The sequence below is a fragment of the Phalacrocorax aristotelis genome, chromosome 2 (genome assembly GCF_949628215.1).
Source record: "Phalacrocorax aristotelis chromosome 2, bGulAri2.1, whole genome shotgun sequence".
Lineage (NCBI taxonomy): Eukaryota > Metazoa > Chordata > Aves > Suliformes > Phalacrocoracidae > Phalacrocorax > Phalacrocorax aristotelis.
Window position 1 is genome coordinate 113426330 of NC_134277.1, and position 288358 is coordinate 113714687.

The following is a 288358-nucleotide window of genomic DNA, read 5'->3' on the forward strand; positions in this document are numbered from 1 at the left end:
CGGGCATTCACGTCGAGGCACCCGAACCACTTTCTAGGTTTTGGGGCAGCGTTTGCTGCAGCTGCAGAGATGCCCAAGCTGGCTCTATCCTAATGTTGCACTGAGCAGCCTGCCTCAGCCCTCGCTGGGGACTTCTGTATCACACTGCACTTTGCGGGGCAAGACGGTCGCAGTGGGGAGGATCCCTGTCCAAATCCACAACTTTCCAAGGGAGGAATATTTTAATTCCAACCTGTGAAACCTAAGTGAAAATAGGGGTCCTAAAGATTATATTTTATTATGTGTTGATAAAACACCACAAAGATTATCAGTGCTTTATTAAAGGTTTTTAATGTGGATGATTGCTTATATCCCAGTCAAAATCTTCTCCATCCTACATAGGTATTTATCTCAGCTAGCAGATTTTGTTTGCTCAGATCCAAATTAGAAAGTATTTAAAGCAGATAGCACATCTCTAAAAATATACTGAATTTACAATGAAGCTTTAACATTCGCTTGCTAAATTTCACACGTCTCATTTGATTTCTGAAGAGAAAAGGTAAACACAGAAATTTCTTTCACCAGTTCTCATGCACTGCCTGCAGCAAAAAAAAGAGGAATATTTCTTATATTACCACCATGTGTTTTAAGTAGAGAACAAATGGCCATTCCCTTTACAGGCAAGAAAGTCAAATTCCTGACTGCAGTTTGTGCCATTTTTTTTCTCTTTATTGGTAATGCTAGCTCCTGTGCAAATGGAGTGGCTGCTGTTCAGACCTATTTGAATACAACAGGGGAGAATAAGACCAAATTACTGCTGTCTGTCTTAACAGGACTTTTTAATAAAATTTACTTTACATGGCCCTGTGTCTTGCCAAGTTAAATTATCACTTTTAACATGTTCACGTTCTTGTTAATGTATTTTAACTGCAGTGCAAAATGTTAGGGTAATGGGAAGAGCTGGAAGCGGAATGGTTACAGTGAAGCCCAATTGCTGCCTCTATTTAGATAATTTTCCTTCCAAGTGACAGTCCATTAAATACCTAAATTGTTTTATTTGCTACTTAAGAAAGTCTTTGCTTAGTCTTTGGTGTCAAGAACTAATGAAAGAAGCCTAGAAGAAAATCTGCCAGATTCTGTAAAAGTAGACATGCATGTTATGACATGCAGGGTTTGTACAATGTTATTTTTTTTTTTTACTTTGTGGAAAAGTGAGAGGGTACATCATAAAAGGTATTTTTTACAGAGATTATAAATGTTTATTTCTCCCTTGATTTTTAAAAGTAATAGTTTCAAAATTCAGGCTTAGTGAAATGCTCTAGTCATTACTTTAAAAAAGTCATTACTTACAAAAATCTGTATATTAAATATATTTGGTATCTTAGTACAATTCCATTATTTTTTGGCACTGAACAACAGAATATAAAAAGGTTTTCAGTTTTAGTATCATACCAGGTCTACCTTGATTCATATTGCAGGGTCCAATATAAATAATGTTTTGAGATACTCAGTTACCCACATTTCAAAAGGACTTCTGTAAATCAGATTACATGATATGTTCTCTTCCCCACCCCTGTTCCTCTTTGCTTGCTATGGCCTCGCACCTGTTAGCTCTTCACCTCTTCTCCTTCTCGTGGTTCTTCCAGCTACAGTGGCTTACTGCAAATACCTTTAACCTAATTGGAAAGATAGCAGGAATTACCACAACCACCTGATATGCATCTCCTGAGTCATGTGCTCATAACCAAATGTTATGAACACTCATCAGCTGAAGAGTTAAAACGGTCATTATGCTTTTACATTTGAGTACATTATCCTCTCATATTTGTGTATATTTTTCTGTATATTTGCAGTGTTGTCCCACTTGGGAAGAAATATAATTTTTTTTCTAGTGTTTAGGAAGCTATACTATGGAGCATTATATTTTGGTGAGAGACCCCAAGATGTCCAAGTGTGTTGGGGGGTTGACGTTTCACGCAAGGGCCTGACTTCCAGAAAACGCTAAGATGTCGACCTTGGGGAAAAAACAGGGAGCCCTGAGCCATCCACAACAGGTTTAAACTGATGAAAGAAGAAAAGGTGACTGTGTGGTCTAGTGTCTTGTGTAATGTCTGTACTTGGGAGTATGAGAGGTTTCAAATAGGGAAAATGCAGAATGCCAATAAAATATCAGAAAATATGTACAGCAAGTTTTAAACAGAATTCTTAATTAGTTGCAGAAAGAAACAGTATACAAAATAATAATCAAAGGTGGCAGAAGAAACTTTCCATTATTAAGTTAAAGAAATTTTTTTTTAAATTGCTTTTTATGACAGAGTGGGAAAGTTTTAGCTTTGTTTACAGTTCAGAAATATCTTATATCAAATTTATAGGATTGTTTTAGTTACAGCAATTCTTTTTAAAAGAGGCTGGCCCTAAAAACGTAACAAGTCAGTAAAGAAGTTGTTAGAAAATACTGCTTTCCTCGTACTAAACACAGCGTCCATTTTTATGCATGCACTATACATAGGGCTCTATTTCTACCCTAGCATGTGTGGTGTTTCCTTCCATCCGACAAGACAGGTCTTGTGGATGGTGTGTACTGGCTTGACTAGACTTTAGCAAGGAAGCTTATTTCACATAACATATAGTGTTATGAAATATGTATTTTACTTAATCTTCTGCCATGACACTTGAAGCAATGGATGTTAAAGAAGCACCACAAATCAACAGAGCAGTTAGATGGGAAAAAATGGGCGCTCTCTTTTTTGCCTCTTTTTCCTTTTTTTTTTTTTTTACAATATGAGTCAATTACAGTTATGCTGGCTGAAAGACATCCATTTGCCTGTTTGTAGACCCAAGCTGAATGCTGGTCTGCGATATGGTTCATACAACTGGTACCTCAGTAGTCACTGGATTTAAGCAGCATGTGAAAATTTGCACAGGATCAAAGAACAAAACCAGCCTATAAACTTTGGGTATGACCTGCAGAGGTCTTCTGGTCCAACCTCCCTGCTCAAGCAGGGCCACCTAGAGCCATCTGCCCAGCACCATGTCCAGTTGGCTTTTGAATATCTCCAAGGTTGGAGACTCCACAGCCTCCCTGGGCAACCTGTGCCAGTGCTCGGTCCTCCTCATAGTAGCAAAGTGTTTCCTGATGTTCAGAAGGAACCTCCTCTGTTTTTGGTTGTGCCCATTGCCTCTGGTCCTGTCACTGGGCACAACTGGAAGAAGCCTTGCTCTGTCCTCTTTGCACCTTCACTTCAAGGATTTATAGACATTGATGAGATCCCCCTGAGCCATCTCTTCTCCAGGCTGAGCAGTCCCGACTCTCTCAGCCTTTCCTCACATGAGAGATGCTCCAGTCCCTTCAAATTCTTCGTGGCCCTTGGCTGGATGCTCTCCACTGCATCCATGTCTCTCTCATACTGTGGAGCCCAGCACTCCAGCCGTGGCCTCACCAGTGCTAATCACTTTGGCAGACTCCATAGCAGAAACCTCTGATAGACAGCTACCCTGGGACAGTCTTTCCTTATCATAAAGATCATTTGCTGCTGTCAACTTGAGGATAAGTAATGCCCAAATGCTCAGCCCAAAGGGTGAGAGGAAAAAACAAAGGGGCTGCAGGATTCAGAGCTGACAGGACTGTTCTGTCAAGAACAAAATCCTTGTTTCCTTAGTTGTATTTAGAGGGTTTTTTAATATCGATTTAAGTTATTATTCCGGTCAGTCTGACCAGCCTGATGTTCAAGAGACTTTTCAACGCATTTTTACAAGTTGGATTCTCCATTAGACTCACAGTAGGGCAGTCTGCACTGCCGAACTTTTTTCCTTTTAAGTACCAGGCAACAGCTAGATTATGCTGTGTGCCATTATTATCCTAATCCATATAGCCTATATAATCTGTATGAGTTCCTTAATATTTTACTATGTGGAGCAATTTCAAGTACTATGAAACCCAAGAGCTTGCAGACATAGCCAAATCTACTTCCACAGACCAAAGCAGTAGTACTTAAACACATGTTCAAATACGTTACTGAATTTGGAAGCAGCATTTGTGGCATGTCATCCCTGAGCTATCCTCTCACCAGGAAAACACAGAGTGGAATCATCAGTAGAGGCAAGTTGCTTTCAATAGGGTCACAATGCCCCACGGTTCTGCAATACTTTTGTTGTTTCAGAGTTTGGAGTATTTAATGGGGACATCTTGGTCCCGAGTGGTGCCTGACAGGTTCACAGTCACCCATGGGAGGAGGACCCAGCTGCTCTGGTATGGCACAAGAATGGCTACTGCGAGGTTGCATTAGATGGATGTCCCGCTCCCCTGAGAGGACACAGCCTTTGAGGAATCATCTGGGACCTGCAGCTGCTGAATGCAGGAAGCTGCCGTGCACCCTGTCCCCCAGCCCCGCTCTGCCATCCGGCTCGTTCAGGTGGGGATGATGCTCACAAAGATACAGTGTTTTGCCAGTTTCTGCAGTTAGGCCCACAGAGATGCTCAGGTGTGTTCAGACCATTTACTCCCCTTTAAGCACAGCATGGAAAAATCATTCTGGAAATTATATGGCAAAATCAAGTGACCAAATTGCTGCCTACACTTTCCTCTTATGCAGCACCAGAGTAGAGGCTACACTTGCTACCACTACAGTGAGCAGCCTGTAACGTATTCCTGTACTGTTAGGTACTCCAGCTGCTGCTTCCTTATGCCATGAGAAGTGCAGCAGGCCATGTAAATGCAGTACATTTGGAGAAATAATTTTGTGTGGAGATTAAGTCATCCAGAATTTTTTTTTTTTTTTTTCTTCTGGAATAGTACAATTTTTTTCCTGAGAGAAGCTAACCAAACAATAAAATCCCACTATTTACAATCCAAATAGCATGGAACACTTTCTGCACGAAAGCTGTGCCACAGTCTCTAGGCATACCTTGGAATAGAAAAAAAAAAAAAAATCTAATATCAGCCCAGTAAATATAACTGTATTTATCTTAACAATAACGTCTTCTTTGTGACACACCATTTTCCTTTCCCTCCTCGCAACTTCAAGAAAGAGTTTTGGAAAACATGTTTTTGAAATACCTCTGTGTGTGGAGCTTATTAAATTAGTCTGCTTCTTTCAGTATAAAAAAAAAATAGATTAAAACTGGAGTCATTTCATGGTCTGAAAAGAGTGTCAATAAAAGTGAAATAATGTTTGTGCAGTTTAGTAAGGCGGGTTAACCTTTTGAAGAACACAGCAAATGCGTTGTGGAAAAAGAAATTACATTCACGTGTCCTTTTGGCTTTGCAGAGGTAGTTTTGTAATATATCATGAAAGAGCTGCAAATGCATGTATTGAATGGCAAATATGCTGATCGTTGCCCCGTGGCATGTCTAAGAAAGGCGGCAGTCAGAGTACACAGCAGAACTGTCTGGGAGATCGGTTGCCGTGTCAGTTTTGACATCTGTTTTGGAAGAATTTTGTCTGTCTCTAAAGCAGTGTGATCCTCAGTGTACAGTCACTTTGGAAGTGTTAGCTAGTCCATGTTGTGCTGAGCACACTGATGCTTTGAAGTGTCAAAAGCTGCTCGAGATATTTTAGCAATATATAAGCCCATTTCCTTTGATAGAAGATTCAAGACAAGGCTGTGGGAGAGTGACATTTTTTCTGGAAGATTACACCCATTGCTATATTAAGTGGCAGAAAATCTTCCAGTCACTCTAGCCTTTGAAAATGATGATCTAAAGCCTGAGTCAATGTGCTCGTATTCTTCCGCTGACTGGGTGGCTGAGGATCAGGAAGTGTCTCCATTGAAATAAACTGACTGGGGCTGCAGGAAAGGGAAGCAAATCTCTGGGCTTGAAAGAGCCCAGAATTGTGTCCATCCAAAATGGAGAAGGCAGGGGAACATGATACAGCGTGGAGAACTCTGCCCAGGTTAATAATTTTCCTGCATGCATTCATTCTGTTCCCTGTAATAGCTTATTGTAATCTTAAAAAATTAGTTCATTATGAATGTATTTTTTCCATTCTGTTAATTTGAGAGACTTTTACAATTAGAATTCTTAAACCAAACTCATTTAATGTTCAAAAAGACAGAATTGCAGCTAATTAAAGATAACAGTAAATCAAACACATAAAACAATCACATGCTGTACTGAATACGATTACAACAGCCAATGTATTGAATACTGTGAGATATATCCTCTGTTGCTGATGGGAAAATAGGCTGTGTCTTCTCTGATATTGCATTTTTCCCCCCTGCTCAGGTACCATTTATCCGTTTTTTAAAATACTGTTGTCCTGCAGATTAGTTGCAGGCAGCAAGGCTTTTCATACTTTGGCTCTAATTCCCCATTATGATACGGCACTTTGTCTTAGGCATTGCATTGCAAGCAATAGCGAAGATGTACTTTCTACCAGTAAATGATGTACAGGCACCAGAGCCAATCCTTCTATTGACACTGTCTATTTAAACATCTATGGATGGTCCATCAACCCCTGTGCTAACAGAGAACAGCATACAGCTCTCATCGTTACGTTTCTTCACAATTTTCTTCATCGTCCAATTTTGTTTCCCTTACTGGTGATTATAACAGGCCACAATGGAGCAGAGCTGGTTAACAAGCAAGGCATAAAACAAATTAATTATTTGTTTGGAAACATGCTAACTCACTCAACTTGAGTGGAATTTTTAGGTATTGAATTAACTGATTAACATCCAGACTTGTGTACGTCCCTGCAGAGTCAGTGCAGTGGTACTCAGCTCCCCACCTCGATGATAGGCAGAGACACATATTATCTTGGCATCAAATCAGATGCTAATTTAAATCTGCAAGATGAATTCAAGCTCCCCTTCAAGAAAATCTCAGAATATATGAATAGATGCTCAATAAGACAAAGCCTTGAAATCTGTTATTGTAACAGTGATGACACCGATAGTGACTGGACTGAACTTACTCTGGGGAATACACCATTAACCTCAAAGCCTGAGCATAAGTTCACCTTATTCCATGTAAATTAAATGAGAATCTAGAGAGTCATATAAGAAGTAGTCAAGAGGGTCTAATTTTGCCTCAAGAGTGACCCTTATTTATGAGATTGTGGATATACACTTGATCCAGCATAACATGAATAGTCACACTGAAGTGTGAATTTTTGGAGAGTCAGTGACCTTCATATTTCAGACCATTGCTATTAGCACAGAAATAAAATACTAGAACAAGGATACAGCTCCTCTTTGGGGAGACTTATAAATGTTTTAGGACACTTTGGCTGCCAGCAGATGCTAACTAAGCTAGAACGATAAACATAGTCTTCAAGTGGTTCTCTTTGTAGACACTGTTTATCTGCCCAGCTTGCTGTAGCTAAACCAATGCAAAAGCCGAAGCTGTGCTAAAGACATGTAAGTGCTCCTGAGCAAAGAACACATCTGCTCCCTTTTAAGAAGCAAAGCTACCTCTATTCTTACTTACAATGGACTCAGACCTTGGCCCAAAACTGTAGAAGGAGCATGAAAAAGGAGTGTAACTCCTGTCAGTTTTTCTCACTTTCAGGGTTCCTTGAGATATCAGAAGGGGATAGAAACCTATTGTTTGTGAGAATCAGGCCCAATATATTTAATAGCAGAGGAATATTAGAAATCTGTTCAAGAATTAATAAATCAGGAAAAAAAAAAAAAAGCTAAGCATTAATTAGATTTGGAGTATATCACACATCTCCCAGATCAAGGACCTTATAATGAAAAATGACTTTACGGATTCCAGTTTTCCCTGTATGAAAGAATCATCCACTCTATTTTTATCTCCAATTGTTCTTGGCAACCTATGCCTATCTGGGAATGCTCTGGATTTTGATCCAAAACCCTCCAGTAAACGACCTCATTAAAAATATAGCAGTGTAGCATAAATTGGCAGAAAATGGTTGCAGCTTCCAAAAAGCTAAATCTCCCAATATACCCAAATACTTTGGCAACTGGGGCCAAATGTAGGTATAGCTGGAGGATCTCTGCTACTTATGGACAAAGAAGTGTTATGATTTAAGCCCTATTTGTTCCCAGGTTTACTCTGGATTATGCTGTTACTCGATTGCAATGAAGGTCCTACTAGGGCTGCTTTTCAAAATGAATGTTTAAAATCCATGAGAATAAGCTCTTTATTTTGTAGACATAGCCTTGTTTTTGTAGCTACTTTTAATCATCATGATACAAAAGCCATGGATTCAGAAGCATGCACAGCACCATTTATACAAGAGGTCTCAGGTCACTTCTGTTTACATAAAACAACAAAAAACGCAGTGATTATTTCATTCACATTTCTCAGCGTGTCTAACTCAGAACCAGAAACACTGCTATAAATAACACGGGAAAATATAGGTTGTTACTAAAAGCTAAGGGCTACATTTTCCTTAGAAAAGGATCACTCACCTACCAGCATCCCTGGTCTTCTGTTGCTCAGAGCACCAATGTATTACATCTTCAGTGTAAACTGCTCAGAAATTATGATGTTGGGACAGCATTTAAAAGTTAAGGTTTCCTCTTGAGTTTTGTATGGAGTCAAGCAAGAGCAGGACAGATTATTTTATTTTACTTCTACGACCTGGTCCACCTTCCTATATTTTTATAGATTTAAAGGAAAGGATTATTTTTTGAAAGGAACATAATAAAAGCTTCTTTTGGAAAACCTGTGTTTACAACTTTAAACAGAAATGCCTACAGTTCTGATTATGTAGAGTCATTAAAGGAGTATTTTTCTTTTTTTTTTCCCTAGAGTATTTATTCTGTGCTCTTGACAGTCCTTTTGGCATCGTCTCCTTCAGCATTTCCCATTACAGCCAACTATTTTATTATGTCCCCTCAAAACAGAGGTTTCTCTGCGCTCAGGGACTGTTCTTCCTGCAAGGAGCTGATGATTTCATTAAGCAAGATGTAGTAAGGGCTTAGTCCTGAAAATCTAACGCAGGCTTGCTGTCACTTGTCACAGCAATCCCAAGGAAAGCGCCGGGGAGCCCGGCCGACCAGGCAGGGATGCCTTGCTGCCTGCCAGAGAGCACATGGCTTCCTCCGTACCCCACCTTGGTGCTCCCAGCTGCAGGCTGAAGGGTCAAAGGTGCCAGCCTGTGAGCACGTGGCTGCCTGCTTGCTCCAGCACCTCACATTGAAGGGAGAGCCCAGAGGCTTCCCATGCTTATTATCCAGCATACAATGAATGCTCTTGGGAAACACAGGGCTTGGCATGCAGAAGAGTTGATGCTCTGCTTGCAGCGTGCGGTGGGTCGACCTTGGCTGGCCGCCAGCTGCCCACCAAACCACTCTCTCCCTCCCCCAACTCAGCACAGCAGAGGTTACATGGATGGATTAGTGCAAAGTGTGACGGATCCAATGCAGCAGCAGGTTTTCTTCTCAGCTGCATTTCTTTCATTTTCCCCTCAGGCCCACCAATCATTCTCTTCACTTAATTAAAATTAAATCAGTTAAAAAGTGATCTTAATGTTAATTCAGCTGAAAACTTAGCTGGGGCCTCAGACTGCTTCAGTGAAGTTCATTCACAGCCATTTCTCTATCTTGTTTTTTTTAGAGGGACTGTCCCATAATGTGTCCATGTTTCCTCCACAGAGAGCAATAACTGTTCTTCATTCTAGCCCCATGGGTCTTCTTTTACCATGTGAGTTCTCACACGGCATGGACATACTTTGAAAAGGGGAGTAGCTGAAGCACCAGCGCTCTTCCACAGTGCCTGCTGCTGATCGGAAATGGCAAGGTGAGATCCTCGTAGGTGCCAGACAGAATCCTCTGATCCCCTATATGCCTTTCTAACCCCCTTCCCTTATCTACCCCATTTTCTTAGTCTACAAGGCAGCTGAATAAGTGAGGGGCTTTTGAGGGAGTAAAGGAAGGGAGGAAAGGGAGAAGACTTGGACTGTGGTGGGATCAGTGTTACCCCTTCAGCACTGGACTGGCAAACCTAATGTCCCACAGATCCCACTCCCCTCCTTTAAGATTTGCTGGGGAAAAAACAAGACTCTCCACCATGCTGAAGGAGAGTGTCTTTGTCTTCATCATTGACATGCAGACTTCCAGATGCTGAGGAGGGAGCCTTGGCTTAGAGTCTCATGGGAGAGTGTGGACATGCCAGGTGGAGGAGAAGAAAGGCTGGGGGTCAGGGCAAGCGATGGGTACCCATGCACACAGACAGTTTTTAGGAAAAACCGTCCCTTGAAAGTATATTGACTTTTCCATGGAGTATCCCAGGGGAGGTAGAGCCACAGCTGCTGTGTCGGGTTAGTCCCTGTCTGGATTGCATTTGCTTCACCACCTGTTGCAAATGGGAAATTATATTGTCTATTGTAGAACAAATGACAGACTTTAATAGCAAGCAAATACACAAGGGCAAGGCTGCAGCTCTGCTGGCTTTATTTTGACCAACTGCAGCTCCATGAAGAGAATGCCCAGGGGAGAAGAAATGACCCTAAGCCCTGGTAAGAGACTTTTTAGCAAAAACGGAAGAGAAAATTCACTATTTACCCATACAGATAGAGAATAAGGAAGTAGATAAATAAATAACGGCTCTACTTTCATTCTCATCTGCTAGCAAAGAGATATATCTGAACTCCAGTTTTAGTTCTAAGGACCGCAATTTATTTCTAGATGCTGAAATTTTTACAGAAACCAACAGGTTTTCCTGTCTAAATAAAGTATGGGAGAAAAAGCTGTAAGGCATACAGTAGCTTTAGAAATCTTATATACATGTTACAGTGAAGATGGGAGAAAAACAGCTACTAATGCCTAACACACCACTGAATAATCCACTCTGTTACCATGATAGCCGCACTGGTACCTTGAAAGAAATCATGCTTGTGTGAATGTGGCATGATGAATGACAAAAATAACCTTGGATCTTCAAAGAGCTGGAGAAAGAACTAATCAATCATGTTCAGTTTCATTCTTTTTAAACAACTATTGTTGCTGATAACAGGTAAGTAAATAGAATTTATTCTCCCAGTGGAGGAAAGCTGAATTAATTGCCTGATGATAAGCTTCCATACTGTGAGCAAATTGACTGCAGATGCTTCAAGCTCGAGGGTATGTGTACGGTCAGAGGTATCCTTTCTGATGAAACAGTGCATTTGTTTTAAAGGCTGTCCAGCTGATGATGCTCACCCAGCAGGCTGCGTTTTGGTGCCCGTCTCCCTTACGGACCTGGCCTGGCAGCACCAGGGCTTTCCCTGCTCAGGGACCCAGTACAAGGCTTCACAAATGTGGGAGTCAAACCCTTCTGAGCAAGCCTAGTCCTGTAGACACTGGAAAAAACCTTCTGCGAGCTCCCATGTGTGGAGTAAATCTGTTTGGCCCAGGGAAACAGGGCTTGAGTGTTGCACTCAGGTGCCAGATTGACTGAGGAACTGTGAGTGAGTGTGAGCGCGAGTGTGTGCTGGGGGAGTCTGTCTCTTGGCTTGCATACTTGCCACTGTCCAGATTTGACAGCAGGTCTAGAGTTTTGCATTAATCAAGTCCTGAAAGCTTCATGAAAATAAACAGTAATGCAGGTCAAAAGACCATCTTAGTGCTTCCTCCAAGGGGAAGGCTGCTATGTAAGTTCATCCCTTACTATATACATACGCCAGAAAGATAAAATAAATAATGCCTGATTCGCACAGTAAAAAAAAAAAAAAAAAAGCAGAGATGAGGCAGTTTGCAAATTTAGAAATTCCTGTAGAAACTGTCACTATAAGAATTTTATGAATGATTAGTTTCTCATCAAGTCGTTCCTCTCTCCTGCTTTTCCTCATATAGTTCCCCTGTTAACCTACTACAGCTCAATAAATACATTTAATTACTGTGGAGCAAAATAAAATGCCTGCCACAGAAATATGCTTTAAAAGAGCAGCAAAAATTGTGAAGACTCATTGCCCTGTGTGTGGGATTGGGCAAAGGTCTTGTGGATGAAATATTACATGATCACTTAATTAAAGACTGTCTCACAGTGAGCACACACATGGGGAGTGTACCAAGTCCCTGTTAATTCTGGATGCTTTTCTTAAATTCTGAGTGCTTTGTTCTGCAGCCTTTTCTTTTTGTTTTTTTTTTTTCTTTTTGTTTTTAAAGGCTCCTTTGGAGTTGTTCTGGAGGGTTTAATTATTTCTTCAAAAATCATTTGAACTTTAGCGGAAGTATTGTTTATCCCCACAAGTACAGCATAAATCTTTGCTTCCTGATCGCTTTTGCTACTGGAGCAGTGGGGGGTTGTGCAAGACGGTAAGCCAGCTGTTTGGAAATGAGGGAAGGTGAGATTCACACATTGTTATTGGATTTCTTAGATGTTGACGGACATCAGAAGGGTGGAGATGCTCCTGGGATCAGCCTGGCTTCTTGGAGGGCAGAAGACCCCACTGGCTACAGACTGTCTGTCTCTATGCTGTCTCTTTTAACTTCCCTTTGCTCTTACTCATATTATTTGGTCTTTTATGTCCGTCCATCTCTACCACACATCCCTGCATCCCACCGTTTATCCTATATGCACTTATTCTGCCTCTCCAGTCCTACTCCAGGGCTCTTTTCCCACAAATGCTACCTCCTCAGACACACCTCTTTCCAGGCTCCTTCCCCTATTCAATCCCAGGCCAGGGCTCCTGCCTCTTCAGTTGGCAGCAGCCGCCACACCAGGGTGATGGGATCCCTCCTTCCAGGGCTTGCACTTGCACAGAGCCACACCTGGCTGTGGAGTAAGCTGGCCACAGGCAGTGCTTCAGAAGATAAGCTGCCTTCCCCAAAGCTCTGACAAGGATGTCCACACTGAAATAACTCATTTGTCATGTGGGCCAAAGGAACCATTAATGGTGAGACCAGGCCCTTGCCCAAAGCTGTTCATTTGCAAAAACATTGTGGGGAACAAAAGTCAGCTGGCAGATGTTTTTTCATGTGGATCGTTTCCCTGCAGTTACTGTAAAAGCCAGCAAAACTGGCCATCATATGGAGACTGTCAGTGGGCGCTGCTCTCCATTCTGCCTGGTGTAGCAAAGCTCTTACAGCAAGGGGACAAATGTCTTGGAGAGGTAATAACAACAAGAGTTTACTTTGGACCTCCTGCAATCTTTTTTCAAACAAAATGTTTTCTACTCAAATGTCCAGTGTACCTTCTAAGACATTTAGACAATCTCCCTTCCCTCGAAACCTATGGTAAGGTGTCATGGCCGTATTTGCAGACCAGTATTTGCAGAGGTAATGAGTTGTGGGGCTATCTCTCTAGAGGAGCTCCAAGCTTGGCTGAAAGCAAGCCTTTTGCGATTCCCATCCTCACAGAGCCACATAATGGTAGAGAACTGCGATCCAGAAGCTAAGCTTTCATTAAAGCCAAAATAAAACTCATATATAAATAGAATATGAACCAGGTCATTCTTGCCAATCAGAGTTTGCAGACAGTCTGAAATAATAGTTCTGAGCAATATATAAACTGTTCCCATTCTTCTCAATGTGATGCTAACTAGGAAATCTAATTATCGCAATTTAAATGTCAGCATCATTAAATATTTTGCTACAGAATACTCTAGCAGAAACATCCAGCTAATGTGCTCTTACTACATTCACAGACCACCTCCCACATTTTTTACTGTGTGCCAGATGCACCACCGGTCCGTTTCAGTCACCGAAGCCTCCAGATTCCTCCCCAAAACTCCTGGGCTACAAGGTATTTTGGCATTGTCAGTCCGACAGCCTGGGAGACATCTTGAAAAGGAACAGTTTGGAAGAAGATAAATAAAATTCAGTGCTGAAATTAAGAGCACAAGGAATACTTTGCAAGCAGTAATGCTCATTTAATTCAATATAATACTGATTTTAATATTCATTTTTATATTCAGTTTGATACAATAAGATGTTCATGATTGCATTTATCTGGATCTGCCATGGCATTTCAGACAGTTTCATTCCAGTTTGTTGAAGAGCTGGTAACAAAGATGTTGGCTAGAAAAATAATGCAACGCATAAAGATAAATATTTGTCAGAAAAATAGTAGATGGTAGCTGCCGCTTCCTCAGTACAAGCACTTTTCACTGATTGTCGCACAGGCTGTGCCAGAGGCCATATTCAACCCTGAGCACATGGCCTGTTAAAAACTAGCAATTAAACTCTTGATTTATTTCACCATCCACTCAAAGCTTTGTTTTTAGTTAAGTTAAGAAACTTTGTTTGAAATATTTGAATCAACTGGTCATTTCAAACAAGAATTGAACTTTCAGGCTTACTCCTGATCAGCAGCATTAATAAACTATGTCCTTTCAGTTACTGATATACAAATTTAAAAAATGCATTGAATAATCTCCCAGAAGGCAATCTGACATGGAGGACTGTAGTAAGCAAAGACTCGCTACATGTTTTTATCCTTGATGACAGTTGTTGTCCATAGGCTAAAACAAAGTTATGAAGGCCTGAAGAACAGAAAGTTGCATTACTACGATTATGCAATTGAAGTAAAGGAAAGCTTGAGAGCATGGGAGATGATAGACAGCTAGAGACTAGACTAAGAAGTAGATGGCCTGAGCTCCATCAAAATACCAGCAGAAGTTAACAGATGACTGGAAATGTCAGCAGAAGTGCTGTGGGTAGGGGGGTAGGAAGAGTAGGAATATATGGTAAAGATACATGGCACAAACAGAGCTCATGGGGTGGGTAATGACCTAGGGTGAGTGTGCTTGACGTGTGGACAAAAGTCATGATCACAAAATACACACTCTATGCGTAAAAAACCAAAGAGGTTTAATAACGAGACAGGTTTATATAAAAGTGCCATGGTATGACGTTGAGCTGCTGAATAGTTGGATTGTCCTGCAAATCCTGTGGTCTGTAGTGCACAACACTGGGCTTTCTCTCTGCTGCAGTGCTGGAAGGGTGGTTCATACATGGCAGCTCCTGTGCCAAAGTAAGCCCTGCAGCTGGGGCAGGCTAAGCTCCCAAACAGCTCCTTGAACATGCCTATGGCCGGTGGGTGAATGGTTCTGGACATGCCACTGGTGGACCTCAGCCCCAGGCACCTCTACTGCTAAATATAATATTGGTCAATAGGAGAGGCAGACAGAGAAGGAGCCAAGGCTGTTCAAGGAAAGGCACAAACACTTCAGGTGCTAGCAGAAGAAGGTGCCCAAATTAAGAGCTGAAACCCAAAGAATCTGCAAACAGGGCACCCATCCCAGTGTGGCTACCAGTGGACCGCTATGGGGAGCATGCATTGCAAGCCATCACTTCTCTGAGTGCTTGCAATGTCCATCAAACGACAAAATATTTTGTAGAATTTATCTTTAAAAATCATGGGCTTAAGGCAAGACTAGGAGCTAGAGTTACAGTCTTGAAGACAAAGACTATACCTGAATCCCTGACTGCAAAACACATTTAATGTGAAAGTCACCAGGCATGCTGCAGAGATGGGGGGAGCCAATGACACTTTTAGACTGATTCTCCAGTGTCTCTTGCATCATAGAGGTATAAACATCTGCTCCAGGAACTACACAGATGGTGCAAACTGAACAACCAGGTCTCTGAACTACTGCTTTCTATCCAGATGTTCAGGTAAGACCCATGCAACTGAAAGGTGTCTCCCTAATGATGGCATCTTGGACAGGAAGACAAAAGAGACCTTTTTATGTCAAGGCAGGAGTACTTACCACAATCATTCTCCTTTAGACAATAACACTGCTGTCAAAATCAAATTGAATGCTTTGTACTTTCAAATCTGGAAACACAAGTTTCTTCTCAGAATCACCTCGAGATGAGATTGAAATTCAAATTGCAATGCACTTTAAAATGGGGGCCAGTACAGTCTGTGCAGTTGTGTCAAACTTTTCCAGCTTGCCAATTTGCTTGCAATAGGGAAGGCATTGTTTGGACGAGTACCCACTGTGCTCTCAAAATAGACCTTAGCTGTGCTTTTGGAAATAACTGATCAATGAGCACTTTACTATCGAGACTTGATTTCCTATCAGTGCCATTCCTCCATAAAACTGGCATACTGCGCTGCACTTCAAAAATTCCCTCATTAGGTACTCCACAGAGGCCCGTTACTCAGTCAGCCTTACCAGCTCAGCACATCCTTTTCTGATCTTAGTGTCTCTTAACCAAAAGTGTAGGGTGGCTACTGGTTGTTTTGAACTACCTCCAAGGGTTAATTGATAGCTCTTTGGATGCAACTTTGCCATCACTTTTGGAATGATAAACCAGTGGAAAAAAGGATTGGTAGCCAGGTCATGGAGCCCAAAGATCCTGGAGTTCGCATGCTCAGTGAGGAACTATATAAGAAAAATTCAGATGGGAACAGCATTGGGTTTCTTATGGTATTTTGTTCTTCCTCTGTCTTCTCATGTCTTTCCAGTCTGCTAGTGCTCAGAGTGGAGAGCATGTGTGGTCTCACCACAGCCATCCAGAAGGAGAGAATTAGTAGTCTGCTCCATGCCATGATTAAAGAAAATATGCTTGTAAAATAAATACAAATTGACTGGGGTATGAACATTGTCACTGGGAATGAAAACGAACCTCAGATTTTAAAGTAGTATTTAAAAATCTACCCATCCATAGAGGACAAAAATTAGAAAAATAACCAGATATTCTGTAAAGGGTCAGATCTGTTTTGCAGCAGTCTCTCTTAGGGCTCTCCAGGGAAGAAGAGTTTCTGGAGGCAAGAGGAATCTTAGCTGCCGAAGCAAGTCTGTCACAAGGTCTGGAGCTGATCTGCGAGTCTCACAGGATAGTGCTGGCTGCGAGTACAGTATTCCCAAGTAAGCAGTGCTTTATTGTGTGCCATGCTGCAAATACTTTTGCTGTTCTGATCTCACCAGACTCTGAACTATTCTCTTTTTCACTCCTGGGGGAATCTCACAAAGGAGAATTATAAACAAAAAAACAACCCCTTTCTCTTTGTTCTTGTGTCCTCTGACTCTTCAGTGAAGTTCTCCTCCTATGAAGAAGAGGCCTGAACTGGAGCTGAATGGGTAAGCTGAGCTGAATAAATACATTTTGATGAGCTGGGATCTCAGAAGTCTTCAGCAGTGGAAAGTGCATTGCTATAGATCCACCGAAGCATTTAAAAACTATGTCCAAGGCTCTCAGTACTGGTGATATTTGACCTATAATAAAAGTGATTTATTTGGCATTATCCCCTCCAGAAAAAAACCAAGCTAATGGCTTATTATTTGATAAGTGATTTCAATGGAAACATTTCTCACTCTTGAATAATGTTTTCATCCATAAAAAGGGTATCAAATCGATGGTAGAGGTCTTTGCTAAAGTAAAAGAAGGATTTGGAGACTCTTTGAAAAGTCCTTTGTTTAACTCAAATAGTTTATATAAGTAATATGATGATGTTTCCACTTTGAAAACTACCCTCACCAAAAATACAAGAATTTTTTAACTCAGAAAGCATCTGTTACCTGGTATAGCTTTTGCTCTAATGGTTTATTAAAAATCGAAACACAGAATTAATGTGGGGTTTCTTCCACTTATGCATGTTATTATAATTCTACTTTGTTCAGCAGTCTAAAAAGGGATTTCTTTTTTTTGCCCTATTTTCTTTCTTTTCAAGTGAATAAATGTATATATAAAAAAGACACAACACATAACATATATTTCCAAAAACATTTAAAATAGTTTTTTTAAAATTGCTTAGTTGTAGTAATTAGAGGAATTAGGATAGTTTCTGCATCATTTATTTCGCAAGGAGCAAAAAATGCTGGCCAGAAAGTAGCTGAGTAATATTTACCTCTCGTAGGTGCCAGCCCAGTAGCTGAAGGCACTCAGGGATAATTGTAGGCAGCTCTAGAGTTATCCCTGGGCCAACAGGGCTTTGAAGGGCCCTGCAAAGGGGCACTTGAATTGATTGAGGTAGACTTCAGGAAAAGGAGAGACAAATAAAGATTGGAAAGATGAGGGATTTCATTGGCTATTTGTTAGACGTTGAAAAAATCTTGATTCTCAAAAACCTCATGTTTGTGTTTACCAGCAGTACAAAAGCTCACTGGTGAAAATTTTTACGGAGACATCATTCTTAAATACATATTGCAAAATATTCGTAGAAAGCCATTTTGAAAAAATAACTGGTAGCATTTGTAACAGCTAACCTATAAAGTGCCTCAAAATATTTGCCTAAACTGCTAGTAAAGAGAATTCAGGTGTATTTTCTCCATATTATCAATTCATTTTTATTTCATAACAAATGCTATTTTATTGGGAATTAACCTAGACTAGTGAAAATGGCCCTATTTCTATTTCTATTCATAAAAAAAGTATTAAGATAAGAACCAACCACGGGAGTCGTTGTCATCCTGGCAAGAGTTACCCAGAGTTACAGTTTGCTTATCAACCAGAGAAGATAGAGTTTTCCATTTCGCTGGAAGCACGCGCAGTGCTTGAAAACATTCCTTATCTCTCTATGTCCAAAACGCTGTGTGGGAACCTAGAAATGTTCCCTCCTATTACACCCATGTGGGAGACGGTCTGAAGTCTGCAGGATGCATTCGGTTGAGCCAAGTAGTTCCCGGGACTCTTAAATCCTAAAGGGTTACTGTCCAAAGCAAACTGGAGATGTCCAAACCTACATCTCACAGCCTGAAGGTTTTAGAGTTCTCCACAGGATTAATTATTTATTAGGACCTTGCTTGGGCCTGGGATACAGCGAGTGAAATTGCATTTGAGTCTGACAGCATGATATCTACCTCTCTCAAGTCTGTGCTGGGCCATTAGTATCCGTATCAGCCACATCGGCCAGCCACACACTGGAACACAATTTGAAATGTACGTTAGGAGCAATTGTTGATGGTTTCCTGCCTATAAGCAAGATAAAACAGATTATATCTACAGTCCCAAGGCACTTTTTTCCTTTTGGAATGGTAATATTTTCTAGACCAAAATACAGTTAAACTGAGGAGTAGATAAAAATGGATAGTAAACTATCCTAGGTTATCATATTGTCTTTTATTAACATTTGCTATAGATATGTTTGTAGGACTGAGGTTATAAATCTAGGATTTTAATTATAGAATTCTGAAGTTAAGAATATTGTGTTTATGCTGTCAAATCTTTAATTCTGAGTTGTTCCTCCCCTGTTAATAGATGGAACGGTTTTACCAATGAATGCTATTGATTTTTTTCCCCCGTTCTGGAGTTCAGACAGAAGTATTTTCATTTTTCAGAAAAAGCGTTTCTGCAACAATAAAATTTGTTTGAGCTGAACTTTTACTGTTACTTCTACTGCAACATCCATCTTATTCCATAGGATTTACTCTCTCTATAAGGACTTAATTTACAAAGGATAATGAATAAAAAATTGTGCAATTCCTACAAACATCTGGTATTGATGTAAGGTGTTTTAATGCAATAGAAATAGAAAGTTTCTGCATAAGACTTGGGAAAACTTATCCTGTCTAGGATAGAACAATCCATAGTATCACAAATTTACCTTCAGTGTGAGGAAAAGTTCCTCAGCACCATCGTGCTGATTGAACTGTCTCTTAGGTTTTGTATTTTATCACAGTAACCTTTGGTAGTCAATATCCATTAGTCATTTTCCTTCTGTCTTATTATAAAACTGAATTAAAATCTCAAATCCTGCTCCAGTAACCTGCCTTATTAACTTTATTATAAGCATGAAATTTAGTCAATAATGTTCTAATTCAGGGGAACACATAATGGCTACGTTTAAAAGTAATTTTGTCCTTTTAGATGCTTTACCAAGCCAGGTACTCAAGGACTAAAACTGCATCAAATTTTATCAAAAGAATATAAAACATTTTAAAAACAGTTTTGTAAATAAACTCTAAATGTGAAAGTTTCTTGTATCATAGAATGCCCTGAGTTGGAAGGGACCCACAAGGATCATCAAATCCAACTCCCGTCCCTGCACAGGACAGCCCCAAATTGACATCATGTGTCTGAGGGCACGGTCCAAGGGCTTCTTGAATAGTGGCAGGCTCGGTGCTGTGACTGCCTCCCTGGGGAGCCTGTGCCAGTGCTCCACCACCCTGTGGGTGAAGAACCTTTTCCTAATACCCGACCTAAACCTCCCCTGGCCCATCCTCCTGCCATTCCCTCCAGTCCTGTCATCGGTCACCAGAGAGGAGAGACCAGCGCCTGCCCCTCCTCCTCCCCTTGTGAGGAAGCTGCAGACCGCGATGAGGTCTGCCCTCAGTCTCCTCTTCTCCAGGCTGAACAATCCAAGTGACTTTAGCTGCTCCTCGTACAGTTTCCCCTCTAAACCCTTCACCAACTTCGTGGCCCTTCTCTGGACACTCTCTAGTAGCTTTATACCCTTAATGTCCTGTGGCACCCAACACTGCCCACAGCACTCGAGGTGAGGCCGCACCAGCACAGAGCAGAGCGGGACAATCCCCTCCCTTGACCGGCTGCAATGCAGGGCTTGATGCACCCCAGGACTCAGTTGGCCCTGTTGGCTGCCAGGGCACACTGTTGGCTCATGTTCAACTTGCTGTCAACCAGAACCAGAATCAAGCTAAAAGATCACAGTGTAAATGCTAAGAAATAAGTCTGTAATGTTAATTTTGAAGGCACAGTATGTCCTCTGAACTGGCAGAGCCACAGGCTTATCAGAGAAATGGTAACACATAAAACACATGGTTGACCTTCTTCACAAACTGCTGATCATGTTTTTAAGGTTTTATATCCATTTTCCCACATGGGTGTCAGGCTCCACTCTCTGCCAGGGAGGATCATGGGGGCCCTATCAAAATAAGTGCCATACACTCGTTTACACAGCCCACAGCTCCAGTATATGTCATGTATGGCACAGTATGGGCAGGTATGGCTGAAAACATCTAGGAAAGATTTTCAGCACATAAGTTTGTATGAGAAAAACAGACTGAAAAAAGGGGTCTTCACCACTGCAAGCAAGACATCTGGCTAGATGACGTGTGTAAGGTACAGTAGAGTGGGACAAAATGCTGTGAATAAACCATAGAAAAAGTTACATCTTTCACTAAAATAATACATACCTGGAAATTCATTTATTCATTTTCATTTTTGGGGACTTTTAATATTCTTTAGTCTTCATAGAAGTAACAGTCTTTAGTCAGAAGACATATGACCCTTTCTGCATTGTTAATATCCCAGGATACAATCCTGCTGCTCTTTACATGCTCCTTCATGTTGCCTCACTGAAGTGATGACCTAAGTGGCGACCATTCAGTCTTGCTCATAAAAACCACTTTAATTACAGGTAGGGTTGGGCTGTGTGGTTAGATTTTTTTTTTAACACCTAGTCTTCACATTAATATTCAGGTTAGAAATCATAAGTAAAGCAGATGGATGTCTTCTGCAGGGCCAAGTTTCAAAAATGGACAAGATATATCCTTTGTCTACAGATTTGCTGTCTTTCCAGTAACATTTGAAAAAGTATCGCTTCAGTTTCAGAAAGCTTTTTTCCTCCACTCATACGGTTAAGAAAGATGCTACTGGCATCAAAGAAATGAACTTAGATATACCCACTTCGCTGCTTCGGCAGTTGCATACGTTGGATTTTACTGTGTGGAGCTAGTAAATCACATAAAAGTAGTCAAATATGTCAACGTATTTGTAGTTATTATGCCTAATTGATGCTATTCTGTATTTCTTAATGCATTACCTTTTGTTTGCAGGACCTACTTCATCCTTCAGCTCATTTGAAGTCTTGTTTTTTAAGTAGGGCCCTCATGAATGTTAATAATCTCTTTCTTTCTGTAATAAGTCAGAAGCCTATTTGTCGTCCTGTTTTAATCTTTAGTTTTGATCCCTTTATTTAACATTGAAAATTAAATTTTAAAAAAAAGATTCCACATTGATACTCACCCGAGACGAACATTATCTCACTAAAGAATTATTATCTTCTGTCTTTCAGTCACTACTGTGAAGGGGCTGGCATAATTTTCTGGATTTTTTCTAATGATACACGTACCACTTGCTTTTGCAGAAACTTTTGCAGCTGTCAGGAGGTTTAGCCCTTCCTCTCCAGAATTTGAAATCTGTGGGCTAATCAAGGAGAACAGCATGGCCTGAAAACACATGTAAGTCCAATAAATACTCCTCTTCAGTACGTGCAATAGTCCTTTTGTAACAGATCCATGATCCGTGCTGTAAAATCACATATGACAACCTAAAGGGTTGTAATAGTAACTGTAGCAGTAACTGTAAATGCCATAGAGGAATGTCATAGCCAAAATATAATGGCTGTCAGGAAGCACCTTTACAAATTTTCTGATCCTCAGAATGTTTTCCACTCGCTTGTCATCTTTATTTTCTCCACTATAAAAGCCTAAGCTTTAAAACAAAACAGTAAAAAGGCAGGTATATGAGCACGCTCTGCTAAATGTCTTCTTAGGCTTGTGGCTGCTCACACAGAAATAAAACCAGCCTCACCTGCAGCTGGACCTGGCTGTTCATGTCCATCCTTTCCCAGCTGGCCGGAGGCAGGACACGGCTGTTTTCTCAAGACCAGCCAGCTGGGGATGTGGCCAGGGGCTGCGAGAGGGAGAGCACAGGCAGGGCAGAGCAGGGGAAGCCTCATAAATCACAGTGCCTGCCTTGGTACCAACTCTAATTCCCAGCCCGCCTACCCAAACTGGGACAAACAAGTCCCAAAACATCCTTGGAAGTGGACCTTTCTGGCAGCAGTGTGCACAAGCCCTCACCATATGGAACTCACCCTGTACAAGGCAGGGCTGAAAACAGGCACTGCCCCCACAATCCAGGTCTTTCATGGGAAATCCACCCTGGGACAGGCAGCCGGAGGTCCAACACCATTTGGTTCGAGGGTTCGAGCTCCAACTGCTGCACCAGGGCTAAAACACAGGTACAGTTGCTATAGGAAGGTGCAATTATATCCTCCACTATTGTACATTGTGAAGAATAAAATGGAAGGAAGGAAGAGAGGAAGGAAGGAGGGAAGGGAGGAAGGAGGGAAGGGAGGAAGGAGGGAAGGGAGGGAGGAAGGAAGGGAAGGAAGGAAGGAAGGGAAGGAAGGAAGGAAGGGAGGAAGGGAGGAAGGGAGGGAGGAAGGGAGGGAGGAAGGGAGGGAGGAAGGGAGGGAGGAAGGAAGGAAGGAAGGAAGGAAGGAAGGAAGGAAGGAAGGAAGGAAGGAAGGAAGGAAGGAAGGAAGGAAGGAAGGAAGGAAGGAAGGAAGGAAGGAAGGAAGGAAGGAAGGAAGGAAGGAAGGAAGGAAGGAAGGGAGGAAGGAAGGGAGGAAGGAAGGGAGGGAGGGAGGAAGGAAGGGAGGGAGGAAGGAAGGAGGGAGGGAGGAAGGAAGGAAGGAAGGAAGGAAGGAAGGAAGGAAGGAAGGAAGGAAGGAAGGAAGGAAGGAAGGAAGGAAGGAAGGAAGGAAGGAAGGAAGGAAGGAAGGAAGGAAGGAAGGAAGGAAGGAAGGGAGGAAGGAAGGGAGGAAGGAAGGGAGGGAGGAAGGGAGGGAGGGAGGAAGGAAGGGAGGGAGGAAGGAAGGGAGGAAGGAAGGAAGGAAGGAAGGAAGGAAGGAAGGAAGGAAGGAAGGAAGGAAGGAAGGAAGGAAGGAAGGAAGGAAGGAAGGAAGGAAGGAAGGAAGGAAGGAAGGAAGGAAGGAAGGAAGGGAGGGAGGAAGGAAGGGAGGGAGGAAGGAAGGGAGGAAGGAAGGAAGGAAGGAAGGAAGGAAGGAAGGAAGGAAGGAAGGAAGGAAGGAAGGAAGGAAGGAAGGGAGGAAGGGAGGAAGGGAGGAAGGGAGGGAGGGAGGGAGGAAGGGAGGGAGGGAGGGAGGGAGGGAGGGAGGGAGGACGGGAGGAGGGAGGGAGGAAGGGAGGAGGGAGGAAGGAAGGAAGGAAGGAAGGAAGGAAGGAAGGAAGGAAGGAAGGAAGGAAGGAAGGAAGGAAGGAAGGAAGGAAGGAAGGAAGGAAGGAAGGAAGGAAGGGAGGAAGGGAGGAAGGGAGGAAGGAAGGGAGGGAGGGAGGAAGGGAGGAAGGAAGGAAGGAAGGGAGGAAGGGAGGAAGGAAGGGAGGAAGGAAGGGAGGAAGGGAGGAAGGAAGGAAGGAAGGAAGGAAGGAAGGGAGGAAGGGAGGAAGGAAGGGAGGGAGGGAGGAAGGAAGGAAGGAAGGGAGGAAGGGAGGAAGGAAGGAAGGAAGGGAGGAAGGGAGGGAGGGAGGGAGGGAGGAAGGAAGGAAGGAAGGGAGGGAGGGAGGGAGGGAGGGAGGGAGGGAGGAAGGGAGGGAGGAAGGGAGGGAGGGAGGGAGGAAGGAAGGAAGGAAGGGAGGGAGGGAGGGAGGAAGGAAGGAAGGAAGGGAGGGAGGGAGGGAGGAAGGAAGGGAGGGAGGGAGGGAGGGAGGGAGGAAGGGAGGGAGGGAGGGAGGGAGGGAGGGAGGGAGGGAGGGAGGGAGGACCAAGAGGGAAGTCAAAAGCAAGGGAATCTGTTACTTGCAAATGTTTATAAGATTGTAATCCATAGGCTCATCCTAAACTCAGGGGGATCTAAATCCTTTTCTCCTCCCCTCTGCCTACATATCAAGACTTACCTCCCACGTCCGAGGGCTATGCACACTTCCCACCTCAGCCCTTGCCACAAACATCCCTCTGCTTCCCCAAATCGGGTGGGTGCATGAGAAGACAAAAATGGGGAAAATGCCATGCCGTGCTTTGGGTATCTAAGTCCTTAGCATTGCAATGGCATAGTGAGAGGCAGGGACTGATAGGGGATACACCAAAATAAATATTCCAAATAAATATTAATCTGTCTTTAACTGCAAGGCATCTGTTCGTTCAGAGGATTAAGGCATACATTTCTGTCCCTCTGCGTTCCTAGACTACTTCTGTGAGCACTGGCACAGAAATGCGGGCTAGAATTTTCACCTTCAAACTGAAGCTATATTTGTTGTGTCAGTGAAAAAGCCCAGATTACAAACAAACAGCTCAGACTCGAGAATCACAGTTTCTACTGTCAAATTAAAAAGGCTCAGTCAGACATGACAAAAAGCATTTTCTGTGAGCTTCATGAACACATTCATAGGGGAGGATGGCTTTTCACAAGCTGAAAAGGGACACATTTAAGGCAAATGTAATAAACCTTTGCTGCTCCAGTATTATATAGCATCCTGAAGGGATTTATCATGTCACTGGGGTAGAGAGCGCTGCTTCTCTTGAAGCATTTCCACGGACAGCCCCAGGAAATCAAGCTGCGACGCACATCTGGATGCTCTGTACACAAATGGCATTGCATTTAAAGATGAGGTGTTGGCAAGAAAAAAGCAGTAGTCCATGCAAATTCCCAGTTTGACAAGAACCACGAGTAGACTGAACAGCTAAAGTCAGGTAAGAGGGGTTTTTGGCAGCAAGTGGAGTTTGGGTTTTGGGTTTTTTTTCATGCCACAGAATGTCCATATATAAAACCTTACCTGGAGAACCATTTAAAGGACAGTTGACCAATATTTTACCATTTTGAAAAAGCTGTCAGATCATGAATCTTCAAAAAACATAGAAGGAAATGTGAGATACTAGTAGCATGCTACGATCCACTGTTTGCACTAAAATAACAGGTGTGAAAGATTAATACATTCTGAGAAATCAGAACTGCTTAAAAAAATTCATCAGGCTGGAAGTATTTAAGCAGCTGAATGAGTTATTCATACAAATTAGATCTTGCTTTACTGTTTATCCCTAAAGGAAGAAAGGTTTCATAACTTTGTGGGAGACACTGTAAAACTCCGAGGCTGTAATACACATCTTTTTCAGACTGTTTTGCGAGAAGAGTTCTAATTGATAGCTGGATGGGACCTTATATGGGTTTATGGTAGACTGATTGAAGCACTGTACATTATGCAATGTTGTAGTTGGATAAGGCTGCTCTTTGTGGGATGCCAGAGTTCACAGACTTCTAGGGTCACTTCAAGTAGAAATTGTTTTTACGAGCCAGGTAAAATCTGTTTCTTAAACCATAAATATTTTTTCTGCCCAAACACAGGAGGACCGTACAGCTAGAAGCTGTCTTCTTGTTTGGGAGATCTTCTTTGGGGCTTTTCAGGGTTGGAAAGAATAAAAGCAATTTATTCTTGGCTACCTTTCTGGGGCCACACACACTCTGCCTGTCCTGTGGCCTGCTCGCTTTGTGCTTCTTTCCACCCACAAGCTAATGCAGAGCTTCAACCAAATCAATGCACCATTTCCTGTTTTTGCAACCAATTTCCAGTGAAACCCCTCTAGCCACATGGCCGAGCTTCCAATCCAGCCTTCTTATATTGTGTTGCACCTTGGGCGGTGGCTCGTCTTGTTTCAATTACCGCTAAACAAATGAGGCTTTAATTTCTCTTTCATTTTGTTTGAAAGAAAGACCATCAGCATGCCCTTCCACTTCAGTGTGGTCTGTGATTGTTCAGACTTGACACTTGCAGGCAGCCACCGGTCATGCCCAACAACACAATATGGCTCTTGCATATTCAGGTCAACCAGACCAGGGACAGATGTTTCTCTGGTTTAACTGCACTTTTGGCCCGGACTGAGGAGCCGCTATAGGCCAGAATGGCCAGTCTGCGATACTGCCGTCTCCTTCATCTTGACGTAGCTTTCTGATTGGAAATTGTCTAATTTGTTTTAATTTGAAACATGGGAGTGTACATGTTCTGTCCCAAACTTTGAACAGAAATACTTTTCTTTCAAACTAAAGAACATACCTACTTTGCATGACTAATTGAGAGATCCATTTGGATTTATTGAATTTTCCAGATTAACACAGACATAAATTTGATGGGAATGGATGAAAAAATGTTCTTTATTTTACAAGCATAATGCGGTTTTAGTGTACTAGTATGTTGTTGATGATGTGTAACATATTTTTTTCCGTCAAAGTCAGAAAGTGGAATTTCAGTGGAGTATTTTGCTGTTTTCTCGTTGAGAAGTAGGAAGACTGCTGCTCTGTGGGGCATCTGAATTAGCCACAGAATCACAGGGCAGCTGAGGTTGGAAGGGACCTCTGATGGTCGCCTGGCCCAACACCCCTGATCAAGAAGGGCCACCCACAGCTGCTTGCATAGGCTTACATCCAGATGGCCTTTGAATATCTCCAATGAGGGAGACTCCAAAACCTCTCTGGGCAACCTGTGCCAGTGTTTGATCACCATCACCGTAGAAAGTGGGGTGTTTTGTGTTCAGATGCAATTTCACATGTTTCAGTTTGTGTCCATTGCCTCTGGTCCCGTCACTGGGTACCGCTGAAAAAAGCCTGGTTCTCTTGTCTTCATTTAGATATTTATACACATGGGTAAGGGCCCCCTGAGCCTGCACTTCTCCAGGCTGAAAAGTCACAGCCTCCCCTCATACCTCAGAAGCCAGCATCCTTTAATGATCCTCAAGGACCTTTGTTGGACTCTCTCCAGTGAGTCCATGTCTTTCTGGTACTGGGGAGTCCAGAACGTGACCCAGTGCTCCAGCTGTGGCCTCACCAGTGCTGAGCAGAGGGGAAGCATCACCTCCCTTGACCTGCTGGCAACACTCCTCCTAATGCAGCCCACAATAACATTGGCTTTCTTTGCTATGAGGCCACTGGCTGACTCTCAGCTTGTTTCCACTAGGACCTCCAGGTCCTTTCCTGCAGAGCTGCTTTCCAGCTGATCAGCCCCCAGCCTGTACTGGTGTGCAGGGTTGTTCTTCCCCAGGTAGAGGACTTTGCATTTCTCCTTATTGAACTTCACAAGATTCTAATCTGCCCACTTCTCGAGCCAGTTGAGGTCCCTCTGGATGGCAGCACAACCCTCTGGAGTATCAGCCACTCCTCCCAGGTCCGTGTCACCTTCAAACTTGCTGGGATGCACTCTCTCCCATCATCCAGATCATTAATGGTGATGTTACACAGTATTGGCCCCAACATTGAGCCCTTGGGTACACCTTTAGTGACTTTCCCCCAAATGGACCTTGTGCTATTGATCACAACCCTCTGGACCTGGTCATCCAGACAGTTTTCAATCGGCTTCACTTGCAACTTAGCTAACCCATACATCACCAGCTTATTTATGAGGATCTTATAGGAAACAATGCCAAATGCCTCACTAAAGTCAAGGCAAACAACATTCACTGCTCTCCCCTCATCCACCAAGCTAGTCACCTCATTCTAGAAGGCTGTCAGTCAACTTAAAATGTCAAATAATGTATTTCTGACTATTCTTTTTAGGGGTCCAAGCTATGGAGGCTGCAAAAGCAGCATTTGGTATTACGAGATCCTAATTCACAATAATTCATTTAAACTCTTTGCTGTATGATTTGGTAGATATGCACTACAAATTGTTATTATTCTGAAATTCATTGAAATTGTCCACTAAACAAGGAGACAATCAATAAATAAGGAAAGCTCAGGTGCCATAGCAATGGCACTGTCATTTGCAATTTTCTTAACAAAAAATGACATTTCCTTATCAACAGTGAAAAATTGCTCGCGTAACATGGGGAAAGAATGATACTAAAGTAAATTCCTTTCACTGAATGAAAATATGGTGTAGGATGAATTTAAAATATGAGATGGCATGATGCGGACATGTAATTACAGTCATAGCTAGCTATACATGACCAGTTAGATCATTGGGTCAAGTCCCCTGTCAATGCTAAATTGAATTTTGCATGCATTTCGTATTGTTTTAGGCAGCCTGGGTGCTTTCAGTAAATGTGATAAACATATTTTTAAATGCAAATAATTCTGCAGTGTCTCAGAAGTCTGGAGAGAGAGAGAGAGAGAAGTATCATATCAAGCTATTCAGTGTTGATACTTCAAGTTAGTCTCCTTTCAGCTTTACAAGAAAAAGCTGTCAAGCTTTAAAGGAGGTCTCACTGCACAAAGAAATCAATGATAAAGTGCACATTGATTTCAATGAATCTGTTTCAGTCCGGCAACCATATATTTGCTGGGGCAGGGACGCTGCCTCTTTCTGTCTTTTTGTCTTTTAAACACCCCGTGTGCTGATGATAGTATAAAAATAAAGCTGTGGATAGCTCTAATCTCAGATAATAGTGGCCTGCAATTCGAAAGTAATCCTCAGGGACTGGCAAATTATAACAAACACTACCCTAGTCCCTCTAACAAACCCCATCGATTTAAAATGACCAGGTATGGGCAAAGATGCTTCTGTAGTGTATAGTTTACTGGAAATGGAGCATTTAAACAAGGGCTTTTGGATTTTGCTGTAAGCAGGTAAGTTGTCAGGCTAGAAAACTTTTCAAGAACAGATCTGCACTGCACAGGGGTGAGGACCCATGCCACAGTGAAAGGTCTGTGGGGTGCGCCTGGGGCCAGAGGGTGCCAGGAGCCGATGCTGCCAGCGGTGTGCTGGCGATGGTGGGGCTGCAGAGACCATTCAGAAAGGCCTTTCCACAGACAAAGGGCTGTCTGCATAGCACATTGCTGAAGTATTTATCGCCCCTTTTATGTGAACCCAAATTTAATTGTAAATCTGAGCCTCTGGCCTCATCCTCAGAGAATGGAGCTCGAGAAGGGCTGGACTTTGGAGGACTTTGGAGTTTGAAGAGCAGTGACCGCCAGGCACTCCTCTCCCACCACTCGGTCTCCCAGCAGTGCGTTAATATGCAGTGGCAGATGAAGCATTATTAATTAGGTTCATTTAAAGTAAAAAACCCACCACTGCCACACAAAAAATATGCAGGGCCCATAAAAGTTTGGATATATGAGGCCAGCCCACACTAGGAAGTACTGATAAGTGTGGAAATAATGATGCTCTCTGGTGTAAATGGCCCTTTAGAGTGATGCTGTAAATACTACCCGTCGTTCATCACCCCCTGCTCGCCAGCTCTGCACTTTCCCGAGCTGGCCCCCTGGGCCTTCCACGTTCGCATCGCGGTGAAAGACGAATGTCCTCTCTGTCACAAGGTTTCAACTTTATATCACATATTACCACAAGTTGTCATGCCAGGTTACTGTAAATCAGATTAACAGTCTTCTAATGCAGCCTCTGCGAGGGATCTTTAGCAGGGGAATTTCAGAACGGGGCGCTTAGGACAGTAATTTTAGTAAGGAGAGACTCCTCTACAATGTTCTAAAAGCATTAACCACAATATAAGCAGAAAAACGCCTCGGAGCTGTTACAGCCTATTCAGTAAATATGTAAAGAACGTATGTAAGCCAACTCCTGAAATGCGGCTTTGGAAATATGAGCAGAAAGTACCGGAGGAGGGTCAGTGTGATTTATTTCTGTTTTACCTGCCCCAGAACACTCTCATTTCCTGATGAACACAATGACTTGGCACAAGTTGAAGCCCGACAAGTCAGATTTCTCTCAGCAGACATCCTGATCACTCTGATGGATATTTTCGGAACTCGCCATTAGTTCCTTTAATTAATGCCTCCCCGACGGGGACTGGCGTGGCCTTTTCCCACATCAGCAGAACAAAATATGCTTCAGCCATTTTGCTCAGTAAAGTGGGGCGAGGTGATTGCTTCCGAGTTGCCTGAAGCCAGTTCTCCTAAAGCCCCAGGTACCTGCTGCCGTCCATGGCAGAGTTCCCCTGGGAGCCTTCCCACCCCTAGCACTCATTTTATAGCACTGTTTCTACACGCTTGGTTTCTCTCCAGAGCCCCCTTCGACCTTAGCAGAGGTAAGAAACCCCTTTCACGATGGGATGCACCATGCCAGCCCTGCTCCAGCTGGGAAGCCCGGCCTCACCATCCCCAGGCCGAGCTTGTCCTTGCTGTGACAACACCAGCTCTCGGCTGGGTCCCAGCTGCCTCACCTCATCCTGTGCATCCTGCTGTAGACCTGGGACTTAGTTTCTATGAATGCTTTGCCAAATGGCAGAAAAATCAAGTCAGGCTATTTAACTAAATTTTGCCTCTGGCTCTTTGAGCCCATCACATTTTGCATATCAGTTTGCAAAGTTGTAAAAGTCAATAACTGTAGATAGCTCCCTGGTTAAAAAAAAAAAAACCAACAAAAAAAAAGCAGACGACCAGGAAATTTGCCTGCCACACAACTCCCTTCGATAGCAGGATGTTCTCGCTGAGCCAATCTAAGCATAACTTATCGCAGAAAATTATCTCGCACGCTGAACAAAAATTTCCTCATTGGAACTTCAACCTTTGCCACTGGCGGCTGGCACCCTGTGCCCCCCTCGCAAGGGGAGCTCCCCCACGGGTATCCTTTGAACTCTTAAGACTACGTGTGGTGGATTTCAGCAATAATGTGCGCCGCGGGCAAACTTCAGGCAGAGGTGCCAGCAGGCGCAGCTGGCCGAGCGCCAAGGGATGCCGCAGCCCTTCCTACGGCAGCCTTGCGCCGCGGCGTTTGGGAGGGAGCCCGCCTGCCCCTGCCGCTCGGCTGAGGGAAGGGAGGAGGCCTTCCCCGACACCGGGCAGAGGGATTTGCTGGGCGTTAAGTGCCGGCGCTGTGTGGCCGGCAGGTTTTCTAAATGTGGCGATTCTGGCTGCCTCCCACGGGGGATAAATCAGCCTCGTCATGACTTCCAGACCTCATCAGGGTCAGGTATAATCTTGGTGTTAATGACTTAGGCATGACACCCAAAGCGGCTGGCCTGCGAACGCTCTTCCCTTTGTCTCATAAGACATCTCACAACCACTTTGCCCAAGACGAGTCAGCCCTGAGCAGTTCTGGTTCTTCCTTGGTGTGATTTTCTCCAGGAAATTTCTCACTTCCACATGGGTACCCCCATCACCTCCAAATCTGGCTGAGGGTTTCCCATCCTGGCGTGGTTGTGTTCCCATAGCTGTGACCTCCCTTCTCCGGAGGTTCAGAGTGGTCGCTTCCAAATCCAGGAGAGGGATTCCTGCTCTCTGGAGATCACAAACTGTCTTTGCACACTGCCACCAGTGCAGCTGTATTCTCGTTTCTGTCCCACACCTCCTAATCTCCGTTGCTGTCTCTGTCTGAAGTGCACTTGTGCACGGGCTGCCTGTAACTTAAAAAAACCCAGGAAACTGCTATGGACCGTTGAGGGAAGGAGACCGAAAAGATGGGGAGCTCGCGTTTTCATGCAGGCAGCAGGGCTTGGGAATTCCTGGGGCTGCTCACCCGGTCCTGTAGCTGTCGGAAAGAAGTTTATGGTTTCCCTGGGTTCGCGCCTAATGGCACGAAATGATGGCACAAAGTAACGTCACAGAGCCGCTTTGATTATTTCCTTTTCTTTTTATTTCCAGCAGAAAAGAAAAAAAGAAAAGTGACCGTGGGGGGAGCCGATGCCCCGCACCAGCCAGCTCCGCGGCCCCGCCGCCCACCGCGCCCGGGGCGGCCCCGCAGGCACCGGCGGGAGGGGGGCGGGCGGAGGCGGGGCGGCGGCGGCGGCGGCGCCAATGGGGAGTGGGGGAGGGCGGGCCGAGCCGTGCGGGGCCGAGCCGAGCCCAGCCGAGCCGAGCCGTGCCGGCTGCCGGAGTCTGCCGGGCGCTGCAGGTGGGAGCCCGGCTCCGCGGCGGCGCGTAACTTCGGCGGGCCGGGACTGTCCGCGCCAGCCTTCCCCGCGGAGAGCGGCAGGAGGCGCCTCCCGCGGCGGCGGAAAACACCTCCCGGGGCAGGCTCAGGTGAGGAGCCGCCGTTCCCGGCTCCCCTCGCTTCCCCGGGCCGCCCTTCCCACCGCCCGCCCGGGCTGGGCTGGGCTCGGCGCACCGCGGCCCGCCGAGCTGTCCTTGGCTTGAGGTCAGCGGGGAGGGCCGGGGGGCGCGTGCGCTGCCCCCGCCGCCCCCGCGGAGCGCCGCGCCTCTCCGCGCCCACCCGGGCAGGGGCTCTGCGGCGCGGGGTCGCCTCTTCTCCTTTCCCCCCCTCCGCGTTGTTGCTTTTGCTTGTTTGGGGTGTCCCGTCTTCTGCTCCCCCTCCCCCCCCCCCTCCGGGTCGTTTCGGGGTGCCCTCGGGCAGGGCTCGGCCCCCCCCTTCCGGCGGTGCGGGCGGGCTGCGCGGCGCGGTGCGGTGCGGTGCGGGCAGTGCCGCAGGCGGGCAGGGCTCTTGCAGGAGCCTGTCCCTCAGCCGCCCTTCCCGCATCTCTCTCCCCACTCCGCGGAGCGCGGCATCTCCCGCGGAAGATCCGCGCGGGGGGGAGGTGGGGGGTGGGGGCGGCGGCCGCAGCGCAAAGTTACGGGCTTTGCGGGGGCGGCAGCGGGGACGGGGGGGGGCAACGAACGCGGCGGGGACGGACACACGGACACCCGCGCTGGGCTGCGCCGGCTGGAGCGCGGCTTGGGGAGTATCGCCGGCGCAGCCCAGCCCGTGCCGGTGGGACGCTGAAACCCGTTTTTTGGGGTGGTTTAGTGTGGGCTGGGGGCCAATCCTGGTGTAGCCGCAAGGTTTTGCGGTCGGTCGGCAGGGTCAGTGCGTCTGTAGCGTTAAAAATGTTTAGTAGTGGATATTTAGGAGATGTTGGGTGCCCCATCTCTCCCCCCGACCCCCTCCGCCGCCCTTTTCTCTACCTTTTCGGATGTTCAAAAAAAAAAACAATCCCCAAACTACTCAGCCGGCGACATCTACATTTCTGTAGTAACAGCGTTTCGTTAGAAAAGCGATGCTAGCAGGAAAATTAAAAGTAGTAGCATTGGAGCCCCGGGAGGGCTGGCAGGTAGCACTTAGGGGGCCAGGGCTGTTGGGGAGCCTGTGGGGTTGCAGGGGGCTGGGAGCGCAGGGTGCAATGCAGAACTGGAAGCACCGAAACTCTGCATTTTGTGCACAGTTCAGTGCTGGGTGGCCATTTTTCTAATTTTTCCTGACAGGCTGTTGGACCCCCAAAATGCTCGTTCGGGACTTGACAAAAAAAACCACCCCCACCACCCCTTTGCTAGGGCTGTTTCAATGCCAAGTGCTTGCATTTTTGCATCCTAAATAGGTGATCCTTCATCAAGCTTTAAACCTCATTAAGATGGAGCTAACCATTTGTGAGAAGGATTTATTCCCCCCCCCCCCCCAGTCTCTGTGGAGTTCATATGCTTGTTCTGTTCTTTCTAGGGAAGGATTTAGACCTTGGCATAATATCTGAAATCGGTGTATTGCCAGATGCTTGCCTTCTTTCAGAGTTTGGGATAGGCTCAGGCAGTATTGAAAGCTTACGAAGGGGATACTGTTATATGGTTTCCTCCATTTTTGGGCTATATTAGAAGCAGTCTAAAAATACTGGATCATCATTCCTCAAACTGTCACTTCAAGACTTTCAAAGAAACATTCTTAGATGTGCTTTGGGAATTTTTTTTTTTCTTTTTATTTCTTTTAAACCTTGGGACTTGTTGGTTCTGGTACCTAATAGGGAGCTACTCCGGTATCCTTGATTTTGTAACTTGCAAGTATCACTATCACAGTTTTTAACACCAGATTCTCATTATTATGAAGGGTTTGATATTTTAACAGAACTTCCTGAAGAGGCACCCCCTAATGTTCCTAAAGCCCCCCTCCTTCTTTGCTAAGTGCCATAAACATGTGCAGTTAATGTAAATTTGTCAGAAAATGGCCTTTTCTTTGGCTTTTTTTTTTTTTAATTGGGAGATAGCAGGAAAACAGATGATCAGTATCTCAGTGCTACTCTTATCCTTCCTGCAGCAGCATTTATCTCTGCTTATGAAGTTTCTTTCAGAGGTAAATGTTATAGAAGTCCCTTGCTCAAATATTGGTTGCACATTACTGCTCAGAACTAGCTTAGGAAGGCACTTTACTATCTCATGCAACCTTATCTGCCGTTCCACAACTTCATAACAAACCCATTGGAACATGAAATGACCTTGGAAAGGCATCTTTCAATCTGACACAAGGCATGCTCTTACAGGGAGCAGCACTGCTCCATGCAGAGCTGATGTTTTCAGATTGATGTTTCTAAACTGATTTTTTTTTTAAGAGAGGAGGGAGATGGGTGGAATATTGAATTTGAAAGGAAAATATTTTTTTAAAAACAAACCCACTCAGCTGAAGTTGAAGCACCACTCAGCTGAAGAAGAGGTATATTAAGAATGTACATATGATAGTGACACTTAAGTCATGGGTGAAAACAAGTCTTCAGTTTTGATCCAAGGAAAACAGCATTTCCTCTGCCAGTTCTGATTTGCTCATTCATGAGATCTTCAAAAGCGCAAATTATTAGTGGGACTAATTGAAAGCTAGTTGGGTGTGTCAAATGGAGAAAAGAAGTGATGAAGTCTGAAGGAAGCTTTACATTTAACTGTGTTGTTCTTGACATCATAATGTGATGCTTCTACGTCAAAAAAATTCCGGAACATTTTCAGCCCCGAAAATGCAGCTCCTCTGGAAAGGCTGCAAGAGCACTTGAGAATTGGCAACAGTAGAAGGGAAGTCTTGCTGCTGTCGAGGGAATTAGTGGAGTTGGTGCCCGGCCAGTAAGCTTCACAGGGTTTTGGCCCAGGTGCAAGACTGGGCGTTTCAGGTCTTGCAGAAGGGTGGTGGACACTTTCCTGCCCGTGGTGGTTTTACCTTTTAGGAACATGGTGCCTCCTGTAGAGCAGTGCCTGCTCACAGCTTCCCACAGTGCTCCAGCTGCAGGAGCTTGTGGTACGAGTGCCACCTGCTGGTAAGCACTCCTTATATAAATTACGTACAGTTTTTATATATATATATATATATGTATTTGTGTGTATACATACGTAAACTATGTTTATTTACATATGAGTGTATGGCTTCTTTATAGAGATGTTCTTGGGTGAACCTGCGAAACCTTGCTAAGACCTGAAGTTTCTCACCTGCTGAGGACTTACCACAGATTGTGTTTTGTGAAACTGAAATAGCACTGGGGTTTTATATTGTGAGAATAGAGGAGAGATACTGCTGATGTTTAAATGCTGTCTTTGCTTTACTGAAGGCAACTGGGAATTTTCGGTTGTATAGCTCATTGCTTGTGGTGTGATAAGCTTTCACAATTGCCTCAACAGTCAGATATCAAGCTGTGGAGGTAGGGCTGTAGACCTGAAATGGAGACCCAACAAACCAAACTCAACTTTGTTATGTATCACTTGGCTATTAAATCTACATAGCACTGCTGATTTCATAATTTCTCATGTCAACTATCTTATTTCCATAAAGTTTTATGAGCATCCCATTTTGACACAAAATAGCACTTTTGATTTAGATTGGCTGAAGATGTATAGAATATGCAGGATATTGCTGGATGGCGTCTTCCATTTTAAAGAATGTTTTTTTTCACATGCATGCTTTAATAACGTTTGCAAAGGAGAGTAAAATAGAACCATTTGGTTCTGTCCTAGGAGTTCCACTGGCAGGTGAAATCATAAATCCAAACCTGACATCACCCCCAGCAATGGCTTTCCAAATTTTATTATTTTCCATCTCCAACCCACTGGAGCATTGGCTGGGATGCTGTTTAAATACCAGTTTGATTCAGCTGGATCCAGAGTGAAATCAGTGGCAGCACCAAGGCTTGTAGTTGTTCTGTATTGTACCGACATTATTGGGGAAAGACGCATAGCCCTGGTTTTGGAATTTTTGTTGGACAGCTAACCTCATTAAGGCTTTATTGTTTGTTTATTTTTGCGGTGCACTGGTGCCAGATGAATCTTTTAGCCTGCCTGTGGATTAGGAATGGATCCAAGCTGAACCATAAAAGTTTTGAGGAAACTTGCAAAAGCTTTCAGCTGAAAAACGTATATTGATGTACTTCTGTGATAAATGGATAAAATGCTTCACATGGGTTTGAAAGCGTGTTCTTCCACTTGAGACCTGTATGCTGGAGAACGCCTAACAGTCGGGAGTGAGCTGATAGAGCAAAAAGCAAGTAGCGTAATTGCACAGTTCATCTTAAAGTGTGATTTTAGCAAAAAAATAAACCCAAACCAACACCTGGCATATCAAGAGGGATTACAAGATAGGCTTTTGAGGAGGGGGAACCCACAGTAATAACATATAACTAAAGTTCGCAGTCCCCTAAAACATTCACAGTTAGTTTGATGCTTGAAAAATTGTGATTTCAGTGTCTGGTGAAGAAGCAATTGACCCTAAAATTGCTGCCTGAAGCTGAACCAACATTTTCAGTTTCGTAACCAGTGTCGTGCAAAAATAGCAGGTGAAGAGGAGCTGGGGGAATGCAAAATGTCTCTGTGGTCTTGCTCTAATGTATCTCTCCTCACCCTGACCCAAGCAACTGGCATGTACTGTAAGCAGTGGATGCCACTGCAGTGGTTAAGGCAATTTACATCTCATCCACTTATCCGTCTCATCATGGCATATCATAACTTTTTCTTCCTTTCCCCACAAACCTTCAGAGCTGCTAATGGAAAGCTGCCTGCTGTAACATGACAAACTTAACAACCACCTTTTGTTCTCAGAAGTGCGCGTGCAGTATTGTCAATGGGGATGCTGCACCACTATCTCTCTCTCCCACCCCTCCTCATCCTAAATAAACTCTTTTGGCAGCTCTCTGGCTTAAATTCTGATGTTTAGAGTTAACCGTACCCTTTCGTTTCTTTTCTGCACACCATATTTCCCAGTGTTCCCACCTACTCAACATCTGCTTTCCTGTGACCTCTTGACCTGTCATCTCCTGATGAGTCCATTAATGTTCATTTTGCTCCATGCCACCATCAGAATCTCGCTTCCTTTAATTTGAAGTCCTGTGTTTAGTCAGGTCACTCAGTGGCTATTACATTCATGAGGAACATCTTGGAATCATGTCTGCTCCAATAAAAATGTCCTCTCAGTAATCTCAACTTCCCTTGAAGAGGGAAAAGGCAGGTAATATCTTGAGGGCAATCTGTAGCTGCAGTCGCACTGAACAGTAATGGTGCGTGGTCACATCTCTGGGGATGGGCTGTGGTTCACAAGACTGACGAGAGAAATCAGAAATGAAGGCAAATCCTCTGCAATCTCTTTTCCCTTTCATCTCCAATATCCTTCACATGAAGGCGTTGGAAAGCCTCCTTCTGTAAAAGCACTCCTACAAAAACAGCAACAAAAGTTGCTCGCTAGTGAAGCGGTAAATACATGAGCAATTGTCATCCTTCTTCTGCAGTCTTTCGTGCTGTCTTATTAATGGGCTGCGGAGGCAGAGGAGGACATAACTCATCAACCGTTATCCATAGGGGGGGCTTCAAATTAGTTGGCTGTGCCAATTATGTTTTCCTTTCTGACACGAACACATAAATTTACCTTCATATGGCATGGCTTCTACAGGGATCAAAAAGAAACCATACCAGGGGCTGCACGGGCAGCTCGTTGCCTTAGGATCTCTGGAGGCCAAAATGCTGCTCTGGCCCCAGGACTCTTCACTGGAACCTGGCAGATCATCTTTGAGCTGTGAGGATACGTGTGTTCCTGAGAATAGTTGGTTTGAAGAATTTGGTTGTCCAAACATATGAAATGGGAAGATTTCCCAATCTGTTGTGAAAGACTTTGCAAATGACCTTTGGCTTCTTGGGATCTCATCAGCTTTGGTGCTGCTTGCATGATGAGCAATCTGATGATGATACAGCTGCTGGGAGAAGATGGCAGCTTTTCCTTCGCTGCTGCCACCTCCTCTCCACTGCAGGCTTTAGCGGTCTCATTATCTGGTGCCTCTGCACTCGGGACCTTGTGCTCTTCCTTAACTTGCAAGTGCAATTGGTTTCTCTAGTCAAAAGAAGAGCACAGCTTTCACTGCTGTTACATATGTACGTGCAATTTGTTCAGGTTAACCCATAGTAATTGGCCTTTTGTACCAATGTCTTCAAAGCATTCCCTTTCCAAAGGAATGATAATAAAAAACCCCAAGCAAACAAAAAAGAAAAAAATCCAAACGCTAAATTGGTCAAATGTTTTGGAGCAGTTGCCAAAAGAAATTAAGGCTGAGTCTGGGAAAGCTATAAAATTTGTTCTTTGGCTTTTTATTAGGAGGAGACAAGTGACACTTACTGGGTTTGGTCACCTGGACATTGTTATATCCAAATCTTGAAAATCTGTTGTTTCAGCTTGGGTGTTCTTGACAGTTTGCAGATGTGTAACAGTGTAGATACTTAGCTGTGGGGTAGGCTGCAAGCCCCCTTAATTGCAAAGAGTAAATTATCAATCCCCTGTCCTTGACCGAGGTTTCTGAAAGTGATCAGTTGCTGTGGCCTGCGATGTTTTTTATTTTCTTTCTCACCAGATGTTACATCTCATTATCCATGACTTAGAAATGTCTGCAGTATGAGAAAATAATACACCTTTTCTGTATGTGATATTGCCCACCTGTTACTGCCTGGGGAGGGAAGGAGGAGAGGGTTACAGTAAAAAATTTGATTTCTGTATTTTTTTTTTCCCCTTTACAAAGTCTTCCTTATGAGGCCAGCCTTGACAGATCATTATGAAACTGTAATTGTTACTCTTTTATCAATATGACATTGCTATTGAGTTTTTCTTTCTTTTTAGAGTAAGCTTGGGGGGTGGGTATTCAGCCCATTTAATGAGTTATTTGAAACTATTATGTAACGCAGACTTTACAGAAAACAGTAGTGTTGTGCTGTTCATGGAATCTCAAGTGGTTTTTTTCTTCTTTTCCCCTTCATTTTCCTGTTGATCGCTATGACCGTGCTGCAAACATGGACTTCAAACTGGACAAACGGCTGCCTCCTGGAATATGGGCGATTTTGGTGAGTCTGCAAAATGAGTTTCACTTACTTATGTTTGCTTGAGAGAAGGATGATGAGTGTTATTTACTGGAAGTTGGGCTTGATGAAAGCTGAGTCTGCTTTTGGGGTGTTGGTTTTGTACGTGCAACAGGCAAAACTTACTGAACCTCAAATTTTTTTTTATAAAGCATTTTCTTTCTTATTCTGTGTTATTGTTGGCAGAGGTGAAGGAATTCACATGCAGAGGATTAATCTGGAATAGTGTTATTTTAGGGGATTGAGTGTTATTGCTTTTTGTAATAATTTTTAAATGACTTCTGTTAGACACACTGTGAAGCAACTGCTTAGAACACCTTAATTTTTCTTTTCTGGCCTGTTCAGTTGTTTCTGCAAATAGTTCAGACAGAAAAATGATTAATTCATTGGATGGCTTTTCAGAAAAGTGCTGTGCAGTTTCCTTACTGTTCCTAATACCGGTGTTGCCTGTGGTGTGAACTCTAAGAGATGATGTGTTCATGATATGTTTGCATTAAATTTTGTACCAGAATTCTCCATGAAAAGGATTTCCATTCCAAGTTGTCTCTGGTGAGACCTAATTTTTTAATTAAAAAAAAAAAAAAAGGCGCAGGCTCCCTCAGGGTCATACTCTTTGCTCACGTGCAGACAGTTGACCTGCAGAAAAGCAGTCTAGGGGTACCTGCTGTTGCTCCCTGAGGATGAGGCTCTGCTGCTTTGTACTTTCAATTAAAGGTGACTAGACAGCTTCAGGGAAAACATTTGCTGCAAACATACCAGCCCAGATTGCTCCAGAGGCATGGTTGGAGGTGGCAGTATTCACCTAGTGCTGTCTGTAGGAGTAAAGCTGCCTCTGAGCACTGACTGGAGGTGGTTGGCAGCTTAGCAGCCTTGGGATTTATCTCTGAGCTATTTAGACCTAGCAGGAGTGACTCGTAACTGCTAATAGGCTCAATTAAGGGAAACAACTTGCCTCACCTCTCACCTGTGCAGCGACTGCCTCACTTATGCACAGCCTTAAGTTTTGAGGGAGAAAGCAAATAAGCTTTGGGTATGGCACTGGCTGCCCCACCCGTCCCAGGGAGATGCGAGTGTCCCTGGTGTGGTGGTGGCCCTGTCCTGGGTGAGGTGTGGGAGTGAGCGTGGGGCTGGGTGCTGGCTGCTCTCAACAGATTTCAGCTGGGTTTAGCTGGTGCATGCCCCTTTGGGGGGGGGGGTGGCATTGCCTCTCCCTCTCCTTCCTTTGCAGTTGTGCAGTCTGTGGCACCTGTGTCTGACGCAAAGAGCCTGAGACTGAAAGATGGGTCTTAAGTTTAAGAGTTTCTTCTCAGGCACAGCTTTGGAGAAATCTGAGATAAAACCTCATATTTTACTTTTGAGCATTTCCAAAGTATTGCTGCTTAATCCTTTCTATTGATCCATAGCTTATGCCGGAAAGCCCTTGTCTCAAGGCAATATTCAGAGTCCTGGAGGATAATGGCACTAATCACATTTCATATGACCTTTCAGGCAGGATGAACATATGTTGCACTGCTGCATTTTTCTCCTCTCTTAGTTCCGGTTATATATCTTTTACTCCTTGGCAGTGTGGCTTAGGAGTGCAGTTAAGAAGCCTTCTGCATGACCCGCACACGGTAATTTTGTAACTGAGTAGCAGTAAGGTCTGTAAGTGGACTGCTGCTTCGGATTGCTGTGCTTTGATGTGCTAAGAAGCCTTGATCAGCCTGAGAGGGTAATAACTCCTGTGCCCAGGAACAGAAGTAATGCATATTTACTGTGATGTACGTACTACCCAAAACTCTTTGAGTCTGAAAACTAGCAGAGTGCGTTCTTCATGGCTTTGCTTCAGCATGTGGATTGCTTTTTTTAGCCTATTTTGTAAAGTACGTGTATAATTGGCTCTTGTGTTGCACCTATATAAAGAGATGCTGCTTTGATATCTGGAAGCGCAGTAATATGAGCACTGAAGTGCTGCCGTTACCACCGCACATCAGGGGAGGTTTGATGTGATCACATGTACGAGCGTTTCCACCCGAGTTTTATTCTTAGATTTATTTTTCACTTTAGCTCTGATTTGGTTATATTTGAATTTTTGGCAAATGTAGTTAGCAAAGTTAAAATCTGAAACAGTAATCTAAATCAAAGAGCAAAGTGTACTTTGCATAAACAGATAAATATCAGAACTAAAAGTATAAGCAATGATTCCCTTTCACTAAAAGAGTAGAATTGGTTTCACCCCAGGCTTTTCCCAGGGGTGCATGGTGGAAGGCCAAGAGACAGTGGGCACCAGTTGAAACGAGAGAGGCTCGCAGTGGTTACAGGGAGAAGCTTTTCCACCCCGAGGATGGCCAGCCAGGCAGGGGCACCAGTTGCTCAGGGAGGCTGTGCGGTCTCCATCCTTGGGGGTTTTCAAGACCCAGTTGGACAAAGCCCTGAGCAACCTGGTTGGATCTCACAGCTGGTCCTGCTTGGAGCAGGAGCGTGGACCAGAGGCCTCCTGAGGTCCCTCCTGGCCTGAATTATCCTGTGATCCATTAAAAAACACTTGAATATAGAGGGGCCTTTACACTTGGAAGAAGAACAAAGTAGCAGGGGCATGGAGGGCATTGTGATGTTGTTAAGCCTGGCAGTGACTTCTGCAGGAGGGCGGCTTTTCTAACAGGAGGAGGAGGAGGAATGCAGCATCTGGCTGGGCTCGTTCTGGAGCGCTGCTGTCTGGGGTTCTGAATGATTGTTGCTTTTGGTTTTAAGTTGCGCAAAGCAATTAAAACCTGCCGCTTGCTGCTTCTGAAGAAACATTGTGCTATTTGTTTCACACCAACAGGAGCTGTATCGCTAGTTCCCAAAATTTTGGAAATAATTGGTTGACTTATGTTGGTATCAGTTAACAAAGCTCACCTCCTCGGAGCAGACTTCAGGAGAAAGATTCTTCATGTAGGCGGCTTCCAGTCTTTGGGGGATTTTTTTGTTTGGGTTTTTTTTTGTGGTGGTTGTTTTGTTTTTATGTCTATTCCTGGTCCTTTCAAAACGATGTGGGAGTGCGAACAGGAGGCGGATTAAAACCTATGGTTGATTGGACTGAGCGGGAGTCAGCTGCCCAACACCAAGTAGGAGCTGAGGGGTGGTGATACAAAGCCAAACAGAGCTCCTGCAGAGGTGGGGGAAAAGAGAAATGCTCGAGATACTGAGGCAGCCTGTAAAGAGGATGAAATAGGTGAGCCTGTAAAGAGGAGTGTGCATGGGTCAGAGATGACCACGGTGGCTTTGGAGGAACAAAGGACAGCTAATGGTTTAGACAACCCCCTGAGTAATCCTTTGCGTTTTCAGGAAGATGGCCTGAAACGTTGGAGCTAGTCCCGCAAACACCTGAAAACAAATATAAAATGTACAAAATGCGCTATTAGTAGGCATATGGCTTATGAACGCACCAGTGAATGAATTTTGGTATTTAACCCGGTCTCAGTTTTTTGTTGTATTTCTGGTTTTGTTGGCTTGATTTTCATCCCTTCTGAAAGGGATTTAGTTTAATTTACAGATTGACGTTCCTTCTTCGTGTTTGGAAGCAATATAGGTGAATATGGAAAGCAACAGTTAGTAACTCCAAGTGGGATTTCAAAGGCTTTCACTTATTTTTGCACCTTTTTTTTACCACTATCCTGTCTGCTTCCACCCACATAGCAAGTGAACTGTCAGTCTTGCCTGTGGTGCCCCAGCTGTGATGTGGTGTGGTCAGTGGGTGAGGTCTCAGTGAGGCCACAGTGTCTTCTCCCTTCCATATGCAGAGGCTGAAAGCCATCAGGATTATTGCCATGAAAAACTACAAGCTTTAGATTTTAACCTTAACTTTAGGTTTACTGTAACCACGCTGCTCCATGTGCATGCACAGTGACTATCGTCAGAGTAACGTTGATATAACTATGGTGGCTTTATGTCCACTTTCCTCCAGCCTTGAATACTACACTGGGTAATTTGACTTTTATTTTAATTTCTTTTATACATATGCAAAGCCTTTGTATTTCTTCTTTTCTGTTTTTTTTTTTTTACCATAGCTGTTCATTTTCAGTTGTTGCATGGATAATAGTGCTGATGAACAAGTAATGAGTCTGACACATAAAAGCATAGCCGTAAAGAAAATGAAGCAGAGAAAATTACAGTGGCAAAGGTTCCTAAATTACAGTTGTACAGGAAGATTGTGATAAGGAAGTAGTTAAACATTACTATTTAGTCAAACCTGCAACTGTGGCTGGTACTTCGATTGTCTCTTCCTTTTGCTGACACTGAATTTGCGCAGTTGGTGAGGTACTCTTCCTGCTAATAAAGTCTCTCTTTTATTGAACCAAAAGCCTGTTGAAGTAAATGGGCGTGTTCTCCCAGATGGTTTTAGGTCAAGTGCCAAACAAATGGTAATTATTTTCAGAATTGCTTTTAAAAGAAATGTTAGGTGCTTGCTATATCCACTGTTTAGGGGGAAAAAAAACCCAAACAAAAAAACCCTCATAAACAAAACCAAGATGCAAATCAGCCTGCTCATCTAAGAGTGGATACGTGTTCCATTCAGGTATATTGGAACACATATATAAGGTAATAGGACTGAAACAGGATATTCATAAACAAAAGTATTAATGTTTGAGCTGACTGTAGGCTTGCCACAGCCAGAAAGCCTGTTGCTCTTATGGCAGCAGCGTGTTTGCTCACAAGCCCTGGGTCTGACAAACAGCCTGGGCAGGTGTGAGCATCGTCCTGTGCGTGCTCTTCGGTGGAGAACAGTGGTCGCTCACAGCGTGATGGTGAGTGCAAGCCACGATGTCCTAGCAGCAGATCTTGCATTTGAAGACTTGCTTGGTTTCAAAGCATCACAGCAGTAATCTGTGAGACCCTGAAGACCAGCTTTCATCCACCAGGATGTGGGACCAAGAAAATGTGCTATGTAGGTCTTTCAGGGAAATAAGGAGAGGGTAGGGCCGTTTAGGGAAACCTTGCACCTTTCTTCATAGGCACTCTATTCTTCCTTCTGGATATTGCCGTTAGGATCCAAGTTGGAGGTTAGTAATAGCTTCCTTTGTCTCCTCCCAGGCAATTCAGAAAATGTCCTAAGGCAAGCTGGGTTCCTGTGGTTAATTTTGTTTGAGCAGGATGGATCGCTGTTTGTGAGCAAAAGGTATTCTGTGGCAAAGCTAACTACCTTCATGCTTATCTTAACCTTGATGAAGCTATTACCATAGGTTGGTTAGGCAAAGAGTTAGGTGAAGGCAGTGGTCTGGACTGAGCAAAGGTTAAAGCAATCAGCGATAGCTCAGCTGTCAGCAGAATTGCATTGCTGAGAGTTGCATCTGAGGCTTTGCACAACTTTATTGTCTGCTTGGCTTTTAGCTGTTCCTGCGAGCACGTCCTTCAGCAAGCTAAGGAAAGGCCAAGGGTTGTCTGCCTGCAATTTCTGCCTGCCCTTTGCATTGTGAAGCCAGTCCAGAGTGTGGCCAAAATACTGCAGAAGTGGCAGTTGTTTGTGGTAGAGCTTGAGATAAATTGATTTATCCAGTAACTGTGAGGCTGCTCAAGCTGGACCTTGGCAACTTGGCTCTCTTTCTTGTTCTGTCTCACCAGAACAGTTGTACTGAGGTTTGGTGGTGTTGCATCCTATTTTTAACACCAAAGCTCACTTATCTCTAGTTAAACGTGTGGTATGTTTCATTTGAGAGGGATGGCGTTTTATCAAACATCACAAATAGCTTACTTGTTAGAACTAATTCAAACCAACTGAAAAAGGATTCTTCCTGTTTAATATAAACATATGTGTGCAAGATTTAGTCAGAATCAGTAGAGCTTATTGTCAAAATAAGGAGACATGAGACTCAGTTGTAGTTCTCTCAACCCAGCATTACATTTGTCATACGGTACTTCAAAAATCTGTATGTGCTTAATTTATTCCAAGTATTGTGGGTCTTTTACATTAACTTGGTTTATCTGTAGAGGAATATAAATTCTTTTGCAGTTGCCCAGTATTAAAGCCTCTGTCTTTATGCGGAGGTAAAATTGCTGGCCAGTATTATATGTTTTTGCAGTAACAACAGTCACCGCAGCTGTTTGAGTTCCGTCATGTTTATGCATGACCAGATATTGCAATGGGTTGGTAAGAATTTGCTGCAAGGAAATTTGCTGCCTTCATGTTTCAGTCTTGGGAAGTGGGCTCCACCTAGTGTTTAAAGATTACACTTCCTTTTCTTGAATGCCCTTGCAGTGTGGGTAAAGGACATAGAGGAAGAACTGCGATAGGCATCGCTTTCATTGATGATTATCTACAGTGAGATGTTTCTTGATACAGCCACTCTCTGAGTGGCAACCTGAAACACTGCGTCTGTCTGGCCCATGCTCTTGAAGCTAAAATAATCCTTTTATGAAAAGGTACATGTCTAAAAAATTAAACCGGCATAACAATAATGTGATCCTGGAATATTTTGTGGTTGGCTTCTCTATATACTTTCACACTGTTTGACGTGGCATGTTAAACCAGCATGTTAGTATATAAAACCAGAATCAGAAAGCTAATTGTGAAGCTCCTTTTAAAATTCATTACTACTTAAATGTGTACTAGATATTAATATCCATTCAACAGGATAGTTTTCCAATATGTAATGCTTCTCTAAAGAAGCATGTGGAGTTCTGTCCTTTATTTTTTAATGTTTTATTAATATTTCAGTTTTTGTAATATTTAATCCTCTGGTAAAGGCTACTTAATTATTTTTTTTATTATAAGGGATATCACATTTTGACCTAATTTAAACTAAAATTGGAAAGTACTTGATAGTTAGTGTCTGTGTCTCCAGTGCCCTGATGATAAATAATGCTGTGAAACAGACAAGAAGCGTGAAGAAGAAAGTATTTTCATGTATTCAAGGTGGTGTTAACTCATCCAAACAACTTCTTATTTTTTGTTGAAACTGGATCGGACGGAGAAAGTTGAAATGCTTAAGACTGAACACAGATTTGCCTTCTCCACTGACAAACTGAAGAAGCGGGGACTCAGAAATGTTTAGTCAGGAGAGCATGGCAGCAAATCTGCCATGAGGAAAACCTGGGCTATCTCACGACTATAATTATAGGTACAGTGGAGTTTTGTCTGGTTGTGTTTCTTTCCTTTGGTTAAAGGGAGATTTGAGGCCACTTTAACAAGCTTTTAGCCTGAGCCCTCTGGCACCTTGTAGCCGTGCTTTGAGACTGATGAGGACAGGGGCAGGCAGGTGCCGTGCCCGGGCTGGACGTGGCTGCGTGCCCGAGCCTCCAACCCCTCCCTGCCTCTTTGCCCGCCTGCGCGGGGATGTTGCAGACCTTTGCTGCAACTCAAAGGCACGGCGGGCTGGGGCTGTGTGACTTGTCCCTGCAGTACTTACCTCGAGGGCTGGGGGTCAGAGAGCTGCAGGGTCACCTGCCCCTTGCAAAGGTGGAGGAGAACCCCGACCCAATGCCCAAGGCAACTCTTGGCTTGTTTTCCACCCATCGCTGGAGCGGTGTGGAGCAGGGGCTGGGATCCAGTCCTGTGTCACTGGACTGGAGCCTGTTATTGTTTCATTTGTAAAATATTTGGGATCTGGGATTTCCAGCTGACACTTGGGAGCTGAGTGTGGACAAAGTTAATGGGAGCCATCTGGTGCTGAGAGGGAGCAGGGAGATGATTACCTTGGCCGTGTGAAAACAGGGAGCCGTTGCGGCGTGGTGCTGGGGCACCCGTGTGTCTGCGGCGTGGGGGGAAAAGGGTCGGGAGCAGTGGCCAAAGAGGGCACTGGTGGAAGTGGGATGTGAGCAGTGAGACTCTGCTGGGCACAGGAGAGCCCTGCTGAGCCTCAGGCATGGCCCAGGAGCCTCCCAGTGTGGGGCTGTGCTGCCTTCACTTGGCTAAGGAAAGCAGCCAGCAGTAGAGGGGGGGGTGTGTTTTGGTATGTATACATACACACGCTTTCTTGACAACTCTCATAAATTTTTTTTCTTCTGAAATGCTGGTGTAGCTCTGATCTTTTAGTCTCATATAGGTGTAAACTTGGTCTCTCAACCCCGCAGACATAGCAGTGCTGGGGTGGACCCATTTTCTGTGGGCAAAACCTATTTCTTTATCTGTTTTTCTTTTGATATTTAAAATAACACATTATTAATTCCCATTTATTTTTGTGTTATTTACTTTCTACATTTCTCCTAGTGTGGACAATGAGGCCACTCGTTCTTACAGTGATCCAGTAGATCACTAGGTATCTTGTTTTGTGGTTTTTTTTTTTTATTACTGATTTAGAAGCTGTTCTTATACTTCGATTTCTTGGAAATAGCTCCATTGCCCTTGCATTCTGTCAAAAGCTTTTTTTCTCTCTTTAAACAACATTCAATTTAGTCCAAATCTAAACTGCTGCTATGCTCTTAAAACCTATTTGTAAAACTATAAATTGAAAAGGCAAGGCAGTATTTTTCTTTTTGGAGTGCTTAATAATATGGTGCTGTTAATTCAAGCACTGTACCACGGAGAAACCAGTTTGCACAGTAATCCACACCATACTTCTAGCTGAGGCTAAAATTGACCACAAAGGCCTTACAGGTGGTTTCTAGTGTCACCCACCAGGTAATGGGATGGGACACCCTGCTCACATTCTTGCTCCGAGTCTGTGAGAGGTGGGCTTTGAACACATGCTTGCCATGTCCAACACCGCTGGTGAGCGTGGTGGTGTCTCACGGCCGAGGGAGATGGTTTGGTTTGGTACTGGCAGGGAGGGAGAGTCCTCAGAGCCACCCCTGTCCCCCAGCGTGGCCCCACGGTGGAGCTGCAGCAGCGCCTCCTGGTTGGGTCTGAGGTCACCTGTGGTGAAGGTCGACGGAGGAGGGAAAAACCTGAGAAAGGCTGGATTCGGTGGAGATGCTGAACTGTATGTGACGGGTGGCAGAACCAGGGGAAGCTCTTAAACAGCGGGTGCTGCTGTGTCACCAAGTCCCTCTGCTGAGCATAGAAGAGCCTAAAGTGATGAAGCAAATGCCAAATAGTCCCTCTGGACTGCAAAATGGCAAAGTGGAGAATAATCTAGAGGGGAGATGCTTTGCTGTACTTGGGAGAGCTGTTGCAGGGTTTATGGCAGCTATTAAAAAGGATAGCAAAGTCTTGAGAACATGAAGTTGGAAAGGTGGTTCTGGCATGTGAAAATCAAGTCTGGAGCTTTCTGATCACTTCTGTTGCCTGTTAAGGGAGGAAAATACTAAGAGACAAGGAGTGGAAAAGAGCAGAAGTGATTCATGGTCTCAAGTAGCGCAGGTCATGAAGATGATGTAATTAGTCCTGGCCTATTTAACCTGAAAGAAAAAGAAAGCTGTAAATAAAGGGTGGGGAGAAAAAAAAAAGAGGTAGAATATTAAGACTTGAGTATTTTGGACTCAGTAACTCCAAGTAAAATTAAGGTATAAAATTAATTAGACATCTAGGCGTTTTCTTTTATGGTAGAGGTAGCAGATACACAAAGCATTGTGGAAATGAGTGTTAAGGCTAGTTGGCATCAGGTAATTGTAGGGTTAGGGAGTGTATTTTGAGAGAAAGAGAATACATTAATGCATCAAATAACTAGATTTAACTAGACTTAACACCCTAACACTAGGGTGTTAAGATGACAATATCCTTAATTTAGATCAGTATTTCTTGCCTCAGGAGGTCAGATGATGGTATGGTCTGCTCCTGAATGTTGACATTCCTCTGCGTGGTGGACACAGAATTCATGTCACAGTAGATGAATGTTCTCCTCTCTCTCTCTCTACCTCCCCTTCCCCCCTGCTCTCTCTTCCCCCCCCCCCTCCCCCCCCCTTCTACCCATACAAACCTGAGCCAGCTGGTTTGGGAGCTACATCTAGCTGGCGCTGATAGTTTTGGTAACCTTACTTGAACTCCTTTCTTCATCGACTAGGGACTGATGCCTTTGGTAATTAGGCATCTTTGAGCATAACTGCACGATGTGTTGGGTCTGTGCCACAGTAGCATGTGACATCGGAAATTTATGAGCCAGAAACTTGCTGCTAAAAGGACATCCATTTAAACTAGATGAAGGGAAATCAGGAAGGCAACTTCACTGTCCTGAGATGGAGAGGATTGGTTTTGCAGCCTGAACTGTTACTTTTATTGCTAAATTATCTTTTTACTTGGGGAAGAGGTGGATCTGCTAACATCATTCCTTCTTAATGTGCCCATAAGAAATAATGACAGACATCATTGTATTGTAGCTCTTCTTGCCAGTTTGACACTGTGATTTGCTTTTGGTTTCTTCCATGCTTGTAGAGACATTAATGGTTTCTGAAGGAAAATTTGCTCTAATCTGCAGACATTAAATTGGTAAGAATTTGACTGTTGTTGCTGACGTAATTACTACTTTGCCTGACCTCATTCACCTGGCATTAAAATCATATTACTGAATCTCAATTTAAAAATTGCTACAGCTAATAGGGAAAACCTGTGCTTTAAGTGTTTTGTTGGCTTGATTTAATCTGTATCCTTAATGTCTACTGTAGGACTGGATCCAGCTCTTCAGTGCTGACAAGTGCCTTTTAGCTTCATTTATTTATTATGGGGAAAACAATTTAAAAGCTTAGTTATTAAAGCCATGAAAGTAATGAAATTGACCAGTCTGAAGACATGAGTTATACAACTTAATATCTAATCTTAAATAGCATTATTAAAGCCAAATAACCACCATTAAAATCACTTGAGGTTCATTTTGTTACAAAACCGAAGAAGAATGCCTTCCGACATGATACTTTGTAATGCAATGGCCAAAAAATACCACTCTGCCTACAGTGCACTCTGCAGGTTACACGTAACCCAGGTTTTATTAGCAAGCTTTGCCAGACTGCCTGACCTTGCAATAAGTGTCCCTCATGCTTGGAGCCCGAGCATGTTCGCAGCTATTCTCCTTATAAAGTAGGTATGAGGTTAGTTGGAGTTACTTGTGATCTGATTGATGTGTAAATAGCAATATAAAACTGGATCAGACTGGATTATACAAGAGTAGAACTTATAATGGTTTTTCCTTCCTCTTTTAAATTCCTGCTTATGACTCTGAAGTCATAGAAGGGCAACACCTACCTGGAAGTTTTTGATTCTAGAGAAACTGGGAGATGATCTTAATTTGTCAATTAAAGCGTACATGTTCTCATATATCTAAAAAAATTATAACTTTCTTAAGGGCACAATACAGTGTTGAATTCCTGAAGATTTGTTTTTCTTGATAATTCTGGTTGAGGGAAGAATTGGCAGCTGGTCAACAGTGGGGCAAAGAAAGTGCTAGATTAATGATGTAAGAAGGGAGGAAGAATTTCATTAATTCCAGAGAGGATTTTACTTTTTGTTTGATTTGATTGCTTTCACACTTTGATCTGCATTAGCATGCAAATATTTCTTCCTTGCTGTGCTCAACGTTGAAAGAGATAAAATAAAGCAAATTACAAACAGAAGCTATGAAGACAAATCTTTTTCTTCCAAAGGAAAATGTAAATGTTATCAGTACTAGGAAAAATTAAAAAACAAAAAAAAAGTATGCTTCTCAGAAAAGTGCAATAATCACAGTTTTGAATATTTAAAGATCAATTTTGTCATTACATCAAGCTAACTCAATCAGAGCAGGAAAAATGCAGTATTCATAAATTATGATGCCTTGGAGATATCTGAGATGTTATTGTTACCAAAGTGTATTTATAGAGCTGCCAGGAGCTGTTCAGTACTAGCACTGTGCAGGGGTGGTTTCTTTTTGCCTGCTGGTCTGGCTTATTTCACCTGCCATATTAGAATGTGCTGATTGTTTTTTAATAGGAAATAAACCATCACTTCTGGGATTTTTGGAAATGAGGACTTCAACGTCAGTTCTGAAATATGCTGGTATTTTATTTTCTGGAGGAAGGTGGGCGGAAGCTTAGGGAAACTAAAATATCTGAAGATGTTATAAAAAAGGACGACTTGTGTCAGGGAACCACTTAACTTCTTCCTGTCCTGTATTAAGTTCTAATATCTGCCATTTTATTGTTGAGAGAAAATAATCTTATTTTACAAAGGAGATGTTCCTTGTAAAACCTTTGACTGCACTACATCTTAGATCAGCCTGATAGATAACTTTTTACATATGTTACAGCATGAATTTGATGGCTTTGCTTTTAAAACTTAGTGTGGCTGATTTTATAGTGGTGCTATGCTGTATATTATTAAAATGGCTTGCTGCAGTATTTCCAGGTTAAAAAAAAAAAAAAGAGAAAACCCTTTTGCCTGAAGCCTGCTGGCAAGAAGGTGGATGGGAGAGGATGTGTGTGTAAAGAGGGGTCACAGCCTGGAGGTAAAGCAGAAGATGCAGGGACCACCATGCCACAAAAAGCTAAATTAGGCAATGTTCATGCAAATGCTCCACATTTGCTTAATATGCGGTATATGAGTACTCTCATTAATGTCAAAAAGACCATTTACGTGCTTGAGATTAAGCAGATTTATAATTGTTAGATTATGTCCCAAGCCCATCTTGCAACAATATTGCTTCTAATAAATTCCTACTGCTTGATACAAAAAAAAAGAAAAATCTTTGAACCACACATTAGAAACCACACTGCTAGAAAAAGGAAATGAGACAGAAATTGGGAACCCCTTTATTGGCAAATGCAGTCTCTCCCCTGAAGCACATCCACAGCTCCCCAGGAGGGTATTGCCCCCTCAAAGTCCCATCGTGGTTTTGCCTCCCCTCACCTTGCCGTACCGTGTTACTTGTTGCAACACTTGGGTGCCCTTTTCCCGCCCCACTGCCTACAGATGTCTCCTTTGAATCTCCTCTGCTTCCTTCTGTAAATGATTAACTGCTCCTGCCCTCTGCTTGCTGTCGTGCTTGGTACCTCACTGCTGCGTCCAGCGCTTGCTGTGCCCCCGTGCCCTCCTGTCGTGCCATGGGGAGCCCAGGTACCTTTCATGGTGCTCTCCTTGCTCTAGCACGGCTCTGCCTGTCACCTCATCCCCATTCAGCTCCCGTCTTGCTGCCAGCTTCACCCCGTCGTGTCCCCTGCTTGCCCCAGGCAGCTCTGCGAGGTGCAGGGCTGACGGGTCTGGTGGCTCTCTGCACAGATGGGCAAGTGGCTGGATGGTTGCCTATGTTTCCCATTCTTCCCTTGAATCTCACTTTTTCTAATTTAAATGCCATGTTTGTGTTTACCAGCGCATTTCATTTTCCTCCTACTCTGGTTTTTGTGGCTCTCCTGAAGCGGAAGGCGGCAGCTGATTTGATATCAAAAAGGAGTTTGAGATGCTCTGAGAAACACTGCAGAGAAACACAAGGCACAGGACCTGAGGAGCCACAATAAAAACCTTGTTTCTGTTTGGATGCCTTACTGAAACAGCTCTTTTGAACTGATTAAAAGCTTAAAAAAGGGTCTGAGAGACTTCCCTTTGAAAGCCTTGCAACTTCTTATGGTTACAGGCTGAGAATTTACTTTAAAGTATCCCAGAAGTGGAGCTGTCTGGCTTGTTATTACTCTCTAGGGTTGTCACCAGAGACAGCTTTCGCTGTTTAACCTCTACAAAATGTTCCCTGCCCTTAATGAATATCTAATGCCAACATTAGATATGTAGATGACTTCTCATGGGGAGGAGAAAATCATTGCAATAAGGTTAACATTTTTAGCTACTAATTTGTACTGTCCAAATGTTCATATTTACTGGAAGAGATTTTAATTATTTCATTTTAACACAGTTAGATTTGTTCTTATGTCTGGACACAAAAGAATCCTTAGTTTTGGCCCATCACATTTATTTTGTAAATATTTTTTTATTATATCAAATTTTTCTGAACTCCAGAATAGGAATACACCGAAGTACAGTGGCTTAACTATTATTTTTCTTTTGCATATGTAACTTGTTAGATAAATACATTTTTCATCCATGGTAAGGGTACTGTGCTTTGCAGTAAGAATTGTACTTTGGCCAGCAACGTAAAGATATACTCGTGCATTGAACAAATATGTCACGACTACTGATGAAAACCCCCTCCCCTCACACCTCCCCATGAAATGCTGCTGCTTTCTCCTATGCCAATTCACTGCTGGAAATTTTCTTTAAGCATGGTTAAACGACAGCCTGGTGATAGCCCAGGTTTTATTTCAGTCACAGAGAGGGATGGCACTAACAGGCTGCAGAGTGTGTCTGGCAGAAAGTGCACAACCATTTTGACTTTTCAGGGTAAATTAGTTCTCTCCTTCTCCTATGGTATCATGTTTTTAGCTTATAGCTCTGCTGGTCCAGCATAAGCACGTCCTTCTCTTGACTCTTCTTCCTGCCATCGCCATCTCACGCTCACGGTCCAGCTTGTTTCCTCCCTCTCATTGATCTGCCACCACTTTCTCTAGGAGATTTCTTCCAGAATAACAGCTGATAAAATACTGGGTAGCCCTCTTTCCTTCTATGTTTTGTTCTTCTTTTTCCTCTGGTAAACAAAGAAAATTCTCGCTTGCTGCCCTTCTCTAGGTTCTCCTTTCCCCTGGCTCCTGTATGAAATATAGCCAGAAAACGACCTTTAATAGCTGTCAAGTTTTCAGTCCACTACCTCAAATTCAGGGAATGGCTCTTGTGAGCTTTTTGCTTTCCTTTGTGGTGATACCCAGAGAAAAGCAGTGGCTGCTAGTTATGGGCTTGCTGGGCTTCTGTGGGCTTCTCTCGCATGCCCTGCGTGTCCTGGGAACCAGCTCTGTCTCCAGCCCTCTGCCTTGATTGTGAGCCCTGCCTTGAAGCAGCATTTGGGAGGGATGCAGCTGCTGCAGTGACATACCTCCTCTTGATAATGAAAGTAATAAAACATTAACAGGCTTTTGCATAGGAGAGAATAATATTTTGCAGTTATTATCAAATCCAAACATCCTTACTTCCAACAGCAGGAGGTTGAGCTCTGGGACCCAGGGCAGAGAGAGATCTTTTCTGTATAGTCTTTGCAGCTTCTTCCATATGCTTTCCCCATCTTGGATGGTGTACTTTGAGTCCAGTGATTTTATCATTATATATTATTATTAGAGATTTGTGAGGAGGACATTCCTCTCCCTTTGGGGGGTAGGTTGTACTTGGTACTCAGCTGATGGGCATCCTGCCTTTCTCTGTGGGTCTCCCAGAAGGTAAGGGTTTGACAGAGCCCACTGTTTCCTCGAATGGAGGACACTAGAAGCACAAGACATTTAAGAAAACAATCCCAGTTTGCTGTTGCTGTTGAATTTTTTCCCAGGATCCTGTTCCCAGAGATCCATAGGATCCTGGGTGATATCTGTGGTCTCTTGGCTCTCAGGGCAAGCTCATCTTTCTTAATACCAACCATCTGGGAGGACCACTGGGAGGGATTTCTGCTAGCTAATTATGAGCCTTCAGCATCTCCTCAGATGTCTTCTGAGCTGAATATGGGAGTTAAAAGCAGCTGTACAAGCAATTTTTTTTAAAAAATATATATGTGAGAAGTTACTTCTGCCAAATCAGCTGTATTTTGCCTATTGAAGCCATTTTGTATAACTCTTGCTTTAACTTCCTGCTGTGTACTAGAATTAAGTAACTTCTCAGCGGGTTTAGAAGTTTCCATGATAAGACTACATCTGTGTGTACTAAACAATAAATCAAATTCAGTCGGAATAGTTCTTCTTTATATTAATTAGCAAATGATGCCTTTAGATTCTTATGCTTGAAAATGATTAATATATGATGCAAAAATAAGTAATTTTCTGGTTTGTCCATTTATTTGCTTACAAGCAGCTTCTGCAATTTCATGTTGAAATGAGTTTTCCTACTTAGCCTATATTGTAGCAAGACATAGGTTATAACACACCAAGAGGAAATGTAAACAAATCAGCAGTTCATAGAGTAAGGTCCACTGATGTTTAGTTTTTAGTGTTCCTTCCTGTTTGGTTTTTTTTTAAGTTTATATAAGGCAATGTATGACAGAGATTAGTCTCTTATTCCCTCCTGATTCTTCCCCCCTGCCCCAACCTTATAAAACACGTGCACAGAGTCCACCAGATGCTTTGGCTATTAGGTTAGCAGAGGTATTGCTCAGGTTTCTGCATTGCATTTGGCAGATGTCACCGATGGTGGCTGCTGAGGAGGGGGTGAATAGGGCAGTTGGTGGTCAGTGTCCCTGGTTATCATCACTAAGGGATGGAGGATGGAATGCTTTAGAAATGCCAAGCGAGTCCCAGGCACTGGTGGCTTTGCAGAGGCAGGAAGCTGCCTTTATATTCAACTCTGCAAACACTGCAGAGAGTTGTCAAAGTCTCCGAAGCTCAGTAAGTTGTTCTAAAAACTATTTAACTCTTTAATGTGAATATTTAGTATAAATACAGCTGTTCAGATTAAAAAAAAAGACAGCGATCTGTATGCATTTTGTTCCTGAATTAGGCTCCCCAGGATTAGGGTTTTTGCTCTCATTTAGAAATAGTCACCCACCCTCTTGGCAAGTGTAAATTGCCCTTCTTTAATGAGATCAATGGACCTTCACCGATTTACAGTAGTAGAGAATAATTTGGCTCATTATGCATTTGATGAGATATGATCTGGGAGGCTATTTTTGCACAGACGGATAGTAAAATAAACATTAAGGACTAATAAAGAATGTCATATCCACCACTGTGCTCTGGCTGCATATATAGGGAAATGTCATTACATACGGGTGGAGCAAAAGTATCTGCAGGTGGGCTCTGAGACGAAGGCTTTTCTCCTCTTCCTACTTCTGTTGTGCTAAAGTCAGATTTATCAGATAAGGTGGCAAGGTGGCTTGGGTTCAATCTTAGGTTTAGCCCATGTGCTGGCAAAGTGCAGCTGCTCTTCACACAGGCATAACTGATTTGGTTTTTTCCTGTCTAATGGAAGCACAAATCCTAATGAGTCTCTTAAAGCAGTACCAGGCTGATGTTAAGGATGGGTGTTTAGAACCATAATCAGGATTTAAAATAAAACCAATCACCTCAAAATTGGTTGTTCCTGCAATTTGGTTGAGTAAGTAATCAATCACCCTTTGACAGCCAGCTGGCTACAGGCAAAGGTTTCACATTCCTGCAGTTTTGGTGCAGACCCTCAACCTCTACCACTGTGACGGCTCTTGCGACTGCCTTGTGCTGCCTGGTGCTGTTGATCCTTTGGGAAAAAAGATGTTCTCTCAATTTTTTTTTTGCCCCAAAGAAACTATGTTGCAATGGTATTTTCTGTGATATTGATAAGTTACATGTGTTGCATCTCTGGAGGTGTGAATTCTGGAAAGGGAAGTGGGAGAATAAGATAAAACTGATTGTGAGATGTGAGGAGTGTACTTTAAAAGTGGTGATGTGAATTATGTGGAGGTCTTCTGTAGTCTGTTTTAAGAGTTCAATTATTTTTGTTTCTCAAGTTTATACATATCTCAAATGAGTAATGAATTAATATAGGAAAGTGAATTTTGCTGAAAGGCTGCTATTAAGACTTATGTAGAAAAGTAAATACGAAAGAACTCTGCTGCTCGCCATGGTTACTGCATGTTCTTTTTCAAGTACTTTTTAAAAATACTTTGTTTGCTTATATACAAATATTTCCCCCCTTTATGTAACACTATAATGGGTGAGATGATGTTACATTTTTGGATTATTCACATCTTGCATGTAGACTTTTCTAGACCGACTTCTTGCTCTGAACAATACATGTGAATTTCTTACCAAACACATTACGAGGAATGGGCAGAAAATGTGTAAAGGGATTACCTTTGAGCTTATAAATTTCATCCTTATATTGCAAAAAATTCAGAGCACTTTGAGTTTTTCACTCCGTAGATGCCACTGGTGAGTAGGGTTGAGTTACCTCTGTTCTTAGTAATGGTAGAGCACTTCCCCCCCCACCCCCCCCATACGGAAGAACTAAATCATGCTTATAATACTAGAAGACAATGTATTTTACACTGTTTGTGGGTTAGGAAGCACTCAGGAAAACAAAGATGGCTTTGGCGAGGTGCAGTAATTCTCCAGACCCGTTCTCAGGAGGCTTGGATTTAATTTCTAGGCTACGTTACTTCACAATAACCCTTTTCTCCCCTCAGTTAGTGCTGATGACCAGACTGGAGTGTTTTGGCTGCTCCCTGCCATGAATTGGAGACATGTTCTCGGGTGGCAGTAACCGTGGATGACTTATCTGTGGCAGCACGGCAGTCCCTCAGTGCCTGGGGCTGCACGCTGTGGATGCTTTGCTTGTTTATCCACCAGCTGCCTTTAAATGGGTCATAACAGCACTGGAGTCTGTGCCACAGAGCGGGTGCCCGGGCTGCGGGACGGGTGATGTATGTCCCTGCTGTGCTTCGAATCTGAGGGTGACGCCTCCATAAATCAGAGCCATTAACTTGCTTAAAATGTACTGTATTTTGCGTGATTACATGGCTTCATCTGTTGTGGGATTTAGAATATGCCTCTCATCCACTGACACCAAAAGCTTCCTCAGGTGTGTGGCCGTGATGCTTGTGAAAATTTGCAAAACTGGGAGAGACCCTTCTCATGTGATGACCAGCGTGGGGTCAGCTTCAGCCATGGGCTGCCCCAGGACTTCCTGAACTAGGTGGGAGCCTCGTGGGCTGTCTGGCGCCTGCAGAGGTTTTTCAATTACACCATGAATTTCAGTCACTGAGCAGGACATTATTTTGCTGTGCATTTTACCAGTTTCAAGCTAGAGTGGGAAGTTAAGGCTTGGGTTTGTTTCACCCCCCACCCCGCCGGGGGAGAGGCCATATTCTTCTGGGAGGTGGCAGCAAAGGTTTTCAGGCCTTTTTTTTCATAGGAGTTGCAACTGAACTACAATGCACAGTGTTTTTCCTTTTATTATTATTTTTTGTTCTACCTAAACACCTCCTTTTACTGCTCATAGTGATGGGTGAGTAAATGCAGATCAGCAAACAAGCCCTTGTATTTTTTTTTAGAGTATGCTTCACCTCAACACAAATCTCGTTCATTTGCTGTGCAAGTACACGAATAGAAAAGCTTGTCCCACATTCTGCAGGAATTTTGTAACTAGTGCGAATCAACATCCCAGTACAGCCCTTGTGTCCGTGGCAGCGTGCTCAGGTAGTGCCCAAGCGCGGCAGTAGCTGTCTGGAGGTGGAAGGACTTGAGACACTGAAGGGATTTTGTGTGACACATTCTCTGAGCAGCTCTCACAGGGCTGGAGCTTTGGTATCTTCTCTGGTGCACATATGACTAAGCAGGAAAAGAGCTCTTGGGTGAGGTGCTCCCTAAGCGTGGTGCTTTTGGAGGTTAAACCTATTACCTTGAATTATTCTCAGAAGCTACCCAACAGCTAATGCAAATCTTTCTTTGGTGGTAAGTGATGTGATCTGAAATTTCACATAAGTGGGTAGCTGTGTTTTTTGTTCCTAAAAACTTCCCAAGCCAAGGCTGTGCTCAGAGCATACTCTAATCCTCCAGTCTTGAAGTTCATCAGCCAGTCTGGGCACCTACAGCTCAGAAATGTCATGGGGCTGCTCTTCTCAGGTACAGCTGAAAACATAAAATGATCTTATATGAGAATTTGCAGAATAATTTGGGAAGTGAATAAGCAGGGTGTTAAACATTTTTAATAAGTTTCATAGGTCCATGGTCTTTATGCTGCTTAAAGATAATATTTTTTACATATTTTATGAGAATCTTTTTTTAATTTTACATGTCTTTCATTTCATGCTGTTTAAGATTTCACAAGTGAATATGCTCTGCTTCTGTGAGGAAAAGGTAATATAAGCTCCAGATGTGATTTCATTTTCTGCAGAGGTAAATTTAAACTTAATGATTCCTTACAGGCTTTGAATCAGCCATTCTTCCTTTCTTTTTTTTTTTTCTTAATACCTAGCTGATGAATTACTAAAGTAATTTAAACTTTGTTTTCCAGTTCTTTTCCTCTTCTGCTGGCAGTTGGCAATTCTTTTGCCGTGATGCATATCAAAGAGCAACTCACTGAGGCTCCTTTAAAACAGGCAGGCAAAACTCTCGCATTGTGATGTTCCTCAGGGTTTGCACCTTTGGGTTGGGAATATGCTGATAGATATGAAGTCATTGAGGAATGTTGATCTGAGAAACCTTAGAAAGATTTGATTTTGTAAGTAAAAAAAAAAAAATAAACTACCCCCACCCCTAACTGACAGCTCAGAAAGTCATTACTCTATTGCTGCTCTTCATGCCCTTTGCACAACCTTTCAGAATCATTTGCTTTAGAAAATTGAACTATGAAACAGTCTTGACAAAATCAAATTGAAGGCTCAAATAACAAAGGGTGCGACTTTAATGTTGCTGCTGCTAATGAAACATAATTTAACAAGTCAGTTCGATAACTTGCTTCTAAATCCCAGAGTAAAGTTTCATTCAGTGGCTGTCAAATTTAAGATACCCCAAGCCTCGTAGATGAAGCAAAGACCATATTATCACCCATTTACACTGGGAGCCAGCCAGACTGTCAATGTGGAGCCCTGCCAGCTTGTGCCAGATGAGAATCCAGCTCCATACGGAGAGCACGAGATCTGTGTTTTTCACAACTAGTTTTTGACCCTGACATCCAATCCAGTAACCACAACTGTAGCTTAATTACTAGCAAATGGCAAATTTTTTTTGCACAGGAGAAACACGTGTCAAGCACAGATGATGAGGTTCATGTGCTGTTACTGGTGTCTTCTGGGAGGTTGGGCAGCCTTCCTCCCATCGCTGTAGCAGAGGGCTAGATATCACATGCAATCACACCAAAAAACCCCTAGGAGAGGGGCATGAGCAGGAAGCAATGCTGGCCAAAGCAGGTACATAGGGACGTGACTACAGTATTTTGTCTGAGAAGCAGGAAAACTGCAATGCCCTTGGTGTGGGCAGGTGATTACATTGCAGCTGAGATCACCAGCAACTATTTTTGTGTGGGGCCACACACTAACCTTTGAGGGAGAAGCCAGCCATGTCACTTACCGGTTCAATTAAATATTGTGGGAACTTAGATGGCAATGAGCATCAATACTTTGCTTCAGTGGTGATAGATGAAGTGATTTACCTTCCATGAACTTTCTACTTGAGAAACAATTCTTTCTTCATTGTGGCCAAAGTGTCATTAAACAGGAATCTCAAAGGGATGAGTCAGCCAGAACTGTTCTTTTCTCCAGCTTCCTGCATTTTCTCCATCTTTCATGTCTGATATTAATTTGATTCTTTTGGAGACAGCCATTTTAATTGATTAAGTAGACCTGAAAGGTTGGTGATGTGGTGCCAACATTTGTAACGATACGTTCCTTCAAAAAATCATCCATCAGCTTCATGGTCTTTTCAGAGGAAGGGGAAAAAAGAAACCTATCAATTCTACGTCCTTCGCCTCATTCCCCAAAAGATCAATCATTCCTTCTCATTCCGTGTCTGGTTTAGTACTTCTTAGCTTGCACTGATTTTTGCGTGCTTTCACATGAAGGTAGTTAATGTTCCGAGAAGCAATGCTGGAAGAAACATATTGTGTTCCTTCAGGAAGGTGGTTTGGGGACCTTTTCTAATGAAGGCTTCAGGAGCAGAGTTTGCACTGTGTTACGTGGCCTGCCTTTGAAAGCAGTGGATGCTTATGAGTTCCCTGACTGAGTAGCAGCCAGCTCAGTCCTAGGCTTGGACATGAGCTGTTAAGAGGCATGCCAGGATTCAGGTCTGGATGGGCAGACCTGCCAGGTGACTTCACGCTCCAAAGACTTTTTCCCCTGTTAAGTGTAAGTGATTCTTGCTCACTATTGCATTAGTATGCAAAGGATTAAATTTTTGAGGAGTTAGGAAGGGAGAACCACAAAGAAAACCTGAAGTAGTGGACTAGGAAGGAACCCTGTGAAGCTTAGCAAAGAAGGAGGGCATAAGCCTAAGCAACAGCACAGTCTGGGCGATGGCAGCTAGAGTAGCAGCTCTGCAGGAAAGGACCTGTAAGTCCTTTTGGTGGACAAGCTGAATGTAAGTCAGCAGTGAAGGCCAGCCACAGGCAGAGTTTATTAAGAAGAGCATAGCTGGCATGTCAAGAGAAGTCCCCTCTACACAGCAGTGGACATCTGGAGTCCTGTGCCCAGTTTTGGGGCCTGCTCCCATGGAAGAAAGATCGATAATCTTAGAATGAGTACCATCAAGACAGCAAGGAGGCTGAAGGACAGGATGATAGACCAAGAGAGGAAGGAAGTATGGCTTTATTCATCCTGGAGAAGAAAAAATTAAAGGGGGATCTTATGAGTAGTTTATAGATAAGGTAGATCAGACTCACCTTGAAAAGTGTGTGGCAGCAAGGGCAATTTCTGCTAGGTGTAAATAAACAAACTTCATAGTAAGGATAGTCAAATATCAATGCAGGTTGCTAGGAGGACATGCAGACTTTTCACCCTTGTAAACACTCAAAACTTTACAGATCAAATGCTTGAGCAACCAATCCAACTCTGAAGCTAACCCTGCGTTCAGTAAGGGGATTAGGCTTGATGACTTTCAGAGGCCACTTCCATCCTGAATTATTCAATGATTCAAATAAAATCCTATGCTTTATAAACTTAATTGATTTTTAGCAGGAATGACTGCTAGGCTGGTGTTTCTCAGGGAAGCTGTTTTTCCACCCATAGTTATTCCAGATTTGAAAAACTTAGGCTAACCCATTTATCCAAAAGGAGTGTGTACCTCACCTGGAGTAGAAGAGAAAGGTTTCGTTCTTTCCCCAGGTCAAAATGATCTTAATCTTGTTTTCAGGAATGGAAAGATACTATGCTGTTTTACCTGTATTCAAACATTTTTACAGTCCTTCCTCAAAAATTCTATTATGCTTTGCCTGAAAGCACAAGAATATTAGCCTGGCAGGATATGTGGCTTTTTGGCAAGGCCATACTGCATGAAATACTGCATGAAAACTTTGTGTTCAGTGAGGTTTTGAACAAGTTGAAAAGGCTAGGGCTGGATGGGAAGAAAGCCACAGAGCGGAGTGTATGACAAGGATTAAAAGGTGAGGGAAGAGAAGGGAGCAGAACAGAAACAAGTCAGATGAAGGGACTGGAAGGTGTTGTCTTTGCCTTATCCCAGATAGGACTCACTCAGTGGTATGCTTGAAAGCCAGTGAGCCCCCAATTACTTTTTGCAGAAGGGCTATAATAAATGGGATAAGGAAATGCAGGTGACTGTTCCTGAGAGGTCTGTACCGGCTCCGGTCCTGTTCAAAATATTAATCAGTGACCTGGATGAAGGGATAGTGTACCCTTAGCAAGTTTGCTGATGACACCAAGCTGGGAGGAGTGGCTGATACTCCAGAAGGCTGTGCTGCCATTCAGTGAGACCTGGGCCGAGGGGAACCTTGTGAAATTTAACAAGAGCAAGTACAAGGTCCTGCACCTGGGGAGGAACAACCCCATGGACCAGTACAGGCTGGGGGTTGACCTACTGGAAAACAGCTCTGCTGAGAAGGACCTGCCAATGTTGGTGGACAGCAAGTTGACCATGAGCCAGCCATGTGCACTTGTGGCCAAGAAGGCCAACAGTGTCTTCAGGTGCATAAAAAAGAGTGGCCAGCAGGTTGAGGGAGGTTATCCTCCCCCTCTGCTCCACCCTAGTGAAGCCACATCTGGAGTACTGCATCCAGTTCTGGGCTCTCCAGTTCAGGACAGACAGGGAACTGCTTGAGCAAGTCCAGTGGAGAGCTATGGAGATGATCAGGGGACTGGAGCATCTCTCTTATGAGGAAAGGCTGAGAGACCTGGGTTTATTCAGCCTGGAGAAGAGAAGACTGAGGGGGAATCTTGTAAATGCTTATAAATATCTAAAAGGTGGGTGTCAGGACGATGGGACTGGACTCTTCTCAATAGTGCCCAACAACAGGACAAGGGGCAATGGGCACCAGTTGAAACACAGGAAGTTCCAGCTAAACATGAGAAAAAACTTCTTTCCTGTGAGGGTGCCAGAGCAGTGGCACAGGCTGCCCAGGGAGGCTGTGGAGTCTCCTTCCCTGGAGACATTCAAAACCCACCTGGACGCGTTCCTGTGCCCCTGCTCTGGGTGTGCCTGCTCCAGCAGGGGGGTTGGACAAGATGATCTCCAGAGGTCCCTTCCAACCCCTACCATTCTGTGATGAAATAGCAGACTTGATTGGACTGAATGATCAGTCAAGTCCTTTGCCCCAGAGCTCCCTAGTGGTGCTACGTCACTTTGTCTGAATTTTCCCTTTTCTGACGTTTCAGCTGAGCTTTGAGAATCACAATGCAAAAATGATTAGCTGTAGCTGAAATGTATTGGGATTGTGCTAAAAGATACCAACTGGTATAAGCACTCTTCCCTGGGTGGCACATGTTGGGCATCCCAAAATGATGGATGCTTTTGAGTTTAATGTGTGTGGCTTGGTCCTCTGTGTAAAATGGTGACTGAAAAGATTATTATCAGTATTGACAGCTATTCTTGCAGTGCTCGTTTATCAGTGTTAAGCAATACAGGAAAGCATGTGAAGAAATTGATAATTCCGTCTTTATAGCTCAGTTCCTTAAATACTATTCACTCTTCACACTGGATGAAGAAGCAGTTCCTTCCTGGCCAAAAAAAAAAAAAAAAGGGGTTGGAAATAGTGCATGAATAGAAGGCAGCTTAATTCTGGCATTTCTTAAGTACTGACTTCTGTAATATTAATGTTAATTTAATATATTCTGGTGGGTAATTTTACTTATAAAATTGTATTCCTATTTCAGTTTTTTCAATTTTCTGTTGTAAAAGTTGGCCCAAGGGGCATGTTCCTCTGAAGTTTATCAATCTGTTTGCATCCTCATCATTCTCTGTGTAAAAGGGGAGGGTCACAAATGTCTTTGCCCTGTCCAGTTTGCTCAAAGAGAAGGAAAAATGATCTTTTGGAGGCCTAGTGGGCCTTTCTTGCTGCATGGGCTTCCACCAGCCCTTTCACCTCGCTGATAGCAAAAAGTATTTCTTCTGCATTTTGGCTCCTGCTTATGATACTGTTAGAGCCTTTATTTTTAGTGTTGCTATCTTTTCTCCTGCTGCCATATCTGTCTGCAGAGTATTGCATTCCTGCCAAGTTACACTTGCTCTAGACACAACATAAACAAAATTATGTGTAAGAAATGTGAAGTCGCTTGGATTCACTGTGAAAAGTGTTCTGAGTTTCAAAATAATTTCACTTTAGCCCTATTGCTAATCTTAATCCTGCCTCTCTAAAACAAGGGTTAGCTGTTGTTGATGTGTACAGGGTACAGCGTGCTTTAGCTCTCATCGCTGCCTGGAGTTCTGAGAAGCTATGGGAAAAGACTTGGTAATGTTACTTATGTGTATCAATAGAAGAAGGTTTCTCATTTTCATACTGACACCTGAAAATCATCACTGGAACTGTTGAATCAGGGGTGGGGAAAAAAAATAAAAATTAGAAAAATAGAAAAATCTGTATCTTTTTTTGAAAAAAAAAAAAAAACAAACAAACAAACAAAAGGTGGCCCAAATAGTAGATGGTACTGAGAACAGAAAAGATTTTATTCGGTATCCTCTGAGGTCTGCTTCATCCCAAGTCCCTTAGTTCTCTGATTATTAAGACTATCATGCAAGCCACAAGGAAAATTGAGGCATGTTCTGAGAAAGTAAAATACTTGTGCTTGAGGACACATTACTTTGATTCTAAGAAAATAAAATTTAAAAAAAACCAACTTTGGCTAGTGTTAGTTCAGAAAATTCCTATTTTCAGTTAGTTCTAAAGAGTAAATACTTTTAGGCTGAGCTTCAGTAACATGTGTTACTTGAACATTGCTTTGATGACTTTTTTTTTTTAAACTTGTGGAAAAGTCGCAGAAGCAGAACTGAATTGTTAACTTGGATGGGTCCTGGTGTCTGATCCAGTGTAGCGCAGAAGGATGTAGCTGCGATATCACAGCTATATGGTAACAGAGACCCACTGAAAGCCAATTTTTGTTAAGGCTGTTTTTGGAAGAGACATGTAGATGTTATGAAAATACATAGACAGTTGAGTTTAAAAAAAACCTTTCACTGAGAGACACAGAAGTAGTTGAATGTAATGAAAATGTTAATTTTATTCCTGTTTCTCTTCTGTGTTGTCTAGGACTGCCTGGTATCTGGTGGGACTGAAATGGGTTTGACTCTCCCTCACCTAGTGTTCTGCAGTTGGGAGATAAATGTGGTGCCACAAGCAATGATGAAGGGAAGGAATTTGATTAATTAATTGCAAAGCAAGGCATAGATGAGCCCTAGCCCGGAGGGCTCTGGCTCTTGGGGAGGCTTGGAGCTGCACAGTTCACAGGTGACATTCTTCTCTAGGACTCATTAGAGTAAAACAAGCTCTAGAGAAGCAGTCCCAAACTGCTCTGAGTGAGCCCAAGAAAGTGGTATGCTATCCTTGACAATGTGTAGAGCAGTGTCTTGCAGTGATTTAAAAAAAAAAAAAAGCTATGTGGCCATTCATGTGAAGCTGTGAATATGACAGTGTTTTTCCTGGACTGAATAACTTGCAAACTCATTTCTGAAGCTCCTGGCAGAGCAGCCCTGGAGCTGTAGGGGCTGTGCCCCCCTTTCCCCTCCCCTTTGCTTTGGGGCTGGTGGCAGCTCTTACCTTCCCTGCACCCAGCTCACCTCCCTGAGTGCATGCCCACCGCTGCTGCCCTGCAGAAAGGATGCTCTGTGTGCCTTCTTTCTGCAACAGGGGACAAAAATTAAGCTTGGGAATGAGGAATACTCCAGAGCATGCATTTTGCAAGTTCTCCTCTACAACAAGGGGTTGGTGTGGCAGGATTGGTGAAAACTCCGGCTATTCTGTGTCTGCTCACTGTATGCCAAGATAAGACACAGTTGTGGAGCAGCCTGTTTAAAAATGCTCTTCAGCATTGAAGAAAAAAGCATGGGTATAAAAGAGGGAAAGAGGGTTGTGTTATGGCCTGGTTTTGCTCTTGTAGCACCCATTTAAATTCCCATTTATATTTTTCTAATACACTCGTCTCCTTTTTGCCTCAGAGCTATTTTAATTGAATTTACTTGTTCTGCCTGCCATTTAGCTGTGAGCTGCCCTGACTAAAACCAGTTCCAATGCAATAACAAACCAAGCTGTTTCACTAAATTTCCGGTGTTAAAAGCAGCTGACCTTCATGTGCTGCTGGAGGAAAGGGGGGTGGGGTGGGTCTAGCAGGTCTGATGCTGAGCCGCGCATAAAATCAACTTGTACACATAACTTGGATGAGAAATTATTATAATTGCACTAACTACCCATATTAAACACAGTTGCTGTCTTTTCTGTGCAGGAGTGTGCGTAACTTACAAATATTGACTGCATTTGAAATTGAATTATCAAATGGGCTGTAATTATATGCTAGAGTATGTTGGGGATGAGTATGTATCTTGTAATAATTATTTCATTACTAGGCATAACATAGCTGTTTCTTTTGAATGTGCTTTTTTCATTTATTTGGAAAAAGAAAAAAAGAAAAATAGAGGCATTTTTTAAAAAACATCAGTGAATACACCATTACTACTATTGGGTAAAACACAAACAAGGGGATGGAGTCAAAATTTCATTTCCCATATTTGTGCAACTGTACAACTATTAAGATGATCCTTGTCTAGTTTGTAAAACAGAACAGTCAGCCAATGCGCTGTTTCTCTTTTGACACTGTATTTCTGTTGGATTTGTTGGGCCAACTGTTTGACCACCGGGACTACCAGACCGCGTGGGGTGGGGACACCTTTGCATCATTAAACTGGTGAGTTTTCCCATCCGTTTCAATGGTCCAGGACTTCACCCACTGAGTTGTCAAGATGAGACCTGTTCTGTTGCAGCGGGGTGTATCATGTTTGTTTATGCCAAATTACTATGGCAGATATTATAGACATAAATTCTATTATTTTTTTCCACCTCTGCTGTATTCTCTGGGACTTCCAATAGTCTGTCTGTTTCAGCCTCCTGTTGAGTGAGAGATAAGGTTTTCAGACAGAGGTTTAGAAAGTCTCTGTTGCTTCTCAGTGGTTTGGTTTTCTTAAGTGGAAAAGAACATGTCAAGATAAGGCATTGCAGTAGCACTGACGCTGCCAAGAATAGCCTATGTGGAAAAAGGCAGAGTGGCTACATATTTGCGGATTTTATAATGCTACTTTAATTCCTAGCTTTATAAACAACACAACTGTGCAGACAGAGAAGTGATCTTGTGAAATTTGATATAATTACTGGATGGTGCCTGAGAGCAGAATATGTGTTAGGAAATGGGTATGGAGGAGGGAGGGCTGCTTCTGCCTGCCCCCTCCTTTCCTCCAACCAACACGCTCAGGTTCAGTTGCAGCTTTCAAATCAGGTTTTAAATCTGTTCCTTGAAGCAAACTGCTTGGCCTAGCTCTGGCCATGGAAATCCTTCTATTGCTTAAATAACTTGAGGATAACACTTCCTAAAATCATTTACTAGAAAACATAATAGATGTTAAAATAGGTTGGTGCATTCTTAGTCATGACAAATATTTGCACAAAACATCTTGATTATTTTTTGTCATTTTCATGTACATGATTAGAGTTTCTTTTATGCTAGAAAGTAAACTTTACCGCAGTACAATAAAGACTACAGAAAAGTAAAGAAAACTAGAGAGTTGTAGGAAACCCGGATAAGAGCCGGCCCAAATAGTTTGTACTCGTTTTCTACTGAGGAGTCTGAGTTATACAATGCTGGGTTGCTGTTATTAACTAAAAATTCTAAAAAAAGATAATCTTTTTGTGAGTTAAGAAATGTCACACAACTCAGCATGATTCATCCCACCTTGCCTTTCTATGTTTAATTTTCTTATTCTAGAAGGCGACTGTTTCAACGCTCTGCTTCCCTTCCGCAAGTTACTTTGATGCTCTTTGGAGCTGTGAGGCTTAAGTAAAACCAGGACGTGGGTGGGAGGAAGAAGAGGGGGATTGACACTCTCGGGAAGACCTGGAAGTTTTCATTTCCTAAAATAAATGTATGTAAAAAGAACCTTATATAGAAAGAGGTATAGGAACACTGGAAAGTTGGGGAAGAGAATATACAAGACAGTTGGAAATTATATTACTGCTACATTGCAATGCCTTCAAAATGCTTTCTCTGATAAGAAGTTCAGGCTGGTTTCAGTCCTCTCCACTAACAGGTATTTAGAGCTTGTCTCATCCACAGAACCTGGGTTTCTTGGGTCAGTTCACTATTGGTCCTTCAAAATGAGCCAGGCTGACCACATCCCAATACCTAAAATACAGGCGTACTGTGATGTGATCTCTTTCCTGGTATCATCGGGAGTCGTGTCTAGGTATGTGTTTGCTCAGGTACCCAGGATGCTGGCAGTGTTGTTCATCTCTCCAGCCCTCTTGCTGTTGGGAGTTGCAGTTGTCGAGAGTGTGAGACACTACAGGTGTCCGGCTTGGTGGCCTCGGAAGGTGGAGGTGCTCCATGGGCTTGTCCAAGCTTGACATCGGCTGCACAGTTACGAGCAGCTGTTGTTTCTCTTTCACGCTCCACTTCAAATATGTCATCTCTGTGCACACTGGGTACAGTTGTTCCCCATATGTAAAACTCTGAAATACTTGGGATTGCCTAAGTATAGCTATAGCTACTTTCTGTGGGCTAAGGAAATTGTACCCAAGGCATTCCTTATCCTTAACTTAGTAAGCTTTACACCTGGTAAACAACTGCTGTAGATGTTTCAAATATTTCCCTCTTTTTCCTCAATTACTTTTCTTTTGTAAATAAGGAAAACCAATTCTTCTTGTCTTTCTGGAAATCTTGATTTTGTTTTCAGGTAGCTTATACAACTAAACTTTTCATGATCTGGAGCGCAGACTCCCCAGACAAATTCTGAACTGAGTGTCTTTGGCAGTGGTTTTCTCCTCTCTCAGCTAATGCGGTGCAGGCTGCCCCAACGTATTCTGAAGTTTTTGTTTAACGAAGCAAAGCGATATAAAACACGTATTTCTTTTAGAGAGAGAGTTACTTCATCCCTGTTGTACGTCGGAAATATTTACACTGCAAATTAGTGAAGTTTGAACAGGGTACCATGAATTCTTGCCCTACCACTTCGCATCCTAACTTCTTCAAGCAGCCACCACCCTGCTTTTGATTTCAAGTCAGCCGTCAGCTTGACTTGACTTTTTCTACACCACTCTTACACAATGAAAGCATATGGTAGGTTTCAGACACTAAAAAAGGTAACAAGAAGTGGTTAAGAGCAGTTACAGAGCTCCCGGTACAGAAGCTGAGGGTATTAAGGACCTAAAAGATAAGAAAATAAGATGTAATATGCTGTGTAATCTTACCATAATAGCTCAGTTTGCATGTATATAATGCCTGATAATTGCTGCTTTATGGCAAGTTTTCCAGATGTTGTAATTGCTTGGTGAACATTGCTCTGCTCTGCTAAGTTCATTGGCTGATTAATTCTATACAAACTTTAGACACACCACATAATGTGATGTCTGGGAAGCTGCAAAACAAAAATTGTATTTGATTAGTCTAAATAAAATTGATAAATGACAATATGGAACTTAATTTTAGCTTTAGAGAGGCTTTGAGGAAGGGAAGTGAATTAAATATCCACACTGATGATGCAGCCTTTGCAAGAGATGTCAGAACTCACGTGCATTTACAGATCCCAGTCAATTACAGAAAAATTTGGTTTACTTTGCAAGTTAATCATTGGGGAGTTTAACTTCAGAAGTCCTTACTTTAGTCATAATAGTGGACACATGTCAGAGTATTTGATTTCATGGGAGTTGTGGTGTGTAGAAAATTTATTTCTCTCCAAGGGTGGACTTTTTATCATGTTACTCTAAGAAATGTTCATTATAAGGTGGGTTTTAAAAAATTATGATTATTAATTACTGATCATTAAAAACGGGGGAAAAAATCCCAAAACCAAAACCGGCCAGTAAGGCATTGACTGATGACATGAAAACACTTCCTTTGAAGCTCATTTTAGGGTATTACACAAAAATGATCTTGGTGTCTGAAGGGTTTTGGCACTCTTGCACCCCCAAAAACATGTTGCCACAGTTGTGGTGGAAACTGGAGGCTGAGTTCTCCAAGAATAAGCCGCTATATCTCCTGCCTCTTCGCTTGGGTGGAACACGAGAACAAGTGCTCAGGTTTCATCATTCATCTGTATAATCACTTTCAGGTTCCTTCAAAGAGTGGCAGAATGCCCCAAAAGGAAAATAAAGCAGGACTTCAGATGCTTAATGCAAAGCAGAGGCTGGGTGGTTCAGGGAAAGACATGGAGGCTCTATACCATGAGACACTGCTGCAGCATCTTTTATGTTATGCATTCAGATCCACCCTGAGCAGTGGTGTTGGTGTAGCCATGGTAGTCTAGAAGAGTCTAGAGGCAAACCTTGCTTCTCTAAGGGAAATGTTTTGCTTTGGCATGAGCTCAGCCATTAAATGTCCTGCCTGGCTGTAGCGGGCAGGTAGCCTGTTTGACTAATCAAAGCATATGTTTTGATAGATGATCAGCATGTGCAATGCTGCCTGTCAGCATGCATATAGCTATTGCATATGCTCTCTCTTGCCTGACAGAAATACCTAAAGTGATATTCAGAGTGCTGGGCTTGGTGTGGTAAGGACAGAGGACAAGGAGCAGTAACAAAGCCTTAGGAACACAACCTTTCCCAAACTTATTTTTACTCTTTCTGACTTTTCTCCCCAAGTGAAAGGAACATAGGAGAGCAACTCATTGAAATCTGAAGGCTTTTTTTATGAGTACATTTATCTGTCTTGCTTACGTTTCTTTTAAATTTCTTTCTAAAATAACTCTTAGACTATAGATTAGCTGCTGTACGAAAAGCAGTAAAATGGCCCAAACCTCCAGAAATGGGCTTGGTACTGAAGTCAGTACCGGACTAACTGTAATAGAATTTTCTTAAAATTGCGAAGGAAACAACTGCGTGCTGCATATGGGGTAAACGCAATCCTTCGTATCAATGCCACTGCGTTTTTTCTTTGAGAAAATGTTTATGGCTTTCATTATTTCTGCAGTTATGTGTCTTGTCAGGAGAAAACACAGCCTTAAAGTGAAAATACTCTTTTTACAAGCTTATTGAACTTGTCTGGCACCTCAAGCATCAGAGAAATTCCAAATACTATGAGCTCTGTTACTTTTGTTAAGAACACCAGTAGTTCATGATATGTGTTAATAGGTGCAATGGCAATTGCAAATTTTCCTGAGCAGCTTCATGGGTCAAGGTACCAAAGTGCTAACTGATATGATCAGTCACTGTGGCCTCATCAGAATCGTGCAGACAACTGAGGACCGGTGCTGTTTGTAAGCCCTGAGACTATTAATACAGTTTTGTCTTGCAACAGAGATTCCAGTCCAACTTGTTTCTTTGTTTTGGGAGAGGAGCTAGTGTTAAAACCTTTAAAAGCGTGGGTGTTTGGCTGCTCTAATTGTTATATTAAAGATGACCTTGGAAATAATTTGACTAACGCTTGAGCGAAAGGAGTTCAAATGTGGGGCAGAATGCAGCCTGGATCTCTCTGGTTCACAGGCTTTTTGAAAAATACATTATTTTAACATTTTGTCTGTAATGACTAGAGATATGCTTTCCTTTAACTGTCTCCAGTGGCACTGTGTTGGCCCCCAGATACGCCGAATCAATGTCTGCTTGTTCCTTGATTTGGGTAAAGGATGGGCAGGCAGTATAATTTGTCTGTTGTTATCCAGAAAACTGATTTTTCAACCTGAATCTTTGTTTAGATTTCCATTTCAAACTTAGGCCCTCCAGCACACAAATTGCTTCCTTTTTTTTCGGAAGCAATGACAGGAATTGCTGCATTTATTTTACTACCAAGAACGAATTGTGTGCCCAGAAATTTTCTGGGAAAGAGGCAGAGCACCTCTTCTAAATGCAGGGTTCTTATGTAAGCTTGTGCTTTCCTATCGGCCTTTTCTCTAAGTAACTTTTTTAAAGCAGGCGAGTTGGCCCAATGCTTAAGGTATTGAGGATGTTGCTTGGCAACTTTGGGCTGTGCGTGTGTCTCTCTGGGAGCAGCCAGACAGATGTTTGCACACAGGCTGACTGGGAGTAAACGGTGGGGACCAAGCAAACCTGGTCCTAAAACTATCATTTCAGGGGATGTGTGGTAAATTAAACATTTGCACTGTGAGACACTGTTCATGGTACTCATTATTTGTGATGTGTAAAATGCTTTTCAAAAGGGTGAGAGGCTGAGATGCCTTTCTTGGATATTTTTCGGTGCCTAGTACATATGTCGTTGTTTGCAAGAGTGAAATTTGTTTAGTTTGTTAAAGCTGTGTGTTGAACGTGATGGGGGTTTTCTTCTCTTTTAATGTGACAGTACCATTTTTGTGCTATTAAGAGGGTTAGTCTTCAGAGATACAAACCCAGATCCCCCAGGTTGTTTTTGTGGGTCATTGTGTCCAGTTAGAAACTAGCTATATTTCAGTTAAAAAGAAACCAGTGGAGTGTGGCTCTCTGCTACTTTCCTTTCCCAGGATATAATATGCTGGGCACCCTACCTTTCAGGTGTGCCAGTCTATTTTGCCAAGGGAAAGACACAAAGAGCCTGGATCGGTACCCACTGATTTTTTTCTCCATGTGTGCTGACAATGAGGGTGAATTGCAGGCGGAGTAAGCTGTCGAAGCAGAGGGAAGGGATGGGTTTTCTCCTCTTCTCACTACCTTCAACTCAGTTTTACTGGCACTGTCTCATCAACTGAATGTGAGACTTAAACTGTAAATTGAACTGGAGCGTGTTTTTAAAAGGTAATGTATTTTGAAAGTGTTTGAGCAACTATAAACATCAGGCAGAGGAGCTCCTGGCTGTGCGCAGAGGCCATCTGCTAGCTGAGGTGGACTGGTCCCTGGGAGCCCGGTCAGGCAGGGGTTGAAGGTTAGGGATATCATTTTGAGCAGTCGCTGACATAAATAAAGGCTGGTGGCCAAAACCACAGTCTGACGCCAGCACAGTCTGGCGAGGCTGCCAAAAGAGGCGACGGTGTGACTCTGCCATCATCCCTCCTCCTCGTGTCACACTGCACCCCGCCTTTGCAGTCTCATACTGATGAGATCCCATGGGCAATCATGGTGAGGAACTGATCAGATTTGTTGTCTCTCCTTCCTTTTTAGTTTCAACTTTGAAGGGTTTGCCTACTTCTTCCCGTGGCCTTAAACGCTGGTAGTGGCTTGGTGAAGGGGGCAGGATGGAGGTGGGAAGGAGCAGCCACAAAATGGTGGCAAAGATGGAGACTTTTCCTCCTGTTGGTAATGCAGACCTTTAACTGGCTGGGAGGGCATGGCAGGCTGCGGGATGGGGACAGGCTGAGAGGAGCAAGGGCTATGTCTGGCTGGGTGGGCCTGGAGCAGCCAGGCAGAGCCTGGACACAGGCCCATGTCCTTGGTTTTTGTAGAGCAGCCACTCCTGCTGTTAACATATTGTGCAAGGAAAGAAGTAAGAGCAAGAGGAAGCAGCGTACTGGGAACAAACGTCCACTTTTCTAACTGGAGATGGAAAATTAGTCCTGTATATTTTGGGGTTTTGCTTTCTTGTTGTTTTCTTCAATAAGCATATTTGGTAGATTGAAAACACCAGCCCTTTCCCTTTCTGTCAGTAAAGTCTGTTTATTGTCAAACGTTGGATCTGGGTTTTCTACTCTTCTGGCACTCTGAGAGAATAAAAATGAAGAGGGATAATTTGACAGGAAAGGTAGCCAAGGAGTATAAATTTTTCTTTAGACATGCCAGGTCAGAAATGTTGTAATTCTAAGGAATCCTTGGAACTAAAGTCATCTTTTAACCGTTAAAGAAAACAACCTGTGACATCGTAGCATGCATAACTGTAAGACAGTACAGATATAGGATAAATGTGTTCATTCCTGAGCAGGGCTTTTTACCTTTTCTTAATAACACTTTAGTATTATGATAAGCATAGTTATACATTGTACTTTAAATAAGAACCTACTAGCACTTCCCTTAATTGCTATTAACATTTATTAAGATGAGAGGTGAACTGTGGTGGGTGCTATGCAAACACTCGTTGAAGTGCCTTCCCTACCTGGTAAATCTTGCAGCTTATGAAGACAAATGATACAAAAGCAGCTGGGGGCTGTGCCAATTAACCTGGCCACTGAGAGACATTTTATTATAGGTGTCATGAGGAAGAGGTATCTTAAAAAGAGATTTGTAGAAGGCAGTTATGATTCAGGATGGCATTTCTATTTTTGATAGTACTTAATAAATAAGTGTATTGATTCTCCCTTGAGTCAGTGAGACTTTAGCTTATGCTCAAGGTAAACTCCTGTTTAAATCCTAATCTGAATTAGATGCTTCATGAAAAGAAGACGTAGCAGGAGCAAAGATAGTGTTGTTAGTAATATGCAAGACTGGGTTTAGTGGCATGGAGAAGGAGGAAGAAAGGCATCTTCTTTAACACCCCACAGCATGCACTGTGGGAATGAGGACAAAAAGCTAGAGTTTCATGGACTGAAACAGATGGTCTCAACAGAGAAAACCCCAGTAAAGGAGAATGGCATGTGTTGGTCTTGGTGGAGGTGGTCACCATCTAGGAAACTCTCAGTCCTAGAGTTGCCAGTAGTGAATGAGAGTTGTCCTTGCCTCCCTCGTTGTTAGGCTGTTTAGGAATGCTACTCAAATTAAAATAAATTTTTGTTAACTGCATATTGCATATCTCCTGTATTTTCTGTTTCCTGTAGTCAGTGTACATTAAATCAGAGTACTTTTAAATGATATTAATGATTATGCATAGGTAAAGTAAATAAAAAATCAAAATCTTATTTGAGATAAAAAGCTTCGGTTCATTACTCTATCTGAAAACTAATTGTTGTCGCCTTTGGTGCATCCCAGAGCATCTTAGATCTATAAACTCTGGTTACCTTTGGTTCATAATGGGGGCTGGAGAACTGCAGCAGGAGGTAATCTCTTGATAATCCAGTTAACGCTCTCAGTCAGAAAGTAGCTACAGCTATGAAAGTGGCAAAGGGCAGTGCTGAATTAATTGCAGTAAATCTCCTATAGGCAGGATTTCAGTTGCAGAAGAACTGGGGCCAAATTTACTGATTGTTCCTTCAGTAGTCTTAAAAGGGGTTGGATTTGGCACTGACTGGCAGAGTGAGACTTCAAACGACAGAACAAATAAATCCCTGCGCTGAGGTCAATAAAGCAGCGTCAAGAATAAATCTGACCCGCTGTGTCACTGGGTTGCACCAAGGGATATCTCACCTGAAGGTTTACTACTAATGTATTTGAAGGCAGTGGTAATATTGGCCAATATTACAGGTCTGTGGGCATTATGTTGGCCATGAGGGAAGACAGAAATAAAAGATTTAGGTCTGATTTCTAAATCTTACCTTCATCTGCTGTCTCACAGTGATTGCTCTTAACTATGAGAATTTTGTTTCATTGCCATGCAGAAAGCTAAGCTGCATGAGTCATGGGCAGAGCAGTTTGCTTTTAATAAATGGAAGTGGATACGGTAATATAAAAAAAAAAAAATCAGTTTGACTCCAAACCCATCTACCCGTCTAGACAGATAGTGCCAAGCTCCTGTCTGCAAAGAAATATCTTCTTAATAATGCTGTAGTAATGCTGCTACTTTTACAGTACTTGCCATTTTTTGAAGTGCTGTACCCAGCTAATTCATCGTTGGCCGGGCTTGAGACGGCCTTTTGCTGAGTTTGATAGCATTTTTCTGTCTTGCTTTTCTGTAATGTGCTATTTTGAATGCCATGTCCAATCAATTAGGGAATCACAAGAATGTTTTAGGCAGCAGTTCCCAGGGCTGGGCAATAATCCTTGTCCCTGATCTTCCAGGGTTGCCTATTCATCCTTTCCTGGCAGAGGCTGCGTGTCTCCCCATTCCCCTCTCCTCTAAAAAAAAAAAAAAAAAAGTCCTTGTTGTGGCCAAATACTCTGTACAGGCCCGTTTTCCTTACAGCTGCCCTCCTCTGGCTGGTACCTCTTGGGGAAGGAGAGTGTGTGTGTTGGCACCTTTTCCTTCCCCACCTCTAATTTACCTGCTTCGTGTCAGAGGCTGCCTTTGCTTTTATTCTTCCCAGGCTTTTCATGCCAGGAACCCCTCCTTTCCTTCCTCCCTCCCTTTGCAGGGCTTCCCCAAGAAACTTGCATGTGTTTCTCACCGAAGGGGAGAAACTGGAAAACCAAAAGTGGTGAATGGATGGGGAAGGGAATGGAGGGCAGAGCTTGCTGCATGTTTTACCCATATCCCTGGTCTGGTGTCAATCTCCTGAGTGACTCATGACAACATGACTGTTGCTCATACTGTTGGGTGTCAGCATACGTTCCTCCCCAAAGGATGGGGTGCTGGGAACAGCCTGGCTTCCAGACCAGCACAGAAGCAGTTTGGATGTGCGTCTAGCTCCTTGCATGGGTAGGAAATGGAGGATCCTGGTCTGGGGAAAAAAATGCAAGGAAGGTATGTGGCACAAGGGGAAGGAAGCTGCTTTGGAGAGGAGGAAGATGAAGAGATACCTCTTCTAAGGGCAGAGGAGGACTAGAGGGTCAGGAGGCCCCTGGCTGAGGGTTATGGTGGTAATGGAGGGGGAAAGGGGATGAGTGGGGATGGAACATGGGGCGTGCTGGATGTGGCAAGAGGAAAGGGGATGATGTGGCAGGAGGAGGCTGGGAGAGGTTTTCTGCAGTCAACGAAATGGGGAGGAGATGGCAGGTGGGTAGCAGCACACAGGGAGCTTGTGTCTAGAGCAGCAGGATGTGAAGCGTTCAAAGGCTGCGTGTTCAGGGCAATCGCGGGTGTGTGCCATACCGCCCAAGCTGGTGCTGTTTTTAAATGAGCAGGGTGTAGGAGTTAAACGTCTCTGTGGCACGCAGCAGGGGCTGCGTGTCTGGCTGCTGGTGGGGTATTTCGTGCAGGCAAGAAAGGATGGTCTTGGGCTGCACCAAGCCTGATGTGTTGGGAGTTGAGATGAACAAATCCAAATAGGACCATTAAACTCAATTGCTCTTGACATCCAGGTCTGAAGCAGCACCTCCAGAAAGGTGAGAAAATAGCAAAACCAAAACTATAGCAAGGCAGGAGATCAGAGTCTGTTCTAGTGCTGCCTGGACTTCACATCCGAGCTTCCTTTTGTGTAAATGGACACTGGGATAACTCCAGTGAAGTGCAGGTGATCATTCACATTTCCCACCTGTGTAAGAGTATGGATTCAGGCTTGCTAAAAAATACTGGAAGAACAGGTTTTTAAAATAATAATTAAACACTGCTGTTCCTGGAAACCTAAACTTCCATGGAGCTCCCATCTGACAGAAGTCAAGGCAAGCCAGCCAACTAATCCACTCTGGAATTAGAAAGTAATGTTTGAAAATGGGAAAAAAAAATCCTATGAGCATTGAGAACTCTGAAACTTAGGCCCATATTGGTAGCCCAGAGGTACCAGCTACCTTGTATCTATTGCAAAGATTTCCTGCTTGTAGGAACCGCCTGTTAATACCGCTTGATGTTTTGAGGTTAAATAAATGTGCTGAGCGACTTCTAGATCCTCAGATGAAAGATGCTATTATATATGCAGTGTATCCAAGAAAGGATTCACAGGGTATATTGTAACTTTGGGGCAAATTCGCTTGCTGTATTGCTTGAAGAAAACGTGTTGCTGTGAAGCACTAATGCTCCAATGGTGTGTATCTCTGCTTAAAAGAATTGTCAACACCTTTCTCTGTTATGGGCAGTACAAGAGCTGCAAAAGGTTTAGCTGGTAAATCTTGCATTGTTTTTCAAATATTTCTTAAGTCTCCAGCTTGCTTTTGAGACTCGATTTGATTCAAACCAACTCAGTCCTTTTCTTGCTTTTCTCTTTTTTTTTTTTTTTTCTCCCTCCCCCCCATCATACCTTGCTAACGCTAATGTATGTCTCGGATGTCAAGTCTATTCCTTTGTGATTCATGATGACTTCCAGAGCTCCTGGTGGAGAAGAGTATACAAGTCTTTTTGTTTCAGCTGCATGACTAGAAGTATGCCCTCTCTTAGTTGATGGCACGCAGTTTCCTTTTGAAGTCCCTCTCCTTCTTATGCATGTTACAGTGTGCCAGATCTGCTAAATAGCATTCCTGCATAGCAGGTGAAGGGTGTCTGTGTGTGTGTTTCGTGCTACGATTCGACTAAATACAGAGCAGCGCAGTTTTGCAGATCTGAGAAGCGGTACGTCCGCTCCTACTGTCAAAACCTCTTTCCCTTCTTAAATCCCAGAGAGCTGCTGCTAATTAAAGGCGAACTCCCCCCCTCCCCCTTCATATCAGAGGCCTGAATATAATTTGGATCTTATAATTTTTGGGAGCTCTGAAAATACGGTATCTAAAGAGAGAATAAGCCTAATTTATCCACTGTGTTGCAGCAGGACTGAAGGTGCAGTGTGAGGGCGTGTCGGTCTGTGGCTCTCCCACAGCCAGCCGTCGCTACCCTTCCCATGGCCAGTTCCTCCCCTGGAAAAGAGTGAGTTCAGCCGCTTCTGGCCCCCCGGAGAAGCGAACGGGCAGTGCCTGTGAGTGCCGTGGTGCGGCAGAGTCTCAGACGTGAGGGCTGCTCGTATCGTGTGTAGCTTGTGGAGAGCTCAGTTATGTGCTCTGAGAGGAGCTACGTATTTACCAAAATGAAATGGTGAAAGTGGGATTATCCCCCTCCCAAATGGCTTCTGTATATGCTAGGAATTTTTGATGCTTTCTGACATGTGGCATGTTGTGGTCTGTGTTGTAGCAAAAACTCAAATAATTTTCAGTTTTATGTTACTCTTTTTGGATCGGGAGCCAATGTGTGGCAGGACCTCTTAATTATTTCTGGTTTGGTGATGCTGTTGAGTGAAGTCTAGATTTTAAGAGCATGTAGTTCATCACTGGAAATTAAAGTCGAAAAGGCTGGTACCCCCTACCCTCACACCCAACAAAAACCCCACGGGTAAATCAAAGCCAGAGCTTGCCAGCACCCAGCTAGCTGCTTTTAAGTTCGCAGTTAAGTCTCCCCATCGCTAGGGTTTGCTTGCAACTGCAGCAGCTAAACTCATCTCTCTAAACAGAAGAATTCATTTAGCTGAGCCAAAACCCAGCCGGATCCCTCCGGACGCAGGTGGGGATCCCGGTGCCGGGGGGGAGGTGGGGGTGGTTGGGGGTGCCCTCTCTGCTGTGTGCAAGGCGAGCAGCCCTCGGCGGCCCCCCCTTCGCACCGCGGCAGCAGACTGGGGGCCTGGCTCCAGAAACCTGCCGGCATCCAGCTTTTCCCGTTCTCCGCGGCGTGGGCTTTTATTTTTATTTTCCTCCTTTTTTTTTTCTTCCTCTTCTCTTTTTCCGCCCCCCCCCCCCCCCCTCCTCCCGTCCCTTTCCTTTTTCCCTCCCTCTCTCCGGAGGAGCCTCCGCAGCCCTGATTTGCTGGGAAGCGGCGGAGGCTCGCTCTGGGCAGAGCCGGGCTGCGCTGCCGCTGCTGACGCGTGGCCGCCGCCGCCGCCGGGAGCAGCCCCGCGCCCCGCTCCCCGCCGCCGCCCCCCGCCGCCGCCGGGCGCCCCCGCCGCTCCCCGCCGCCCCAGGTACCTTCCCGCCGCTCCCGCCCCCGCTGCGTGCACCCGCCTCCCGCAAGGGGAAGCGGAGGATACGCCCGGGGGGGGCGCGGGCAGATTGCATCCTTCCCCCCCCCTCCCTTTTTAATATATACGTATTTATAGATATATAAGCCTCATTCCTAGGAGCCATTTTTAAGTTAGCAGCTGGGGGGGGGGGGTCGGAGGGCGGTGCGTGCGTGAGGCCGGGATGCCCGGGGGGGCGCCGTGGGGGGCAGCGAGCGGAGCCCCCCGCGGAGCGGGGCGGGCGGCGGGGGCGCTCCCTGCGGCCCGGCGTGGGGACACACGGACACACACACACGGGACACGCCACGGCTGCTCCCGCCGCAGCTGTGCCGGAGGTGGCGGTGGGGGGTGGGTGTTGCAATTTCAATTTTTTTTTTTTAGGGCGATACGCATTTCTGTAGGAAACTTCTGTAGGCGGTGGAGGCACGGCGCGGGGGGATGTATGGCTTGGCTGGGGGGCCGCACACACACCCCCACCCCCACCCCCACCCGGATGGTCGGCTCACCTGGGGGGTGCAGGGGGAGCCTCCCCCGCCCCCCCCATCGCATCCCATCCCGCACAGCCCGGCCGGGGCTGCGCGTCTTGCGGCGGCGGCTTGGGGGGGCTGTTTCCCTCCCCCCCCCCCGCCCTGGCCGTGGCTTCTGCAATGCGGTGGGTGTGGTTATGCACGGAGCACATCGCAGCCCCGCACCGCTGCAGTGGCAGGGCCCCCTCCCCACGGCCCCCTCCCCACGGCCCCGGCCGGCAGCGAGGGGCCCCGCGGCTGTGGGAGCAGCCGGGACGGGGCCAGGGCCGCTCCGCCTCGTGCTGCCGGGGCCTCCCGGGGGAGGAATCACGCGTGGGGGGGTGGGGGGGGGCGCGCTTCCTTCCTTCCTTCCTTCCTTCCTTCCTTCCTTCCTTGACTCGGCGTGGGCTCCCAGGTGCGCTAGAGGGGCGGCTCGGGCGCTGCGCACGCCCCTACACCCACCCACCTTCACGCTTGACCCCGCGGACCGTGGCGTGGAAGTTGGGGTGCTCAGCCAGGTCTGTGGGGAAAGGGAAGAGAGGAGCGAGGGTGTGGTCGGGAGGGAGGCTGCGGGGGTCCGTTCTCCTGCATCCCGGCCCCTCACGCTTGAGTGACCGGGGAGGGGGAAGTAGTTTTTTGCCTTTTTAGGTTTTCTTAGTTTTCAGTCAAAGTTGAAACTTTGTCATATAAAGCATATAAGCTTGAAAACTCGCACTCCTGCGATCATCGCAAGTAGCAAAGTACAGCCAATCTGGCCTCACGGCTGCAGTCCAGGAGGAAAAGCGTTCACTAAAGGTGAACATCGCTCCGAATGCCGTTTGCTGGCGTGTGCTCCTGTTTGAGGTAGGGATGGAAAGTATTTCCTCAACTCAACACGCGTGTTGCCTGTAAGTCAAAGGGAAGGTACCTACAATGTTTGAAGGCTTTTTTGTGTCAAAATGATTACAAGCCAGAGGCCCGCTTGCCAAAGAAAAGCTCTGGGTTAGGTGTGTCCCACATGCATCAGTCCTTTTACAGTGTGGCGGTCTGCTTTAGATCTTTTTTCACTTTACTTTTAGTATCATCAGCATTTGCCTATGTCTCTAGAAAGCTGAAAGATTTGTGTTTAAAAAAAAAAAGAGCCCAGTCTCACAGAAAAATAAGAAAATAAGCAAAATATGTAAGTTTTTGAGCAGTAAAGCTTAGTCAGATGCGATTGAGTGTATGCTTTTCCTCTAAATCTATGGAGAATGGTCTTTTGTAGAGTATTAAAAGGTCAAGATCATCCTGCTGCATCACCAATGTGGTTAAATTCATGGGTCTTGCTGCACCTGTGTGTGAACATGCATAATGTAGGACGGGTGCATACTGCTATGTCGGTCTCCTTGGGTTGGAAAGTTTCAGCTCCAGCGTGAGGATGAGACCTGCATGGCAATAAGAGGAGAAGAGAGCCCGAGAGCACCGCATTAGAGTAAGAGCCACTGGAAGTTTATTCCTTATGGCACCGCTTGAGCAGGAAGGCTCCTTGAGCTGTCGGCATGCTGCAGACCTGCTTGCTGCAGCAGAGAATGTGAAATATATCGTGAAGCATTAGAAATACATTGGTTGTATTTAATCAGACCGGTGTAGCCTGGGCCTCTCCCCAAACTAATTTCACGCAGCCGCATCCCTCCGTTAATGATGCAGCTGATGGCCTTTCCTCCCCAAAGGCTGCCCTGTATGACGGAGGAGCTGGTCCGATGCGTGTCAGGAGCTCATCCGATGGGAGCCTGCTTCTGCGGTGGGCAGGATTAGCCTTTGGGGGGAGGAGGAGGAGGAGTGGGGGGGGGGGCCCACAGGGTGTGGCACCATCCCCAGCTTCCCCCCCACGCCTCCGCCTTGGCAGCTCCTCGCAGGGTAGGGCTGTGTCTGTGTGCTGGGGAACTGCAGCAAAACTGAAGAGGTCTAATTTTAGTTGGGGTTTTATTCTCTCTTCCAAGAAGGAGCAAGTGAAGGTGAAGCTACAACTTACGTAATTTTTTAATTAAACAGGGTGAGGTGGTTTTTTTTTTTCTGTAGTGGAAACCTGCTGAATACTTATTCTTTGATGAAAAAGAATTACTGTTCACAGGTTTTTCTTTGAAAGCTGGGTGGGGTTTATAGATAATACGAGCACTGATGGTAGGTTTGACCCACAGCAGTGTGCTCACACCTGTATTTGTTAGATTTGTTGTTTGGTGCAGTGGTTGTGAATTCTTCGGGGGCTATGCACGGTTGTTTTTCTTAAATATGTAAAATGTCACATCTTTGTATTTCAGGCATGATCTTGAGTTAACAGAAAGTTCTTGAAATGTGCTAAATGTGTTATTCACGGTGGGTGACATTCATACTTGTTTCATGGAAATCTCATGTATCAGTAAATGACTGCTTGTTGTCTCAGGGAAAACATCAAACCATTTATAAGCGGTTATAAAAGAATACTTGTTTTTCATGAGATGAAGCGTCAGCTCTATCTCTTGAGCTCCAGCATTTTCAACATGAAAGTATTAATAACTGCGTGACTTTACCACAGCGAAATACATCCTTGGGTGCGAATCTGTGTACGTTCAGTGTGCGTTCCATGGATGCTGGGCTTTAAAAAAAAAAAGGGTCGGTCCATGCAGGGAGGGCTGTTGTGAGTCTGCAGGACTGTGCTTTTTCAGTGTGTATAGCGTGGCCCCAGGATATTATGTCTTAGCATCTTATTTATCACATTTTTTTAACTGGAAATCTGTTATGACTACAGAGTTTGAATTCTCAAAGTGGTTTGTTCAGACATAATTTCTCTCTAATCAAGTGAAAATAAATGCATGCGTGTAACTGAGAAATATGATTGCTGTCAACTAAGCTGAAAATTAAGCTAAAAACGTGTTTATTCCGAAGGATCATGATGGATTGTTTTTATTTGGTACAAAACTTACAGGGTGTATCAAAGAGTGTTACCCAGAACTAGACTTAAATAAGCATTGCTAAGCAGTTTGATTCAGTACTGTAAAGGAAGCCTTTAAAAGAGATGAACTCCTGAAAAGATGATGAATTAGCTAGGTTTTATAGCACATTTCTCTTAATGTTTAATCTCCAGTATTAGCCATTTCTCATGGCTGGGGAATGGGCCAAGTCTAAATGTGTAGTATGGACACATAGCATTCCCTCTTGCATTAGCTGGCTAGAAACACCCAAAGAGAAATGCTTGTTTTGTTTGGAAAGATCTCAATTTCTTACAATGAACAGCACAGGTAGTGGAGAAGAAGAGCTTATCTTGGCTTCAGTAGGAGAAATCCTATGGGCCCTTTGTGCCTGCCCCTGCCAGTCTCAATCGTTTTCACCGTAAGCATCAGTGCAGACGAAACTCGGGAGGATTGCTGAGGACTAAATACGTGTGGAAAAGCAGAAATGGGTCAGTATTTGGGACAACTGAGGTAATCTGAGACAATGTGCTGTATAGACAGCAAACTCCGTATCTCCTACACCCTTCCTGAGTAATTGATATAATGCAATTTGAGCAATTGTCAGGTTTTTTTCTCTGGAGCAAAATGAAATCTTTACTTTTTACTTGATCTTTGACTGTATCAGCAGAGCTGGTTGCTCTTGAATAAAGCAGATAAAAGCAAAAAGGAAATAATAATAGTCTTCTAAATCACAAATCTCTTTGAGCCATATGTGATGCAGTATATGAAAGGGTAATACAGAAATAAAAGTTTAAAATGTACATAGAAGTGGAAAAAAAAGGGGGGAAACACCCTTTTTACATAGACCCCATCAATTTTTACCCTTTGCTTCATAGATCTTGGAAATACTTTGTGTGCCACAGACAGAGAATCCATTTCAGTGGCTTCACTACGTATCAAAACCGATCTTTTGGCAAGCTGAGAAACAAAAGAAGTACTGAAATCTGCATGAGGATCACCCACCAGATGTTTGATCCCACTGAGAAAAGTCTTTTATAGTTTAGAGGGTTACAGAAGAATGTGGAAACCGGGGACTCAGAGCATGTGTGGGGGGTAAAGGGCTAGAATAAATGGAAAGCATATGTGAATATAAAGAAATATTCCAGGAAGGGGCGGAGGGGGGAGTACAGAGGGAATAAAGCAGGATACAATTTTGGATACATGCTCACGTGCATGTATTTGTATGAAACGTGTATGAAACTGACAAAGGTGACAGAAGGGAAAAGTCACAGCACTGTTCTAATGAGTTAGAGGTGGGAGAAGAAAGGTCCCGTGTGGAATGGAGAAAGGTTGATGTTTCTGGTTTTGGGCTATGTTAAAATCTGGACTACCAGGGTACAGCATGCATCTATCGCTTGGCTTTTACTGCAGCCTTTTTCCTGAAACAGGGGCTGGGTTTTGATCCCAGATGGGATGCAGGAAGCAAGTGGGGTAACACACCTAAGGTAGGAACAGGTGACCCTGGTGGGCACTTGGTTGATGGCCGATGGGATGTTCTTGGGAGAAAGAAAGGGAAAACGCCCATCTCTGGCCCAGAGCAAACCACACGCTTATGCCTGTGGTTTTGCTGTTCTCTTTACTTGTGTTGCTGCACGCCCTGCCAGGCTCTTGCTGTCATTCTCACAGCACGTCCCCTTCGCCTGGCTGTGGTCACTGCCTGGATTTTCACTCCCTTGGGCTCCCCGGCAGGGTCCCTGCTGGGGCGGGAGCCTCTGGCACTGTCCTTCCCTTCCCATCACCCAGGTAGGGGGCCAAGCACCTGCCCCCTTCCCCTCCTCCCAGTTTCACATTATCCCTCTGCGTTCCTCATCCTCAGAGCTTCGCGCCTTGCAGCAGCTCAGCCTCAGCGCTCTCCAACTCGCGGAGGAGTGGAAGAGGTGAGTAAATCCTGGGAGGCAGCCACGCACCAGGGTGCTCCAGCAGCCTTTCCCTGGGGGCAGGCAGCTGGGGAGCATGACATTGCTGGTTGTAGTGGAGCAGGAGGAGGAGTCCCTCGTGGTGGAGGTTACCTTGTTTACTCCTTATGAATCTGAGGGCAATTATGTGTAACACCTCCTGGTTTCCTAGGACGTACTGGCTACAAATAAAATCTTGTTTAATAAGCCAGCAAATGCAAACAGGCTGTGAAGAGGGGAAAAAAAAAAGCTCTTGCAGACCTAGGAAACATATGTTTATGCTAACTGAGAGACCTGTTCTTGCACCCTGGCTTGCGTCGGGGAATATCTTTATCTGCCAGTCTTCCCACAGAAATCGGTAAGGCTGTCTGTGAAGCAAGGCTCAGTTTGGTTTAGATACAGCTCTCAAAATCTGACCCTACCAAATCACAGCTTAGGTCAGGAAGCTGTAATCTCTCTAAGGACCCTGAAGATGATTACTTCACCGGGTCCACTGAATTCATCGCTGTTTTCTTTCAATTAAGTTACTGCTGTTGCAGAGCGAGGGTTGGGGCAGGCAGCGCTCAGCCCCTCTGCTTCCCAGCACAATATGATTGCTGCGGGTGCCCCACAGCTGCGCTGGAGTCAGTATACGGACATATACATCTATATGGAGGAAAACATTACTGCTTGCCTCTGGAGATTATTTGCAGCAAGAAACCTAGTACCTCTGTTTTGTTCCTAGTAGCAGTTCTTAACATTATATATCTCTAAATACAAGGTTTGATAAAGGTGAAGATGGTGAGTGAGCTATAAAAGTGTGCTCAGGAAAGTAGGGTATTTTTGGTTTAGCCAGATAGTCTTGGTATTCCAGGCAGTGGTTGCACAGGGCCCTTTGCAGGGCATCTGGCACCAGCATTGGCCGGGATGGTTGCAGGGGGTGAAGGGCAGTTGCCCTGTCAGAGGTCAGTGCGTCACCTTGTCTCGAAGCAGGAGTAAAACACAGGTCTTGCTCCCACTTGAGGGGCTGGCGCATGGCACAGTTGCCTCTTGTAAGCAGGTTTGTTAACTGATCACTTCATTATGACAATGCATTGCTGGTTTAACCACGTGGCTCGCAAGGCAAACGCCAGTGTAAAATCTTGAGAACAACCCTGGAAAGAGAAGCCCAGCTGCGGGGTTGAAAGGTGGAGCGAGAGGGCAGGGTTTTTACCTTGGAATTTTTCTTTTCCATTTCTTCTCTCTCTCTCTCTTCTGGATCATTCCAGAAGACTGAAAGTTTTGGTTAATTATATGTGCTTAAAGGGAAACACTGTAATGTAGTTTCCATGTACTGGAGCATTATTCTTGTGCAGCTGAAGCTGGCAGCCTTTCATTCCCTTACCACCTCCTTTTTCTCCTAAAAATAGCAGCACACTATAGTGGGATTACAAGAGAGGCAGAAGAATGTTTCCTGAGCAACAGTTTTTGCCAGTTGGTAGTGGTGGTAGCATCAAGAACAGATTTGGGGGGAGTCGGAGAGAGATATAAATAGGAACAGAAGAAAATGGGACAGAGGCAAAACTGGGGCGGAGAGGACGAGGCTGGCAGGTGGGATGGATGGCGAGGTTCACTGGGCCGTGTAACAGCCTGCCTGGGGAGTTGGGAGAAACCTCAGCACTTGAATCATTTAGGAGTTGCCAAGACAGAGCACTCAGCAGCACCGTATGGGTAGCAAACTCACGGTGCGGATAGGAGGCATGGGCAAGATGACCTAATTTCTATCTCTGATTTCTATGATTTATTAAAGAGTTTTGCAGGCTTTCTCTTTAGGAGGCTTAGAGCTGTAATTTGAGGCATGGCAATTAGGAGGGTCCTTTATTACTGTGCCAGTACGCTGTTGGGGTTTGATCACTTACTTGCAGGGGTAGTGAGCTAAGTGTGGGTAATTCTCCACTCCAGCAAACAGAGGTTGCTGACAGGCTCTGCTCTGGTTTGGATCTGGTGTTGGCGCTGGTTTACGTTATGCATTCAGTCAATGCCACTAATGCTGTATGTAGATTATGCATGTACATATAATAACAATAAATAATATATGGATGTGCTTTAGTAGGTATCTTGGAAAAAGTAAAAGTAAAAAGATAACCACCACCCCCAACCACTTCTCATGCAACCCTGTTTAATGGCACCCCCAAGAACTAGACAGTAGTTGATTTGTCCTAGTTTATTCCAATCTTGGGAATCCCTTTCCACCTGTAATGGGCTGCTGAAGAAGAGCCAGCAGACAACGCATCCGCCCCCACTGGTTGTCCAAGTCAGGGAGAAAAGGCAGCGCCCACCTCCTTCACCAGTATATTTAAACATATTCAGCTTTCCATCTGCATAAACTGTGTACCTACTTGCATTTGCACATAACTATATATGCCACATGATTAATTATGGTGAAGGTGAAATACTAATATCGTTAAAGTTACTTGAAAAGCCTACCTTTCTTCTGAAAGTGTTGGTGTTAAGGTTATTCTTTCTAATCTGTACCGACTGACCACAGTTCTTGCAAAGACAAACGAAACCATCCAGAATTTCACATTTAAAGTTTGAAAGTGTTTTATCCTCTTTTTCTAGTGCTGTGACACAAATTTCTTGAGTCGTTCTCCACTGTGCGAACCCAAAACTATTTTTCTTACACTCACATCATATATAAACCATGGATGTTGCACTTTGCAGCTTCTCTACTAACATGGTAATGCAGAGCAGTAAAGCCAGCCCTTTTTTTAGCCTGAGGGGACAGTGATTGAATTAAGGATGCAGAGCTGAAGAGTAAAAAGAAGTTCCTTCTTTTTAAATTTTTACCAACTTCCTACTGCTGTGCTATAAGAACAGCCATAAAAATGTCTCTTGCCAGTGTCGGGCAAATGGCATGGTTTTGGGGTTACCCACGGAGTCAAGGCGGTTGTAGTTTCTGCATTACACTGGCCAGAAGGATACCAGCAGCTTCTGTAACAGGAGTGTCTGTGTTAAAGTAAACTCTGCCTCATTTTGGACTCCCTCCCTCTTCAGCTCCAGTTTAGTTTTTACCTATCTGCATGCACAATCACTGTGGTTTCCCCACCCCTTGTTGTTCTGAATCACCTCACCTGAAGTAGCTGTTCGGTTATTGCATTTTATTTTGCTGTTTGCCTGGGTCCTGCATTTTCCATCATCTGAAACACCTCTTTGTAACTTTTGCTGGTGTTTCTTCTATCCAGGGGCAAGGTAGCTGGTATGAATGAAGATGCCCCCTGTGACCTTCTGATCCTGTGATGTTGCTTTGAAGAATGTAATCAGTGTAGTTATGCTTCCTTCTTCTAACCAGTTTGTGGAAATCGATACGTGTTTAGTATCTCCATAGATTTGTAACAAATCTTGCTGTGCTTTTTTTTTTGTTTTTAGTAGAAAAATGCTGGCATGCAATAGATGATGCAGCAACAAGCCATCATGTTATAAAGATACAAATTGTACTAGGAAGGTATCTGTCATTCTCTAGCTTCCAAGCAGTTATAAAGCAGATAAAATAGATATATTTACTACAGACTACATTACATAGTCTACTAGAAATGCTTTGCTACCTTCTTTCAAGGCACGCCAGCGCTATCATTGTTCCTAACCTGAGAACTGCGAGTCTGCTTCCTTGAGAGTGTCCTCTGCGCCTGGGGTGTTGTTGTAAGAACAAAAATCACTGCAGGATGGGATTTGGCAAACAAATCAAGGTCTCGGCCAGGGAAATGCATTGTCTGTTCATTTTCTAAACAAAAGTAGTTCAGCCGAAGGCGAGTGTTTTGTATCTGGTTTCCACTGGCTGTGTTTTGCTTTTGTAAAGTAGATGTAATAAGCAATTATTTCTGCTTACATGCCGTTGTTTAAAAAATACTAGTGGTTAAATATTTCTTAATTAAATGTTGGCTGCTGAGCCTGAAAGAAACTGTCCAGAAATTGAGAAGAGCTAGCACAAACATTAACAAGAGTCTGAATACGTGTTTACATGATGAACAGGAATTTTTCCTACTTAAAAACATACTAGTTTGAGAAGTGGGCTGAACAGAAGTCGCTCTGACTAGTGGCATGTTTAAGTCCAACATCTTGAGATTCTCAGGCAAAGAATTGTGGTGTCTGGTGGCATTTGGCCTTCCTTTTTAAGACCTTGTATAATCTACTCTACTTTAACCTAGCACTCTAAAATTGTGGCGTACGGAAAACCCATTTAAAGTTACTCTGTGGAAATTTTTAGGACTTTATTTCTTTCTGAACTCTATGGACAGACACATAATAACAAAATTATTGATCGGTAATATTAGAGAGATAAAATTAGTACCCAAGAGTAATATTTAACATCACTTAAGATGCCAGCTCTGCAAAATGCATGGTATCTTCCAGAATGGAAGGCAAGAAAGGTGGCAAGGCATCATGACAAGCATACTGTGTTAGAAAAAAGGCAACTCCTTGAAAACTTAGCAGGAGCTTGGAGTATTTATTGCCTTCCACAGGGAAATGAAGTAGTGACTGGTAATAGCTAAGGCTTTCATTCAGGCGTGAGTGAAAAGCTCCTCAACCTCCTTGTTCCTCCCTGCCAGAACTGCCAGTACAGAACGAACCTCCCTTACCAGGTGCAGATAAAGCCCTCAACTTTGTTTCTCTGTTGTGTTCCTTGCAAACAGCAGTGTTATCAGTGGGGCTGCCCAAGGTCTCCCTTGCTTTGGAAAACAAGCTAGGAGGTAGCAGTGGGGGCAAGGAGAGAGGTCCCAGGCCCTCCTGGCTGCAGCGCCTGCAGGGAGAAGTGCTTCACCCCAGGGTGCTGCAGCCATCTCAAGGATGTACTGTAGTTGCTTCTGGGGCTGGTAACTGACTGCTCCACTTGATCCTTTGTTGTAGGCGCTGCGAATATTAATAATTCAATTTGTCAGGGGAAAATTTAAATTGCATCAGTCACACCTCTTGTAGAGTTATCCTGTGATTAAAAATGACAAACAGTATTCAATGAACCACTGTTTTTGCGTTCTCCTAACCTCTCAAAGCATACGTACTGGAAGCTTAAGCATGTTGCGTGCACTCTTCAAAATTCACCTTTAAAATGATATGTTTAATGTAAGGAGGGAGGAAAGTTTCACCTATAGTTTAGATAGAACTGAAAGCTTATGAATTTCCACTTACAATGTTGACCTTTCTTGCCTTGCTGCTAGGAACAAGTCATGGCTGTCCAAGCTTTGAATTTTTGCACCTGTCTGGTACGATCTCTTCAATCTGAGCAGTGATGCTTTTAGATTTGAAAAAACCCAAGCGATCAATATTCTGGTAGCCTACCAAAATAGTCTTACAGTAGCTGATAAATCTTGTGCAGTTATTGAAATATTTTGCAACATTAAAAGCCTAATGTTAAATTGTTAGCCACAAATAGTGAGATAAAATTGAAAATGAATGTGTTCCTTTCCTGAGGGTGCCCCCACTTTTATAAATAGCAGCTAACTTTCAGCAAGGCCGCAGCCTTCATCCTATGAAACCAGCCTGCAGTTTCAGAAACGTGAAGGCTGGATCTAAGCACTCAATTTATTTTTGCCACATGAAGCAAGAGGCAAAAGGCAAAGCCAAAGCACGCTGCGACTGCTAAACATGTTAAGAGGAGACACGGGGGTGGCTGACACCGAATGTCCCTGCATCTTCATCAGCTGGCGATATGATTGCTGCGGGCTGGTGGGCTGTCAGGATTGCTGGTGGATGCTTGCCAGTCGTGTTATGAATGGAGCCCACTCGCTGTTCGTAACGATAGCACTTCGGCAGTCAAGCAAATGTTGCCCTACTCTATTACAGATAATATTTGGAGATGTTGGCTTTTGTTTTGCAGAGCTCTGGGATTGAGGATGCTGTGCGTGGTTTATCCAGCCTTCAGGGCTGGGGTGGGCGAGCTTTGTGGATTCAGAGGCTCAGCAGGTGTCCCAGATATTTGGGGCTCACAAAAGTAACACGAGTTTGTGGCTGTCTGGTGGGGTTTTCTTGTCCTGGGTCTGCAGGGCTTGTGGATCACCATTCTCCTGAAGTCCATGGTGTGTGTGCCCGGGGTGTTGCGCTGCCCGGACCTGCTCTGTTCAGCCCCAGGGTCATGTTATGTCGTGTTACCCGAAAATTGTTTGCTTCAGACATCTTCTCCCTTTCTTTTTCAACTGTGAAGCCAGTAATTTTCTGATACAATGTCGAGTCCTCTTGAACACTGTAACAACAGCATCAGACAAAAATGCTGCCAATCATCTTTACCCTTCATGTAATGATTTACATGAACGTGAAAAACAGATTTTCAGGATTGAAGTGCTAACCCCAATTTACTGTTGTGCTCTGAAGTGAGATGTCTGGTTTTTCATTACATTTCTTCAGACAGTCTTTCCAAATCCTAATTCTTTCATTGCAGAGCTGCCATTTAAACTTTGGGCTTTGTAAGTGATGATAGTTATACAGTTCTTTCCAGTGTACTTTCCCTGCAAAATGTGGAAGAACTTGCAACTTTTATCCACCCATTTTCAAACCTTTGCACTCCACCTATTGGCACTGTAAAAATGCATTAGTTTAATTATTAAGATAATTCCGCTCGGCCATTTAATTTCCCTAGTAAAAGATGGTACAATTTGTAAGTGAATGGAAGGTTTTTAGACTAAAACCTGTAAGTGTAAGAGGCTTTGGTCCTAACCCGTGGTCTTGGAAATTGGAAAAAGAGCTTTTTAGGGACTACTTAGAAACAAATGATGGATATTGGTGCCATCTCTGAGTGTGGCAGCTGGAAAGTTTAATTATAGGCTGGAAAGTCAGTTAGGGATTAAGGGAAGTGTTAGCAGAAGGGGTGAATGTTAATGACAGCTGTTTGCCGAGGGTTCAGGGAAGCAAAGTACATATAGAACATAAATAAAGTGTAGGGCCAAACATATGCTGGCTTTGGACATTCAAAAATTCCAGGTCACTTGTTCCTTGACACGTGGACCTGGTTTGTATGAAATCATTTTAATGGGTCGCACACACAGAGGTGTGCGTAGAGTGGGGAAAAGTTCCTGCCTTTGTTTTCAAGCCTGCACCACGGGTGAGCTTGTGTTCACTGTTGGAAGACAGCATCTGGGCCAGGGATAAATATAAACCCTGAGAGAAGCATGCGCCTGCATCTGCATTAGGCGAGGGGCATTGGCCTGAAAGAAGGAGGTCCGTGCAACAAAACGTTCGGGGCTGACCTGACATTCGCGTGCTGTGCACTGGCTTTATTCTGGCCCCAAACAGCACGTGGCCTATGCCTGCTGAGACCTGCAAATTCAAACGAATTAGAAAACCCATGCCACTGAGTGTGGGGTTTGTAAGCATGCTGTAGCTCATGTTGCAAACCTGCACCGGTAGTTGGAAGGAAAATTCCAGATCCTTTTGCCTTTAAAAGTGTATACCTTGGGAAGTAGTTCTGCATCTGCTTAGGGTATCTGTAAGTCCTGCTGTGTAGGTCAGGCACCAGTGCTGAGACTAGTAGTGGTGTAAATTGTTAGGGCAGTTATAGCCAATATAGTGCGAAGGCTGAATCAGTTTTCCCTTTCTGTCATTCTTCTCAGGGCTCAGTTTAGTTTTTTCATTCAAGTACATTTGGTCAGGTCTGAAAATAGGTTTGTTTGGTTTTGGTGGTTTATTTTTTCCTTTCCGCTGTATGGCACAGGTTTTTTACTATATAATTTTTTTTTTTCGAATGAGGAGGAGTTGTGAGGGATGCATGCCAGACTTAAGCTTGCTAGGTGCATACATGACTTAACGAATCTGCTTTTTAACACATCACAGTAATTACGGGTCATTCTTTGAGAGGAGAAAGAATGACAGCAAGAGCTATCTTTTCGGGAAAAAAGAAAAAACAAAAAACCACAAAAAATTGCCCAAAACAACAACAAAAAAGAGCCCCAAACACCCAAAACCAACCAAAAAAACCCCAAACCCTAAAATGTCCAGCATTTTTGTTTTGAAGTGTCTAAACCAGATGTGCAATAGTGACTTGGTGGAGTTTCTATTCTTATGCCAAAGGGTAGTCTGGATTTATCCCTGTTGGGTGTGAGTTTTAAGATTGCCTTTTGTTCAGCTGCAGGAGTAGATGTCCTGTACCATACAGACTGCTGTGGCAGTGTGGAATGCTGCCCTGAGCATGAAAGGAATAAAGAGAATAATCTTCCCCATCAAGTCAAGCTAATCTGAACATGCAGCATTATTTATAATACATTTCATTGATTTGTAGCTGTACATTATCTTCCTTGACAATTAAAAACTTGTAGAACACAAAAATGTGTCTATTTTAATAACTGTCTGTCTTTAATAACTAACTGTCCCGTATGAGACCTCTGGCTGTTACAACATCAAGGTTGTTGCAAAAAGGTAATAATTCAGCCTATCCACACATAATTCAGTATTGCTGTCCATAATGAGTGTTTGGCTGCAGTATTATAGGGTAATACAGCCGGCTGCTTGAAAAATAACTGTGTGATCTTCATAACAAAAATTGGTAGCTTTTGGGTACTTGCCCATTTTGGTTACAACTAGAGCTGGTTGGTGATGGAGTGAAGGGGTTGGTTATCCCACTGATGGTGTTTTCTGTCCTTGTGAGCGTGGGCAAAGGGGGCTCAGGCAGCACCCAGCGCTGGGTGGGTGCCATGGCATACAGGGGCTGCCAGCTCCCTCTGTAGCCCAACTGCTTCCTGCTGAAGGATGAAGGCATTTGCACCTCTCATTCTTGGAGGACTTATGGTCCTTGGGAAGCTCTCTGGCAATGGAAAGAAAGCGCTTCATGTGGTATTTAAAATGCTGGAGAATTCACAGCAGGCATTTTTTCTTCTCTGAAGAGTGAGCAAAGGGAGAGGAAAAATTAAAATCCCTAATAAAATACGGCTCACTTTAGGGTTGGTGAAACTGCTTACTTGAACCTCTTTTACTTAAGGTTATGTCAGTTTAGGTCAAGCAATGTGCTGAAGTGCAGACGAAATAAGAAATAAAAAGAACCCTCATCTTCCTGAAGGCAGGATGCTTTTATGAGACCATAAAAGATTACAAATGGGGTGAAACAGGGAAGAGCCTCAAGTATGTGTGTTTTGGGAGTTTTGCCCGTCATTGTATGATTGCCTGTGAGTGTGCGTGCATGAGCAAGAGAAGAAAACCTTAACTTGCTCGGTCTGCAGGCTGCTGGGCTTTTCTGGATGGTTTTGGTTTGGTTTTTTCCCCAGTTGGTTCTTCCCACCCCCACCCCCCCCCAGCTTGGAAAACCCATTAATTACAGCAGTAATTCTGAGGCTTAGATGCAGTTCTGGGCACAAACACAAAGGACCCTGCCATGCTTCTGGTCTTATTTAGTACTAATGGATTGGACAAAAAACCCCATCTCAGAACCCCACCCTGAAATATTGCAAGCTGCTTTTCTTCTTAAGAACTCCTAAATATCCAAGTCCACACTTGCATCACTTAAGCCAGCTTGAACTAGCTTCTCTGCAAGTTTGCAGTCCTCTGAACGCCAGCCATTGTCTACCTACTGGTTTGAATGAAATGGTATCCTATATTGGCCTGTCAGCCCGTTCCTTGGCATCATGTCCCCATGGCATGTTTACTGTCAGTACCGGGGACATGAAGAGCAGATGTTCTCCTTAGTGGTGCAGCATAGGTGGGGGTCTTGTTCCCTCTTAAGAAAGGAATATCAAAACTGTTCTGAAAATACAGGTTAAAGGAATCGGCCTCAACCAGGTCTTTTGATTTTCCATTTTTCATTGGTGAGGCACAGCATGTAGTTCATTTCGTGAGTGTATTAAGATGCCCAAATTAACCTGAAATTGCAGTCTTTCCTCACCATTTAACTTTTGGTTCAGTAAAGGCTGAGGCAAACATTTGCCAGCATACCGAAAGGGACCTGACACTTCTGCTGCAAATAGCTTTTCCCCAAAAGCACTGCTTGTGTTGAAACAGCTTGGGTTCTGGCTTGCAGCCATGGGTTCACCTAAGCATATTACAAGAAGTGACAGGTAGACAGAAGTAATACATATTTTAATGTGCTTGACTCGGCTAGAGACCATAAAATGGGGTAGACTAGACTTTCTTTTCGTAGCAGATGTGAGCTTGCTCCCAATTTATTAATAAGTTACGACACTGCCAGCACTGCCACTCAAGTCACCTTAATGGCCCTGAGACTCCTGAAAGTGGACAAGAATGTCAAGTTCCTACTTGTTTTCAAAGATGTTCCCAGCTGCTGTGAAACCACTCGGGAAAACGTGCTGAGGGCTCGGCCCAGACAAATTGCTAATGCCCCTAACACCTGCCAGGGACTGAGGTGACTGTTTCTGGAGTGGGTATTTCAGCAGTGGATGGAAGCTGTAAGTGAAATTGGAAATGTTTCCAATTGGTACTCCCTAATATTTTAATAAACAAGAGACTATCATGACTTGAAGGTACTTCAGCTACAGGGAGACACAGTTGTTCTAATATAAATCTTGTACATTCTGTCACTGAAACTAGATCTTGTACATTAATAAATACTTTGCTTGTTTGAATGATACTCAGCACAAGAGAAGGAACTTTTTAAATATAAAATGAAAAAACCCAAACAATATCTACCTTAGTAGTTCTTTTTTTAAAAAACTTTCTATTTAATATAATGTAGTTAAGATGATAGTTTTCCTTCCCTTGAGAGATCTTTAGGCAGGAGTTTGGAGAAAACAGTGTGGGACTATGAGCAGATCAAAGGTTAAAACTAAGTTGGTGTCATAATATGGTGAAAATATTGAACTGTTTACTACCAGGAGGTATAAAGAGGAGTATTGTTTTCAGACATAAAGCCGTCCTTGCAATCTGTTCAGAACAAATAAGCGCAGTTGATCTTCAGCTGAATGTAGGATTTGGATGCTATTGCTCAGGAAGGAGGTGGACGGATGGGAAAGTGAACAGAGTAGAGAGGAAAGAGCCTGAGAGGGGACTAAAAATAGGACTTGCCAGAAGAGGCAGAGGAGAGAGTGGTCTGAGGGGCGAACGGCAGCCGTCTGCAAGCTGCAGAGCCATGTTACGCATCCACTGTCGTCAGGGTGAGGAGGAGTGTACCTACATTTCAAGTAGGAAGAATTAGGTCAGACATTTGGGAAAATTTTCCTAAACAGCAAGACTAGGGAATCAATGGAATAAACGGCCTGTGGGGAACATGGAAACATCAGCATTGTGGGATTTTAGCAACAAGAGACATAAATATGTACCAGGTAGAGTTTAGGCAAGGGGGGCTGGGAAGGGGACCATGAATCACTGATGTAGGTATGCAAGAAACTTTGAAACGATGGGCCCCCCTAATTAAGATCCAGCATGTATCTGATGTGCTTGTTTTGTTGGTGGCGCTTTTGGCATACTTGAATGGCTGTATCTCTCCAAAAAAAGTTTTGTGGCTGCTGCTGTAGGGATAATTAATGCTATGCTAGAGCTGGGGGAAGGATTTCTTGCTTCTTTGCAAACCTTTAAAAAAAATTTATTTCCTAAGGGTAAGGTTTCTGTGGTGCCGGCTGTGGTGAAACACATGCATATAGCGAAGGCGATGGAGAGCAGGGTGGGTTGGACCGCAGCTGCAGGGTACTGCTTCCCCAGGGCATTCATGACATCCAGGGAGGGGGTGGATTACTTCATTCATTTTTGAGTTCAGATGTAATGGCCATGTGAATATTGGCATGGAGGTTTCTGTCCCCACAGAAAACAGACTGCAGAGTGAACAGAAGAGGAAGGAGAAGTGAAATGCAACTCTGTCATTTACCTAGCATCAGCCATAGCCACTAGAAGAAATTTTTTGTTGTTGAACCACAATTTATGATGTAGGGAGTAATTCTCTGTATTTTCTGCATATTTATTAGCTCCTGAGAAGGTTGAATTTTGCACTAAGATATCAAAATTGTTTGCAAAGTTGAACTTTGAAATTATAAATGCCTTCTTGGGCAAATCTTTCCAGTAAGGAGAGAGACAGTTACCTTTTTGTTTTCCCCCACACATCCATGTAATGTAGAATATAAATAAGTTGAATTTTACACACTGTGATCTGAAGGGTACTGAAAGAAATGGATTAGCATAAAATAATTGGGAGATATAGCACACAGTGGTCCCTTGGCACATGCCCAGAGAGTCTTGCATTGGGTCCTGCACGATGTCAGGAGGAAGGATGGAGAAAGTCACTCTCTGTGAACCTGTTTCACTGATTTGGACGCTTCCCTGCTTAGCACATGAGGCAAGTTTGAAACTCAGCACACCAAACGGGGTCTGGTATCAATGTCTTTCACTTCATTTCTGAATTGTAGGATTCTCCCTTAAATTAAGGTAGATCATTTGGGTTGTTTAATAGCTACCAAATTACTGGTTTGTAGCCCTAAAAACACACTGTCAAACATTTAGCCGAGCTATGTATAAGGAAAAGTATGTGAGGAAGGAAATACTTCAGGTTGTAAAGTCATTCATTCCTCAGTTAGGAAACAGCAGCATGTAGCTTAATTACCTTTGTTTCTGCTTCAAAATCATCAACTTGATACAGAATAGATTTTTTTTCAAATGCTCGATTACTGTTGAGTAATCTAGAATGGTTTACATTACGTACCTTATTTACTTTCTTTTTTGAATCCCCAGTGATTTAAAAGCTACAAAGAGCATTTCTTCCTCTTTCTGCTGCAAGAGTTTGATTATTCCTCCTTATTCTCACTTTTGTGGTTAAGCTGTGTCACTGCCACTTTCTACTTTCTTATTCTTCTCCTCCTCCCTCCCCCCTCCCCGCTGCAAGAGTTTGTCCATTCTCTGTTACTCTCATTTTTGTGATTAAGCTGCGTTAGTGCCACTTCTTACCTTATTCTCTCCTCCTCCCTTCCTCTCCCATTTTTTTTTTTCTGACCATTATCTTGCAGGGGCACTTCAAGCCACCTGGATGTCCCCATTGCCTCAGCTCCTCTTCTTTCTGAGCTTCTGTCACTTCTGTGTGTCTTAAGACCAAGGTAGTTATACACAATGAGGAGGAGTTGCCAGATCTGGTGAAATCCAGCTTCAGAGACAGCATAATCCAGTATAATACTGGGTCAGGAGTATATAATGTAACTATTGTATAGCTGTATGTACAGCATTTCAGGGTTTAATGTGTAAAAAGGGTTAGACCCTCTTTGAAGAGGGTCATCTTTGTCAAGCTGTATTGGATGCTGGTCTTCAAGTACTCATAGTTTAGTGTAGCTGCAAAGATGGTGAAAGGTTTTGGCTTTATTGGGATACTACGTGAAGATACAGAAAGCTTGCTCTTAATTCCTTCTAGGGCTCATCAGGCAAAGGACCTTCAGGACTTGACTACTATGCATTGGGACAACATGTGCACAAGCTTCCCATGCTTTGAAAACACGGAACTAAAACGGTCCTAGAATGCGTAACTAAAGTGTAACTGAAGCTGGGAGAGATCCTGCTTGCTCGGTGATTTTAAGTGAGATTGCTCTACTCTGCAGCTTCCTGGACCCGACGTAAATATTCTTGTTGTCCGTGCGTTCCCACTCTGACCAATTCGTTCCTAGAAGTCCCTGCTCCCACACCATCTGTAGGTCCTGGTTTGCATCCAACACATTATTTAACAGCTGGTGGCTCTGAGGCGTCAGGGCCAACTGCTAGTATGTGCACTTGAGTTTTGGGGGGGATATGTTGAACTGCGTTTTCAGAGCTGGCAGTTCCTCCTGGTTGAGGGTCTGATGTGCTGTTGTCTGCATAGGGCTGGGAGGATGGTTTTGGAGTGACAGTGTAACCTGGAATCGGGGTGTCACGGGCTAGCTGCTAGTGCCAAATGAATGGTATTTTTGTAACTGTAGCAGGTAATTAAAGCGCTGGGGAGCACAGGGATCCCAGAAGAGTTTTAAGTATAAAAAAGCTGGCTGGCTGATACCATGGATTTGGTTGCTTAGACTTACAAGATTTTAACTTGTCTGGGGAGCCGGTGGATTCCTGATGTGGTGCTCCAAACTCAAAAGTCTATTACTTGATATTGCAGGGTGTGTTTTACATTCAAAACTGACATGAATGCCCAGGAGGTTAAAATCTAAATATGAAATGAGTAATGTATTTCAGAAAAACAAAGACTATTATAACTGAACATGCTGTGATGCCTCATTATGTAGCCTTACTGCATCAGACATGTTTAATGCCTTTAGAAGTTGAAAACTGGGATGTAAAAACTAGTATGATATTTGCAGGGGTGGGGGGGTGGTGGGGGAAGGACAGATGGGACCAAACAAAAGAAAAAAAAAAACCCAAAAACAAAAAAGAGGAAGATGAAGTAGGAGCGCTTTCATCCCCAGGCCTCAGCATGATCGCTCTCCTCGCACAGAGCTGCCTTTATTTAACTAGGACCCAGTATGGATTCAGGGGTGGTTCCGCTGCTTTTTTCGCTGCCTGTGACTTCCTTCCTTTTGTGTCAGCCTGAGTTTGAAGTTTTCCCAATTATTTTAATCTGACGTTCAAGAAAATGGGCAGCTCCCCAGTGATGGAGAGCGGGCACTGGCCTGGGACGCCATGGGGGAAGCCATCGCTCAAGCGCCCTGTCTTGCATGACCCATGTTGGACAGTGCCTTCAAGAAGAAATGATTGATGACTGAGCCCTGTAAAAAAATTTTTTTAAAGGTTCAGTTCTTGGCAGGTTTATGGAAAAAACTGAGGCCGGCTGAAGCTGAGAATGCTTCAGGGCAGCAGCATGTGCGGGCCGATTCTGGGGCTGGGAGCTGGGAGCAGAGCTCTTGGCCACCATGCTAATGTGTGTCTTGCTGGGATGGGGCAGCAGCGGAGGATTGAAACGGCAGTGGCTCTCTGGAAGAGGCAGTAGCCAGCTGACTGCAAACCATCCGTCTTCTCTGCCCCAAATGCTTCCTTTTTTCCATCTCTGAACCACACTGGATTGGAGAAAAGGCTACAAAGGTGTAAAAAAGAATCAACCCAAAACCATAAGAGTGGGGGGAAGTTTCCATTCACTGCAAAAGCAAAGAAAATTTTAATATTACTTCATTTTTTGCAAGTAATAGGCTGTGGAAGGTTTCATTCATCAGTCCTTTGTGACTTTGTCAAGGGCCACTTAGTAAAATAAGGCAAAAAAACAACTGGTTTTTTTGTTCCGAATTCTGGTTAGTAAGATGTCGAGGAAATCAGAAAAGCAGTGTTGATATTTTAAATTATGGTTCATATTTTTTATTTTACTTTGTAGGCTTTTACATCACCTGAGCTGGAAAGAAAAATGTCTTGGGAGGGAGGGAGTAGGAAGCCCTTGGAAGAGATAGGCTTAGTGGTCTGATCTGTGCCTTGCCCCTCTGATTCCCTTGTTTCTGTGAGGTTAGGCAGGTCACCAGCTTGGGAGCACTGGAGCACAGCCTATTTAGGTAGGGTATGAAACAGAAAATATTGTTCACAGGTGTTACAGTATTTTGGCCTGAGGGTAGTGTGGTAATGTAGCACACCTGCCATGTGTCAGCAACTCATATGACTTTTTTTTTAATTTTGAATTTATTCTATTTTCTGCTCAATATAAGAGAATATGAACTCCAACAATCTGATGCCTGAAACACGCTCAGCCTCTGTATCATTAAATACAACTTTTAAATAGTGAATGATGCGCAAGGGGCCACACATGAACGTTTGGCTCCAGAGCAATTCAGACAGGTCAAAACCTCACATAAATGTAACCCAAGTACTCAAAGTCACTTGCCTGCAGAAAATCAGGGTGTGCCATTGAGGGCTCGCTCTTCCCTTTTTAGTTGCTTAATGAAATATTTATCGATCAGCTGTAATCACAACACAGCACTACAGGCAGCGTGGCTGCATTTTCTTTCGCCTGGATTTATTTTAACTGAAATGAGGAAAGGGTGAAGTTGGAGGTGTTGCTATGCAATTTTCTCATGACCAGCATCTGTGGGATGCTGCTGTGGTCTCTATTACTGGTTCCTTTCATTTCCTCCTCCTCCTCCTCCTCCTCACATCTGCGTCCCCCCTGTAATTCCCCATTGTTTCTCAGCAGACTGACTTACTGAGTTATTTGTGTATTATTTCTGTGCCACCTTACCTTCCTGCAATCACAGTACTTGTGCAGATTGAAGCTTTTTGGTAGGAGGACACTTCGCAGAAGTCTGTTACAAGCAGGAGTTCTCCTTCTTACCTTTTGGGGTTTTTTTTTGGTGTTGTGTTTGATGTTTTGGGTTTGAGGGGAGCGGGGTTTGTTTATTTCTTTGTTTTCTTTTTAAATGAATGAAATAGTCGTCAGGCTTAGGTTTAATCACTGTGCTCTTCTACAGTTACACCCAGCACTCCCAGGCATGTGTGTGCATTTGCCAGCTTGTGCATGCAGTTTCTCCTAGATGGGAGCTGCGGTGTGAGCGGCGGGCAGTGGCCCTGACCCTGCTTTTGGAGATGAATCCTGGCACGGGGGATGAGGGGGGCAGAGCCAGCCCCCGCTCTGGGTGCAAGAAAGGTGCAACAGGAACTGCACCCTGTGTCTGGAGCCCTGTACAGAGAGTTTGGTGGGAGAATGCAGTTCCCTTCTTCCTCTGGGTAAATCCACATCTGCCCGTGGGGAAACTGCTTGGATCAGCAGGGCAGGAAAAAACAGCCCGAACGGGTTATGGTGGCCTGGTTTTTCTTGTCCTGTTTGGAAATTAGGGTAGCCTTGGGGTGCTTTAGGTGATACGACCTCCAAAAGGTGATCTGGTATCTTCAGGGAACCTGGTCAGTCATACTCTTCATAAACCTTGCGTGCAGGAGGGGCAACAGAAATTGCAATGCTTCTGGGTTTTATTGCTGTGGGAAGCCACCTATCAAGAGGGCAAAACAGACCCGGGTAATTTTACTGAGTCATAGAAATGAAAGGTAAACAGGAAATAAAAATGTTATCCTGTGCATCCAGATGCTCTGAAGCAGAAGCAAATACATGCATTTTGTGAATTCAGAGTTGCCAACCCAAGTGGCAAAATTGACAACATTTTCATTGCGTATGCTTTATAAAGTTGCAGAGTGTTTTGCTGCTGCTGTTTAACTGTACATAAGTCTCCTGTGATGACTCCACACCACTATAGATAACCTCTTCTTGACTGTCATAGCTGATATACCATGTACTCTAAATCCCACTTGATGCCAGTCAAGTTCTTGCTCCACTGTTAGCAAGTGCTTGATTACTTTCTGTTTGCAAGAAGCTTGTGTGTATTGCAAGGCTCTTATCAGCTCCCCTCTCTATTCACTTTCCCAGAGTAAACAAATTCAGCTCCTAAACCTTTTTCCACTGGTCATGTTTTCTAAACCTATTATCATTCTTCTTACTCTCTTCTTGACACTTTTTAATGCATATTTTTCAAAAAATATCAATCCCAAACTGAAATATAGTATGCTGTACTCTTCTCCCTGGTGCTGCAGAAGGCAGAACAGCTCCAGCACCATGTCCTAGGCTGAAATTTGTCTTGCTTTCATGTGTCACTTCAGACTCTCGTGCTGCCTCATTCCTGTTGCCTAACCCATAGCTTCCCCATCACTTTTCACTTCTGAGGTCCTCACTCCTGTTGCTGTTACCTTTATGGGAATATAGTTAGATTCAGCGTATATATGGTTTTCTGTCAGACTGCTTTTCTCTTCTCTAAGTCTGGAGAGGATGCCAGCAGCGTGCCCCAGCCTCCCCAGCGTGATGCTGAGCATGGATCGGGTACTCTCCCTTCCTTCACTGATGCTCAAAGGGCTGTGGTTCCTCAAATTGACAGGTTGTCATCGTGCTACTGATGACTGTTGGTAGGCTAGGGTTTGGGGTTTTTTTTAATCGCTTGTATACCTTTTTTCTTCTTTTTTTTTTTCTTTTAAATAATTTAAACTGTTTCTGTGCTTCACTCATGAAAAAGTCATGTGGGACTGTTTTAAAAGCCTGTCTAACGATAGGCTCGGTCGTCTGTACCACTTTCTTCTTATCAGCTGGGACAGATGCCCTGTCAAGGAGAGTGAGAGACACATTACACTAGTTTGACATGACTTTCTGATACGTTCATGTTGACTGTTTTAGGTTCTTTTGTTTGTTTCTAGTTTTATTATTTTTACAGGATTAGAAATCTTTTAGCAGTGGGATCCAGTAACTTCTCTGGTATTTAAAAGTACACTGTAATTTCTAGCTTTTCCATCCCTGCTTTCCTCTGTAAGATCAGGTGCTGTGTTGGGTCTTTTCATTTCTTATAGACGTTACCTGGCCTCTCTGGCATCTGCAAGGCAACGCTGAATGGTGCAGGGATGATTGCTGGTAGTTCTCCAAGCATTGTAGGGACATTTCCAGTGGTTCCTGCTAACGTGAAACCACCTGTCTTACTCGTGTGCTTGCTCTGTTCTTCCCTTACTCCATCCAGCCTGCACTTGCACATTCTGCACATCAGGTGGAAGATGCCCCAAGTATCTGGTCCCAGCCAGGTGCTGTGAAATGAAGCATTGAATAATTCAGCCTTTCCTGTGTTCAGTAACAGGGCTAATTTTCCTTCTAATGCATTTATAGACTCTCTTTTCATTGTTTGCTGCATCTCTTGCTGATTGTAAGTCACATCGCATCCTAGTCTTCATTTCTCCTTTTAGGTTGGTGTTGGTCTTTTGCGTTCATCCCTGAGTCATGTGTCCTGGGTTGTGATGTGATGAATGACCCCTTTTTGATATATTCCCCACCCCCGTCATTTAAAAGCTCCTGCTGCTTCCCATCCCCACCCTTGCTAGGCAGAGGATAATCTCTCCAGCAGCACTCAGCTGCATTTGCTTTCAGTGGTGGTGCTAGAGAGGTGCGTGCATGCCTGGGGCAGGGGGAGGTTTGGGTCCTTATGGGCAATTCAAGCCTGCCATTGCCTTTTTTCCCCCTCTGAAGGGTGTGTCTGTTGGTTTCATGGTATCTGGTCTGGATTACACGACTCCTTCCTCAGATGTTTCCTCTGTTTTTCCTTCTTTCATCTTCATGGAGAAAATTTAAAAAAATCTGTATCATGCACCTTCCTAGGAGGCCAAACAAATATTTTAGCTCATGCTTTGTGTCGCAACACCTCCAACCAGCCTTTTTTTATTATTGCTTATTAACACCTCCCTGTCCTCCCTGAAGTCTCTCTCCTGCTCCTATGTTTGGGGCCACGGTTTGTGCCACCAGATCTGTTAAGTCATTTAACCCGTGGCGTGCTGTGCTGTCACAATTGCAGCTTATCATGAAGCTTAGCACCTTTCTTTATCGGTTTTCCTCTTGTCTCCCTTGTAATTACATTTTTGACTTTCTTTTAGTGTTTTTTCCATGTGCCGGTTCTAATGTGTTTGTGTTTGTTATATGTATATGTTTAAGGCGCAATGCTAAACTCTCAGTATAGCCAGTGTGTGTGTGAGTTAAAGTATAAGGGTTGCACTTGCAGGGCTGGAGCCTCACAGCTGCGTTAGGCAGATGGGGTGTCCACCAATGCCCGAAGGAGGGCTGCTGCTTCCCCCTCCCCATGCTGGGGAGGTTCAGCCCTCCCAGCTGAGCCACCCACCCCGCAAAACTACACTGGTGCTGGCATGAGAGAGGTGACAGGAGTGTGTGGTTTGTCAGGGGTGTCCAGTTACCGTTTTTGTGGTTATTTCCCACCTGCATCTCTTCAGGCCGCAGCTCTGCAGTTGCTTCAGCTTGTTGACATCCGCTGGAGAAACTGTAATGCTGAGGAGAGGCCTCCTCTGTAAGGCCTCCAATTGCTGCTGGCGCCGGAGGATGGTGATGAGTAAAGAAAGAGTTGCTCTTAACTCCTGGTGAAGTGCCACAGGGTTCCTGCCTCTCGCCTCTCCTGGGGACCCTATATTAGGCTTTTGAGGCTTAGGTGCCTCCTGCATGTGAGGGCAAAACTCACCTAAATTAAAGAGGATCAACAAAAAATGGTTGTTTTCCTAATAAGGAACCCAGCTGGAATGAAGTGAGCTGAGACTCCAAGCAGTTTGATGAAAACAGTTTATATTTCAACCTTAGAAGTCGGTGTTCTGGCATGTATTCTTTTCTTGAAACATGTATTGACATTTCTGTTACTGTTTATAGCAGCAATATTGTTCTCCATATGCTCTTCTCATCAGCATCTCATCGTTATTGGATAAATATGTATCTCATTATGTGGACCATTAGTTTTGAAGTATGGAACCATTTTGTTACATAACTTCCAAATTTGGACCTTTGCAATGATTTATAACAATCTTCAGAAATTATTGTAATTCAAGGAGAACTTTCCACAAAGAGAATTAATTAGATCAAAGAAGCATTTAAATGTAAATCATCAATCTGTGCATTACAGGAAATAGTTACTGGCTATGTATAGTTCATTTAATTATACTTGGCTCAATTTTGTTTTCTCATTACATCACAATTTATTTAGAATTAATTTGCAATTTCTTCTGCAATGTGATTTCCGTTTGCTTAATATAGCAGACATTTTCACTAGAATGTATTTATATATAAATAAAGGTTTATTAATGACTGCTGGGTTAATTAAACTGTGGCTTCTGCTGTCAATTAGCTGTGGATTTTGTTGCTCAGTAGATGCGTCCCAGAAGGTCTGTGCTCTGAGAATGCAAGGCAAAGAGTCAAATAACTTGTTGAATGTATGAATGTATACAGTAGATAGTGACTGTCACTTGCTGCGACCGTCTCCCAAGCTGCAATATGTTGGTAGCTGTAGGTTACAAGGACTAGGCATGCTGGAAGGTTTTAGGATGTAGGCTTTGCACGAGTGGTTTGCAGGTTTTGCAGTCCATATGTAATGTCTTTGTATAGTGTAAGGGTATGAAGAGAGTTCTGTGACTTGATCTAATACAATTTATTTTAAAATATGTCATGTAGGTTTTTTGAAGTTGTTTTTGATACCTTGATAGTATATTAATGTTTATCTTCCCTTAATTATTCTTCTGCAGCATTCTCAAACACTTATATTTTAAACATTTACACTGCTGAAAGTACATAGTTTTTAACTTAGTTTTTAAGTAGTACATTCAAATAAGCTAGTTCTTGGCCTTTTTTTCCCCTTTACTCAAAAGACTTGATTTTCATTCTGGTTGAATTCTGTAGCCAAATTGACTTTAGCCTTAGACTATCCAGTATTAGCAGCATCTGTGTTAAGTTTGGACTCAGCTAATCTCTTGGAATCGTTGAATATTTGGTCGTAAGCCAAAACTTAGCTATCCAAGAGCACATCTGGTTTGCATAGTATTACCTCATTTGTATAAAGTAATGCTCTTAGTTTCTTTTCATTAGTTTGTTTTCTGTTTGCTGGAAGGGAATTTGATATGGGGTTGGGCTGGCAACAGGAAAAGTTTAAGGAACTTCAGTGATTTCTTTCTTCCTGTACTGAAATTCGCATTAGAAGTCATGATTTGGTACGGAGCCAGGATTAGTAAATGAACTAATAAAATGAGAATAAGAAAATCTCAGCCAATTATATGTTTGACAAATGTGTAGACACTATTCTGTCAGGTTCACTGCATCCAAACAAAGGTAAAGTGATACTGACGTTGTTAAATTTCTTAAGATAATGGTTATTTTCCCAATAAGTGAAACCACTGCTTCCTAGGAGGATTGTTCTGCCTTTTATAAAACATGAAGTGCTTTCAAAGTTCTTTTGGATAAGCAGCTGTTTGCTGAGGAAGTCAAAACAACCTATTTGTTTGCACTGAGATGAATGTTGTTTTTCTCTCTTGTAATGTAGGTATTTTCAACCTGCACTAGGTGGAATGAGATGAATCTTAGCAATACAGTCATCTGAGGAGTTTGTAAGAAATTGGATTCAAAATGTGTTTGCTTTGCTTCTATTTTCATCTGTAAGATAACAGCATGAAATCAATAGTATTTTGTTCTCGGTATTTGTTATTAAACATATTAGTATGCGTAGGGAAATAAAGACGACATTTGGAAGTGGGTAACCTTGGGTTAATTAAATCCATCTGCTGTCTGACTAATGACAGGAATATTGTATCCAGGGAATCTCTTGTGTTAAAAGATTTGATAACGCACAAAAAGTTTTCTAACAAAGCACTCTCAGAGCGAGCAAGGACTCGTGTAACTGGAGAGAAAACCAGTCCCAGAGAGTAATTCACAGTACTGTAAGGCTCTGCTTCATGTGGAAGTGTCCCAGAGGAAGTTAAGAACCACATTTGTTTTTCCTTGAGATGCAAAATTGTAACTGGCAAGAAAAGTAAAACTTATTTTCAGTTTGTGCTACGTGAAGTTGAGCTTTATGGGGCTAATTTAATGGCTATGCTTCCATGCTCACAAAAAGCCAGAGTACAAATGGTGGTTAGAAAAAGAAGCTGTAGAGGTTGCAAATATGAGCTTCCAGAGATGCAGTGATGGCAGCTGAAGGAAGACAGACTTTGATTTGTATTGACAGGCAATCTGATCCTATATGGATTAATGCCTCAAGATACTGGGGTTGATTGTGTTTCAAGACAGCAGGTATCATAGCTGCTTTCTATTTCGCTGCTCTCTGAGTGATATCAAGAGGAAAAAAAAGACTTTGTACAAGAACTTCCATGTGTAACACTTCATATTGATCATCTATGATGTTTGGAGTTGTTTCATTAACGATTTGATAGCTGAAAGTTAGGTGTCTGTTACTTGCTAATTCATAGCTTCTGGAAAAGAAAAACGCATAGTTTGTTTTTATTGAATTATTTGATTAATTTGCATTTAATATCTTAATACACTTGTACAAAACATGGTTTGAGAGTAGGGGGAAAAAACTTGTGAATTTAGTGGAGACCTGGCTGCTTTTTAAGCAAGGCAACTGTAATAGCATCAGGTGAAGAATAGTTTATTCCATATTGATCTGGATCTGGCAGATGGGCAAAACAAAACTCTGAGAGATTAACATTGCTCTGCAATTTAATTTTTACAGTGTACAAAACAGAGTGGCTTAATAGAATTGAAAAGGGAGGATGGGTTGGTTTGTTCTACATCAGAGAAACTTGTTTGGGCTTCCTTCATAGCGAGTCGGGTGAACTCGTGCTAGTATGTGATTTATCTCGGCTTAAAGCAGGCATCTAAAATAGGTCAAATGAATCGCGCTCTGAAACGTCTGGTTTTCTCCTTTGCATTTAAAGTGACCGTCTCAGATGTGGACGTCTGAAGTTTGAATGGCTTTCTGATTGTCACATTTTAAAAGGCATGAGTTCATTATTGCTTTTGTAGATGATAAAGACAATTTGTTAAACAATACATTTTAAAAGGTATTTTGATATGACTGTGCCAGTTTGAGTGCAGGAATTTATGATGTATTCCTAAACAAGTGTGTCACACGTTAGTACTTTGAAAATGTGGCCTGAAGGGTAAATCTGCCGTGTATGCTTTCTAGTTCTGCTTCTCTCTCGTGCTGTTTTGGCATGCAGGAGGTAGATAGGAACATGCACCCCTGTCCTCACACGCAGTGTAAAAACTGAGCACAGGCTGAATGCTGGGCTCTTGCTTGCTGTACAGAGACATGTATTCACTGGAGGACTTAGCCTTGAAAGTGCAGAATACGTAAATGAGTTTGAAAGTGGTAACTGGCCTTATTTAAAACATTTTCTGACAAGCAATCTAGCTTATTAAACATTTAAGTAAAAAAAAAAGGCCTGTACTTTTTTGTGATCTTTAATAAACCTGTTTCTCCTAGTAAACATTGCCGTATATGTTAAGAGTTGATAGTGACTTTCCAGCAGATAAAATAGCAGATGTATATTCTGTGGAACTACTTATAATTACATAGTAGCTATCATTACCAGGTTAAAGAAATCATGGCCTGATGATGAACAGAAATAGATTGCAGCAGACTGGATTGGTTTTGAGTTCCTTAAAAGCAAAATGCTCAAGGAGAAGGCCGTGAGGACTAAGAGCGTACGAGTAACAACCGTAAGAGCAGGGTCTATTTGCTGAACTGGCAGTCTGCTTTTTCAGATCCTTGTTTTGATACAAAATCGCAGTCTTATTTAAATCACAGCTAGGTTTTGCTTCTATGCAGTTCGAGAATTGGGTGCCAACCACATATTTATAATGAAACTATTTAATTGAAATAAAGATTTTGACTTAATATTGCTAATATTTTCATATTGATTTAGTTCTGAACAAAGTTAAGTTCAAAGAGCCTTTTCACATTCAAGGAAAGTCTTATTCACTTTATTTTAAGTCTAACACTTAGAATGACTTGATGGAAGTATTTATCTTTTGGATGATCCAGCCCTTAGAAAGAAATGACAGAGATGTGGGTGAATTCAAGCGGGAAGGACGGAGCTGTGCTTAAGACAGTTGTGCATTTGCACTGATGTTGGAGGGCCCACTTCAGATGTTTCTAGCATGTATGTTGCCTGGAAGCACGAGAAGTACTTGAGTTCCTTTCCGAAAGGGAGCGTAGGTGTCGAGGAGTTCAAGCCCTGTTGCCTTAAATGTAAAGAACAAAAGATTTAATGTTTTCAAAAGTTTCCACATGGTTTTAGAAACCCAAACTGCAGTGAATTATGTCAGATTTAGGGCCCTCAGACACATTACCCTTCTTTTATGAATTAGGAACGATGTGTAACCCTATGTCTGCATGTAACTTCAACGTAATTCCTATAATGTCTGTATATTATAATATAGAATACGAATTTATGGCAACATGCTCTTTCTCTGAGTATGGATGCATTTAGACCTGGTCTTTTGTATCAGGGAAGCTTTCCCAGGGATCCGCACTGGGCTGGTCATAGCCGCTTTAGTTTTAAAGGCTGGACATAATAAGACTAAAACTTTGCACTTGATGTTTCTCCATTTTCTAAGCCTAGCCTACAAATTCACAGCTATGAGATTGTACTCAGTAGGTCTGCTCACTACCTTTTTTTGCAGAATAACCAACCATGACTACAGAATCAGGATCGGACTCCGAGTCCAAGGATAAAGAGCAGGATCAGCAGGAGAGCCCTGCGCAGCAAGAGGCGGCAGGGACCCAGCCACAGGACCAGCAACAGCTGAGCGAAGAGCATCAAAACGCACTCGAGCAGTTCTCGGCTGTCGCAGACCACAGCACGCCTGTGAAAAAGGAGCAGGTAAGGGAGCCTGTGCACGCATGCTTGCTGCATTCAGCTAGCTACGTGCCCACTTATTGCTCCTGGGAAATATTGAGTCTGATATGTTAGGAGCAGAAATATATATCCAGATTTGCATGGAAGGCTGTTTGGTGTGATGCTGTTAGATCTTGACTGGTTGTTCGTTTGCGTTTAAAAAAAAATAGTAGTTCTCCCATGGAATATTTTGAAATTCATGTTGGGTCTTTCTGCCTCCAGTGCTTAAATACAAGGGCGGTCTTATTAGCTGAGCGGGAAACATCTTCGATCTTGCATTTGCATTAGATGGCAAACAGTGCCAATTTTTAAGAAGCTGAAAATGTTTTCAGAGTTCATTTCTTCTTTGACACCTGCTGAAAACTGATTTCATACTTGCTTGTCTGATGTGTTAGCCATGAAGAATCTGTGGTCCCTTAAGTTTCTCGTAGTTCTGAAATGACTGCATTATAATTATTCAGCTTCTCACGTAATAGGTTTCAGAAGAGCTATTGCATGCTTTTCCATTTAGTTCACTGTTGCACTTACTAGATTTGCAGAAGCTGCTTTCTTTTTCCTGTTAATGATTTCCAGTCAATAGGATTAACAGGCATTGTCCTTCATGGGTAAGTGACACACAATTAACGAGGTACCTGCAAATTTCATCCCTTAGCTCCATACGGTTATGACCCCCACCTGATTGTATTCACTTTTGAAGAGTGGCATAAACCAGTCTAAGTCCTCCCCTCCTCTGCCCTTTAGAAAGAACATATTGTTTGAAGTGAGGTCCTGTTATTTTACCTAGATGGGAGACAGTGCTGGTGAAGCAAGCAGATGTAAGGTGTTGCTTCAAATCCGCATGAGTGCTCCCATAGAAGCTGTTTGGGGCTGGCTGTGGTGATAGGCTTTAAACTTTTGTCCACAGAGTTACAGCCCAAACTTGCTGTTGGTGGGGAAAAAATGGGGGTGTAAGCAATTTCATATACAAAGTCTTTTTGATTTTTCTGGTTTATGGGTGCATTACCTAAACACTTGGGACAACGAATCTTTCTGGGACCAAGTTAAGAGAAGTATCTTTTGTTTGACTTCTATTATCTCAAGAGGTAGACATAGCTGGGCAGGATTTCTGATGCTTATTGCTATTGAAGATCGACCGTTGGAAGAACTGCTTAGCTTTTTTGATTGCTAACCATTTTTACCATTGATAAACCCTGACCAGCCTCACTCCATGCCCCTCAAAGACCTCTCTGATCTTGCTCCCACATCCAACGTTTATGTGTAAGCACAATTTTGGTCTCTCAAAGAAATCAGAAATTGCATGTAGTTAGTTTGGGGAAAAAAGGCAAAGCTGCTTCTCCAAAAGAGAAAGGTGCTGCACAAACTGGTCATTAATTTAAAATATCATACGTCTTCAGTAATCTTTCTGCCCCAAGTTTCTTTTAATCTGGAACAAAACAAAATAAACCTAAAAAACCACCACTACAACAACAACAACAAAAAAAACTCTTAGGCACCAAATCTGTCTGTCTCTGTTTACAGAGGTATGAGTTTGGAGACCTGAGATGCGCTCACGTGCTGCGTGATCCCTTCCTTTCCTGAAGATCACCTGTGGGCAGGTGTCTGCAGAAGCCTTGTTAGAACTACTGAGTGAAGGGATATGCAAGACCTTCACATGGAAATTATTAGTTTGAAACTGAAAGTCCCTGTGGTAAATTGAGAGCCAAATCCAGCTGCAGTGATCTGCCCAGCATATTTTGTAGTGGCTTAAGTGTCTGTATCACAAGAAAGAACCACTTAAACACAGCACTAAGAGACAGAGCTGTTGGCAATGGTGTCATTAACAAAAGAAACCCGAACAAACAAAAAAAAGACAACCAAAAATTTAAGGAGTAATGGGTATCATTCTCTCTTGTAATCACAATGAGGAAGTTGATGGGTTTTTTGTATCGCTCATATGAGAGAATCTTGGGAAAAAAATTTGTTACCGACCCATGACGGTCACTTTTTGTTGTAATTCTATACACATTCATTAAAATGTTGGGGTTTTTTTGAGACAGAAAGGCTTCTTCATGTTGACATCAGCAGTTTCTACAGAAACGAGCCCTTTCCATGAGATACAATAATGCACCCTTACTATCTTCCTGCCTTCTTGTCTCAATGAGCAAGAAGGCATCTCATGGGTTGGGCACTGACATTTCTGAGCAACTATCGTAAATAGATGGGATTCGTGCATTGCACAAGCTTGGTAATGTCACCTCATACCCCAGTGAGAAGCTGTGAACCGTCAAAGATCATTACTGCTGAATCCTGTGACTTCAAAGGCTTGCTTTGAGAGGGGGGTCCAGCTTCAGAAGGGGTTGAACATATTGTGTCATAGCGAGGTACAGTAATATAGATAGAGAGGAGACAGCTTATGTTCAAAACCACAAACCCTGAAGCAACTTGTGCTGCAGTAGAATTGAGTCCACAACACTGAAAATACTGCAGAAATACAGCACAGAGGTATCTTGAGGAAGAATTTAGGAGAAAGTGCGACTATGCTTGCAGAGTTCAAAATAATTCATGAGTACATGGGTTTTTCACTGGCAGCTTTTTTTTTTTTCCTGAGATACCAGGTTGTCAGGTTTCTTTAGGAAGAAGAGGCTTAATACAGTCTGAAAGTACCTCAGTGCCTGAACTTGTCAGCATAGTCTGGGGGATCTTCTCTAATAGTTCTTGGCATGTTTTGTTCTCCATATAAATGAGTGAAAATCCTGTGTGTGATTTTTAACCTAGACACATTCCCCTGATCTTAATGTAGACGGGAACCTTAATGAACAAAAAATCCTCAACGCTATTTTTAAAAAAAATATTTGTAAATAAGCAAATGTCTGTTGTAGTCTTGAGATGCCGAGTGTCTTCAGGAAGGAAAAGAATCACCAATCCATTAGGATTCACAGAAATTGTTTGCAGGCTGAAGATGGTTCTAAAATTTAAATGGCTGCTGGGTGCCCCTGTTGTTTTGGGCTTTTCTCTCCAGCAGCTTTCCCATTTTCTTGAAAGATATTAATTCCATGCATCTGTGGTTTTTTTGTTGGTTGTTTCTTCTTGGGGCAGGGTGTTAACTCTCACATGACAAATCTAATGAGCCACTGGGTATGACGGTATATTTTTTTCCAGACCTGGAATGTCCTGCACCCACACGTGCATGTGCGCCTTCCCTGGCAGATTTCCGTAACAAATGTACGGAAATTATCAGAGACCCCCTCTGCCCATCAGCAGCAGCGCAGCTCTTCGCAGAGGCCCTAGCAGGAGACATTTTCAGTATTGTTCTTCTCTCCGGGCAGTAGGTTGGACCACTTGCCAGCTGGCCACGGTTGTGATAGAGGGGTAGCTGCCCTCAAGCCTTGCTCTGAGCCTGGGGGGACTCTCCCAATTCGTCACAGCCACTGTAAATGTCAAATGCTTAGCGAACAGCTAATCTGCTGACGTACGCTGTGCCTTCATCTCCCGCCAGCCATCAAGGTATGCAAAGACCTTGATGTCCAGACACAGAGCTGGTGTCCAAGTGCTGAAAGGGGAAGGTCCTTCAGTGTTGGAGCTAGGTGTGGGAAGAGCTGGCGGGTGCTGGGCTGCTCCTGCAGAAGAACGTCCACAGCTCAGGGGATGAGGCGGATTTTGAAAGCTGCTTTTGTGTTGCTTTTTTATCTTTCTAGTCCCACTTTCTTCTAGTCTCCCCAGCCAGGGAAGGCCAGGAGACCTTTGCTGTGTCCTCTCTCACAGGGAAAGGAGGAACGTGGGTCTTGCCTTACCTCTTTGCAGTTGCCTCTCTGCAGTTTGCTGGGGCTTTGGTGGGAGCTGGCACTGTTGGTAGCAGAGCTGATTCCAAATTCCTTTTTCCCCCATTCATCCAAAGGCAGAGAGGAAGCTTATGGCTTGTTTGTATGAAATCTGCTGGGGAAGGTTCCCTGGGATTTAGCAGTACACTGTTGTTGCTGGTTATATGATGCAAGGTTGTTCTGGTCTCAAAGCAGATTAAAGCTTTTGGATGGATTTGCTCCTTTCTCATGAAGGTTTATTATATACAATGAATGGAAACAGACTTAGAGGATTAATTTACAATATATTTCTAGCGATGCTTGTTGCTTATTACACTGAAACCATTCAGAGCCAAACCAGTTGGTTTTTTTTTTTCCCCTGTAGTGGGATAACAAAGTTGTGGGTTGGGGTTTTTTTGTTTTTTTTTTTGTTGTTGTTTAAGCTTTAGCTTAGGTATTACTGCACTCCTGTTGGGGTTTTGTTTGGAGACTATCAGAGGCATAACTGATGAGAAAGGTAATGACTGTGGCATAGTGCTGTTGCTAGGAAGGATGAAACGCTGTAGAGCTGTTCTGGCTTTCATCTAGTGCTGTGGAGAGGACCAAGGGCTGTGCTGTGTCGTGGTAACTCTTCAAATGGTCTGACCCTCTTATAAACCCTAGCAAAAATAACCACAGTTGTTTCTTCTCTCCCCTTTCACCTGCAGTATATTTGTCTTTCAAATAGCACCTACTTCTCACCAGCTTGAGGGACTTATCAGGCATCTGTGGAGAGCAAAATTCAGCCTCTCATCCTGTAGTTATCATCCATTAGCCAGCCAGCTGCACATAAAAGTCATTTGGCCCCTCACTTCCATCCTGTTTGTTTAACCCTTTGCTCAGGTGCTTAGGGAGCCTTTTGCTCTCCCAGGCATTTCAGCATTGCCCTGCAAACTTAGTGTCATGGGTGGGTCCGTCCCCTCATTCAGGGGTCTCTCTTCTCGCTGACAGTGAAATTAGTGCAAACCTGAGGGTATTTTCCTATTCTGTGTGACACCATGGAGGCATCATACCATTTAATACATACAGGACTTAAAAATAATATCAAGAAACTCTGTTCATCACAGCATTTACCAATTATTCAGCATTTCCAACAGACCACAAAAACAGGTCGAAGAAGTCCAAGGCGGGGTTTTATACCTATGGAAAAAGTAGAAGCCTAAAGTATTTTCATGCATACCCCTCCTTGATGTGGGTATTCTGTACGTTTTAGCGTGAGAAGGGAGGGCTGGGAAGAATATGAGGAACATGGAAAATGCAGGACTCTGTCCTGCATCAGGGGCTTTCTTGTCCAAGCCCTACACTAGGCTCACTTAAATGCTTGGGTGCAGGGAGTATGGTGTACTGCATCATGTGATTGGTTTATCTCATTTCAAAACGTATCTTTTTCTCTTTATAGACCACAGACAAAGAACAGGAGTTTGCTGCTGCAAGTGCAAAACAGCTGGAATACCAGCAGCTAGAGGACGACAAACTTTCTCAAAAATCATCGTCTAGCAAACTTTCCAAGTCTCCTCTAAAGATCGTCAAGAAACCGAAAAACATGCAGTGCAAAGTGACACTCCTGGATGGATCAGAATATGCATGTGACGTAGAGGTAAATTACATTTAGTTGTCTTTTCTTCATTCTGCCTGGAGGAAAATACTGGAAATTAGATTCCTAATTTAAGCAAAAGTATGGATGGCCTGATATTTCACCAATGCCAAGCGCAGAGATGCTTCCATTGTTTTCTCTGCAGGTTGAAGACGTTGCACAGATTTGAGCTGGGTGAGGGATCATGAGCAGTTCCTGGAACAGGCAGAGACTTTGGATTAATTTTATGTCAGCACATGCCACACCAGAATGCAGAAAATGAATTATGGGCAGCAAAGCCCATAAACAAAGAAGGATTTGATCCCAGAGGGCTTCTCTTTTGCTTGGTACTCTGCTGAGCCGAGACTCATGTTGAGTCACTGTCCAAACAGTAATTCTGACCATCGTGAGATTAGCAGGGGTATAAGACACCCCCAGGGGAGGGAGGGGAAATGTCAGGGATAAGTAGCAGTGAGAGTGGTGAGTTTTATGTCCTTTTCCATGATGTCTGTGAATCATAACTGTTTCTGAACGTTACTGGCAGAAAGTTGCTGGTGGTTTTCTCTAAGGATACTTGCCTTCCCTGCTGGGACTTTGCCAGGAGCCTACTTTTGGGAGGGATGGGCTTTGCTGCACTGGCACTTAGGAACCAGTCTGTGCCTGTGAGCAGACACATGCTAAGAGGAGATGCCTCAGCTTCAACTCCAAAAGGCCATGGAGAAGCAAAGCGTGAGCAAATTCAGCGTCTCATAGTGGGCATGAGCAAATTCTCAGAGTGGACCCATTTCTCCATTCAGCCTTTCTAGCTTTGTCACCGAGGTAGTCTTTGGACAGTGGACCAGCCTGTCCTGAGCCTGCTTTAGGTCAGGAGGTCACAAGCAGCAGCCAGGAGGGGAAGGATGTGCGTTGGGAGGGCTTGGCAAAGCCAGCCCTCTGTTGGGCAACCGCAGGGTGCAGCAGAGAAGAAAAGCCACCTGGGGAGGACAAAAGAGTATAAAGGTAGAGATGGAATAGTCTGCAGGCTTGAAAGGGGAACCTGCAAGAACATGAAGAAGGAGAGAGGGCGGAGGAAAGCAGTATCTGACTGGGAGCCAAATCCTGATGTCTTTACAATCAAATTGCACTTAGCCCTTGCATCCTCCAGCGCTCTTGTTTAAGCACTTTGGAGAGTCGCAGGTGAGGAAGAACTTTATGATTTTTATTTAACTGTGGCTTTACAGTTTGGGCCAAATGTTTCTATTCTAACACAGAAGCTGTGATTTTATTACTTTTACAGCATCTTAGCAGTCATGCTGTCAAGCGTCTTTTTGTTTCACCGGCCAAGTCCTGTGTTGCTTCCTCCAGACTAGCAATAGCTGTCTGGCCACATACTTTGTGACTATTAAATTGTCATTTCTTGACCTGCAATCCCAGTTTTGTCTGTCAGGAATAGCGTGCAAACCATTAAGCTGGAAGAATGACTAATACTGGCTTTGATGGAAGGAATCAAACTCATTTCAGCTTTTGCCACTTGGTTATAAAATGTGAGTCACTTTTTGGAATACAATCAAGCAAATTTTACCAAATAGGATTTCTGTGGAAATCTTGTCTAGCAGGCTGACTTTATGAGAATATAAGATGGAGCAGAAAGGGAGATTTTTTATGTTAGACTTCCACTTATGCAAAAAAAAAAAGTGCTGTGAAGAATACTGCCTTTTAGGAAGTTTCACTTTTTCACTAAACTTGGACTCTCTTGGAGTTGAAGTGTCAAAGCGCTAGCATATAGAAGCCATCATGTTTTGTTGTGTGTCAGATTTCTCTGCAAGTTCTGAATAGCTTTTGAGTAATGCCCAATAAAAATTTTGTTTGCATTTTTTCTACTTACACTGATGAAATATTTTGAAGCTGTATTGACTGTCCTCAATAATCACTTTATCTGCTTCTAAGATGGTTAGACTTCTTAGGCAAATGTAATACTGATGAGAATAGAGCTCCTAAAAGGATGAATTCTCAAATTACAAAGCTATTATGATGAGCAGACCATTGGGTGCATTGAAACAGAAGTTAATTAGGAGGCACAAATATTTCAGGGAGCAGTTTAGAAGAGACAGATATTTCAGGGAACAAGTGCAACTGGAGTGGCACATGCATTTGCACACCTTAAATGGACAATCCAGACTTTGCAACCTTCCTGGGTGGTATTGTCAGCATACTGTGTGTATTGAGGGTGGAACTGCAGGTACCTCTCTGGCACAGATCACTCTGTGGGGAACACTTCGTAGGTCCCCAGGAAAGTCTGCTTTCCATGTGCATAAAGTTCAGCTACAGCAAAAGGGTGCTGTGTCCAGCCAAGAGAAATGATGTGACTTTCACTGTGCTTTTTCTGCTGGGGAGAAAAAAAATGCATGCAAAGGGAGTTAGTTAGGCAGGGAGACTGAGGGTCTGTCTCAGGAGACATCTCAGGAAACCGTGTAGGAGGCTGAAGGTGAAGTCCTCCTACAGCAATTTTGGGTAATGACACAGTCCTGTGGCTGTTTCACAGATGCTGAGTGCTGCAGCATGATAAAAAACATGTCACATTTCAGAAGAATGCTATCATATTTTAAGGATCACCTACAAGTGAACTTACTGTATCCCTTTAAACTGGGGGAAAACCTATGGAGGTCAGTAAAATCCCCATGATTAATTCCACAAAAGAAAGGGGAGAGAGGCGGACAACACATGGCAAGCAAATATTTAATATTTCCATTCCTTGTGTTTAACGCACTTAACTGCATCTTTTGTTGTGGACGGTGGCCCAGGGTAGGGGTGTGCAATCAGTGGATATGAGTCAGAAATGTCATCGATGTTGTCAGCTTCTGTCTTCCAGCTCTGTCTGTGTGTCATCCTTCTACCCACTGAAGGCCACAAAGCAGTGTGATCTAGAAGGAGCAGAAGCTTAGAAACCTAATTCTGAGCTGGAATAATAGCTCTGTCAGTGAATCTTGATTTGGACATGGGCCAGATATTTATCCCTCTAGATCTGTATTCCCTAGCCTGGGAGTTGGGGATCATTGTAGAATCCAACAGTTACTCTCTAGAGTGCTTTTCAAATGACAAATGCTTTTATATATGTTAAATATTAATGTAATTTAAAGGAGCTTATTGCTCTCAAGTAGAGCGCAAACTACTGCTTATCAATTTTGTGTTCATCCAGTTAATGATCTGACAGCCAAAATTGCACATACTCAAGGACTGAGAAGCTTCTGAAGCAGGTTTGGTGAATGTGTTATCCCTTTGGTGTCGTTTGTTTCAGAAGCCCCTTTCTTTTTCCATAGTTAATGCTGAGCATCTTCACTGCTTTCTGCCGTATCTTTCAGTCTCTCTCACATCCAGTAGTTTGCATTTGTGACACCTGGAGTTTCATATTGTATGAGACATATCTACAGGGGAAAATGTAGTGGAGATAACTTCAAAGCTAAGGTTAACAATGGTTCATCTACTGTGGTATCTATTCCGTGAAAGGATCTTAAGCAAATGCCAGGTAAAAGCTTTCTCCTGAGGCACCACAGTGTTACTGCCTGTGTGTTTTATCTATCCTGACCCAGAAAGTCTTCCACACAGTAAGACATTACAAGCCAAAACCAGGTTAAGTACGTAACCCAACCTGTTCACTCATCCTCTTCCAAAACCATAAACCAGAAGCGTTACCATCTGTACCCCCACTGCTGCTCTTGTCTGGGAGCCTACAGATTGTAGCAGCAGGCTTTATTTGAGAGGGGTGTTTCCTGTCAGAGGTGGGGTGGCCACCTAATGGTGCTTCCTTCGCCTGCCCAGGGACAGCTGTTGGCTTCTAGAGCAGAAGTATTTGCTGTGCACTAACATTGCCCCTGATACTCCATCAAAGGAAAATAGCCTCAGGGTGGCTATGTGGCTCTCCTATATCATGAAGAAGCTGGAGGTTTCTAATGGATGCTCAGTCACAGCAGTCGACACAGTCTGCTCAGATAGGTGCTGAGTGGTGATTTCCAACTATGTGTCCACCCCTACTGGAAGTGTTTCCCCTTCCGCTCTTCACTGCAGTCTCCCAGACAGCATCAGGACCAGAAATGCTTTTTGTCAAAGCGGCCAAGTCCACAGCTGGGGCCAAAACTGCACTGCAAAGAGGGTGCTGAAGACTTCTCTGTTAAGCAAACTCAACCTGTACTTTGCATTTTTTGGTTTGAAGAACCAAAGATAAAGCAAGGTCCAAGACTGCAAATTTATTTCAGATAACCTTAAAAAGGACAGTGAATGCATTAGTTCAGGTTTTTCCTAAGATTAAAAAAAAAAACAAGCAGAAATAACTTATTTCTGGGTTCCTCCCACTGTAAGTAGGGGTTTTCAAGTGCTGTAGTACAATTACACTAGTTCTAGGTTTTATTTCCCTCCTCTTCCTTCTCTGCCCTATCTCAATTTTCTGTTATCTAGACTATTGCATTTTAATTAAAAGATGAAAGTGGAACCAGCTGTCATCCTCTCCTTTATATGTAGCCTAATTTGAAACGTCTTCCTAAAACAGGAATTTGCCTTCATCATTTCTGCTCTAAACATATACCTGTTATTAACCACAAAGTGAGATCAGAAAGCTATAACATAATCTGTCTAAATAAATGGTAAAATAATTAGATTTCATTTTCAAAGGCTCAGCTGTCTTGAGCCCATTGGTAATTTATACTCTTTCTTCGTTCTTCTGCTGCTCAGACTTTCTTATCGTGCAAGACAGCAGTAAATGAAAACAAATGTTTCCATGGCACCTCTGCCAGCCCTACATCAAACAGAGTGAGTTGCTGTAGGATTCGGATAGGCTGCAGAGCACATGGTACCAGTAATGCTTTCTGAGACATTGGCTTTCCTCCTCATCTTGGTGGGTGGGGGTCAGCTGAGGCAGGAGGCGATTCATAAAAATGCACTGTGTGTGGAGGGGTGTTTTCATCCAGTTTTCTCAGTCATGCTGCCACTGGGACCTGTGCAGTAGTTGGGGATCCCGTGCTGTCGGCAGTGACGGCCCCTGCTAACGCCTTTGTGATAAACCTCTGGTGACTCCCTGGTGGAGAACTCATTTTCATAATAGTGGGTCTCCCCACATCCTGAAGTGACTTCGGAGTAGTGTACTTGAGCCGAAATGGTGAGATGTTTTACTTCCACACATTCAAAACCAGGGTTTGTAACATGGAGAGATGCAGACTGAAGTGAACAGGTCCCTTTTCCGCCCTGCATAAGTATGTGCTGAAACCCCTTTTTGGAGACAAAACGGGCATGAGATAAATGGATTCTGAAATAGTATGGAGTATCGTGTTTCACGTGAATTTTTTTTCCTGTAGAAAAGTGAGAGTACATGGATGCTTCCTTAAAAAATAAGTCATTAAAGATGGTCATAGGACAGGCTTGAAGAATAGAGAACAAGCTGGCTTACTTCTGCTCTGCCACTGCTGCCAGAAATGAGAGAGAACAGTGGCTGACTTCAGTGCTGCGTGCGTTTCTTTTCCTGGTTTTCCAAGTCTGACTTGCTACCTCTGGAGGGAAAAACCCTTCTGTGTTTCTGCATGGCAGTGAGGGAATGCACAGCCCCTTTGTCCCCCTCCCCGCGCAGCATCCGAGCTAACCCTTCCCCAGCACCCATCACAGCAGCAGACCTGCACTGCACTTTTGCACAGAGTGTTTAATAACATTGAATTTCTCATTCATTTTGAGGTAGGCTTTAAGGTCAGGAAGGAAACTGCTGTAATAAGATGCACTCTGCTTTCTGAAGGATACAGTTTCAGTTACCCCCTGCACATTTTAATTGTTTAATGAATTCCACACAGTCTCTTGCAAATGGCTTTACATGTGAAACTGATTACTGAATGCAAGAGGGAATTTTTTTTAATAAGTCTTTTCCTTTTGACCTACTCGTTGCTTACATTTCAGTTAATTTAATATGAAGAGCTTTGTTTTAGGTTTTTGTTCCTTCCCCGGGATGTGTTTCAGTAAATGTGGCTGGGTTGAGATGCATCATCGTCATTACACAGAATGTTTTCTGTTCCCAGACCCGCTAATTAGGGCTGACTTAGATTAGCGAGGGAATTCAGTTAGATCTATGTTACCTGACACATGTCAGTAGGAGTCTGAGTATTGCCTGAATACGTTCCAGCTGAACAGAGTTAATATACAACTCTGCTGGCTTGCTTTTTTCAAATACTGTAGGCAGCTTTTTATGAGTTAAAATATTTGTCAATTCAAGAAGCATAATTGTTTGGAAATCAATACCAATGTCCAGCTCGTCATCAACTGTGAGGCTCAGTGGAAAAGGGTTTTTTGCTTCAGTTTGGTAATTGAAACAAAAATAAAAATGTTTGGCCTCCCTTTTAATGATTGGTAATGATTATGATTATCATTTCACTGAAGCTAAAGAAATGTAAATAAAAAAAAGTCACTTCAGGTTGAGCCGAGCGTTTAGGAAATGCCACAAGGCAGAGGGAGGATGCTGGTGTGGCACTTGTGGGGCTGGAGTGTTTTGTCCTTGCCAGGAGAGGCTCACCTCCCCCACAGCTCCTCACGGCTGGTAACATGTGGGCTGCGTGGTATTCAGGGGCAAGGTCTCTTATAACCTTGGTAGGAAAACACACCTAAGTGATTAGGCAGCTGGGATCTCTTGTATTTCCTCCAGTTAATATGCAGGTATTTTACAGAGACTGAAGGAGGATCAAGAATTAAACCCAAGTCGCTCCTTCAGACATCGCACCATGTAAACAGCACGTTGGGCTTTAAGTTCCCGCCTTTTGGCACAGCAAAGGACATGGTTGCAGTCATTTATTAATGCCAAAAGTTTAAAATAACAACAACAACAACAAATTTGTACGTGTCCTCCGCATATGTCTTTTCTGCATCTAGTCCTCTTATCTCTTGCCTTTCGCTAACAGTTTCTGAAAATTATTTGGGCAGTGAAATGGCGGGTTTAGCAGACAAAAATGTTCATTTTGATACTTTGGGAGCACGAGCTGTTTTTCATAATGGCGAAAACTATTGAGAGAGGTCAACCTACACTGACGAATATTTTCAGCTACCTTGAAACTGCATTTTCTAGGGAATAAGTGATTAGCTGAAAACTTCCTAGTGAAATGTTGCCTCTGGTTCTCTCCCCTTGGTGTACCAGTTGGACACGAGCCAGCCAACAGGAGATTGTTCTCCATCTGTAGAAGTATTTCAAAATTTTTTGGTTGTGTGCACTCAAACCCGGGCACTGCAAGGCTCATTGCTGGTTAACCTGTGTGCAAGAGCCCAGGAGGGGATGATCTTTTACTTGCCTTTTATGCCAGACAGAGTTGGCTCCAGGGGTCCTGTCCTTGTCACCGTCCTCGCTGATGGCCTCACCAGGGTGCGACTGCATCAATTCCTCCATGTTTGTCTTCTCCAGGCGCATTGCCCTGGGTGGTCCTCACCCCAGAGAGCCTGCTGCATCTTAACTCGGGTGCCTGGAGCAACCAGCACCCAACTTCTGCACATGTTTTTAAGTGCTACTGGATTATAAATCACAAACAGTGGATGAAGGGCTTTCCCTTTTCCCTTCCCCAAAAATATGCTCAGATTTTAAGGCCTCCTGCTGTTTCTGGATGATGTGGCCATTACCCCATCTCCCCCATGCCCATCCTCTCAGGGAAGTTGCTGATTTTCTTGTCACTGCCCAGTCAGGCTTCTGCTAAGCCTCCCTGCATTTTGTCACGTTTCCTGACCTGTTTCTGTGTTACTCAAGTGCCTGTTACCTGCTTCAGCTCCCCACCAAGCCATTTGAATTCACCTCTCTTGCTTAGTTGCTCCCATTTTATAGGTGCCATCCCCAGATTAACATTTAGAGTTGCTGTTTTCAGACCGAAACTAAGTAAATGTTCACATTAATATCATACCCTAAAAATATTAGCTGCCATATAAAATTTTAACACCTCATATGGGTGATTTCTTTTTTTCTTTATCCAGCTGAACCCTATGCAGTATTTTCTGGGCTACTTTTATGTCTTTCTATCCCTCTCTGTTGATACAGTGAACAAAATATCAGAGATGGGACTGGGTGGTGAGGAGATGCCTGTTTGCAAAGCAAAGCTTTGATAGGCAGCGAGGTCTGTCTCTCATGGTTTATCTTGCTCTGGCAGAAATGGGTTTGATCTGAGGTGGATAAAATTTGGATGTAGCTTGAGAATAGGCTAAGTTACTTTTCTTGACAACCCCAGCATTGATGGTGTGATACTGTCTAAGGTACTCCAAATCTAAAAGCCTGATCATTGTGCTGCTTCTCCTGTCTCAAGAGCATCTTTCTGTGCTATGGTTTCTGTTTGATGTGGTTTTTGAGTTTGGTTTTTTTTTTCCACTCGCTCCAGCCTGGCAATGTAGGTCAGGGAGAGCTCTGTGGCTTTTAAATTCATATGGCAAGATTACTGTGTAAATCGGACTATGTTGTCAGTAGAGCTTTTTCCAGCTGAAAATAAACAAAATGTTTATGGTTGATTTTTGCTGATATATGCCAGTAACTATTTATGGTACAGGTAGTAGTTGGTTCCCCTTGCTATGTCAGTGCTAGGCATGTGCATAGTTCGCAGTTACACAGGAGAGATGAGTGTTTGCTAAGCTCATCCAAGTATAGGTAGAGCAAAGAAAATATTTGTTTTATAACCCCCCCTCCGGAAAGCTTCAACTGCTGTATTGAATCCCAAGAGACCCACTTGAGTTACCGCAGAGTGGCTTGCAGGAGGCAGTAGGGCAGTCAGGAGGCATTAAGCCAGTGGATCAGCTGCATGTGTAGTTAAAATTCAAGCCCAAACAATCTGTGTTCTTAAGAAGGCTGAGCAAGGGGGGGTACTTTCTCTGTTGAAAAGCCTCCAAAATCGCAGAGTATGATTTATTATTTTATGTCAGGATTTAGCAAATGTGTGAGGCTAACCAGTGTGCTGAGAATTGAACTGCTGTTTAAATAGTATCCACTGTTTTTTTCCTTTATTGCAGAGTAGTGCTTATAAGCTGTTACCAGATCTCAATTTTTACTGTATAAAATCTGTTGATGCACTTGGGATGCCCAAGCATTTGATAGTCATCGTGTTTGACAGGTATTTCTGTAGACATTGTGCACATGCAGCTGCGGCTGTTACGCTTCCACATGTGAAAATATGGTCCACAGTATTTATTTTTTCTCAGGTGTCCCCTTTTGCTGCTTCGCATTGCCATGAACAAAGTGCCCACTTTATTCCTAAGCATGCAAACTGTAGCACACATGTCGGTACGCTTAGAGCTCGTACGATGCCAGTGCTGGTGGGATCTCTGCTGCTGATGTAGAAGGCAAAAACCCTAATTTGGTTTGATGCCAGAATCGGGACTAGGTCACCAATCTTCTTACTGGGAGTTAGCAGTCCCATGGGGTTTTTTAGATTAGTGCTGGCTTTTTAGGATTGCACGCTCAAATGGCAGTAAAGAAGGTTGCCCCTGATAAAAACTGTCATGTTACACAATGTCATTGACACTTGGTGCAAGTATGTAACTATAGCATAGACTATAGTATTACATATTTATCTAAAAGCTTGTATTAAATACTTAGGACATAAGTATCAGAAAGGTTTATTTTCAGGAATGGTGATACACTTCAATGTGCCATATTAAAATAAATATGAATAAGCTCATAAATTATAATACTGTCATGACGGGGGGAAAAGAAATTGATAAGTAGTCACTGTATGTCCAAGTACCTTCTAGTCTACTGTAAGTTTTCTTATGTGATGTTCATTTATACGTGCAGAGAATGTGGGGTAGAGTTCTAAATTAACAAGCAGAGATAGGCAAAATAATACTGCAGTTCTTATTTCAGAGTATTAGAGCATGTTGGTCACCTACTGGGACGTATATGCAGCTTCACACATACAAATGTCAGTAAAGAAATAGCACATTTGGAGAGCTTGTATTGGCACGCAGCTTTTAGGAAAAGCATTTCTTTATATGAAGTATACTCATATCGGGGGGGGAGAGTCTTTTTAACACAGCTTTTATTCAGCTGTATCTTTCTGAAATTGCCTAGCTCTTAGTTCTTCCCGCATCTGGCTAAATTGTTTATTCAGTAGATTGTATCTGGAACTGTGACCCTGGACTTTTCCAAATGCAGTTTGCTAGTGAAGTTTCATTATTAGCTATAATTAAGTATGTAAAAGATTAAACGGTATTTGCTTCTTACAACCAAAAAATGAATGTGTTTTGCTTTAAACCTTTTATTTCATTGCCTTTATTTCCTTTGCCACCTGAAAGGCTGGCAGAGAAAGGTCTTGTTCAATATCTCCTACACATGCTGGTGAACTGCTTACAAACTGGTTGAGAGGATTGTGTCCATCCAAGGGATACATGTGCCATCATAAATGTTCATTTATAATGCTCTGTATATGCCAAACCCAAGATTTTTCCCTAAGAAACATAAAATAGTTGGAGTAAAAAGGCTGGATTAGTTAATTTCTTTTATCCTTAAGCTTTTCTTTCTTTGTCTGTGTGAGAGAGGGGAGTAGGGTATTTGTCTTTGCTTTGTCACTTTGTATTTCTTATCGCTGTCTTTGGTGTATAAGATTGTACCGGTAACTTCAGCAAAGTTTTTGTTCAGTAGCAGAAGTGACATTTTTTAGAACATCACTCCCAATGCACTGAACTTTCAGATAAACTAAATGTTGATTTTTCTGGAACTGTCAGTGCCATTTTCACCAAGCACAGCAGGGGATGTAGGGGCCTAAATTCCAGTGGTTAAGTCATGTTATGCTTTTAAAAGCTCTCATCCTGCAAGTTATACATGTCATCTCTAAGATGAACTTCAGTAAACCAGAGGAACCCATGCTGATTTTCTCCCAATTGAAGTTCCAGGAAAGATTCTTCTTCCTGGATGCTCCCCACTTAGCTTTCTGCGGGGGACTTGAGTTGAGAAATAATAGATTTGAAGAAATTTGGGGGTTCTTTTCCCCTCTGTCACCTTCCTCCTTCATCGTCTTTTCCCTGTGGAGAGAAACTGTGGAAAAGTGTAAACCACACAAAAGCAAATCCTCTGAAAATGCAAAATACCAATGTGTACAAGTGAAATAAAGTTAAACTTCTTTGGAATTACTTCTTCCATTTATCTTCCTTAGGAAAAATAAATCTTCTGCTATTTTTTTCATCTTCTAATGAAGATTTCTTCAAAAAAACACGTTCTCCATATTTGGAAATTTTCTGGCCTGAAGTGCAATGATTAGCTTCTAGAATTGTTCAGTTCAGCCCTTTGTATCTTGACCAGCTCAATCTCTTTCAGAAAAAAATATAGGAAATGTCATAGTATGCAGATTTTTATTTCATTTGCAGATAAAAATGCACTCCTTACCAAAATGACTGCATGACCTCTGATTGACTCTCTGTAGATGGAGAAGTGCTCTGATGTGGTCACCAGCTTCTCTGCATTTGGAACCACACCGAATGTTCACTTACTCAGAAATTTGTATATGTTTGTGTATGGACATATTATGTGCATTAAATTATGCACACATTTGCATACGCATATTAAATTATGACATATTTGTGATAGTGAAATCCACCACCACCACCTGGAAGTGGGGTTCTCAGTAGAGAAGTGATCTTGGAAGCCTGCATACACTTGAACTTGCAAGTAATGACTGTTTGCACACGTAACGTTTTTTTCTGGGATTGGGCATATTTTTGTGTAAGCTGGGTAACTCATGAGGAAAGAATGAGACAGTGTGTTGTCAGGGGGCGGGAATTTCAGTGACTTGGAGACTCAGCTGGGGAGATTTGTGGGAAGAGAGTGCTCACTGTGGTGAGCATAAAGTATTCCTGATGACCAGCTAATCATTTACACTTGTTTGTGTTGCAAGAATAATTGCAGAAGCTGCAGCGTGGGGAGGGAGAAACTTCCCATGTGTACGTTAGTTATTTGTTACCGTGTATGTTTTACCTTTTCTGGGTATTTTCCTTGCATGTGCACAGAGGGGAACGACATGTGGCCTGTGCAGTGTAGAAACTGAAGTGTTGACCAAGCTTGCAAAATGCGATTTAAATTGAAACAGTAAAATGAAATAAAATCAGTGATCTGGACACAATTGGAATCTCTTTCATCGTGCACGTTGCAAATGAAAAAATTAGCTAATCCTTCCCTTCAGAAAGAATGGAGGAAAAGGAAGAGGTTAGTACAGCCACATGCCAAAATACATTACTGCATGCAAGGCTAGAGCCAGCCCACACATTTATACAGTGCATTGTTAAGATCCATTGGAAAGTGCAAATGCTAATTAGGAATGTGAACCAGATAACCTCAGCATCAGTTAAAGTCCAATTATTCCTACCGGGTTTTCATGATACTAATCTGTTTGTCCTTCTTCCAGCGATCGTGCCCAACCAGAGTTACTACAGTAATTGTACAGAGTTTAACGCCAGGCTGGTTCTAGCGTGACGTTGTTCACTGGCAGCTTGACAGCTTTTCTGAGGAAAGTGTTGATGTCGTGTTTTGCATATGTATTTGCGCAGAAAGATATGTGCAAACTCTTTCCACTTAAAATCCAGCTCCACAGCTGTGATACTTGTTTGTCTTGCTGTGCTCCTAGACTGAGCAAAAAGTGAGGCAAAAGTTTCAGTTCATTGGGGTGCCCTGACCTTGCAGTGGAGATGATGGGTATTGGTGGCAAAAATAAATCCTTTTATAGCTGTTTGGCTGTGGGACTCTTTCTATCTTCGTGTTTTCCCCTGTCTGTAAAACTCGGTCTGCATGTGATCTCTTGTAATTGCTTTCATACAGGAGGGGCGTACCTGTATGCTGCAGACAGCTTCCTCCCCCAGCCCTTGCTCAGCATTTTGCATCCACGTGAGACTGCAGCATCAGATGCAAAAATAGAACTGCTCCAAAATGCGACACTTTGGAGGTTGCAATAGCTTTCATTTCTAGGAAGCTGAGAGGGCTGTTTTCTGCTCTTCAGCTCCTCATCCTAGTTATCTGTCAGTGAGAGGAAGGTAATCTGCTCGTGAGTAAAAATAGAGTATGAGAGTAGACGAACACCCTACACTTTAATCGGGTATACAACTATTAACTCCTTAGCATCTGTGGAGGTGCACAGGGATCCCAGTATCACAGCCACGCTGGTCGAAAGGGACTGGGGAGGCCAGCTGGGCCAGCCCCTGATTTGAGCAGGGTGATAGCCAGCACTGAGTCAGGCCAGTTGTGGCATTGCCTGCCCAATGTCTTGAAACCCCCCAAGAACGCAGGCTCCTTGGACTTGCTAAGGTACTGGTCCCATATGGCGTTGCCCCTCCAGGGAGAAATTTGTCAGACAGAGGGTTGGGTTCAGTCTGGAAGAAGCCCAAGTGATGACAGGTCCTCAGCATGGATGCCTCTCCGTTGGAATAAAGCTAAGAAAGATGGCTGGTCCAGTAGGGTGGAGGTTACCCAGCAAGCAAAGGTGTGTTGTTCAGGGTTGAGGGTACATCAGAAGAGAGGTTCAGGCTGTGTCACCAAGGCAGGTGCCAAAAATGCCACGCAGGCAGTTGCAAATGGTCATGTTTCAGGGGCAGGGGAGAGTTGCCGAACTGGGAGCCACACTAGCTTGAAGGTGACATTTAAGAGATGGTGTCTCCTGGCTTGGGGCAGCCAAGCCTACACTCTTACACGGAAGCAAAATTTCCCCCGCGGAGGTGGCAGTTTTAGATCTTGATAAATGTTCCTCTGGCCCAACTAGCATAGCCCACTGTCCAGCAAAGAGGGTTCCTGGACTCTTACTAGCACCTGTGTGACAAGGAGGTTGGTGTCACATCTTTGTATTATGCTGTTGGTTGCTCATTTCCCATGTAATTTTCCTCAATGCTTCTCACAGTACGGTAACATATGGTTTTGGTAGCTTGATTGCTGTAGTACAGGGTTGATTATTACCTCAGACCCTGATGGACAACAAGGTGAACAAGAGTCAACGATGTGCCCTGGCAGTAAAGAAGGCCAGTGCCCTCCTGGGCCACATTAGGCAGTGTGGCCAACAGGTTGAGGGAGGTGATCCTTCTCTACTCAGCACTGGTGAGACGCTACTGGAGTGCTGGGTCCGGTTTGGGGCTCCCCACTACGAGAGAGGTGGACACACTGGAGAGAGTCCAATGGAGGGCCAGGTGGATGATGAAGGGGCTGGAGGATCTCTCTGTGAGGAAAGGCTGAGACAGCCGGGACTGCTCAGCCTGGAGAAGAGATGGCTTAGGAATCTTACCAACATGTATCAGTAGCTGATGGGAAGAGTAAAGAAGACAGAGCCAGATTGTTCTCAGCAGTACCCAGTGCCAGGACAAAAGGCAATGGATGCATAGTGAAATACAGGAATTTCCATTTAAATGGAAGAAAAAAAAACACTTTTACTATGAGGGTGGTCAAATACTGGCATAGGTTGTCCAGGCAGGCTGTGGAGTGTCCATCCTTAGAGATATTCAAAACTCTAGTGGACATGATCCTGAGCAACCTTCCCTAGGTGGCCCTGCATGAGCAGAGGAGTTGGCCTAGGCGATCTCCAGAGGTGCCCACCAGCCACAGCTAATGATTATATTAATACCCAATACATATTTGTGGCTGAAGTGACAATATATCTGTAACAAAGGCTTGTGTTTTTTCACTTCAATAATGTTCATTTATCATAAGTACATTACAGCTTATGGGCTTAATCATAATAAAGGAAAACTTTCTCATTATTTTTCTGCAGTAAGAAATACCAGACCTTGTACCCAAATGTTCACCAATGAGAATAATTGACTCTGGTATAATCTTGTTATCCAGGTAGAGCTAAGGTGGAAGTACATAATTTTTGAGCTCCTTGCTCTCAGTGTTGTATGTGTTATCTTGGTCTGGTGGTCTTGTATGGGGATGGCGGTGGGCTGGAGGGATATGGGCTGAAGAAGCCGATGTGGAATGGTTTGAGCATGGACCATTTCTGGAGTAGCCACTTAGGGGACAGGAGAGCCTTTTGAGGCCTTTGGCCTCCCAAGGAGGGAGAAGCTCAGCTCCAAAACCAGGGGAGAAGCTGGTGAGGAGAGAGGCTATTTCTCCTCTTGCTTGTGTGTGGGAATTGCTGACAGGCTCAGGCTTGCCAAGGTCATTGCTGCTGGCTCCTTTCACTGGGAGCTTGACCATGAGGCTGTTTATTCCCATTCCAGCTTTGAGTGAGAGCCCTGGCCTTTATAGAGCTTCAGGGAGCAGGCAGTGAAAGTGTTACGTTTCTGCTCCCAGACCTTTGTACTCATTTACACTGTTAGATCTGTGTTTTGCTTTCTTTCTGTTGTCTTTATTGCCCAAAGCTTAAGCAAAGTGCCTCTTTTTCCACACCTGCACATTTCATTTCATCCCATTCATGCCTGAAAAATAGCTAAGAATATTTCTGGAGGAGACTCTTGCTATATTTAGCTTTTAGAAAAACTCTTCATTTATGTGACTTCATGGCATGAAGTCTGATGGTTTCAATTTTTTTTAATCTAGGTTTTTTGGACTGCTGAGAGTTGCTTGGCATTTTTGCAATTAACCTGTGATCCACAGTAATCAACAGACTGCCAGTCTTTCATCATCTTAGGCTTGTCACCCCAAAATGGTGGAAAGCAAAAAGGTTCAGGATGGGTTGAGGAGCTGTATGAATTTATAACTTGGCCTTTCTATCTTCTTCCTCCTGTTTTCGTCCTGCCAAAGCGGTGATACCCGTGCCTTGCCTGGCATGCTTATTTGGGCACACAGTAAAATAAAAACAGTTAACAAGAACACAGGAGGTCTGTTCAGTTGCTTTAATTATATATTCCTAACTAAACCTCATAATTTCCCATGGATTAATGCCATAGCCTTCCCTCACTGTTTTTGTGCAATGTTGTTCTAGGAGAGGGTGTGCATGCTACTGCTGCGTGGGTATGAAGCAGCAGTGTTGCATATACACAGGTACATGAAGGTTTGGAGGGCATCAGTGGTGGCTCCATTGCCAGGCAGTCCCCATTCTCCAAATGACAGGAACCCTCAAATCCTGTTCCCACGGGTCAGCTGTGACCTGGGAAGAGGCGCTCAGGGGCAGCGGCGAGGCTGCAATGTGAGGCTCATCTGTGTGGACACTGATGGGTGCTTCTGTGGAGAGTGAGAAGGAAAGCGATCCTGGTAAGGCTTCCCCTCAGCCATCACCAGTTTATTCCTGGTGTCCAGTGAAGAGAGGATCCCAACAGGGAAGGGCTGTCAGTTATACATGGTTCTTCTGATGACCTCTCTCGGCACCGGCAGGGTTTTCCCGTATCCTGATGCAGCAGGATTTTTGTGGAAAGTGGCTTGGCATCTTCCTACGGGAGGAGGAGGATACATTTTGTCACAGACAGAAAATGAGCCATGCAAATTATTCCAGGCTTCCCATACTTGCTCTCGCTTGCCCGCAATGTGTAGCCAAACAAGAAATCCTGAGCATTGGGGTTTTTTTGGTTGGTTGGTTTTTATTACGGCACAGCCCCACACAACTGTTTCCTGCAATGCCCTACTAAAACCATACCTTAGTAGCTAGCAGCTGCATTTCTCAAAGCTGACATCTGCGTAGCTGCACAGATCGGCCATGTAAAACAGCTTCTGTGTTGGCCTTGTGTGACTTTTAAAATTAAGAGGACGTGGAAGTGTCACAATTCAAATACTTGTAAATGGTGCAGTGGTGCAGGCATAGGGTCTCTCAAAGCAGGTATCCTACAGAGCTAACCTGCTTATTTCTCTCCATTGAGTATAACCACTTGGTTTGCTATTAAGTAGAAAAGCAAGAAATGTGGTGATTTCTGTTTATAGCTTGAATTTTGGCAGGAAGGCTCTGACTTTGTGCCTCTCTGCACACACCAGTAGCGAAATCTGCTTTATCCACTTGATCATCTCCATGGAGCGTCAAGTATAAAACCACAAACCTCGTATTATCTACTTCCAAGTTTGGGGTGTACAGAATTAACTAAACATTTGTTTGAAATTATAAAGGAGCTGGAGTATGTTCATGCTTCCTACTACACGGTAGAAAGCATGTGAGAAGCAGAGCAAGGCCCTAGTGCTGTTTGCTCAAATGATGCTGAAAGATACAGTAAATGAAGTTACAGTAATATGCTTGCAATGCACTTTTGTGCCTGTTTATTTTCTCATCTGGAGAACACTTGTTAGACTCCACCATCAGTCACACTCTTCAGTTTCACCATCAATATAAACTTAGAGGATATTTCCCTGCTTCCTTTCTAATATACCAACAGAGCCCCAGTAGAAATACTGAATTTAACATAGATTAGGTTACACTGCACAACTCCCTCCATCATCTCTCGTAATGTTTTTGCAGGGTGTTAGGCAGCAACCATCAATTCTTTTTTTCTTTTTTTTTTTTTTTTTTCTTTTCTCTTGGCTTGCTTAACACTTCTAAAATAGTTTGAGGCCAGCGTTGGGCTCCACGGGTTTGTTGGCATAGCTATGTCAGCTTGGATTGTGAAATATTCATCCCTCGGCCAAGGCTGCTGGCCTGGCAATGTGGTCCGGGTGCAGCTCTGTCGGCAGAGGCGCGTAAATTTGGAGGCAGCGTTCTCTCCTCTTTTGTGTCAGCCTCCTGTGCTGTGCTTGAAGCAAGTAGTGTATTTCCAGTCTGCTTCAAGTCATGTGTATGCTACAGATAAAGAAACTGCGGGGCTGACATCAACTGAAATATTTATATATGCATGTGTTATAAAGTGGGGAGGTTTTTTCCTTTAGCTGAGTTGCACTTAGGGAAGCAGGCAGTGATGAAACAGTGGCCCAAATAATTTTGAATTCTTTCTCATAATTAATGCAGATTAAAGTTGGCACACGTAGCATATAAAGAGGACATTTCTGTCTGTGTTTGGTTTTTTGGAGATTTTTTTTTTCTCAGTGTCACATGTAATGCTGGGAACTAGGATGACCTGAATTTTTACTGTCCAATATGAGAGATACTATGAAGCTTCTGCTAAGGGCTCTGGCTGTTAACAGTGAGAGATCTTCTCATCTAACACGTTAACAGTAAAGAAGGTTAGTGGAACACTGGAAAACTGCTTTCTCACCCAGCTGCATTCCCAGTGAGAGACTAGGCTCTTTTAGTGATTTCGGTAGATGGTGTGTTGTATTTCCCCATACATTAGACAAAAAAAGAATCCTGGAATCAGTGCACATTGTCACCAAAGCAAGAAATATCTCCACGTTTGGTTTTTCCTCCAGTGGATTGTCCCCCAGACACAGCTCTGATAGTCCATGACCGGTAATATTTTGTACCATTGTTTGTTGCTACTGTTGCACACAAAGAACACTCCAGTTTTCCTGAAATATGACATCAGCACACATTAGAAGTTGCAGTTTCTAAAAGACAGAAGAGATCATCTAATTGAAACTTGAAGCATGACATGTATTGACTTATTTTTAACTCTACAAGACGACATTAACTTTTATGGAAAGCAGATCTGCCCCATTCAGCAGATTCGTATGAAGTTCCAGATCAATAGGTTTGAAAGGTGGATGAATTTAATTAAATAATTTTGGGGTTATTGATTTGAGAAACAGAAAATATGTTATTTTAATGCTTAGATTACTTTTATTTTGCAAATGTGATTTTTTTCCTCTGCTCATTTCCCACAGAAACGTTCCAGAGGTCAAGTGCTATTCGACAAAGTGTGCGAGCATCTGAACCTTTTGGAAAAAGACTACTTCGGGCTAACATACAGAGACACGGAAAACCAAAAGGTAACCCACAAAACTGTGTCTGGCCTTTGGCATGTGGACATCAGAGCTCCCTTGAGACACCCCGTAGACAGTTACAAACAGTCCAGAACTTGTTTTCTTCTTCCTTGCCAAGTTCCATAGACATAGCTTGAGGTATTGTTTTTTTAACTCTCTACCTCTTGAAAGCATCCCCTGTGTTTCCCTGGCTTCCCTCTGTGTTTCCCTGGCTTCCCTCTGTGTTTCCCTGGCTTCCCTCTGTGTTTCCCTGGCTTCCCTCTGTGTTGGCTATTTATGATATGAAAGAAGTTAATCATCTAGCTGGTTCTCTTTCTAGTATGATTTATTTCATTACTACCATAGATGAAAGTCAAATTTACATTCACAGATACCCTACTGAACGTATAATACTAAAATATGGCTTAATAATACTATGGTTGGGATACAGGTAGGCAGGAGTTGATTGACTGCTCTTGCTAGCTGCTAAGATAAAGTAAGGCTTTAAGTCTTGACTCACTTTTATCTTAGCGTTATTGTTGATTTGGCTAAAGACATTAGTCTCTTCAGAAGCGGTTGGCAGCAATAGTGAATCATATTCTGCTTGTCTGCATCTCAGCTTCAATATTAAATAGGCTGTGTATTAACAGTGTCCAAGATGATCTAATGCGCAGGTGCTATATATAGATTGTTTTGGACATGTTATGATGAAAGAATATCAAAGAATAATTTAAAATATGCTCTGTGATTTTAGCATTTTAAGATAAATATTTTGAAAGAAACCAGTAATAAAACTTCTTAGCAATATGTGCCATAGCCCGGCAGAGCTCACCGGGTGAAGGTATTTTGTGCTTTGCATGGCCTGAAAGGTCTTCCCTGATGGAGCTGGAGCTATTACTACTTCTTTAGATGTTTGTGTCTTGTGAGAACAACAGTTTTATTTTATAGGCTTCCCTTTGTTTCAGTTATATATGATATAAAAGAAATCAGTCTTTTTGTCTGTCTTTTCCCCTTTCTTTACAGACTACTGATTCAGAAAATCACTTAAGCAGTCGCTTGGTCCATGCCAGTGCAAGATAACACTTTAGCATATACTTAGTTTTGAGTTGTGGCAAAAGTTAGGCAGATGTTTAAGTGCATTTCCAGGTAGGTGTGCTTTCCTTTACTGGAAGGAAAAGAATGTATCCATTATTAACAGGTGGTTTAGAAGCACTAAACCTTTATAGATTGCCGGTTACTTTACAGAGCTAAGCAGCTGAAAGAATGCTGCCTGCCACCACATGTATTGATCAATAATGTGCATATTTTTAATGTCAAAGTACTTGGCAATTCACCTCCATCTTCTGCTAGATAACTTCCAGCCAGATGATAATATGTGCCCACATCTCATGACATCTTTGAAAACAGATACCCTGATCCATCTTTAATTTCTTGGTGCGTAGCGTGCTTTCATGCTCAGCAATAGCTGGAGCTCTTCAGGCTCATGTTTTGCACAGACTGGGTTTGCACAGCTGCAAACTCGTTGTTTTCGTTGGTGGGGGGATTGTTGTGTTCTGCTTGTTTGATGTTTCTTTAGTATTTTTTTTTCTGTGATACATTTGGTTATCTTTCTTTGGAGAAAGTGGAACATTCCTAGGGGAAGCAAACTTTTTGTTCTGGGCTGTGTGATGCATTTTAAATATTAATTTGATTCTGTTAGAGGACAAGGCAGAAGCACAGGGCCTTTACCTCCCAGTGCCCAAGAGGCAGGTACAGAGCAGGCTGCTCTATTAATTGTAAGCTCTGGCTGCAGCAGTGATACTGAGAGACCCCAAGCTGCTGCACACCTCCTCCAGGAAATTTCATCTGCTCCTTGGCATCCATGGAGTAGCAACACATTGCCATGATGCTTCCCCACCTCCTCAGCAGGTGTTTTGTCTTGTGTGGTCACCAGGCTGTGTGTGGCGTGGATGGGGGCAGCCCTGGTGCTGCGATTCTGCCTCTGGTTTCCTCCCGTGCTCCCCCTGGCCCTGGGGAGCCCCTTGTACCTGTGCTGGGTTACAAATGGGGCAGTGCCCTGCACCACACCCGCTTATCCTATAGCGAGGCTTTTCGGCCCTTCCAGGATTAAAGAAAAAAAAGAACCAAAGAACCAAACCAAAAAACCCTTCTTAACAAGCTCATAGAAATTTAATTTTCCCAGAAGATACTCTGGAGAACAGTTTCTGTTGATTTATCTTACTAATTTCTATATTTTTTTTGTTTCAAACCATTCAGCCCCTCAATGACTGGGAAGGTTAATAAAAATCCTGCTTCTACGCAGGGCCACATCTTGAAAGTTAGTGTTATCCCTACCTACTGCTGTTCCAAGGAGAAAGGGGTGGCAGACCATCACGTATTCTAGCTTTGACTCATAGCGCTGTTTTAAAAATAATGTTTATTGTGTTTTCTAATTCAAATTAAAAAAAGGAAATATTTTCTTTGCAGAATTGGTTGGACCCTGCCAAGGAAATCAAGAAGCAGATTCGAAGTAAGTTTATCATTTGTGTGTTTATTTCAGGAGGTCTGGAAAACTTTAATTCTGGTGTATCTGGACCCCAAAATCTACATGAAAAAGTGTCCCCCCCCACCAAACTGTTATCTGTGTTTGTGAAGGCATTGGACCCCTGTGGTGCTGAGCAGGAATACAAGAGGCAGGGGAGCTCCCCAGCACATGAGCACCATGTCATGGGCACCAGGTGCCCAGCTCTGCTCAGCCCTGCTGATCCTCTGGGCTTGTCCTAAACCACTGGCATAACTTGCCGCTTTTAAGTCGAAGGTCCCATCCCATCTGGGTGCCCCCAACACCAGGGGCTCAGCAGCGCCCTTTCCCCAACCCCTCACTCTGACCCCCTGCCCACAGGGTGAGGGGACAGGTGGGATGGGGCCATGGCCCCCTTCCTGGTGCCTTCCCCCAGGAGATCGTGCTCCCCCCGGGGTGGCAAATCCTATGTCACAATCTTCTTTTGCATCCTGCCTGAGTCTCTGGCAAAGGAATTACCTGCATCTTTTAGGTATTTTACCCCATAATGAGTGCAGGAGGTTACTGTGGCTCGTAACACATGAACTTGCATTGCTGAAAACAACTTGATGTTTGCAGAAATGCAAAGACCTTAAGTTTGACATTAAGCAACATAACATTAGGGACTAGGCCACATATATAAATTATTTTTTTGCATTACTTATATTTATCATAGCCATGAACACTGCTTGTGCCCGATACTGAAATATTTCACTGATGTGAAGATAGCACTCTAGCTGAAATAGCTTTCCTTCCTGCATTTCAAAAGCTTGAACTTTGCTCCTAAAATGACCATTCAGTTCACAGAGAACCAGTCAATTTTCTGCTTCACATGAATATTTTAAAAAGCTCGGTTGTTAAATTTAGCCATCTGCTACATTAGAAATTCAAAAACCTCTCAAAGGAAAACCTTGTCAAGACTACCAGGCTCAAAATTTGACCTGCCTTCCCTCCCCCCACCCCCCACTTTTTAAAATTTATAAAATGACTGTGTGTGTGACTTCTCTGAGCAGGAAAGCCTCAGTAGTTTTTTTCTTTGCACGTTTTGTAAATGATATCTCCTAGCTCTTGTGCTTTCACAAGCAAATACATCTGGCAGTTCACATTCATTGGGTCAGGGCAGGCAAATTAATCACTTCCCTCTCCCAAGATTCAAAGGGTTAATTTGCACTGATTGGAAAACTTCCCCACTTACTATGAGGAACCACACCTTGCCACCAGTATTATTTTCATTAGAAGTAAGTGATCTTCAATAAAAAGCAATTAAAATCTGCTTTTTTTTAATCTCTTGAGAAGACAGATCTGGAGGGGAAGGTGCCATAGACCTCGATGAGTCAGATTACACTGATGGTCAATGCAAGTAGAGCAGCTCAGCTCCACACCACTGACTTGAAATGCATTTAATATGTGCCCGAGCCGTGAGATAGATAATGAAAGGTTGTGACAGCAAGAGATTAACCGGGGCAGGAGAGTCTCGTCCTGGACTTGACATGGGGGACAGTTGTATTTGTAGAAGATGACAGCAATAATTTGCTTGCTCTATACAATTCACCCCAGAAGTTTGGATCAGGACAAAGGTAGAAAAGTAGGGCTGTTACCCATCTTCCAAAACATATACATATAATTCTGCTAAATGCTGACTGAGTTGTACAATGCTCAGATATCCATGATTCCACTGCAGACCACAGGGATTTCATCCCAGTGGTTAAGAAATGTGGCTACCACTCTGTGTGCAGCCCCTGGTTCGCACCCCATTAGTTATAACCCACTAACTTGCACAGTGTTAGGTTTTATCTAAAACCCTGTGAGGGGTGAAGGCATCTTACTCTGCTATCTTAAACCGTCCATGCTATATGATAGGCTGTATCATAGGTTTGATTTATTTTGTGTGTGCCAGAGGAATAGATTCTTGGGTCATGGCCCCTTCCCTCTGTTGTGGGGCCAGGTGTCACCCACAGGCTCTGCTCCCAAATCAGGGCCAGTCCACTTCTCGGTGGGACCATGCCCCATCCTCGCTGCTAGCTGAATCTTAGTTCCACGAGCCTTTATGGCCTAAGAGAGTGGAACAGTTCCTAAAATCGAGGAGCCCAAAAGTCTCACCAAGATCTGAAGTCCTGATGGTAAACGTCAAAAATCTTCTTGCACATTGAGCCTGTTTTCTTGGGTGTGTGGATGACCAAAGTGGATGGGGCTTTGTATGGGATGATATTTCCTTGTCATCTCTAAATAAATCTCCCAAAAACCCAATTAGGACAACCATACAGTATTTCCAGGCAAGCAGACCTGTCCAGCATATAAGCAGTCTTATGAGAGAGCGCACCAGATACACCTTCAAACCCCATACTCTTTTGGAGGTACCTAGGTACAAGTTGCCCCTGAACTGAAGATCCTGGGAAAGCCCTACCCTGTCAGGTTTATAAGGAAGAGTCCTGTTTTCCACAGTGTTCACGAGCACTTCCTCATTACATGTCCAATACGGACTTCTCAAGAGAGATCTGTTTCTAGTTTGGTTTGTAGTTCGACATCAATGCGTTTCAGAAAACAGAAGTGTCATTACTTTGGCTTTGGTTTCTTGACTACAGAAATACTGTAATTTGTGTGGTAGAAGTACATATAGAGGTATATCCCACAACAGAGGCCTCGGTGAAAAGTCTTGTCACGGAAAAACCACTGTTGCTTGTTAAGAATGCTGTGGTTTGGGGTTTTGTTACTGCTTTTTGTTTGCATTCAAGACATGTGCTAGTATAACCTGTCCCTTTTTTCAGAACAGCTTTTATATTTACATACTACATCCAACTCTCATTTTTTTAGTCCTGATATCCTTTCTTCACAATATTTAAAGCTAACGCTCTGGTGTTATGTACTGTTTTTCAGTCATGCTCCCTGTGTTTGTCCTTGCAGTTTTGTCTGCACAATAATTTATGTCTGCTGGAGACAGGAGCTATGTGCTGAGGCAGCACTCTGAGGGGATGCTGTGAGCTGGTTTGGGCAGCCAGAACTGAGCACATCACCCCACTCCAGAGCCCATTCGTACTCTCTCTTGCAGTGTTTCCAGCGCCTCTATGTTTTGGGTTATTGGTTTTTAAAGCTTCTATAGGCTGTGTTTTCAGATGCTTAATTCCTGTAAACATTGTTTTCAGATGCAGGGTTTTTTTAGTGTTAGTAATAAATTACTTCTCCCTCAGGGTCCTCGCTTCAGGAATCTGGAAGTGGAAATCTTACTAAATAAGAAGAGAGCTGTAAAATCTGATCTAATACTGTAATTGTAAGAGGGAAAAGTAGTACCTTCGGAACGATGTATGGCGACAAGAAACTATATACTGTTCTTCTGAATTGCTTGGCTGGGGTATTTTTAAGTCTGCTGGTAATCGAACAGCATGAGCATCTCAGTTTGCACTTAGAGTGTACTTTCAGTCAATCTGTGTTCTTTTCCAGGTGGTGCTTGGCAGTTTGCATTTAATGTGAAATTCTACCCTCCGGACCCTGCCCAGCTATCTGAAGATATTACCAGGTGTTTAAAACATTAAATACATTTCTAAAAGGGGCTTAAAAGCTGTTCGTAGAAGCGCCTACACTCTAATTAGCCAAGAAAAGGAATGTTTTGTATTCCCATTGGCTTCCTTTCACTTATGAGCTTATGGAAAATATGTGATGCTTTGGCAAAAAGGACACTGTGAACAGTGTCGATCCTCTGAGCTAAGAAGACTTTTGCATAATTTAACCCTAAAACCCAGCTTTTCCAATATGCACATTCCTGAGAGTTGATTTTAATTTTCACAAAGTTGCCTGATGCCCATTTTTTCCAGTGGTAACAATGACGATGTAAGCACTTAATGTGCATGGGATAGGGAATATGGTGGTAATGAATAGCATCTCCCTGCTATCCAAGTCACTTAGCTCTGCAATCTGCACCTCTGCTCTCCGGTTTTGTATTCAGATTGCAACCACAAACTAAAAAAAAAAAACAAAAACCAAACTCACCTGGTTTCCTCCTTGGTATAAGGCAGGAAAAGTTCAAGCCATGACGAGTTTTGTGCCATCAGCAAAGCGTTCTCTGGCCTGTTATAACATTTTGCAACCTGTGGATGTTTCTTTTAACCTTTGTTGCTTTGTGGACTACTTGTTGCTTTTAAAGTAGTATGAAGCCTTTGGCTTAGCTCAGAGGTTCCCTGTGCTAGGCACTGCACAGGAAGACAGTATGCCAGGAGTTCATGCTTCAGCAGAGGTCTTCCAAAAGAAAGGATTGCTTTTTTTCCTCTTGTCGCCCTTAAATCTCTCCTGGGAATTCTGTGCCTTCACCACCAAGCCAGCACTCTTCACTTTTTTCCTGTTTTCTTCTAGCTGGTGATCCCTTGCACTGTTTTTCACTGTGGTTTTAACAACATTTACTGTTTAAATGTATTTTTGAGAAAGCTCAGCAGTTTACTAAAGAGATAACTTATGCTGTTTGAACAGCTTGGAGTTCAGCTACCCTTTAATGAACAGTATTTGGGGGTTTTAATTATTTTTTTTCCTTAAAGAAAAGAATTATGAGGTAGCTATAAATCTTAGTGATTTATGACAGAAACCTGGCAAGTTTATTGGGTAATTCTCCATCTAGGTCACTAAACAAAGTAATAACCTATTTTATTAAGTGATCTCTATGCTGCTTTATAAAGATAAATTAGGCATTGCTACCCATAACTTAGGCAAGGGTTTTTTTTCCGAATTATTATTCTTGTTAATGCCTGCAAAATTTTGGCCTTGGGAGTTGTCTGCAAATCAGTAATGGAGCCAAGGCTTCTTGCCAGTGCTTGGGTGGTGCACCTCTGGGGTCAGCGGTGGAGGAGCACTTTCTGAGCCATCTTGGTGCTCCATTGCAGGTACTACCTCTGCTTGCAGCTGAGAGATGACATCGTGTCAGGTCGGCTGCCCTGCTCATTCGTCACCCTGGCTCTGCTGGGCTCCTACACTGTGCAGTCGGAGCTTGGTGACTACGACCCCGACGAGTACGGCAGCGACTACGTCAGCGAATTTCGCTTCGCGCCAAATCACACTAAAGAGCTGGAGGATAAAGTTATCGAGCTGCACAAGAGCCACAGGTAGGTGGAGGGCAGCGGTGGGGGGCTGGGCCTGCCTTTAGGTACTGTCCTGGTATATCACGAAATGTTAAAACCTGCTGCAGTATACCTAATAAAAACAGGTTTTGAACAAGACTCCTCTCCATACCTTTGGTTAGAGAAGGGTTTTCCTGCATGAAAGATAACAGGACCTGCACCAGAGCTTTGTCTCTGGTAGGTATCCAGCCATCTAAGAGGTACAACTGTAGTTCTGACAGGCCGAAAGTGTTTTGCAGGTGCTGGATTTTATTTCGGACTCTTGTTTCCTTAACATTGATGCTAGAATCGGTTGCTTTTCCTCAGGGGAATGACACCTGCGGAGGCTGAGATGCATTTCCTGGAGAATGCCAAAAAACTATCAATGTATGGAGTAGATCTCCATCATGCCAAGGTATGGGCTATAGTTCTTTCACCAGTCACCTTTCTCCTGTGGCATAGTACTTGAATCTGCATGGACTCCTTGATTTATTCTCATTGGTTCAAGATGGGCATTTTGTGGGATACATCAGGTGTCAACATGAGGAAAGGTGGCTCATGGGATAAGCATAAATATATCTTGTAACTGTAACATAATGTAGCCTATAGATTTGAAGCTGTTGCACATCAACCTTTCACGGTGATTAAACAACCAAATCCTTTGGGAAGATATTGAATGGACGGAGTAGTGAGGAAGGATATTAGAAGCTGTCCAGAGAGTGACCAATTGCCATTTCATTCACCTACGTTTTCCAATTTAATAAGGCCAACTGTGGTATCTTAACTAGATAAGCAGATCATTTCTAACACTGCAGAGAACTTCCCAGCAATTATTTAGCCATGCTGGAAACCTAAACAGATTGATGGTAATGGGGACACGGTGGCTTGTCTCTCTTCTGAAGTGTGGTTGTTGCAGTTGACTGGAAGGGCAATGATTCTGCTGGAAACATTCTCCCAAGATTAAGTAGTTTCTCCAGTCATTGCCAGGTTAAGTTACAGATACAACATGGTCGTTCTTACTGTGGCTTGGGAGAGCCACCTACCAGCCTTGTGTTAGTTGTCTGGTTTTGTTTTTTTTGTGGGGTTTGATATTTTTTTTTCCCCAAAAAATAAATAATTACTTTTTTTTTCTTCACTTTTCAAAGTGAGGCTAATGGATTTTAACATCTCTGAGGTTAGCAAGCATTCTAGGCAAATGAGTGCTGAACAAAGAATCTCGAGCTGTGGAGAGCACTGCATTTTCTGTAAAGGTCAAATTACTGTAAGCCTGTTTTTATATTGCAGCAGATAAATTTGCAGCTCAGATCTTGAAAGGGCCTTTAACCATGTCCCTGGGGCATTTCATAGGAGCTGTGCATGTGTGTTACAGAATTCAAGTAATCTTTTGTTTTCTCTTAATTGCCTTCTCTGAAAATGAAAAATCTGGGTATGGCTCAACGGGCAGCACTCTACCACGGGGCATGCTGCTGCTTTCCCTGTGTCTTGCAGATAGTCACAAAATCTTGAGGCACATTTGGAGCAGAAATAGAAATTTATTGGTGAATGTCACTTAGTAGCTTTTTTGCAACATCCTTTGTCCAACACCAAGAAAACTGAAAAACAGCAGCAAACTGAGTTCTTGTTTCAAATATGTTACAGGCTTCATTACTGAAAATAGAATATAGCATGGCATTAAGGCCTTAGTACTTTTTTTCAGAATATTGGGGAAAGCCTGTGAAATTTAAGATACGATATCCTGAGATCACCTTTCCACCCCCCAAAAAAGTATCATCATCTAGTATTACTCTTCTGTTTTTCATATGGAAAGACTCAGAGAATAAGAAGTTGGTAGACAGGCCGATCCCTCTCTAAACTAATGTTCTTAATTTAAAAAGCTGCAGTACTAACGAGACTGGGTCTGTCTGTGGGTTAAGAAACCCAACAGTAATCTTGGAAACTGGAGCTGAAAGTGGAAAAAGTAGACTCTGCATGGCATGTAATGTTTAATTTTAAGTAGGTCTGCCTGTGAGATCTGATGGTATCAGGCCTAGGGGGCAAGTATCTCTGTGGATGTCTTTTTGAAGTCACACCGTGGCAGATGTTTCTATGTAAATGTCAATTCATTAAGGCTGTCCCGGTATCTTAGATGTTCAACAGATGCTGGATTCACCAGCTGCTGTTGAAACTAGTTCTCAATTATCCAACGCAAGGCTACAATAAAAAACCATGTTCAAATAGAACATGTGTGCAACTGTGTCGCTCCTGAAAAAAGCCAAATTCTCCCCTTACTCGGGTTTCATTTTATGCCAGTAGTATGCTATTGAAAAGCAGTTTCTGACACCAACAAGTGAAAGAAGCTGTGAATGGACTTAGGTCTTCTGCAGAGGTGGGGATGAGGGAAGAAGGCATTTCTCAAGTTCTTGAAAAAGTATATCAAAAGAAGGAGCCTCTTGCACCCGCAGCTCTGTGCCATATGTGGGCACACACGCATTTCAGACAGTTGCCAGGCAATGAGATTACTGGAAATATGACTTTCTTTTTTAGAATGTATTCACTGTATTTAGATGTTACTCTCTGCTTAGGAAGCTGTGAAATTTAAGTCCACTGTAAAAAAAAAACACCTTTGTCTCTTCTGTGGTACTTCACAATGATACAATGTGAGAGCTTTATTTAGAAAAAAAAAAATCTACCTTTAAGGGGTGATACCATCATTGTTGGAACATACATCTTTTATTGGTGTGGTTTTTAACACTGGAGTGACTTTGTGGCACTAACTGTGTGTTGTGTCTCTGATTTTAAAAGAATGGGGTTTTTTATTTCAAGCTGTGCCTTTTCATCATGACTGACCATGCGTGCATTCATGTGCATCTTAAAATGTAATCAGATTTTCACTGTGTGCCTAAAAGATGGCTTGCTGGAAAAAACAGGAAAATGATTCATTCATTTCGTGATTATCATAGGTTGACATCTTCATAGCTTCTCTTGTCAGACTTCTGTAACTTTAATTTATTTTAAAATAATTACCAAAGAACTCTGTGCTTTATGGTGGATCCTTTTCTCCGGCAGTGTAGTACTTAGGTAAATGCAAAAAAAAAAAAGAATTATACAGGCTAGTGGTAACAGCAAATGGTGAAGACTGATTTTAGGCTATTTGAAGGCTTCTAAAGGAAAGAGAAGTGTATACTTTTTACTTCAAAAATACATAATTTTGGGCATATTCTAATAAGATTGTGGCCAAATCTTTTGTAGTGCTAATGTGTCTGACCTACAGCTTCCCTGTCAAAAATAGGTTATAGCACAGGCACAGTCACACAATTTAAAAAGAATCTTTGTGGTCCAAATGTCCAACTTTCTGCCCACTGGTCATTTCAAAGTGAAAATACTGAGCGTAGGCAGAACAGCATTAAAGAAACTAGCAAACCAACTAAAGCCAAGATGAGCAAACTACAGAAGAAAAATCTATGTAAGGTTTTACAAGGCTTAGTCATGGAGATGAGTGATGCCAGGGGAAGTAGATTTGTATGCTGTCCTACTTACTTTCAATCTGGTATTTATGCTAATACTTTGTTTTTAATTATGCTAATAAAATTTTGCTATATGGTTAATATAATTCTTTTAATAGTGTCTAAAATTTCCCCCCTCCTTTTGGAGTCTTTGTAAAATATAAGGAAACATTCACAACGCTGAGTTTCTCTCACCCTGCCCAACCTTACTATTACTTGCATGAATGCAGTCAGTGAGTAGGGTAGCTCTCGGAAATCAGGTCACTACAGCTGATGCATTAAAAAGACATAGCTCAGATAGAAACACAGTATACAAGAATCTGTAGTGCTGTGAGGCCTAAGGAGAGAAATATTCAACAAAGTGCATTGCTTGCTTTTTCCAGGATTCTGAAGGAGTGGAAATCATGTTAGGAGTTTGTGCAAGTGGTCTCTTAATATATCGAGACAGACTCAGAATAAATAGATTTGCCTGGCCAAAGGTTCTGAAAATTTCCTACAAGAGGAACAACTTCTACATCAAAATCCGACCAGGGGAGGTAAGGGCATCCTGACACTCTTTAGTGAATGAACCTTTTCAAAAAACCGGTGTTCACATGGATTTGTTGATTTGTCATGTCTTACAAACCTTTAACATTCCTCTCCATTTATATGTTTTAACTTGTGCTGATTTTCTTAGGAAAATTTATTTAAAATGCAGGTAAAATCTTCTGTGGTTGTTTTCTGTTTACATCCATGAACTAATGTAAAAAAATAAATATGGCCATCTGCATGTAAAAAGCTCATCTGTATTATGAATACTTTGGGAATTTAAGTAACTTAATATTGCTTATCCGTGGAGTGCTTGTGATCCACCATGTTGTTTATTAAATTAGTGTCTGTTCATCTTACCCAGTAAGAAATGTAGACAGGCCATACCAAATTTTATAAGTGTATCAGACTAGTAAATTTGGAGTCTGAGTAGAAATCTGGAGACTGATAAAAATGGACTTAAGCATCCATCATTAAGCATTTTTGGTAGCTACGTGCATTAGCCCTCCCTGGCCCACAGGAGCTTATCTTCTGACTCTGAGAAGGTGATGTGAAATCTCGTACAGTGAGTGCCCTCTCGTGGCTCAGCTGGATGCACAGCAAATACCTACCTCATGGGCTGAGCGTGCACCAACCCAGAAATAAGATGATAAATCTTAGCAAAAATCCCAGGAGTTTTTCAGGATCATCAGAGGCAAAAGAGTGTCTCCATTTTAAGTGCTGGTACAAGAACTGGTCTCTGATAGATGAAAAACCCATAATCATTTTAGAGGTTGGAGCTGTATAGCAGGACAGAAATCACCTGAATGAGGACTGGCATTTCTCCCTTAGTGCAATACAGCAGTTGGGAGTCCCAAGCAACGTCTCCAGTACTGGCTTCATAAGTGACCTGGGAAAACTGCTGGGGGCCTGCCCAGGGTCTGAGCCTTTTTGAGTCCCAAACCAAAATCCACAAACCTACATCTCCTGCCTCTCAGCAGGCAGTTTTAGTAACCAGCTTCTGAGTCTTGATTTTGATTTAAAAAAAACCACTAAGAGCCACTCATGTTCCCAATGCCTGCACTCAAGCTCTCCGCCACTGACATCCTACTGAGCTCTGCTGGGCTTGGTATGTGGCATCCTGTGACCAGGTCATAGTTCCTTACGCAAAATAATCAGTGCAGTCTTTTTCCAAATCACATTTGGTGATAATGTGATTCACCATCCCATGTGTTGTTTATATCATCTTTATTGTTTTGCTGTTTCCTGCCTTGTTTCTCTCTGTCAACTCCCCGTAGGGATCCAGGGTTCCTTATAAGTGCCCTTCTGTCCACCATTCCCCGATCACAGCAACACTATTTCACCTACTCAGCTATCTGCACGTAGCCATCAACATGCTACAGTGGTTGTAGCTGGTGCTGCTTTTGCATCTGGGATATAGAAATCTGCAGCACAACCTAGAAAGGTTTCTTAGTATCCCCAGCTGACTCTTTTCAATTATGTGTCTTTTCCTCATCCTCCCCAGGAGATAAATTAGCTAAAAACACTGTGATTTACCAACTGTAGTTCTTTCACTGTAAATCTCCCTAATCTAAGGCTGTGTGAGACCAGATCAGTCCCTGGGGACTATTGCTCCCCTACAGGCTATTATCAGGCTTCCCACTGTTGTTTAAATTGGTGAAGTTAAAACAACAGGGTTAAAACACTTAAATGATATTTTTCTCAGAAGTCTCCCAAGTTTTATCTGATCTCTTTGTTGTGATAGGGCATAAAATATCACTGTCACCATCAAAAACTTCTTGCTCATTATCTGGGTTTCCCCCCCCAAAAAGGATCATCAAAGGTTGCCATTGATTATCACTCACAACTTCCTTCCCAGACAGTAGTCTATAGAATGTGTATATATGTCGTTATATACGTGAGCATATACATTCACCCTTGCAATGAGATGATAAAGACAGAGGAATTGAAGATGAACCTGTGTACACTGCCTAAAACATAGATGCATAGCATCAAATACATACTTTTTCTTTTTCCTACCTAGTTTGAGCAGTTTGAAAGCACTATTGGGTTTAAGTTGCCAAATCATCGTGCTGCAAAGCGCTTATGGAAAGTGTGTGTTGAGCACCATACATTTTTCAGGTATGTGGATTTCGTTTCCTAAAGGTATGCCATAAAATGCAACAGAAAAGAACAATTCTGTCAGCAGAGATGAAACTCTTCAAATCAAATTGGGGTTTGATCACAAGGCATCTCTGAGCAGACAAGGGAAAATTATTGCTTCTTAAAAATGTGAAATGTTTCACCCAGATTATTCATATTATTTCAGATAGACACTGAATGTTTAAAATCACCATATGGTCCCAATTAATCGTTTTGCTTTATCTGTGCCATGGTATTATCAGCAGCTAAAATTAAAGATACGAAGGACTGTGCTGCACTTTGCACATACGGTTGTAGAGGGAGAACAACTTATATGGAAAGTTACTGGGGGATATGGGTAAGAGCTTAAAAAGAAGGGGGGGGGATTTTTATTTAATTACATATGAAAATACAGACATTGTGGTCACCCAGAATAGCCAATCAATAACTGTAATTCTTGTATTACTGTAGAATTTTGCAGCTATGTTTTTGACATCTAAGACGACCTGAGAAAAGTTTGGGATAGTGGAATAAATGCTGTAATTAGTTTGTGCTGAGATAGTCAGCAAGGAGACACTTAGCAATGGGGACCCAAAAGGGTGGGATTTTTAATGGGCGTGGAAGGGCTTCCGGCACTTAAAAACTCTTCTCAAGATGTTTGGGAGGACTGAAGAATTTCTCTCCTTTCTTAGAACTATTGGTTCGTGCTGTCCGCACATTCATATGAAATGCAGTCTTAGTAGCAAAAGATCTAAAAAGAAATTGAGTCTGCATGCGTGTGGGTGTTTTCTGATTTTTAATGGAAAATCAATGTCTAAAGCATAAACTCCATAGCAGGAGAATGGCTTCTTCAGCAAACTCCCATAGCCAAAATACAGAGGGTGGGAAGGCTCTAACCTGAGAAATGTCCATGTCCCTGTAAATGAATATGGCCCTGCATTTGCTGGAAATCTGTTCTGGCCCTATCCTCAGCATAGCAGCACTGTCATAAATTTCAAGTGCAAGAGAGATATCTGTATTTTAGCCCAGATCAGAGTCCCCGATACAAGGAACACCTTATTTTTTGTTTTGCTGATTAGAAAATAATAAATCTGATTTTCAAGCAGGAAGGGACTGAGTGATTCTTGCCTGTTATGACTCAGCTCTTCAACTGTATTAGCTAAGCAGGTTTGTCATGCTGTATGAGGGGCATCCATTGATTCCCTTTTAGCCACAGACCCGTGAGGCGCAGGTGGTGATGGACAGCGATACCCAACAGTCGTCTTATCTCCTCTGCAGAAATAGTGGACTGATTTTTGGAGAAGCGGGAGTAACGGGGTGCACTGCTTGGTGTGTTTTAGGCTCCTGCTGCCAGAAGCACCTCCAAAGAAGTTCCTCACGCTGGGCTCCAAGTTTCGCTACAGCGGCCGGACGCAGGCCCAGACGAGAAGAGCCAGTGCCCTCATAGACCGTCCTGCACCTTACTTTGAGCGGTCTTCTAGTAAACGTTACACTATGTCTCGCAGCTTAGATGGGGGTAAGGTCCTCTCAGCTGACTTTTCAAAAGTTATCATCATGGTGGTCACTGCTTTAGTTAGATCTAAACCTTTCATCATCTCATCTCCTTGACCTTTGGCTGAGTGGAGGCTGTGAGTACCTGCACGTTCACTGCAGGGGTAGGGGAGGATGCAGAGAAATGCTGTGCTAAATGTACTGCTGTGCTCCTTACAAAGTGTTTGCCTGGAGGAGATGCTTGGGAGCCCACTCTTCATGGAGCCTCTCTCCTTGTCCTCACACCTGCAAGGCACTTCCCTGCTTTGGGGAAGGACAGAGTGCCTGGACCTGCCAGCCTGAGCAAGTCGGGCTTCAGTGCTTCTTCAGGGTTTGCATGAGTAACCGTTTGGGTTTTGGTTTAACTTGGCTTTTTTTCCGATGTAGGTTTTTCATTTAAGTATATGCTACAATTCATAAATGAATTATTTCCCTTGGCTGAGTAATAACACTTGCTTCCAATTACCTCATGTCCTAGTCGGGTGAGCGCTGCCAGCCTTTTTCTATACGTTACTTTTGAAGGTGTGAGATGTAGAGTAACATACGCAGATTTATAGTATGTCCTTCCCCCTCCTCTTTCTTCATGGTTCAGGGAGGTCACAGTCATGCTGCTCCCTTCGGTTAAACCAGCGTGTGATTCAGAGTCTTAGCTACTTCCTCAGCTGTTACTGTTGTCAGCTATTGAGTAAAAGGACGTACTTTATTTTTGTAGAAAAAAAAAGACTGAGACTAAATTCAGAATTGCTACAGTTTAAACAAAAAAAACCAAAAGGTGAACTCTCCTGCAGAATATCACAAATTAATTGCAATGGATATAGCTGATGGTGGGGAGGGGGAGAAGCTTTGTTTTAAAAGTACTAGTGTCAAGCCACTTTCTTCCCCCTAAAGGTGCTGCTTGTCATTAATTATTTTGGAATCTTCTAATTCTGATGTGCTTCTTGCTCGTTACCAAGCAACTGGTGACCTGATTGCTGTGCATGTGTCTCAAAGCAGAAATTATCCTTCTGCATTATTTTGTTTGTAACATCTAAACAAGATGTCTCCCTTTGCTTTCACCTGCCTCCTAAGCTTATTCCCAAGAGACGAGATATCTGAAATGCTTTTCCCCATCACTTGTTAGACTCCGCAAGGTTTTTACAATGTTAATTTGCGTAAGTGCAAATGGGGAAAAGAGTTTTTTTAATCAATGCTTATGACTTCTTCACTAATGTTAATAAACGCAAATGTGGCTGTAACATTCTGCATTGCGATTACACTGTGATCCCAGCCCTGTCGTTTGTTATAGGTGCAAGTAACTTCATAAATTTGAATAGTCCTATTGACTTAGAAATTAATTATACAATACTCAAGAGTAGGGTCTGGGTATATTATTAATGTTTTGATTACATTCTAGTTGTAAATTTACTGTTTCTTTCAAAATCATTTCTGTATGTTTAAGTTGGCTGAATTATCGAACATTTACATCCTAAAATATTCTGGTTTGGTCCACTGAATTGAATGCCATCACTTCCCAGAACTTTTTAGGATAATGAGCTCACCTAACTGGCAGACTTTAATACTTGATAATACAAAGATCCTATTTCTTGATTCTCAGATATTATGCCTGCGTTATATCAATATTGGCATTTCCTGTAATGCAGCACGTTACTTACCGCACATTTGATCCGCATTGTTATATTCTGACAGAGTTCCAAAAAAATGTCTTCCACCCCCATGGCTGATGTCATAGCTGTTCTCCTTATGTTTCCTGCCTGATAACAGTGGCAACGCATTGATTTTTTTTTTCTGATGTTTTACTACAGTAGCACTTTTAATGGCTTGCTATCATTTAACAACTGTGTAATGCACACATTAGCCACAGCAATGTGTGTATACACATCCATAATATATGTTTATGCATATAAAAGCTACAAGCTTTATTTCAAGTAAACAGTTTATTTAAATGAATGCACATGCTTCTGGTTTCCTGAAACATGACATCGTTGTGTTTTCAGCAGTATCTCAAATGTTTTACTAACCCAGCTTTTTAATTTTATGCAGCTTCTCAGCAAAAGCTATTTCAGACTTTCCCTCTTTAAATATTTGCTTTTAGCATCAGTGAATGAAAACCATGAAATGTACATGAAGGATTCTGTGTCTGCTGCAGAGGTTGGTACTGGCCAGTACGCCACAACAAAGGGCATCTCTCAGACCAACTTGATAACCACTGTGACTCCAGAGAAAAAGGCAGAAGAAGAGAAAGATGATGAAGAGGGCAAAAAGAAAAGAGCAGAGGAAATCACCCCAGTCTCGGCAGTACGCCATGACACCAAGGTAGAGTTTTGAGGTTTTTGTATTAAACTGACCTGCCTGGAGAGTGCTCGGAGAAATGCAGGATTGTTAGGGAGGGAGGAGAAACCTAGTTCTGTGGAAGGAAACTAGAATATACAGGGTTGTATGTACGTGTATATGCGTGTCTTGAATCAGTATTTTTATAGTCTTTTCGCGTTGCATATGATGTTGTAAAAGTCAATTCCTGCCTTGGAGTGTGTTTTTAAATCTATTTAACAGTCAGCACAGTGCTTTTTACATAGCATTCAAGAGCACATTAGAAATACCCAAAAGTAGCCTAGCAGTGCATGTTTTGCTCCGTTAGTCTTCAGCCGTATTTTGACTTTAGTGTGGACATTTTTTTTTTTATTTACAAGGCAACAAAATAGTTCTGTGTTCTTGTAGTTAGCTCTGTGCTTTAAACTAGTGTATTTTTTCATTTACTTCTCATAACGCTCTGTTTACTTGCATATATTTCAATGAGCATTTTTCTCTAACTTTTGGATATTAATATACTATTATAAGCTTTTTTCCTGGCTTACAAAATCATTTGCTTCCCTTGTCTGAAGTTCTGCATTGAAGAGAACTGTTTTTGTTGGTGATTCTCTGCTCAGTTGTTAAATTTGATTCATCCCTCACCATCCCCAATCCCACCGCTACCGCATACACGTACGCACAGGGCTGCGCATTATATCTACTGAGTTATTAAGATGGGCTAAATCAAACAGGGGGCAGAGAAGATACTGAATTTCAGAGCTTGACAGTGAAGAGAAATAAGGTAGAATCAGAAAAGATCAGGCGTAAAATGTCCTCTGCTTGTTTTACATTGAGGAGAAGAAAACAGAATATGAAATATTCAGTCTAGGATACCATTCAAAAACTGTACTACGGAGTGCGCTTGCTAAACAAGTAAGATTTACCTTTTTCGTTTATGAGAAAAAATCCTTGATGGTATATCTTTACACCAGGAAAACTATCATAGAATCACAGAATCATAGAATGGTTTGGGTTGGAAGGGATCTTTAGAGGTCATCTAGTCCAACCCCCCTGCAGTGAGCAGGGACATCTTCAACTAGATCAGGTTGCTCAGAGCCCCGTCCAACCTGACCTTGAATGTTTCCAGGGATGGGGTATTTACCACCTCTCTGGGCAACCTGTGCCAGTGTCTCACCACCCTCATTGTAAAAAATTACTTCAACACCAAACCATTTTCAGTGTTGAAGTAAGCAATTCTCCAAATTGTGAATGGATTCAGTGCTGTTTGGGAAGCTGTGACAGCCATTATCAACTGTCAACAGTTGTTGTTTGAAGTCTGCAGCTTGTAAACATTTTTCAGGAACTGTCCTTTTTCATGCATGCAAATGTTAGAACCTGAACTTCTTGCCTTATCGTATAAAGCCACAATGAGCTACATAGCTAAAGGATCCTGAAAAAGTGCTGCAATTAAGGTACCAAAAATCAGAAACAAATTGAAATACTGAAAATTGCAGATGAGAAAATATTTTCTTTTGAAAGTGTGGACTGTAATTTTAGCATTAAAAAGACAATCTCTCTAAAATTTAATGGGATCTTCTTGAAACTCCATTAGCTTCTGCATGGAGAAACATTGATGAAAATCAAATATGCAGAAAATATCCAATATAAACTAATTCCGTTCCAAGTGTTTGTTAATTTAGGTCAGTTGAGAGATCAGCTGCATTTTGAAGATCATATGTCCTTTATATATGGCTAGAAATAGTCAAAGATACATTTAGGAGAATATTTTGATGGTACTAAATCATGCACAAACAAATGATTTTTAGCTGTGGCCCACCCCCGCCAAGAGGTGGGTTCTGTTTAAACCACCCGCTAATAGATCTTAAATTCTGTAACCCTATAGAGATCTCAGTCCTGCTTCCACTGGACCTGCTAAGACTTTCATCATTCATTATAAAGAGAACAGGGTCTCAAGGACAAATTTGAAACCAGAATCCTATTTAAGGGTATATAAATTTTATAGGTGGGTTTTCAACTTCTCCACTAAGACATTTTTCCTTTGTTTCATCCATATGTATTTAAATACCAGAAGTTATTCTAAATATTAACAATGCAAAGATGTCAGTAAGTGAATAGTCTGTATTTGCAAAGAATAAATTTACTTTAGCTTTCTTGCCTTTACAATATAAAGAGAAGTTCTGTGTATTTAGCTCACATAAAGGCCTGTGAGTCCATTAGCATTAAATTTTGACTTGAGCTTACTGCATTAAGGCCATAGAGAAGGCATTCGTAAGCAATTTGAAGTTAAGCTTGGTTTTGGTTATGTAATTCAGGAATACAAATTGCCTGATGTGATAGATTGGGGTTTTCAACTGTTCTGGTTAGAGAAGACAGAAGCAAAATATTAAGGGAAGGGGAAGGAGCTCTTCTGTGTAAATATTGGGCTTAAATCCCATTCATACTGTTAATATACCTGGTAAAGATTAGGCTTAATAGCTAGCAGTGGTGCAACCTGTGTCTAAATCTTGCTTGTTGGCTCAGATTTAGCACCAGCTTGTTTGGGTAAATGCTGTTTTGGCTTTGAAGGCATTCTGCTCTGGGGAGCTGGAAGTGTCAGTGGGAGTGAAATGCCTTTTATAGCTCCTCGGGGAGATGCATGGTGGATGGAACACTTTGGGTTTGGTCGTGGAGCCAGTGTGCCACTTCAACTAAGTGCACCTGATTAACTTTGGCCAGAACATCTCCAATCGTCAGTGGTGGCAGTTCTGTTGTACGGGGGTGTTTTGGTGGCAATGGTGGTGGTTGTTGTTCTAAAGAGCAGTTGTGGGTGCCCGAAGGGAGAACGTTAGGTGATGGTCACCCTGCTGAACCACCTCCCTCCTCCTACCAATTTTTTGTCCCTGAATGACCTTAAAGACCAGTTGAATACCCTACAAGCAGCGTATCAAAGCAAATCCTGCTTGTTGGTAGTCACTATTCTTTGCACTGTAGCAAAAGTGTTGGGTACATTTTTACCTCTTTGCTACAGGTGAAGAGTCACGTTTTGAGTATGAGGAGATGTGGCTGTGTGGGGCACGGACCTCTCCCTGGTCAGCCCTCTTCAGATCCCCAGCAAAAGAGCAGGGGCTCTGCCTAGCCAAAACCCTCAGCTCCCTTCTTTCAACGTGCTGCTGAAGCGGTGGGGTGCAGCACAGTGGGGGGCAGCAGGGCACGTGGCCGGGAGGAGGCCACCCTCCCCGGCGCTGCCCGCTCTGGCTTGCGGCGGGCAGAGGTATGGGCAGGTCTGTGGGGATGCCCGGCAGAGGCCAGCCTGGGTGGTGATGGGGGCCGTGCAGAGGAGCTGGCTGCTGGGGTAGGTATCAAGTTAGTGCCATTTTTTCCATCAGTAACAGCTGAGCCCCCGACCAGAGTACGTTTTATTTAGGTTGAGGGCCTAGTGTTTCTTTTAAATATTGTAATAGAGGAATTTGGGCACGTATAGTTTTCAAATCTGTAGGGTTTTAATTATTGCTGCTGAGGTTGTCCAAGGCATAGATGGGAAGCAACTGGCCGCCACTGGATTTCCTCCTGACTGCAAGAATGCTGTCACAAGGAGTGTTGGTAGTAGAAATACGTTCCCTCGTTTCTTTGTTGCGCTCCATGTACTTCATGTTTGAAAACTCCTTATGATCTGAAGCCAGTCTTCAGTAAGCGGAAATTGGCAGCACCTGAAACTCCACATATGGCCGTGAAGGTTTTTATGTAAATCCTATGCTGCGGATGACTAGACAAATGCTGAATCAAGAAGTTGCCTTTTGTAAGCTGTAACCCTGATTCACTAATACCTGTGGTGTGTGGCATGGGAACATGCACCATTTAACTCAGTGGATAGCTGTGGTGTTAAAATACTGTTTATAATCATTTATATATATATAATTTATCATCACGGAAGAAAATTAACTAATTACAGTTTTCTTTTTGTCCTTTTGCTTTTGCGCCTTGTTTGCTGCTCTTTCTCTGTCCCCAGCCATCTTCGCTTGGCACTGACTCCTGCCACCCCTCTCCATCCTCGCAGCCTGGTCCCCATGCATCTTCAGCAAAGCTTCGCAGGAGATGCAAGGAGAGTGTTCGAACAAAGGCGTTAGGTTGTGAGGCGCCCAAAGAGAGCGCTCCAAAGCACGGCGAGTCGGAGCCGGACTCTGACAGAAAGGGGCGAGTTTGCTCCACTGAGCAAGATGTGGCTTTTGGCTATAAGCAAAAAGCCGGCAAAGGTGGAACGCTGTTTTCCTTCTCCTTGCAACTTCCAGAGTCATTTCCTTCCCTCCTGGATGACGACGGCTACCTGTCGCTCCCTAACCTCTCCGAAACCAACCTCCTGCCTGCCAGCGTGCAGCACTACCTTCCCATCCGCTCCCCCTCCCTGGTGCCTTGCTTCCTCTTCATTTTTTTCTTTCTGCTCTCTGCCTCTTTCTCAGTGCCATACGCCCTCACTCTCTCCTTTCCTCTGGCTATGTGCCTCTGCTACCTGGAGCCCAAGGCGGCCTCCTTGAGTGCCTCACTTGCCAATGACCTGAGTGACAGTTCAGAGGAAGAGGTGTGTACCTCGGCATCGAACACACTCTTTTTTGTGTTCGGTGCTTCAGTCCTAACCAGTGTTAGATTGCTGCAATAGTGGTCCTACTTTCAGAGCCTCATTTCTGTCTGTGCTGATATGTTAGAAGGGGTGTTTTGGGGGTTTTTGATTTGGGCATTGGGGTTTTTTTTTCTTATTTTCATTTTTTTCTCGTGTTGGGAGTGCAGCTTGGGGCCCAGGGTTAGGCACAACACTGTGTGGAAGTGGCTTGGTTTGAACTGTGTCAGCTGATGCAAAGTGACTTGCACTACACAAATTGCCACTGATCAGCTCCGAAGTATTGTATCAGAACCCGCCAAGACCTTTTCTTCCCCCCCATCAGTTTGTACTAGGGTTAGAACAGTTATCTAAATAGTGGGATTAAGTACAATTTTCTGCATAGCTATATATGCATGCATATATATGTGTATGTATACACATAATATTTATATAAATAGCTAGCCAATAATAATGGGCACCCTCACCAACTTCAGGGTGCTCAAAATTCAGGTGAACTCAGCTTTTTGCAAGAGCCATCAACTGTAGCCCGAACCCAGAAAAGGCTTTCTGGTTCAGTGAAACCTGGATCTGGACTTTCAGCCTTGATCCCACCTCTGCTACAGATTAAATTGTTTTCCCATGCTTAAATCGAGCATATCAGTGAGAGGTCAGACTGGGACAGCTGTCCTGCAGCTGTTCAGGGAGCATGCCATGTGGGCTGTCTTGCCATTGGCAGTGTTATATTAGCAGTGCCAATACCGATGCCTCAAGCCACCAGGATTATCACAGGTAGATAAACCCAACTGCAGGAGTAGTCCACGGTGGTTCTGGGAACTGTGGATATGATAATAGATCCAGAAGAAGGAAAGGAATCTGCTTGTTTAAGTAACACAGTAACTGGCATCTCAGTTTTTGCTGGTGCCTAGTTATTCTCTGTTGACAGAATAAACCAATGAGTTCTTTTTTTCCTCATTTTTTTCTTTTTCCACTTCCTCTTCAAATCTGAAAATACAGTTTTGCTTTGTATGTAAAAAGACCCCAGATGAGATAATCACAGACTAGTTGGCCATTTGTAAAAAGCCATCTTGGCCACCTGTCGTTGCAGTTGCAGGAGTTGTCTTCAATTAACCAGCTTGCACACCTAAACATTTGTGTAATCTGCCACTGTTGGTTTTGTAAGACTTGGTGCAGGATTTCATTTCCTTTTCATGGAAAGCCAAAAGCCGCATCAATTTATCTTGTAAAAACACTATCTTTGGATGCTTTTGGCTCTGTGATGCCTAACAACTAAATAATAATGTGCAAATCCTGATAAAAGGCACCTGAAATGTTGCTGTCTCATTTCGTGTCCTCTTTTCGAGATAGCATTTAGGTCTCAATTTGCATTAGCTCTGCACTTGGATTAATCTAATAGCAATAACAGCATTAATACGGTGCCAGCTCCAGAGGCAATAACAAGGCAGTGTTTATGTAATAGATTGGTCTGTTCCTCTTTCAGAAATCATCACTTCTTTTCGTTACTAAAGTTAGGAAGTATTGAGCATAAAAATGTATAAAATAGGCTTTTTAGTGTCGCTCTTTTATGAGGGCGATTACTCTGGCAGTGCTTCCTGGCAGACAACACAGACTTGTGCCTAATCCAGGGGGTATTTCTTGTTCAAAATATTGCATGAAAGTGAATATGTTTTAAACTTGGGCATGTCTGCATTACATTGGCAAAACAAATCACAGCAATTACGATTGCAAGTAAGAGGAGGTGCAGCCGCAGCATCTCAGGAGGTAGCTGCCTTCCCTTCCTGCTCGATCCCTCGCCCACCCATGAGCCCCACCTGCAGCTGCGCTACAGCCCGTCTCGGAGTTGGGCCCGACCTTTCTTACTCTCCGCTCCAGAGGAAACCTGCCTTGCTGAGCCTTAATTCGCCATTCTCTGCTCTGCAATAACCCCAGATCTTTATTTCAAGTAACTCAGTAATGATGACTTTGACTCCATGGCTGTTGATTGGCTTATTAGTGGACATGTATGCTGCAATAAAGCGAATATTATGCCTTATTTCGGATTTCATTGCTGTTGCGGTAAAAGAAATAGAAACCTTTTTTCCCCCCAGTTCACAAAAGATCGCACACAGTGACACAGCAGGCTGCAACCAGTACCCTAAACCAATCTCATATGTTGCTGAGCTGCATTCTCCCTTGAGCAGTCCATCTGGAGGCATTCCATGCAGAGACAGAATCTCACCCGTTAGATTTCATTAGGTTCTGTGTTTGTACCTTAGCACCTAGTATTTCTATTGACTAAATGCCTAGATTCAGTATCCTCTTTCCTCTTTTTTTTTTTTGTAAATAAGAGTGACGATGCATAGGTTTTTTTTTTAATATTGCCATACCTTTACAATTGCTTATGTTATAAAGATGTGAGATCCTTCACTAATTAAAAAAAAACCAATTTCCTAACACTTTGGTGAAAGCAATTGGACCAGCTAGGTAGACTATTTCAGCATTATAGTTTAATTTAAAAATAAGTGGTCCGTCTAGTGAGTGGTTATTGCTTGAAAAATTACATATAACTTGCATTCATGCACTAACCGAATAGTCCGAAATGCCCACTTATTCTTCTGCCTGTTATACAAGCAATAAAAATTATTCAAAGGAAGGAATGGTAGACAACAAAGCAATGAAAAAAGCAGTTTTATGAAACATTGGAGTTGTCAGAAAATCACAGAAGATAGGAAGTTCAAAGTTAAGACTGATAACTCCATCCAACTGTAGGTTGCTTTTTTTCTCTTGTTTCACACTGATGTGATCTGAGGATGAGCTCTCCTGTCCTAGCTTTAATTTACCTGCCTGGGTTACTTTAGATTATCTAAGGACCACAGAAAATCACTAATCAAAACCAGAGCTTTCACTGATGTTAAAACAACTTGGATGTGTCAATCTGGAGCAGCAGGGAGCACTTTCTTTACTTACTAGTTTTTCCATAAGCTTGCATAACATCAAAAGTAGTCACCTGAATTCTCTTCTCAGTCTGTAGTAATCTGCACTCAACTCTCTATTAAATCTCGACACTTGTGTTCGCCACTAAAATGTTCTTCACGGTGTCGAGCAAAGCAGGGATAGATCAGTCTGTGCAATGCTGTGCTTTGTTTCATTTTTATCACTTGTACCTAGTAAGTGTTTTTGGGGTGGGGGGAGTCACTTTTATTTTTCTCCTGCTTTCATCCATATTCTTAAATGGAATGAGAAGTATTTTTGATTCTTTTAATAGCAGTTTTCTTTCTTTTTACTATCATTAACAATATCAGCTGCTCTTTATTGGAACCGAGTGGGATCTGAGCCTTATCATTACTCTGCAGACAGGCAGTAGATGGGCTGTGGGGGTATGGTTATTTGAACTTCTTGGTAATGCAGACAGCCTCATGGTGTATAAATGTGGAGACAAGAACAACTTCTGTACAAATGAGGGGCTGAAAGTCAGGTGACTGTTCAAGTAGCCTTTTTTTTTAATTACCTTTTCCCCCTCCAGATAAAAAGTCAAATACCACATTAATCTACATTGGCTAGAACAAAACTTTGATGAATAATTTTCTTTAAAAAAAGCATATGGGAGGAAAAGTTTGTTAGAAAATATTAGCTTTTTTCCCCCTTTTTTTTCTTTAAAGCCACCTGGCTTTCTTAAGAAAAAAAAAAAGATCAAATAACACTTTTCCAGTAATATTTTGTTTGGCTTATAAATTTGTTCCAGTAAAGCCATATACTGTGTACAGTACGCCTCGAGTCTTCCTCTGAGTCTGTTCTGTTTACTAATATAGCACTTTTATTTTGCTTCTTTGACTTGTGCGTGGTTTGAAAAGCAATGCTAATGCAGTTCGCAGGGATGTTGAATTTAACAGTTCCCCATGTGAGCCACGTGTACTGATGAGCTGGGTTTATTCTTTATTCCTGCCTTCCTCTTGGGACCCGGTTACTTGTCTAACCAAATAGACTGACAGTGAGCAGACGGATACTGCAGCTGATGGTGAGACCACTGCCACCGAGGTTTGTACAGTTGCCGGCACCCAGTTATGGCAGGGGAGAGCATTTTGCCTCATCTCTTCCCAACCCCAAGCGCCAAACTGCATGTCTCCTACAGCAGTTCAGGACCCCTCTGTGCGTGTGTGTGCATGTGTGTGCGCGAGAGCTTCGCTCGGCGAGTTGAGTTTTCAGTGCTCCCTATGGGTTCCCTTATTTCTGCCTTTGCTTTGGAAACTGCGAGGCCTCTGTGCTGTGCAGAGAGCGGGGTGGTGGCAGTGTCACCCACACCAGTGCTGCCCACCAGGGGATGGTCATGCTGGCCAGAATGTGCCCTGGGTTGTTCAGTTAGCTTGTTTGGTCTTAAAATCTGCAGCCTCTGTGAGAGAGAGAGGGGAGGGGAAGGCGGCAGTAAAGGGCAGTTTTCAAATTTTCTGAACAAAAATATTTCCAGATTATAAATATCTAAGGTTTTCCTTGAATGTAATTTCACCTGTCATCTTCAAGTATTGCCACCAGTAGTCCAGGTATTGTCTTCAGAGGAGGAAAATTAAAAAATTGCAATTTTCTTTGCACTGAGAAGCCTCATATCCACAACGTGGTATAGATTGTGCAGGCAAATTCAACCGTATGTGACTTCAGTGAAGTGCAAGTAATGTTTTCGTAATTAACATGGTTGCAGCTGCAACGCGAGCTGAATTTGGTCTGACATCTCATAGAAAACAGAGTCTTACCACAAACACTACTGTAGGTTTTCAGGAGGATGTCATTAATATTTCAGACTGTTAAAATTATCATAAAGGAAAAATTCTCTGTAGGGCGTGTGAGGGCAATTTGGCCTTGGCTGTAAATAGAATAGATTTGAACTGAGTATTAAAGTTATGAACGGATAAAGATTCTCCCATGGGTCGTTTGACTGATTAGGAATATATGAAAAATTAACAATAAAATAGTGACACAAGCATTAAAAGAATCCAAATGGAGCAACAACATAAAGACTGTTGAGACAAGTCAGGGGTACAAAATGCTTTGAAGTGCCTTTTGTATGACTTCAGGCCTTGAGCCATACAGAAAGTAAAACATAATCCTAAAACCATGACATTTAAAATGTTCACTTTATTAATCAAAATGCATGGTAATCTCCCTAGCTTTCGTCTTTATTTTAGAGAAGATGATGTGAACCTCAATTTTTCCCTATGGGTACCTGATTTTCAAAAAGTGTGGTATACTTGTCATCTGAAAATTCAGCCCTCAGAAACGGGGCTGCTTGGGCAGTCCATACTGCATTGCTTTTGAAAACGTGAGCTGAGGTGAATGTGATGTATATGCCATTCGAGAAGACCACCACTGCAGATAGATCCTGAAAGGATATATACAGGCTAAATATTAAATGAAATTATACAAATAAAGGCACTTAAATAGCATTTTAAGCAAATAAAATGTGCTTCATTGTGTAGAAAGTGTTGTGGGTGGTTTACCCATGATGAGTTGATGCAAAGCTTTGCCTGTGGTCCAAGAGATATCCTATGTTTATACTCCAGGATTATGGACTTCCAAAGAATTTGCTGTTGCCATTTGGTCCTAAACCAGCCATGATCTCGGTGAGAAGGTCCAAGTGCTGCTCCCTGAATAGAGATCTGTAAACATGGAGCACACCAAAGGAAAAATTTTAACGTTCCTTCATTCACAATTAACAAGCTTGAGAAGAGGAGGCTTGCTCTGAGTTAGGAGACCTGTGCAAAGTCAACCAGTGTGTCTACTCCTCCTCCTTAAGCCCTTAGCGTAGAGAAAAATGTGACCTTAACCTAGCCTGTTCCTCTCAACAATTTTTGTAAAGCCTTCGGCCATATGAGTGGGTAAGGTGTTGTTTTCCAATCTTTCTCATGCTGGCAGTCGGATCAAGAGGAGGACGGAGATCTAAAGGCACAGGTACAGAAACGAAAGGCCCAGGTGTTGCTCAAGTATCAATGTTGGAGGTGTTCACCTCTCTCAGCATGTTACTGTCAGTTCTCTGTGAAGAAATGTGTAGAAACAGCATTTTGTATCCTTTCAATACTGTGTCCCTTACCTTTCCCTTTCTTTTTCACTTCTTTCAGAATAGTCTGATTAAGCGAATACAGGGTGAAAATGTGTATGTCAAACATAGTAATCTTATGTTAGAGGTTGGTATTGGTATATACCAGTGCATGTACGTACATGTGTGTTAGTTTTAGTGGTAAACTGTGAATCTGCACTATGATGCATGAACTGTGTACTCCCACCTGCTAATAAATCAAATAGATATTTTTTATCTCAGATTATGATGACTCCTCTAACTTGACTATAAATATATATATGCGTGCACGTATGTGTGTGTGCGTCCACGCGCATATGTATGTTTGAAGCCTCTCTATCAGGTGTAAATTATAGTGATACGGATAAGCTCTTTAAGAGTATTTTTATACCCACTTGTACGAGATATGCTATGCTGTTATCTTTCAAAATGCCACATTTTCACAGAGTGTTGTGTTAGTGCTGTGCTCCCCGGCTCCCTGAGATGTTACCTCCCCCATTACTAACCAAGCTGTGTGTTTTGGCTCAAAAATTTGGTTGGCTTAGGATGTATTACAAACTGCTCTATTCTTTTAAAACTGTCCAGGACCTAGACAAAACCCAGGAAGATCTGATGAAACATCAGACCAATATAAGCGAGCTGAAACGCACCTTCTTGGAAACCTCCACAGAAACGGCTGTGTCTAATGAGTGGGAGAAGAGGCTTTCCACATCTCCCGTTCGACTTGCAGCAAGGCAGGAGGAAGCTCCTATGATTGAACCACTAGTGCCTGAAGAGGTCAGCGTGAGCTGAAAGGCTTCATTACGTATTTGTCTGTTCGTTTTTACTTATAATAGCTCTCACTAGATTAGAGCCCGTAGTTAGAGGTGCTCCCTTTTTCTCAGCACTCAGGCTCTAGCAGCAAACATGCAAGGAAGAGCAGATACCTCATTTAGAGAGAGAGAGAGAGAGATATAGTTAGAGTATGGAATTCGCTGTAAGCCGCATGGCAGAATTAGGTGTCTCTGAGGGTGTGAAACTCAGGCTTCCTTACAGGTTCAGTGAGCTTGAGGAAGTCCAGCCATGCTTGAAAGGAAACCATGAAGGTGATGGAGAGAAAATTTAAATAATGGTGACTGGCTGGGAGCAGCAGTGTAGCAGGATGGATTGGGGTACTAAACTTGGCAAGAAAATACAGAGCAAAGGACAGAACTCTCTCCATCTCTGAAGGTGGGGAAGAAATAATGATGATAATTAGACCTGCTTGGCCAGTTCCATAAGCGACCTGGTAGTTGCTGCAGTCTGCTGGATACCATTTTGTTGAAGACCCAATGCAGATTGCTAAGCGTGTGCATGTTCATGCAGTGTGCACGCATGAAAAAGTCTTGCTCACTGTGCAGTCTTGAAGGATTTGCAAGACACTTGCCAATTAAAAAGCTGCCTTTTATTTAGTTTATGGGTAGATAATAAGATGTAGAGGTAACAGTGTAACATTCACATTGCCATAATAGATCTTCAAAAAAAGCAGATTCTTGGTTTAAATCCAGTGGAGCAAAAAGAAATACGCTTGTGTGGTCTGCAATAAGAGAATTTTTTTTAAAATTATTCTATTGTGGATAGATATCTGGTTTCTGTCTCACAGGAATCCTCTCTATGGTTACCACTTACGTTTAGCATTGCAGACCAATAAATGGTCATCATAAAATTTGTTTCTGTCAGCTCAGCACTGATGTAATGTTGTAAGGAACTCTGCAAAAATTGGCCGGAAAGTATAATTGGAAAGAGTCTTCTGCTTTCCCACCTTAGAGGTTGGCATTGCAGACCTGCAGCTCTCTGGGGACAAGAATCCCTGCAGGCACCCAGGTAACACAGCAACTTCTCCTCTTAGGGAAAGGGGTGTTGCCAAGGAAAAGGCCCCAGCTCCTCTTATCCCACATTATGTCCATCTAACCAGTGGCTGATACAGACATCAGACAAGCATTAGAGTGGCCATCAAGGTGCATTAAAATACCTAAAACGCAGACTGGGTGCCCAAAGCTTACCTTTTGGAGAGAGCACTGAGGAGTCTTAATGTTGCTCCTGCTGCCTTGTTCAGGAATCATAACAGATCCTACGATAATGTTAGTTTGCTTGTTGTTGAAAATATAGGTTTTCTTTCTCAAAAGTAAAATTTTAAGTATAATAAACAAGATACATTTAAAATACTAAAGACGTAAGGAACTATTGAAAGGGAGCGGCTGGCTAGCTGAGCCTGAACCAAAGGCAAGCAGGTGAAGTAAACTTATAAGCCCTCTTCCCCCCTAGTTCATTTCAAGTCTTTATTACTTCAGAAATTTAATAACAATTTTTAGTTAAAACGCACAAGCAGTAGCAAAGCATTACGGTTATGTAGGCTTCACCCTGAGGAAATGCACGCTTCATTTGGAAAGGAAAAGGGCAAGAGTTATCCTTATCTGGTACCTCTTCTCTTACCGGAAGAAAAGAACTTGCTCAAAAGCAATGTCCAGTTACTGTATCTTATGTGGATCTAAGTAAACTACAGCTGTTCCACAGAATCATATCCAAATTAAGGCATTTCTGTGGAAAAAATGTGAGTGGATTTTGAGCTATCAGAGCCTAACTCTGGGGTGACTTCTGGCACTAAGGGGTCCCTGCTGTAGATAACATCTGACCATCCTTTTTGGTCCTGCTAAGCGGGGTGGTTTCAGTTCACATGTCCTGCTGGGAGAGCAGTATTTCAGGAAAAATCTGAAGCTGTGCATAGGTCAAAATCAGCACCTTGATATCTACTAAGAAATGCAGAGGTGGTCATGATAGAGAGCATGTAGAACTGCATTATGTAGTAGCTGCTTCTAGTCAAACAAGTTACACGTTTAACTTAGCATATCCACTTTAAAAATATATTCAGTGTTGGTTCCTGTAGCTCTTTAGTATAATAAAACAAGAACACAAGGGAAAATAAGGCTTTTCAAAGTGTGGGTTCAGTCAGTTTGACTTTAAGCCTGTCTAGTCACCAGTTGGTTTCTTACAATAATAGGGGAAATATTTGTTTTTCTTTAGTTATGAAAAACATAGTTTTAAATATCTGCCATAATGGTGGCCAGTTAGCTGCAGAACATGAAAGTCATCATATTAACAAACTCCTTGACAATGTTTAGTCTGACCAGGACTGGGTTAAACTAGCACTTTAGAAATAAAGAAGTTACGCATCTCATTGCGGTCAGGGAGGTGAGCCATTTCTCCCTTTCTGTCTCAGGTTTCTACAAATTTTATACCTTTCTTTAAACGCATACCTTTCCTCTTGTATGTGGAGTATGTGGAATATATGTATTTAAAACAGTACACTAGGAACGGTACCTTAGGAAATTGAGTCTTACCAACATTTGAAAATGTCCCAGTTGGTCAAGTTGCAGAGGTGTGTTTCTCATTCTCACAGCCTTGGGAAGGCACAGATGGGCTAAAGGTGAGGATTTTGGTGTTGTGCTGTAGAGGATAGTACAGCAATGGTTAGCTTCCTGCATGGGAACAAGATTCTGAGGCCTCTTGCACCTGTAAGGAGAAAAGAGCTGAAATCTTTGCAGAGCAGCCCTTCTGCATGCTTCAACAGGGAGGGCTGCGAACTCAGGAAAGAGCTGAGTCCAGGTGAAGGCAGAGGGACCTGTTACAGGCTATTGAAGTTGGCACCAGGCACAGTTAAATGAATAATGGAGGATGAAATTAATACAGTCCATCCACACCCGGTGTTATTCAATTTACTGTTTTTTCCTGCTACACAAACAGCATGCTCGTGTCTGCTTTACAGCCATCACAGAGAGACAATGATTTCACTTCTTATTGGAAACTTCTTTGCTGTAAAATTGTTCTGTTTCATTCTGTTTCCTAATTTACCATGCAATTAATTTGTAGAGTGGAGAACTATGATGAGCAATTGTTTAGTGGGCTATATACCCTCCATTTACTAAAACCATTTATTCCCCTGACATTAGACCAAAGAAGAAAGAGAAAAATCAGAAAAAATCATATTTTTGCAGAAGGGAGGTACTACATTCCTTGAACTGCAGGTAAAAACAAATAATACTTTCTTGAAATGCAGTCTGATAGGCTGGCAATGATTTCTTATTTTATTATCTTTTTTTCCTTTCCAAGCGACTTTTCTTTATTTATTTATTTATTACATAAGTTCCAGAGGGACATGTAACCTGGGAGCCAAACTTTGAGGAATTAAGTACCCTCCAGAGCTTATGGCTTCCTCATAGAGACTGATTCCTCTGCTAGTTAGGAATCTCCTTGCACGGCGCTATTTGTGGGTGTTGTTTGCAGTTGTGCATGCATTTCCAGCATAAACCTCACTGAGAACATTGTGGCAAATCGGGCACTTCTGTCATTAGAATGAATTTCCTTTATACTGTCAACTGAATTCAGATTATGCTGTGTGATGGTGAACTGTGTATTTTTATTGGTTTTTCTATTAGCCAAGTGTGATAGAGAAGAAGCTGCAGGAAGGAGAATCTGCTGGCACTTTGGTTACTTCTCATCAAATCATTATCCAGAAAAGTATCCCATCATCCCTAGAGGTTATTTTTAATTCATTCAATTTTAAACTAGCATATTTGTGTAGTTAAATACAGAAGTAATGGTCTTAAGGTCAAATAACTGGATGCTGATTGCATAGCTAAAGCAAATCACGTAGCATATTTGCATAAAGAGAAAAAAGATGCTGCGTTAAGTTCAGTTCAGTATCTATAGTACAGCATTCGCTGTGTTGTACTACTCAGTTTCAACAATGCTGAAGGGGATTGATGTTATTCTAATGAAAACAAGGAAATTCAGCGCAGGCTACAGCTACATACAAATGCATACTATTCCAAAACCTCAAGAGCGTGTTTGTCACAACTGGGGAACAGTTGAATGGGCTTATTTGCAGTATTTTTGTCGTTTGTTCTTGACTGTAGCATTACGAACCATTGCAATATATGATTTCTAACCTCATAATGATTTTAGTCATCGTTTTAAATGATGCACTAAAACACTACCTGGCTTCAAATTACTACAGAAATAGTGTGGCAAAAGTAACTTTTTGTGTCCACATTATATGGGTGTCTAAGGGGAGGGAGTCTACAAAGGAATCATACTTTGCCTAAGGTGATGCTGTTTATTTGTTTAATAACTGCTCTAAGAGTTACAATGGTAAAAGTTATTATATGCTTTCAGAAGAGGCAGCATGGATTTCTTAAAAGTCTTCATATTTTAGTGCTCCTGAAGTAGAGATAAACCTTCAGATATTCTAATTTAGCTTTTATATCTCAAATATAGGGCACTGAGGATTGGGTTATTATAGACAAAATACCCTCTGAGGTAGTTGATGGTGAATCGAAAAAAAATCTGGCGTACAAAGTAGTGACTGTGAGCAGTAAAACTGCCTTGCCACCTGAGATATTAAAATCCAGTACCATTCTAATGCAGAGCTTTGAGGACTTGGAAAGTGAAATACAATCCAAAGAGGAGAATAAGCAGAAAATGTTCACCCTAGGAAAGTCCTATGATACTGTATCCGGGAAAATTGTAACCATGACAAGTAAAGCTAAAGAGGGTGAGAAAGCAGTACAGCCTTCCATAGAAGCTTTGCAAAAAATGGAAAGGGAAGTGCAAGAATCGGTGAAAATCATTCCTGTAGTGGCTGAGTATGAAATCCTCGAGCCTGTCACTGATGAGAAAGCCAGGCGGGGATCCGACATGCAGAGCACAAAAAGAAAGCTGTCCGACTCTCTGACACCCATAAAGGAAGCAGAATCTCAGTTCCAAAGTCCTGAAGAGGAGAGTTTGAAAAAGACACTAAAGATGGACCAGGATTTGCAGTTACATGGTATACTGGGAAGCTTGCAGCTTGGGAAAGCAGAAAAACACCTTGGCAGTGAAGCTGTAAAAGCAGGGGCATTTGCCCGGAGAGATAAGAGCCTGTCTGAGTGGAGATATTCCAGAGAACAGCCATTTACCATTGCTACTGCTCACTATGTTACAGAGTCGTCTGCATCAAAAGTAGTGGTAACAAGTGGCTTTGACTTCACGCCACAGTTTAAAGATTAAAGCATGACTTGTTTTAGGCAAACCCCTCACACCACCCTACCTTTTGGTTCTCTTGCTGCCTGGCTTTATGTTGACAGCAGCCAACCCAGCTTATTTTTTTTCCCCTCATACCTTGAATCCGTCACACAGTCTGAAGCAGACATTATGTAAGGCTTTCAACCTTTCTGGTTTATTTAAAGATCCATGTTACTGAAATGTAGTATTGCTGCTGTGGCTTGTTAATACAAGGTAAAAAAAGGTTTGCTTGAACCAGCAAAATGCCAACGCTAACAACTACGCTTCGTAACTATTGCTTACTACAGCCATTATGGATTTGCTCTGATTTATTTTCACATTCTTTTCCTGTTTCCAACCTCTCCGTGCCCCCGCAACCTTCTCTCCCTTCCCTCCTTCTCTGCCTCTGGTTTTGGCAATTAATATGTCTGTGCACGTGGGTCTGGCTTTCTTCTGTGTTTGACTCTACATTTCTTTGTCTATTTAGACTAAACAGTCCACCGGTGAAAAAACCTTGGATGGTTCAGATATCTTCAGTTTAATAGAGTCTGCCAGAAAACCGACTGAGTTCATAGGAGGGGTTACTTCTACTTCACATAGCTGGGCTCAGGTGGCCGTTCAATTCCCTCCATCAACATTATAACCGCACGGCGATTACTTTTGCTTTTCTTTTCTTTCCAGTTTTCATGCATAACGCAGAACCTATATAACTAACGCATGTATTGGTGTGCCTTTTCTTTTGTTACGATAGACCACAATAGAAACTTCACCCCCCCAAAAAAAAAGCAAACCCAAAACAAAACAGGTTTTATCTCATTTCACTTTATTTTGGTCATTTTGCAGGGTGCTGTATTTTGCCTTTATAAAACTCGCGCAAAAATATCAATGACAAAAACACTCACTGTGGCATTTCTCGTCACTTCAAAAAATTGTGATTCTTGCTTTGTTTTTCATTTCTTCTCTCTGATAATGTCCTGAGAACAAAAATCCATGCAACGTGAGAGAAATTAAATTGGCAAAATGTAATGCCCATTTTTTTTATTTACGTTCACAGAACATTGAGCTGAGGAGCTATTGCAAGTAGTGTTGTCTGCTTCTGATGCTGAGGGCTTTTTTTTCCTCCTTCCCCGCAGCGAATAGACACGACGACATCTCAGGAGATAACTTCCAGTGAAATGAAGCAAGCAGTTCAGCCACTTCAGGGTACAGTGAAGAAGGTTGTACAGGAGACGGTGGTTATCAAGGAGAGACACGGGATGAATGTGCATGAGAGCGGGGATCCTGCTAAAGCGGCCGGACTTGCGCTGGATGCGCAGGCTGAGGCAGCGTTGGCCGTGGCTGCTGGCGTGAAAGGGAAGGAGGGCTCTGCTGGGACTGAGGGGGCGAAGGAGGAGAAAAGGGAGGAGGCTGGGAAAGCCCTAACCAAACAAGAAGGCATCGCTGCTGCTGCTGCTTCATGTGAGCAAGTGGAGGAGCACAGCACAGCAGTCCACCTTTCAGAGTCTTCGGAAAGAAAACCTCATTTTGAGGTAACTCATTATTAAATCGGTCATGTCTGTGCTGAATTGTAAATGTAGGCAGTGGTGGACTAAGTTTATTCCTGTCGTGGAAAGCAAAGCGTACCAAGCTTGCGTGATTGCATCTCTACAGCAGGCAGTTTGTTTCTTCTCTTATTTCCTCCTTGTGTGACACCTGCAAGGCTTGTTGCTGGTTTCCAGTGTTGGCAAAATGCCATGCATATTTTCCCTAAAACCACTTTCCACGCTACAGGGAAATACCTAATTTGGTGGCTTTTTATGCAATAGATAAGAGGAATTCAGCGGGCATTCTCTTTGGGGAAGTCTATCAAGATAGGCAAAGTCCACGTGTCCTCAAAGACAGAAAATGCTTTTTTTCCCATGCTTGGCGCAATTGTAAATAAGTGTACAGTGTCTTAAATAGCCCAGGTTCCTTATCTTAGCCCCATTAGTGGAATTTCAAGAATTATTCTGCAGAGTGTTTAGGGAAAAAAATATTCTTGCTCTTTTGTTCTGAGAGCTGAATGGATGACTAAGGCTGAGTAGGATTCGTTCTCTTGGTCAATGTAAGAACATGTATAATCCCAGAATAGCTGAGGTTGGAAGGGACCTGTGGAGGTCATCTGGTCCAACCCCCCTGCTCAAGCAGGGTGACCCAGAGCCAGTTGCGCAGAACCATGTCCAGATGGCTTTTGAATATCCCCAAGGATGGAGACTCCACAGCCACTGTGGACGACCTGTGCCAGCACTCGCTTACCCTCAGAGTGAAAAAGTGTTTCCTGATGTTCAGAGGGAACCTCCTGTGTTTCTCTGTGTGCCCACTGGATCTTGTAGTGTTTACATATTTTCTGAAGTTTGTTTTCATGAAATCCAGGATAGTTCTAAAAGTTGACAGCATTATATGCATGTATCTACCATTATAATGAAGAGATTTTTCTGGTTTTTAAATGCAGAGCACTTTTTAGTTGTTCCCCCTCCTTTTCCAGAGAAAAAGAAAAAAAAAAACACAACACAACTCTATTCTGAGAAATCCAGAAGCTTAACTAAATGTTCCAATTCCTTTTTCTTTGTTCACAGTCACCAGTTGTGAAGACTGAGACTATCAGTTTCAGTAGTGTTTCTGCTGGTGGGGAAAACCTTGAAATTTCAACAAAGGAAGTGCCAGTAGTCCATACAGAAACAAAAACTATTACATATGAGTCTTCTCAGGTAAGAAATTCTGCAAAACCCAGGGTCTAATTTAACACGGCCTTAAGGAAAAACTCAGGTTTCCTCACCCATCTTTAAGGGTATGCCTTAGTGTAAACTGTTCTAAGCTGTTCAAGTATTAAACATTACCATGAGGAGGGTGTACGTAAGTATAGCTTACCTCAGGGTGACTCTCATGTCCTGGTGTAGGGCCTTTTGAGAATATGGACGAATGTACAGATGTCAAAGCCCCGGCTTCTCACCTGTCCTTCCAGAAGCGAAGGGGAATCTCCAGATGCAGAAAGAACTACTGACACGTGATCACCCTAATAGCAGTTGTTTCCTCACCACTAGATATTCACTTTATGGAAAACTAGAAATAGGGAAGTTCAGCCAGCCCAGTTCTTGCCGCCTCGTGCTCAGGAGCATGTTTTTGATGACTGGTTTTCTCTTTTGGTTCCTTAGGCGGATTGCAGTGCTGACTCAGAACTAGGCGTATTGATGAGTGCACAAACTATCACATCTGAAACTACCAGCACTACAACCACTACACATATCACCAAAGTGAGTCCTCAGAAAATGGGGAGGGTTTTTTCACAATGCTGTATGTTTTCTTAACTTCAATTCTATTATTTATTCTAACATGTGGGCACATGCTTGTATTTTCTGGACAAAATCCTGTCTATTTTGGGTACCTGTCTTCATTCACCTGGATTTGGGTTTACTGTCTTCATTAACATATCATCCAAGGACTTGGTAGAGTCCTGAAAGTCCTAAAGTCTATGCAAGCACAAAATGTTGCTGTGGGGAGACACTTGAGTTACCTGCAATACTCTCTGGAACTGGAAGCAGGGTAGCATCATTGGTATCATATGGTAGCCAGGGAGGAATAATTTGCCTGAACATGAGGCTCCACTGGCATGACTGTACTGCCTTTGTGTCCTGAGCTGTTATCCCTGCATGGTGTTGAAAGCACATAGCAAATATGTATTGCGTAGTCATAACAGGACGTTCAGTCAGCTCAGACGCCATGGTGGCATGGCTGGGTGGTACCTTAAACCCACAGCCAGACAGAAAGCTTGTGGCTGCCCAGGCAAATGATGTTGGGTCTTCCAAGGTCCAAGATAGCAGCTAAATAACAGTTCCTCCTTAAGCAGAAACCCTTAGAGCCATGACAGCTCTCCTACCAATATTTACTAAGGACAGGATTTTATCTTTCTGCAGTGAAATTCACCCTTCAGTAGATGAGCTATACAGAGGCCGTACCACCCTGTATGTCCTTCTGAAGCCTGCAGTTGGACTTCACTAGGTTTTAATATGAGCTGTCTGTATGTCCTTTCTTTTCTTCACGGGATGAATTTACTGTAAATACCTGCCATTTTTGACATACAAACATCTCTCCTGACATGTTGGCAGGTTGGTTAGAATCATAAAATTATGTGTATTGGAAGGACCTCTGGAGGTTGTCTGGCCCATTCAGAGCAGGCCAACTTCAGAGCTGCTCTGGTTGCAGTTCAGGGTCGTCCCCTCTGTGCGTGCTGTTCGAGCTAGTTCAGTCCAGTCACGTCTGTGTTCCTGCACTGATCATTCTCTGCATGAGTAGCAGCACTCTTTCAAGTAAGTTACTGACATGCGTTTGTTCCTCCCATCTAGACTGTGAAAGGAGGCATCTCAGAGACAAGAATTGAAAAACGAATAGTCATTACAGGAGATGCAGATATTGATCATGATCAGGTAAAATCTGTAAGCTGCTAAAGGCTACCCTGAACACTGCCAAAGAGACCATTTCTAAACATTGCTTTAAAAGATACTATTCATACTGGCATGCCTTAAAATAAACTGGATTAGTAGTTAAATCAGTGATGGTATATTTCATATTTTAATCATTTTCCTCATTTGTAAATTGTGTAATATCTCATGGATCTCTCCACCTTGCTACTGATCATGCATGTTCCACCTCCTTTTTGTTTTTGCCCTTCTGTGGTTTCCTTGGGATAGGCGCTGGCTCAGGCAATTAAAGAAGCCAAAGAGCAGCACCCTGACATGTCAGTGACCAAAGTAGTGGTACATAAAGAGACAGAAATCACACCAGAAGATGGGGAGGATTGACCACAGGTAAGATGACGAGATGATTTTCCTAGGCATTTACTGGGCTGGCATGTTGCAAAGGTTGTTTTCCTACCATAATTCACCTCTAACTCTTTGCTTTCTCTCACTGGCATTTGCAAGTTGCGTTCGTGCTGGTTATCAGTTCTGGTATTTGAATGTAAACCACGTTCAGCTCTAAACGTCTGTCCTCATTTCATGGTGCCAGCTGGAGAAAGAGAAACTCCTCATTTGCTTTTGTTGGCTCTCTGGAAAGTCCTCATTGTCCATGCTTTGATATAGTCTAATTTTCTAGTTCTGAAGTTTAAAAAAAAAATTCTGCTGTCTGCTTTTTTGTCATTTAAGAACAAAAATAGTTTGTTCTTAAAGGTATGCATTTTTTCTTAAAAATGCCAAGGGAAGAATCTACAGCTGCTTTTTAAATGTCCCGTGCAGATACGTTACAAGTTAAGCTTTAATTCCTAACTTGCAAAGGTAACGGTCCAAGTTGCTTTTGATTTTCCTTTGAAACCTGATAAGTGTGTCGGTATTTGGATGTCTTGGCTTTCTTGTATTTGAAAGAACATTTTATGTTTTAAAGCAGCATTGTTTATCAGGATGAGATGATAATGCAGCTTTTTTTGTGTCAAGCTTTTTTTCAGTAAAGGCATGCTCTCCAATTGTGGCTGGGTAAACAAATGTCTTAATATTACTATATTTATTCTGTGTGCAGAAACATGTCATGCATACTAACCTGCTATGCAAAAGCCGTTAATGCTAGCACGATTGCACAAATTGCTTTGAATGCTGTATGCAGAAGGAAAAAAAAAAAGCTGCTTTTCCGATCTGTTTAAATCAATAGCAGCATTTTATTGTTAAAACAATATATATTCCCTAACATTTGGTCTAAGTAACAGAATATCATGCACAGCACCTTTTGAAGCTGTTTTGCTCTCCTGCTTTTGGATCTAGAGACCCTAAAAATCCCTGAATTTCAGTATCTGTTATTTATTTGGAAGGTGGAACCAGTCACTGAGGAGTGAGTAGCTATGATTCTTGTGGTATTCTGCTAAGTGTTTCGGACACACTGTAATGTGGCTTGCTTAAAAGTCTGTTGATGTCACTGATTCTTTCCATTGGCGTCAGCGGATTTTGGCTTTGGGCCAAGTTGCTTATACTGGGATGATGCTGGTTTCAAGTAGCTTTTGTTACATGAACAAATTGAGAAAATCTCTGTTGCAAGAGAGTAGTTGCTTTAAATAATTAACTCAGTTCTCTTTCCTGCAGGAATAACCTAGATTGCGTATGAATCCAGACATGCACACCAGTAGGAATACGAGAGCCTATAAGGAGTCTCAGTTCCAACCTGACTGACTTGTATCTGTCTATGGAAAATTTCAGTACAGAAGAATTGATCTTGACCGTTAATAAAGAAACTGGCAGAGATACCTTCCCATAAAAAGCAATCTGAATCAGCATCAGTTAAACAATATTGCATGAAGCAACGATAAAATTACAGAAAAGCAGCATTTTTAATTTTCTTAAAATGTCTAAGTTTTCAGCTATACCTGCACGTTCATAAACAATATAAACAGTGATCTCATGTAACACATAAACAGTTCATGCCTTTCACAGTTTACAAAAGTCTAAACAAATTAAAATTTGTTAGGTGGCAAGCCTTTTGTTTACAGATACTGTAAATGAAGATTACCCCCAAAATGCTAGAAGCTATATAGGTACTGTGTATAATGTTTTGCCACACATTAGATGTGCCAATAACACAGTTTATTCAGTAAACGACTTGAATCTTATATTTGTTTCATCTGGTTTTATTACTGCCCGATAAATGATGACAAATCTTTACTCTTATCAAAATATTTAAATGCTTACAAAGTGTGCTTTCTATACCTGACTGAATACCTTATGAGGTAGTAATGATTTTAGTATATTAACTTTAACGATTTTTGTCAGCGTTGTTCAGAGTCAGCTTCCAGTCACCCTTCACAGATCCTAACCTTGTAAATTATATGTAGTTATTTTGGAGAAAAAAAAAAAAAAAATCTGTATTTTACTTAGTTTGCAGCATTAGAAAATTATTAATCTGAAATAACCGTGATGGTTTTCTATTGATTTCCCTTTTGTTCTCAGAGGAAAAAAAGAAAAAAAAAACCCCTCTGTCTGAGAATCTGGTCAGCATTTACTATCTAGTTCAGAGTCAAGCCTTAACCTGTACAGAACATCCATTGAAAACTCGTTAGTGTCCAGCTATAATACGCACTGAAGGGATAGCGTCCATTACACTGTCAGCTACATCACAACACATGGTGAATGTATGTTTCTGCATAGTGAAATAAAAGTGGTAAATGCATCCAAAATTGTATTGTTCTGTGTCTAAAAGCACTTAATGTTTTTTAATATTCAAAAAGTTAAGTTACGTTTGTAAGACACCACAGGTTTACTCATCTGCACAGTAGACACGTTTTGTTTTCAGCAGCTGACACTGCACCGTGCAGACAGTTGGAGTTAGCGGAGCAGCCAAAGGGATGATGGTGTTTACCTCTGGGCATGTGATGTTTGCAAAGGAAAAGGAGTGTTTGGTTCCTTCTGTTCTCTCTGGTTGTGTACCATTTCACCAAAGCTATATGAAGGATTTTGTGGTTGCTTAGAAAGTAAAGGCCAGTAGCGCTTGATCCAGATCCACTCTCTTTTTGTACTTTTGCTCTGAAACATGGATAAAATTCTCTCTAAAGCAGTTCTTATCTGTTCCTTTTTCTTGCTCCTTTGCCACATCTTGTTGATGCTCCCCTGGCAATTCAAGAGGAATTCGTAACAATTAATTCACCCTTCAATCTGTATTTCCTTGCAGGATCGAAAGAAATGGGTACAAGCAGACTTTTCAGGACATAAAGGGCCAAATTTGCTCTTCGTTGTTTACACGGGGCTCCCTCACATTGAAGTCAATGGATTTGGCTTCAGTGGAGAGCAGGATTTGACCCAGTGACTTGTTAATAAATGTTTATTTTCTTAATTTAGAAAGAAAAATAGTATATATAGAGAGAATAACCTGTAGATAATAATTAAAAGTAATATCCCAAGGCTTTTAAAGCTTTGCCCTTAGTCTCTAAAACGTCTTCCTTCCACCAGCCATCCTTCATGCCTTTAATCCAGAGTGCTAACTATGTAACTCCCCCTACCGCCGTCATTGCTTACCTCTTGCCTAATGACTAACGCAAAGATTATGGTCTGTTGTGGTCTGATTGATCTCTCCTCCTAGTCCAAGAGCATCTATGTTCTCGGCCCTCTTGGTGATGGTAGGCTCAGCTCTCTGGTGCTGCCAGTGCCCGGCGGCGACCGGGGTTGGAGGAGGTACTCGCCCTATATCTCAGCAGACGGCATGCCAGGTTCTCGCTACTGCATCAGGAGTTTAAAAATAGACTCTGAAGCCATATTGATCTTCCCTCAGGTGCCCCTCATGTTGTCAGCTAAGAAACAGCATTGTATTACCTCAGAGAGATGCAAGGCGATAGCACAGCCTTCTCTCCAGAGTTAGCATTATATTTTAGCATGGCTTGAGGAGATTGTACTTTGGTGATACTGCACAGTATGTATGCTGTCTAAAGATATTGTATCGTAAGAAGTTAGTCTCCTTGGAAAGGATGCTCACAGCTAAGATACGGCCTAAGCGTATGCAAACTATGAGGAGATGAGAGTGGACAGGCAAGGACATCTCAGTGCCACTGTTGGCAGTAGACCCTTGTTTGGGGGATGGTTCCTGGAAGTGATAGCTTTGGTTTTTGTTAGAAACTGTTTCTTGGGTTGTCTGCCTAATGCTGTGCCACGTGAAATAAAGAACACCTGCCTGTTTCTACCAACCATCTTCTGTCTCCGTCTCTTCTCATTTGTCGTTGGTCTTCATCTGGCTTTTCAATGTAAAACAGCTTAGAAAACAAACCATCAAATACTGTGTTACTTGAAAGTGCCATTACCAACACAGACACCAGTACAGGAGACAGCCTCACTTGTTACAACTGGAGTCACAGCTTCAGCCCTGTGAGAAGTGGCTGCTCTGTACCGTTGAGGTAAGCGACCAGGATGGCCAGGCAGAGCTTCGCGCACCAGGCGGGAATGGGCATAGCAAGCAATCACAGCAATTGTGACTGTTACAGATACATAAAGAATTAATACGTTCCCTTGGCATATTTAAGGCTCTTTCAAATCACTTAACATTTATCCCTCTGAAGTTTTTAAGGCTGTCCCATCACAAATGGCAAGTAACGGTGTTCTGTGCTCAAGCACATAAAAAAATTCTAATGGGCCCCGAAATCCAGATATTCGACCAAAGCAAGGGTTTAACAGTTTAGTCTTCATTCTTCCCAGAGCAGATTTAGGCAGCTGGTGAGATGGTGTGGCTCACCTGTACAACAGTTTGTATCTGCTGAAATTCCTTTTAAATAGTTCATTGGAAATAAATTGGACATTGAGTCCAGGCTTCAGTTTGTCAAACACCCTGGCACATCTTGCTGCAGATTTCTTGCCATAACCCAAAATAGTTCTGTCAGTTAAGATCACAAGGCCTATTTATAAGCTTTATCTTTACATCTTCCCTCCTTACAGGTAATAAGGATGAGGTAAAGGAATGTATTCCCCCTTTTTTTATATAGGAGCAATAATGGTCCACGTTCTGCAGAGCTAGGAATCAAACCTAAATTTTTAATCATTTTTCCTAGCCTAGTCTATTAAAAGTTTGTGACGTGCCTGAGGCAATGCTGAGATGCGTTGTGTGATTTTTCTTTTAATGTTTGTTGAACGCACCAGCAGCACACGCTATATACTCTTAACTGCATTGCTCAAACAAAATCCTGTTCAGTCAGCCACATGGTCGATCAAACTGGCTGGCATCATTTTTATATTTTTATTTACCGTACAGTCAGAGACCCTACACAAAAAACTATCTCAAATGAACAAAGTTCAAACTAATATCAAAGGAAACCCCATTTTCATTTTACTTTAGCTATCACAAAGCATTAAGAAGAAAAGTGTTTTTCAAGGTACATATGTCCCAAACTACAGTTCACTGTTTTGAAAATTGATCTCAGCTCTTCTATGTTGTTAACTTTATGGAAAATCGTTAATTGGGCAATCTCCCATTCCCAAGTCTTAGATCCACTTTATCCTGAAGTACATAAAAGAGTAACACTTGGCTAATGAGAAGATATTAAAAACAATTGTTAGATTCTTTTCTTTCCCTGCCACTCCACTACATGAAGAAGCAGATACTTGTTTTCAAGTGTTTTCTGTTGGAGCTGAACCTCCTTCAGTTGAATGTACTGATGGACAGCAAGTTGAACATGAGCCAACAGTGTGCCCTGGCAGCCAAGAGGGCCAGCTGTGCCCCGGAGTGCATTGCAGCGGGTCGAGGGAGGTGATGGTCCTGCTCTGCTCTGTGCTGGTGCGGCCTCACCTTGACTACTGCGTGCAGTGTTGTGCGCCACAGGACATTAAGGATATAAAGCTACTGGAGAGTGTCCAGAGAAGGGCCATGAAGTTGGTGAAGTGTTTAGAGGGGAAACTGTACAGGAGCAGCTAAAGTCACTTGGTTTGTTCAGCCTGGAGAAGAGGAGACTGAGGGCAGACCTCATTGCGGTCTGCAGCTTCCTCACAAGGGGAGGAGGAGGGGCAGGCACTGATCTCCTCTCTGGTGACCAATGTCAGGACTCGAGGGAATGGTAGGAGGATGTGCCAGGGGAGGTTTATGTTGGACATTTGGAAAAGGTTCTTCACCCAGAGGGTGGTGGAGCACTGGAACAGGCTCCCCAGGGAGGCAGTCACAGCCCCAAGCCTGACCCTATTCAAGAAGCACTTGGACCACACCCTCAGAGTTATGGTGTGAATTTGGGGCTGTCCTGTGCAGGGATGGGAGTTGGATTTGACGATCCTTGTGGGTCCCTTCCAACTCAGGACATTCTGTGATTCTAATCTCTTGAGATGCCTTTGCAGTGTCTTTTGTTCCTGAAAACCACTGTCTCTAGTTACACGCTTCCAGTGTTGACGTTTTCTATGGCTATGTGCTAATGAAATGACAGCAGACAAACTCTCCATCAAGTAGAATAAGACCAAAGCCCTCTCAAACAGGATCTGGGGCTGGATGAGCATGAAGAAATGCTTTCTATGACAACAGGAACTGAACTGGACCTCCTGAAGTCCTGTACGGCTCCCAAGGTATAGTGGTGGTTTGAGGTACTATGGATGGACTATGAGATGCCTATGGGCGGACTAATGGATGAGGATGAGCAAGACTTACTCCATTGCACATGGTTTTCTTTAAAGAAAGAGGAAATGAAGTACTTCTTAAATCTATATATTCTAAAGACTGTATCAGGCTTACACTGCAAATGATGGTTTACTGTGCCTTTTGTCACTAGTGTTATGCCACATCAGCAAAAAGGTGGTCCGTAGCTGCTCTGGGTTCCCTCAGAGCAACACAGAATACCAGCCTTCCTAATAAAAGCTTGGTCATGTACTTTAAAAGACTGTTATTAGTTATGCACCTTTTAGCTCTGTCTCAAATGGGGATTTATATTTAAATAAACAATGAGGCATATTGCTAGTACTTTTTATATAAAAATGTTTTCCACATATTTTTTTATTCATTAACTGAAACCAGATTGTTCTGTTATCTTGGAAGTACTGTTAGCCCTTGTCACACTGTTAATTACAGTATTCACGGCACCAAGCCTGACAATATTCAAGAAGCACTTGTACAACACCCTCAGACACATGGTGTGAATTTTGGCATTGTCCTGTGCAGGGACAGGAGTTGGACTTGATGATCCTTGTGGGTCCCTTCCAGCTCAGGACATTCTATGGTTCTATGACTTGATTCCTCCTCTGCCCTTTTTTCTGTCTCCCATTCAATATCAGTCCTGCTTCTCAGTTAGAACTAATGGCTGCTGCAAAGACTCTTAGGAACAGAATTTTGAAAACCCTTGTTTAAAGGAAAACCAATATGCTCACATTATACAAAAATCTCAGTCAACTCTCTCCCTTCTTCTCATGCTCCCGAATGCAGCTATAACCTCCATAAATCAATGACCTCACTCTTGCAGCTGAAATGACCATCACTCACTGTAAGTAGGATTAATGGCCTGTCTTTGAGAATGACTCCAGTGTCATAGAGGGGAAAAGAAGAAAAAGAGAGTACTGACACTAGAAATTATTTTAATCTTTAAACACATTAGACTTTCATCTGTACTGTCTACTAGCTCTGTTTTCTTCAGTGCAGAACTTATATAAGAACCTTTTATTCTTGTTTCTTTTTGTCCAGAGTTTACTAGGAATTTATTTTTCATTTTCTAGAAGTACCTTTGCTGTCCGTTTTTGTGGCAAGTTGTACCATGACTCTTAACTTCTATGCACAACCAAGGCTGAGCTAAGATGTCAACTAATTTGAACTGCAAAACGCAGATCCCAGAATGCATGGAGCTTCAGAGCTGCCTAAATTACAACCCAGAGTAGCATGCTTCCGCACGAGTCCTGCCTCACAGTGTCTTTGTTGCTTTTAAGTAACGGGCATGCATTCTTTGGTGGATAATCCTGGGTGACTATAGTGTAAAGGATACAAGATTAGACAAAGCGCATTAAAGGGCTCAGGGAAGGGCATAGCATAAATCATACAACAGAGCAAAGAAAAAATTGAAAGCAATATATCTGAAAGTACAAAAGCAAATAATTAAGAAACCTTCAAAGCCTCTTCCAGTAGCCTAATATGATGCTTACTCTTTCCTTAAATCAAGAGTGCTACTGGCACAGATATCCTTCCTCGATGGATTTATGAGGTTGTTTCTCGGGCATACTGGTTTTCCAGCCAAACTCAGTTGATGGATTTGGCATATGAAGGCTTCTAAAGGCATTTATATTCCTTTAGTCCAATCTCCAATCCATATACAACTTAGACAAATGTGAATCTTGTTATATAGTCACAGAAGTGTCAACAGTCTCACCACTCATCCTTAGAGCTCCTAAATCTCAAGCTACTGGACAAATACACAAACACACACATATATGTATGTTCCCACAAAACATTATTTGTTCCAACAGTATTTCTATGAAATCATCCTTGAATATACATTAAACAATGGATTTTTTCGTTTTGTTTTTTTCATTCCAAATGCCACCTGGTGATTGACATGTCACAAGATTATTTTTTTCCCTGCAATCAGATGCAGTATGTCAGTACAAATGCTGTCATATTCACCTATAAAAGTGAATATGTAACAAGAAAACACGGCAACATGTGGCCTGCCATCACAGAAATAAAGGTCTGTCTTGAATATCTGCATGAGGTGGTCCTGTGACAAAGAAGCTACTGCAAACTCCCAGAAGACAGCCTGTAAGAATGGCTTATCCCACCACTTCAGTTATTTTAAATTCTGTTTGTCCTTCTCTTCTTGCTTTCTTTCATATTCTCCAACTTTACCCATCTCTGTTTGATCTATCAGGCTCCTCTTTTCTGCATCTTCTTTCCTTTGCAATGTCTCTGCCAGCTTTTGAGCAGATTGCATCTGCCACTTCTCTTTCCATTTGTTCTGCTGTTACATCCTGTCCTACCTATCAACCTTCTTTAAAGTCTTGCTAACTCTCTCTGTCCTGCAGTCTTCCCCACTCAACCAATTCTACTTCTACAATGATGATACACCCAACCCTTAAGTGCATATTTCTTTGCTTTTATATATCTCTTCAAATTTCAGCCTTGGTTCATTCTTCTCTTCTTATCACTGATGTCTTTCCTATGACTGTTTTTATCAAACAGTACTCTCTCTGATTTTTGTTTTTAATAGCCAGTTTCTCCCTCTTCAGCCATCATCTGATCTCCTTCAGCAGCAGCCCATTCTCTCTCATGTTGACACTTGGCCCTTTCATGTTTTCTGGTCCATTAGCTTTGATGAGTCGTCATCTGCTTTCAGACCTTTCAAACCCCAGCCCTCATTTCTCTGATCTTCTTTCTGACCTGCCACTGAAAAGCATCCAAGATGGAAGTTATCCTTCCGTACAATAAGCATTCTTTTCTCTAACAATGTTAAGCAACACTTTTTTAAAATAAATCCCCCAACCAGACAATTTACATGCTGCCTTGTTGCTTCTACTTCTTTCTGCATAGGGTCCTGCCCCTACCTTCAAAGGAGAGCATATTTAAAAAGCAAAATTACTTTTATCACCCTCCCAACTTCTGTCCTCTTCATCCTCAGCTTCCACTTGCCCATTTCACAGACATAGAAGTTTCCTGGATGCTTCAACTTCTGATAGCCTCCACACGTCCTTATGATTGCATCCCAAGGGATCTTCCTCCTCATGACATTGGCTTTATTTTCTAGTTCTTTAGTTCTTCACGTTCTAAAAATGTCTTCTCTGGCCCCCACCAACTCTCCCTTTCACATCCAGGACTATGCTGTTGGCATTACCTAGAACTGCTCTCTCCCACTCCAGGCCAGCATGTTTTCCCCTGAAAACAGCTACCACAACTTCTCTGGTTTTCTTCTCCAGGCTCAGAACCAGTGCTCTACTGTCGTTCTCTGTGACCCGTTCTCTGTTACACACATACCCCACTTTTCTATCTGAATCTTGTCCTCTCTGTGCTCAGTTAAGTCCTCCTGACTCTCCAACCTCTCTTTAAGCAATAAGCTGCCCTCTTTTCCCTCCACTTTTCTGTGAAAATCCTCAGATCTCTTGGTGTCCGTCCAATCTCCCTTTATACTGCCTTGCTGTGATCTTACCCGCAATCATGGATTTGGCCAGCCCATATTTCTGTCTCACTAGTTCAAAGGAGGGTTAGAATTGCTTTTTAATCAATTTGTGTGTATTTACAGCTGAAGCACTATTTAGTGGAAACAGCTCTGTCACTTGCATTATGACCCCAGTGTGAATGCAACTTGGAAACACCCACAGGAAATGTAATACTTATTGGTGTACGAAAATAAAGAGGTAACATCATCACTGTGTTTATACCTAAACTGTTCTGGAATAAACAGCCAGTTTTATTTCAGCCAATAAAGAAGCCCCATGACCAAAAGGGCATCTTTGCCAGGGCCCAGTGGAGTTGGTTTCTATTTGATCTGCTCAGAGCAAGGGCTGAGGAACGGGACTGTCTTCTCCCATTCTTGTACACATGAACCTTACACAAAACCTAGGAACGCAGTGTAATTATGTTATCCATGTGAGGCAGGCTGCTGCAACACAGGCTGAAGAAGTCAGGTATCAACTCACTGATTATATGCGTCGGTGCATTTGTGCTGAAATGATGCATCAGTGTTATTTATTCAGTCATGCCACTAAGATCTCCCTCAGTGCATTTAATGCTGCACTCACATATAAGTCTGAGTGGTTTTAAGAGGAGGAAAAGACAGCAGAAGAGAGACATGCAGAGCAAAAGTTCTGCCATACCCTTGTGGATGACAGAAAACTTGGCTGACACTCTGCATGTTCCATCTGTGTTGTCAGGTACAACAATCACTCCAGCAATTAAAGCTAATGGATGTTGGGACAACAGTATCACCAGTTGGTTCCCTACACAAATTTTATCATTATATGTCCTTTTTTGGCCAGAAATATAAATACATCATGGGAAGCTGATTCCAATTCTCCAGTGAAGTAGGTTAATCTCCTCTTGACGACTAACCCTGCAGTGTCAGAAAAGCCACCTGGTGCTGTGGCAGGCCAAAACTCATTGCTCTACTGATTTGAAACAAGGGGTTTTTGTTATAGGAAACCTATTTTGGCCAAAACAAAAAAGGGATGGTGATGAGAAAAAGAAAAAAAAAAGCACAAAAACCCTACCAGTGGCATTAACAAAATTCCTCCAACAGCAGCAGTATTGTTCACATGTTATCGCAGAATCACAGAATGGTAGGGGATGGAAGGGACCTCTGAAGATCATCTCGTCCAACCCCCCTGCTTGAGCAGGGACACCTAGATCGGGGGCACAGGAACATGTCCAGGTGGGTTTTGAATGTCTCCAGGGAAGGAGACTCCACAGCCTCCCTGGGCAGCCTGTTCCACTGCTCTGGCACCCTCACAGGAAAGAAGCTTTTTCTCATGTTTAGCTGGAACTTCCTGTGTTCCAACTGGTGCCCATTGCCCCTTGTCCTGTCATTGGGCACCACTGAAAAGAGTCCAGTCTCATCCTCTTGACACCTACCTTTTAGATATTTATAAGCATTTACAAGATCCCTGCTCAGTCTTCTCTTCTCCAGGCCGAACAAGTCTCTCAGCCTTTCCTCATAAGAGAGATGCTCCAGTCCCCTGATCATCTCCATAGCTCTCCACTGGACTTGCTCAAGCAGTTCCCTGTCTCTCTTGAACTGGGGAGTCCAGAACTGGATGCAGTACTCCAGATGTGGCCTCACTAGGGTGGAGCAGAAAGGGAGGATAATCTGCCTCGACCTGCTGGCCACACTCCTTTTTATGTACCTGAAGACACTGTTGGCCTTCTTGGCCACAAGTGCACATGGCTGGCTCAAAATGGTGGAAAATCAATTCCTATGACTGCTTGGGACTGATCAAATGTCCTCCCCCACCTGAGGTAGAGTCTAAAGGAGGGTTAACATCACCTGAGGCTGATAACTGGCCCTCCCTCCAAGGACTGAGAATATAAAGAGGGTATAGATGTGATGAATTTAGAGGAGAAAGATGATGTGGTTTTTTTCATTTTGTGTGATGGAACTTACTTGTGAGTCTGGGGAAGATGATGTGATTGAAAGATAAGGTAGGTAGTAATAGTTCAGGACCAAGAAAATGGCTTCTTATGATGGAGTCTCAGTAAACAGACTTCGCTATAATGTCAAGCTTTGTGCTGTATATACAGCACTGATTTTGTGCTTCTTTAAGATATAAATTATGGTGGTGGAGGGTTAGAAAAATCTTGTGGTTATTTGTAAAAGAACTATTATGTGAGAAAAAGAAAACCTCCAAATAGATGCATGCAAAATAAGGGAATGGTGGTGTTGTACTGAGTACTTCAAGTGGTATAGAACGATCAATATCTAGGTGGGTCTTGCAAAACTTCTTTTGTAAGGACATTGAGGTAGGGGGTACAGTCCCAATTCAGGACTTACATAGAGAGAACAAAACCTATTTGTATAAGTGACACTTGGTAAAATACTAAATCAGCCAAAATGTTGTATTGCAGGAGTAATAAAATATGTTCAGGCATGCAATAGAGCATATCTCTTCTGTTAGCATGTATCCGATAAAAATAGCTTGATGTGCTCTTAGTAATTTATAACTGCAATGAACGCTAGTGGTGCTGTCTCAAAAGAAGAATAAAAATAATGATGGACTAATATCCATCCACCATCTGAAATGGACATATTTCACCTTTAGAGGTTATTACTCTAAAATCATGATTATTAGAGATAAGAGTAGAAAAGGCTATCCCCAGAATGCTGCTAACTTCCAACGCATGTTTTCAGAATCTAAACCATATCCCTAATCATGTCTTTAGATACTGTCTTACTAGTTGATATTTTTAGCAGGTACCAGGGAGATACTAGGGGAAAGACTGTCTGTATCCAATGTGTTCACCCCTCTGGTTGCTGTCTTAGTGAAGTTACTGCTGATGAGTCAGTATGAGCACAAATGTCAAGTGGTGCCTAGATTCATGATGTAATAGTATTGCTTGCATTTGCCCCTACATAAGCAGGCTTGAAACTACAAATTTGTGTGAGCAAGCTCAGAGTATTTCTACATCAAACTAGTAGCATCTCTGCACCTACATGAAATTATGCAAAGCAGCTTTTGCTGAGACTCCAAAGTCATCTGATTCCAGCTGTACATCCTTGGCTGATGATGTCCATCTTAAAATCTTTGCTTGGTCAAAGCAGACCTCTGTGTTCTCGGCAACGCTGGCACGTAGATATATAATATATCAATCAAGAAAACATTATTTGTCAAGATTGATGTGCACTGTGTTGGCAGCAACAATTAAAATTCCCCCATATCCGTCCTGCCTCCAGCAATGTTTTGCTGCTAGTGAGAGAAATAACGATATTTTGAGGCAACAGTTATGTTTAAGACTTCCTAATATAGATGCCTCATCCTCTGCATCTATTTCTCCCCCATGGGAGGAAAAATTGTACAAAGATAGCACGATTTCTCTCTTGATACTCTTGGGAATATACTTATGGATAGAAGTCATAATCCCATGCAGTCTTTGCTTCTGACAGGGCAGGCCTTTGTCCTCAGAAGATGTGGTATTTTAGAGCACTGGATCTGCTGGTGTATTTTTCTATCTGGTTTGCAGCCTTCCCTGCTCAGTTACACCTTAACAAAACTAGAGCTGCAGTGGGGGGAAACTGCTTTTCCTTGTTCTGCTTTGTTCTGCTTCTGCTTTATATATGTCCCCCAGGTATTCTTCAGTGTTTCTTGTTGTATGTATTATGGGCCCACTGGCATTCATTACCCACTGTCATCTTTCTTCTAACAGAGTTTTCAGCTTCATCTGTCTTTCCTCTCTGGGATGGAGTCATAGCCACACTTCATGCTGAGCTTTACTACCATTTTCCTGGTAAAAGAAAACAGTGACACAAATCACAAGACTTGAAGAGCTGACCTTACTAGTCTTCTGGGTTCAACCTGCAAATACTACTACCTTGATGGCAGAAACTGTCATAGGCATCCACATCCATGCAAGGTGACAGGGAAACTTTCCTCATGCCTGCTTACTTGCCAGCCAATACCTGTGGCCTGTTCAGAGCCTGCTGTGATGGCAAGCAGGGCTAGGATCCTTCCACATAATAAATACCCATATATTGGGTGTCAGTCCCCTTGAGGGATATGACCGACCACTAACCTTTGTGCAAGCTGAGCAGAAGTGCATATGACAGCTACCAAAACAGAAGCTCAAACCCAAATAACACAACTCTTTCCTCCACAACTTTGACTTTTTTTCAATGATAGATGTCTATAGCAACATGTCTATACCCATTTATCAACAACTACTCCCTGCAAATGCCTACCATCACTCATAGCTATTCATACCTTGCTGCTATGGCTGATGAGCAGAAGGTCACAAATTCAGTGTGTGTTACTCTTATTGCCAGCTAGAGTCCATCAGAAAACTAATGTCAGCCTGAATTCAACATATCCCACTGCAAACATTAAGGTATAAATCATTAATCTCATGCCTGATGGAGAACAAGTTTAGTAGTTCTTTCATTATATATAATAGGAACTTCTTTTAGACTAAGCACAGTCATTTGGTGCACAGAAACAGCCGTCTCTCCCAAATCCACATATAGGTCACTTCAACAGTAAGAAGAATATCCCCAGCTTAAACACAGCAAAGGTGATAAGAAGGTTAGTACCTTTCCCCAGACAGTTATAGCAATTCATGAAAAGGCTAAAATTATCAGGACTGATGAGAAAGGGCATTTCATACTGCTCAGCAGTAAAAGAGACATCAACCTCAGAAATGGTTACAAATACATTGTGTGCGTCTGAATGTATTTTTGCTTTACCTGCAAAGAGATGCCCATCCTGTTCACAACAGCCATCTGCTGTCATTCAAGGGTAGATTCCTCCACAAGCCCATGTTGTATGTTATGTTGTCCAACAGCATGGCTTGTCAGGATCTTGCTTTTGCAGACCCTAGGACTACCATAACATTAAGAGCAACTCCTTTACTTCTCCTTTCTCTTTTACTTTTATGTTTAAATAAAATCCTCCAGTCAATAACAGATCAGACTTAGCAAAAACTTTGTTCTGGGCCTAAAATACGTTTGAGAGGTGACTGTTGGCTCTCAAGTATTCTAGAAGACTGCCTCTGAAGTAAATTCTTTTTCTAGATTGTGGTCTTGGTGAGACTGTCTTCATTGCTGTGCAGCACTTGAATGGCTGCTGATAATACCACACAGGGCAGCACAGCTGGAAGCTCAGCAGTGAAGCTTAGGTGGCAATTTTCTTGGTTAATTACCATCTTCATCTGATATGCAAGCAAAAGTGAAGAAGAACTTGATGAAATTTGCACTTTGAATGACGACAGTGTCACTGTCCTGCACAAGATCAGTGGGTTCAGCTGCTAGGGTGGATTTGGTGTTTAAAATAGAAGTGGTAAAGTTTGGGGGTACAGCTCTAAAAAGCCATGCTTCAGCCAGAGAAAGTTATCTGTGACTGGCAAGGGTAGATATAGGAGATTAGAGGGTAGATATATTTGTCCTACAGGCCATACAACATGTTCTCCATGGTCTTATCATAGCCAGCCAGAAGTATCCTGTGACAAAGAAATATCAGCTGGGTGGAAAACCTGTCATTTTTATTTGATATTTTCTGGGAGGCACAGCTTCAAATATGCGGGGGGAAATATCACTAGGGAGATGTTGTCTCAAGACATGGAAATGTGTAGTGTGTGTTTCAAAGAATGCATAGTCCCTTCTACAGTGCCAGACAGGGAAAGAGTTATGATAGGTCTAGAAGAAATATAGCGTCTGCCTATATCACACAGAAAAAACAGAAATATTTCTGTTTAAAGAGATTTAGTTTGGAAAAGAAGAGGTCTGGGATTTGAACTAGCCCAAATAAACAGGTCTGAAGGATATAACCGCAAAAGAAGGCTACAACATACAGCAGATGTACCAGGTTGTACTGGAAGCAGGAAAAGTAGTTCAGAACTGAACTTTTACTACGTGTTTGCACCGTAAGAACCAAAAACGAACAGAACTTGCAGGAGACGCTATTTGTGTTATTAATGAAAAAGAATTGGAGCATGACTTGAAACTGAATGAGAAAAGAAGAAAGGAATTCTTCTGTGGAAAGTTTTGTTCAGGCAGCAAACAATTCTGCAAGGTCTTCCCATTTCTAGATACAACCTTTTGGGTATTTGGTAAATTTTATACAGAATGTATACATCCCACTGTTAGCAGGAAATAGAGTTATATCTTTTAAAGCTTTCTTGCCCTTTAAAATCATATGTCTCCAAAAGTTTCATGAAATTGTTTGTGCAGTATTTCTTTGAAGTATGATCTAGCCTCAGAATTTTACTTCAGAAGACCAGTATTTCTTTAAAAGGGATTTTCCCACCTGATATCTGGCAGTAACACAGAACAAATCACTGGAACTACAATATCAGAGCAGCGTCATAATTACAGCACAGATTTCAAATTAAAACAAAACCAGGCATGGTCTGAAGACCATAGATGTTTGAGGGCCTGAATTAGTGAAGCTGATTTTACCATGTGAAGGCAATTCATAAGGCAAGTGAATGCTCTGAACTGTGTTAATATTTTCTCCCACAGGAAACAGTGCAAATACGCAATTTAGAACTTCCTAGCCATGCCACTGTATTTAAGCCAATTTATTGAACACAAGTTGTACATCTGGCATGATGTTTGCTGACTTATTTCACACTGAAACACAGTAAAAGAGAACTATTAACAAATAAAATTCATCGTCACTATAGTACATGGTTTTAAACTAAAAGAATTAAGACACAACTTTTGATAGGCTGGACTAGTTACAAAACATAATGATGGGGTCCAACAGTAATGATGCAAGAGGCTGAACCATTCCAAGGTGGAATGGAGTCAAAGATCACAGAGATCACAGATTCAGTGAAGAGTCGAAATGGGTAATTAACTTTGTGGGGAGTTTCAAGCTAAGCTTTTAACTTGGAACAGAGATTAGGATGAGGAAATGGGCAACTAAGGTGGATCATCAGCAAGGAAGTCACTGATGTCTGGGCATGAGGGGCCTTAAGAAGGGAAGAAAGACATTCAACAGAGATGTCAAGACAAAATTAGAGAGTGGCCTACAAGGCCTAGGTACCCAGGAGATAATAAGAGAACAGTCACATGAGATCAAATGCTCTGAAAGTCAGAGGAGGTTAGAGTATTTGAAAGTAAGAATGGAAAGGGAAAGCTGTCACATCCTCATCTGGTCTTTCTGCACCAGTGATCATATGAGGGGGAAATGGCACCCAAGTCTTACCTGACTAAGTCTTACTTGAGCTATTGCGTGCATGGAACTTCTGTGAGCAACATATTGTACATTTCAGGAAAACCAAATCGGCTGAGCAGAATTCATGTTTAAACTGCTCCTACAAAACAAGTAAGCAAAAAGTTTTAACAGCATGTTAGAGGACTGCAAGACAGTATTGCTGAATCAAAGCAGCCTGCAATGCTTAAGGCTGCCATGACATATTTAACCTCTGAGTTGACCACAGATAATCCTGTTGATCTTGTAACTATTACAGCAAAATATGCAACATCTATAATAATGTTAACACTTAGTGCAGTAGGCATACTGATCCAAAGATCTAAGAAGTCTTCCTGACTTATGTGGTGCATGAAATACTTAAATATTGTGAGCATAATATTACTGATCATAAAATCATAGAATCACTAAGGTTGGAAAAGACCTCTAGGATCATCAAGTCCAACCACCAACCCAACACTACCATGTTTACACATTTTTTGAACACCTCCAGAGATGGTGCTCCACCACCTCTCTGGGCAGCCTGTTCCAAAAATATTATTTTACTATTCCTTATACTTTAAATAAAAAGTAATTAAAAAAGGTGACAATAACTTGCCAAGCTGCATGCTTTTAAGCCAGTAAGTTTACTTCCTTTTTTTTCCTCGTAACATTCAGTGTCACCCGAGCTTTTTAAGCTAGTGGGCTAACAAAGGCTATCCTGAAACATGCTAACAACTATGTTAGCAAATAGGAATCTTGGAGAATGCACACTTATATTTGGTAATCTTAAAACAAGCAAACAACAGAAAAAACCCTGTGAATTTTCTCTAAATTTGGCTCTGCAGAAAGTGACAACATAGACAAGTGTGGATCATGTGTCGCACATCACCTAACAAGTGGTTCTCCTTCCAAGTGCCAAACGGTATGACAGAATGTGAGGTACCATACAGGACAAAAATGAAATTATGATGGTTACCAAAATGCTTTGTGGACATCATATATGTAAATAGAGGGGCTTCTGTCACTGAAATGAATGACATCTACAGAACCCATATCAATATAGGAGGTGATGTTTATAGCTGCTGTCATTTCACTCTTGCTTTTGCCAATATTCATTCTGTTTGATTTACCTGAAATCAGGGCTTTTACTGTTAAGGTACCAATCATATGGCCTAAGCCACATCTGGTGCATGTGAGGACTAGTCTCAGGCACTGATGGGAGAAATTAATGGCATGGTCTAACAGAAACAACAGCCACATTCTCTCTCATGTGAATATATTTGAAGCAAGAATTATCCTAGCACTTTGATTTGCTTAAATGTGTATGGAAGTTTGCTTGTTGCCATTTTATCAGCTATGCCAGCGTGTAACTGCACTCACGTAAGGCTGACACAAGGAAATTTGGTTTACTTCCATTACTAACCATGTACCTTTTTAATATGAAAGCAAATCTGGAAATTGCTGTGGTTAGAAAATATCTCTAACTAAAAAAGTGCATAAATAACCCTGATTATCATTTCAGTGAGTGCCACTACTATGGACAACACTGGCCAGCATATGGGAAATTCTGTTTTGATGATGGTGAGCTCAGAGAATGATAGTCAAAGTGCAAGAGCAGTGTACCACGCACCTGCCTTATTTACACATATCTCCACCTAACAGGTATGAACACAAGCAGTGGCCAGTTGCATTTGACTTAGGAAGAGATGACACTTGAGATGGAAAATCCTAAGAAGGAACAGAAGCTCTCTTAAAGCACTCTGTAGTCTTTCCGTTGACTTCACTTGCATGAGACCCACCATCCAAGGATGATCCAGACTGGAAATATTAGCTTCTGTAAATTGGACTACTTGACAGACAGTAGCCAGAGCTATTATGCTGATACTATGAAAACTGTTCTCCTCTCTCCTCCCTGTTGCTTCCTTCTTTGACTTTTTACATACAGATACTGGGGCTGAGAGGGTGGTTTAATAATCATTCCTGAACTGTGTATGGATATGGTGCTGTTTATGTAAGGTCTTTGGGAAGCTGCTGTATCTTTTTCAGTATCACAGTAAAGTGATTGGTACCCTGGTTGAGAAGCTCCTCTAGGGTTTTCCAAAAAGAGGTTCTTTTTTAACATGTGTTTCTCTTCCCACATTTCTGAGACCATCTCTCTGCATGCATTTCAAAATAAAACAGGAAGGAAAACTGCAGAAGCTAGAAAGCAGAGAAAGATGCTTAGTCATCCACCTTGAATTCCGTGTGTAATAAATTGGGATTGAACAGTAAATACAGACTAGTTTAGTTGCCAATGCATAAAATAATCAGACTGTAAGTTTGCAAATTCTACTGCAGATGTGCTATAAGTGATTAATGTAACTCTATCTTATTTTAAAATCACCGCACATATCAGGCAAAAAGGTTTGTTCTATCACTATCACAGGCTGTAGTTATATCCCTAATAGCTTTGGCTGAGATGTCAGTGGGCATTTAAGTCCAAAGCATGCATCAGGTAAAGCAGAATGAGTAAGGTTTGGGATGACCATAAGGGATGATTGTTATTAATCTTTTTGTACTTACAGAGACTGAGCAATGTTCACTTGCTCCAAGTAATTTGGCAGTCACAGCTGCTGGAAATATTTGTAAGTGTTCTCTGGAAAAGACTCTAGCGAACTATGGTTATAAAATATAAACTGTTCAAACCAAGCAAATGTAACTTCTACTAATTTCCATGGGACTAATAATTCTCATAGGCCTATAACATATTGCAAGTTATGTTTCCTTTATTTCACACAACTTGTACAGTATAGAAGCACACGACCTGATCGTGACTGCAAAGCCCACGTGCATTCGACATTGTGTATCAGTTTGAAAAATACACATATGCTGGGGTCACAAGCAGCTGAAAGAACTTTGGTCAAACAAACTGGTAAGAAAAGTCTGTTTAAGCAGAAATTTAGACAATTCTGTGGCTGAACAACCAATGCTGTTCTCAGACCAAGTCCAACAAACTCTGCATGATCATCATGCTAGGAGAAGTGGCACACCACAGCCAATTACCATTCTAGTGTGCAGCAGCTACATCCCATGGATCTTTTCCAATCTTCCCCCTTTATGCAGGCTCTTCAGATTTGGAAAATCGGTAGGTTTCCTGCCTCAGCAAGGAGCACTCAGCAGTGCTATAACTTCTTGCTGCAGCAGACCAATTGCAAATTGAATTGTTTGCTGTACCTGGTGCACTATACCTTTTCCCTTTTTTACACTGTAGTCATTGTATTTCTAATTTGAGTAACTGTGTTTACCAGTTACATAAGGACATATGTTATCCCTGGGGATTCTTGTACATCGGTCAAATGCATCTAAACAGTTGTCACAGAGGTCAAAGTGAAATTATTTTGCCACAGTTTAAACATTACCAGCTACAATGTATTGGGATATTTTCAAGCTTCTCCAGTGGTAGCAAAGTAGATACCAACCTACTGCTAGCAGGGTGCCCTGACACACTGTTGAAGAGTGCTATGTTTAATGTCAATAGCAAAACACAGGCAGACCTGAGCTTTTGGAAGCCATAGTATTAGGGTTTTTTGACATTGGACTTCATGGGAAGGCAGCTGAAAACAGGAATTGGTGGTGTATGCTCTGGGTCTAGCTCGGGTAAGACCAGGTTAAAAAAAATAGAAACCCAAAACCAAAGTAAACAAACAAAAAAAGCCCTCAAACCCTAGTCACTTTACTAGGAATATTCTACTCTGGTAATTCCTTGTGTGAATCGACACAAGCGATGCAGTCATGTAAAGGCAAAATAAATAGGTCTCTACAAAGTGAGGAGAACTTAAACTATTGAATAACGTGATCCTGTGAAATCACTTGTGGTCACTTATTGTACCTGTCACTATGATCCCTGCTGACAGTGGGGGAAAGTATTTTGTTGACCACTACATATTATTTCCTCATAACTGCATTTTTTTTGCAGTCCAGCAAATATTAAGGACTTTTTAACAAACCTCTGGAAGATGCTGGGCAGCCAAGAAATAACTGAAGGAGGAGAAGAGGGGAGAGCTGCTTAAGTTGTGTTATTTTAAGTTAGTATTTTCTGCACATCATCATTTTGATATACTTATCTTTGGATCTCTTAACAATTTAGAAAACTGTGGCAAAGCAATTTGTTGAAGATTGCACAGCAAAAGAAGTATTGATCATAGTTCAAATCTATTATCCCTATCAGACAGCACTTTTCCTTCTGGATATGTTTTTGAATTAAAAGTCAGAACTTTTAAATTGGATGTATTCAGGAGATTATTCAAAGGATTTATAGGGGGAATGGCTGGTATACACAAAGTAAGCGATTCCCAACTACCTTCCTTCAGATATCCTACTTACAGTTTTCACTTAATATGACACTAAATTCTGTTCTTATGTAAAACTTTTTTGGGTGTTTCAGAGATGATGAAAATAATTCTTATCTATGGTGTATACACTTATGCGTCAGTAAGGGTTTCTCTGTACCCACCAAATCCCATAACCAACGGTTAACGTCTCTTCATATCGAAATATCACCATGAGGTCCAAAAACAATGACAGGATTTTTTTTTTTCCAATGTGGAAGGCAATGTAGTTGGAGCCAATGCTTCTTCTGGTAACCTTTATAACCTAAGCATCAAAATGAGCACAGCTTAAGGCAAGAAAGAGGAAACGGAGGCAAGTGACCAAGGTCATGACCTCTTAGAGAAGAATCAAGGACAGAATGCAGCTGTCTGATTCCCAGCCAAGTTCCCAAGCCGTCACCAAAGCAAATACTTCTCCTTTTGTGTAACTCTTTAATACCTATTAATAATTTACTATTTTAATTTCTTACTATTTTTTATTTCTCTTCAGAAAAGCAAAGAAATATAAACTTGTATTAACTATGTGATCCTACACTACTAAAAGTAAACTCCAATATTCTGACATGGTAGTGAGTTAAAAAGAAAAGTATTTGGGAATTCTTGGGATCTGTAAACTTTAATAGAGGGATGGAGCCAAAACCACCAAGGAATTAATGTACTGTTTCTTTTGTGCAAGACAACTAGCCATATGATACAGAGATGAGGCATATACTAATGAAGAATATTGGAGGAAATCCAGACTAGGTCACAGGGGATCACTTCAGTTTTAAACAGTAAATCCACCTGGATTCAGCATAGTTACTGTATTATTCCACAAACTTTGCTCACATTGAGTAACAGAAGGATTCAGGTAACTTCAATACATTTACTAGAAGTAATCACTTAATTAAATACAGTTTTTGCAAAATCCAGTCCTGAGAAAGCAGACAGAGAAAGGCAGTAATAATACTTATATTGATTCTAATATGGGATTTATATTTTTCCAATCTCTCATCAAACTAAATGGAGAGGTAGGGTTTTTTTCATCTTACAAGAAATAAGACTGTTAACTTACAGTAACAGCTTTGGATTTATCAGAATAAAACTCTGCTACATCTGAAGAGAGCTAGGAAATGCCCAGTTGGATTCTTAACATCTTGACACTGGCTCCCATGGAAATCAGTGGGAGCCGCTCCAGTTGCTTTCTTGGATGAGACCTCTGAATACTATGACATTTAGGGCAGGCTTAAAAAAGAGGGGGACACTAGAAATAAAATGTAGGTCTAGGTTTTTCATTCATACTCTAGCATGCAACTTTTTAATGTAATGTTGAGGCTGCTAAGAGACAAAGGCAGGCAACATTATAAATTAAAACCTTTCCCCTCTTCCCTAAAAATGTACTTATGCCTTTATTTTACTTTAAATTAGTAAATCTATTTCCTAAATAATCTTTTATGTACAGACCCACAGAAATAATATCTTTATAATGCATTTACAAGATAATTGCTTCACTCTATACATTTTTTCAATAAAAATTTGATGTTATTTTCTAAATACGAAGCGATGTGCTCAAAAATTCATGTTATTTGATAAGCCAGTGTTGTGGTTTAGCCCCAGACAGCAACCAAGCACCACGCAGCTGCTCACTCACTCCCCACAATAGGATGGGTGAGAGAATCAGAAGAATAAAAGTGAGAAAACTCATGGGTTATGATAAAGACTGTTTAATAGGTAAAGCAAAAGCTACGCACACAAGCAAAGCAGAACAAGGAATTCATTTGCTACTCGCCATTGGCAGGGAGGTGTTCAGCCATCTCCAGGAAAGCAGGGCTCCATTACACATAATGGTTATTCTGGAAGACAAATGCCATCAGTCTGAACGCCCCCCCCCTTCCTTCTTCTTCTCCCAGGTTTATATACTGAGCATGACATCATATGCTATGGAATATCCCTTTGGTCAGTTGGGGTCAGCTGTCCCGGCTGTGTCCCCTCCCAGCTCCTTGTGCACCCAGCAGAGCATGGGGAGCTGAAAAAGTCCTTGACTGGTACAAGCACTACTTAGCAGCAACTAAAACATCAGCATGTTTTCAACATTATTCTTGTACTAAATCCAAAACACAGCACTATACCAGCTACTAGGAAGAAAATTAACTTTATCCCAGCTGAAACCAGGTCAGCCAGCATTATCTATACACTGGATTATAAATTATGGGTTCACATCTGCTTCCCTTACGAGTGGCAGCATTCCCACTGACTGTAAGGAGAATGTGTTCAAGATAATTGCCGGGCAGCAAATTTTCCCAATCTCATTCCTTTTCTTAACAGACATATGGTAGCCTCATGATGTTTGTCTGTATCTCAGGTAACACACATAAATATAAGAAAGAAAATCCTCCCTCCAAAAAGACATTGTATTCCACAACTGGGCTGTGACTAATGTCCTCTATCTGTATTTATGAACAGAATATTTGGTCTTAATATGACAAGATTGTGCTCTCTCCATACCCATGCTGCCTTTCAGAATAGAGAGGACAGGTTTGATGGCCTAATGGGGTAGCTTCCCCTCAAAGATCTAGAGTTCCCATACTTTCATTAACTTGACATTGATACAAAGTGCCTTTCATTCTGCCAGTCCTTTTTAGAACTGTTTGTTCATTGCACCCCTTACTAAGGGCTGACCTACATAAAAGAGGTAGGAGCTATTTCTTCAGGTCAAGCAATAGAAGAGTCTGATTTCTAAGGATTTAGGATTATAACTTTGGTAAATGGTCCATGTTGAGAGGAGAATCTGAGTGACTGAGCAGTTAAGAGTGCATCATAATGCAAATGCACAGAGGATCATAGTGAAGATTACTAGAGCAACCTTAATTCTGCCTTCTTTACCCTTGGAGTGCTTAACTTCAAAGCATTATTTTTCTTTTAATGTAGGCCTTTGGCAGTTGCAGTATTTCATAGAATATCTAATTTGACCTCCTGTATAAAACAGGACACAATGTCACTTGCTGCATTTACTTTGAGCCAATTAACTAGCCTGTGACTAAGCATAACTTTCAAAGGCATTCATTTTTTCACTTGAGGATTTCAAAAGATGGAGAATCCATTAGCTTTCTTGCTGGTTTGTTCCAACAGTTAATCACTCCCTCTGTTTAAAAAATGTATGCTTCATCGCCTGTCTGAATGGTTTCATGGTCTCGGCTTCCAGCTACGGGCAATTCAGGTCTTTTGTCTTCAGACTAAAGACCCCTTTATTCACTTGGTATTTTCTCTCCATTATGTTAAGTAAGTGTCTTAGTCACTGTAATCAAATCACCCTAATGCATTCTTGTTGTGTTTAAAGGCTCTCACTGTATAACAGACCCCTCCAAATAATTTCGATGCTCTTTTCTGCTCCTTATTTTTTTCTTGCATCCTTTTCAGAAAGTAGGAACCAGAACTGTGTTCTGTATTTCAAAAGAAAATGGGAGGCTGATATCAGTCATGAGTCCACCAACCAAAACCATGCGAATTTCCTCCCTATCTCAGCTTACCTCTCTCTCTCTCTCTCTCTCTCTCTATCTATCTATATATGTATGTATTCTTGGGCAAAAATTACGCTGTCTCTTTGGACAGCTACAGACCTATCACATCAGTGAGATTAATTTTATATTATGATATCTGTGACAATCCCCTTCTGCAAAACATTAAATACAGAAAACCAAATTCATCCAACAACAGGGCTTGCAGCCACCAATAGTAAAATAGTAAGGGGAGGCTTTGCCATGGGACCTGCCACCGCTCCAAGGCCAGGGTCCATTGTGGAAACACTGGTCCTTGCTCCCAGGATGCTCTGACCAGCCCAAGCTGGGGGGTACCCCGCTGGTACTGCTGCCTTTACCAGACCTGTGCCAGACCAACCTTAAGTTTCACCTTCCTGCTTCTGTATTATTTTCCTTCGATACCTTAGCTTTTCCTCTTTTGTTTCTTTTTCTCTTGCTCCTCTGTTTGAGAAGCATTTGGGACTGCCAGTTAAGACTCCCTCTTCTGCAGCATTCCTATAACAATGCTGCCAAAACCATCAGCCAGAAGTCGTATCTTAAACAGCTGTAGTGTCGGTGCCAATTAGCTGCATCTCAGTGTTGCTTGAAGACAATGTGTGAGGCCTGTTGATCTGGAAGGAAAAGCCTGTAAGCAAGGGAAAGCACCAGAGGAACGTCAATTTCTATTTCTATGTTTGCTATTATATTATGAATGTCTATCATTAGAAGGTAATTAGAAGGAAGCTAGTTTGAACAACTGACATCATTAATTAATGAATTAATTCTTTCTCCAGGACAGTTAATGCTTCCTTTAATACAACCAAAGAGACTGTCAGTTCAGGGAAGAGAAGTGGATACCGAAGTTACTCCTTCTTCTGTACTTTTAATGACTGGTAATGAAGGTTCTGTGTTTGTCCAGGGGACTGGGAAAGTTGAAAAGCCAGACCTTAACTCCTTAATGTTGTATGACACCAGGATAACTCTTTGAGCTTTCTAGGCCCAATTATTCCCTCAAAATGAATCAAACACTTCTCCCGTTTTCTAAATCTTTCTTATTCTTGAAAAGGTAACAGTCAATGATATTTAACAGTTCTTACAGAGCCTCTAGCCTGAATCTGGCTCACTTCAAATGTTTTCCTGTAGTTTTCTGCAAATATTCAAATTCAATAGTGACACCAAAAATGCAGGTGTTAACAGGCTAAAATCTTTCTGATCTCCCTGGGGAAAAGTGCTGATGAAGGCTCGAATCATGCAAACTAGAATAGTCAGTGAAAGTGCTCTCCGTTCTAAAATTTGCATGTTTTAAAAAGTGAAATTTCATGGGTATTAGCAAATGTGCAGAAAACTCCATCACCTTTAAATAAGCTGTCATGCATAGAGCTGCACAACTTGTTCATTGTATGAAGCTCTCCACCTCTTTTTAAGCATATGACTGCCAAAATATGCTCAACTGCTTAAAAAAATGTCCACCAATAAACGTCTGCAACTACCTAGTGAAGAAAACAGCTGTATCACCTAGAAGCAGGCAAGCTGGCTACTAGCGGGGCTTGATTCCTCCCTACTGATGGCATTTTGAGAGATGTTTATGACTGCAGGAATCCTGGTCTTTCAGTCTCAGCTACAGAATTTCAAACATTTTGTGTAGTGCGGACAAGGTTTCATTTCCTTCTGTTGTTGTACCCTGTGTGAAACTGATGTGAAACTATCAAATTAGATATTGCTTTTAGTTTATTTATACAGCATTAAATGACAAAAATAGCAATGGAGAATTTAACAAGTTCTTGCTGTAAACAATAAACATCTAATTTTCAGGAACAACAAAGCATGAGGTTGACAAAGAATGAGGGCTGTAGCTGTGAGACAACTGAATTTTCAATTATAGCCTATCCATAATTGGGAGGGACAGTTTCCAATTAAAAAAAAACAAGTAAAAGCCTTGGGGTTTTTGACAAAACAAATACATCATAACAAACAGTACTTGTTTACATTCAGCAAGCTTGGCTTCTTTCAGAAAATGCCATGTCCAAAAATTCCCGTTTGAATAAAAATTAGTTTCCCGTAGCCATGAAAAGATCCAGGATAACTTGGTGTGGTGGGTTGACCCTGGCTGGATGCCAGGTGTCCACCAAAGCCACTCTATCACTGCCCTCCTCAGTTGAGCAGGGGAGAGAAAATAGAACAAAAGGCTTGTGGGTTGAGATAAGGGCGGGTAGATCATTCACCAATTACCATCACAGGCAAACCAGACTCAGCTCAGGGAAATTAATTTAATTTATTGCCAATCAAATCCGAGTAGGGTAGTGAGAAATAAAGCTAAATCTTAAGACACCTTCCCCTGCCCCTCCCTTCTTCCTGGGCTCAACTTCACTCCCGATTTTCTCTAACTTCTCCCCTCCAGCGGCACAGAGGGACGGGGAATGGGGCTAGTGGTCAGTTCATCACACATTGTCTCTACTGATCCTTCCTCCTCAGAGGGAGGACTCGTCACACTCTTCCCTTGCTCCAGCGTGGAGTCTCTCCCACTGGAGACAGTCCTCCATGAAATTCTCCAATGTGAGCCCTTCCCATGGACTGCAGTTCTTCACAAACTGCTCCAGTGGGCGTCCCTCCCACAGGGTGCAGCCCTTCAGGAACAGACTGCTCCAGTGTGGGTCCCCAATGGGGTCACAAGTCCTGTCAGCAAGCCTGCTCCAACAAGGGCTCCTCTTTCCCCGAGGTCACAAGTCCTGCCAGGAGCCTGCTCCAGCACAGGCTTCCCACAGGGTCACAGCCTCCTTTGGGCACATCCACCTGCTCCGGTGTGGGGCCCTCCACGGGCTGCAGGTGGATATCTGCTCCACCATGAACCTCCATGGGCTGCAGGGGAATCTCTGCTCCAAAGCCTGCAGCACCTCCTCCCCTTCCTCCTTCACTGACCTTGGTGTCTGCAGGGTTGTTTCTCTCACGTATTCTCACTCCTTTCTCCAGCTGCAGTTGCTGTTGTGCAGCAACTTTTTCCCCTTCTTAAATCTGTTATCCCAGAGGCACTACCGCTATCACTGATGGGCTCGGCCTTGGCCAGCAGCAGGTCTATCCTGGAGCCGGCTGGCATGGGCTCTATCAGACATGGGGGAAATTTCTAGCAGCTTCTCACAGAAGCCACCCCTGTAGCCTCCCTGCTACCAAAACCTTGCCATGCAAATCCAAAACACTTGGTAACCACAACTCCACCTCAAAGGAGATAAATTGTTCCACTCTGCCCATTACACCAGCACATCATTCATCCAAAAAAATTTGTCTGCCCTACTTACACAAGTAAACGGGACATCACATAAACTATTCACAGAATGGCAATCTCCTCTATTAACCGTGTACTGAAAGACTCTGCCTTGGACATGAAACATGTCTGAAATTGAATTCACTGCTCTAGTCTTACAGGACCAGATGGTATAACTGCTCTGTAAATCAAAAATATACCTGACATGTGAATGAGAAATCTGTTCTTTTTGACAGATCAGGCACGAGGAAGCTGTTATACTCTTGTGGACTAGTTCTTTCTTAGGAGTGTGTTCATAACGTCAGCAGGTCTGCAATACAAACAGGAATCAAGTACAAAAACAGCTCTTGCCTAGTGAATATTAACTAATTCACCAAAATGCCTTCTGTTCCTCTTATAATGCATATTACATGCTTAAAAGTCAAGAAATAACCAGGTTAAGATTGAATGTGTAATTTTAGGCTTTTGTTCTTTTGATACCATCTTTACTTAGGATGATGGGTCCAAATATATGTAGCACACTCTTCCTGCTCTGGGACCTCTCATGTCTGCTCAGTGTCCTTTTTCCACTGGGTGCTGCGGACAACAGTACACGTTGCTGCTCCCTAAAGCCTCTACCTGTAGCACTTAGCTTCAGCGCCAGGGTACAGGATCACAACTGAATAAGGCAGAAAGATAATGACACAAGAGTAAGGAAACACAGAGAGAACACTGTGGGAGAGGAACAGAAAGTTAAGCTTTCATGATAGTCCTCTGGCACCTGACGTCAAAAAGTGGGATCCATCTTTCTTCATTCACCGTCCATGTGGTTCGGATGAAACAAGGATGTCATGCAGAGTCAAGAAATGGGCCTAGAGTAAGGTACCTGACAGTGAAAGAGAGGAAGGAAAAGGAAAAATGAGAGGATGGTGGGGATATAGGGAAGAAACAGAGAAAATGAGTAAAGAAATGAGTGCAAATGCAAAACCATGAAGAAATATACTCAAATAAAAGGCATGGGAAGAGGAAGAGAGAAGCAGAGAGACAGTCCAACAGGGACAGTAACAAGGTATGTAGAATTATGCAAGTTACAGCTAAACCTGACAGTTTTATTTAGAAAAAAAAAGAATACAGAGTGCCTTGTATACACACAGAGCAAGAAGTGCTGTGTTCACAGGGCCACACCTCTACCTACCACACAACTTTTGACAAATGCACATCATATATGACTGTAGATAAACACGTCACACGGTCTAATAGAATTTATTGGAAAGAAAAGTGTGTAATTAAGATGCTCTTCTCCTTAGAATACAATCCTATTAAATAAGATTTTAGAGATCAGGGTCTCTAGAGAGGACTTGTGTCCCCTCTGGCACTGGTGCAAACCATGGGAGCTGTTCAACCATTCGAGTGGCGAGGGGGCCTCTCACCACCTCTTTCTGTTCGTATGGCTTAGCCGGTACAATTGTGCCGCCGACCTCCATCAGCTATGCTCTGGTCCTCCTCATTTGTCTCTACTGTTTCCTCTTTTGTGAGGATACTTGAAAATACAGAAGTGATGCAAAAACATGACTAACTCACACGCAAATTTCTGCTGGGAAATTTGCCAGGTTGCCATGGGAAACACACACGGCAAGGAGCATCTGCTCCCTGACTGTCCTCTGTCCTAGCGCGCTCACGTACGCTCTCTGGAGGCTTACATAGACCATCCTTGCTGACACGTAGCGGGCTCTGCAAAGCCGTTTCACAAATATTGGACATTTTGTATCTTCACTTTCTTTTGCCCGCTTGGCCTGACAAGAAATCTGACCCATGAAAAGCGAACACGGAAAATCAATGTCCTTGTATGGTGAGCATTTCTGCAAGACCAAGATACAATTTGAGTTCATGAAAACTGGCCATAATATCACGATGTTCATATCACCACTTTTAACTCATACAGACTTTATAAACCGAACCATCACAAATGCACAAGAACCCGCTGATGCTTAACACTCATTTTAAAACCAGTCGCCACTTAGAACACGTTAGAGGCAAACCTTCAGCCTTTCCTGCCTGTTATCTCCCATGCCCCACGCATGGTTGCAGGAAGTGGCACTTGTCATTCTTCGCTCCTGTTACACAATTTTCTAAACAAACAAGTGCATCCTACAAAGGACTCTTTTTTTTTTCCTACAGATACCCCTGCAGTCCAGAGTCTGGAAACAGCCTGGTGGTTCAACAGTTCCACGGTAGCTACAGTCTGGCTCATCAGATAGGAAAAGAGCAAAACTGCTTCAAAGCCTGAACGTTAATATGTATTAATTGGGTCCAGGGTAATTTTGTAGGAAGAATGTTTCAGTCAGATACATGATTAAGACATTTTTTCCTCCTGGTTACGCTTTTTCTGCAGAAGGTTATTTTCCAGTAAGTTGGAAAAGCACTTGCTTTTGGCAACTGACATGATCACATATATTGGCCCACAGACATGCTAGTAGAGATCATAGAATCATAGAACGGTTTGGGTTGGAAGGGACCTTTAGAGGTCATCTAGACAAACCCCCCTGCAGTGAGCAGGGACATCTTCAACTAGATCAGGTTGCTCAGAGCCCCGTCCAACATAGACCTTTTTTTCTTATTCTTATGCTTCACCTTCAGTAATGCATATTTTCAATCCCCTGTCTCTTCAGGTGGAAATTTCTGCAATCTGTATCTTTTGATTACCAAAACCTAGTGCAACATGCCCAGATTTGGACCTGTTCTCATGCTTCTGTTCTATATATGCAGCTATTCTACCTGTGCTTTCCACACACCAGCACTTGAGATGACTTGCAGGCTCCTCTGTTACGTTTCAGCATAGGGTGTTCCTGAGATGTATAGGGTACGTGTTCGCAGGTGCGCTTCTCCAGAAACTTGGATTCTCATGTGGCACTGGTTTCTGTTTCTTGCCCACTTCAATCACTCAGCAAGAGCCGTCACAGAGAAATGCATAATTGTCTCACATGCTGTAGTTTAAATAAGCCACTTATTAGCAGCTGCTTGAACTGTGCCTGCAATTTTATTATTATTGCCTGGTACTGCTAAATTTAACAGCCTTTACTCCTGCTGCTCACTGTACACGCTTTATAATATTATCTATAGCCTTTACAATCTGGCAGCGTTCCAGGACTTCTGCACGGAAAGGAGGAAGCCTTTCTCTCGGCCGGCAAGCTCACCAAACCGCACTGCCAACTTCAGACCACACGGCAAATACCTGGGACGTCGTATGTCATGAAAAACACAACACAGGTAATAACAATGCTTCGATTTTCATTCTCCACAATTCATGGTTAGCACATCTGGATATTGCATATATCCTTCCCCTATTTTAGTGTCTCAGTGACAGCGACTAACGATACAATTTGAAACATGCAGGACACATTCAGAAGTAGCCCATGACACAGAAGAGCAGAGAGAAAATGCGGGTAGCCGTACCTCTCCTACGGTACCAGGCTTTTCTCCACCAGTTTAATTCTGATCACTTGCATTGCAGCAGAACCTGGCCCTAGATGTTAAGTGTATCCATACTGTGCCAGGCGCTGTACAGGTAGAGCAGAAACGGAAAGCGTAACAAAACAAAGAGGCACAATTTGCCGCTCGGCACGGTAAACTCAGCAGTGACATGTTTCTCAAGACTAATAAAGGTATCACAGGAGTGTCCGAGGCACTGCCACAGAAAGAAACAGCATGTCACGAAATTGTAAAAGGGAAGCTCTTCCACACCGGAGAGAATTCTTGTGCAGGATTCAAACCCACTTAAAGATCTACCGCAGTTGGTTCTGCCTTCTGAATGCAAATCACGATGTCGCGACACAAACAATCCTGGTGGTTCTGACTACCCAGGCAAAATATGGATTTCATTCCATTCTATCTAAAAGTGGGTAGAAAAAAAAAAGAAAATATTTTAATTAATAATTTAAAAAAGATAGAGTGATCCAGCTGGCGAGGAACTCGCTACGTATATTAGTGCATCACACAAAATGCTCCGAGATGACTCAGGAAGGGGCAGGAGTTATCAGCCTGATGAGAAAATTTACTGTGTTGCTCCCAGAGGATGATTCTCCTACTCCAGTAACTTGCTTATATTGCTGTATTTGTCAACGCAAGTAGTTACTACATTGAGGCTCCACTTTTGTTGTTTTTTTTTTTTTTCTAGCAGAACCGCTGCATTTTGCACTAACAGCAACATTTTAAAGGTTTATTCAGCCACAGATTATTTCACTGCGCGCTGCGCCATCAGGCTTGCATCTCATGAACTGCTTTCGAAAGGAAAAATCGGAGGCGGAGGATGAGTAACGCAGTAACAGCTTTTATTTCGTTCCAGCGATCGGGTTGTTTCTCTAACACGCAAACGCCCAGGTGTTTAAACCGCGGAACGTAAGCGACGGCGCGCGCCCGCGCGCTCCTCGCCGTGACTCGCAGAGGCGCCGCACCCGTGGCGGGGCGCAAGCGCAGTCCCCGGCCTTACCGGCCCGCCCGCGCCACCGCCGTGACGCGCCTGGGGACACCCGCGACGCCGAGGGCCGCGGGGCGCCCGCCCACGCGCACTCGCCAGTTAACTGCTTTTTAAAAATCCCGCCTAAATTAACCGCCGGGCCGGGCCGGGCCGGGGGACCCCGAGGAGCCGGCGGCCCTGTGGGGTGCTACCGCTGCTCCTTTCCGAGAGCCGCCGGCCCCGAGCGCAGCGACCCGCCGCCGCCTCACGCTCCCGCGCCGCCGCCAGGCGCGAGCGCCCCGCCCCGCCCCGCCCCGCGCCGCGCCCTCCCCTCCCATGTCGGTCCCCCTCCCCCGCCCGCCATCGGGCTCGGGGCCGTGCTCGCGCCGGGCTCGCCGCCGTGCGCCGCCAGGCGGTGGGGAGGGAAGTGAGCGGAGGGAGGGGGGGCGCCGCCGCCAGGCTCGCACACGCGGGCGCAGGCGCGGCGGGGCGGGTGCTCGTGGCGCGGCGGGAGCGGCTCCCCGGCGCTCCTTAGGAGGGGGCGCGCGCTACCGCTCTCCCCACCCCGCCCGGCCGCCGCCGCCGGCGCGCGGGGCCCCCGAAAAGGGCGATGGAGCCGGCGCGTTCTCCCCGCTCCTCTCCCAGCCCCCCCTCCCGCTCCCCGGCACAGGCGCGCCCTGCTCGCACCGCGCATGCACGTTCCCCCGCCCCCGGCGCGCGCGCGCGCACTGAATGCTCGTGCAGGAGGCGGCGGTGACGGCCAGAGAGACGCGCGCAGACCCCCCCCCAAATCCCCCTCCCCAAATTCCCCCCTCCTCCCTCCCTCCCTTCCCCCCCCTTCCCCCCTCCCGTGCGGCAGCGGCGGCAGCGGCAGCCCCCCGCGCTCCCCGGGAACGTGCGGTTCCGCGCGCGCGCGCGGGCGGCAGGTAAGCGCGAGCCCTCTCCCCATTCCAACTCCCCCCCCTCCCCCCCCGCCCCCGCCCAACGGCAGGGTCGCCGTTGCGCTGCGCGCGCGCGCGACCCCCCCTTGCGCGCTCCCCTCTCTCCCCCGCTCGCAGCCGCCGCCGCCGCCTCCAGCAGCGCTGGCTGCGGGCGGCCGCAGCCGTTAAAGCCCCGGCAGCTCGCGCTGGGTGAGATGGAGGCGCCGCGGGCGCGCCCGCCGCCGTCAGCAGCAGCTCGGAGCCGTCGCGCGCGCCTGCCTCCCGCGCGCGCGGCGGGCGGGCGGGGGGAGGGCGAGGAGGAGGAGGAGGAGGAGGAGGAGGAGGAGGAGGAGGAGGAGGAGGAGGAGGAGGAGGAGGAGGACACGTCCAGCGACGGATGTGCACGTTGGGGTGCGCGGGCCCTGCGCGGCGGCCGCAACAAAGGGGCGCGCGGCCGCGGCCTGGCGGCGTCTCGGCCGGCCCCGCCGCCGCCGCGCGAGAACCGCTGGGGCGAGAGGGAGGGGAGCGCCGTCCCCGCGCAGCCCCGCGGGGCGGCGGGGGGAGCGCGGGGCTCGCTCCGGAGCGGGGCCGCCTGCCGCTCGCGGGCGCCCCTGACGGCGGACCGGGAGCGCGGGCGGCGTCCCCCCGCCGCAGGGCCGCGCCGGCGGCCGCGGGTTCCCGTGGCGGTGGCGAGCGGCGGGCCGGCAGGACTGGGCCGGGCCGGACCCCGCCGGGAACTCGCCCGCGCCGCGTCCCCGTCCCCGCCGGCGGGTGCACGGAGCAGGCGTGCACCCGGCTGCCGCTGCGGCCGCGGGCACGGCAGGCAGCGCCGCGCCGGTGCGCCGGCCGAGCCGGGAACAGGGCTAGCGTGGCGAGGCACCGAGCGCCGCTCGCATGGCGGCGGCGGGAGCCGCACCAACAGTGGCAACCCCAGACATATCCCTTCCCCCCCCCCCCCCGCTCCCGTTGCCGTGGTGCGAACGGCAGTGTCAGCCCTGCGTGTGTGCGTGCAGGGGTAATTGCCGTTGCCCCGCGGAGTAAGTAACCCCGTGGCCCTGGGAGTTTCCCCCTGCGCCGGAGGTACTCTGGCCGAGTGCCTGCCCGGCTCCGCTCGCAGGGTAGTAACTTTGTTTCTGTCACCAATTACACGCCCCTCTGTATTCAGCAACACTGTTTTCAACCAATTACTTCTTCTATAATTGGTTCTTTGCTTAGTAAGTCTCAACAGAATTGCAGCAAAATTGCGCATCGTTTAACAACACGGGGGGTGAGATTGCTGCTACGTTATTAGCAGTGACTCTTCCGTGTTGCTTAAAAAGAAAGCAGTGTTTTCCCCCAGCTTGTAAAGAACCCTAAATGGATCCTGGTGAAATAGTTGTTTACCCTGCTGCCTTGGGTGCTGCGTTGATCCCTCATCCTGGGGCCACAGGCCCAGGCAGCCCAGAAAAATACAGTGTTTCTTGGTTTTGTTTTCTTTTGTGTATTTCAACTATTTATGCCCTCCCTACCTGGCTCTCTCGACATCTGATTACTTAGGACTAGGAAAAAAATTCTGACTTTCCTCATTCTTTTTGCAGCCAGAGTACTGCATGCTGAGGTGCCAGGCCCGTGAAGGTATTTGCAGGGAGCCAGGTGTTCCCGTACCATGCTCAACACCCAGCGCCAAGGGTGGAAGTGGCGTACCCGTCGTCTGCTTCCGTTCCGTGTATGGTCAAGGATTAATTAGAATTTAGGAAAGGAGATCCCAGTAGCTCTGTGCCACGTTCTGAACAAAATATTAAATTTCCCTCTCCTCCGCATTTCCTGCTGCTGTCACAATTATATACCTGTGGGAGATTGGGGTTGAATAATTTAAATTATGCATTTTGCATTATCCTTCTGCTGTTCGAGTGTCTCCCTTGTTTGGAGATATGGTGTCCTTGGTGGGTCTTTCCCCGCGCCTGGATGCGCGGCCATCCACAGCCCAGTCCACTGTCCTGTGGGATGCTTGCTCTGCTCGCCAGGCCCTCCACTAGGCTTACTCAGCACGCTAATTAGCAGAAGGCTAATCACCTTTTTGATGGGTTGGTTGCTGGGTTAACGCTGTCAGTTCCTGTAGAGGCTTTTCAGATTTCTAGATGTAGTGCAAAGTAAGTATCAGGAAAGTGGAGTCAGGGAAGTGAAATAGCCGGAGGAAAGTAAATGCGTGCTTTACGACAACAGCGCTGTCAGATCGATTTATGCAGTCACCTGTAGAACCAGTCAGAATTAACTGGGTATTTTAACAGCCTGTTTTGTATCATTTTAAATGATTGAAAATGCTGTGTTTTAACTCCCCAATTTAAAACAGTTGTTGGAAAAGATTTTATAATTTCTTAAAATGTTATTGTGATCTTCCTGTCTTTCAGGCTGAAGGTGGCCCATCGTAAAGGTTAATCATCTGTCAACTATTTAACAATATTCAGAACATTTCCTGCATTGTTCATGGTAAGGCTTATATTTGATATTTCGCATTTAGTTTGTTATGCTGACACCTTTAGAAGTCTCTCTTACACATCTTTTTAGTATTAGCATTTCCTTTGGCTGTAAGAATGACTTCTGCAGCTGGATCATACTGGGGATTGCAACTTCACAGAGAAAGTTTCTGGTTTTGTGTAACAATCAATAAATATTTGAATAAATTAATAAAGCAATGCAAAAAAATTAACCTTTATAAATCACTACGCGTCCTGGAACGTGTATAACCTGGAGAAAGGCCTTTATGTAGTCACAATTTTAAAAGACATTTAAGAGTAATACTGTTATAATCTGAAAGGCTTTTTCTGGTCATTTTAGGCAACAAATTTTATTTGGCAGTTCTTTTAGTTTGTAAATTATATCAGCTGGTGGGATTTTATAACTTAGGCTACTTAATAAAAATTACAAAACTTTCCCTTGTTATTTTACAGGAGTTTTTAATCAGTATGTCTGAAACCATTAAATATAATGACGATGATCACAAAACTGTGTTCCTGAAAACATTAAATGAACAACGTTTGGAAGGAGAATTTTGTGACATAGCTATCGTGGTTGAAGATGTTAAATTCAGAGCACACAGGTGCGTGCTTGCGGCCTGCAGTACCTATTTCAAAAAGCTTTTCAAAAAACTGGAAGTTGATAGTTCATCAGTAATAGAAATAGATTTTCTTCGTTCTGATATTTTTGAAGAAGTTCTCAATTACATGTATACTGCAAAGATTTCTGTTAAGAAAGAGGATGTAAACCTGATGATGTCTTCAGGCCAGATTCTTGGTATTCGATTTCTGGATAAACTCTGCTCTCAAAAACGGGATGTGTCTAGTCCTGAAGAAAACACACAGTCCAAGAGCAAGTACTGCCTAAAAATAAACCGTCCTATGGGGGAACCTAATGATACCCAAGACGATGAGGTGGAAGAAATTGGAGATCACGACGATAGTCCCTCAGATGTGACGGTGGAAGGAACTCCCCCAAGTCAGGAAGATGGAAAATCACCTACCACTACCCTGCGAGTGCAAGAGGCGATTCTGAAAGAGCTGGGAAGTGAAGAGGTTCGAAAAGTGAACTGCTACGGCCAGGAAGTAGAGCCTATGGAAACAACCGAATCAAAAGACTTGGGATCTCAGACCCCTCAGGCTTTGACATTTAATGATGGCATAAGTGAAGTGAAAGATGAACAGACACCAGGCTGGACCACGGCAGCTGGGGATATGAAGTTTGAGTATTTGCTTTATGGTCACAGGGAACACATTGTGTGTCAGGCTTGTGGTAAGACCTTTTCTGACGAAGCGCGATTGAGAAAACATGAAAAGCTACACACTGCTGATAGACCATTTGTTTGTGAAATGTGTACAAAGGGCTTTACCACGCAAGCTCATTTGAAAGAGCACCTGAAAATACACACAGGTTACAAGCCTTACAGTTGCGAGGTATGTGGAAAGTCTTTTATTCGTGCACCAGATCTAAAAAAGCATGAAAGAGTTCACAGTAATGAGAGGCCATTTGCATGCCATATGTGCGATAAAGCTTTCAAGCACAAGTCCCACCTCAAAGACCATGAAAGAAGACACCGAGGAGAGAAGCCTTTTGTCTGCAGTTCCTGCACTAAAGCGTTTGCTAAAGCATCTGATCTAAAAAGGCATGAGAACAATATGCACAGTGAAAGAAAACAAGTTACTACCGCCAACTCCATCCAGAGTGAAACGGAACAGTTACAGGCAGCAGCTATGGCTGCTGAAGCAGAGCAGCAATTAGAAACCATAGCTTGTAGTTAAAAACTAAAGCAGAAACTTTATCAGAAATAATGTAAGAAATTAAATTGAACAAAATCTATTGTTGGGATACACTTAGACTGAGAATTACCTTTTCAAGAAAACATATTTTTAGAGGATTTGGATGCTACGTAGGAACACACAGCATCGCTTGGTTAGGTGTTTTAAAACATTTCAGAGATGGGTATTCTTAGAATATGAAATAGTTTTGTTGTCATTAGCAGTATGATGCACTAATACCTGATTTAATTTGAGAATACAATCAAGTTCTCTGTAAAACAGGGATCATCACCGGCTGATGTTTTGTTTCATCCAGTATGGAATGCTGCATACGATGTAGACATCAAAATCAATGAGTTATGTTTAAAAACACTGAGATCTCAGAAAAATTAACAACCATGGAAAGGAAATACTTGTTTTCCGTAGTTTTCAAAGTGTTACACTGCAGTTTTTGAGAAGCAGACCTTGATTCTCTAAGCTTTTTAATTCCTCTTTTTTCCACCTAGTGCAGATGCTAGAGGTTGGTACAACAGAGCGTACAGGGGCATGGTGATCAAAACGAAATTGCTTCTTATTCCATTCCCTCAGATACCCTCTTATTTTAATCAAGGCAGCAAGCTTAATGAAATACTTGCTTTCCTGAAAAAAACTGTGTTACTCGCAGTGGTCCCGGCTGGCAAAGCAGATGGGTTGTGGTGTTCACCAGTCCCTTGTGTGGGGAAAAGAGTCTGCCTCCTTTGTTTCTATGTTCGCCCTTATGCAGGCACCTGGAGGTGGGACAGAGCCACAAAGAAAAAAGGGCGCAGCATGGAGGAGGAGTCACATTCCTTACTGGGACCCAGTAGAAATTAGTTAAATCTAATACAGCCTGAGGCTGTGGTTTTTATTATGCAGCTTCGAGTTCACCCAACGTAGCCCAGTTAAGGCAAAGGCGTGTTTCTGGCAGCACGGGAGGATCAGCTGTGCTGGTGAGTGACCGGGTGTCACTGCCAGGCCTCCGCAGTTGCAGAGCCCAGCCATGGGCTATCGCACACCTGCCCGCAGTGTTCAGGCTGGGCTTTGTGTCGTGGCTGGTCATGCCAGCTAATAGGTCCCGTTCAAGTTTAAAAAACTCCGCTTGCTGACACACCACCTCTCAGCAAGAGGGAGATTTCGGTCATAATTGATCCAGAATCAGTATTAACTAATAGTCTGTTACTTAGAGTTGCCTTTTTTTTTTTCTAGACAAGCTGGGGTAGATGCTGCTAATTTAACTGTTAACCCACAGAGTCAACAAAATACGTGGTCTTTGGATTGCAGTCTGCTACGTGTAGTCAACAAGAAAAGACACAATAACAGTGGTAATGTAATCCAAAGGGATATCGAGCCTTTATTTTAAGTTTGTAAATACTACAAGTGTTGTCAAAACTTCATTTGAAGTTGGAATGGTGAAAAAAACGCACTCTTGGGCACGTGGTTGGATAACATTGGTCGCTTGCGATACCTATAGCATATGAAAGTGTTAGATCAGTTTCTGGTAAGTTACCATGTGGTAGATCACATCTTGCTTTTCTAAATAGAAACTGAAAATACCATTTTTGGAACTGTTATATGGAACTTTGATTATTTTTTTTGGTTGGTTGGGTTTTTTTACAGCTTCATTATATTCATGTACTCGTCAGGTTAAACAGTTATCTTAAATTGCCAATAATTGTTTGAAAGCTGGTCTGTAAATAAAACATGAACTTAATATTTTAGAAAATGTAAACTTTGGACCTTTACCAATATATTTTTTTAAAATGTTACTTCATTTTACATTCAGTAATATTAGTTTGTAAACAAACTATACATTTTGTATCTGTGCAACATCAGAGGATGTGTATTCATTACATTTTATTGGTTCTCTTGAGGAACATGATAAATGACCATTGTTAAAATGTTTTACTGTATATGATTATAGATATAAAGATAGTAGGTCCAAAATGGGATCTACTTTTTTTTCTAAGCATATTAGTCTTGCTATGTTTTCTTATCTAAAATTGTCTTCGCTTTTTCTTACCTGATAAAACTGGGGTTGATAAGTCTGTACAGAACAGATCTGTTGTGATAAGGGTTCAAAAGTGTAAAAGATGGAAGAGAGTCAATTTTCTCTTATAAAGGAGACACATAGGTCTCCTATGAAGAGTGCAAGAAGTAATGAGCTGAAATTACAGCAGAGAACATTTACATGAGACATTAGGAAAAACTTTTAAAGGGTTGAGTAATGAGTTATTAGAACAGAATGCCTGGGGAGGCACTGCAACCTCCACTAGTGGTGATATTCAAGAATGGGTTAGACAAACATCTGTTAGGAATGGCTTAAATATAGTCAATTCTGCCTTGAAGCTGAGGTATAAGCTAAATAACCTCTCAAGAAGAGCCTCACTGGGCTTTTAGGAAAGTAATAAATGAAAACGGAGCTCACTGGGACAGCAGACACTTGAATGGCAAGACAGAGCTCAAGGCTTACAGTTAAAGAAGATTACCCTCTGATACCTGAGCACAAGCAGTCAGGCTGTGAATTTGAAATTGTTATAGAAAAGCAGGCTTGCAATAAAAGACATGACTGAAAGTGAGAAGATTGTGGTTTATGTCAGGGTAAATTCTGCTGCTGTGAAAGCTTGCAGCTGTAAGAATTACACCAGGTTACAGCTCTGTGAGCTGTGTGATGTTTGTAGCTTTTTAAAACTGGGACGGATTGATACTATACATGCTCTTAATACAAAAGGGTGCAGAGGCCAGGAACAAATGTTATTGTTGCACCTTCCTTGGACAGGCATAATCACCTTTCATGAGACTTGGTCTTAACAGTCTGTCATAGGAGCGCATCCAGTGAAAACAATGGAACTGCTCCCACATCAAAGGCTTTGGAAGGGGCCTCGGCCTTTGACTAGTTTTTAGCTGCTTTCGAGTCAGAAGTCTGCTGTGTGCTCCTAAGACCAACAATGACAATATTGATCAAGAAGGCAGAGACTCTGTTATTTTTGTGAAGTTGAGAATTGTATTGGCAATTTCTACTACCACTGTCTCTTTTAAGGATGTGAACTTAGCTTATTCTTTTTTTTGAAAGCCATTAGATTGTCTTTTTCTTCCCTCCTCAATTGTTCTTATTCAAGACAGGGAGAAGGCCTAGAATACTTAAGCTTAAAGTTTTGGAAAAGGTTTCAGAAAGGAAGTGTGGAGGTAACCTTAGCTGTACATCATTGTTAATGTGCTCTAAATTAATCCTGTTCATTGTGTACATTCTGAAGGCGTGTTAGCTTATATGTTATGAGGGTCTGTCTGTGAAGTTCAGGTAAATCTGTCTGCATCTTAAGACGCTACTGCTGCCAGCTCTCTCCTGTCTGTGCTGGAAGAAGCCACGTACAGAAGCAGATACATGTCAGCTCCAAGCCACAGAGGTTCTCCAGCGTGATAAACTGTAAGCTATGAGCTGTGTCGATCGAGGAATGAGCGAATTTTTATTTTTGCTGGTACAAGGATGGCAACTTCTTTCTGAGCTTATGAGACAGTGGGTGAGATTCTGTCCATTTAATGGGAATTTTGCTGTTGACTGTGTTGGGGCCAGACTAGCCTAACATTCCTAACAAGGTTTCCAACAGTGGGCAATGAGCTAATTGGTGTGCATGCAGAAATGACAGAATGCTATAGAAACATAGGTGGCTAAAATAACATTAGATACGAACTAGTTGTTTTGCTCAGAGTTAAGGAGCAAAAATATGCATGGAATTAGTCCTAAACATTTCTCCATCTATGGTTTGTGAAATAGGAGTTACATCTTTAATATACATAGGATAGCAAAAACTCGGTTACTTTTTTGCTTATACTGAATGTATGTCTGTGTTATGATGTTAGGTGACTAAGTGGCTGCAGTGAAACTCTCCATGTATTGGAATTTGGAACTCCCCCATGTATTGGAGTTAAGTATATGAACAGGTGTTCGTGTGACCAGGGCTTACCTGCATATAGTGCAGCAATGTGTTAGCTGACGTGAAATGAGGTTCTTCTGGTGACCCAAATGGGTCTATATGGTCAACACCAGCTGAGGTGCCAAACCAAATTCTTCTCAGTTGCAAAAAGATGTCAATATTAAGGAAGTATAACCATTTAGCTGAAAGGCTTTGTGTTTTAAAAGGCTAATAAGACTTGAAATAAGAAATTTGCTGTTCCCTGACCTTAACTGTGTATTCTTAAAAATAGGGTGATCTTTTTGTACAGGGAAAATGGAACAAAGAAAACACATTTTGAACTCTGGTATCTGATTGATTTCTGATCCAAATTGTGCTAGCCATGGGTATGCTGCTGGTTATTTGGCATAATTCAGTTTGGAAACTGCAAAAGTTCAGGAAAGAATACCTTCTAGCCCTTCTCTGCTCCCCACCCCCTCTTCTACACACCCTTCTTATCAATATTTAAACAAACCGTAGAAGATGAAGCAAGTCACAGTTGAGTACTTGTGTTTTCATTTTTCTGTTTTAATCTTTGAAAAAGCTTTAGGCCTGGAGATCAGAGTTTTAAAGGTTGTTGTGGGAAAGAAAACGCTGACATAAGTAGCAAGATTTTGAGAAGTTCAGCTTCTGTTTCATGTATGCTGCAGAATACTAAATACTCCTCAAAATCTTGCCATTTATTTACCCAAACTGGAGTTCTTTTGAAGATCAGGCCCTAATTTTCTAACCTAGAGATCACATTCCTGATTCCAGTGAGTAAGGACATTTAAATTAATAGTTGGGTGATACATAGAATAAAATATCAGATGATATCAGGAAGTCTGCCCTAAGCTTATAGTATATTTTTAGGGACAGATTATCTGTTCTTAAGTCTTGTTATCAATTTAGACACCTCTCTTTCTTCTGGAAGAAATGAAGCATTTCTGAGACAACGTACATCTACCACTAACAACATACAACATTTCTGAATGTAAGCATGTACACATCAGTACATAACAGGGGAATTCTGCCTAGAAGGTAAAGGCAGACCTAAGGAATTTTCATCTCTTTCAAACAGCTAATCCACAGATCACTGTACTATGCCCAATCAGCCAGAAACCTGCAGGTTTCATTAAAAATTCCATTACAGCAGTTGGTCTGTCATTTGTCTCCATATAGGCCTAAAACAATTATAACAACATTCTTATACATTTCAGAAGAGACGGAGGATTTCCATGAATAGATTTTGTTAAGTATATGTCAAAAGAGTCGAGACATCTCTTCTCAGGAATGATTTTTAAATGTAATACAAGAAATCTGAAATAATAGGATAGCTAAAAATAGTGATTTATACAGTATTGATATGTTTTTCAATGTATTTCTCTCCCCTATCCACTTTTTTTTTTTAATTATTTATTTGCAGACCCTGCTCCTGCAGGTATTTATAGAACTCTGAAACTGTATGGACTTCAGCAGTTCCAGTAGGAACAGAACTAGGCTATCATGTTGAGAGCTCTTTAAAATAGAAACAGACTTTTGAGGTCTTACTGGTTTTTAATAATCTGTTGCCAAGCATCTAATTTTTTTTATAGATAAACTTGAAACACAGGTAGACCGTATGAATAAAGTTGTTCCATGTCTCACCTGTTTGGCATATGGATATCAAAAAGCATGTCCAAAGCAGAACTTCTGGGTACCTGTATCCTGTGTTCCTTCCTGTATATATGTGTGTGTATATATTTTTTTTTCTAAGTCTGTAGTTCTTGAAAGAACACACATTTATAAAATGAGTGGTGCTAATGAATTACAATTCTTACAGAATGGAAATTCCAAATTTATTTTCTTTTTAATAGTATTGAGCCATTTTGAATAAGCGTATAAGACAATAACTACATATTACATATTCTTATATTTAAAGGTGTTTGTTAATGCAGAAGTAAAAGAAATTGATGGAAATAATGCATTGAATATAGATTGTCTTTATGGAATCATAAAATCATGATAATTATGAAAATTAATAATTTCAACTTTTTTCCACCAAAACATCAAAGCAGTATTTTGTTTTAGAAAAATGTATTTTCTGATGCAGAACCATTCTGTTAAAAACAGTAACTCCACCGCCACCACCAAAACACACCCCACAGTGCTTGCATTTGCAGTTTTCTGACCTCCTCCCAATGGCCCATTTATACCTTTAATAGGAGTAATCTGCATCTGCAAGCAACTTAGCTGCAGGGAAGCTCAATCTTTATACTATCTTTAAAGACAAAAATATTCTAGGTTTTCATTCTTCACTAATAAAGACCCATTTTTTCAGGGTCAAGGGGACCACAAGCAGTGATTACAGGAACAAACCACTGTAGTGGCGCTGCAGATTGCTCAGACAAGGGGATTTAGAACTGTAGAGCTCCACTTCGAGATCAAAGACTTATTTCTTTGTACTCCAGAAGTCGGAAATGGTACTGACAAAAGGCAGGAGTTCCTCTTCAAGGGAAGCTATCAGTTATCTGCAGATGATTTATGGCTGTTTTTTACTCGTCATCAGCATGATTGGGGTTTACAGAGTGGAGTTTTCAGGACTATGTCTTTAGAGATATTAGTTTGTTCTATTTTGCATACTGTCAAAGCTTTCTTACATGTTTCTGTTGTGTTTAAGGTTGCATGGGCAAAGTTAGGAGAAGAGTTGGAATAAGTACAAGAATATACTGTGCAAAATGTACTAAACATTGCATTTATTAAGCTAATACAAATTACATGCAAATTTTTATTTAATGTATTTAGGGGGCATTAGGTTTAAGAACATGTTTCACTTGCTGAAGAAGTCAGTAGCCTCAGATGATGATTTGTTGATTTCTTTTCATTACCTTAGCCTCCAACATTTAGAATCAGTGTATAGATTTATTCTTCCTGGGTATGAAAGTCATGAAATATCTGTTCGTAAGGTGTGTTACACAAGAAACATCTAGTTATACTGTCTGTCTGTATCTAAGCAGCGTTTAACCCTTTTTTCTTTACCCTGGGGGTTCCACTTTCTTTGTATCCCAAAGAAGCCCATTATCATTCCCCCATTTCCTGTTTCAAAATAACTGAAGTTTTGATAAGATGTGCTAAGAACATCAAGGAGTGTTTTCTCAGGTGGCAACAGGCTTTGATCTGATTACTTTGCAAAGATGTAGAGTGAATAGAAAGCGGCTTCATCGCTTCCTCTGTACGGAAAGGCAGTTTACAATAGACTGTTTCCCTATGTTCATTTCAAAACTTCAGCATTGTTTATTATTTGTTTCTGTTCTGCTATAAAGCATTTTTTTTCTTTTTCTTTTTTTGAGAATACAGCCTTCTAAAGGCATAGCAAAGTAGACTTTGTAAGGTAAAGCTTATTTCTGCTGAAAGGGTGAGTTCTGTTCCTTCTCCCCTCCTTTCCTGCTCACAAAGGTGCCTGGTGAACTTCTGCGTCAATGCAAGGTAAGCGATGAAGGTATTCAGGCAGGAGCAGGGATGAGGGTGAGCAGGGATGAGGGTAAACAGGGAAGAAGGAGGAAGCAGGACCTTCTCATTTCAACTGTAGTGGAATGAGTGACAACTCGCTCTGTCTTATATAGTCACCCCATTAAAGTTTGTCTTGTCTGGACAAATCTCATTCCTAAGTTATGTTCTTTTATTCTTGTTGAATCCTTCCTTTTTGAAGACTTTTCAGGGTGGAGAGGTTCAGGCGATGCTGGAAAGAATTTCACCTATTTCTCTGTGTAGAATTTACTGTGTATAGAACTGTGGTAGACCTAATATTCTGATTACTAGTTAATATGCTGCACAGCATGTGCTGTTTTGTTAACAAACTAATGGCTGTCAGCTTTGATCCAAAGATGTGTTCATAGTGCTCTTAAAACACAGGAACAGGCTTAGCACTCTTTTTAACTCAAACCAATTTGTCTGTCCTAGGTGATAAGAAAAAGAGAGAAGTAATGCACCACGGCAGTAGGCTTCGTGTCCAAGGCACAGCTAAATCATGGGACGTTGCCCTGTTCGCAAGTTAAGGGAAAAGCTAAACAAGGTCAAGGCATCAGGTCCGTGGCAATTTAAGACAATCAAAGTTGTGGTTGCTGCAATTTATTGTTCTTTTGCCTGCAGTAGCGCTCATACAACAATTTGGGGAACCACTCCATGGAGAGCCAAACCACCTGAAAACTAGTAACTGTTTTGAGGCATTTTTTCCTTAACCTCCTCAGCAGCCCCAGAGGATTGCCTCAGCACTAGGGTCAGCGGAAGAGCAGCCCCAATTTAGATCAACCTTGGCTATTGCGGAACTGCCTCCTGAGACAGCAGCTTTCTGTTTCACTTGCCATAGTAAAACTGCAAATTGTTGCTAAAAGGGGTAATCCCGTTCTCTCCTTTCCTCTCTTGTGGTAACCTTTTGTACCTGTTTCCTCCATCTTGCTTGCCTCAGAAATAATGGCTTTTGTGGCTTTAGGATAAGAGTTGAGCGAGTTTCTGTAACAAAGCAATTTAGTGCTTCAGTGAATTAGTTTTAGGTTGACTTACCTTGTCGAAGCAATTAATTAGGTTTGATCCAAGGTAAGTGGCAGGAGCACATAGCTAGATTTAAGAGAACGAATGGAGCAGGACTTGCCTGGATTTGGCATCACATTAAATACAAGGTGATGAAATAAAGCACTTGTTGCAAAGTGTTTGTGAGAAGAAGCCAGGCAACAGAAAGGACCAGACATAACTCGTTTGCAACAACCACTGGTGTTAGACTTGCAGGATTTTGAAGAGGGAGATGGGTATGCTTCATTTCTGCTTTGTCAGGAGAACAGAATTTGGGGTTTGAAGTTGGGGGGATTGTTTTCTTTCTCTTTTTATTATTTAAATTAATCTGACCCCGTTTGCCTCTCATCCAACAATCCTGTGAAGACTTGAATTGTGACAAATTGCTCAGGTTAAGGAGAAAAGAATAGTTATAAAAAACCATATGTATTTAATTCACTGAAGGACAAAGCTGTAACCCCAAAAGGATGAAAAATTACATCTTTGCAACATTGGTAAAAGTTTACAAGTATTAGAAATATACAATATTCACTTCATACTTCCTTAGGTCTATTTTAGATCATTTGCACTGTAAAAATCATCACTCTTTTTAGTTATTGCAAATAATATAAACCCAAAGCATAGGGATAGATTCTGTATTTCATTAGGTGATGGCAGCTAGACTGATTTAATGTTAAGATTTTTTTTTTCTGCCTTTCTAATTTAGGCTTCTGTGGTAAACTTGAAGTTATCAGAATTATTGATTTTTGTTTCTCTCCAGGTATAAATATGAATCCATTTGAAGGCCTGAATATAAAAACCGTAGGTACTTTTCCATTTCCATTTGGTACTTCAGATTAAGGAGTGTTCAGTGTAGTCCTTCGTTTGTGTAGCTGCGGCTGCAGAAGGCATTCTTTGCTAAGAGTTGCCTTCTTTCAGTGAAAAGTTATTCCCTGGAAATGGGTTCTGTTCTCTGACGTTTCTCATAGTTTTCTGTGCTTTACTTTCAACAAGACTTTCTTCCACATCTGAAGTAACAACATTTGAGTTTGGTTTTGGGGTTTTTTTGTGTTTGTTTTTTTTTTTTTTTTTTACAATATACCTTGTTTTATATTACAACTATTACTGATTTTGTTATTATACCCAACAATATTTTACTAATTCATCCAGATTTTCCAGATTTATAACAATCATGGCCACTATATTCTTGTGCTTAAAGTGTAAAATAGAGCTCAAACCAGGATTTTGAGACCTAAAGCTTTTAATGGTGGTGTAAGGTTTCAATCTTTAACTGTTCAGCGCTGTACGTGAAACCTTATACTCCTGAAAAGCAGTAAGAACTCACTGAATGCTTCTATTGGAGATGCTTGATTTTTAAAAAAAAATAAATATATTCTGACTTTGTTTTTGGAATTCTTGATCGTAAATCAAGTAAGGGAAAAGAGTTCAATCTGTCATCTTGGCAAGTGGGAAGGAGCATCTATACCCTTGCTTTTGTATTTCGGATGAGTTAGAGGTCTGAAGACAACTGGGCTTGTGTTAACGTAACTAACAGTTACATACAGCTGTACATATAGTAACAGTTAAAACCTACAGTTTTTAAAGTGCGTGACAGGCAAGTTTACTTATGCTAGTGTTTTGCCATTCGTTCTGCAAAAAACCTGAAATACATCAGAAATCCTTACTTGAAAATGTCATGGCTGCCATCATAAACAGAGGTATGTTAGACAGAAGTGTTTTAATTAAAGTTAACAGTTACCCAATTTAAGAGTTAGTAAATGTTTTCTGTATGAAACATGGGTTTAATTTTCTACTTCAGTAATAAATTTTTCTTTTATCCAGTTGTATGACTTTCTCGTAGATCTCCCATCGTTCCAAGGACAGATTAAATGCAGTCAGAGGGGAGCCCTGATTTGATGGATGTGATAAATTCTGCTAGAGTGGGGATGTCCTATTATAGATACTTTTCAATTGGACATGGATTATGCTCTGTGACTCTTGCTAACCTAAACCCATGTTTTGATACTCTACTGTTTTAAATTCCTTCTTTTGTAACAAAGTTGATGTTTTCAAACATAATTTAAAATTCCTATATTTCCCTTATTTGGCCAAATTGTTTAATTTTTAGCTGTGCATGATGAAATCCCCATCCTTTTGACTCTATAGGACAAGATAGGAAACTGCATTGTGCATTTACCGTGTGTATGTTATATTGGTGTAATTCAGTCTAGTTTCCCATTCTCCGTTCTTGAACAATCTAAGCTGTTTAGTAGCACGTTAAAATGATAGGTTTGATACTTATGTTTCACATATCTTTGTTCTCTTCTCTGAGCATTAAATTAAGCATGGAGTTTAATATTTAGGTTTTTTACATTTATCAAAATGCTGTATCTGAATTTATTGAGGACTTTAATGAAATGGTATTTTCTTGCAAGTTTGGAAATTTCTTCACTTATTTTAAAGCTGACTTCTCCTTAGCTCGCTGGCTAGCAGTTTTGTCATGGGTCGTAAATGCTTCTTTGCATCTCTTCTTTCGAGTCCTTTGAATACTTGAGCACATGCCTAATTTTATGACTTGTGTCAAGTTATACCCACCAATAAATAGGCTGTGGTATGATCAGGGTCTTAAAACACTTTTTATAGAAAAGAGGAAGATGCGTGTAAAAGTATTAATTTTTAGTCTAACAAATGTGCTGTCATGCTGGTAGAACAGAAAAGGTTTGAAGATGAGTATTTTACTTGTGGCAGACTCCCAACCTTTCCCATGAGTGTTTAGCATGGTGCAGAATGGTGTGGCCTTGTCCATGTCATGAGTCAGTGGTTGTATGTGGGGTCCTTTAAAGTCTCTCCTATATTTCATAGTGTCCCTGCTGGATCCAGAGTCATTAGCCAAGGACTAGACCGGACTGAATTCCTTGCTGTATAAAAGAATTCCTGTGTGATCTAAAGGCTCTGAATTTTGGACTATGACTCATTCATCCGTCTCAGTGAAGGGGCAGGCTGCCTACAGAGGTCTGGCAGGTGGGAGCAGCAATTACTTTGGCTCCACTGATTTTTGCCCAGTTGTATATGTAGTAATGTTTTAGGTGAATCATTCAGTCTTGTATTTAGATGTCCTAAATTTATCTAGGTCTTCTTTTCTTGTTGGTTGGCTTTTGCTTTGGGTTCAGCTTCTCTGTAATTTTGACTCCCATCTATAACATAAAGATACCAATTTACTTCTTATGGGACTGTTGGAAGATAAACATTAACAGGTGTGGTGTGAGGCATTCAGATATTGTGAGGGTGGCGATGGAATCAGCTAGAGAGATTCCCTAGATCGAAGTGGGGCTTTTGAGATCTCTTTACATGCTGTGAGAAGTCCTGGGGTGGACTCATCTTTGTGATATTTAAAAAACAGAACAAAAAACCCCCAAACTGTACAGCTGTTTCTCCTAGACTCTATCTAAAATTTATCCATGTTTTTAAATCTCAGCTCTGGACTACTATGCAGTTTATCAGATTAATTACAAAAAAATGAATAGGCTAATGTATTGAAACTCTAATGGCCACTTTTATCTTTAATCTAATGGTATTCACTTTTTCCTCTAATGGTACTCACTCTTTCCTGTCTCTGGAAATGTTGCATGTTCTTGCTGCTGGCTTTCAAGGTCTCGTGTCTTTGGCTGCTGAAAATCTGTGCATTGCTGTTCTTCTGCAGTACTCGTGGAAAGGTAACTGGCTTTACATTTACTTCCTTTTTCAGGAGAGTGGTACTTCTACCAGTTTGGATTTTTCTCTTTTCCCTTCTGTGTATATTCCCTACATCTGTCTGTTAGAGGTATATTAATCACAGAGGCATTAATTGTTCTAGTTTAAATCTAGGACACTGAATGTTGTGATCCCTGCTATGCAAATTGCCGTTTGACACTTCCAATATCCATCTAAATAATTTTAGATATTTCTTGCTGACACTCAATCACAATTATTTCCTCTAAAGGGTTTCCTTGCAGTTTCAGATGTAATGTATGGCACCTTGGCTAGTAAAGATTTTTATTATTAAGCTTAACCATGAGACAGTCAGTGACTGTAATTGCTTTTTGAAGACCATTATGGTATTACCCAGTTTAATAAAAGACATCAAGAAGTTCAAGCAGTTTACTGATCATATTAATCTTCCCTCCCAAAGAGCTGCGTTTGATTATTAATGGTGACGTGTGTGAGGAAATAAAAAAATTGGCTCAGGGCTAGTTTATTCTCAAAGCTGGGGAGAAAGCTTTTTTGTAAAATATAAAATTAACATTTGATAGAGACATAACAAAATCTTCCCGATTATTTTTATCTTTATCTTATTTTATTATAAAATGTTTTTATTTATATTTAGGTGATTACTTCCAAATTATTCTTCCAGAAACCCTCAGGTGCCTACCTGTAAAATGTTAGCTGTACATTCTTGTTAACAAAACGTTGAAACATTGGACATCTTCAGGTAAAAATGGCTTCTGCCTTAAAACATGTTTACCGAGCTGCTGAATCAATGTGACGAAATAATTGTTTTCAGCTGCATTAGAAGAAGGGGTTTACTTCAGATGTAAAACCACAGAATTACAAATAGCAACAGATGATTTAAAGTGACATCAGTCAACCTGATTTTTGTAACTGTCTAAAATTGTTAAGGTTCTTAACAAAGTACCCTCTAAGGAAGTCAAGGCTTCTTAAAAAAAAAAATCTTTGAAGATTTATACTCAAGAATTTTTTAAGTCTCCTGATGTTATACAGAAACTAGTAGTTCCTCCCTCAAACAGCAAGAACTTAAATGATACACAAGGCAGGGACTGTATAATTACTGATAAAAAGATATACAGATGTTTTTGTTAGTGATGTCATATTTTCTGTTTCATACAAGTTGATGGTACATCTTTAAATTAACAAGGCCATGTAGTGTATTTTAATGATAGAACATCATTTTTACCACTGTGCTTCGTTCTCAAGGGCTTTTTCTGAATAACTGGGCATAACGGGTGTTGTTTTCCACATGGCCACATAATGTATGTATCATAAAAAAATACCAGCGCAAGTTTTCCTACAGTCTTTCCAAAATACACCTCCGTCCTGATTTCCTAAAGATTATAGGGTATCCTTGATATATCTCTTGCGAATGCTGAGTATTGCTGACAGTAATCCTTTCTGTATTTTATGTGGGGTACTTGAACTAGAAATTATTCTAATTAGTTCGTAGGTATCCCATTAGTTCTCAGACATAAAGGTGGATGAGAACAAAGATAAATGACGAAAGGATAGATTAAAGATTTTCGAAGTAACATTTTTAGAGGGAACACCATTTCTGCACAGTCAGAGGTATAATGTTTAGGTGAGTTAATTCAGTTGTCATCTGAGAGAAGTGAAACTGAATCTCTGAAATTAGTAGACGGGAGACAAACAAATGGCAATAAAGAAGCTGAAATTGCTCGGGGGAAAATCTTGTGATAAAAGGAATATCCAGAAATCAGATAGCAGAAATGGTATGTGACGATGAATCTGGAAGGCATTCCCAAGGACAAATTGTCGTATGTAGTATTCCAAAAAGAGAAAAAAAACCTGTTGCCAGATGATTAGTTTGACTTTAACGGGGATGCCATTGTTGAGTTGTTACTGAAGTATATAGGCAGAAGTATTTAAGCAGGTCAGTGCTTTTCTCTTTCTGTACTTTAAGAATAAGGCCTTATTTGAAGACTTAAAATATTCCAGATTTAATTAGAGAATACTGTGTGTATAAAATGCTTGACTATGAAAAGAAGGAAACAGGCTTGTAGAAATATCCTTAGGTCTTGAACATGTGATTGTAAAATGTATTGCATATTGCAAAGAATGACACACAAACATTCATGCTGAAAATGGGGGCGGGGGGGGGGGGGGGGCAGGGTTGAATCTACTTTCTCGAATTTGCGATTTAGTTTAGCTTGCTAAGCTTAAACAGGACAGTTAGTTTCTCTAAATTGTGTCCCATCTGGCTGTCATGCTTCTCACTTCTGTTGTAGACGTTCAGAGCCCACAGGAACTCTGGACATTTGTTTTAGAAATAAAAGCAAATTAAATGTGGAATATCAAAGTTGCTGGAAACTTTTAAGCTTTTTCCTCTCTCTGTGTTTACCCTCCTCTTCTTTATTTTGTTACTTATTAAGTTATTTATTTTACCTTTTGGCCTTGATGTCATCTTTTATATGCCAAAACATTCATGTTCCCTCTTAAATCAAAACACCTCTGTTCAGCAGAGCTGGGTTAACAGGCCTGTGAAATCAGAGTATAAATTCCTCAGCATTTGAACCTTTGAAAACTAAAATACTGTGACAAAGTCCTGCATTGCCGGAGCCTATTAGCAGAGCTGTTAGCTTGTGGTGAAAGCAGTGCACCCCGAAATGTCAGGCAGTGGGGCTGTTGCCGAGAGGTAATTGGGAGCAATTAGCCGGTCTCCCTGCTGGGCAGATCGCTGTTACCTTTCTCCTCTTCGCCCTTCCCCCCGCTGCTGCTGCAGGGCAACGAGTTGTGGCAGCGACAGTGCCCTGAGAGCGTGTCTGCGTGTCTGTGCGGACGGTGGAGGCGCGGGGCCGTGCTGCGCCCCGGCCCCCTCCCCGCCCCGCCGCATTGTGGAGGGAGGGACCGCGGCCCGGCAGCCGCCGCCGTGCGGGGCCGGGAGCTGTCCGAGGTGCTGAGCCGTGCGGGGCCGGGAGCTGTCCGAGGTGCTGAGCCGTGCGGGAACCGGAGCCGTCCGAGGTGCTGAGCCGTGCCGCGCCCGGGCGGCACCATGGTGTTCGCTCCAGGTAAGGGCAGCCGTTTCCCAGCCGGGGGAGCACAGGGGGGAGGCCCCGACCGTGGTGGAGAACTGCTCCGGGGGCTGCGGGGGAGGGGGTAATGGCTGAGCCAGAGCTGCCACCAAGCAGAGACAGGCAGTTTCAAAGAAGGGGGCTTAGCTTAGGATGTGTTTAGCTGTGGAGCCAGAGGTTATGAGGGTCACCCCTGTGGTTCCCATCAGGCACAGGAGCCTCCTATACAAGTGTGCAGGGGTCGGTGCTTCTCAAACTGCACAAAAGGGTGAGGAGCTGCAACATGACCTTGCAGTGACTGGAGAGTGAGTCCCCCCCGGCACCCACACTGGTGGCTGCCAATAAGACAATCTCTGAACAGTCTCTGAAACTCATGGAGCTATTTTACAAATTTCTGTTTCCTCCCCACCACCCCCACCCCTCCAAGTGTTTGAAACAGAATTTAATTAAAAGTTAGTTCTGTTCAGTTCTTACTGGAACAAAATTGAAGACTTCATCAGGAGCTCGTGTCAAATGCAAGACCTCACTCTGTAAGGGTGCGGAATCTCTGCTGTGTAGCATATATGTGCTACACCATAGAAGAAGGGAAGCTACAGAGAATCTGCATTGAACTTGGTACATTTTGTTTGGAAATAGGCAGTTTATTGTTCAGGAAGGGATGAGATGCCAATAGATCCAGGATACAAATGTAAGTCATGCATAATATCTTTTGTAGTGAAATGACTTGAATTTAACTTCTTTAAAGATGTATAACTTTCAGTAAAAATAGTGGGTCAATAGAAAGGGAAAGTAAAGGCTGCAACCTGACAATGAGTAACTATTAATACCTTTGTTTTGCAAAGCTAACAAGTTTTGTCTTCCTTTGAAATTCTAGATCCAGTCTGGGAAGGGATAAGAATCCAAAAGCTTTATACCTTCATTAAAAAAGATGATCTTGGGGTTGACTTTGCGAATTCAGCACCTCAACAAAGTCTGATTTTTTGAGAAATTAATATCCTTTTTCAACCATCAGAAGTTCATTTTGTCTCTTTAGATGCCCAGTCACTGTCTAATTTGATACCTTCCCATACATTGTGCTCTGAAATTGGGACCAAGTTATTTATCTTAATAGAACGAGCCACTGTTTTTTGTAGTACTCCTTTCTGTATTAGTGGCTCTTTTCTGACCTCCTTTTATCTGACAGTCACCATTAACTGTACTCATTTTTGAAATGCACCATGGGACTGGAATACTGGATTACCTCTAAAATAATGAAAACATGCTTATTTTCCTCAAAGGCTGACAATAAACAAACCCCAAATTTCATTAATAACTGCATGAATTATCCTTTTCACAACTCTAATGCATAAAGAAGAAGAAAAAAGATCTGTATAAATCTGTCTGGTATAGTCATTCTTCTTCAGTCTGCTTTTACTCAAAGAAAAGCCCATGGTTTCCTTGCAAACATTGCTATAATATACATAAGGTAACTAAGTAGGAATTTGTAAAAGAGATGATAAAGCAATCAGAAGGGATTGAAAATCTCTTGTATTCAGACAGAGCAAGCCTGAGTAAATTGCATTTTTTAAATTGCTTTTCTTCATTGTAAATCAGCTCTGCCCTGGCACTCCCTCTTCTCCGGATATTTAAAAGAATAATAAAAAGAACCCCAGACCCCAGGGTTTTGTACATCTTTAGCATCTTCGTAGTACTTAAAGCCAGATAACATAGGAATACTATGTTTACTAAGAAACTGAGTTTCATTTCTTGAGTCAACTTTCTGATTTTATCTCACTGTGATGAATGACCTTATCTTCTGTTTAATTTATTTGCTGGGGAGTAAGGGGAAGGAAGAAAAAGATTTGTCTAACTATAAATGGTTAGGGTCAGAATGATAAACAACCTTCCAGGATGGGGGTGGAAAAAAAGAAAAGAACAACCACCAAAAGGAAACTGTCTTCCAGAAAAAAATAATGGAACTTGTTTTTCTGAAGACAAAGATAAGATTTTTGCATAGGAATAAGATGATACTCTCTTCCTTAAGGTAGTACACATGTTATTACAGAGCACTGAATTTAACATGCTGTGTTTATAAATGGTTAGGTAGAAGAAGCTTGCCAGTTTAAATATACTTTTTAAAAGGTGAATCCAACTGACCATTGACTGAATGGATACTTTCCTGTTAAGCTTCAGCTCTCTTCCCTAAATCTTACAGCTACTATGTAAAAAAACCAACCAAGCAAACAAAAAACCAACCACCGAAAAAAATCCCAACACCCCCCACCAAAAACCTAAAAAACAAACAAACAAACCAAACCCCCTGGGTATTACTGAGCTAGATAGATTAAAATTGTTACAAAAAGGCCAGTATTTCATATTCAAAACTGGACTTTCTGGCTCATTCTAGACAGTATATTGCTATTTACAGGTATGCAAAAAGCTACTATTCCTATGTGTTCTTTCTTCATACCCTGTTTTAATTAACTTTGAGTCTGTTCCAGAAAAGAGAGCTGAGAAAAATACATTTTTCCTTACTTGGTTTAATTTGACTGGGCCTTCATTGCACTTTGTTGTGCTGGTTGACTAATGGTAGGTTGGCGTATAGGAAATGCAATCCAAACCTGAGGTGTCTGGGAGTTCATTTTACCTGGAGAATTCCCACATGCTGTGCTGCCCTTGCAGTGGGAGATGGACCCTGTAATGGAAATGAGAACAAGCTATATGTTGCAAAGTTGAGCTTCTTTACTTTTCCTGAACTGAACTGCTTTAGGCAGCCTGAGGAGCAGGCAAAAAAAGTGTTACAGATCGTTGGCTGTAAGGATGGAGGTATGCAGGGGGCTGGAGTAGAGAAGTAGGAAATGTCAAAGTTTTGGATTAGGTCAAAAAGCAAAGGGAAGTCATCACTGTTGAATTGGCAGGTTTTCTTGGGCGATTTCAGAAGATAGTGTATTCCAGGATTTAAATAAATATTGCTGCCAAATTAGCTTATAAAAGTTTGATAACTATAAATAATTCCACAGATTAAACACCTGTCCTTGTAAGATAAGGAATGAAGAGTTATTAAAACATTTATTTGTTTTAAAGCATGAACAAAAACTGTAGAATGCAGCAAGATTTATTCTGTTACCACATCATTAGTTTACAAAGGAGTGGTCACTTCCAGTATTGGGATTTATCAGAATGAACAATAATTTTAAATGTTGCTGATCAATATCATACTACCTCTTTGCAAATTGCTTGCAATTACTTTTCCCAAAAATGCCCTTGGGCATACTCCGTGCTTATATTCAGCCCTAAAACTTTTTCCAGCGGAAAGGTAAAATAAAATTTAAAATAATACTGTTTATTTCTGACTTGCCTGAACAAGCGGGATACAAAGGTGTTTTTCATGCTCCAAGGATTTTTCTTCTGATGATGTTTTGTACGAGTCACTCAAACACTTATGTCTCAGACCTTTGTGTACGTACTGATATAGCACAAAGATGGGCTGCATTTTTAGAACTAGCTTGGGAATAAAGTTAGAAACCCGTTAAGGATATCTGAGCTACCTAATGGGTTTTCTAAGCAACGCTCGCTAGGGTGTAGTTTCAGTTATTATTTTCGTATATTTTGAGAATTTTACTGTATAATGTAGGACCATAAAAAAAATTACCAAATGATAGAGCCATCATTGTTTCACCCAATCAGTACTGTACAATGCTGTGCTTGGCTGAATAGGAATTTGTATTTTTGGCTAAAAAATACCTTTTAGAATGGAATCCATTTTGATCTGAATATGTTAAGAAAGATTGCAACATCTACATTGGCAGCTTGTTTCAGTGTCTGAAGACTCCCATCCTGTAAGCTTGTATCTACTTTGAATTGTGTGATTTCATCTTTCAGGTGAATCTTGTTATTTTTCAGTGTAATCTGAAGAATTCCTTCTACCTGACATTTTCTCCATAACTAGGAGCTCACAGGCTTTACTCATGACCCTGCAATCTCAAAAGAAGGAGGAAAAGGTAGAACTCATTTTTGTATCAATATTTTTATGTAAAAAAAGATGTGTGAGCACACTTAACGTTTAAAGATAGACATTAGAGAAGTCAGAATAGTCACTGCTCAGCACCCTTTTCTTACAACAGCAACGCCAATAGCTTTTCAACTAGCTTTTCAGCAGCACAGCTGTTCTTAACATTTTTAAGCTAGGAGCAGTAAAGCAGACTTGCATAATGACACTGAAGATCAGAAGCGCGTCCTGTACCAAACATTTTAGGCATCTCATTAAACTGCAATTGAAGGCACAGCAGCTGCACACTGAAACAGATGTGGTTACTTGTCTGAATAGCCCTGATCTCCTCTAGCGGAAAAGCTGGGAAAGCAACAGCCTGTTGCGCTCTGGGATGGGAAGACACGAAATTTCTTGATAGCCTTTTCCTTTTTTTGATTAGAGAGTTACAGGTGCTGCGGAGAACCCTATCCACAATGCACAGATCAAGACACTATGGAGGGACCTGTTAATGAATAGAAAAATTGCTACCAATAACTTTACTTTTTTGAAGGGAATCTGCTGTGGGATATCTCTGGTGTTTGTGCGGAGTGTGGTCCTCTGGCTCTCTGAGTTATGAGGTGCCTTTCACCCATGAGAACAACTGCAGTAAGGCAGAACACACTCCTTGTCCCCATTAACTGCTGTGCTACCTTTTGCTAATGCTCTAAGTTCTGCAGTACCAAAAAGCCCCTCTCCCCTAATATAAGATGTAAGAGTATATACATGTAGGATTCTTTCTCCTTAGCTTAGTGTTGACAAAATCCATGCGATGAACATAATTTGGAGGCTACAGACGAGACTACTTTGCAGACCTCATGCAGCCTGATATAATTTTCTTTTCTTGTCCAGAATTTGTGATGGCTGGTAGTGAGCATGGAGGCCACTTGCCCCTGAAAGTATCTGAACACATTTGCAGCTAAGAGCTCTCAACAATGCTTCAAAGTGTTTGCCGCCTGGTAGGAAGAAATCATATAGGAGGAAATTTCTTGTTCTTTTTTTGCTGAGGAAAAATTGTTTCTTATGCTGACCTCCCCCCAGTGATGCATTGATCTTTCCACTGCTCTGAAACTCCGCTAGCAGATTGCATTAGTGAGGTGAAAGAAAGTTAGTTCATAGGTATTCAGAAATGTGATTAAATTAGCAAGCTTAAAAAGCAGTCAACAGTCATAGGTGCACTATTTCTTTGCAGTATGAAATAACGTAGTGTTAGAAACTGGCACAGAATTTACTTTTTCAAATTATTTTTAACAGAACTGAAGGCTTAAATAAGTGAGTCTGGCACCTTTCACTTCCATATCACTGAATTGAATCCTATTCAAGTTCTCAGTGAAAAGAATTCTGTCTTCACGGTGGCTGTGTAGTGGCCTGTATTGAAGGAGCTGTGGAGAGACAGTGGTAATAAGTGATAGAGTCATTACTAACATCCTACTGGCACTGTGTTATAGGCTCCATGTATTGAGCAGGAGAGTCAAACGGTGAATGTACAAAAGGAATGAGTTACGCTGACCTCTAAAGTTTGTCCCTCAAAAACATTATTCTTCTAGATTAATGGCTCTGTTGTTCTTGTTATGGACATAAATAACAGGATTCCAACCTTGTAAGCTTTATCATGATAATGGAAATTAAATATACTTACTGTAAAAGATAGTGAAAGGTAGATTTATTCTCATGCCTTCAATCTTTTCTCTTAAGGATTCTATTTAGGACACAATCAGTTGTGTTAAGTTTACAAATACTAATTTAAGGAAAAATTCTTTGCAAGCAATGCATTAATAATTTCCTTATAGGCTTTCTGAAATTATCTGAGTACTGATTACTCATTTGTAGTGTTGTCTTTCCATAATAATTTGAAAGCTCCTACAGAAAAAGACTTATGATTTTTTTAAGGGATTGCAATTGGAGCAGAATCTTTACTGATGTTAGGAGAAACGAAAAGCTGACCTGAATAGCCATAAAATGCTTCAGGTTCCTTTAGAATGCCTTGCCAGGGAAGTCAAGGCAGGTGAGCTCTGTGCTGTTGTCATCTGACCCTGCAAAAGCCTGTTATAGTCATGTTATCTGTGTTCTTTCTTCAAGAGAGTCTGAAATTTTCTGCCCGAAGAAGTAAATTAAGCCATATTCTACTCAAATATTTCTCTAATGGTAAGGCAAATATAATCTCCTGTGGATTGCTTACATTGGCTTCACTTTGTACCATGCATATTTGCTACAGTGACACTGTATTTTTCTTACTTTGATCTGTCAATGCACTCACCATTTGTCGGGGGGGGGGGGCACCAATCCATTACTACTTCCATTAAATATTCACAGAGTGACGTTACATTTTGTCTTAAAGGAATTTTTTGTAATAGAGTGGAAGATGTTTCTCTGGGAAGTTAGAGAATTAACTCCAAGGGGGGGAAACAACATGTCATAGCACCCTGTTGCAAACAGGGATTCTGTCAAGATTACAGCTGTGAAAAAACCCTGTTTTTTACTCTTTCAAGGTGCACTTTCAATTTATATAATCTTTGATTCACTTTCTATTGTGACTTTCTGTGTATGCATATATGCATATAAATAAAATCTCATCGCCACTTACTAGTAGCCTTACGCACAGCTTTCAAATTCCACTCACATTCTAAATTAAGCAGGAAAGTTTTTTCTATGCTGTTCTGTGCATGTACAAATTTAGGGTTTTATGTTGGTTTTTTTTTTTTTTTTCTTTTTTAGAGCTAAAGAAGGGCTCTGCTTCAGCTGAGGTTTAACTAAACAATTTCTGAGATTAGACTCTGAATAATCTGGTATAAATTGAAACACATCTAAAATGTAGCAGGATGTTTTCACTGCTTTGCTGGCTTTTGACAGGTTATGTAACCTCTTCCCTATTTTCTTCACTTAAAAAAAAACTGGTTCAGATAGTGCAAATTTTAATTAACCTGTACATAGTTTTTCAAGCCCAAAACCCACATAGCATTGCAGAAATATAAACACAGCAGCTAGCAAAATAAACCTTTAGTAGTGGAATATGCCTCCATTGAAAACTTTCCTTTCACATGTACTGTACAGACCAAAAGTCTCGTAACACCCAACAAAGCTAGGTATTTCAGTGGGGATTTGTGCAAACCCCCCAAAGAGCTTTTTGGTACAGATTCAGAAGGCCTAAATATTAAAAGCTTTCTGTGCTTAGTGTTTTCTTTTTGGCTAGCAATCTCTGAGCACCCAAACCATAGAAAATAGAAGGCAGAGGGAGTTAGATGACGCAGGTCACCTGTATCTGTGCCATTGGACCTCTCCCTCTGTGGGAGAAGTGCAGTATTTGATGCAGAGGGTTTTCTTATTTGAATTGTATTCCCTAAAAGAAACACCAAAATTATACAGGTGAAGTTTTTCATTAACTTTGGAGCAGCTGGTCCCAGGTGCTCTTTATGAAGTGTCTTATTTTTAATACACAGAACTCTAGGCTAGGAGTTAAAAACCCTCATAAATTAATGTTAGATTACAGTACTAGATCCAGAAATTTTCCTTCTGGGACCAAAATCTGAGTATCACCCTTACGGCTTTGGGTGTGGCAGAATTTTCAGTGACTAAGATAGTCCTTAAGGAGTGAAATTTATTGCTATATGTGAAAATACCTAGAAAATATGTAGATTGAAGTGTATAATCTGTTTTTAGTTAATCTTAAAGTATGGCAAGAAATCTTACTAAAATATGTTGAGAAAATGCTTAAGAGTAGTTAATGTATCTGTAGATCTCAACGACCTCTTAATCTAAAAAACTTTGGAAGCTTCATGTTGGCTGACATATTTCAAATACTATGAAATAACTCATTGGAGTCTTCAAAAAGATAACTTTTATATAGCAATCCAACCAAAGAGACTTGCAGCTGTTCTTTTAAGAAAGAGCAAAACTCAGTGGAAATAAAAAACTTTGAAAATTCAGTTCAGATGTAGCTAATGCCTGGATAAAAAAGATAAAATGCGGTATTACTCTGGAGATATTATTATGTCCTTTAAGACCGTTTATCTGCACTTCTGCTCTTTTTCTTCTTCACCCTTCCATTCCTCCTGGATTTGTGTTCAGAGCAGGGTTGTTCCAGCATCATTCTTGTAATTTGTTTGAAGAGCAAAGTAGTCTGTGCTGGCCCCCTCCCTGCTACAGTTCCTCTCCTGTGCTGGTTGCACGGCAGGAGTTAAGGAGTGAGGTTTGGGCAGAAAATATAAGTGAACTGAGCCATGACTTTTGCAGTGAAAGTGAGTGTTAAAATCCCCTGCATACTGCACGTTAGGAAATTGGAAAACCACAATGCTCCCACATGAAAGTACTTTCAGCACTTCTGATACTTTCAGTGTCCTATCTTCTTCCTCAAGGAATCTCAGGGTAACTGCATATTGCCCTCCGATACTTGACAGCTCTCAGTCAGGACCTCACAAGGCTCCATTTTAAGGCATGAGAAACAGTACTGGGCAGAATTAACTCTAATACAGTTCTTATTTTAAACACATTTTGTATTTAATTTTTAACACATTTCTTATTTAATTTTTTTTAAAGATTAAATTTACAACTTCATTGTAGGACCTTTTCTGGAGGTCTCTGAACAGGCATCATTACTGACATTGAGACAAATCGGGTTTCTAATCCTGTAAATAGCTTAATGACACATGCATAAAGCTGGGTTTGTGCACGTGTGTTGGAAAGCCTTCAGCCCTGGCTGACTGCCATGTTCGTTCATTCTGGATGTAATTAACATGACTCAGCAACATTTCCGATTATGGATGCTGTGTAGCCTCCTATTTTATATCTCTTCTTCAAGTGCTGAAATCGTAGCACCAACCTCTAAAGCAAATGAAAGGAGACTTTTTTAAACATTTCAATTCACAGGTCACAAAATATTCACCAGAAGAGGCTCACCTGCAACGTCCATGGGTGGAGAGATATGTCACTGCCTAATGCCAATGGGAGGTTAAAGAACTGCACTTTGTTTCTTATGGTAGAAAAATATCAGTATTGATGCAAAGAATGTTACTGTTAATTACTACAACATATACACGTCCATTATGTTGTTACAAACTTGTCAGGTTCTTTATTTTTTTTCTGAAAGCTCTACAGTTCATAAACACAATTTCAGCAATATCCTGCAACTTTTTTCCATAAATACCGCTCCCATGCGTCCATACTGGACCTTGTGATGAAGTCTTAGAGTCACAGTCTTGTTTACTTATACTTCCATTCAATTTAAAAATTTCATTAGTACTGACAGTTGGATTATAAAAATTACAGGAATAATTTTCAATAGAGTTGAAAGAGATTTACCAGCGAGCAGTATTTTCATTGGACTATTATTAATTTTTATTAATAATGGAAAAAAATAAATCTAATGTTGCAATGCTTCAGAAAATAGTATAATGGTTAACTCTTGCAATTCAAAGCAATATACTGATAAAACAAATAGAAAATTTTCTGGTTAAAGGATATACCTGCATAATCTCATGTGAAAGTAAAGAATATTTGCTGCACGACTCTTTCAGCTTCAGAAATTTTGCATAAATTAAAATTGTGGCTAACAGGAATACATTTTTGTATAATTATTTCTAATTTGCTCAGAAGTTTGATTAGAGGAATGTGACTTTTATTGTTAGTTTTAGATATGGTTAAGCTCAAAGCTGTTTACACAAACAATTTATTTAGTTTTTCCAGAAAAACAAGTTTAGTGACATTCATTTGCTGGAATTAAACTGCATTTGTTATTCCTGCGAAGCAGAACGTAAACTTTTGCCCTCTGATGCATGGCCCTTGGGATTCATGGAACCTGTCATATAAGCTAAGCTTTTCTCTTCAAATGCAATGTTTGTATTGTGCCTCGAGACAGAATGAGACACAACCTGCAGGAAACATGATGAGCTGCATAAATGTCACATGCTTTGAGGAAAGGTGAATTAAAATTAAAGGCATTATTTTTCTCCTCAGAAAAGCAGTAACCTTGTACAGGTGAAGAAGCAAAAGGGATAACTGAGGGACAGTAGAAGTTTCCTGAGATTGGATCTACGTTCATGGTCATGCATGCTCATGCACAACTAATGTCTTCTCGAAAAGTATGGGATAAATTATTTCTAGTCCACGTTCTCCCAGAGTCCAAAGTTCCTTCCTACCACAGCTCATTCATCATTTAGCCCCTGCTGTCTTTCTGTATGCAAAACATTGCTTCTGTTTCCTTCTAAATCACTGATTCTGCACCCACTGAAAGGTGTCTCGTTCCCCCCAGTCCATTGCCAGCGGTAGTGAACCTGGGATGGACTTGTATCTTTGCAAGAGCAAGGTCATGCCTGTGGCAATTTAGCTTCATAAAAGTATTCCCGACAATCCTAGGAAAAGATACGGCGGCGAACTTAACTGCTGATTCGAACCTGTGACCTGTTGTTGAGTGTTAGTAGAGGTGTTTATAAGACATATTAAATTTAACTTCTAGGAAGCTGAAGGAGAAAAAAGGCACAGGGGATATCCACAGAAAGTGCAGGAGACTACTCTGACTGCAGGCTGGAAAGGAAATTACTCAGGATGCTTTGAAGAAAGTGAAGTGTGTAAATGAGAAAAGGTCCATGTGCAACCAGAGAGAAGCTCCTCAATATTTCACCTGTGCTAAATGCTCTCTCTCTGTAGCTATCATTTTCCATGTATAATTTTCAAGGCATATTCCATAGTCTAGAAGTGTGAAGTCTCCCACACAAGATGCTTTGGACTTAGACTAATAGTTCCAGTAATTGAAATGACTACTTGGAATCTACTTCAAATGCTTTTGTTCTTTGTCCAAACTGCTAGCATATTTTCCTTCATGGGGAACATTTTCAAGCAAGCCAAGGGAATTTCGGGGTACTGATATATGGCACTGGTTTTAGATGGAAGTGGAGTACGTGACCAATTCCTGCAGTCAGTCCAAGATTCTGAGGTATTTTTAATCTCTCAAACTATTCTTTAGATTGCAAAACCAGGCTGGAGTTTGCAAATTACTTTTCATCTGCTATGTTAGTTGGCGTAAAACTTACCAAGTGAAAGGTAAGGTAATAAAAACATGCTAAAGGGACTTTGTCATGTCTTAATGATAAAATTGCTACCTTGCATTTAACATCACTTAACCTGGATTTCTCAGTTCTCTATTTGCAGAATTAGGCTGCTGGGTTCCTGTACAAATCAGGTGAGCATTTAAAGATAGAGAATAAGTAGAAAAGATTTTTCTGACATCAAGAGAAAAAAAGTAGTCATTAGACAAGGATAACTAGTAGGCAGAATGCTGTTTCTGCTCTCCTGCAAGTTTTTCCCAGCAATTGCTTCAAATGACCTTTTGCCATGGAATTTCAATTAAACTAATTATTCTTCAAATCTTTTAAAAAATCATAGATAAAAATTAATTGTATCTTATCACCCTAGTAACTCTTCTTTTGATTAGCTGAACACCAAATACTCAGACAACAGGAGAATGTCTCTGTCTTACCTAACTGAAAATATGCAGTTCTTAAAATTCTATAGGCCCTCAGATTTCTGCCTTTGTTTATGTCCACAGCAGCCTGTATTTCAATAAGATGGAGCAGTTTGAAAGACATGTTCCAGCTCTGCCCCTTTGGGATCCTTGCATGAGTCAATCCTTCTCTTCTTGCTCAGAGTAGGTCCAGCATATCAATAAATAAACAAGCTTCTCTGAAAACAGCTTTGTGCTTTCCTTGAAATGAATAGTTGGAAGGAGAGGATGTAGTGGAGATACCCTTCCAGCAACTGCTGTTTACTCCTTCAGGAAGTGGAAAAGCTGGGGTTTATGGCAGCCTCACCAGCTAGAATCACAGGAACTCAGAAGGCTTGAGGTTGGAAGGGACCTCTGGAGGTCATGTTGTCCAACTGTTGCTCAGGCAGGGTCACTTAGAATTATTTGCCCAGGGTCATGTCCAGATGGGCCAGCTGTGATGGGCACCACATACCCAAGGGAGCTGGATAGTCATGCCTGACCGCCTGATCCATGTCTGGATCCTGGCTGGCAGTCCAGCTCCTACGGGTAGTGGTCCCAACGCAGGCTCAGACCTCTGCACAGTATCACATATCCCCTTTCTAAAAGGGCTATTATCTTCACTGTTGCTTTCTAATTTAGATGGCCAACATATGCTGCCAATGGTTACTCATTGGTCACATCCCCTGGGCCAACATCTTTGACTCTCAACATGTCCAAAGCCAATTAGCTGTTGTTACCTGGCTTACTATCTCCCTGACTCTGACACACAGATGTAAAATTGTTAAGTTTGCGATGCCTTATTTCCTTTCTGTGCATACCTAAACCATCAGAGGCAGGGCAGTAGTAGTCCAGAGTTTTTGGATTCTCTGTTCTTGGTTTGCTTTCCCAGCAAATAAAAGAATAATGAATTAGAGCTGGGCAGATGTAACCTAGGTCTCACTTATCTGAGTGGTGCTCTCAGGCAGGCTTTGTTCTGCGGTTGTTCAAACTGAAAAACCCAGGTATAAATCCACTGGAAAGCTGTCCTTTTTTTCAGCTGGGTGTTGCTGTGGATGACGTTCCTAATGTAAAAATATTTAAAGTTCAGATTTTTGTAGAATAAGTGGAAAGAACCAAATAAATAATGAAGCAGCCCTAAGGAAAGAAAACAGTAATTTTCAACAGCAATGTGCTTAATGACGGTATGTTTTTAACAATAAATTCTGGGGGTTTTATGGCTATAGGGGTTTGCAAATTTTTCACATTTTGTATAACCTCATAGTCCATTCCAACATCCTAATTCTTATTTTCAATTTCATGTTTATCCATGCTTTTGTTAATACATTATCTTCTGAACATCAGCTGAGTTGGCTGATCATTTTCAGCCAAGCAAGAAGACTAATTCTTTGTGTAATACAATGTGAGTTTATATTCGTGTACTGAAGAAATATCTGTACTTTACTGTTAAGTAGCATTGAATTTTATCCAAAAAACACTGTTTCAAGTGCTGAGGAGTGGAATAAACTGAATCAGGGAAGCTGATTGTGCCAAGAATTCAAGTGATGCCATTCAGTCAGCTTTTCCAGCTTAAAACATATTTTTGACGTTTTCATGGTTTTAACCTCTTAATTGTAGACAAACTTTGTCATCTCAGTACAGTTGCAGGTTTTTTTTTAAACTATTCAATTTAAATAGAATTAAACCAGGTTTGTATTTTAATTTTAGCCAGAACATATATAATATGAACATGATAGACATAAGTATATATTTGAAGGCCTTTCAAAAAACATGGGAGATAATGATTTCTTTTTCATATAGGAAGTTTTGATCATTTTGCTGGTGGTTGTTTTGGGCTCAGAGATCATGAAATCACAGAACCACAGCATGGTTTGGGTCAGAAGGGACCTTCAAAGATCATCTAGTCCAACGCCCCTGCCATGAGCAAGGACATCTTTTGCTAGATCAGGTTGCTCAAAGCACCATTCAACGTGATCTTGAACATTTCCAATGACGGGGCATCCACAACTCCAGGTGACCTGTTCCAGTGTCTCATCACCCTCATTGTGAAAAATTTCTTATGTCCAGTCTAAATCTACTCTCAGTTTAAAACTATTACCCCTTGTCCTGTCACTACAGGCACTGGTAAAAAAAATCTATCTCCATCTTTCTTGTAAGTCCCCTTGAAGTACTCCAAAGGTCACAATAAAGTCTCCCTGGAACCTTCTGCTCTCCAGGCTGAACAACCCCAACTCTGCCTGTCTTCACAGAAGAGTTGCCCCAGCCCGCTGATCATCTTTGTGGCCATCCTCTGGACCTGTTCCAACAGCTCCATATCTTCCTGCTGCTGGAGACCCCAAAGCCGGACACGATACTCCAGGTTGGGTCTCATAAGAGCAGAGGGGGAGAATCACCTCCCTTGACCTGCTGGCCATGCTTCTTTTTATACAGCCCAGGATACAATTGGCTTTCTGGGCTGAGAGCACACGTTGCCAGCTCCTGTCCAAGTTTTCATCTACCAGTATCCCCAAGTCCTCCACAAAGCTGCTCTCAATACATTCACCACTCAGTCTGCACTGATATTGGGGATTGCCTTGACCCAGGTGCAGGACCTTGTCCCTTCCCTCAAGCGTATCACATCTTAGTAGTGTCTTCCTTAAGGTAAACAACAGATTCTACTTTTTACCTCTTTCTTAAATTTCCTTGTAAAAAATTCTGAAAGAGCATTGGGAATTCATCATAATTCCAGATGTGGACCTCTCATAAAAGCAGCTGACTTTTAATTCACTCTGTTTTATTTATCTCAGGACATTATTCTTAATATATGGCATTGCAACAGACAGTAAAATACAGATCCTGTTTAATGAAATACTTGAGCACAACAGTAAATTACGAAAGAACTGAGACGAGTATCTTAAAAACCTTTAAAATCAAATCTAGTGATGTAAATAAGCACCTACCCTCAGCATTTTGATTAGCAACCGAGTCTACATTTTTCTAAATACAAATAGGTGTACATCACCTTTATTCAGAATTTTTTTTAATATCAAGATCAACTTTGAACATTACGCAGCTTGCTTTATTGTCCAACTTGCCATTTGTGTTAGGAGTAAAAATACTTCCAGAGATAAACCTCTTAACATAAACTGTTCTTCCTCGTTACCAAATGTCAATAGTCACACTACATTACTTTGTTCTTATCCAATTTTTAGCACTTTGGAAAAAAAAAGGAAGTGTCGCATAAGAAGTATGTATTTGCAGGTTGCTACAGACAATGTGGGATTTTTTTTCTGCTTTACCTATGAGCTTTTTTTAATGCTTTTACACATTGTTTTGCAAACGTAGCTAGGCATTAATAAACTCGCACTTAACGAAGTGTTGTATCTTGAAGTCAATTGGAATTTGATGGATAAGGGTTTTCAATCTGAAGTAAAAGTAAATAGAAATGTTAATGAAACAGCTTTTTCTCTGCACGGTGGTGAGGGAGAACCTGTCAGGCTTGCAAAATGAAGTCCAATTCCCCATCCAGAAGCAGAGATCAAGACAAAAATTATGTGATTCACAGCTGGATGAGAAAACTCTCCTTCCCTGTGTTTCTGCAAAACGCAGCTGTGCTTGTCTCAGCTGTGAAGCCACAGCTGGCCCCAGAGGTGAGACGCGGGTAACTGAGCCGTATGACTCAAAGTCTCCCCCTTCATTCAGTCCTGTAGCGCTGAGCACGCAGAGGCACTTCCACCCTACTTGATCATATTCTGTATTACCAGGTTTCCTATGAAATAAACTGTTCCTAAGCACTCTGTGGTTTGGTTCCCCCACTCCCGCCCCTCTTTTTCTACCCTTCAGGTGTTCACAGAATAGCCACAAATGCTTAGTTCCCTTTCTTTGTCGTTTTGTTCTGGCAGGTGAGAAGCCAGGGACGGAGCAAGATGAAGTGAAGCTGCAGAATGCCAGCAAGCAGATTGTGCAGACTGCTATCCTCCGAGCAGTGCAGCAAGTTTCCCAGGAGAGCCAGCAAAAGGAGAAGCGAACAAACAGCGGTACGAGCCTCCAGCTAGAAAGAGGAAAATTAACCAAGAAGCATGAAAAGAAGTAAAGGAGCGGATTGTTTTTTTCAGTCCTCCAATCTGCAGTGTTTTCAGCCTTCTCTTTAGTATCAGCTGTATTGCTAGTGCAATGTTACTGTTGTAAAGCAAACCAAAGTATAATCACACCTAGACATAAGGTAAAGCTGCAGTAGTCCTCAGCTGAGAAATATTAAGTGCATTAGATGACTAACTCCATATTTATGCAGTGCCTCTTAACAGAAACAATAACCATAGCTATAAAAGTATTTTCAAGCACAAGCTCTTACGGTATGGACTTATTCTGAAAAGCTTGTTGTCAGTGCACTTCCGTGTAAGCTCCGCGTGCAACGTTTATGCCAGTTCAGCTGGACGGACTCTTTTCTGAGTTACTGGGTTCACTGAAGCTGTCTTCACCAAAGACTGTTGAGTGTGCCAGAATGCTTTCAGGCTGCCTTGAAGCATGACTTTGTACTTTGCTTTGATTAAACATGGACTATGTGAAATGGCAGTGTAAAGTAGATTTGGTAAGTTCGGTGAACCGATTTCTTTTTACATCTTGGGGAAAAAAAAAAAAGCAATCCAGTAAGACTGCACTGACTGTGATCTATGGCTGTGATCATAGACCTATGATCTATGTCTTTTTTTAAAGAAGTTAAAAGAAGTACTGAAGTTTTAGTCTACTTATTTGAAATACTTCTCTACTTCTGCATAAAAATCACTTGTGCCTCGACTATTCCTTTTAGTTTTCTTGATACTGAAGGAAGAGGAACTGATGTGCTGATATGGAGTTTCCCCAGCTTTTCCTTCAGTTTTTGCAAATTTGCTGGAGATTGATTTACAGAAAGCAAAGACTGGAGTGTCTTTAAAATAAATAAATTTTTTTTAAAAAGTGGTTTAATTTATTAATATCTTGAAGGATGGAGATACACTGTATCTGGATTCTGTCATGGTAGGTATTTCCCACCTGCTGGGTGTAAAGTGACTTTAGGTATTTGCAATGGTTACATAGATTCACCTTAAACAGCACTGCTTTAAGCTGCTAATACAGAACTTATCCTTTAACTGCTCTATATAGCTGAAGAAATCCATGATGTTTCTGAAAATACAAATTAAATAAATGTAGCTTTCACTTTTATGCTCCCTTACTGTAACGATGATTGCACTATTAAACATCTTAAATGAATAACATATTTAATTCTAGAAATGGCTTGTAGCTCTGCTTCAGCTGAATTCTTGCAGTAATACACCTAGAAATAGAGAGAAGCAGATGCACAGGATCTGCAAAGAAGGAGACAAACCTTCATAATTGCTTTTCTACTCCGTTAGATGATTCTCAAAGAGACTTTGTGGTTTAAGTAATTGGCTATTACTTACTGTGTCCTACTGCTCGTGTTAAGCAGTTTCAGGATTCTTTCTCATGGCCGGAGGCTTAGTCATGAATAGCGACATACTGTAATATTAAGCCTTTGAAATCTGCTTCGTTCCAATTTATTTTTTTTTATTTAACAACACTGACTCATACCAGACAATGATTTAGCTCAATCTTCTTTCACGCAAAGATGCAAAGAATTATTCAACATGATTAAAGTTGTTCTAAATCATCTAATAATGAAAACTGGCTTGGATTGCAAGTACACAGTTTGTTCACTTCTATAGACACTGGGTGTCTATAGACTCACACAAAGACTGAAAGGTGGAAGTAGTTGGGTCTTGAGGCATGTGCATGTCTGTCATAATAGCATTTTTTTTTTACCATTATCTTTTTCATCAGTTGACCTTTGGTTGGGAGCTCTTTTCTATGCACTTTTTGCATCTTTGCTTTCTGAGAGCCTAAGAAAACTGATCATGAGCAAAGGCTCAGTTTTAAGGCTGATAGGCAGGAAAGTCTAGTGGATGAGGGAGAGCAAGCCTGTTGGAGAGATTCAGTGGTGCAAAATGGTGTTTACCATGGACTCACCTACAGTGCTGTAGGAAGCAGAGCTACAGGAGAGCAAAATCCCCATTTCTTTGAGAATATTCTACATTTTTAATGCTTTTTGTCCCCCAAAATTTGCAGTATGTCTTTTTTTTTTATGTTGCTGGTAATTATTTTAATAATCTTCCTGTCATTTGGAAACTGGTTTACATGTCCAATTTTTCTCTTTAAATCATCATGTTAGAAAAAGAGGAATTACAAAAGCCAGTGAATCCAGGCTTTTGCCACTTCTTCATACGAGCCTATTCCACTCCTCCTCCCACTATGCTCTTCTACAATATGCCTTTACTGTCCTACCCGTTTTAGACATGCTATTACTCAACCATTAAATCGTCTATAAATTTCAGTGCTGTCAGAAGTCTAATATCTTGGAAAGATAAAAGTGATAGGAAGCCTAACAGAGCCGTGAGGAAGTTTTCTAAGGTCTCCTGTTAAGGAAAAACAAATACTGTAGCTTAAATAGTGTAGTTTTCTCTGATAGGCAAATAATGCATCTCCTATCTATAGTATATATCCCTAAATTAGGGCATGCGTTTAGTATCTCCTATTGACAAAGGGTGTTCTGCACACCACTTGCATCCAGGATATGTAGCTGAGATCTGTACCGCATGTGAGAGAACTGCACAAAAGAAAACTTCACCCTTGGCTTTTTATATGCTTACTATGTGGTGAAAGCGGGTATTTTTGGTATCTTCACTGACAGATTATATTTTCTGGAGAAAATACAGACTATAGAAATTATTACAGATGTGATGCAAGTCTGATGACAAATAAAGAAACTGTTAATACCTTACCTGTCTCTGGTTTCTCTTGTCAAAAGAAGGGAAGCAATTTTCAGATTCACTAGACAATCTTATGAAGCAAGCGATGTGCTCATGAGGTTTGTAGGAATGAATGCATTATTCAGCACAATAACTCATATCTTAAAAGTACAAGACAATCAAAATGGTATCTATATATATTTAAAACAAACTCACCACCTTTCTCTTATCAGTGGTAAGTAGAAGGATGCACAAACCTGTGAAAGTACATTTATCACAGCTCCTTTCATGAATAAGAACTGGGTGTGCCCGGCTCTCCTGCACTTTGCTTTCACTGTCCTGCACTTTGTTTTCATTCAGGTTGATTATCGCAGTTTTATTACCAAACATGTGCTCGTCTTTGTAGTGTAATCAAGCAGCAACACCTAAATGGAAATTCATGAGGCCACAGTAGGATGTTGTAAGAGGTTGCAGAATACTACTGTTCATAAGGTTTTTGGTTCTGTGCGGTTACACTGGAAATCCCTGCTCTAAAATAAAAACATAACAAAACAACTGTGACTTGGAAACAGCCATCTTAATTTTATCATTTCAGAAAAATGAAAGCATTCTGTGGTAATATTATAGTTGAAATTTGGAAATTCTTGAATATTTGTTCAATAGCAAACAATGCACCTAAAAATCTTACAGTGTCTACTCATGTCTGATTTTTTCTTTTTGGTGATGTTTTTTAAGTATCTCGGAAGGTAGTATGTCTACAAGGGTGAGTATATAAAAATAGCTTGTAACTATTCTCAATATGACTGCGAAGAAGTATGCTGCAGTTCTTCAAATGTGTGCTAATGACAAAAACGGGTCAATGTGTCATTACGGAAGGCTCTTCTACAAAATTTTAATCTAAATTAGGGGAAAAGATAAGAGGAAGTAGAATAAATTCTTGAAAGTATGTGAGATTCCCTCTAAGTCTCTTGGTTACCCACTCAGGACCGAGAAGAAATGAAATTAATGAAACCTGAATATTGGCATAGCCTTATTTCTCTCAACAGGTTCCTGAAACATGGGGATCAACTTATTAAAATAGTTTGTGGGAGTGAGGGGGGAAACTGAGCTGCTGACAATGTCTTCCTCACTGGCCACTCAGTAAGGAGTGAGCAGCAGTACTGATGGAGCCCGCTTTCTAATGGATGGGCTTTCTCATCGTTGGCTTTTGGTGCCTCGTGATAAGCTCTGGCAGAACATTTTTTCGCTATTTTGGGTTTTCTGGAACAAAGTAATTCTCTGAGGCCTAATGGGTTTTTAATTCGTGCTGTATCCTGCCTTTCAAAGGGAGCAGAAGTAGAGTCTCTTTTCTCTACTTCCAGAGCTTCTTTCACAAAACCTGGTGGATGTGCATAGGTTTTTATTTTTAAAGAGCACTGTATCTTCACTGGGTTTAGTCAATATCACCAACAATTCCTTTAATCCTTGAGACTGAATGGACAAGCACACATACTAGCTGTGTTTGAGTGCTCTGGGGAACACCAAGAAATAGATACATATTTTAAATGCATTTGCTTCTAAGCTTTTCTTGTCTGCCAGGAAGATTTTCTTTGTTTAATTAACATAAGCAGCTTTGCTTTTTTAATAACTTTTCCTCCAGTGACATGCTACTTGGATTTTGTTATATGAACTTGCTAGTTTTAACACTAAAACAATAATAGTTCACATTTAGTTTGGGTTTGATTAAAAACCCCGTGGAATTACATGTTCCATTCTGGTGTGGCTTTTGTCTTTTCTTTCACTAAAGGTGAGTAGCAACCATAAATAATGTTCTAAAGAAAAGGAAGCGTGGGGTTTCTTTGTTGTTGTGATGGTATTGGGTGTTGTGTGTTTTTTCCCCCCTCACTTGGCTATAGCAGGAGGCCATGAGGGGCAGATCACTGTGAATCATTCACATGCAGTGCAGAACTTGTACAGAAAGAAACAACTCTGCAAGCTGGAAGCTGAACCCACCTAAGCTGATTCTAAAACATTGAAGTAAGACACTCCTGGTAGCTTTTAGGAAAACATTCTCTGTGTGCTTTTGGAGTTGAAACCCATTTAGAAACACCAGCTAGTAAAGACTATAATAGCTTGCTTTGTAATGTGAGGTGGAAGATTAACATAACTGCATTGTTCCGAAGGCTTAAATGCTATCTTCTTGTGTCTTGTGTCCCTTCCAGAAGAGGGAGAGTGAATATAATAAATCTTCTTTGCCTCATTGGTGGGATATTGAGCCTTTCCCACTGCTCACTGTACGTGTTTATTTCTAAGGAGGACAACTGTGTTAGCCAGTGCTTCCTTGCCCCGTCTTGCTGTGACCTTTAGTGACCTTTAATATTTCCTTCCAAGGCAAAAACTGTTCCTGGATCACAGTTTGCCTTGACTTGTGACAGTTTACTAGGTGACTTCAGATTTCCCACAGACTGCACACCTGTTTTTTTGTTGGGCTATTGGGGTTTTTTTCACTGTAGTAGAAGAGCCAGCTTTCAGATCTGAGTATCTACAGTGGAGAGGATCTAATAATTTGCCTGATACTCCACCAGCTGAAGAAGTTTGTTTACTTTTAGTCCAGCAACCTGAAGTAAAACATGTGAGAGCTTGTAATTCCTCCCATTGTATTTCCCAGAATTAGATACTTTTTCACAGTTGCTTTGTTTTACTGAGCATTAGACTTCCAAGATCTATAGGCAGGAACAGGAAGTCTTTCTGTCCTCTTCTGTTTAGATCACTGAAACCTGCAGAAGCTGCACTGTTGAGGAAAATGACCCTTTCGGTGCTGAGCTGCTTTTTTGGCTCTTCTCTTGACCTTTTATGTTTCTTTATTTACATGTATTTACTTCTAGACAACAGTAAAAGTGAGAGATCCACAAAACAGAGATATCTGAGATACCAGAGGTGCAAGGACCCAGTGCACCCTTGCGACATCTTCAAGTTTAAGGAAATCAGCCCCATGCTGTGCTTCCTTCTGGTAACTGGGTAAAAGGATATGAGGCTGCAAATTTCCACTTAAGACACTGGGGTGCCACCAAGACCAGAGCACTGTTTCAGCTCAGGAGGTACATAAACTCTTCTTTCTGTTTGCTAAAGCTGGCTTCAAAGATCAGTGCCTAAGTCAGGCAACAGCTGGCTCATCACTGTGCTCAGAGGAGTTGATGGAGGAGAACAGGCCTGTCTCAATCCAGGCTCCAATAGTAAAACTTTGCAGAAGACACTGGGCTCTTTCCTAGCCAGGAAGGTGCCTCCATCAGGTGGAACAGCTAAATAAATCTCTTCTTGTGTGTGGTTGTGTTGTTTTATTTGTTCCTATTTAAAAAAAAGAAAAATAAAAAAAGGGTGGTAGTAGAAAGTCCTTGGCTGCTCCATGTTCTCTGCCAGGCAGGAAAGCAAACACAGTACTCTGGCAAGCAAGTTTGGAATTCAAGACCAATCTTCAGGGTACCTGACCTCAGAAAAAGCATTTTATTCAAGGCCAAATTGGCACATCTACTTCCATAACTTGATTTGTGCCTTCAGCTTTCTCTCCTCTTCCTTATGATGCAAAGAAACACTAAGTCTGCAAGATAAAGTTAAGTCCACAGTTTGTTTTTTGGCTTTTTTTTTTTCTCTTTTTTTTTTTCCGCTCCAGTTAATCTGCCTGTTGTCTCCCAAGGTCACCTTTTTCCTTGCCTGAAAAAATGCCTGAAAAGAAATATTGGATCAGTCCTGTAGTCCCTATTTAGTCTCTATGTTCCAGCATATCTGAGGCAACATGGTTTTCCTTGGTATAGACAAAACCCCGTCATTATTGCATGTTTAATTCTTTAAACAGTTTCCTCTATACCTGCATTGTGTGCAGAAGTAGGATTGTAGAAATTGTTGCCACATTATGATTCTGAAGCTGCAAAAATTTCTGTATATCATATATGCTAGATCCTTACTTCCTTGAAAAATCCCTTACTCTTAGAAATCAGATTATATAACTCCATCTGCCCTGGTAAGAATTAGGTTAACATCTATTTTGCCTACTGGCAGACTAGAAGATTTTTTTGCTTACACCCCCCCCCCCCATCCCTTTCAAATATCTGTATCTTGGACTATTGGCTCGATTATTTAGAAAGTCAAACATCCAGCTAGGAGGCACATTGAGAGACTGAGAATTAGGATCCTAAGTAAGGTAAGGGGACTGCATGCAAAGCTGATGACATGTAACTCTAGGATCTTCATGACCTGTGGTTTGGAGGTCATAATAATAACAGCCCTTAACAGATTATGATATCCGGATACTAGCAGCTTTCAGTGTGCAGATGGTGATGCTGTGAGGAAATGTCAGCTTTCGGCCTCTAAACACCTGTCATATTCCATTAGGGCGGACAGATGACTGTGTTCCCACCACCGCTGAGGCTTGACAGCAGATAACAAATGAGTTCTGCTGGTGATTGCTCTGTTCCTTATTTTGAAATCCATTCATTTCACCCAAGCACTCATATCTAGAGAAACAAAAAATGCTTCCACTTATGAATTTTCACATTGTTGGTGACAATGAAGGTGTCATTACTCAGGGAGATGCCAAATGCTCTGCAGAAGGGCAAATAAACCCAATTTCTTTGAGTATGTCTCTCTAGAGGAACAATGGATCCGCCTAAAGATTCAGCATATGTTTGCAGACACCTATGGGAGACAGGCAACTCCTTTTTGGTTTGTGACTGTCACTTTGAGTATGAGACCGTACTATGTATCTTCAGCTGTCGTTTTACCTCCACATTGGACTGAATCTCCAACAGTGCAGACACAAGGAGAACAACAGGTGGTACAGAGGGATTCAAACAAGCCATGGTTTTCCCCTAGCAGTACAAGAGCACAGCTAAAAACCCTGCTCTCTCCCCACTGTTTCTGGCATGCAATAATGAGCAACAGCTCCATTAAACAGCTCAGTTTAAGAAGGACAGGGAACTGCTCGAACAAGTCCAGCAGAGAGCTACGAAGATGATCAGGGGACTGGAGCATCTCCTTTATGAGGAAAGGGCTGAAAGATCTGGGTTTGTTCAGCCTGGAGAAGAGAAGACTGAGGGGGGATCTTATCAATACTTATAAATATCTAAAGGGAGGGTGTCAGGATGATGGAACTAGGCTCTTTTCAGTGATGTCCAGTGACAGGACAAGGGGGGCACAAGTTGGAACACAGGAAGTTCCAGCTAAACATGAGAAAAAACTTTCCTGTGAGGGTGCCAGAGCAGTGGAATGGGCTGCCCAGGGAGGTTGTGGAGTCTCCTTCCCTGGAGACACTCAAAACCCACCTGGACGCGTTCCTGTGCCCCCTGCTCTAGGTGTCCCTGCTCAAGCAGGGGGGTTGGACGAGATGATCTCCAGAGGTCCCTTCCATCCCCTACCGTTCTATGATTCTGTGATTTTGTAACAGCTGAAGTGATGGGGTCTGGAGACCGTAGACTCTCCTGCTGCATGACCTTCCTGAACAAAGTATAAGAGGACCTGACCAGATCACCAACATAGAATGGAACAGGAAAAAGGCCAGAAGTGGGCACTGAAGGCCCTTGAAAACATCAGTCCAAACTCTGAGAGGATGCTAGAGCTACAGGGCTGATCTGAGCAAGCAATTTTACAACAGATTTTTCCTTTAGATCTTTATCTCATAATGTAAATCACTTACAGTAAGTTTTTGCAGAGAACATTATTTTGGGTGAAATGAAGCAGCAGTCTATTTTTGGGAAATAAATTACTTACCAGCAGAAACTTGCCCAGCCCAGAGCAGATTCTCACTGCTCAGTCTTTCCTGTGCACTTTGAAGCCTGCATTAAAAAAAAATAACCAAAACAACACAGTAATTGTAGCGCGAACAGTCCATGATAGATGAAGTCTAGTGCCTGTGCATGATAACAGAAAGCCTGTAGTATTGTGTGACATGAAGCCCACAACTGAACATATATGTCAGACCGTCAGCACTGCTTTCATGGTCCAGTGCAACTCTATATCAGAAGTCTTGCACACTACTCCTGGTTGTTTCTAGTTTGCTGATTAGACTTTTGCGGGTATATATGGGAGAGAGAGACAGGTTGATACCACGCTTTTGCTTTTTAAAATGTCTTTTTTCTTTTTCTGTTAATGGAAAACCATTAACTTACCTGGAAACAAAGAAAACTTGTTCTGGCTGCAGCTGAAGGAAATCAAGGGATGAGGGAGGAGGTGCACTTTGTGTCCACATTTGGTACATGAATAGGTTCAGAAACCACTTGTAACTTCAGAAAACAAAGATTTCCAAGGGTTTTTTCTGGAGCATGTTACAGCACGAGTAGCTAATAAATATTCAGTAGGTTTTACTTTCAACAAACACCTTTCCTGTGTACTCATAAATGAACTACTTCTGATCTTAGTCATCCATGGTGGTCCTAAAACCTCACAGGAACAGCTGCTGGTTTTACATATATTCTCAGCCACACCTCCTAGAGTCATTAGACTCTTATTTATATTCATATTTAGTCACACAATCAATGTTAGGGAGTCATTATTTTCTAGCAAGTGGGGTAAGAGATTCTTATAAGTCATCTCTTTTCACAGAGTAGCTCTACCTGTCCCTCTGCAAAAAGGCAGCTTTCCAAGTTAACCACCCTGCATCACTCTATACCCATCACAGCAAATCAAGAAAAAAGCCACAGGCCCCAGCCGAGGTTTAGAAATTGTACATGCTTCCATTTTAATTGTGTTAAAGGCACATGATGTTTCTGTGAGAAGAGGACCTGGTGGAGCTCATTCCCATTACAAAATCTGTAGTATGGCCACCTTTTAAAGTATTATGGAAGTATTCCAAAGTATTTTGGAAGATTATGTAAATAAAACAATACCTTGCACGAGATGTTGAATTTTTTCCTAGAGGCTGAGAAAATCTTACTCATGTTTGCCTTTATTTCTCAACCCGGTTGCAGTCAATGAGTCCAAGATCCTAAGGGTTCCTGGCAGAATTCTCACCAACTTGAAAGGAGCCTGGATTTCACCCAATTATACTTCTAACATTGGCTTCAAAGCTGCTGCTGCTGCTGCTTACGCTTTACACAAATTGCACTCCATATCCTGGCAACAAACCATATGCAACAATGCACAATGAGCTCAGCTGAACCAGAGTTACCCATTTATGTGAAAGTCTGAGGTCAGTGGTGGAGTTTTCTTTGCCTGACTTCCTAAGAAAGTGAGGTTTACACGCTCACGCTAGCTGTCTGTGTTTGTGCCTCCTGACAGCTTTGGCATCTGTTGGCCCATGCAACAAAACCTGACAGGAAGGGCTCAGGATGTGACACCCCTTCCTGCATGGAGATGGACCATCACAGGAAAAATAGTGGGGAAGGCGTGCTTTTGAGGGATGCTTCAAGGAAAAAAGCTTTTCCACTGAGCATGTCTGAGCTACTCTCTCTTTTAGTCTTAGGTGTATATAATGTGATTACTTTAGGGTTTATGTTATTATTTATAATAGGTATTACTTCATTTTAAGGTATTTCAATAGAGCTGGGCTTTTGGTTTTTTGGGTGGGATTTTTTAAGGTTTTAAATTCTTTACATAAATTACAGGAGCACTCTTTATTTGAGACCTAGAGAGCAATATTTGGCAGGTTTATCCTATCTAAGCCAATTTAAAAAAGAAAAATACTCTCCAGAGGTACAGCACTGAAAGTAACAAAATTCACAGGTTTTAGAAAAAGGAGAGAACAAAGAGTTCCTAAAACATGGGAATTCATTCACTTCACACAGCATTCTTCACATAACCGTAGTATACTCAACTTTTGTCAAGTTTCATACCTTCAATAATGCTTAAAACTTTGTAAGGCACACACACAAAAAAAACCCCAAATCAGAAAAAGTAGTTGGAATCAAACTCTGAATATGTGTACGTTAGTACTAAGATACACAAACAAATGAAATTTTCTTCCTTTTCTCCTCCTTTGCCATTATGTTTTTTAGCTAGAAGATGCATTTACAATCAAAGGACTTGTCATTTATCCTTTGTTACAGCTTACTCTTCAAAGAATGCATTACATTACAAGCTGTAGCAAATACAAGATCTGATTGCTCATAACATTCAAACCGTATCATATGAAATTCCTCTTATTGCAAAACAAATATTAGTATTGTATATTTATTCACTGGACTTTTCTCTCAGTCCTTTTAAAGTATAAAATACAAGTTACAGCTATGCAGTCTTCACCTGATGCACCGAGAGAAATCCCCAGAACATAGAAAACATTTTGTTCAACTGCATATACAAAATTAACCACTTGGTGAAGATACGCATAAGCATTTCTGAACATTCAAGTGAAATATCCCTTGCTGTCTGAAACACTCAAAAATGACTGAAAATTCAAATGGGAAGAGCATATTTTCCCATGATAAAGCTTTCCTGTATTATTAGGCACCAATGTGGCATTTGCCAAAGTTATCACTGTAGTCAATCTCTACATTTGTAAATATTCCCAATTCCATTTCACCACCATCTGAAAATGTTGAGCTGATTGAGAATTCTCCTATCCTGCTAACGAGCAGTATCTGTTAGGAATATTTGAATAACTCCCTAGGAGTATTTGACATTTCTGTGAATTGTGGCATCAGAGGAAAAACATGGCTTTCCTAAAGAGGTCTTTGATTCCTTTCTACATAGAGATGCCAGAAATACAAGAAGTTTTATTTAACCAGGATATATAGCTCTGGTTGTGTGTGGATGCTAGAAAACAAGGCTATTTCATTAGTGGTTGCGGTCAAGCAGTCCAAAAAAGGTCAATATCTCGGAGGGATTTTTTTGCAAAAGTTTTACATTTAGTTCTCCTTTTAAGCATTGCTTTAACCTCAAAAGCAACACCTTTCCCTTTTCATTTCCATCACAGAGCCCTGCAGCTTCCTCAGCCGCGCAGGCAGCACTGCACTCTGCCGTGCCGTGCCACACCACAGGAGCCCCCTGAGCTGACTCATGCATCTTTGCACGGCTGGTAGCTCTGCAAGGGAACTTCAGGGAGCTCTGGCAGTGGCGTCCCCCTAGAAACAACTGGGCATGTCCAGAGGGTCTTTATTTCTTCACTGAACATTTGCTATAAATCATACTGAACTCAGTGTGTGGCAAAGACTTGCTGTTTTCAAAGCCAACTTTCGAGACATTAACTTTGTGTATTTTTTACTAGGAGTGTAGCTGCTAAAACAGTGCCTGGGAAATATAACATGACAGACAACTTCTTATGGGATTGTGTTACTGATTTTTGTTTGAGTGTTTTTAATTCTGTTAATACAAACTGAGAATTTTGAACTTTATCATAGGTTTTCTTAGACAATTTAAATGTCAGGCTTGCTTTCTAGACCGAATGTAAGGTTTAATCATTACCTGAAATACAATAAAACATTTTGCAAGAGAAAGGCAAGACCAATTCGTTCTAAGTGAAGAAGCAATGGCTGGATTAAAACTGCAGGGGAAAAAAAAAGGAATTTAAATCGTAGAGAAACTTCAGGTTTTCCAAGTTAGGGGTGGAAGACGCTGCTGGGAGGGACTGTGGAGTCTCCATTCCTGGAAAACAGATGAAAGAAATGCCTGTCAAAACCAGCTAAGTGTAACCGCTCATATCCTAAGATCATGGATGGGTTAGAAACCTTCCCAGCAACCTTTCAGGCATTTTTTAAAATGATTCTGTGATTGTTTAGTGTTGTTGTATACATTATGCTGTGAGGGTGATTGAGCACTAGCACAGGTTGCTGAGGGGGGCTGTGGAGTCTTCGTCCTTGGAGATATTCAAAAGCCATTTGGACATGGTCCTGGGCAACTGTTTCTGGGCGGCCCTGCTTGAGCAGAGTGGTTGGACCAAATGACCTCCAGAGGTCCCTTCCAACCTCAGCTATTCTGTGATCCTGTGAAATTTGATTCCATCTCTCCTCATTCATATGAGAAATGAACAAAGTAAGGAATTAAAGAAATAAGAGGCTGTCCTTGGAATAAGGGATGCATTACAACAGGCAAAAGACTGTTAAAGAGACCCTCAAGATAACCTCATTCAATGAGAGGCTTCAGTGTGAGCTCAGCTCCTACTGCATACTAAAAGTTTCCTTGGGCTGCAGGATAAAAGATTTAATGGATTTAAGAGGGAGAACAGGTACGGAGAAGAAATCCATTGAAGGTTACTAAATACAAAAATATTTAGGGGCCTATGGAATTTGGAGCTTTAAATGGTTAGGTACTGGGAGAATATTCAAAAGCTCAGCTTTGCTTGCTTGGTTTCTACTCTTCCCTTGGTGTTTGTGTGAAGGCAGGTCCTCAAGGCAAGGAGGGGTTCTCACCACAACCTCTAGCCCCCATGCATGAGCAGGAGAGGACCAACCACCTACTCCCCCTGCCCAGGGAAAGCAAAGCCCAGCTCATGACCCAAGGAACACCTTGGCTGCCACAACAGGCACCCATGCTGGAGAGTCAGGAGACCTGTCACAGCTGCTGGTAGTACGTAAGCGTACGTGCAGCCCCTGTGACTGCCCTAACTAGGTATAAAGCATCCATCAGCAAGGAATCAGTCAGATGTAACTAGTGATCCTCCACTCTGCAATTTAGATTATAAGTCACTGTTTAAGTCTTTTTTTAAGCAGATGACGTAATGGGTTTGTTATGGCAGTTGTTAATGTTTAGTGCTCTCATTTCAAAACCAGGTCGTCTGCTGCCACAGGTCTGCATTATTCCCCTTTGCTGATGTACAGCAGAACCCTTTTAAATCATTCAATTATAAGAATATTTTCCTGTGCCCTGTACTAAGGAAATGTATTCTAACTCAATGCAAATAGCATAAAACTATTAAAAAGACATCTCCTGTTCCAGCCAAGGCTCTTGGGTTTCATTCAGTCTTACGCTACAGGATTTTTTGCTGAAGTATGGACTTTGTTTCATGAAATTAATATACCCACAATCACAGAGTCCAGAGATAGAACTGAACAAGGAATAGCACAGAACTCATTTTGGTGTGGGTCCTCCTTAGCTGTACTGACTAAACTCCTTCATTTGCTGAAGTTGTGCCTGTAGTCAGTAAGTACAAGGTGACTGGCAGCTGCCATGTAAAACACAACATTGCATGACGCACTTGGAAATGACTGATGGGACACTGCCGTGCGATGCTCAGTGTTTATGCACAGTGAAAAATGGTGCTCCCAGCGAGACTCCCATCCTAAGGGTACTAGTGGTCCATGGGGAGCGCAGAGGTGAGAAGATGAGAGCAGAAGGGCAGGGCTCAGCCAAAACTGGAGTCACAACCCATGCCTACCCCTCCCAGGACACTACATCCAAAACAGAGAATGAAAACAGCCCAGTAAGTGTGCACTACCGGTGGCCCAAAGGTGAGATACAAGAATGGCTGAGCCAGGGCAGCCTTTCCCTCATCGTCCACCACTCTGCCTCTGAAAAGGAATAGACACAAACGAGAGGGGTGCTACAGAGGGTTGTTGTTGAAAAGCTGCTATTACAAGGCCTGAAATAAAGTTTCTGAATTTAAATTCTCATTAAGTAGGAAGAACTGAATGTCATTAAGTGCAATTTTTGTCAAAATGCAGAAAAAATGTTAATGAATTGCACAATTTCTGCTGAATGGGTTTAATAAAACCAGTGACTCAGCTTTCTGGAGGAAAAGTCTTTATACAAATCGCTGATATTTCCTGCAGGGCATAAAATAATAAACCAGAGGTTACAAGACAGAACTAAAGCTCTGCGCAGTGGGGTTATCTTTCTTAACATTGGGTTTTTTTCTGGCCACTGTGAGCTGTGTGTGAAGTCGTAGTAAGTATTTGCTTGGCATGGCTGTTAAAAGATAGTAGAGGATGGGAATCTTTTCATAGAATAAAAAATATTTTTTTCAAACTTACGACGAACTAGCACTAGAAGTAAAAACACTGAGAGTATTGGAGTTACACAGTTAGTGAAGACATTTCTGAGATATTAGTTGGTGAAGATGTAAAAATTAAAACACAGTCATCTTTTAAACGGAGAAGTTACTACAGAAAAAGAACAAAATACACTTTTAATGAATGGGCTTAAAATAACCAAGACCTAAACCTAAGAAATGTCCAGCAACTACAGATGCATTTACATGAATAATACAATGCGTTTAATTTCACAACAGCATGGGCTGTGATGTAAAATATATAGTTTGTGTTAACGAAACTCATTTTAATACTAATGTGGAAGTAAATTATCTGTGTGATAATATAACCTATTTGTCCTGCTGGTTATAATTTTCTATGTATTGGTCCCTCCCCCATCATGGGATGATTTATCTCAATTTCACCGTCATCCTCTTAATGAAGTTAGCCAAGATCCTCCAGCATTAAATTACAAAGAGCACACAGGCCGACGATATGGAGCTCTAAGCTCTTTAAACTGGCAGTTCCTTCTTGGGGAAAATGTCTTTATTAAAGATTTATTTCGTCTGCCCTTTGAAACTAGCCAATTACCATCAATTTGAAAGTTTTGCTGAGGTTATTCCCTGGCAAAAGAGGGGAAGCAGAATCAATCTCTGCTGCTGCAGAGCTGTTTCTTGTGATATCTGTATCAGGCAACCTTTAAAGAAATTGGATTGTAGTCATGTTTCAGACACAGCCACATTATATTTTTTTCAACCTGACTGCAGTCTGGTTTATTTTAGAGCTGTTTAAAACAGGTTAATTAGTGCACCAATTAAATGGATGGTGAAAGGCTCCTGCTGCCTACTGCAGAGCATGCTGCACCCCGATCGCCCCACAAGGAGCTGGGGGTGCAGGATGGGCATCCCATGAAGTAGGGAACGGCAGCGCCTGGTTCGGTTGGCACGCTTGATTGGAGCAGCTCTAACCAAGCTCCTGCTCTTCAGCTGCCCTGGGGATCCCTGAAGCTCTCTGCTCAAGCCTTCATTACAATTTCCCAGAATGAAAACAGTGCTACAAAGAAGGGTGAAAGATCACTGCTGCTACCCCAAGCACTTTCTTGATCTGACAACTCAGTCATCACAGGTGACTCACGTGTCATTTTCAGCGGCTCTCCCCTCAGTATTGTTCAGCCCAAATACTAAAACCTGACTATTTTCTCAAAGTTTAAATGATTTTTGAGGTTGTATGAGGCAATAGTTGAGGTTTTAAAAGGGGTATAGCTTCTCTGAGCACAATACCACAGTCAGACCCACTCATGCAGCTGTGTCTATACCTGAGGAACTCCCAATAGCGGCAGGATAAGGGATGGGATATCTTTTGGGAAAAGGATGCGTGCAATCTGGTGTGAATTCCTCTACTTCACAGCTTGCCTAAGAAAGCAAAACAATTATGCTCTTAGTCTGTGGTTAAACAGTTTTCCATCTTGTTGCAACAGTACTAATAAGCCCATTTCTTAAGGTCCCAGAAAAATGCTAGTGCCAATTCCACCATTTACCGCTCCTAAAAAAGGGAAGCAAAATACAAGTGTAGACTTCTCAAAGCTGAAATAATGTGATTTTAGAAGGACATGCCAATAGGTTTGAATGGTATGCCCCAATTTCATTGTTAAGCATTACAAAGAGCGAGCAAGGGACTATCGGGTTTCCACTGGTTAATCATAACTTATTTTAGCTTCTTCTCAGTTTACATTAATATTTGATTCAAACTTTGTCGTTTAGCCATGAAAGGAAGATCTCCTGCAATTCTTTAAGTACATTTCCTACTTCCTACTTTCCTTCATCCTTTCCAAGGCTATTTCTTCTTTTTTTTTTTTTTTTTTTTTTTTGAGCACTCCAGCCACCCTCCCAGATGAAGATATTTATAACAGCAATTGTCTCTGATTCCTGATCCTGGCCCAGAAGGGAGAGGAGTGGTATAGGTGTCTCCTGCTTCTTTGGCAGCTGCACTCCAGTCTCCCACATATCTCCATCCCATCTTTGCCAACCTGCTCTGACAGCCCCAGGGTGTTTCCCAAGCCCTCAGTTACATGTCTGGGACCTGTAATTGTCTCTTATGGAAACTTTCTGCAAAGCTGGAAGAGGTAGTAAAGGCTTTTTAACAGAAACCAGCAACAGACAGCAATCCTGATCACCAGCCAAGGGCTCATCTATTTTATACAGGGGAAAAAGAAATAACCCTACAGCAACAGAATGAGATGATGTGTGCCCTTCAGCCCTGCAGGGATATCCCTCAGTTTTGTCCTTCAACTACTGTTGTCATCTTAGATCAGAAACGAGTTGGATCCTTGCTAGCATAGAAAGCCAGTGGGGGAAACGCAGGTTTTCAGTGATGTTTGGTGTACCTTTTCATCACTGTTAAAATAGAAGTGCTGCATCACTTCACAAACAGAGAAGATGTTTGCAAGCTCTCTCAATATAAAATGAAATAATTTTGATGTTTCGCAACTGTGGTCTATTGCCTTTTAGGGCAACGGCTCTGGAGGTGAAAGAATAAATATGACATTTAGGGATACTGATGACAGTTACTGTGCTCAGTTACTAAGACTAAGTGACCTGCCTTTTTCATGGAGGACTATTAGCTTAATTAATATTAATTTCAAGTCAGAGGTAAGTATTCTGTTGGAAGGTACAGCAACAGTGCCCGTCACAATTCATAATGAGAAACTGTTGATCACACATGCCACTCCCTGACGTAGAACTGAGGATTTATAACACAGAGAATACACGCGGATATTAAAAGCTTGCACAGTGAGCTGAGGAGGGAGCAGAGAGAGAATACTTACTCAAATGGTAATCAAGAACTTTCCACATCAACACACCTTTTCCAATTCTTGCCATTGCATATTGAAATATCATAGGATACTTCATTATTTTCCTCTTGCATATTTATCACAGTTCTGAGTATTTATTTCTATTGTCTTCTGTAGATAAAAGATCATAAATCTTGCAGCTGAAAATGTTTTCCAAACAGAATATTAGAATATTTAGATGATTTTGACACCATTGGGCTAACTCTTCTAAATGATCTTCTTTCCTAATTCTGATCTATGACTCACACTGAGGATGAGGGAGAGAGAGGGCAACCAAAGAAGCCGGATTAGTAAAAGCATGTGGGAAGAGGGGAGCAGGCCTTCAGCAATAAGGATGAAGGAGACTGCCCTATGGTTCATGAGAATTATGTGCCCAAGTGAGTGGTAAATATCATGACAGGAAAGAATTGCCTCAGGCACAAGTTGGCAGGAGTGTAGTCAATAAACAGATCGATGTACTTGCACTATTTCTAGTACAAGCTGAGTCGCCCCAGAAATGGCAAGAGAGACGTTTGAGCAGTTGTTTCATCTATGTAGCACATTTTGAAAAGCTGGAACCTGCATTTCTGTGACGTTCACAGGATGCCAATGAAGTCACTACGTTACCCTGAAAAGTAAAATAACATGCCCCAAAACACAGGCCAGCAGAAGGACTTCTCAGAAGTTATCTAAGGGCTTATTGACGGAGGAAAAATTTCTGGAGCAATGAGGTATTGTAAAACCAGGAATTAAAAGTTCTGAAAGTGCAACGCTAATGGGAACTGGCTTCAGAGTTGGGGTCCTATGGTTGATGTAGAAAAAAAATTGTTTTCCTTGAATGATGGCATCAGGACAAATCTGTTTCTTAAGTGGATTCTCCAGTGTCTAGTAATGTACAAGCTCCTACTGCAGACTCTCCCTGGATGGTCTATGCAGCCAGCTATTTTCACAGACTTTGCAAAAGCCTGATTTCTGTGAGATCACTAGACCTTTGTCAAGCCTGTGTTAAAACAGACAAGAGACTCAGCAGGCTTTGTCTTCGCATTTCTGTTCATCTGAAAGCTCTCTAGCCATGTGTTTAGAAAAGTCTTAATCTGAACATTTCTTTTAATGCAACTGCCTAATGTTTTCCATTAATGGAATTTCTTCATCTCACTTATGGCTCTGCTAGTAATGCCATTTATCAATGGGCATTTTGAGAGCCTGTATTTTGTCTAACTTGTGACTTTTTAATGTTGCCTGAGAGTCACAAAATTTTGGCCAGGCATCCTCTGAAAATCAGGGCTTTGGAGAGATGGCAAATCAAACACTCAGAATCAGTCATCGTTTTTGAAATCTTGGTTCATACTCAAATTAAAATAAAGATTTAAAAAAGGGCGGGGGGGAGCAGGGAATGGTGAAGCCTGTTAGGTAGGAAAAATACCTATGAGTAAGAGTGGCAGGACTTAGACTGCAGTAGCTGCCATCAGGTACAAACCACTTGTAGACTTCTTTTGGGCTGTACAGCACAGTGTAAGCATAGACAGGTTCCAGCTGAGGTTCTTCTGGAGACAATGATTGCTTGGACCATCTCCAAGAAACAGATCTGTCTCTACATGCTTGAATATCGAGACCAGTGCCTACTACACACTTCCAATTTTAAAACATTAGACTATATTGCATGGTAGGGACTGAGAAGACTTCTGGTTCCACCTGAGTTGTTTAAACACAAAAATATATGATGGTTTTGATGTCCTGATTGTCTCAGGCATCTCTCACCCTCACGTAGTATGGGTAAATATTACCCATGAAGAAAAAGATTAGGGTACAGTTAAATATTAACAACTATCTGTGCTTTACTGCTTTTAGGTCAAAACAACAAGATCACAGCTTCCTTCCTTGGCTTCAGGAATGACAGACAGTGACTGCTGAAACTCTTTATACATGGTTAAGGTGTAGACTCCTAAATCACAGATTCATGAGGAGATTTAGGATAAAAATTGTGAAGTGTTATGCAAAACCCTTCTGAATGGTCAATGCAGAACTTCTAGACAGTGTCGTGTTCAGCGACATAAAACCGTGACTCTATATTTGGTGTCCCAGACCCTGAAGGCTTGGGTTGGCATTAATGCTTCAGACAGAAACATGGGGTAGAGTTTGTAGTGCATTTGGGTATCAAAACTGGGGTTTCAGGTCAAGTCATTCTGCAATGCTGTGTTAAGATGGTTATTTCCTTCCAAGCAGGGAGCTACAAGAGACAGGGTCAGGGATTATATTGTGTCCTGCGTGCCCCCTCCGCCATTCTCCTCCTCACACTGCACTCACTTTGCTGACCAGACATTCGCAAACCTTTAACAGGATGGCCCAGGGGAAAAAACCGCAAAGGTTTGGCTAATAGCAGAGACACATTTCTTTAACTGAGCAGCTCAAAAAACAGCCTCAGGTGATTCCTTAATGACTACTATCACCAAATTATGGAGACTGAAAGGAATTGATGTTTTGGTCTTTTTTGTCCCAGTAAACTATTAACCTTATCCATGTAACTGGTCACTGCTGAAGGCTGGGAATCCTTAAGGGTTACCTTGGAAAAAAGGTTCAGGTGTACAACAACTTTTTACTTTGAACTGATGTCATGGGGGGGTCAAAAGGAAGAAAAGGAAGAACAAAAGGCAAAGGGTAGGGTTATTTTTACAGCTAGAAATATAGTAGGTTTTTCATTTAAATTAGCTGATGAAGTAGAAGAGATGCTTATAGAGATGGAAGAATAAGGGTAATAAGCAACAGAGACAAAAGAGCTATTCAGGCCTAATGTTCAGAGAAATAGTTATACCTGTAATACTGTGTAATTATTAAAAATGCATTGTTCCATAATGCTGCCAGTAGGACTTAGCATTATCTGCTCCTTAACTTCTGTGACAAGATAGTGAGAGGTGCTCATATTTATCTTAAAGTATGATATGACTGAAAAGGGTCCAGGAAAAATGAATTTCATTAACCCATTGAGGACTAATGAGGCACCAGGCACTAGCAGCTTCCTCCAGAGACCGGAGACAGGATTTGAAGGATTGTGACAGAGAAATTCCAATATAATCTTGACCAGAGCTGCAAAAGAAACCTGTGGCTTGTGTGATTACAGTAATTAAAATGGTAGGTTTTTTCATATAACAACACAATGGCAAGTCCTTCAGCCTTCCTTTATTTTCCCAGACGGAGGTTGCTGTGCCCATGGAGAAGGAGGAAAGAGCACCTCTTCCCATAACTTTGGTCAAATCTGAGAGTGGATAAATTTGCTAGCAGTGACATGTGACATGAAGTTTTCACCCAGTGTTTAATTAGAAACCAAATTTATGGTCTATCTGTTACACAGAAATAACAACATCCCAATTCATTTAAAAGCTTAACTGAACGTCACTTCAAAGGAATCCAGCCTTCTTTCTCCAAATATTTTAAGAGACTCTCTGGGTAAAAATGTGTAATATCTTTTTTCGTAATCCCATATGTCCCAAGCCTGGTCATAGTTTTAGTACTAAATCAGGGGGATAGAAATGAGTCTCCGGGATAAAAATTCCCCTTAAGGTTTTATGGGTTATTGATTATATAAATTTCAAGGCCATTTTACTATGTGTTTAAAAGAAAGAATAAATCTTTGCTGAGATTTGCGTTCTAGAGACCTTTCTCTTAAGGGGAAGGGCTGGGACCAAGAGGCTTTAAGTAACTCTGTTTCATAAAGCGGCTGAAAAAACCATACCTAACTTGCACAGGAAACAAACTGACAAAGAATCTGTGGAAATATAAGGACTGTTGGATACATTTTAATTCTTGTCTCACTTTCTTTTTTTCTCTCCCTTGAAGTGCCTCTTAAGGTGTAGAAAGGCCAGGGGAAGCGCAGAGAACTGAAGGCCAATGCTCTGTGCAGCCGGGTCTGCCGTTGTGTTTGCTGTCACCCAGCTTCCATGGGCACTGCTCACCCGCCTGACAAAACAGAAGTATCCCACCTGTTTCCTTATCTGGTGGGTTTTCCCCTCTTTCAGAAACAGGCCTTTACAGCCACTTGCTGGAGTCTGTACTGGAAAAGCAAGAAACACTTGTTCAGGGAGAAAGCAGCTACTTTGCACATTTCATACATGTGGATGCGCTGAGATAAAAGTCACGTAACGCTCCACAGGGCAACGAGTTCCCACTGCTCAAAAGACGGTGGGTGACAAACTGGGTTTCGACTTTCCAACACGAAGGTTTTTGTGCCACGTGCTTCTGGAAGAAGCAAAATCCGACTTCAGGTGGAAACCTGCCCACGCGGTATAAATCCACACCCAGCCCCCAGACCAGTGTTTCTCCACACAAACGATGCGCCGCATCCCTTCGGTGATAAATACGAGGGACGCAGGCCAAGGGGGAAGGAGGGGGGGCAAACAGCCTGCTAAAGGACTCCCCCTGAATAATTTATTAAAGTATTAGATAATTATTTAATAAATCGAGTTTACGTCGGCGGTAGGAAGGGAAGCGAGGCGGCGTTGCGGGGTCCCCCCGCGGCCTCTGGGGCGGTGCCGGGGCGGCCCGCGGTGCCATAGCGCCACCTGGCGGCCCGCCGCAGCCACCGCCGCCGCCGCGCTGCCTCCGCGCCCCTCCGCGCCGGCCCCGGCCCCGGCCCCGGCCCCGGCCCCGGCCCCGCGGCGGGGGAAGCCCCGCTCCCCCGCCCGGGCCAGAGGCGGCTGCCGGTGCCGGCCGTGCGGCGAACGGCGGCAGCGCGCTTTTGCGGCGCCGGGTGTAGTCCTTCGGGCTGAGCGCGGCACTGTCAGAGGCAGCTGTGCAGAAGGAAGGTAAAACGCATGAAGGGAGCCAAAGCAAGCCCTACAGCTCATACACTGTTCGTGAAATTATAAGTCATAGAATCACAGAATGTCCGGAGTTGGAAGGGACCCACAAGGATCATCAAATCCAACTCCCGTCCCTGCACAGGACAGCCCCAAATTCACACCATGTGTCTGAGGGCACGGTCCAAGGGCTTCTTGAATAGCGTCAGGCTTGGAGCTGTGACTGCCTCCCTGGGGAGCCTGTTCCAGTGCTCCACCACCCTCTGGGTGAAGAACCTTTTCCGAATACCCGACCTAAACCTCCCCTGGCACATCCTCCTGCCATTCCCTCCAGTCCTGACATTGGTCACCAGCGAGGAGAGACCAGCGCCTGCCCCTCCTCCTCCCCTTGTGAGGAAGCTGCAGACCGCGATGAGGTCTGCCCTCAGTCTCCTCTTCTCCAGGCTGAACAAACCAAGTGACTTTAGCTGCTCCTCGTACGGTTTCTCCTCTAAACCCTTCACCAACTTCGTGGCCCTCCTCTGAACACTCTCCAGTAGCTTTATATCCTTAATGTCCTGTGGCGCCCAACACCGCCCACAGTACAGTTAATAATTATTTATTTACAACAGTAAAACAACAGTTCAACAAAAACATACAACTCCTCAACAAAAGGTACTTTGGTTTCAAGCTTTACCATTATTTTGTTTCTTTGAAGATTTAACCTTCACTTTCCTAAACAATTCCCCCCCCCGCCCCAAGCTGCTATCCTTCTTAGTGCTGGGCTTGTTTCAGTGTAAGCAGACTAGCTACGTAGTGGGAAAAGGTTGTTTGTGTTGTATAGCTGTAGGTTTGTTTGGGCATTTTTTTAAGCACTATGAAATAAATTTCTGTCCAGAATTCAGATGTGCAGTAGTGGATATACCGTGCCTGTAGTGTGTCATAAAATGAGAAGCTGCATTCCATCCAGAGCTGAAGGTGCTCCAGAGCTTCTGGCCTCTGGGTACTCCTTTGTTTTGGGAAGATACCTGAATGAAGTGACTCGACAGCACTGTGGATGCTCACTGCAGGATCTGCATTTTTCCAAAGAGCAAATGCTGCTTATGGCACATCCTTGATATTCCCTGTTAAGTTTATCTCCTTGGAATTTATACTCAATATATGCCCAGGGCAGAGCCAAGGCTGTTAAAAATTACTCTCTCCATTTTTCTTTTTCTAAATTTGTAAAAGCATTTTACTTTACAGTCTGTTGAGCCTTATTTCCCGTAACAGCCTACTGTGGGGCTTCTTTTTTCAGACCATGCAAACTACAGTCATTTCCAGATGAAGTCTGAGGTGGGGCAGGATTGCAACCAGGGCATGGCAGCATGGACAGACCCCCAGCAACATGGAGTAGGGGCTAAAGGAGAGGATGATAAGTCAGGCAACGTTCATAGTGAAGACCATCTGTTGCCTGATGAAGGCAGTGCCACTGTAGGAGGTAAGGATCTCCTGTTTGCAAAGTACTGTCAGAAACTACATTGTCCTCAGAAAGCTGTCTGTTCTGTAGAATCAAACTCATGGTCAGGCCTGGGAAGCCCAGGTCAGCGAGGGAAGTGCTCAAAGTTGTCATGTGTTTGCAGCCCAGCTGTGAATTTCCCCAGAACCCTGAAGGCGTCAGACCACCTGATTTCTAGGGACAGATGAGCCATTTACAGTTTGAGACAGGAGCACAGTAGTAATGTTCACCCAGAGCCCACAGGACATGGCCGCTTTGTGCTTTGTCCACCCACCTTCTACTCCCAGGCACTGAGCGATGCCTGACACAAACATTTCCTCTGAGCCTGGGGAATGCCACGGTGCAGAAAGTCTCGTCCCTCAGTGCCCTCTAATGTCCCCACTGACCCCTATCACTGTCTTCAAGCCCATCCCAGCTAATCTCTCCTAACACCTTTTCTAATCTAATCTAAACAGCTGCTGGCAAAACCACTAATTCTGCACGTTAATTCTCCAGCTTCTCTGCTCACACTTGCTGCTAATGCAAAGCTGTCCCCTTTCTACTGATGAAAGAGCCTTACTGCCAGGGCAGAAGTCACACATCCCCAGGCATGGTGAGAATTAGTGGCCTTCCAGATAACAGAGGTGGGATTTAGAGGCATGGCATGGAAGAAACGCATCAGCATGGTGCTTGGGCAAAAGACAGATGTTCCCCTGTTGACATAAATCCTGTACATGTGTAAAAGCAGATGACATGCATCCAAGCCCAGATTTCTAGCATGTTTAAACATGCAGTGCCCCTGCAAACCTTGAAAGATTGGTTAGGGAGTAAGACTTAGCCACCAAAGTCCTACCTAGGAGACTAAATTAGGGAAATTAAGCATAACACAAATGTCATATTCTTCTTTTTTTTTCCCCCCTACCCATTTAGACATGTTTCAGTATTTCTTCTGTGATTGTTTCATATATCATTTATATTCTTGCGTAAATAAACTATTTTTATTATTATTATTTCTCATGAAATTTATAAAAAGATGTAAGGGTAATGATTCATATTCTAACTGGGAGAACTTTTCTGTTCACATTCTTTTAAAAAGATTTTCTATTTTACTGATGGATTATTGGGGTAAAAATACCAGAACATTGAATGTGTTTGATTTATTGTGAAAATGGCTTCTATACTTATATATATGTTCATATTTCTCATTCTAGAAAAAAGTGTTAATATTCTTTTGGTGCAGAATTTTCTAGATATTTTAGGTGCGATTGAGAAGTAGGTCCTTTTTCCACCCCAAAACACCCAAAGAATAAAACCTTTCATTATTGAAACTCTGCATGTCTGGTATAGGCTTTAGTCAATTCAGTGTAAAACTACTTCAGATCCATGAGTGGTGAAAATAGCAACAGCAACAACAAATCTCAGATATTCCCTTTGCATGACTGGGTCAATTACTTGCAAAAAATCTAATTAACACACTGTGTCTTCCCTCTCACTCCTGTTCCTGTCTTAGGTCCTTTAATTGCCTGTGAAAATGTGTCTACACTGAGCAGCTGCGACATGGAAGGGAGAAAACAGAAATGACACAAATTCAGTACTCTACGGCTACCGAGGTAAATATGAGGCCAAGTCACTATGCAATGCTAATGAGTGCAATTATCAATAGAAACACAACCAGCTTACAATGCTTCTTTTTGCAGTTCGCAGGGCGATGGGATCCTGTAACCCAGCTCAACTGCGGAGGGGAAAACCCTCCCCTGCTCCCAACCCGACATGTCTAATGCTCCCTGCACGGCTGCATTCGTTGCCAATCAGGATGACACTTGATAAAGCAAACCCTTCCGGCAATAATCTGTTTTCCATTTAGCGTGCTACAATAGTTCTTAATAAAACTTCCCCAAATAAATTAACATTAATTTTAGGCTGCCATGGAAAACTTGTTGAATCATATTTAACATGTTACTATGGCTTGCCCGAGTGATTTCATATAATAAATAATTCCATCCTTTGAAATATATGGGTGGGGCCTTTCTCAGTGGTGCAAAAATATACTTCTTTCTCCACTCCAAGATAAAAATATATCTTAAAGGGAAAAAAAAACACTGGTTAGAAGCTTTCACCTTGAATAGGGCTATTAAAAATATGCTATAGAGAATTTCAGAGGAGAGTGGGGAGCGTGTGTAAAGGGAGGCAGCAAAACTCCCCTTGGCACTGAGTCACGCTGAGCTTTCTGCTGTTCACAGCCTTCCTGAGATCTCGGGAGCAAGGAGCAACCTCAGCACCACTGACAGTGAGAATTTGCTCTGCAGCTATGGGACAGGAATGCGCTTGCTGAGAGGTCAGTAGATCAGAGCAGGGCCCTGGGAGCTATGCACCAGCATTTGCTTAGCCCCCGAGAAGGGCGACTGCATTTTGGTCCCAAAACAAGTGCATGTGAAATGTGGAAAAGGGCAGTAGGACAGTCTTAAAGCTACACATGTTTTCTGACCTTCTGCAGATTGGTGCAGTCACGCAGTAAGCCAGATTTGAATGAAGCTCTTTAATCTTACCAAAACTGGGTTCAGTTCCCTTCCCAAGACCTTGTTTTCCTTTGGGCTTATACTCTGTCTCAGAAGGACCATAGCCCCAGTCCCATGGGCAACCTGGTTTGCAGCTGGTTCCAAGGACCAGACCGGTTTGGTAGAAGTTCACACAAACATTTGAACTTTCCAGTTCTCATTTTGCCTGTTGACTTAAACCTGTCTGGGTCCATCCAACCATAGAATTAACATTGTAAATTAAAAGAGCTAATCTTCCATGAGGATAAATGCCTTAAAATACCTGTTGCAAAATCTGTCAATGAGGAAAAAACAGATGTTATAGATGTGTAAGGACATTTACTGACACTTCTCCATGCAATTCCAGTTAATTTCAGTGGAATCCTTAACACTTGGGGACTGGATTAGCCCTGTGGTGGTGCTCTTCATGAGAGCTGTTCCCCAGGAGCCATTTCCAGATTCAGCTTTCTGTATCAGAAAATGCACGGCAATGAACAAATATGCAGCTACCATGATACATGCAGCCAGCATGAATCATTTTTCACAGCAAGAATCCACTAAGGTTTGAGATGATTATGGATCACAGGAAAAAGGCATTTCTATAAATAATTGGATTAGAACAACAAATGTGAAACTTGCATTGAAAAATGTGGCTGTTTATGAGTTGTGATCTGTTATTGCCACTAAAAGAAATGTTCACAAAGAGACTTCAAAAGCAATATGCATGTTTCAACCTCCTTTGGCCATGAGAAAAAGCCTAGGTTGCGGGTTAGAGCAGAAGCCACTCTTAATTATGTAAATACCCATTGTAGAGACACAGTGCCAAATGGGCTTTATGCAGAGAACCCTGATAAAAATATAGCCAGGGAAACTGTAATTTATCAGATGACGTCTAATGCCTTCTCTTTTACTTGCTAATGGCCAGACTAGGCCAGGATGCATGTATCATGGAGCACCACACAGCAGCCCTGCGAGACCTTTGGCTCCCCACTGCAGCACTGATGAAACCCAGGCTGAGCAGGCATGCTCCTCTGTCTGGGGAGAGCAGTTTCATGGCGAGAGCCAGGGCATTTCCCAGCCCCAGGACTGAACATCTGCTTTGGCTGTATCCCAGTGGGGCATCAGGGTGCAGCATCCCTGCCTCCCTACACGGCACATGGGCAAGCAGGATGCTCTGGTCTGGGCTAAGCACACTGACTGTAAAGCACAGGTACGGCCAAGGCACAAAACATGAAAACATCAAGACCACGCAAAGGGGTGAATTATAAGGACGAGCCCATCCATGCTAACAGAGCATGCCTGTAAATCCAGCAAGCAGAGCATACATCTTTGGTCAGTGTTTGTGTGGTGCTTAAGGACAGCTACTTAGCTGGTTTAAATCAGTGCAACTGCTCTGGCATTTGTGGAGTCATGCAGATTTACAGCAGCTGAAGATACAGCCCATTATCGGCAAGTAACCGCGTTCTGGGGTTGTAATTTCAGCTGGAGGAAAGCCCAAGTGGTTTATGTGACAATTAGAGCTTCCTTAGGAGAGTGATGGCCACATGAAGCCTAATTTCTGTCTCACATAATGTATATTATATTGCACTTGCCTCCCAGACCCAGAACCCTGCCTGAGTTGTCATTGCTGCCACCTCATGCGCTTTTTCCTCCCAGCCCTGACTCTGATTTTTCCTCTCATGCTTCCACTATTGCTTTTTCCAGGTGTGGCACAGTTTTGGCCACAGGACTGCACAGTACTGCCCAACCTGCTTGCCATCACACACTCTTCCCACTGCTTTGGGAGAGATCATCTGAGGTCCAAAAAGCAGCATGCAAAGATGTCCCTCGGGTAATGTTGCTCTAGATACCAGCTAAAGTCACAGATGCAGACACACCACACTCGTGTGGACACTGGGTACTGAGGCAGCCTGAAGATGTCATGCTACTTTTCAGCCTGGTGGTACTCGAGCCGAGAGATTTTAGCTCCACCTTACCTGTAAGCTAAACAGCTAGGCATGCTGCAGTCACAGCTTTGTTACATAACCTGTTTTTTATTAGAGCAGCAAATCTCACCAAATTGCTTTCTGTTCCTAGCTGGAAAGTGAGAGAATCACACTTCAGAGCTCAGGGCTCGCATTTGTCTTCCCCAGTGTTTTCAACATTGCAATCTAGCTATTACTGCATTTACCATGCTATCCACCTCTTGACGTGTGTACACACCTACTCTGGTTTGCCCCTTTTGCACCACCTAGTAACCCCTGATACACTCATGTGCTCCAGCAGCTTATCAACCAGGAAAGCAAAGAGGAAAAAGATAAGGAGCATTACAAGGATGTTCTATGTGTTTATACTAATTCAGCATAGCTTAATCTCTTGACTTTATTGTTGCAATATTTCTATAAGTCTATACTGACTTATTCAGGATATTTTCCTTAATAAGCATGATGAGCTCTATAACCACCTGTGAAGGATGGGAAAGCAGGTGTGCGGACCTATTTCATGTTCCTTTGGTGAAGCAATGAGCTCCAGCTGGGACCACTCATCTCCCTAACATCCCCAGCTGATGCATCCCTGAGCAGGATGCACCCCTGCTGACTGCTGAGAGATTTGGTGGTCATTGTTGCTACCTCAATTATATTGGTTTTCAAAGTTTGGGGCAATCTAGGGAGCAGTTGTGCCCTGAGGACTGGGAAGCAGACATGGCTGGGAAATGTACTGCTGGTACCAGTAGTGGGCTCAGAGCATCTGTGGTGGTGGAAGTTCTGCTCTGTGGGACTGGGTTGCTTTTTGAGAGGCAGTTCTCTTTTCCTATGACCTGGGCTCACTCCCCTCTTCTCCTAGTTATTCTCCTTACTTTCCTGCCCTTCATTAGGCTTTTGCTCTTCGTTAGCTGCTTTTCTAAATAAGCCCTCTACCAAAATTTTAAAAAGGAGAAAAAATATCTGATGCTAGAGTGTTGTAACTTTGCTTGTTTTGCTTCTGTCTTTTTTTTTTTTAATCCTGTTCCTCTGCTGGTCTCACGCATTCAGAGCCTAACAGCTCCTCAAGGGTAAGGGCTGAGTTGTTTGTTGCCAGAACAGCGGCTTTCTATTAGGTGCTTGTCCTCAGGCACTGTTCTAGCATGTACAGATGATGATGATGATGTTATTTTATGTACTTTGTGACTTATTATTGTTATCCCTTCTGCAACTAATAAGTACTTGACCTGTGGTTAATTAAGTAACATGCAAAGTTGTTTCCTCTTGTTGTGTTTGTAAAACAACAGAAAAATAGAATCATGTGAATTACTCCAAACCCTAGACTGCAGAAATGGGGCTCATATCAAGCTTAAGCAAGGAGGAAATCCTCAAATTCAATTATTATTAATTAATCAAATAAGGAAAAATCATAGGAGGAAATTGTTATCTAAATGATGGCTGCTTGTTCTGGAAATGTATAATTAGTGTCTCTATTTAAGTGATTTATTGTGTCCTTTAACATAAGGTTTCAAAAGCACAGGGGAAATCTTCACAGGAAACAGTGGTATATACCAGAGAGCAGAATTGTTTATTTTAGTGTTTCTGTGTTACTGGTGATTATAGAAACAAATACTAAAATTCCAATGAGCACAATGTTTTTCAATAAAACATTTATTTGAGATATCACTGGTCATATATTCAAATGAAGGATTAGAAAGAAACAGAAGGGTTTTGTTGTGGATTTGGGTTGTGATTGGCTTTGGGTTTTTTTTATTGTTGGGTTTTTTGTTTGTTTGCAGGGTGGGTTTGGGGTTTTTTATTTTGTTTGTTTTGTTTTGGTATTTTATGGTGAAAAAGAACCCAGATAACATCAAAACTGAGAATTGATACTTTCTGAGTTTTTTTTCTCCACACCTTAGAAAATACTGAATACTTGCTCTTTGGAAAGTAAAACCCAATCAGCAGCTGTGAAGGGTTTGGTTTTTAGGGAACTAGAGTGTTTTGTCACCTGTTTGCCTTTTTAAGTTGTTTATGTAACGATTTGGAGGTAATGCTGGTGGTGGTGGTGAACCAGACCAAACCAGACCTACTGGGGCACCTTCAGGTCCTTCGTCTTACGTAGGTAAGTGAGGAGAAAGGGCAGGCCTGAGTGATGGGTGGGAATGTAAGAGTGCAAACTTCTGCTGCTGCAGCCTCCTATGTTTGCAGGTAAATGATGACAGTGTTTTGCAAAACCTGTTGGCTGTGTGTTAGGATGTGAGTTGTTTTATATTGCAAATTGTAAGGGTCCATGCATCCTTTTCATAAAGCCCCTACTGACTTTGGGTAGGCTTGCTACCAAACATCTTGATATACTTTAGTGCAACCTCTCCTTTGTCGTCTGACTTTTGTTACTACAATCAATTCTCAGTTACTGTATCTTTGCTCCTGAATGAATAATATCATATGTCCTTGCCGCTTGTTTCTTGAAGTTCTAATCCACTTTAATGATAACAATCTCTGCACCACAAATAAGAGTCTGACATTAGACAGAAGCAGAGGAAGCCCTACAACTGAAACACTTCTCTGTGTAATGAAATGTTATAACAGGCTGGGAGAGTGAAAACTTGTAGAGGCAAAGAAAAAGAATGGTTACAGCAAAAACAGCATTTGCTCCTTATTGTTTTTCAGTGTCGTCTTCTCCAAAGTCCGGAGAAAGGCCTGTTTCAAAAAATAAATGACACAATATGGCTTTTGAAGCTCTTGGTGGCAGTGAAGTGTCACAAATATTTCAGTGCAGAAATTGCGATTGGATTCTGCATGCCAAGTTGAGAGTGGAGTCTGAGGATGTGTAACTTGAATCGCCCCATGCTGGCCAGAGGCTCCATCTGCTATTCTTATGCATTATTTACACCTACTGCCTTTAAGTATCACTCTGGGGATTTGTCTGTGGATTGTCTGTTAAGTTTATGTTCAGATAAAGGGCTCAATAACTAAGGTAACTGAAAGCAAAGTATATGTTACACTTAAATCCCTTCAGCTTCTCCACATGCAGTTGCAGCAACGCACCTCCCTGTAAAACTTTCTGGATTAGTGTTCAAGCTGTTGAAATGCACCCGTTAATACGCAGCCTGACCTGCTGAGGGGAAGAATTCTACTTTCCCCACGCTGCCCTGCTCCCTGTGCAGGTGCCTGAATACCTCCAGTTGTTTTGTAAAGAAAAGTTAATGCCACTTAATTCAGAGTATAGGCAAGCTGTGTCCAACTTTGTGTTTCTTAAGGAAATGTCAAGGTGCTCGTCTAAGTGTATCTTCAGCAGCCTAATGAGTGGAGGGAGGAAAGATGTGGGGACTGTGCCTGCAAACTGGCCCCCAAGCAGTTAGCAACCCTGCATTGCTGGCTGCAGCTCAGTGAATTTTCACATTCCTGTTTTCCTTGTCCTGATAGCTGCTGATAGCAATTAAAGGTAGGGAGCTGCTTGGTGTCTGGTGTAATACTGGTCGCAAGTGTTTGCAGAAACTGGAGTGGAAGGAAATGGAAGTTTCACCTGGGGGCAACAGAAGGGAAGGGAGCTTTTATGAAGATAGATGAATCCAAAAGAAAACGTGTTTACAGAAAGCTTGTAAAATGCTGTTTTCAAGAAGGATAGCATTTTGACTTAACTACAATAAAGATTTCCAGTTTGTCTTTATTAGAGAAGGAGACTTCCTCCTCTCTTTCCTCTGCAAGAGGGGAGTTTCCTACTGCTGTGAACAAGTTCGGTCGGTTGTGATCTGTGCTTTGCATTTATTGCTTGGCAGACTTTGCTCAAAATGTGATTATTACTTAAATCATCCTGACCCAAACCAGAAACCAAAACATTGCTTCTATTGAATAGTATCGTGGGACTTTTTTTTTTTAATTCTTGATGGGTTTCTGTGTTGTTTTAGATGCTTTTATATTTGTTTTATTTATTACCTGTGACTCAGGAGTTGCAGGCGGTGTGGTCCACAGCCTATGACAGTGCAGCTGGCTTTCCTTCTGCGCATGTTACAGAACTACTGAACATACCTTACTGACCTTTTTGGCTCTCTTGGAGGTTGTCATGGGGCAATAGATAATTACAGGCTCGGTCATGATTCTTATGTGGAAAAGCAAACAACTTTATGGATGTTGCCACAGTAGTCAATGAGGCTATGTAAACTAAATGTTGTAGTGGTGAGGGTTGTAGACCTGGATTTCAATGCCTTTGTGTGTGTGCCTAAGGTGTCTGTTTATGGACTCATTTGGGCTTATTCATGTGTTATCCTATCACCAGCTCCCGCTGTTCGCTTCCAAGGGACCTGCAGGCTCTTTTCTACATTCAGGTATGTTGTTATTTCTACTTGCACCAGATAGGGACAGTTGTAAACTTGCAAGTTACAGAATAGGTACGAGTGATGGGGCTTAAATCCAGGTAGCTTTCCACCGGCAATATCACAGATAATCTTCTATTTTCTTTTTTTTCACCTTTCTTTCCCCTTGCTTTTGCCACCTCCTGTCCAGAGGGAAAGCAGCACTTTGCGTTTTCATGTTCAGGTGAACACTTTTTTCACGAAATATTTCAGAGGAGCCTTAAATGCTCCAGACTGCTAGCAGGGTTTACCCTCCTGGGACAGCTGAAGTACCTGTTTCTCACACACATCTGCTTGGCAGCACAGCGCAGCCAAATCCTGCCCAGTAAGTTAGATGTCATGGGGCAGGGTAGCAGAAACTCACACAATCACAAGGTGCTTGGGTTGCTGGTTTAATCGGGCCTCTACTAGGCTGAGGTGTTTTCAGTAGCGCAGCTCATGCTTTTCCTGGAAAAGCCTTACTGAAAGAAAAGCTGTGTGGCAATCAAGGTCTGGTCATCCTATATCCCTTTTGTCCTCAGCAGAATACACGGCCTGATCTACCCTGTCACATACTCCTTTTGGGAAACCTATTGCAAGAGAAAATAGAGTAAGGCAGCTTTCAGAGGGCTGGTGCATGCATGAGGTGACAAAGACGCAAAAATCGACCCCCACACCCCCCTCAATGGGTGCAGAAGGCCAAGGGGCTTTTGCAGGAGCTAGGCAGCACTGCCTGTGTGGAGCAAATCGTGCTGGCAGCAGGCGGTGTGGTGCTGGGGTGGGCAGGGACAGGGATGCTCTGCTGATGTGCAGCTCCTGCAGGAGTGGGAGCAGCTGCCTGGCTCGCAGGCAGTTGTCAGTATAGTGCTGTTAAGAAAGGAAACAACTTCTTTTATATGTGGATGTCAGTGAACTATGGGAAGAGGACAGTGCTTGTCTGGCTGTGCCCTGGACAGCCAGCTGCATCGCTGCCTGCCCCAGAGACAGCAGTGGGGCTGCTCTCATCAGTGACCCCAGAGCAAATACCCCAGGGAGCTGAGCCCAGAAAGTGAGTGCTGTCAAACATGGGATTGCTTTGAGTACAGCTTTGATATAACACAGGAAGGATCCATTCCCTGGTGATCCCCTTCCACAACTAAGTGCAAAGGGAAGGGTTTGGCATGGTAGGGTTTTAGAGGACAAGGCTTTCTGCAAAGTCATATTGCCCCTTCAAATGAAGAATTGAAGTGATTTAAAAAAGATAGTTTGGTGCATAAAGGTATTAAATACTACATTTAATTCTGAAAATGATGTGATTTGGCTGAATATTTGTTGCCTTTCTGGTCTTATTGGGATTGGATTTTTTCCTGAGAGGTAGAAACAGAACTGGTAGAGCTGGGGTATGCTGGTAGATACTTGGGTTTTTTATATCAGGCACCTGGTATATTGACAACATTTCAGTTATGTTCTGCTTTTTTGAAGGATCATATCAGTAGTAAACCACACTAACAGGTATTGCCAAGCATGCCAGGATTACAGCTTGTCTTAAGGTAACTGTTGGACCTTATGTGGGGTGTAGAAATAGCCTGGAATGGCCAAAGTAGTATTTGAGCCAAACAGCTGTGTTCTAACAATTGGGGAGAATAGCATTTCTCATCTGTCTCTCCTAAATAACTGTGTCCCTTGTAGTTATTGCTCCATTCTCTTTTAATTTTGAACTGTGATGATGTAGTTAATGAAAGTTGAAAAGGGAGCTATAGGATAAAGTACAGTTTTGAACACCTATAATGGAGAACTAAATAGCAGGACCAGAAAATGATACCCCTTTCTCACAACAAGTAGCATGATCTTCTCTGTTAGCCTCATTAAAGGGAAAGGGACTACAGAGGCTCAAGTACTATTTAATACGAATCAATCTATTGACACTCTGGTCTGGGATTAAAAGCAGAATTAAGTTTTAATGGAACATAAACACTTTAAGGGTTTTCCATTTGTTTAAATTTGTTTCTTTCCTGAAGAAAAGGAGATAAGTGCTTAATGCAGATGTGGGGCTGGGAAACACACAGTGTGAGTGAGGGGAAGATGATTTAGGTGAGCCAATAAATTTTCAAATAGAAGGAGCAGAGATGGATGACAAAAGAAGTTAAACAAATAGCATGTAATTAATTCTCACAATTTTACCTAATGCTCTGTGACATGGCTGTCACTAACATTGTCAGAAGCTATAAGTGAAATGGGATTGAAAAAATTTCCAGGCGGCAGTAACCTCAGTGTTTTGGAAGAATGTTTTTCTAAGATGGATGTCCCTGATTATTTTTCTTTACAGAATGGCAGGGGTTGGAAGGGACCTCTGGAGATCGTCTTGTCCGACCCCCTGCTTGAGCAGGGACATCTAGAGCAGGATTATATACAGCTCAAGTATACAGGAAAGAGGAGCTTAAAAAGCTTAAGTTGTTCTGTATTGACTTTCATCTTAGACTGTTGCTCTGTCTCCAGCTAGCAATATATAACTCGTATGACACACAAATATATTTACTTCAATGTGACTGCCCTCCAGGGCACGGTCTGTAATTATAAAAAAGGCTACAAACACATCTGATTATGCAGTTTTACTGATTCATTTATATTTGTCATTGTTGGTTGGTCGTCGTGTCCTGTCCTGGCCCCCCCCTCCTTGAAAGCATTTGTTTTCCCTGCTAATGCACCTGAGACCGATGTAGGTGATTGTGTGCTCTGGTAAGAGAAAAAAATGCTATTTTCTGGTTCACAAGTGCAGCAGGAAAAAGCCACAGAGATGTTCACTTTCTGTTTTAAAGAACCTACCCAGCAGGACATCCTAAGAATTAATACTGAATAAGAATTAATGTTGTGTTAACAAAGAGGAAGGCTATGCTATATCACTTGGGTTTAGCTACAGTAAAATCATTGTTTGCTGAAGCAATGGCAGCTGGAATTATACTCAGATGCTGCACTTGCAGTGAGGGCTACACAGCACTTTTCATTCTAAGACGTTCTCAGTTACTTACCATTTTCCTATTCTTAATTATTCAAGTTAAGATCTTCCTTTGCAGATGTCCTACTCTCACAGCGACTTTGGTTCATTTGAGAAATGGCAGAACCATGTTAGCTGGAGACAAAGCTAGGGGAAAAATGTGTGACGGGGGTTTTCTGTTTGTGTGTGAGTGTTTTTTGGTGTGTGTTGTGGGTCTTTGGGTTTTTTTGGGGTTGGGTTTTTTTTTTATGGAGGGACTTTCAATTTCTTTAAGATGATTCTGTGCCTCTGGCTTGGTGCAGGGATTAGAAATCTGGCAGAAGGTGGCCTTTGAAAGAGAACCCTTATTTTGCTTTTGCCTGGGGTTTCTAAACACCTGAGGAAAAAATGAGTGTGTATATATCCTTGGATATGTGTTCATTTGTGAACATATTCTGAATTCTCAGAATATTCTGTCTGCAGGCAGCAATAGTTGCTGTTCCTCCCTTTCCAGTCCCTATACACTCATCAATCTTGTATGTGCTGCGTGCCTCTAGGGTGTAGGGAGAACCCTGTGGTTGAGGAGCAGTTGTGACAGTGTCTACAGAGCAGAGATTGGTTTGTTTTTTGGATCCCCCTACCCCAGCTATATTTAGCTAATGCTCAGCTGGGATGAAGTTGCTAAAATCCAGCAGGTTGCGGAGGGCGTTTGAGCAGTAAGGAACAGAGCTGAAGTGCAGTAAATAGTGGAAAACAGCAGAGAGCAGAAAGAGTGAGCATCAGGGGTTGGTAGAGGGTAAGAAAGGAGGAAGCGGAGAAAACTGAGGCTTGAGTTGTTTCGCACAGGGAATGGTTAAGGAGCTTGAGAGGGAATAGATGGGTGATGTACCTTTCCCATCTTAGCTTTAAGCAGTAAGTAGATGGGGCAAGGAGTGTGGAGAAGAGGGAAATGTACAGGGACTAGTGGCTGTTCACTCAGAGAAAGGCAAAGGCACTGAAGATGCCATTGCAAATCCAACAGCAGGCAGATGTTTAGAAGATCTTGCCAATGGAAACAATGCATATGAAGATCCAGTTACAAATGGAGTTCAGATCATCTCCTTGCAGGCCTTACAGGTTTTTCCAGCTGGGCTCTCACCAAGGATTAACGAGTCCCTGTGACTGCAAACACAGTTGGACATCTTCACATTGGACCTGGAGGCTTTCTTTGTAACCTTTCAAGCACATAACATGTTATTATGAACCCCAGCTGGTGATGTCGAGTCCCTAGCTGGCTCAGTTTGCTATGACCTGTTACTGGTTTAGAGGAAAAATACTTGTGTAGAGAAAGTATGGCTCCTTTGGCACAAGCTAAAAGAACAATAATGCTAGGTTCTGGGCCCAAACCTGCTAAATGTTTGAATCTCTTGGGTATTTGTCTCATAAATCAAGAATATCCAATCCCTAGTTGTGCAATATTCTGGACTGTTTAGTAGATGTGTTTGAGAAAGTGGTGTGAGAATTTGGTATAGAAGTAAATATGAACTGCTATTAGCCCAGGTTTTAACTAGTCTATTTTGTTTATAGAAGCCAATAAGTAGAACACAAATTGCGGGATCTGAATTGGAAGTAAGACATAAAATTTCTGGAGAAAGATTTTTTTCATTAGTTGATGGAGCAAACCTGAAAGACATGTTTGCAAGTGCTAAATGAGAGTATGCACCAGCAGACAACTTAGATTTGTGATCATAAAATATCTTGGCCGCATCCACACCCACTGATGGCTCAAGCGTGTGAATCTAGAGATTGATGAGAGAAGGCAGCATTTTCTGGACATGACTTACGTAGAACTATGTGGAGTGAGTTATTGTGACTTAGTCTAGTAGAAAATATCTAATCAAATATGTTTTATTTTCTTCATCTTGCTAACTCAGATCACTACAGAAAACAACTGCATTAAAAATAATTATTCTTCCTTGCATTCTGGTTTGAATGACTTTTGTACAAGTGGTCTTCAATTCACTTGCTTAATCCTTGTTCATGGAGGTGTGTCAGAACTTTTCACAAACTATTGCAACACAGCAGCCTTCATCCAACAGAGACCGGTATCTGAAAGAGACAGCATAGAGGTGGAGAATTCTGGCTGATACGTTACTTTCAGGACTTCCAGCATCTCCCTTTAACAGATACATATTCAGTAAACTGCAAATGTTAACAGGCACATCTAGCTGGGAGATTGTTGGTCAGCCAGAGAAGAAAGAGCATAACAAATGAGCACTTGTATGATAAGTATCACCTACCTCTGTTTTACCTCACAAAGTAGCAGGGAGGCATGGCTGTCACAGCTATCGGCAGCAACACTCTGCCGGCCTAACAAGGGCAGTTTCTAATTTCCAAGGTCATCAGCAGGGTTTGAAATTCTCTGTTTGTTCTAATCTTTGACCTAATACTTGCAATTTACCAAGTTCAAAATAAACCACAGAGTTGTAATGGGGGTTACTCTGAAGAGACTGAGCAGTGGTGCCAAAGCGCCAGTGACTGCAGGGAGGGGGAAAAAAGCAGAATTAAAACTCCTGACCAGGTCAAGACTACTCAGGGAACCAGGCTGTGGCTATTGAAAGCCCACTAAAGGAATAATGAAAGGACCCGATCCATAGCCAACAAGTGGGACAATTCTCAGTAGGAGCCCTTTGAGGATGGAAGAAAGATACACCAAATGAAACCATCCCATGATGAGACACTAACATCACATTACTGGTTACAGCAGTAAAAAAGATTAAACAGAAACTTTATCTAGATTCTGGGCCAGTTTCTGAGGTGATAAAAAGCAACTGAGCGAATAGCTAAATTGGAAGCCAAAGAGAACTTTTAACTCACACCAAATCTTCAATAACCATAATCATTAAATAGAAATCCCTCCTGTTTTAGGAAGGTGGGAAACTTTATATTGCATGAAAACAAAAGACAGGCAAGAACTGTTTAATACTCTGTGCATTTTTCAGTCACAGATCAATCCCAACCATTGCAAAATGGCTGAAAATATTTATTGGGGCAGCTACAGAAGTGCACAAATTTTAGCCGCTGTGAGTTAGAAGGAAGATCTATCCAAATTGCTGGTGATGCTATTCTTAGTTCTTGTATTCTTGGTGAAAACAGATTTGCAACTGTCTCCTGGGTATCGTCTACCTAAAAACTGAAATTATGCTGCAGGAGGATAGTGGTGACTAAAACTTCCCCATTTCTCCATGCTACTGAGGGACATGCAGGGACCAACCAAAGGCAGGGGTGGAGGTAGGCACTGTATGAACTGGTGGGCCCTAATCTGCTGAAGCTGCTCTGCTCTGCTGTGCCACTGGCAGCAAAGCATGATGGGCTAGAGTAGCAGAGCACATTACTAACATCTTCCAGGTGGCCTGATGTTTTTTCCTGCCTCTTCCCTCCCCTTAAGTAAGAGCTTAAAGGAACTTTATTTTGTGGGCAACCATGGTGGTTGTTGCTATTGAAGGGAAGACAAATGGTGTTTTGCTTCTGTGGGGCTGGGGTGTAACTATGTGGACTTGGGGACAAAGTGACCAAAGTTGTGCAAGATCTGTGATTTCTTTTATTTATGTTCATGGTCACTGAGCTTGATAAGTGGAGGCTTTTAAAATTAAAAAAAAAAGTTGAGCAAAAATGCATTGTAGTTGTACAGTGAAAAGCTGACCAGTTCTTGAAGGGTGGGAACTCAGGTTTACCAAAGGCCGCCTAAGGGATTTTGAATGGCAGAGCATATATAATATATAGCATTATAGAGGAGGGAGTCTGCCTAGCATGGCAGTGTTCCTCTTTCCCACCCCATGTATTTAGTTGTCCTTGCCAGGGGGCTTCCTCGTGGGCCTCTTGCCAAGGACAATGGCCAAAGAGCTCTGGCATGAGGCTGCTGAGGCTGAAATAGTGCCACAAGCTGGCTGGTACCGGACTTCACCTTGCTGTGGAAAGACTGACCAGTGATCCAGCAGCAGTACGGCCTAGAGGAGCTACAAAATCTGAGGCAGATGTACACCTGAATGTTGAGGCAATAAGATGTCCCTGTGTCAAAGATGGTTAAACTGCGAGTATCCCCACAATGCTTCTTAGAATTGGTGCAAGATAACTAGCTTCTGTTTCAAAGAGCTTTCTGTTACCATTGACACAAAAGTTGTTTGCTGTATCTAGTCAGCCCTTGTTGAAATGAAGGGTGAGTGCCAAGTGTTTTGTCACTTGATAGCCACACAAGCTCTCCCAAAATCTGCCCGTGCTGGGGAATACAGCTTGAAAAGAAAATGGAGCCTTGGGGTGACCATTGCCTACACCTGTGATGAATGCAAAACCTGGATCTGACAATGGACCTTCTCCAAAGCAGTAAAAATAAAATCCCACAACTCTAAAAGGATAAAAATACCTTCAGGTCCCCAGTAGCTCCAGAGGAACAGTTGCTTCACAGCATGTTAATCTTTCACATACTCATTTTCCCAAGAGTCTTTAATAGATTTTTTTTTTTACTGTTTTGAAGAACAGTGTGAGGCAGGTAAATTGTCGTGGGCTTTTTCTAAAGTTATGTAAATGTATGCTATGGGAAGACTTGTATGAAACATGTTATTTATATACTTGGGAGACTGTTTGATAAGACATTATTGTCATTTGCTCTGTGATTCTAGACACTCTCAAAAGGCCTTAATGTCATACGTTAAACACAAATAGAGATGCAGCAGAACAAGGGAATGATTCATAAGAATAGCACTGTGCTTTCCTTCTGCTGCTCTGTTCATGATTTGTAGGAAAGCTATACTGGAAAGCAGGTCTGCAGCTTATAAAGGCTTTTTAGGTCTTAAATTACAAAAATCTATAAATCGGCTCACCTGACTGCTTCTGAGCTTTAATCTACCCGGTTTCCCTCAGATGACCTAATCTGTGCCCAGTGATACTTTCATTAGCCCATATAAGCAGAGCAAGTATGACAGTTCCCAATGCTCAGGACTCCCAAAATGGCAGGAAAGCTGGTGGGGTGGCATATGCAGATTGTGTGAGAAGGAGAATTTTGCTGCAGTCTGTGAAAGATAAATATAACATCCCTCCCATACACCCCCAACAAACAAACAAAAAACCCAATAGCCCCCTTCACTTAGAGGCCAAAGTGCCCAGTCCAGCCTTCAGCCAGCTGGATGTCTTGGCAGAGGAAGGTGCCACATGAAAGCTCTGGAATATGTCCGCCCAGTGACACGGACTGGTTGAGTCTTTTCTGCTCCCTGCATGTGGGTGACTGAAGCAAGGGTAGATCTACCTACAGGGTTATGGAGGCTGTGAGATCCTGTCTAGACAGCATGATCCAAAGCTCAGGAGAAGGAAAAAACGTTTTCCTGTCACCTCACAGGTGTCTGAAGATGTCCCCAGCATGGTTAGTGGAGGAGGGAATATATAGGGATACCTATATGTTCACAGATTCTATGGCCAGAAGAGACTATTCTGGTCAACTAGGCTCTTTTGCTGCTGTTTGTTGTTGTGGGATTTTTTTTATTGTTGTTTTTTTGGTTGGTTGGTTGGTTTGGGGTTGTTTATGGGTTTAGTTGGGGCTGGTTTGGGTTTTTTTTTTGTTTGGTTTGTGTTTGGTTTTGGTTTTTCTTTTTCATATTATGGACCTTAGGTTTTTTACCCCACACTGGAGTAAATGACCTCTTAGATATTTAATCTTTAAAGACGCCAGTCTACCACCTACCAGATAAGCTCTTTCAATGTCTAATTATCCTCACAGCTAGGAGAAAGCGTCTTATTTCAAGGTTGAACTTTTAGACCTGTTTGTTTCTTCTGGGTTTTGTTTTCATGACTTCCTCTTCTTTCAGCTGATTTTTTTTCCCTATAAATATTTGCTAGGTTAAAATGGCATGAAAAAATCTGAAAGGTAGAGGTATATATAAAACCTTTGCTCTTAATTTTCAAAAATAAGTGTTGTATATTAGAATAGCTTATTTATAAAAAAAGCTGGGAGGGAGGGAATACTTAAGACATCTAGCTAGTAAGCCTGCTCTCGCTGATTGAATCCCAAACTTCTAGACTAACAAAGCTCCACTGTTTGCCTACAGCTGCCTTCTGTTTTTTCTAGTTGCTTCTTGCACGTCTATCTACAATGTCTTTATCAGTTCTTGAGTAGGTCTTCTAACTTCTTGTCTTTCACGGCCTGTGTTGTATGGTGACTCAGAAATGAATTTCAGCAGTCTCTTCTTGGAATGAACTGTTTAGCTGCAAGCCCTTTAAATGTGGCATGAACATTTGCCCTCAGAGGGTGCAGAACAACAGCTGTACTGGTGGGACCAGAGGTTCATCTTGCCCAACAGCTTCTTTCCAGGAGTATCCAAAACAGGTGTTTTTGGGAAGATGATTAAAAAACCAAAAACTTATCTCCTCCTTGGCTATTAGCCAAGCCACCAGTGCAAGTCGGCATAGATGCCAAAGCAAGCAGGCCTTTAGGCAAATAGAATTTGGAAGTAATTTTTGCTGCGAGGTCTGGCATGAGGTTATTTCATGGGTGGGCACATCCAAAACCATACAAAGCTATGTAGTCTGAACTAAATGTGCATGGTGATCAGCTTAGACCTTGTGAACCCACGACGTGTGAATTGAGCAAGTTCAGTAACAAACTGCATGAAAAAGTTCGGGGTTTTTTCTTGTACAGATAAAACAAAGGTAAAATAAGCACATAAATGAGTTACCTTTTCACTTTAAAGGAGAAAAATGCAAGGGAAATATAGCTTGGTTAGTAATGGTGAAAGAGAAGATCAGGAAGACAAAAGTGGGGTTTTTTAGAACTCTTGAGCACTTGCATGTTTTGTTGACTCCATCTGGCTTCTAAATGGAGGAAGATGATGATGCAAGCAGGAAAAAAAAAATTTCCTGGCTGCTGGTTGTATGTATAGTTGCAGCTTCAGGGTGTTTTTAGAGGTTTCGGCCATTTTGTTTCGAGCTTACTGCTATTAATACAAATTATTACCCCAGGACACATCTCTGTGCAATCCCTTTCCTACCTTTAGGATAAACAAGTTTCTCTCTCTGTAAGACAAACTGGACTTGCCATTCCACTGTATGGAGAAGGTAAAAAGGGACATGATTTTGTGGGAGAAAAAACTCCACCATTTTTTTTTTTTATTAAGCCTCCTGCCACAACTGAAGATCTGTGGATATAACCTTATTCATGCAAACATCCAAGTGCAATTGGGTTTCAAAGAGGCCTACCACACGCATGCAGGTGTCTATGGAAACAAGTGCAAAGTAAAATTTGGGAAAAGGGGAGGAACAAAATGCAAATTATCTGCAATGTCTAAATTATGCACCAGAGAACGCTGAGTGAATCCAGCCAGAAACACAGAATGAATGATGACCAAACACAAAATGATTTGCAGCACCCCAGATATAGCCTGGCATCATCAGACTTCTTAAATCACTTCTGTATTGTTGCTGATTAGGTAGATCTGAGCTTCAAAACAAGACTGTTCTTTTCAACCAAAGCTGGACTTGAGGATATTTGCTTTCCTCTGTCCTAGAGATGGAGGGCAAAAAAGTCATGTAGCTGAGAGCCAGATGCCAACAGTAGCAGGGGTCTGAAATGAGAATGGAAACAGCTTTTGCTGAGCAGAAGCCATAACACCATACTGCTGCAGAACATAGTTTAGTGTTTCAGCAAACCCATATTTATAGAAAGCATCAGCACGCAGTTATGGTCACATGTCTGAAGGTTGCCTTTCACCCTGTTGTAAATATTTTTCAAACAAGACAGAGGGTGGGAGATGGGAGAAAGCTCAGATGATGTTTAAATTTCTACTGCACTGGAATTTCAATATCTGCTGCAGACCAACTAGTCTTTACCTCTTAAACTGAAATACCAAAACTCGCTCTCCTGAAGCTCTTGCCAGTTTTCACGCCCCCCTCCCACCCCCACAGCCTCACCACTACTGTCAGCATTTGCTATGCCATTTTGCTTCATTGCTCACTTGCTAAATATAAGTCTGAGATTTTTCTTTCTTCTGAAAGCTCTGCTGTGCCATAAGCACTGAATTCTGACAACTCCCCCACCCCAATTCACTGAAAGATACGGATTGCCTACAAAGGGGCATAACTCTGTCTTAGGTGAAATGTTGGCTCCTGTGGCCAAGAAAGCTCTTCACGCTGCCCATGCAGAGTGTCATCTGGCACCCCTGAGCCCAACAGAGCCTTCCCTGCAGGTGCTAAGGCAAGCCTGTACTCCAGGCTTGGGTATTCTTGTTGTTCACTAATGGCCTAGTTTGCTTTTGAGGCAGACCTAAAGTCCACTTAATCTCTTAGCTTTGCTGGAGACATAGGTAGCTTTATGTTCAGCTCATACCCAACACTACAGCAGTCAGTGGTGGTGGTGGTGGTGTTTCTGCCCACCTCTTGTCTGGAAAGTGGGAGACCTGGACCTGAGCCCCTTCTGTTCCTAGATCCACAGCTCTGAGCTGCTCGAAGAGAGGCTAGAGACCTGCTTGTGCACCCAGAAGGAAGATGAGCTGCCAGCTTGAGCAGACCTCAACTGAATGAGCAGTGGGGTTATTACATGATGGTTGAGGTGCTTTGCTGGGAGGACGAGGAACTGGAGTCTTGTTGCCTTTCAAGGTTATTTCATGCTTTATGGACATATACAAAAAAGACTTAATTGAGAGCAGGGACTGTAGGCAAAGTGGATTGTATGGTGCATAGTTGAGTCTGGGAGGAATCTCGGGAGATCTCTAGTCCAGGCTTTTGCTCCAAGCAGGGTCAGCTGTTTGATCAGATCAGGTTGCTTTGGTTGTCTTGAAAACCTCCAGACACACCCTGCACAGCCTTCCTGGTCAACTTGATTCAGTGCACGGCTGTCCTCAGGGTAAAAAAGTTTCTCCTTGGATCCAATCTGTACCTCTCACTTCTCTTTATGCCTAGTATCTTTCCACTGTGTGCTACTGTGATGCGAATGGCTTTATTTACTGGGTAACCTTATAAGTACTGAGGGACTGCTGTTACATGCCCCTGGAGCTGTCCTGTCTTCAGGCTGAACCAGCTTTGATTCCCCAACCTCTCTTCGCAGGGCAAGTGCTCTAGCCCTGACCATCCTGGTTGGCCCTCTGCTAAACTCATTCCAGTTTACTGATGCCTTTCCTGTATTGGGGGCCCAAAACTGTGTACAATATTCTAAACACGATCTAATGAGTGCTTAGCAAAGAGGGATAATCCCTTCTCTTGATCTGCTGACAGTGTTTCTGATAATACAGCCCAGGACTGCTATATAACCTTCTGTGCTGCCAGGGCATGCTGCTGGCTCATGTTCAGCTTGCTGTCCTTCATGACCTCTGGGGCTTTTCAGATCTGCTCCACAGGCAGTGACTTGCCGAAAGGACTCTGAAATATTCTTTAGGAGGCCTTATGTCTTCACTGTCAGTATGGAGAGTTTATTTACCTTAGGTACTCTGAAGGAAGCTTTATAAAACTGACCATATTTACCCTATCAGTCTGTTCAGGACCAGTCACCTGAAGATGTTAATTAGGTGAGGTATGTGCTGCCTGGATAGCTTTGTTAGCTATGCAGTTCCCTGCTAGCATTTTCAAAAGTACCTGAAGACTTAATAGAAAAGTAAATAATTGTCCCCAGTTCTATTCCTATTATCGCATCAAAGTAACTTATGCAAGTAACTTACTATAAACAGATGCAAGGGAATAAAGCAGACTATGAGTGTGCGCACACAAAAATTTGCCTGGTTACCACTGCTCCTGACAGTAGTAACCGCCGTTGTAGTGTCAGACTTCTTATGCACAGGAACAGGCACAACTACATACCCTTCATCTTTCAGCCCAGTCCACGGTTTGTGCCCAATGATAACTGGGTAGGGCAGCACCACCAGTCTTGTGTCTGACTGCAGCTCATGTTCTGTCTTGTTCTCCATCACCTTTCAGCGTCAGCCCCTTTCCTTTTCTTATTTCTCTACCCTTTTTTTTAGCTGTTCCTAGATGTGCCCCTTTCTTAGGATGGGCTTGTTCTCTGAGTATATACCATACCCTCATACTGTAGAGAGACAGACCATCTTCTTAATCTCTACTTGCAGTTTTGACATGCTGAGATAGGAGGTTATTGCCAAATTATCAGGACAGATCAGCAGTGAGGGCTTATCCAAAGGTCACCATTGGAAGCTCAGGATATTTCAGGACAGTGGATTCAGTATAGTGTGCAAAATAATTGTTTTCCTGCTTTTTTGCTTTTAAATGCAAAGGCCTGATCCTGTAGCTCTGAGAATGACCTTACTGGCCTCAATGGGACCGTTGCATGACTGCAGGATCAGATTCTCCATCCAGGATGTTGGATAAATGATGCATGTCCATGGGGAAATTGGCCTGTTTAGCCATTCATGAATGTATGCATTTAGAAAGAGCAAACGTTTGCTTATTGTTTCCAAAGTAAAAGAGCAAATTTCCTGGCTACTTCTAAAAATATAACTATCTCTTAATGTCAAGATGCCAATCTGAAACAACTCATATAATAGCATCTAATTTACAGTGAGGAATCATTATCTTCTAGCCGTATCACAGTTAGCTGCAAATAATGAAGTAAAGCTGTATGGCACTTAAACAGAGGGAAATGTTCGCATTAATACAAAAAGTAAATTGGCGAGACCATATTCACAGTTAGTGCTCTGCCTGACGTTCTCCCTCTGCCTCCTCCCCCAGCGTTAATTTCAAGGATGAAGCAGTATGGGCTACAGCATTAAGGAAAATATATAGGTTTCTCTTCTTCTGCTCTGTGAAGCTGAGCTGAGACAGGCAAGTCCGTATCAGTTCTCTTGTAACCCACTGTCACAGCACCAGGACAGGAGTTCACTGCATTCTGTAGGCACCTAAAGGTGTGTGAAACATTGAAAGGGTGGACTAACTTGTAGGCCTGGTTGTATACAGAAGT

The 288358-nt window shown here is 42.3% G+C and overlaps 4 protein-coding genes and 2 long non-coding RNA genes across 43 annotated transcripts; all 6 read left to right on the top strand.

The window, feature by feature from the left end:
• The first annotated feature begins 12920 nt into the window (after positions 1 to 12920).
• On the top strand, positions 12921 to 25166 carry LOC142053304 (uncharacterized). 2 transcript variants are annotated; one of them, XR_012659167.1, is made up of 4 exons: positions 12921 to 16694; positions 16861 to 16907; positions 21872 to 21965; positions 24991 to 25166. It is a non-coding gene; the product is annotated as an uncharacterized LOC142053304 (long non-coding RNA). The 2 variants fall into 2 exon arrangements; XR_012659168.1 differs by having other exon boundaries at positions 25035 to 25166.
• A 2-nt stretch (positions 25167 to 25168) lies between these two features.
• LOC142053305 (uncharacterized) lies at positions 25169 to 25986 on the top strand. The gene is made up of 2 exons (XR_012659169.1): positions 25169 to 25221; positions 25871 to 25986. It is a non-coding gene; the product is annotated as an uncharacterized LOC142053305 (long non-coding RNA).
• Positions 25987 to 32242: 6256 nt separating this feature from the next.
• On the top strand, positions 32243 to 175888 carry EPB41L3 (erythrocyte membrane protein band 4.1 like 3). 34 transcript variants are annotated; one of them, XM_075084733.1, is made up of 26 exons: positions 32243 to 32431; positions 110193 to 110371; positions 115601 to 115798; positions 134379 to 134483; positions 136923 to 136965; positions 140431 to 140506; positions 141858 to 142076; positions 142398 to 142485; positions 145936 to 146088; positions 148104 to 148201; positions 149542 to 149717; positions 151824 to 152044; positions 156024 to 156590; positions 160587 to 160640; positions 162507 to 162542; positions 162710 to 162775; positions 163252 to 163443; positions 166632 to 166706; positions 167118 to 167219; positions 169211 to 169333; positions 169857 to 170252; positions 171318 to 171449; positions 171894 to 171992; positions 173082 to 173162; positions 173427 to 173543; positions 174801 to 175888. In XM_075084733.1, the coding sequence occupies exons 3-25, from the start codon at positions 115745 to 115747 to the stop codon at positions 173535 to 173537; spliced, it is 3267 nt and encodes a 1088-aa protein (XP_074940834.1). In that variant the 5' UTR covers positions 32243 to 32431; positions 110193 to 110371; positions 115601 to 115744; the 3' UTR covers positions 173538 to 173543; positions 174801 to 175888. The 34 variants fall into 34 exon arrangements, with proteins under 34 accessions (XP_074940834.1, XP_074940852.1, XP_074940836.1 ...); XM_075084735.1 differs by having other exon boundaries at positions 32285 to 32303; XM_075084722.1 differs by lacking the exon at positions 32243 to 32431 and adding an exon at positions 79492 to 79509 and having other exon boundaries at positions 110172 to 110371.
• LOC142053993 (uncharacterized) lies at positions 167429 to 168818 on the top strand. The gene is made up of 2 exons (XM_075086196.1): positions 167429 to 167527; positions 167959 to 168818. The coding sequence occupies exons 1-2, from the start codon at positions 167429 to 167431 to the stop codon at positions 168727 to 168729; spliced, it is 870 nt and encodes a 289-aa protein (XP_074942297.1). The 3' UTR covers positions 168730 to 168818.
• Positions 175889 to 206722: 30834 nt separating the features above from the next.
• ZBTB14 (zinc finger and BTB domain containing 14) lies at positions 206723 to 213197 on the top strand. Of its 4 annotated transcripts, none has more exons than XM_075084757.1 (4): positions 206723 to 206950; positions 208522 to 208558; positions 209332 to 209410; positions 209872 to 213197. In XM_075084757.1, exons 3-4 carry the CDS (start codon positions 209408 to 209410, stop codon positions 211213 to 211215), a joined length of 1347 nt encoding a protein of 448 aa, XP_074940858.1. In that variant the 5' UTR covers positions 206723 to 206950; positions 208522 to 208558; positions 209332 to 209407; the 3' UTR covers positions 211216 to 213197. The 4 variants fall into 4 exon arrangements, with proteins under 4 accessions (XP_074940858.1, XP_074940857.1, XP_074940856.1 ...); XM_075084756.1 differs by having other exon boundaries at positions 206737 to 206950; positions 208522 to 208649; XM_075084755.1 differs by lacking the exon at positions 208522 to 208558 and having other exon boundaries at positions 206746 to 206950.
• Positions 213198 to 238451: 25254 nt separating this feature from the next.
• Positions 238452 to 242879, top strand: AKAIN1 (A-kinase anchor inhibitor 1). The gene is made up of 2 exons (XM_075085792.1): positions 238452 to 238506; positions 241839 to 242879. Exons 1-2 carry the CDS (start codon positions 238452 to 238454, stop codon positions 242027 to 242029), a joined length of 246 nt encoding a protein of 81 aa, XP_074941893.1. The 3' UTR covers positions 242030 to 242879.
• The last annotated feature ends 45479 nt before the right edge of the window (positions 242880 to 288358 follow it).

Bases quoted from the DNA above. Each gene is read 5' to 3' on its own strand.
- EPB41L3 (XM_075084722.1), top strand. From the start codon at position 110,183: ATGACTACAGAATCAGGATCGGACTCCGAGTCCAAGGATAAAGAGCAG. The intron at 169,334-169,856 runs GTGGCCGTTCAA...CCTTCCCCGCAG, and splicing joins CTTCACATAGCTGGGCTCAG to CGAATAGACACGACGACATC. The intron at 170,253-171,317 runs GTAACTCATTAT...CTTTGTTCACAG, and splicing joins AAAGAAAACCTCATTTTGAG to TCACCAGTTGTGAAGACTGA.
- LOC142053993 (XM_075086196.1), top strand. From the start codon at position 167,429: ATGCTGAAGGGGATTGATGTTATTCTAATGAAAACAAGGAAATTCAGC. The intron at 167,528-167,958 runs GTTTGTCACAAC...TCTCAAATATAG, and splicing joins TTCCAAAACCTCAAGAGCGT to GGCACTGAGGATTGGGTTAT.
- AKAIN1 (XM_075085792.1), top strand. From the start codon at position 238,452: ATGCCTGACCGCCTGATCCATGTCTGGATCCTGGCTGGCAGTCCAGCT. The intron at 238,507-241,838 runs GTAGTGGTCCCA...TTGTTCTGGCAG, and splicing joins TGGCAGTCCAGCTCCTACGG to GTGAGAAGCCAGGGACGGAG.